Genomic DNA, 288,358 nt, shown 5'->3' on the forward strand with positions numbered 1-288,358 from the left:
AGTGGAACTTGTGTTTGAATAATTACAATCATGGATGTGGTCATTCACTCCACTAGTTCAATGAAATATAGAAGTTATCTTTAATCAGTTTGGGGTGATTTAGTTGCCAGATCTTGCATCTGATTTTGGCCAATGTATTACTTTCCTGTCTCTAATTCTGGTATCTATTGGATCACCCAGCTTCTATTGGAAGGGTCAGATCTGGTTAGTCCTTGGTTGCAGGACCGTCTGGAAAATTCAGGACAGAACTTTTTTTTAAAGTATTATCTTGGAAGATAGCAATAGCTGCCCATTTCCATGTTTTTTAACAGAAAACTGCTTAGATATGCCCATGCGTGCCACCAGGAATTGAGCTCAACTTGAAGACTTTAGTTTTTAAATCTGAACGACAAGAAATTTACACCACATCGAGTAAACTGGGTGGTTTCCTTGAGCATACAGCAGTCTGTCTTAAATCTCTACCTTATGCTCCAGTTCTGCAACATCTGGCCTAGAAACAAGCTGCTGTGAGTTCAATAGTGCCTACCTTTGAGTAAAAAGTATAGGACTGTGTTTTCAGTCAATTAAATTTCATATCAGAAAGCTGCAACTCTCTTGAAAGGAAGGCACTCAAATTGTGCACGCAGATAGCATGAGGCAGCAGAGGACTTCTGCAACTGCTGGATTCTGGGTCAGTTTCAAGCAGCAGATACAAAAATTAACAATGTAATGAAAGCAAGCAAGAAAATGCCCACGGGCACTTTTCTTAGTTTATACCAAGCTCCCTGCCCCTCCAGTGTTATTTTTAGATTCTTTTAATTAAAAACAGATAAATGGAGCTGGCACGCTGCACAGCGAAAAACAGACAACAAACACTATTTTTGCTTTCAATGCCTACACAGGCAGGCTCTATATGTATTCTTAGAAAGTGCAAAATAGTGAATGGCAACCACCCAAGGCTTGATTTGGAAGGATACCCACCAGGCAAAATACAGGTGGACAAAAGTAATCGAGGGTGACTAGCTATTGTGGGATGAGCCATCTTCATCGTGGCAGTCAGGCTCATCCACTGGAGTTGGGATGAGGCTCAAAAAAGTCAAGATGGTGGCATGCGATCAAAACCTCACCCCCTTTTTACATGTGTGTGGAGCTTCAATTAGAGTCACAGCCACCATCATGACTTTGCCGCTCCCTGTTTCCAAGTGCCCTCAAAATTCCCAAAGTGTTCCTCAGCCCCAAAGCCACCTTACCCCTGTGCACTTTGTTCTCTTGCAACTCAACATCTGTTGCAGCCCATCGCTGTCCCACTCGCTGCCTCTCAAGCAAGCCCACTCATTTTTGTGACCCTAACCTAGAGAAAAAGGAACTGAATGGCATGCAGGAGGTGGCATCTTCTTTCCCCTCCTTACCCACCATCAGTTCTTCCCCCTCCTCTCTGTACCACTGAATCTTCATCGTTTCACCTTCTACCAAACTGATTCTTTAGAGGCAAGGTTTGGGAAAGAAGAGAAAAACCCAGAGCTTGCTCTCATTTTCATAGGCAACGTTGTTAGACAGTAAAAGAATACAACATTGTACTTTTACTAAAGAAATCTGAGTCTAATTAAAAAAGGCAGTCTTGCTTATCCAAGCAAGAATGCTTGCTATGCACCTGTAGGTATGAACAGTGGTCTAAATTTTCCAAATGGGTTTCAAACAAGGAACAAATGGCTTTTTCCCTTCTATACATTTTAAAAGGAAAAAAAAGAAAGAAAAACTTGTTGCCTCTTCTGTTTGCCCTCCAGAGCATAGCAAGTCTTCAGTCATGTAAATGGTGCTGTTTTCTTCCATGTGGTGATTCTGATGCCACAATATAAAGAAGCACCTCTTTTGGGGGCTGCTATGCCATGGAGACCAAGTTGTCATTTGCACATCATGCTCTCTAAAGGGACGACTAATAATAATGCTTTTCTGGCCCTAGGCTGGAGCCCTTAAACAAGTTCTTTGCCCCCCAAAGTTGCCTTTCTTGGCACAAGCTTCTCCATGAGCTCACCACTAGAACAGGGCTCTCCATACATGGACATTTTTGTTAGGGAAATGGAATTACAGGGTTTCTTTTTCTTGTTTAACCAGGGAGCATGAAGTCCAGGCTGCTGAACAGCTGCCGAGCCACAGGAGGCAGGAATGGTGGGGAGAGGGGGAAGGGGGAAATGGGGGGGAGGGGGAGCAGAACCGTGTGGGAAGGCAAAAGAATAACTTTCATGAATGCATGTTTTCTCTTAAGAGTTAGGCAGGGAGGGGGGAAGCAGCTCCACAGCTGTTCATTTTGACCAAAATCATAAAAGCAAGCTTCGGATCTTGTCATACATCCCAAGAAAGATGAAGCCTCCAAGGCTGATGGAAGAGATTCGAGGGACGATGCCGGCAAACAAGCTGGAAGAAAGAACAAAAGTTATTAAAAGGTCATTAGGAAGTTCTATCACTCAACCCCCACAAATATGTGCAGGGACACTCCCCTCAGCTTTATAACCGCTTTCCTGAATGTTAATTTGAGCACCACTTACATGTAACTGAGGGCTGCATGATGGCACATTGGAGGGGCAGATTTGGGCCAAGTTTTTCTGAGGTGGGGTAACTTTAGTGGAGAGAGTTTGGGGCCCTTCCGGTCTCAAAACTGCACCAAGTTGCAAGTTTTGTGCCAAAAGGTGAAGCTCCAGGTGCCACAAAAGGGATGTCAAAATAGGACCCTGAGGCCATCATTGTCCTCCTCCAATACAGGAGTCCCCAGTACAGTCCCCAATAACTCCAATGTTGTTACCAAATTATAACTGTAATGTGACAGAAAGAAAAAAATTATTAAATATTAGTGAGTAAACAGATTTTAATGCTGAACTCTGGCTCAAATTAAGTTCTTGTCTATGTGTCCAAAATAATGTTTTCTTTCCAGTTCTGAAAGATGAGCTTTTGCTTAAATTCTGCAAGCAAGTGTTTTCTGATATCTAAAAGCTTTGTGTTTATTTCATAAATATATAACTGAATTATTTTTTGCAACAGGTTTGTGCATGCTTGCTGAAAGAGGCATGGATCTGAGAAACTAAAGCAAGCATGGGCAACCTGAGGATCACAAGGGGTCTCAACAACTCAAATACCAATTGAATACTAGGAAAAATAACAGGTAACAGAAAAGAAAGATGGTCATTCCAGTGGAATAGATATATGAACCCTTTACAAAGTGAACTTGCAGTCCATCCTACCCCAAAGCCTGGGGAAAAGGCTTGTTTAAAGGAGTACAGAGTTGTGGCTGCTCGATCTTTAGGGAGAGGCTATTGCACCATGCTTCCTGGTCCTACCAAATGACACTGCTTAACATGTGGGACCTGGAGCATGCACACTCTGTTGGATTTTAAAAGATGGGCAGAAACAATGGGAAAAAGTCGCTGAGATAGCCAGATCTTATGTCATGTAGGGCTTTGTAGATGATAACCAGTACCTTGAACTGCACCTGGAAGTCTACCAGTAACTAGTGCAGTTCTCAAACCAGAGGTGTTACATGGGAATACCATGACATGTCCATAACTGCTTATGCTGCCACATTCTGGATCAGCTGAAACTTCTGAGTGATCTTCAAGGACAGCCCAAAAAACAGTACATTGCAGTTGTCCATATATGAGGTAACCAAGGCATGAGTAACCATGAAAAGGGCCTCCTGGTCTAAGAAGAGGAACAACTGGCATACAAGACAAATATGTACAAAGGCCTTCTTGGCTACAGCTGCTACCTGGTTTTCAAGCAAGAGTGAGAGTCCAGAAAGACACTCAAATTGTGTGTCAGTTTTGTCTGGAGCAGTGCAACCCCATTCAGAACTGAAGATGGAAAAACCAGGGCACCAGAAGAATTATGAATCCACAGCCACTCAGTGTTGTCAGGGATCAGCTTAAGCCTATTCCTCTCCATCTGGACCCTGACAGGCTTGGGACAAAACTTTCATATTATCTCTTGGTTGACTAGGAGTTGATATATACAGCTGAGTATCATCCAGATATTGATGATACCTGACCACATATTGACAGATGATCTCACCCAGCAGCTTCATGTCAATGTGAAACAGGACAGCAAAATTGTCAAGCCCTGTAGTATCCTACAAACCAGGGGCTTTGGGCTTGATTTCTCCCCCCACTCCCCAAGTCAACACTGACTGGAACTGTCCAGAAAGAAAGGAAAAGAACCATCACAACATTGTGCTACTCACTCACAATCCACAGTCAGTACAGAAGGATAATATTATCTATGCTTTTGAAAGCCGCTGAGACATCAAGGAGAACCAGATTAGTTGTGCCATCCCCATCCTGGTTCCACCAGAGATCATCAAGTATATCAATGCTGTTTCCATACTATGTCCTGCCCTAAAATCTAATTTAAAAAGGGTCTAGATAATCTATTTCCTTCAGGTCTTCTGAAGCTGTAATCCAATCATCTTCTTAACCTTTACGAAGAAGGGAAGATTGGAGGCAAAGTGAAAATTGTCCAGAACCACTGGGTCCAGAGATGGCTTCTTGAGGTGGGGGTATACCATCACCAGTTTCAAGGCAGATGGAATCATTTCCTTACGCAAAGACAAATTCACTACTGCATGAACCTAACCACATTTCATCTCCCAGGTAGCCTTAACTAGCCAGGAGGAACACAGATCTAAAAGACAGGTGGTTGAGTTGATAGTCCCAAGAACCCTGTCTACTTCCTCATGAATTACAGAATCAAACACTTTCCAGACAACAGGACAAGGCCATGCCTCAGACAACTGGACTGGACCTGCCCAGTAAAAATCCAACTCCAAGTGGACCTGAGTGACCTATCTGTCAGATGCCTAAAATATTCCTCACAGTGGCCCTGACACTGCCACCCCATCCTTGGGCTTCAGATGTAGATGATCTTGTGATCCCTCCCTCTCCAGCAGGAAACAGGTCATCTTAAAAAGGACTTCTGGAAGCTATCTGCAGATGTGGTAAAAGCAGAAATATAATTATGCTTTGCCCCTTTTTATTGCTATGATGTGATCCCTAATAAATGCTCTTACATATGTTCTGTCGGATTTAATCTTTGTCTTTCTCCAAGATCCTTTATGCATCTTTTCTGCCACTGCATCTCTTGGAGCTCCTCAGACAATTAGGGAGGCATCCAGGGTTGATGAACAGGGAGAGGATGAATACGAGCAATCCAATCCAAGGCCATTAACACATGCTCATTCCAAGTGGAGACTGAGGTCATGGTTGAACTGCCCACCAGATCACTGGGAAAAAAACCCAAGCTCCTTCTGAAACCCATCATGCTCCATTAGCTGCCTGGGTTGGACAACCTAATAGTTTAACCTCCCTGTGGGAAGGGGGGCAGGAATAGCACTGGCAAGCTGAAAAGCACCCAGAGAATGATCTGACCATGTCAAAGGAGTGTTGTTCCCTGAGACAAAACCAAGTTCTAACATATGACCACATGAATATGTTCAGTCCTGCAATACCTCCATAGTTGCCATGGTGCCCATGAACTCCTGAGCCACTCCAGACGCTACATCATACAAGGGCAAGTTAAAGTCTCTAATAACTATTAGTCTTGGAGATTCCACTGCCAACCTGGTGACAGAATTGAGCAGCTCAGGCAGAAATATTGTTGTACAGCAAGCAAGTCAGTACAGCAGCAACAAACCCAGTAGCTCTATAGAACCCAACTTCAGCTAAGAGGTCTCACATCTGATTATTTCCAGCAGAGACTCTGAAAGCCATTAGGGGTTCCCAGATGACAACTGCCACCCCATCCTTGGGTTTCATGGCTGGTGCCAGCCTTAAAACCCAGGTGGGCATATCTCAGAGAAAAATTAGGTGGTCATATAAATCAAATAAATTAATATTTGCCCATACAATCTACTTCTCCTCTTGCTAGCCTCCAATGATCAGATCTAGCCACTGGTACAATTCCGTTTCTACCTCCCAGTCAAGTCCAGGGGAGGTTCCAGATCTATCAAGTAGGTAAGCAATCCAAGAAGTGATCCCAATGGCTGACAGATGAATACAGATCCTCCAGATTGACCCAGACTCAGGTGCAGGTACAAAAGATCTATACCTGTGCAGATGTAGGGCTTGGGCTGATCATACACATGTCTGTCAGCCTGACCCAGCTTCTGCTGCCTAGACTTTTCATTGCCATATTTCAGGTTGCTGTTCTCTGCTGGAGGGCCAGCACACCTTAGAAGCCAAAATTCTTACAAGCACAGCTCTGCTCAGTTCACTGCACTTGCTCAGCTAGAAAATCTCTGACCAAGATACCTCTCCCCTGATGCTGACAAGAGTGCACAAGTCCTGGGCTGAAGCCCCACTCTGGAGTCTACCCAAGAGATCGCTTCAGTATAGTCCACAGGCCAACATCTACCTCCTGACACCTCAGCACCTCTGCAATTCAACTCTGCTCCAGTCCTGCAGTAACCTAGCACTGTCCATACCACTCATTCCCACACCAAACACCACAGCAAACATTTCAACCATTGACTCCATTGTCTTCAATAAATCTTATTAAGAAAACTCTGTGTGCCTCATGCTTGTGAAAAGTATTACTTTTGATTTGAGACAACTGCCCAAGAACCTTCTCCATTTTGCCACTTTCTATTACATTTTCTGTTTATAGAAGACACATTTAATTCTGAAAGTGAGTTATTAGTTGCCCTGAAACTGAGTTCAATACTCATGAAAGAGGATATACTGTATTTTCAAATGGTGACAGTTTTTAATTCCCAGGTCTGTCCATCAATCAAATAAATGTCTAATTTGCAGTCCCAAAGCCTATCTAATGTTCAGATCCCAATAATACGTTTACCCATAACTTCATTACCACACCGTAACTTTTCCATTTCATTCAACAGACCATACGCTCCTTCCTCTAAGAATCAAATAGATTTGATAGCCTGATGACATTTCTTCTGGATTCCTTCGTTACAGGAAATAAGCACACCAGAAGTGATATGTCCATTAGAAGAGATGTCCTAAAAGGAAGGCTTGTTGTTGTTTTTAATCAAACCGGTCATATTACGTGCTAAGATCAAAAATTCTGGGTTAATCTGTGGGCTTTGGGAAGTGTGAGATCAATTCTACTGCACTCTTTTGTGCCGTTCTGTCTCATCCTCAAGTCACTACTAAGCTCTTTATCTTCCCTGCTACAATCGCACTTGTCTGTGGGAATGAGCTCTGCTTCAGGGCTGCGACGGGCAAATGGAAATGTTTGATCATTTCACTAGGCAGCAATTTGCTGCTTTACCATAATTACAGCTTTAAAGCTAAGTCATTTGTAGCAAGGCAAGTACTGACAAAAGATTCCATGAGCAGATCTGCACCAAAACACATATCTGGAGATTAGAAGAACCTACTGGAAAAGGTCATGCCTTAATCTGGCATCCATCCATAGCCAAAGAAATTGCCACTGACTAACAATTTCTCTATTTAAATGCTAAATCTTCAAAGGAATCCCGGCTTACCAAGTCATCTCTTGTTCTGACTGCAGTCCAGTAATTTGTTAACGCCATCCTCCTTCCACCCAGGAAAATTTTAAGAATGACACACTTTAGTTTGGTTTCTTGCAAAGCAAAGAAAGCAGGAAACAGATTTGCCTGGAGTATTTCATGTTCTTCCCAGGGGCATATAACTACATTATTTTCTATGGGATATAGCAGACTTCTGTAATTTGTAGGTCACTCTCAAGCCACTAAAAGTAATAAGGTGAAACATATATGGAAATACTGAACTTATAAACATCCCACCTCACTGTTTCAGCACACTGTGAGATCTTATTAAAGGTACAGTACTAAATAAGGGATGCTCACAAGACATGAGTCAAATCAGGAACAGTTATATCTAAATAAAGTTATAAAGGGATATCATCCAAAATAATTTTTAGTTATCATTTTAATAAATCTATTCACGTGGGTGTTCACACATATACTGGAGTATGCTCAGGGATCTCTGTCTATCTACTCTGCTTTAGGCTTTAATTTAGCTTAATAATCCCTTCTAAGATTTTGGCTCTCATTACAGAAGTGTTTGGTCACCTTTCTTGGCTTGGAGATGTATCAAAAACATCATATGAATACCAAGACCTGATGCTACAGTTCACAGGGATTCTCTCTGATAGCCTTTTCCTAACTCAAAAGATGACTATTTTTCAAAACCTTATTGTACAGAGAAAATAGTGTGAAATCTCAGAGGGAAGGAAAGCCTCAAGTCCATCACCAGTGCTGACCCCTGCAGATCAGGTTGTGCCACTTAAATCTGGAATGCCAGACCAGTTTTGAGAAGAAAGCATCTGCAAATGCAGTCTATAGCACCAGATGTATTAGAGTTAGCCCCATCCTAAATCTAGTCATATTTATTCCTACAATATCTCCAAATAGGCAAGCTTAGGGCTGCATCTAGAATAGACAAGTTTAGCTCTCCCTCCTGTTGACAATGGCTGCCAACTCCTACAAGCTCAAACTATGTTGACTGAAGCACAGAGAAGCTCAGAGAACTTCACTGCCCACCAATTGCTTCTAATGGCCAACAGATTAAAGTTTAGGATTAGAAGGAATAGGGAAAGTATTAAATCTGAAACCCTGGCCCCTGCAAGTCTTGCACCAGCTGCAAGCCAAAATATCTCAGCAAATAGTTACTGCCTGGCACTTTGTATGGCTGTATATAATACTGCTATGAGGCATTGGGAAATGACAGACAGACTAAACCAGGCCCAGATTTGAAAGCACAAAACTGGTACAAGTCTATGACTGGTTTATGGCCCTTTAGTCTCTTTTTATAACTTCCCATTACATCACAGCCATGATTGAAAAAGAATTAATAGCAGCAAAGTCAAGATAGGATGTTAAACCACTGGCCTGCAGTTCAAGTGCCAGCTGGAAGCAAATATGCAGCCTCTGGTTTTAATAAGGTGGCAGTCTGCATTATGAGGCTCTATAGTTTCCCTTGGTTAGCTATGAAAGAACAGTATATGAGATAAGGCAGTCATCATTTGCAGTTTCAGATGGAACAATGCTTGACGTTTTTACTGTGTTGATTAACAGTTTATAATTGGTAGCAGGCCTGGCAGAATTGGCCTCTAATATTTCCAACCACCTTCCAAAATTTCCCTTAAAGTTGCCCCAGCTTGCCACTTCTCCTTTCCTAGACATCGCTCAGAGCTATGATTTTTCTGGCTCCATGAATTTAGACAAATTTTAGTCACCGAAATAATAAATAAATCCCCAGAATAGACAAAGGAATGTAATTGGAGGTGCCAAACCTTGCAGCTGAAGGAGATCATCAGTTAAAGGTGGTTTTTCAGCTGTGATTTTATATACACTGTATTCCTCTACAATTCCTTGAGCTGCCTATATTTTTCAAATCTAGTTAGCAATGCTTTCTGTGATAGTACTTGGCAATGAGGATCATCATGCCAGAGCAGCACCCCAAAGCAGGAAGGCATCATAAAGAAGAGCTCTCTGAAAGGCCTCCATCTCTTAAGATAGGCAAGCATAATCTTTGGGCCACATACAACCCCAGCTAGCAGCTACATTACCAATTTTCAGTTTTCTGCCATGGAAACACACGGCAACTCTAGTGCGTGCTTAAACATGATTAACCATTTTAAATATTTAGAAGAAAACCTTCACTAAAAGTAGTGGATAAGTGGAATTCAGAATATCTTAGCTTTGGCCAGTTTGCATCACCTCCTCGTCCATGATACTGCTCCATCCATTTTATATCACTACTTTGCTCACTGTAGCCTTTGGTTCCTTGGAATGATATATTCTTCAGAAATATAGGATTTGAGGAATACAGTGGTACCTCGGGTCACGAACACTTCTGTTCACGACCAATTCGGGTCACGAACAGCACCGTTCGCAAAATTTTGCTTCCATTCGCGAACTCAGCATCGGGTGACGAACAGGATCCGCGGCCATTTTCCCTGCTCTGACACGTGGTCGTGGCTTCCTGTAGGTAGGGGGACTCTCCATCCAAACAATAACTGCCTCCCCACCCGCCTTCCTGTCCTCCACGCCTCAAGCAAGGTTAGTGTTCTCTCTCTTCATACTGTACTGTACTGTACTTTGTGTCATATTTTTGTGGTTTAAAAAAAAAAAACATATGGTTCAGAACAGATTAACCGTATTTACATTGAACCTTATGGGAAAATTTGATTCAGGTTGCGACCAAAATCGGTTGGCAACCAAATTCGTAGGGGTCAGAACAGATTAACCGTATTTACATTGAACCTTATGGGAAAATGTGATTCGGGTCGCGACCAATTCGGGTCGCGACCAGAGTCGCGGAACGAATTAAGTTCGTGACCCGAGGTACCACTGTATATCCAACCAATATATTGTGCATCCATGGCTTCTTCAGGTGTCTCCTTTCCATATGAAGGTGAGAGTTTGGGAAGCTTACAAGGGCTGCTGTGACCGAATGTGGCAGCTGAGCACCGCCTGCCACTGTGTTACATGACTGCCCAGACATACACGTTGCTCTTCCACTTTGACATGCGCAGGCTGAGAGAACAGTAGATAAGCTTTTCACACAGAGAAGAACTTTCTCACAGGAAAGGGGAGAGGAAATAAAAGGAGGCTGATGTGCTGGAAAGAAGAGTAAGTTAAGACTGGGATGAAACCATGGCTGATGAGCCACGGTAGACTAAGCAGCTTTGGAGCTAATGAAGGCTTCTTTGTTCCAGAGCAGCCTGGGAGAAGATCACTGAAATCTAAGGGGTCCACAGATTCCATTTCCTTCACCTCCCAGCTATCTTATTTGTTTCATTGCTATTGTTTATTTTTGGGGGACGGAACCTGCTGACTTATTCTGTGACAATTAGAAAGAACAATATTGTTTTAATGCATACATTCTACAGTACATTTCACCAAGCAGGAGGTATCTGCTTCTTGAAAAATAAGCAGCACACAAACTTTAGATCCTTATAACATTATTCTTTATCCCAAAAACTATTGAAAAACACACAAAAGTATATCTAGAAACAACAGAAGTGGTAGATGCTTTGCAGTGCACAACTAATGAAACATTATTTTAATAGATCAAATTAAAAGCAAGCAATCATAGTGTTGGACAAGGACTGAAGACACTCATGGTGAAGTCTATATTCAGCCATGGAAGCTGATTGGATGATTTGGGGCCACTCATTTTCTCTCAGCCCAACTAAGTTCACGTTGCTTTGGGGTAGATAAAACTGGAGGAGAGTGTGGAAGATACCGTGTTTGAACTTTTAGAGGAAAGGTGGGATATAAATCTATGAAATAAAAAAAGAATACATAGATCGAGTGTGGAAGATACTCTGTTTGAACTTTTAGAGGAAAGGTGGGATATAAATCTATGAAATAAAAAAAAGAATACATAGATCTATAATATTCAGTGCTAATCATAACTTTCCTAGTGCTCTATGGGGAAAACTCTGCTATCTTTTGATTCAAAATAAACTACAGAATGCTCTAACAATAGACAAATACCAGTCACAGAACAGATTATGACTGTTGCTTCCCTAAGCCACAAAAAAGCTTCTTTTTTCCTTTCTCATCATGAACTATTTAAACTCATACAATATACAGAAAATTATGAAAAAATTACATCGTTCACAGCCCTGCACAAAAACTATCTAGCTAGTATCAATTTAACTTTCTCAAAGACTTCTCACAAATTATCACCAGACAAGACATATACAGGCTTTAAAGCACGGGACATTTATGTGAAAAAATATGCATATATGTTGCTTTGCTTAGAGATTCAGAGAAAAATGCACTGTGTACTGAAAAAAATGTGTTCACATTTTCCCTCCACCCCTGCCCATTTATCCTTACCCAGATATCCCTTGGGTTCTCCAAACACCTTGAAGAGCTGACAACACATTCCCACTTGCATTTCTGGAGCCAGTCTATACAGACAAAGAGAGAGATACATACATATAAGAAGCTGCCTCAACAAGACCACTATGTCATCCAAAATCTCAGGCAAAGGTCTCCTGCAGCCCTTTCACTGGAGATGAGAGTGACTGAATTGGGAAGCGTTTATCTGCAACGGATAAGCTCTATGGCTCAGAGTCAAGCACTTACAGTTTTCCATTTTATTCTACCAAACAGATACTCATCATAAACTGTATTGAAAAGGTTATTACCTCCTACTAAACATCATGCCACAAAAAACAAAACAAAACCCCCAGTGAATGAGAAAGCTGCTTGGTCTTTTAAAGTTTGCTCCTAGAACTAGTTTATTGAAGAACAGAAATGTAGCAGTTCTTCTATTCTATGTGGAAATAAAAGATACTTATTCTCATTATGATTCTGGTACCAAAACTACGAACAGACAGTGGATTCAGTTTTGCTGCTACTACTAAGCAAAATGCCAGAATTATTAATCTGAAAGCTTGCCAGCCATCTCCACACTGTTCTTCAAGTTCTTACCTTTGCCAGCATAATTCTTGTCTTGGCTACATCCAGAGGAGTGGTGACTGCAGCTGCAAATCCACCTGAGCATATAAAAATGTCAAATACAAACAAGACTTTGTTAGTTTACAGTGCAGGCTGCTAAGCCCCATAGTTCCCACAGCTTCTGCCAAAATCACTTCATTATTACTCTTTCACCTTGTTTCTCACCTCACAATTTGGGTAGATTTGTTTAAAGTCAGAGCATGTTCACTTGTGGTAATCAGTCCAAAAATGTATGTGTATGTGTGTGCATAAACACACACACACGTCTGTATCTCTCTGTGTGTGTTTATTTATATTGGATACAACTGCTCTGGATAATTTTTGTCTAGTCGTCAACCTTCCCTTTTAGAGGAATACTGTGGAGAAGGTGGTCAGATTGCAGTTATAGAGGACCCAGGAAGAAATAGATTATCTGGACCCTTTTCAGTCAGGGTTTCAGTCTGGATATAGTACTGAGACTGCATTGGTTCCACTTGATGATGATTTATGGGAGAGGTGAGATGGGAGAGGTGTGACCATTCTGGCCCTCTTAGATCTCTCAATGGTTCTCAGTGCCACTGACCACAGTATCCTTCTGGACCAGCTATGTGGAGGGGGGCACTCTACTGTGGTGGTTCTCTGACTTTTTCCATGGCTGATTTTGTCAGCTTTGGGGGGAGGGAGAGGTTTTGCTCAGAATTCAGAGCAACCTCTTCCTAGCTTAGGTTTCCAATCTCTCTGAAGAAAAAAGGAATTAACAAAGGAAAAAGAAAGGTTGAGGAAGATTTATAGCCAGAGGTAGGAGATGGAAGAGAAATAAAATTTGGAAGGAGGGGCAAGCTAAAAACACAAAGGACGGGTGAACTATACTTGCCCCATCACTACTTTCACTAAACATGTCTACAGTATTCCACAACAGGTAAATGAAAGAAACGAAGCTCAAAGAACATGGCTTTGAGTAGATTCATTTACCTATTCATTTACTCATCATTTCCACCAAGGAAAAAATTGAGGTTTAATTCAAGAGGTATTTATTTATTTATGGAATTTACATGGCCATGCAACTGAAATAAATGCAATGCTGGGTGGTGGGCGTCAATAAGAAAAAAACAAAAAATGAAAATACAGTTAAAATTACAACATCTACAATTAATAGGCTATTGAGAACCATAAGTATAGACTCCATCTCCCAAGGCGAGATCTCCTATCATCCTAACCCAAACACCTGGGGGAACAACCAAATGTTTAATGTCTTTTTAAATGCCAACTGGATCAGGCAAACCATATGTCTGGGAGATCATTCTAGAGGGCAGGTGCTGCCACAGAAAAGGCATGCCTCCTAGTTCCCATCAGATAACATTGCTTCAGCAATGGAATCTGAAGCACGCCTATTGTGTTAGTGTGAGACTGGCAGAAACAGTTGGAGAAAGGCAGTTCCACAAACAAGCTGGTCCTGATCCTGTGCCATGCAGAGGATAACCAAGACCCTGAATTGCACGTGGAAGCCCACTGAGAGCCAGCGTAACTCATGAAGCAGGGGCATTACATGGGCCTACCAAGTGCCCCCCTCTCCATTTAAAGACAAGATGGCTTGATTTGCCAGCTCAACATTTCAAATTTCCAGAGCAAAGACAAACATATTTTCTCTACCATGACCTCTAAAATGAAACTTTTATGTCCCATTTATTAATCAGTTGTTGTCATTCTTAGATTAGTTATATATTATATATTACATTATTTAGTCAATTATTCCAGATTTATTGTTTTTATATGCTACATTAAGTTAAATAATTAACAGCATGTGGTATTTTTATGCCATAACAGGTAAAAAAGCACTACTCAATATACGAACCAGATTATCATCTATCAATTTTAGGTCAATGAAAGTTCGTTTACTAAGCCTTCATCTGCCTGCACTGATTTCACACCATCTGGCAAATTATTACACTGACAGCTCTCTTGGATACAATCATTTGAACAAGATGTAGAAATAGGTTTATAGCCAAACCTTTCTGGCTGATTCAAGAGGGCAGGAGAATCATAACAGGAGACACAGTCTCTTAGGAGCGCTAACCCTAATTCCATTAGAATGTTCAACAGAGGAGCCTAAAAGCTAAGACTCTAGAAACATAATTGCTGAACAGCAATGTGAGTTACAGGCCTAACATATGCACCAGCCAATTCTGGGAACTGCAATCCCAACACATCTGGAAATGACCAGGTTGGGAAAAGTTAGTCTTACCCATCAAATATGTTAATTTTTCTTGAGACTGATAAAATGGAAAAGGGACAGAGCTAAATAAGTCAGGAAAGTTTAGTGTGTCATCTGAACTAGGGATTCTGGTTTGTCATTCACAAACAAGCCAGGATCCATAACCAGTATTAACTCTAATTTGCATACCTGGCATGCAAGAGAAATGGGAAGAACTATACAAGAGCAAACAAGCAAATAACCTGCTCACAATAATCCAGGATTATCCAGAATCCTTACCAGTACAGAAATATACTTGGTTTGTTTACTTGTTATTAAAAAGACAGGAATGAATGAGCTGCCTGACTAGTGTGACTTCTTAAGCCAGGTTCACTGGCTAAATATGACTCCCAAACGGGCTCATTATAACAAAACTGACTAGGTTTGAAAAATCCCATCTGAATATTTACTGGCCTTCTAAGTTGTGGAAATAACCATGCTGCTGAAAGAAAATAACTAATTATAGTTATTTCTTCCAAAACAGTAACATCACTAATGCATTCAGAATCAGGAACAGAATTTACTGCTCTAAAAGTGAGATTTTGATACAAATCTAGCTAAGAAAAGAATTACGGCACTAAAGAAAAGAAAAGAAGAAGAAGAAAAGACAGCAAGAGGTTAAAAAAGCACAATTTTCTCTAAGGAGAGTACAGTATAGCACACTAAGAGCCAAGATCAGAGCACATGTTCCAGAAAGTCCAGTCCCAGTACACTGGCTTGGGATGTATCTATAAATAGTGGGCTTTTTCTCCTAGTCTTCTGGAATACAGAAAGCATGTGCTTTTCCAAAGTGTAGGTGGGAGACAGATATTTAAATCGGTAGTGGCTGAAAACTGCACTTTCCAACTAATTTTGTATGAATTTGAAAAACCTCTTGATTTTATAAGTTTAACTTCATATAGTAAAATATTCACATCCAGGCAGGTAGGTCAAACTGTACTGTAGCCAATAGACAACAAACATGTCTAATTAAGAGCAGACTTTGACTTTCCCAGATGCTATAGATTTTCTAACTGCTAGTATCCGAGGTCCAGGGAAAGGATAAGTTGAGTGGGGTAGCTGTTTCCAGTTTCTCTTGTAAATGGAAACGGTTGTTTTCCTACCCAATAAGGAACCAAGAAATGCAAGTATTCTTGTTCATTAGCACTGTTTTGGAACTCACCAGTTTTTTACCAACAATAAATATTCAAGTGCTCAAGGTATGATTTCAGAGAAAGTAACCAAGTAAAATTACACTTTCTATCTCTATCCAAGAAAATAATAACAAAAGGACTGTCATCTGTTACCATACCCATACGCTCATTCAGCAGGTTTTGAATATGGAGTAAACACAACAAGATAATATTTAATTATAACAAGTGTAAAGATCTTGTCTTTAGGAAGGAAAAATCAACTGCACAGTAGAGACCTGGCTTGACAGAAATGCATGTGAAAAGGATAAGGATAGGAGGATAAGTATTAGTGGACAACAGCTGAACATAAGCCAACAGTGGGACGCAGCAGCATTATGTCCAGGTCACAGGAAGCAACAGTTCCATTGTATTGTCGAAGGCTTTCACGGCCAGAATACGATGGCTGGTGTGGGTCTTCTGGGCTGTGTGACCATGTTCTGGAAGTTCTGTTTCCTAACGTTTCGCCAGCATCTGTGACCGGCATCTTCAGAGGGCAGGAGCACAGACAGGAGCAGTTCTCTTGCTGACAGAACTGCTCCTGTCTGTGCTCCTGCCCTCTGAAGATGTGGGTCACAGATGTTGGCGAAATGTTAAGAAACAAAACTTTCAGAACACGGCCACACAGCCCGGAAGACCCACACCAGCCAGTTCCATTGTACTTTGAGCTGGTTAAACTACACTTGGAGTATTGTCCAGTTCTGGGCTCCACACTTTAAAAAGGGCATTGGGAAGCTGCAGTGGTTCAGAGGAAAGTTACCAGAATGATAAGGGGTCTGGAAACCAAGTCTTATGAAGAACAGTTAAAGGAGCTAGAAATGAGTAGCTATTAAAAGAGAAGACTGAGGAGAGAGATGACAGTGGTCTACCAATATCAAAAAGACTGTTACATTCAAGAAGGAGCAGACCTGTTCTTTGTTTAAGCTCAGAGCAGGGTTGCATTGAAATAAAAAGGCTGAATATAAAGATGAATTTCCTTAAAGTAAGGGGTGTTAAGTGGTGGAACAGCCTGCCTAGAACACTGGTGCCCACCTGAAGACTTTCAAACAAGGGCTAGATGGCCACAGTTGGGGAGAGTTTAGTGGATCTCTAAACCAAGCAGGATAATGGATCAAATTATTTATAAGGTCTTTCTAAACTTATACATTCTATGATGCATGTAACCAGGTCCCAAACAATGTATAATTTTAAAGATTAACACTGACACTTAATTCAGAAGATAAAAAATATTGAAGCCACAGTAGATTACAAAGAACTGGTATAATAAGGCCATAGCAACTAGTGCCAATTAACAGACTTCTTCCCCCCATAAATGACCAGCCTCCAAATCCCTTTTCCAAAGGGCTAACCATCTGGCTCTCAGCAAACTACACAAACTTATTTGTATATACCTGGAAAAAAAAATCAACAAAACTGCAAAAGAGAGACCTCAATAAGGAGTATCAAACAGTAATGAAAGAATCAAGAGATTGCCCAACATAGGGACACTAACTTCTTTTGGGTGGTCAGACTTCCAAGACAATATCCATAAAACAGTAGGGAAGCAGTAAGGACTGTTAAAAAGTTCTATGCTCTGTGAATAGAGAAGGTCACACCAAATCCCCAGACCCATTTTCGCAGACACCAAGCATGCTCCCAAAATTGAAAATCTGCTAATATATGTTGGCACAATATTTTGCAGAAACGAAAGACCTATGCTCTTGGATAAATCTTACACACACACACACACACACACACACACACCAATAACTTCAGGACCACATCATTTTCAACTGAAATTATCTAATTTAGGTATACAGTCTATAACCAATAGACATGTTTATATTTTAGTAGAGTTCCTTAGCAAAAGAAAACATCATAATTGGTTCCTCTAGCAAACAGTATCAATGTTACCCAGATCCCACACAAAAGTAATAAAGCAATGACAATTTAAACAACATGTCTTCCATGTAACATCGCAAAGTACCAGCCTTATGTGCATTTTGCTCGATAGCATTTCTGATTCTCACGGCCACTGCTAGGAGAGTTAACTTCAGGTAAGGCATGGAAGGACAGTGAAAAAGCAATGACTCCTGTCTCTTGCAACTTGGTGTCTAGGTTGCACAACATTAATTGCTAACAGACCTTTAAAGGAAATATCATCTATCTAGAATCAATTAATGACAGTCATAGGCTATGATGGGCAATGTTTTTGCTGTGCCTGCCCACTACTTAAGTTGTACTTTTGAAAGAAATCTATACCACACTTTAAGTTCTCTTAAACACTTAGATTTAAGAATATCTTCATCCATATTTGTAGTTCAGATTAAAAGCTCTTGGAGGACTAAACAACACAGCATCCTGAAGACTTTCATCAGTTAGACAGTAAATCTGGATATTCTATAAAAGGAAGATTTGAGACACAATAGGAGTAGAAACTTCAAAACTGGGCATTTCATCTGTAACTATTTAACCAATTTAGGATTGGAAGAACTGTCTTCAGCATCTGCACAGAGTCACTTCTAAAGGGAGATGTCATCGTTGACTTTAAATACCTTGTATGGGCAAGGAAACTCTCTAAATGCAGCACTGTAAACTTGTCAGAGCTAATTAGAGCAGAAGGGAAACCAAGGCAGCTGTCCAGGTTTATGGGGCAAAAAAGCCATTGCTAGCATTTTATTGTTTGCAACCTTCACTTTCAATAGAGTTCTGCCCTTATCACATGTCCATGATTTAAGAAGGAATATGTTTTATAGGCAGACTGACGTGACAAACGTAACAGCATTCATCAATTTCTTCAAATGCATCAAAATAATATTGTAGATCCAATGCATTATAAAAGGTGTCAATAAGGATTAGATCAATCATCTAACTAGTAGGATAACATTACACTGCACAGAAAGAAACAAAACCCTATTAACAGCAATATTTAGGTCTAGGCTTCCTTCAGAAAACAAAGAATTCTCTTCTCAGAGCAGTCCATCATACCAATAATTTTTTTAAAAAATCAATAATGAAGTTGAGATATAGGGTAGCCAATAAATACATTCAATACATCTCTTTTTGAGGGGCCTTAAAAAATTAAATACATTTAAAATATTTGATTGAGTGGTAGGCTTTTATAATTTTCCCTTATTGAGGTGAGAAATTACAGTTCTGACCTTGCAAACTCACTAGAGGAGACCAATATTTGGTTCAAACACATTTTATATGGACATTTTCATGCCTGTTGAGAGATGTACCAGGTTGTTTGTTTGGTAAGTTTGGAGAAGGCACATGTAACAGTAATGAGGATTGTTTCAATCTATTTATTGGTACGAGCGATCTCCAAATGTACTGACTTTCTCTCTCCCTCTGGGCAGCCTCGATTCCTTCTGAGTTTTTCTATCAGTTCCAACCTTTGGTCACAAGTTGAGAAAAGTACAGCCCCTGGCTTTTCTCAAGAGAGCATTAAATAGAGCCTCTCTGCCTCTACAGAGCATCTGACACGTAGGATTACATTGCCTCTGAACATGGACTTTCTATTTCCACATCCTTGATCATGATAGTATGTCTTTTCCCTTTGCTACAATACAAACCAAGCTGGACAATTTAGCCTATTTTAATTTGCCCAATTCAAAGTGTTGGGAAGATTGTTGTAGGATTGCAGAGCAAATACTACCATTCTGGTCTCATTTAACAGCCAGGGGATTAAGAATAGAATAGAAATCTTTATTGTCATTGTACTACTTGTACAACGAAATTAAATGCCACCCCAATGCAGCTTTAAAAATATAAAAACCATAGAACACATAAAATACATCACACACATAAAACACATAAAAAACAACCTTCACATTCCATATTGCACAACCCCTGATGCTGCATTGATACTGCACTATACGATAGAATTCAGTATAGTTGCAGCTCTAAGATAGAAGCTATTCTTCAGCCTATTCGTCCTTAGAATGTGGGGTCTGCATCCAATCCAGCTCACTGCTTCATCTAGAGAAGCAGTAGCTACAAAACCCAGTTTTTAGGCAGAGCACTCTCCTCTCCTCTCCTCTCCTCTCCTCTCCTCTCCTCTCCTCTCATTCCTTTTTAAAACCGCTTCTTGTGTTAATGTAAGTCAGAGAGAAGAACCATTCTAGCAAATATGGGCAACCTGTGGCCTTTTTCTCCTTTTGGTGGCTCTCTGACAATAACTACTGAAAATTAATGGTGCTATTTTCTGTCCCTCTGAGACACAGGAAACACATTAAAACTGAAGGGTAAATCCTAGAATAGTCTTAATCTAGTTTCTGAAAATTATGAATACAAAAGTAAAAATCAAAACCCAGCCCATTTGCATGATGATCTATCCACTGAGGCTCTTTGATTCCTCCCAATATTGAGGCCCAATAGTGTCATTCCACATCACTTTCCTCTTCTCTCCTATGCACCCCCATTCAGTTTATTACAGAGAATTAGAGGACTCTCCAGAACACAACTGAGGCATGGAGGGGACCCCTTGCATGAGCAGAACTACACTTGCGTGGTGTTGGTTGCAATTCAATGCTAGGATTGGCTGCAGTGAAGCAGGGGTGCAGGAAAGTGACATGAAGATGGGAGACCTCCAGCTGTTGAAGCTATTTTTACTGTCCTATGTGGCATCTGCCTAACATATTTCTTGCCTTTTTGGATTCAAGAGAAAAACTTGGAATCTTGCCTAGACAATTCAAAATGGGTAGAAAGAGAAAAGAAATCCTCATCAGTTTGTTTTAGTAAAGCACATCTACAAAACTCTTTCAGTTTGCTTTATTTAAATAGACTGAAAATTTGTGACATGCCAACAGTTACATATGTTTCACATATGTTTATTTAGTCTTTTTAATTCATCCTGCTGGTGAAGGCTCAGGACTGACAAACACAGTTTATAAGAAGGTTTCATATTCAGAAGACCTTTAAGAGGAGCATTGGAAAAAATCCTTACTCATCCATAAGTACAACTTTGTGTAGAATGCTGGGATTCATATTGTGTCTCTGAGTCCTGCAAAGTATACACAAGCTGAACTAATCTTTATATTGATCTTTATTAGTAAAAATATCAAGGCATAAAAACAGTGGATCTAGTAAAATTGGCATTGAGCAGGTGGAGAAATATGGTCCACTTTTTTAGGGTTCACTGGCTTGAATGTTTTTAGTACAATCATAGATCAATATTAAACACATATACAAATCCAGAATAACAGAAAGGTCATTTACATAAATTATAAATATAGGAAAGAAACAGAAATTTCACTAGAAAACTGATTTTTCTTTTCCCAATCTGGTTCCAGTTTTGAATGGAAAATAGCATACATTTTGCAATCTTGTTTATTGGTTAGAATATGGAATTATCATCTACACAATAGTATACTAAGATTTTATTTCTTTATATACATTTGTATGTCACCTATCCATGGGACAGAATTTGATGGTCTGTCAGGTAGAATATTTGAATAACTCTTCTCTTTCTCCAATGGAATAACAATCCCACACACACAAATTTTAGATTTTACTTTGTGAAAGTCAAAATGACAATTCCGCTCCAGAAAAATTTGCTATACTGACCAATCTACAGAGCAGAGCAGAGCAGAGCAGAGCACAGCAGAGAATATTAAAATGGGCAATCATATAAACTCTCAAATATTTAAAGAATACTGCTTGCAGATATAAGGCAGTAGAAATATTTTGAAAAACTAAAATACTGAATGGATGGGGAGAAAAAATGTTTTTTAATCTGTTCAATTGTGTCCGATTCTCAGAGACTGCCTGGACAAGTCCCTGCAGTTTTCTTGGCAAGGTTTTTCAGAAGTGGTCTGACATGGCCTCCTTCCTAGGGCTGAGAGAGAGGGACTGGCCCAAGGTCACCCAGCTGACTTTGTGCCTAGGCAGGACTAGAACTCATGGTCTCCTGGTTTCTAGCCTGACGCCTTAACACTACACCAAACTGGCTCTTGTTAGTATAGCTTTCAGTTCCTTAAATTGAAGAGCCTAGCCTCTAGATGATAGACACTAGATGGCTTGGCTTAATCCTAGTTATCCAGAAATTCAAGGAAACAAAGTAATTGTTTTTCTTTTTTCTTTAGTATAAGAGTCAGAAAGCATCAACTAAATACAACTAGAAGGAATAGCACTGAAGTTTAGACACAACTTTTTATACTTGTTTTATAAACACCAAAATCTTGGATTTAGTGTTAGTTAATTACTAGAATGCTGTTAATGAAATATTCACGGAAGACAACCAATAACTCCACATATGATAGTTTTGCCCCATTGGATCTTCAGTCAACAAGATATATCAAATGTTTAAACCTGTGATTCCTCTTGTACTTAGCAGGATTACTACCACAGAATTTAAGTTATTGAGTTATTTGAGATAAGGAAAATCTGCCTGATCTATATCTGAAGTTCCTAACATGGTACCTAAGGACATGAAGTGTGACTGCAGACACCTTCCTTGATATCCAAAAAGGCTTCCTGCCTAACATGATTTTTTACAGTCAGATAGGCAGACAGATGAAAATAGAAAGCTGGCATGCAGCAAAGCAAAGGCCAGCCTCCAGCATCATATTTGTTTCCAAGAATGCTTTCTAGTCTCAAAATGGACTCCAACTGTCTTTTCAAAATTCTTAGATCCAAAAAAGTTTCCAGATCCCTGGTCTATATAAGAGGGATTTTGGAGGGGAAAAGGAGAGAGAACAAGGAAATGAGAATCCACCAATTATGAGATCTGTTTAAAAGTACAGGAACTAAAAGATAGCTGTATCCTTCTAACAATAGGGACTGAATGAGAAACCTGACTTCACTGTCCAAGTCTTTCTTATCTAGAGGGTGAATAATACAATCTCTTAATAAAAGCTTATAGGTATATGTCTATGAAAGTTTTCTTCAGTTTAGTACAGGCACTAAAACCTGAGTATAAAATTTGTTCAATTTTCGTTTAGGCACAAAAGGAAAGTTGGGGGAGGGGGGATAATCCAAGAAATGGAGGTTAATTTCTCAGCCAGCTTTGTGCTGCTACCAAGCAATGGGCCAGAGTTACAACATGCTCTATTTCTCTTCCATTATATTATTACTCAGCCCACACCAAGAGTTTCTTGCTTACAAATCTGGCCTATAATTTCCCTATGACTGAGAGGAGAATGATAGGTCATCAGTTAACTGGGTTCATTTTGTTTCCTTTTTTGAAGCTGGAGACTATTATTGCTTCATTCAGGCAAGCAGCCAAGTCTATTAATAATAGTACAATGAACTGTAAGCAGAGGTGCCTGGTTGTTGATATAAAATTTCTCTAACTTGCAAGGTTCAAATCAGCACCTTAGGCTCCCCCAGATTTGCCTGAACCATCTCTCCACTATAGAGAGAGAGAAAGGAAAAAAAATCTGAAAATTCCTACAAAATTTCAAAATATAGCAGATACAAGTTTCATAACAATCCTCCAATACAACTATTTGCTAGAATCATAGAGTATTCATTTTTAAGGTGTTATAAGAAAATTCCTTCCTTCTGAATTCTTTTCTTTAAGCAAAGGCTGGCTTTGTAATCCCTTTTAATACTAAGGCCTTGCAACTTCTTCCCATCACAGCAGAAATATCAACAGATAATTTGATGGGGGGGGGGGAATTGAAAGTACTTGAATTATGCTAATCAGTAAATAGTTTATTTCCACTATGTCTATATTTTGACACAACTCAAAGAATTTGTTAAAGAGAAAATTGAGAACTCAGCAAAGAATATTAGTTGCCATATGATCTGAGGAAAATCGTACACATCAAAATGATGAATGGATACTGATAGTTATCTGTATGCTCATCACTAAAAAAGCTGTAAATTGCAAGCCACCTTGAATGTTCATTTCAAATGGAAAGGCAACATATAAATCAAGTAAGTGAATATATAAATGAGTAGGCTTGAATCTGTTATCTAAAACAATGAGAAAACAGAACATAGTCCACCATACTAATTCCTAACCTTGAGCTGAAGGTAAAGTCACCCTTAAAAGCTCCCAAGGTACTTCCATTTTGGATAATTTTAGCAAGGTGGCTAGCAAAAAGGACATTCTAGAAAAATTAACTGTTGAACCTTCCAAACGTCTAATGTAAGGTATTATATTAATACCTATCTCCTTATCAGTGTGGTCCCTAAGAGTCAACACTAGCTTGATGGAACATAATCAGTATTAAAATTACCCTGAAACGGAATATTAAAATTACTTTCTGTAAGACTTTGTGCTACTCAAAAAAATTTCCCCTAGAATAGGAAGTATCACCTCAGGTCAGTCAATTTGAATTTTACCTTTCATATTTAAATCAAGATAGGGACAGGGAAATGTTATGTAACAAAACCTGTGTTTTTAAGCAAAGCAACCTTAATAAAAACAGTTGATGACTCAGTAGTATAAGTACCTCAACATTAAGGGCAGTAGAAATAGCCAAGAGTGACTTGGCCTTTTCACTGGCATTATAAAAGCTCAGAAGTTGTCAAGAAAGCCATTCTTAACACTCATTTTCTCCCTTTCTTCCCTCCTAGTTGTATGATAACCATTTCATTTTAGAAAGGAACTAAATGTTTTAGTCATTCTGTTCCTGAGCCCTTTCCCAGTTCCTTTTTAGTGATAGTATTAATACTGCTATTTAATGTGTAAAGAATATATTTATCTCCTGCAGGAATTGTATTGAGTTCTTCTTTAGGGATCTTGATATCCATGTTATCAGCAGTTTGATACTCAGGAATAACATAACCTACAGGAACAGGATGCAGGTTTCTGGGAGTCAGGATCTTCAAGTAGCAGGCTGGAGGCTGCAAGACAATAACTACGTTTGATTTTACATTTGCATTTGATTTAAGCAATATATTTTTGGAAATACTGTAATAACAGTTAATAATAATTAATAAACTTAAACGTACTTAATTATAATTAAGTATAAAGATTTAATTACTCTTTTGGAGATTTTGGGGATTAGATGCAACTGTTTCGGGGGTGCTTGCAGTCCTGGGTTCACAAGCACCTTCGGCCTCTTAACAGGTCTACTATTACTTGCACCTCTGAGTGAGATGGGCAGTGACTGAATTTGAAATATAAAAAAATAATAAATAATGAAAGTCTTTAAGAACTTCTGATTGAACAAAGCTTTTGACTTTTACTTTTCACAGATAGTCCTCACTTACTGATGGTGATTGGGACTGGAAACTCTGTCACTAAGCAACATAGTCATAAGGCACAACATCACATGACCGTGCCAACTTAACAGCAGTTACAGCAGTCCCCGGTGCCGTTGTTCGGTGAATCCTGTGCAGTTGCAGCATCCTGCAGTCATGTGATTACCATTTCCAAACTCCTGCCAGCTTCCCCCTTGACTTTGCTTGTCGGAAGCTGGCAGTGAAGGTTGCAAGTGGTGATTGCATGACCATGGGATGCTGTGACATGATTGTCAGCTGGTTGCCAAGTGCCCGAATCGTGATCAGGTGACCGTGGGGACGCTGCGACAGCTGCAACTTTGAGGATGTGTTATGAATACCCCTCGTTCCGTGCCGTCATAACTTCAAACAATCACAGGACGAGTGAATGTTAAACAAGGACGTGTACTGTGCAAAACTGACTTTCTGGAGAAGGAGAGAGATCTATTTTACTTCTCTGAAGATTCAAAATAATAGTTCTGTATCATTGATTATAGTCAGAAAATAAACTTAAAACACACTTTCCCAGATTACATACTGGGGCATTCCACACTCCAACAGGATTTTTTCCAGTGACGGGGAATACATTGTAGCTTGTGATTATAATATGCATGGAAAGAGCATACCACTAAAGCACACCCATCCATTTTTTTGTTTTTGTTTTTAGGGTTTATCTTAGTGCTTAATGTCATTTTTTTCTGATAGAAATAGACCACAATTGCACAAATATTCTTGGAACTGTATGTACAGTATGTTCCTGTACTACAGATTTTGTGTCCGGTTGCACGTTTAGCAATAATAATAAATAATAATAATGAAAACTTAATAGTGTAAAAGAACAGGTCTACTATTACTTGCAATTTTGATAACTCTGTAGTCTGGCAATTAGATTATCATTAGATTATCTGACTTCAATAAAGATCATCCATGGGTTTATGTTCAATAATTGTTCATGTTCATACATATTCTACCTGCTATTGGAAAAGAAAAAAAGGTGTCAATTTGGCTGGAATTAAAACTGAATGTATCTTGGAGATAGGAGTCGGCAGAATCTAAAAAGACTCCAGGAGGTAGAGAAGAACAGAATCGACAGCAGACAGTATATGGAAGACAAAGAAGGTAGTGGTGGAACCTGTTCATATTTTCATTTATTGATTTCAATCACTCAGACAATTCTTTGATCACAGGCTTATTTTATTTTAAAGTTTGTATTCCTAGACCTTTATGGAACAGCTGTTCTTTATAAACATACCAGTAAACATCACCAAGAAATACATTGCAAACTGCTAAAACATCATAGAAAGTTGACTTTAACCACTCGAGTTTTACAGGCATTAAAAACAGAAAAGGACAACGCTGATGATTTAACTTAGCAGTAATGTTTGTTTTTTCTGTCAAGTATACAACCTTATGGTTAAGAAAGGAGTCAGTAATTTTTTTGGTTAACATGAGAGATTAAAATCGGAGGGTGTATTTACCTTGTTTGATTTTTTTTTTCTCTCCTCTGACCTCTAAAAGACTTTAAGTAAATTTTGTGGTAGAGCAAAGAACATGAGCACAGAGAGAGTCTGAGACAGTCATAGTGTCTGAATATACTTTTTGTGGTATTGGCAACATTGCTTCGATTAAAGATTGGCCCATGGCTTGAGTTTATACATCTTTATTTTCCTTCCCAAAAAAATTGTAACAGAATTAAGTAATGCAGAGGCAACTGATCTTACTTAAGTATGTATAATTAATTTTATATTATAAGAAGGGTTTAATTTTAAAGTATAATTATACATCGTCATCCCTTCATGACCCATGCATAATTCAGTAGATGAAGCATTTTAGGCTGCTAAATTTTCATGGGAAAGGGGGATAAAAAAGATCACACTCTGCCTAGAGTCTGTTCTCCAATCTCTTGCAAAATATACCGAAAAGATTGAGACAGCCCAATCTGTTGCAGGTACATAAGGAGAGAATACACAGGAGGTTTCAGTCCCTATTTTCAGGGCATTCCTTTTTCTGTTAAAAAGAGGATAATTTATAGCTTACCTTACATAGGAACTAAGAAATCAGGTCCAGTTCAGTTCAAGCTTCCAAAAACTTATTAAAGTCAAGGGGAACTCCAATACCTGGCAAAACCCCACAAATTATGTCTGTCCCAGTATGTATACAAAGTCTCTGAGTTGTTCATAAAAACAACTAGGAAGCTTTTACTTGTAGAAAACTTTACTCAGCTTTACTAGTAGAAAGGGGCTCTTTATTCAGAAAAGGGGACAGCAATGCAACCAAAATCTAATAATCCAAGGGCAACTATAGAAACTGTGTGAAAACATTATATTAGAAAAGTTGTCTTCTGATTTATATTTCATTAATACAGTGGTTCAATTTCAATATGACATTGAAAAGGGCAGGGGAAAATATTTCTTTTTCTATTTCTGAGATCAATGTTTCAAAAAATAATGATTACAGAGTCTTAAAACAGAATTGGAACAACAGCTGAGATCTGCAAGTAATTTCATTGCCTGAAATAGTAATAATATTAATAAGTACCTAAAGATTGTTAATTTCTTCCAGTGACTTTGCATATATTGGCAAAGAAAATGGAAAAATGGAACAGTTTGCTTTTTAATGAGTAAGCACATTAAGTACACAGTTTAAAAATAATAGAAATATAAAGGCATGGAAGAAGTCTGGAATATCATGAAGGAAGGACAGAAGACTGCTGTATTAAGATGATTTCACGCAACGTAAGTAAGTACAAGACTGAACTGATAACTGAACTAGTATTTGCAAAGATAATTACATTTAGCAGTTTCCTCAAACTTGCCCCTTCCAGAAATGTTGAATGACTCTCATCATCCCCAATCACCATGACAACTGGTCATACAGGCTGGTCATGATGGAGTATATCATAATTGGCTTGGGGAAGGTTACTATAGCATCTACAGCTGTTTAATCATTGAGACAAGAGTTATATTTTATTCTGTATCTGAATGAATGGTTAGTTTCTAAGAAAAGACTCCAGATTTTAAAATATCTCACCCATAATGACAAGAAGGTTAAGAACTTTTCAAATGCCTCTGAGCACTAAGAGGACTATCACTGCAGAAAGAGTAAATCAGTAAAACAAACAAACAAACAAACATCAACCTGGTCTTAATTTGTAAAAGTTTGAAAGATTTGGGATACGTATTCATGAAGTAAGTGGACACAGTTAATACAGCTAGACTACCAATTAAAATTCATCCTTGGAATATAAGTGGTGAATGTTTTCATAGCACTTCCACAACCCAAACATAAGGGGAAAGGATAAAAAGGGATAATTGGTTCAGAGAGCAAGCAGATATCAAATAGAACTGCACAACTGAAGTTATAAAATAAAGCAAGAATCCTGAGGAGGAAACCTAAAATATTGGGAAGAAAGAAACAGTGCCAAGCACTGGAAACAGCAGGTGGCTTTGGGGAGTCTTGGGATGTTCAAGAGCGGAAGGGGGGTAATGGACAGTTGGATATCCAGAGTAGACATCAATAGGCCATACTTCCAGCTAAAATAATTGAAGCACAGTGTTGAGGCCTAACTGTACAGAAGTAACAACAAGGATTTCGGATGGATCAATATCAAAGGCTAAAGGATCGGTGAGGAAAGAGAAGGTATTAACTAGAATATTCTATCACATACTATTAGTTGTATGGATAGACTACCAGTCCCACTAAGTGGGCTACTAAAAAAACACCACCTGCATTTTACACTTTGTGAGGAAGCCCTTTTTTAAACTTTTTTTTTTAAAGGAATCAGGTGACTATTAAAATTGGGTGAGTTTTGCTTAGCAGCAACCCAAAAGTATCACTGTTACTCCTATCTGCAACTTCCTTCCCTCCACCTTCAGAACCTGAGGCTGCACATTTTGCTTCCTTCTGGAAAAAGGCTTTTGCCATTCAATCCTTAGTGCCCCGAATCTGAGATTTCTATCAGACCATTACATTTCCCCTCCCTGCTCCTCATCAGATGTGTGGGATGAGCCACTTGTGACATCTGAAAGGAAATTATTTTAAAGCAGGCTGTTATAATATGGCAAGGTGGCTCTTTAAGAATTCAATTAACTTCCAGCCTGTTTTGCAGTAAATCATCCAAGAGCACGTCCTGCCACTCTTCATTCCAGGGATAGTGTCCGGAGACTGCCCAGATGTTTCAGCCTCCGGTTCTCCTCCGTGGAAAGTTTCCGCCTGGAGGCTGCTGCGCTTTGACATTCTGTTCTCCTGACTCTCCTTAATCTAGAGGGCTGTCAGAGCTGTCACATGAAGAGTGAATCATGGGCCTTACTGAAAGCCCTTGAGCCTGCAGAGGAGCTCAGGGCAGGCAGCTGCACAAACCCGCACCCAGATGCACACTCTCCTCGTTGAGGGTTTTGCAGCCCAACCTTTGGATAATCCCAGAAGTTGACTGACAGGCCTTGTTTGCTCAATAACAGAAATTTGCCAAAAACAAATTGGCTGTCTTTCAAACAGACACCCTGGCCTGGGCTCCTTAGCCTCACCTTTTTCTCCCCTGCCCCACCACCCCTCCCCCCGCTCCACCCTTCCACACAGCACGATCCATTTTCTTCCCTTTAAACAAACCGGAGTTATAAAAGAATGCTGCTGCGCCGCTCGCCTTCATAGATTTGCACATTGTCCCTCCTCCCGGCCTTTCTTCTTCAGTGTTTCCCAGGATAACATATAATCCTTTGCACCTGCAAATGCTCCACAGACTGCCGACTGCCAAGAATCAACCACGTGTCCTTGCTTCCATGACCAGAGTTCCTATGTTTAAAGAGACAGGAGGTGGGGGGACAAAACGTTAGTATCTGCCTCCTTTCTAGTTTGCTGGTTTCCTATCAGGGGGTGGATGCTGGAGTTTTCAAAGGCTATTTTTGTGGTATTTTCAATTACATAATAAGTAATCTCCTGTACCCACCATCCCCCCACCAAAAGACTGCATGTAAAAGTAGATGGTCTGGGAATGATAAATGGCACTGAAAGAGAGTAAGCTTGTTTGCAGAGAGTTAAATATATATTCATTTCAGTCTGGAGAAATGCAGTTTTGCAGATACTGCCCGGATCTTTTTTCCTCTTGGGAAGATAAAACATGAACAAAAAATACTGGAAAAAATATCAGCAGTGATTTCCAAACTGAATGTTCATGCCAAACAAAACCATTTCCAAAGAACTGTTTCACATTACACCATACCCAACACTTTGGCCTATATTAATAATATTAAGAACTTATTAAGTTGACCAGTCCCAAAGCTAAGCAACCATCACTATTAACAGTGGTCTTGATGATGCAGAAAAACGGCCAGATGATAGTAACTTGCCTTAGACAACCCTCTAACTATGTGGCTAGGCTGAAATTTAAACACAGTTTAGATGGTATACAGTTTTATATACCTAACAGCTCAGCTGTGGATCTGTATTCCCCACCTGACCCACATTTTGGGCAGAAATACAAACATCTAAACTGAAAGCCAATTTACAATTTCAAAAATAACAGCTAATCATGAGCACATTTTCCTCCAGTGTTCCCAGAAAATTGATTGACAGGCTGTTGCAACAATTCCCAAAACAGCAATCCCCAATTCCAGTGGATTTTTTAAAGTTTTGGAGAATACTGGAGAATGAAATTTCACAGCAGAGTCTTGTATCAGTAGATAGGGCATAGCCAAAGTAAGGCTCATCCCACAACCACAAAAGCCACAACTATTTCTGGAGAAAAACTAAGACTCAAACATTCAAATCCTAGACCAGCTTTCCCCTCTGTGATGTCTTCCAGATGTTTTGGAATACCTTACCTGCCTTAACCAGCATGGGCAGTTGTAAGGAATTGTGGCAGTCTCATTACAAAATATCTGGAGAGCACCATATTATGAAGGGCTATCACAGACCATATTACCTATAACCTAGGTACATGCCAACTTCTTAAAACCTGAGCCTGACAGACAAGAACCAAGAAAAATGGGCAACACCCTTCCATATAACTCAGAGCAATTTAGAGGGCCATGGCCAAAGGGAGAATACAAACTGGCCAACAGGAAATAACATAATCCCCTTACAAAGAGGCCAATTTAATTATGGTGTAGTCTTCCCCAGCAAGGCAGGGAAAGCCCCACTATCTGAATCATTTAAAAATAGACCACAGAATGCAGCATTTGAGAACATACCACAGGGAATAATTCCTGCACTGGCACTGGACGTAAATGAGCTAACATGTTTCTTTCCATTGCCCTGTTTTACATAGAGATCCAACTGAAAATATGCAAGAAAGAAGGAATGAACCCATCTGCTAAAGGGGAGGAGAACATTGTACAACAATCACTGAAAGCCTACAAAGTTTGGTGGAATTTTTACCTAGAGAACAAGGATGAGTATGTATTTTCTTGAGGAGTGCATTCTGCTGAAGGACTGATTGTCAGGGACTGCATGTACCCCTTTAATCCAGGAATGGGTTAAAGGGATAAGTTCTCCGCTGTACCTCTCACTATGTCCTCCCCTCTCCCCCCCCCCCCGCATACTTCCTCTATCAATCCTCCTCTTGCATACATATGTATCTCTCTTTCCACTCTCTTCCCTTCCATAAATTTATCAGGGTGGGATAGATGTTGTCTACCTGAGATATGAAGCAATCAATGGCAGAGGTCTACTCCCCCACTGCACATACATAGTTGCCACTCTTCTCTCCTATCAGTTCTCCTCCCTCCTTTTTCTTTCTCCTTTCCATCTTCCTTCTTATACTGACCTCTCTTGCATGAAATTAGGCAGAATGTCATATGTAAATTTTGCATGGTATTTTATTCACCTATGCTATATATAACATTGGGAGCATGGGAAGATATACAGGTAGTCCTTGCTTAACAACTGTTCGTTTAACGATGGTTTGAAGTTACAATGGCTACAGAAAAAGTGCTTTACAACCTGTACTTGTACTTACAACCACTGCAAACCATCACACTACCCCCCACAGTCACATGACCGCAATTTTGACCTTTTTTATGACAGTCATAAAGCAAATCACCACAGTGGTTAAGCAAATTGTGGCCATTAAGCAAATTCTGACAAAAAAAGTCCATTGGGGAAGCTGGATTTGCTTAATGACCATGTGATTCACTTAACAACCATGTGATTCACTTAATGACCACATGATTCCCTTAACGACTGCAGTGATTCGCTTTACGACCATCGTAAAAATGGTAGTAAAACTGGGTCTGGTCATGTGGTGACTTGCTTAACAACCGCCCCACGTAATGACCAATTTTCTGGCCCCTATTGTAGTCTTTAAGCAAGGACTACCTTTATGTGGATAGAAGGGAATCACATAATAATATAGGGACTTTTTAATGTAAGGGAAACTCCCTTGGAGTCTGTTGCTTATGTTAGTTATGACACCTCATAATCTGCCACTTGGAAAAACGAGGATTAGTCTAAGTATGGTACAGTCCCCTTGTTATCAAATATGTAGCAAATTCTTCATCGTATATATTGTTGTAATTACTTTTTCCAAATAATCTCATACAGTGAATGCTTATGAGGCAAGATATCAGATAATCTCTCTGAAAATATAAGTAAATGCCTGGCAGGGGAAGACTTATCAAATCTGATGTCCTTCAGAAGTATTTACAGCTACTACAAGCCAAGCCATATTTGAAAAGGTATGTTAAGATCCATTAGTAAATGATTTTTTAAAAAATAAAACAAAGTCTCAAGAGTATCTCTATACTGTACCTCTCAGATATGCCTTAATCTATATTCATGGATACATAGATAAGAGAACCACTGTGGTAGTTCATGTCATGGACTAGCATCAAAGACACCCAGGTTCAAGTCCACCCTCAGCCACAGAAGCTCACTGGGTGCCTTTGATGGTGACTGGAAACCCTTTATGGACTTTTTGCATAAAAATGAAAAAAATGACCTTGTGATTTATGGCTTTGATGATTAGACAGGAGAGATTATAGAAAGATGAGACTCATGATCTCAGAGGTCTCTCAGAGGTTTAACCTCTCAGAGAGAGAGGTTAAAATATAATTGTACTTATAACTGCTGTGAAGAATATCGGAAGCCATTTCTTTGTATCTTTTTTCTTTCTTTTCTATTTTTCTTTTACTTTTTTTTTCTTTTCTTGCACGTTTAGCTTTCTCTTTGATTTCTTTCTTTTTTCTTCCTTACTATATATCAGTTTGTATTTGTTTTTATCTTTCTTTTAAAAAGCTTTAATAAAAATTACATACATAAGCTCATTGGGTGCTTTTGGGACAGTCACTCTCTCTCAGATCACCCTATCTCATAGGTCTCCTCTTGCTGGCGTAAATTTAAGGGAAATCTCCATGGAAGCCACCTTGAGCTTTTGTTAGAAAGGCAGGATATACAACTTTCAAAGAAATAAAATAAATAACTACATATTGAAATATTCTCTCTGAGGAACGAAGAAATGAAACAGTGAAAAGCAAGTTGCTATATAGTAGCATTTTTCAACTATTTGTGAAGACTAAATAGGACCTCTCAATTGCAGCCGCCCATTTTTAAGATTCCCTTTATCAAAACAAAAACAAAACAAAAACCATAGAAGTACAACATACTTGTCTGGGTCTACTATTTGGACCACATTTCAGTAGGATGTTTACAATGCCCAAGGCACCCAAGTTTCGCCACAGAAATAGCAAATGGTGTAAATTTACCATAGGCAGTGCAGTGAAGATTTTTCAGCGAGTAATTCCTGAACATTTTATCTTAGGACTCACTCCTAGGAAGTCCCCAAATATAATATTCTGGATCTGTTAATGAAAAATTGCTCCCTTCCTAGGATAGGGAAGAAAATAAAAAAGATCAGAGGAGAAAAGAAAAAAAAAACATACGTGCGCACACACATACACTGCTAGTGCAAATTGGTAGTCTTTTTGAAGTGCAAAATTACTCATCTCTTCATTTTGTTCTCAAAACTTAGAACTGTTTTTGGAGGCAGAAAATCCATGAAGTACTGTGCTACATTGCAATAGTATACTATGAAGCATAACAGGCCATTTGCTGCCTTGTTGTGCGATCCCAACCTCTGATGCTCAAAAAATTGTTTTTCCTGACCCAGAGTATAGGGTACTTCATACTGATAACAGAACACTGTAATCAACATCAAATATTATTGTGCTGTAAGCATCTTTCTGATAGAGATTAGCAGAATGAGTAGGATGCCAACAGTAGAAATAGCTATATTGGGCTGGGGATGATATGTGTCAGGGCTCTAAGGGAGTCCCAAATAATCAACAGTCTGCCACTGGAGAATACAGGATAGTCCCAGTCTTTCAAATTTAACATTAATAAATGTAGTATTTCCATGAAGTCAAAAAGATAAGCATGAAACCCATTGCCCAGAAAAACAGTCACCTGATTAACAATAAACTAAAGTAGTCAAATAAGATTATAATTTCTTTGGTCTCCTATGTAAAACCAACTGTGCACAGATATACAGACATGTGCAGAGGTATGCAGACATACACTGGAAAACAACATATCTGCTTCTTTTAGGTTTAATTATCTCTGAACTTTAAAAATCCACTGGCTAGGCATTAAAACAAGTATCCAAGGATTCACTCACCTATTTCTTTCTAATCATCCCATTATCTGATTGCCTTGGGCATGTACTATTAAAGACAGCAGGCTATAATTAACCACGTTTTTGTTCCAGGGCAATACCTATTCCCTCCAGTGTCCCCACTATTGGAAAGCAAAAACTGACAAGCAGTGCATTTTTAAAGCAGACCATGATGCTGAGCCTGTGTCATGTGTATTTTATTAGATCCAAGACTGAATAGAAGACTTTGTTTTCCACTTCAAAGGACCCGTTCCAATCTTGTGCTCTTCCCTTATGAATAACAAATTTGAAATAAATCTTTGGGATGAAACACATGGAAACTCATACAGTCTGGGTTCTCTCTGTCTTCCTAGGTCACTTGTGTGCTATGTTCCATTTGTTTATTATTAAATAGTTTAAGAAATTCCAAAGTGTGACCTATGCTGAAATGCAAGCATATTTCTGCATACTATAAGATACACCATGCATCTTTCTCAAAAGACAAAGGCTATTCTTATGCTGGATTATATTTAAATGTGCTCCTCTGCTATGTTTTGCCATGCATTCAATATGGACATCATTTCACTATTTCTGGGCAAGGAAAACTAATCTTATCACTTTTTCAAAAGTCCATGCTGCCCCGTTAACAATGTTAAATCTTCTGCAACACATTTAACATAATAACCCTTCAGAGAGCTGATATCCACGCACCCAAATTAGCTGACAGACATCTCCCAATTCTACTCTGTGCCAATGATGCAGTTCTTCTCTCCTTGTCTTCTGTGGGCATGAAGCAGGCACTAAGAATCCTGGCATCCTACTGTAATGAGGAACAACTAATTATCAATTATGATAAATCTAAAGTTTTAGTTTTCTCCAACAAAAGACAAAGGCACAAATGGATCATTGATTCCCATGAATTAGAGCAGATCAAATGTTTTAAATACCTGGGCATAGTATTTCAGGCCCCTAGGAAATTAACAGCCCAGGTAAATTATGCCACTTCCACTGCCCAAAAGAGCACACAAGCAATAACCAAATTTTATAGGCAACAGGCAGCAAATTACATTCCAGTAGCAATCAAACGGTTTATGGCTAAAACAACTGCCCAACTATTATATGGGATACAACTTGGCCCATATACAAACTTAAGGGCTTATGAAACAATTCAATTGAATTTTCTTAGGATTCTGTTCGGTACCCCAAAATGTACCCCAATGCAGTTTTGAGGCTTGAGGCAAATGTGCCAAGCATTAAGGCCGAGGCCTGGACCAGGATTCTAATCATAGGCCTCAGAATCATGTTTGACCCTACCGGCCTGATGCCTCTGCTGCTGTCAAACAGCCACCAATCTCATTGGCACCATACCTGTATAGAAGAACTTTGTAGCCTGGGCCTCTCTCCAGAATATTTAGGCCAATTAACCCTGGAAAAGGCCAAATCAATAGCAGAAGAAAGAATTAGGAACATTGATTGCCAAAATGATAACACCAGTGCTTCTGAATTCTATTGCCAATTGTTATATAGTTGCAAGCCCTCTACTGCAGGGTATCTATACAATCTAACCCTAAATAAATATAGATGGGCCTTTTCCAATGGATGCCTTCCCTTCAGCACTGCTGGCAGGAAGATTTCATGGGACTCCTTATTTACAGAGAATTTGTCCTTGTGGATCCAGGGAGGTAGAAACTCCTGCTCATGTCCTTTTACGGTGTCCTTTTTATTATGCCCCAAGACGTGCTCTGATCCCTCCATTCATCTCTAAATTTAAGGGCCATACCAATAAGTTTTATGTTTATTATTTTCTAAGCGATGATGACTAGACACTCACATACCAGGTGGCCAAATATCTTTATCATGTTATACAACTGTGCAAAACATTTAATTAGTTATGTTGTTTTATTGTTGTATTGTTTTCCTCTTTCCTTGATAACAAATTGTTGTGTTATTTATTTTTACAAAGGCTGGTCAAAGTCTGTAATAAAGATATTTGATTTGATTTTGATTTGTTTAACATAATGAAATATCCACAAAAACCTTTGTACATTACACGAATGAGAGAATAAACTGTAACATTCTTGTAAAAAGAGATTCAAATGCTTTACATAAATAATTTTAAACATGTTGCTATACTTCTTTTCTTCCTTGGTGTCAATAATCTGAAACCTTCTCACTCTAGTTTTCTTTATTTTTATTTTCTTCACTGGTAGCCAGGTAACTAGTGTATTTGTGTAATGAGGGAGGGTGTGGCCTAAGGAGATCAACACCCTATATCAAGGTGTGCATAATTATTAGGCAGCTTCTTTTCCTCAGGCAAAATGGGCCAAAAAAGAGATTTAACTGACTCTGAAAAGTCAAAAATTGTAAAAAGTCTTTCAGAGAGATGCAGCACTCTTGAAATTGCTAAGATATTGGGGCGTGACCACAGAACCATCAAACATTTTGTTGCAAATAGTCAACAGGGTCACAAGAAACGTGTTTGAGAAAAAAAGACACAAATTAACTGCCAAAGATTTGAGAAGAATCCAACATGAAGCTACCAGGAACCCATTATCCTCCAGTGCTGTCATATTCCAGAACTGCAACCTACCTGGAGTGCCCAGAAGTACAAGGTGTTCAGTGCTCAGAGACATGGCCAAGGTAAGGAAGGCTGAAACTCGACCACCACTGAACAAGACATGTAAGTTGAAATGGCAAGACCGGACCAAGAAATATCTGAAGACCGATTTTTCAAAGGTTTTATGGACTGATGAGATGAGAGTGACTCTTGACAGACCAGATGGATGGGCCCATGTCTGGATCGGTAACGGGCACAGAGCTCCACTTCGACTCAGACGCCAGCAAGGTGGAGGTGGGGTATTGGTATGGGCTGGTGTTATTACAGATGAGCCAGTTGGACCTTTTCAGGTTGAAGATGGACTCAAAATCAACTTCCAAACCTACTGCCAGTTTTTAGAAGACACTTTCTTCAAGCAGTGGTACAGGAAAAAGTCTGCATCTTTCAAGAAGACCGTGCTGTTTATGCAGGACAATGCTCCATCGCATGCATCGAAGTACTCCACTGCGTGGCTAGCCAGTAAAGGCCTCAAAGATGAGACAATAATGACATGGCCCCCTTCCTCACCTGACCTAAACCCTATTGAGAACTTGTGGGCGCTTCTCAAACGGGAGATTTACGGTGAAGGAAAACAGTACACCTCTCTGAACAATGTCTGGGAGGCTGTGGTTGCTGCTGCACAAAAAGTTGATCGTCAGCAGATCAAGAAACTGACAGACTCCATGAATGGAAGGCTTATGACTGTTATTGCAAAGAAGGGTGGCTATATTGGTCACTGATTTTTTGTTTGAAATGTCAGAAATGTTCATTTGTAAATTTTGAGTTGTTTGTTTATTATTCTCACTTTAACAGATGAAAATAAATGAGTGAGATGGGGGAATTTTCATTTTTCATTTAGTTGCATAATAATTCCGCACACTAATAGTTGCCCAATAATTGTGCACACATAGATATGCTACTAAGAAAGCCAAGACCTCACTTTTACTTTCTTAAATATTCAGGTTTGAGGTTTATTAACATTTTGGATTGACTGAGAGCACTGTAGTTGTTCAATAATGAAATTCATCCTCAAAATTACAACTTGCCTAATAATTGTGCATGCAGTATAATAATCATGCTTAAGCAACTCCAAAGCCTAACCAGTAATAGTCAAACAGACAATGTTCAGAAACCCAAAACCTGAACCTCTGAGTTCTTACAAACAGCAGGAAAGATGAAATACATTACACTTTTAAAAAATCTACTACTAGGCAGTGTGCATTTTTCAACTGCTAGTTGCTGATCTCAGTTTCTGCTCCCTAGTGAAACTTAGTTTTTCATTTTTAAAAAGAGAGGGGCGAAACCACTGGCTGGAAGCCCAGCACTAAAATCAGACATTCGACTTGCCATGATTATCCAGGGAAACAGAAATAGAGCTCAGTAGTAGAAGTAGTAATAGTAGTAGCAGCAGCAGCAGCAGCATGCGTGCATTACATTTAGATGTTCCCAGGTTTAATTCCAGCTGGTAAGATTACAACCTGGAAAGCCACTTCCACTCAAGACAGGCAGTCTGATGCCTGCTGTACCAATGGCCAGAATCAACAGGGTTACTTCCTAGGCCCATATCCTCGTACCTCCCATTTCAGCAACTTCCAGAATCCCTTCTGGTCTTCCCTTGAATGTTGTAGTGGCATTGCTAAAAATTAGCAGAAAGATTTCCTGCCATTCTGAGTCAAGAAAGACGACAAAAGCTATTGCCTGAAAGCCTGGACAACAGATACAGAGGATACTCTAGAGCTACGCCTAGAAACTGTCTGCCGAAATGCTGCCAGTTCAACTTTACAACTCAATCGTGACTTGTTTCATGGAAGACCCAGTTACTGTATCCCCAAAGGAACTGGTGAAAAAGAAAATCCTGACCAGCCCCATACTTAGGATCATCACTCAGTCTGCTGATATGCTTAGGAAGAGGTCCCTGAATGAAAAGCAGGTTTAATCAAGTACATAAACACACCCACAGCCGCCAAGAAATTACCTACACTAGGACTGCAGAGCTCTTCCCAGCCATATTAAAGATGCCTACCTAGGCCAGCCAAGCTCTTCCTTATTGGCCAGAAGGTTTTATTATAACCAACATATGCTCACGATGCACTATGCTTTTCTATCCCCTCTCATGTCCTTTTAAAGTGTGAAGGAATTTAGATATACTATCCCTGTTTAAGACAGATTTATTTTTTGAAATGTGTCCTACACATGCTCAAAGATACCCTTCTCATTCATGGTGATATGTTTCAGATTTAACTGGGCTCTCCATGCTAAGTAATACTAGACCAGCTTGTACCAGAGATTAAATCCTACTACTCTAATCCTGAGACTGACCTCCTTCAGAGATCCCTTCCAGTTTCCGCCTACTTTTGCCCTAAACATATGATTTGTCAGAAAGGTACTCTAATGCCTTTCTGGAGGAAATGTTTCTTTGTAGACCGTTTTGCAAACAAACAAAAGAATAGTTCATTGTACAATGAGGTACTGGGAAAGAAGCACCAAACCAGGAGTTCTAAAATTAGGGTTCAAAACCCACCTGGAGAGTTGTGAGCAACTTAAACAGAAGTTGCAAAATGTTTTAAAACCTAATCTGGGTTGCAAGGATAAAGCAGGAGCAATGGCAAATTTAGGACAAGCCTGCAATGGCCACTATGGTACCACAAATTGAAGAATCCCTGTGATATATAGATTAAAATTTAGTTGAATCATTAAAATAGTATATTTATTTCTTGCATAACCTTAGCCCCACTGAATTATTTATTTATTTATAAAATTTATAAATTTGATTGATTGATTGATTGATTGATTGATTGACTGATTGCTACAAAAATTCATATAGCATTTTAAGGGGTCATGGTATTGCAAAGTTAGACTCCACACTGAGCTATCTTTTTTGCAGTGCTATCCAAACTTGTGCTTTAAATGCAAAGCACTTCAAGAACAAATATATTCTGGGTTTTCAATTTTTTTCACATATTTAGAATGAAACAAGGAGACCCTCTTCTAGAAAAACAATTGTTTCCCATTCTAAAAGCAGGTTTGGAAGCCATGGAGAAACCATGTGTTTCTGTCCTTTGGCAGCTCGCTTTCAACAGGCTGCCCCTTTCCAAATTCTTGAGTGGTTTCAAAGGGTGCTTTAACATTACCAGTAATGCAATGTAAAAAACACCCTTTCTCCTTGCTCTTGCTATGTACAGATGGTACACAAGAATGTCTTTGACAATATATTAAGGCCACTGTGAATAACCATTCTTGTGACATGAATAAAGTGAAGGCTTGTTTGCTGAACAGCTGGGGCTACACTGCTCTTTGCGGGGGGAGGGAGAGACAGGGAAGGAAGAAAAGGCAACCATTAGGTGCATGGCAAGTACACTCCCACTGTCTGGAAGTGACATCACCTACTTTGAAACAGTGCCCTAGAAATCAGGTTTCAGGGAAAGAGCACCCAACCAAATGGCAGACACGTTAGTGTAACAGAATGATTAGTGTTTAATCCCCCAACGAAGCACAGTCGTTACACCAAGATGGATAAATGAATGGTAGAACACTTATTGCACAGCTTGCAAGGTAATGGATTTAAGGCTCTGTCTGGGTTTCATCTACCCTGAGTTTTAATGCCAGTTAGAACAGTAAGAAGGGAAATGGAAAGCTGACTTGGGGAGGGGAAGGAGGAAAGGGAGAGGGCTATGAAAAGAGAATGAGAAAGAGGCAGAAAAAAGAGAAATAAAGAAAAGTATGGAAGTAAAAAGTATTCAAGAGGATATCATTTAAGGATTTTTTAAAACTTTGGGATTGCCAAAAAGAATAGATTATTGTTTTGATTTTTTTTTAACCTGTGCATGAGAATACTCTCACCATGAGTTGCCAGAAACAATCTGAGCAGTGAAAAAACAATTAAGAAAATCATAACTAATAATTAAAAATAAAACAATTCCTGTAATACTGTAAAGGAATGGTCTGTGCCACAGGAGCATCTGAAGATGTTTTGCCTAGAGAAATTAAGTTGGGAGATTGGGACATATTTTCAAGCTGTTTTGTCAGCCATCAGGGCAAGAAGAAACAGGGTTCAAGCCTTTACTGAATATTTAGGTCAATGTAGAGAACAACATGAGCATGAAACTGAGCAAACTCAGGGAGGCAGTGAAGGACAGGAAGGCCTGGCGCAATATGGTTCATGGGGTCACAAAGAGTCAGACACGACTTAACGACTGAACAATAACAAGAGAACAACAACCCTGGAGTCCAATTTGGCCAACTTTCAACAATATTGGCCTTCTTTTTCTTTTTGCCTCCCTTTGAGGGAGGGCAAGCTTTACATCTAAAAAGGTTGGCAACCCTTGCTCTATTCAGTGAGACTCACAAAGTTCTAGATAATTGAGCAAAGGACTGCAGGGTAAACAGACTTGGGCCACTCAAAGAATTGATGGTTTGCCTTCCCTGGAAATGTTCACAAACTACTTCTATGTTCTATCAGCCAAGACCATAGATCCCATAGACCCATTCTTGTTTCTCAAGTTAAAACATCTAGTCAGGTTAAGATGAAATGCTTGAAAAAAAGTCTGTTTCACTGTTCAGGAGCCAGCTTCTCAGATTCAGCTTAATGGCTTCTAGCAAAGATGCAACCCACCCGAATCACATCTGTGGCTTCCAGAGTGCTGAACAATAGGTGGGGCAAAATATAAACCTTTTAAAAAAAAAAGCTTTGAGGGGTTCAAAACATTTTAATTGAGCCATAAGCCTTGCAGTTGTTGAGGAACCCATTTTATTCCTTAACATTACTGAAACCTGCACTCAAAATGAGCCTTCCCCACTTTTGGAATGCAAAAGCATGGTTTTGCCAATGGAAGCTATGCAGAAACCTTATAGTATTCTTACAGCAATCCATGAAATAAGATATCCAGTAAGTCACACTGTTCTCTTGATTTACAGTTATTTGAAGCTACATCTATAGATTGTCATCTAATTAGGTAACTTTAAATGGAGAACATATCATTTGCTAACATCTGACAGTAGGCTATAATGGTCTAGATAAAAATATTTTGTGGCCTAAATCACACTTTAAATAGGCAGACGGCTTCAACATCCAAAACCCACAAGTATAACTTAAGTGAACAGCACTTCAGGAGATCACCTGAAGCTTGATTTTCAGAAAGAAGCCAGTTCATGGACTTGCCCTAAGCAAAATATTTGAATATGACCACAGTTCATAATCAGTTAGGAAAACTATAATTTGCCACTGGATTTTGCAATACACTTCAGCCCCTAAAAATATGCAAATGCTATGAGAAGACAATCCACATTTGGAATCAGAATAAACCCTTACTGTGATTTGTACTATATACATTTAAGACGGGAGGGGAGGTGCAACAGAGAAAGGAAGAGATTAAAAAATGTGAAGTCTTATTTATTGATTTTGTTTAAATTTATGCTCTGCTCTGTTGAGTTCTCAAGACATCTATCTATCTATCTATCTATCTATCTATCTATCTGTCTGTCTGTCTGTCTGTCTGTCTGTCTGTCTGTCTGTCTGTCTGCCTGCCTGCCTGCCTGCCTGCCTGCCTGCCTGCCTGCCTGCCTGCCTGCCTGCCTATCTATCTATTCCAAGAAGACACACACATATACAAAATGTACATCAACGATTTCAAATACAAACTAAAATTACAGGTAGTCCCTGACTTATGACCCCAATTGGGACTGGAATTTCCTTCACTAAGTGATGTGGTCGTTCAGTGAGTTGTGCCCAATTTTATGACCTTTTGCCATGGTTTTTAAGCAAATTTGGCTTCCCCCATTGATTTTGCTTGTCAGAAGCCACTGGGAAGGTTGCAAATAGCAATCACATGATCCCAGGATGCTGCAACTTTTGTAAATACATGCTGGTTGACAAGCACCCAAATTTTGATCATGTGACCACGGGGACACTGTGATGGTCATAAGTGCGAGGACCAGTCATAAGTCACTTTTTTCAGCACCGTCGTAACTTCAAAAATTTGTTAAACGAATGGTCGTGTGAGGACTACCTGTAGCAATAAAATAGGTCCTAAAATCATTTAACAATTAAAAGCCTGGAGAAATACATGTGTTTTTAAAGATATTTTTATATCAAGAGAGTGGAAACCAAACACAACTCCCAGGGAAGTACAATCCATAGTCTTGGAACAATGCAGGAGAGGCTCTCTCCCACATGCCAAAAAGATGCATCTCTGATTATGAGGGCATCTTCAAAAGGACCTCTTCTGCTGAACTTCCAAAGATGGCCTTGTAGATAATTAAGGTCTAAGCCATTTAGGGCTTTAAAAGTCACAAACGTTTCCCTCAAATTGAGCTCATCTCCCGGTGACTACATGGTTATGTTCATGTTGTTTCTTGGCAGGATACAGAAAGGGTGTGATACACATATCTTGGGAGAGGTTTTTTACTTCCCAGTCCTGGAATTGCTTGTCTCTCATCCAAGTACTAACTGGTTGTTGTTGTTGTTCAGTTGTTAAGTCGTGTCCGACTCTTCGTGACCCAGTGAACCATATTGCGCCAGGCCTTCCTGTCCTTCACTGCCTCCCTGAGTTTGCTCAGTTTCATGCTCATTGCTTCAGTGATGCTATCTAACCATCTCATCCTCTGCCATCCTCTTCTCCTTTTGCCTTCACTCTTTCCCAGCATCAGGGTCTTTTCCAAAGAGTCCTTTCTTCGCATTAGGTGACCAAAGTATCTGAGCTTGAGCTTCATTATCAATCCTTCCAATGAGCAATCAGGGTTGATTTCCTTTAAGATTGACTGGTTTGATCTTCTAGCAGTCCAGGGGACTCTTAAGAGTCTTCTCCAGCACCACAGTTCAAAGGCATCAATTCTTCGGCGCTCAGCCTTCTTTATGGTCCAGCTCTCACAGCCATACATTACTACTGGAAAAACCATAGCTTTGACTATGCGGATCTCTGTCGGCAAGGTGACGTCTCCGCTTCTTAATATGCTATCTAGGTTTGCCATAGCTTTCCTCCCAAGGAGAAAGCATCTTTTAATTTCATGGCTGCAGTCTCTGTCTGCGGTGATCTTGGAGCCCAAATAAATGAAGTCTGTTACTGCTTCCATTTCTACCCCTTCTATTTGCCAGGAATTGATGGGTCCAGATGCCATGATCTTAGTTTTTTAATGTTGAGTTTCAAGCCAGCTTTCGCACTCTCCTCTTTCACCCTCATCAAGAGGCTCTTTAGTTCTTCTTCACTTTCTGCCATTAGGGTGGTATCGTCTGCATATCTGAGGTTATTGATGATTCTCCCTGCAATCTTAATTCCAGCTTGTGATTCTTCCAGCCTGGCATTTCTCATGATGTACTCTGCATATAGGTTAAATAAGCAGGGTGACAGTATACAGCCTTGTCATACACCTTTCCCTATTTTGAACCAATCGGTTGTTCCATGACTGGTTCTAACTGTTGCTTCTTGGCCCACATACAGATTTCTCAGGAGACAGGTAAGATGGTCTGGTACTCCCATCTCTTTAAGGATTTGCCACAGTTTGTTGTGATCCACACAATCGAAGGCTTTTGCATAGTCAATGAAGTAGAAGTAGATGTTTTTCTGGAACTCTCGTGCTTTCTCCATGATCCAACGAATGTTGGCAATTTGATCTCTAGTTCCTCTGCCTCTTCGAAGCCCAGCTTGTACATCCAGTAATTCTTGGTTCACGTACTGCTGAAGCCTAGCTTGTAGGATTTTGAGCATAACCTTGCTAGCATGTGAAATGAGTGCAATTGTGCGATAGTTCGAGCATTCTTTGGCATTGCCCTTCTTTGGAATTGGAACATAAACTGACCTTTTCCAATCCCGTGGCCACTGTTGCGTTTTCCAAACTTGCTGGCATATTGAGTGCAGCACTTTAACACCATCATCTTTTAGTATTTTAAATAACTCAGCTGGAATACTGTCATCTCCACTAGCTTTGTTGTTAGCAATGCTTCCTAAGGCCCACTTGACTTCACTCTCTAGGATGTCTGGCTCAAGGTCAGTGACCACACCAGCATGGACATCAGGGACATTAAGATCTTTCTTGTAGAGTTCTTCTGTGTATTCTTGCCACCTCTTCTTAATCTCTTCTGCTTCTGTTAGGTCCCTGCCTTTTTTGTCCTTTATCATGCCCATCTTTGCACTAAACATTCCTTTCATATCTCCAATTTTCTTGAAGAGATCTCTAGTCTTCCCCATTCTATTGTTTTCCTCGATTTCTTTGCATTGTTCATTTAAGAAGGCCTTCTTATCTCTCCTTGCTATTCTCTGGAAATCTGCATTCAGTTGCTTATATCTTTTCCTTTCACCCTTGCTTTTCACATTCCTTCTTTCCACAGCTATTTGTAAAGTCTCATCAGACAGTCATTTTGCTTTCTTGCATTTCTTTTTCTTTGGGATGGTTTTAGTTGCTGCCTCCTGTACAATGTTACAGACCTCCGTCCATAGTTCTTCAGGCACTCTGTCTACCAAATCTAATCCTCTAAATCTATTCATCACCTTCACTGTGTACTCACTAGGAATATGGTCTAAGTCATACCTGAGTGGTCTAGTGGTTTTCCCTATGTTCTGTTCTTCAATTTAAGCCTAAATTTTGCAGTAAGAAGCTCATGATCTGAGCCACAGTCAGCTCCTGGTCTTGTTTTTGCTGTCTGTATAGAGCTTCTCCATCTTTGGCTGCAAAGTATATAATCAATCTGGTTTCGGTATTGACCATGTGGTGATGTACATGTGTAGAGTCGTCTCTTGTGTTGTTGGAAAAGAGTGTTTGCTATGACTAGCTTGTTCTCTTGACAGAACTCTATTAGCCTTTGCCCTGCTTCATTTTGTACTCCAAGGCCAAACTTGCCTGTTATTCTGATTACTCCTTGACTTCCTACTTTAGCATTCCAATCCCCTATGATGAAAAGGACATCTTTTTTTGGTGCTAGTTCTAGAAGGTGTTGTAGGTCTTCATAGAAGCAGTCAACTTCAGCTTCTTCGGCATCAGTGGTTGGGGCATAGACTTGGATGACTGTGATGTTGAGTGGTTTGCCTTGGATACGCACTGAGATCATTCTGTTGTTTTTGAGGTTGTACCCCATTACTGCCTTTCCCACTCTCTTATTGACTATGAGTGCAACTCCATTTCTTCTAAGGGTTTCTTGCCCACAGTAGTAGATATAATGGTCACCTGAACTAAATTCACCCATTCCCGTCCATTTCAATTCGCTGATTCCCAAGATGTCGACGTTTAATCTTGTCATCTCATGTTTGACCACATCCAGCTTGCCTTGGTTCATAGATCTTACATTCCAGGTACCTATACAATATTGTTCTTTACAGCATCGGACCTTCTTTTCGCTTCCAGATACATCCACAGGTGAATGTCCTTTCGGCTTTGGCCCAGCCGCTTCACTCTTTCTGGAGCTACTTGGAATTGCCCTCCGCTCTTCCCCAGTAGCATATTGGATACCTTCCGACCTGAGGGGCTCATCTTCTGGCATCATATCTTTTAACCTTTTAACATTGTCCATGGGGTTTTCTTGGCAAGGATACGGGAGTGGGTTGCCATTTCCTTCTCCAGTGGACCACATTTTGTCAGAACTCTCTGTCATGACCTGTCCGTCTTGGGTGGCCCTGCACGGTATAGCTCATGGCTTCACTGAGTTACACAAGCCCCTTCACCACGACAAGGCAGTGATCCATGAAGGGGAGTACTAACTGGGCCCAGCACTATTTAGCTTTGTCCACATTGGCAAGCAGTACAGTAAACAATAGGCAACCAATGCAGATTTTTCAGTACAGGATTTCTGTACCTTGTATAAGGTAGCAGTCTAGTTCCTGCATTTTTTATTAAATGCAACTTCCAGATACTTATCAAGGGTCACCTGACAGAGTGCATTGCAGTATTTAAGTCATGGTAAAGAAAACAATACTTAGGTGAAGCCTGCAAAATGTATTTGACATAATTTATATTGACATTATCTACCAGGTCGGTCTTCCAGATATGTGGATATTAACTTTCCAAATTCCACAGCCACTATTATCATTGCAAAAAAAAAAAAAAGACTATATTTTTAGGAATCATATCAAATAGTTGGAATTTTATATAAAAGGACTTACCTTTAAGGATTCCCACGCAGGAAATTGTACAAGAGAGAAAGGAATCTGGAATTCAAGAAAAGAAAAAGGAAAAAGCTGAATACAATTAGCTTACTAAATTAAGAAAAAAAATATCATTCATTCAATGAACGGTGGCTTCCTAAAATTATAAATCTTGAAGTATTACATTATACACAAGGGTGTTGAATGGCTAGTTTGCTACAGAACCTTTGACTTACTGTCAAGTATTATAACCAGGGTAGACTCTGAGAGTAAGAACTGGCACTACCAAGTATGGTGACTTAAACCGTGGAAAAAATGATACGGAGAATAGCCTAAAGGTACAGAGAAACTATTTGCCAAAGAGCTGCCTGCTCAGCTTTGCAGCTCAGTAGAGACATATTTAACTGAAGACTCAGCTACTTTCACAAGGAAGCTCAAGTCAATATTGACCACTGAAAACAGAGATCACTAAGTTATGAATCTCTTAGGAACTCAAGCTGTCAATGCCTGAAACTATATCTCGGGGGGTGGGGGGTGCCATCTATCCTTTGCAAACAGTCACCTACACTGAAAAAAGTAAATCTTCATTTCCCATTTTTTTCAACACAAATATATAAATGTTTAGACCAAGAGACTGGTTGTAACCATTTTTGGCCTACGAGACATATCAAACAGCAGGCCAAAACTTTGGAGACCACCCTTGCTAGCAGACACTAAGGCACACAAACAGATTTCCCCTCCACACATATATGTCCATCACGTTGCTAAGGGGAAAAGACTGGCCATGAGGCTGTTCTTCCCAACACAAGGAAAGTCTTTGCTCTGTCTTTATGTAAGGAGTAACAGGCAAGTCCAAGATTCCTCTTTTCCCACAATGAGCAGTGACAAAGTTGCTATCTGTTTGCTGCAAATTACAGCAAATACACAGTAATTTATTTCATTTTGCTAGAGTTAAAAGGAAAAAACGTCTTTCAGTTTTTTCCCAGTATAAGGTGATCCTCTGCAACCCAAGGGAGTCTGTGACAGCTAGTTTCCAGAAACTGGCCTCTTCTAAGTCCTGATGAATTCTCATTCTTACTCCTTATTCAACCACTTAATGACACCTCTTTCTGTCACATACTGATCTACTTGAAATCCCTTTATGATTTCTGAAGTTGAAAACACATGTTTTCCTATCCATCACTACTGCCTGTTCAACAACTTCTTGCCTACCTAGTACAGTGGTACCTCTACTTACGAACTTAATCCGTTCCGTGACTCTGATCGCAAGTCAAGTTGGTCGCAAGTCGAAGTAAATTTTCCCATAAGGTTCAATGTAATTACCGTTAATCCGTTCCAGCGTTTGTGGACCACGCGTCAGGGGCGGAAAAACGGCCGCGGACCATGTGAAACGGGAGGAAAAATGGCCGCGGACCACATGGAACAGGCGGAAAATGGCCACGGACCAAGTGGAACGGGCAGAAAATGGCTGCGGATCCAGTTCATAAGTCGAGGCGAGTTCGTAAGCAGAGGTAAATTTTTGGGGCCGGAGCTGGCCGTATCTCGAAAAATTCGTAAGTAGGGGCGTTCATAAGTAGAGGTACCACTGTAATTCTTAACATTCATGTTTCTGGTACAGGTTGAAAGGAGGCAACAAAGTAACAAAATAGCAGTAAAGCCACAGTAACAGTAAAGAAATTAACAAAGTATCATAGAATCCATAAGAAGATGCAGGGATCTAACATGACTAACAAAATCTTGTCACGGGAAAAAGTGATTGTGACAATCCATTTTTAATTCTGTCACGTTAAACAGGGATGTCTGTTTTACTATGCACCTGAACTTTTAATCTCTGGAATTCTGGTGGAGTATGTCAGATTCTTCCAGGTGTTGTTTATGAATCCTTCTTCATAAGAAGCTGCATGTTCAACAAAAGTGTTAACCTTGAGAGGCAATTGTCTATTTATTATGTTACATGTATGTGGCTGCAAACAGATAATTTGCTTACACCCATCTGAATTCAACAAGCATGCTTAATTTTGCAATGCAATGTAGCCACTGCTATTCTGGTGTATTCATTACTTTTTCATGTTATTTGAACATGTCCATAAAATGTTTTTACAAAACCTGTATTACTTGAAAGCTACAATTTTTCAAATGTAAAACATTATTATAGCATGACTGTCAACCCAAGCTTTATTTGCGTTTACATCACAACTATATCTGTCCTATTAAGTCTATACAGGCATATAATAAGGAAGAGTGAAGATGAGAATGCAGTAAGCTATTCATTATGACATGTAATTTAGTGTGATACTAAAATGTGTTGAAGCTCTAAGATAAACTGTTTACCTTTTTTTAAATTATGAAGTTGACTAACTTAATACATACATTTTAACAAAACAGCAGAAAAACAGATGTAACCATTTAACATTAATCCAATATATTCATTCCAAAAAAAAAAAGGCACTAGTTATCTGTCCACATCACCATCTGTCTACTTCTCAGTTTCAGCTTCCAAAAATGGAAACTTAGCATAATACAATTCATGTATACTGCAATTTTAATACTTCCCTGTTTAAAAAATTGAGGAAATGGGCATTTCTGCCATGAACTGTTTTCATATGTCTATAATATTGTGGGGCACATTATCCTGAAATCTCTCAGGTGCAATTCAAAGGATCCACCTATTTCTGAAAGTTTATCTATTGAAGCCTTCATTGAAATCTAGTTGAGACTATAGGATCCTAACCTGAAGATGTTAAGGCCATTTAATGAATTCCTTGGGAGAAGATGATATGGTGCTCTTACATAGCTTTGAGAGGGCAGGAACACTCCACCCCATGCCTACCAAGTGAGATAACAATGGCTTGAATCCTTTCCCTCTGGTGCCCCTCCATACTTCCCCAACAAACACTGGGTTTAGAGATCAGTGCTGAGGTTCAATCCTTGTGCAAAAGGGGTTCTTTCTACCACTTTCTCTTCTTTTTTCATCTTCCCTTATTCTCTCCTCTCCTTTACTGATTTGTTACAGAAGAGGCCCAGTTAATTTCTCTGTTTTTTAGGTTTTTGCAGTAATATAGTTCATGCTCCACACTTCTATATAATTCAGTAAAGCTACAGTTTTTGTCCATCAATTTATTTTATTTACTATAAAAGAACAGTCATAACATGATTTCTCAGCTATGTTTTTATCTATGTAAAACACTTCAGTCTTGCTGTTCAGTCAGAAAGACTCACAGACCTTGAAACTCCAACACAACCTGAGGTCATTGGGCTGCACACAGTCCCCAAAAGCATCCAAAGACTTCCAGAAGCTGTCCCCCATAATTACAATTTTTAATGCTGCAGACAGGGAAAATAATTATATATTAGGTCTGTGCAAAGCGCTGAAATAGTTTCCTCAGCCCAATGAAACATATGACAGAAGATTAATCCTTTTAACTACAACTATGTTAATATAAATGAACTGAAATTAAGTCTGCGCACTGACCCACATGTAGCAACCACTACATGTCACTCAAGGGGCCAAATGTGAATCCTGGTTAAGAAACAGCTGTCCTTCTCTGGACTTCAGAATGTACAATATTAAGTATAAAAGAAATGAGGAACAATGAAAACAAGTCAATTCAAACACCACTTCTAAATTGGATAACCAAAAGGCCCTATCTCAGCTTAATGAAAAGTCTACTCTCAGATAAGAACTAATGGGATGTAGATTTAACTTCTCCATTCATCTTGCTTAGAGCTGTTCATAAAATAGTACTGTTACGAGTTGCTTACTTCAGTACCAGCCCAAATTTGAATGTATAATCTTATGGAGTCCAAGACCGCATTCACTTTCTGATATGTCAAAATAATCAAAGATGCTTTAGTATGTGCAGGGCCACACAAGGCATGTAACTGCTGTCTGCAACTCCTTCAACCAAATGTGTCTTTTCTTCAGAATGGGCAACCGCGCAATCCTAGGAAAACAAACCTGATTGAAGGAGTTGCAGACAGATGTACCGGAGTGTCACAAATGCTCCAAATCCCCTTTTCACCTTTGAATTTCAAGTGCTGAACAGCCCTACGAAAGGTGAAAATGAAGATGCTCTTCTATTTTGAATAGGTTTTTGTTCTACCTTATGCAAAAACAATAGACCCATTCAAAATACTCTGCAGTTTACTGCAGCTTTCCCCAAGTAGACATCCTGCATAAACTGGGATTTCTACTCCCAAAATTCCCAACAAGTCCAACTCATCAGGGAGACACTAAGCTTGGAAACTTTGCTTTGAAACAGCACACAGAAAGATCTCTTCCATAGAGATGGGAAAGCACACAGTTTTATGTACAAAGCAAGTATGAAAAAACTGGAATAAACTAGAATTTTATTTATTTGTTTGTTTGTTTATTAAATTTGTATGCCACCCATCTCCCCCAATGGGAGATTTTCCACAATAATAACCAAACCATCCTCCATGTAGCCAGAAAGACCTCTGTTTCTATGTCCATTCCTCCCCCATGTTTTTCAGTACCACCAGAGTTAAAGATCAAGGTCTGGTTCATCACATTGCAGCTAATGATTAATAAATGAGGCTACACCATTCCTTCACCAGGCAAAACTCAGCTTGACAGGCACCTGCTAAGGGAAATTTGTTATCTGGATTGGCAGGAAGTGGCATGGAGAAGAAATCAATGTCACTGCTGCACACTGAGCTGACAGACTGAAATCTCATAGGAAATTTGGCATCACAAACAAGGAAGAATTTCCCTTGTGGCATCTCAAAACCCCACAGCAAAGGTCAAACGTGGTTCTTATTTATCAGGGCCATGAAACTCAAGTGCTGTGATTAAGTTTCTTCCAAGCCCCAATTTCAGGTACCAGAGCCCAGTTCGTGTTACAGCAAGAAGGTATAATATATTTATGAGGGGACTCATGCTTGCTACCTTGTTCCTGAACAGCAATTAGCTGGATGACTGCCTTGTCCTACGAAGGCAGATGCAATGCTGCTGTATTACGGATTCCCAGCTTTGGCTGAAGAACAAACGGTGGTGCCCTTTCGCTAAAGAAGAGTGTGGTTCACATCACAGAAATGCAAAATTCAACAGCCTGACTCTCAATCATTGATTTTCAATTGTTTTTATATTTTCTAATCTTTGCAGCTTTCAATATAAGCTTGAAATACATATGAGCAAAAGGGCTAGGCTTCTCTGAGCTGAGTTCAGCTTGGCTCCTGGTGATTCCATAGACATGTCTACGTGGAGTTCTTAGCAATAAGATGGCAGTGACCTGGCACTGGCCTCCTATCCAAATACAGCCTAAGGGTGATACTGTTTAGCTTTTCAAGATCAGCCAGGTTAGATCAGCCAGGTGTTCCCATACAGTTGGGCAGAGTGTATTTATTTACTTGTCCACATTTGTATGCTGCTTAATGGAACCACAAACATAAAGGAGTGTGACATCTATGGCCTGCATATCTCCTTAAACTTCCTTAGAGCCAACTGAACAAAAAGTATTATGTAACCTGAAGAATTGTCAAACTTCTATTTAACAAGTTTCTTGACTGGTGGTGTTCCTTCTCTCCTCCACCAACCTGCCTGGTTACTATCTTCTCTTCAAGTAAGGAAAGCTTCTTCTCTTAGGGAAGGGGTCAAGTGTACATTCTTCTGTCTCTTCCAATCTACAAGGTAGAAAGCTTTTCTCTTCCAGAACATTCAATTTCCTTGTTTCCCTTTATTAGCACCTACCATAGTCTTTTTTTAAAAAGCTACTTGTCTCATAACCATCAAGTAAAGATTGTGCAAGCTGGTAAATTCTTGGGCTATCTACACATATGTTACACACTTGTGTGCCTATGTCTATGGAGGAAGGGTAGGCAAGGATATGTCTGTAGGCACCAATGTGTGTTACAGATACTTTCTTTAATGCTCATAGGGTTTCCTGTCCCACTGTGTAAATTTCTGAAACAGCCTTTCAATTAAAGGCAAATAAGATACAAATTGCCATGTTGCCAAACACCAACCTCTAACACCACTTTTAAACAAATGTCTCTGGGGCTCATATTCTAAATAAGAAGAAGAAGAAGAAAATCTAAGAAAAAAAAAATTAATTTTCAAAAATAAAAGCAGTGGACAGCGCAGGTCGATGTCTAGGGGGTGAAAAGATACTGAAAATATGCAATCCTGTCCAAGAAAAAAAAATGAGATACAGATAAACTCAGGAAACAGAGAACTCTGCCCCTGTGGCAGCCATTTTATCAGAGTTCCTCTGACATGTGTTCAAAACTCCAAATGTAACCCCAGACCTGAAAGGTTTGCCTAGAGGTAGTGTGCATACTGTCCTACCCTACTGAAAATGTTTACGTTACTATTCTTGGTAGAAAGAATGAGTTAATTTAACACAACTGTTGACATTTCAGTGTGGTGCCTTAACTGTATCCTGTCAGGCAATAGTCAAATAGTCTTGATATCACCAAGGAATTAATCTAAGAATCCTCCCTACTCTGGTGGCCTCCAAATATACCAGAGTGCAACTCCCACAATCCCCAGCCACTCTCTCCTAGTCATTCACATGCTGTCCTCTAATTTGAATGAATGCTCATCTTGGTTGTGCTTATTGGAAGTTTCAGATTCCAACAGCAGATTTTGCAGAGCACATATCCTGCAAGTAAGGCCAGTCCAGGACTACATCCAACTCTAAACATTAGAATGTTCATAACATAAAATCAGATTTGGTTATTTTTGCCAACAGAAACATATTTGCAATAGACTCTTTGGGGAAATGGGAAGGGCAAAGGTGATCCGGCCATTTCATAAACAACGGAAATCAAGGGCGTAATGACTCCGCTATTAATTTATTTAAATTATTTGTGCCTTGCTTTTCAAACTAACACAACTCCCAAGTGGGTTATAAGAAAGATAGCTGCAAATAAAAACACAAACAAATAAGGTAATTGGTGGTATAGGGGGAGGGAGGGAGGGAGGGAACGGCACAGAAAGTTATGAGTTGAAGGCCTCCAAAAGGGGGGGGGGGGGAACCACACACTTTGCGTATCCAACCTGTCTTTTACTTATATTTAAAATAGTAGCTAAATCTGATGCCACTGCTAACAGCACCAATCTCCTGCTCATGGCCATATTAAGTCATTTTTCTCCTTGAGACTAAGATGCTATGGTATCCCCCAACATACCAGAGCAAACTGACATCTGAATAATACTTCAACACTCATCTTTCTTGAGAGAGAAATGAACTGGGCTCTTCCCAGGTTGACTCACATACAGAAGAAAACGGTTATACTCTCTAACTTATCACTGGATGAAATTAAATCCTTCTAAAAAGTATTTCGGTGCATAATGAGTGGTGCTTTTTAACTTGTAGGGGTCATTCTTGAACACTACTTTTGAACCCTTTGAAGATTCTACAGAATCATCTCAGCTCCAGAGGGCAAATTTCAGAACAACAATTCTGGGAAATACGTTAATGCGCTCATAGTAAAACAGTGCTGTTTGATCAGTTGTTATGCTGCTGTTTTCACACTCACTAAATGCAAAAGAACAGTTTTTTCTCTGTGAAAGTGTTGGTTGGACAAACTAGAAAGTTTGCACTAAGGCAGATTTACCAAGAGACCTAATGAATAGAGTATCTAAAAGTAATAATAATAATAATAATAATAATAATAAAAGTACAGAAAGCAATCTGGTTTCTCACAAACCTTATTTATCTAACAGAAAGATAAGACATTCCTCCCAAATAATCACCATTGAAATATAGATATGGAGGGGAAAGATTCCTTTATAGCCACAGACAGAGACAGATGTTATTGAAAGGGAACAGACACTATTGAAAATGCTTTTTTTCTGCCTTCCCTGCAAGTCAGTACTCTAAAACAAGAAACCTGGAGTCAACGGATGGCACATCAGAAATAATGACAGTTGTTTTCCTCCCCTCTGGCCTCATTGCAGACATTCACCCTCTAGTCCTGCTCAGACATTGCCCATTTTTAACAAAAAGAGCTAAAATACATTAGATAAACAGCAAAGATGAGTCCTGGTCCTCCCAACCTGCTCACATCCCTTGCTGAAAACCTGTATGTCTTTGAAGGTGAGATCACCAGTAGCACTTGGGCAGGGCAGGATCACTCCTACTGCTTATCTAAGGAATTTCAACTCTTTTTAAAGTCTTTATATGGCTTCTCTTTTCTTCCCTGTTTCATTGGTGCCCCCCCCCTTGCCTGTCTCCATCCAATTTAGCCCTCCCCTCTTTCTCATTCCTTTCTTTCCTTCCCATTGTCATTACCCCTTCTCTTCATGTTTTCTCCATAAAATTCTTTAGTTCTTTTTTGCATTCTCTGGGTGTGTGTTTGTACAGGTGATCAGGGTATATAGGAAAATGGGGCAAAAATTAATTTTATAAATAGGTTGCCTTATTTTACAGGGAAATAATTTCAGTTGACAGTAATTAATTTCCTTCTCATTTTCCTTTTGCTCCTATTACCCCCTCCCCCCTTTTTTAATACAGTTTGTCACCTGTGTGTGTGTGTGTTACATGTTATATTTATTAAGAAGGAAATCTTCAACCTCCAATCAACCACCATCCTCAGTTGAAATCGAAATGGAGAAGTTGGGCTTTGTATAGGATTTTTGTGCATGTTTATAATTTTTCTTCCTGCGCACTCCTCCTCTTGTGGGGGAGGAATTAATCACCTTAAAATTGGGGTCAACTTCCTTTTGGATAAATGAGGTATCTTAATGCTAGCTTTTTGCTAGCTTTTTCTAGTTTCACTACAGCATTTAGCCCACTGCCACTTTCTATAGTAACAAAGGCCTCCCAGGGTCATTGTTTCCCCAGACAATCACTTCATTCATGACACTGAGTTCTAAACCCATTGTTCTTCAAAAACGGAGATCAATAAAGGAAAAAGGAGCACCCTCAATAAACCACTACTGATTAACCACAATTCATTAAATTAACCATTCATCTCATATGCGCCTCAAACAATAATGCCAGGAATGAGATAAAGCAGTAGTTGGCTGCTGTAGAAGTTGAAAATCAGTACCATTACTGGAGAGCTGGCCGACAAATGTTAGGAATGATTGCATTCTGCAGCAAAGTTTCTTATTACCATTATGAGCTTAGAATTTTTTAACAAACAAAATGGCCTGTAAACTCTGTCATAAGATTCAGCATTTTCTTATACAGTATATGAATTCTAAACATATAGATAAGTTTAGAATTAGAGTGTGATTTGAAGAAAAATAAGAAAATCTGTTCAAAAATATTATATGAATGTTCATATAGATTTTTAAATGTTGCAGATAAATGTGGAAATGGGATTAATAGATGTATGTATTATTATTGTTAAATTGACTCATGACAGTTATGACCAGAACTTTCTGTGGAGTCTAAGGATTTGATAGAAATTTAGTGCAAAACATTATTTCAGAATTTTTCATTTTTATTGAATAGTTAGACAACATCTAGTTTCCATACCCCACCCAAGATCTTCAGTTATGTTCAAAAATACCCTAAAAAACTGCAATCTATTACTCCCTCTTTTTTCTACCCACTTTGAGATAAGAGCAACTGCTTGAGATTCTAAACTGCAGTGTGACTGAACTCTCTTCTCTCTACTTAATATTATGCCGCATGAGTGTTTTCTATGCAGTTTATGATGTGGAGTTAACATAGAAATGCATCATTTTATTTCTAGACACTACCTATTTTCTAATTTAGAGTTAATGAAGGGTTTCAGATACTTGAACAGCAAGTGGAAGCCATGGTCAACTTTGGCTGGTGTGACAGTTACATTCCTATCTCAACCAGGAAGCTTTGGTGATTGCAACTCATGCCCTGATCACCTTACAACTAGACTTGGATGGGGAGAGCACAACAGTCCTTTGATAGTTGATATCAAAGTTTGATTTTTTGACCACAATATTCTTCTGGACCACCCACAAGGATTGGGAATTGGAGGTACTATTTTATGGTGGCTCCATTCCTTCTTGAGTGGGCAAGTCCAGCCAGTGGTGGCAAGAGGGAGATCGAGCCCTCCACTATGTAGTGCCCTCAGACCTCCAATTCTGACTGCATTGCTGTAATTCTGTCTGCACTGGGCTGCCCTTGAAGACCACCTGGAAAGTTCAACTGGTTCAAAATGCAGCAGCCTGTGTGTTTGTAGGCAGGGTTTGGACTGTCAAGTGACCCTGCTGCTGTGGGAGATGCATTGGCTATTGCTGCATTTTCAAGGGTAATTTGGAATAGTGAGGGAACTCTAAGGTGATTCCCCTTCTCCGGAACAACCTGTCTCCCAAGACAAAGATGGCTGGCTCCCTCTCTAACGGCTTTCTGGAGGCTAGTAATGGCCTTTGGAGATTGACTGTGTGGAGTCACTGATGCCAGGTTGGGCACCTCTACTCTATTACATTTCCACCCTCTTCAGCTTTCTGACACTGTTTTCTCTTGCTAGTGCAAGAATACAGAAGAAGGAATAGAAAGGCTCACAGATGCTCTGGCATGCTCAGAGTTCTATGAGAGATTAATGGTTGATATTCACATAGTGCTTTTCCTAGACTAGGAGAAAAATCCTCATACAGTAAGAAAGGAATGACAGAAAGCCAATGCAGTTTGCACTCCCAAGCTGCAATTCCACACAAATCGTAAAATCCTCTTTTTAAAAAAGTCTATGTTTTGACACCATCTTAACAGAATACCCTTTGAAGGGAAAAAGGGAGGCCCCAACACTGAGTCACAGATACAAAGCCTGCTTTCTTTACGAGGTCATTCAAAGACGGACAAAAATTGATTGGATTCACCACAAGCTTTTTTACAACTTCGCCAACAATTAAAGCAATTAAAATGTCTTGCACAAGAAAAGACTTCTGCTGCTGCTGCAGCTTCTTTTGGGTGGTTTGTGAACTGATTGCATTCTGTGATTATTTTCCTAACGAAATCACTGAAACAGAAAATCATCACGCCCTGCCAAGCATTTCTATTTACACCTGAAATATGTTAAAACAACACTGAAAATGTGTTTCCCACATGTGCATAACTTTCTGCCAGCAAAAGGCTGGCTGGCTCCATCAACTCTCCTACAATGTTCACAGAAAACAGACCTTGCAGTACCAGCTCTTTCAGCCTGTTTGGCTTGAAGTTATACAACCGTACTGATTATTCAGCAGAGCTGACAAATACTGGAATTATTTCCAGACAGACATCAATTATTGCAGAATGTTTTACAGATTAACATTGTCAATTCTCTATCAGCCACATATATTTTTATATTATCATCATCATCATCATCATCATCATCATCATCTGGCATGTAACGCACCAAATGCTTGGTGCATAACACACCAGATATAACTGTGGTTGAAAAGAAGAAAGTGTGGATAATTGATGTGGCAATACCAGGGGATAGTAGAATAGAAGACTAAGAATTGGAGAAGATCACAAAGTATCAAGATCTGACAATTGAAGTTGAAAGATTATGGCATAAACCACCAGTGATCATCCCAATGGTTATTGGCACACTGGGTGCCATACTGAAAAGCCTTAAAAAATCCTTAGAAAACCTACACATTGACAAAATTTCCATCTGTCAATTACAAAAAGCCACACTCCTTAGATCTACACACATACTACACTGATACATTATTGCATTCTAGGTTCTTGGGAAGAACTTGATTTGAATGAAGGGCAATACCAGGTAAAGTACTGGCAGCTGTGATTTCATGTTGATGTGTAAATAATAATAATAATAATAATAATAATAATAATAATAATAATAATATCATCATCATCATCCGATTTATGGCAACAAATGTTGCAAGTTTTACACCTTTTGTGGTTCAAATTAATTCCACCTCACTTTATATGGAGTCTCTTATTAAAGCTTATATTCATATAATCCAACTATATTTGCTTTAAGGGATACAGTATTTATTTCTGAGACAGAACAGTGGCTGCACACGTTACCAAATTAGCACATATTTTGAACATACTTTCTAGTCGCAGCAAATTTGGCTGGGCTAGAATTCTACTGCCTGTCTGGGTGGTGAAGCGTTGCCAATGTTCTACGAAACATTTGGTTCTGAAAAAGAACATACGTTCAGTAAATTGTCTTTCCCGGGTGACAAATTCCAGAGGAGTAGCTGTGTATATCAGAGCAAAACCAGCAGAGATCTTTAGATATTTGTTTATGCTTTTTGTTTTGCCATGACAATTTAGTGTCCCATTCAATTTGATTCAATTCTTTTGGCTGGAATTTGCATTCATTTCTGTTTTATGTAGGAATCAAACATGCTGACTACTGATCCTTATACTGCCTGGCCACACTGACTCCTTCTTTTCCTCAGGGATATACATTTAGGACCAAAAATTGGTATAACTCTGAACATGCTGTATCTCTTCTTACATTCAATTTTTGCTGGAACAGCAGAGAACCACCAACTCTCATCATGGCCTGCCAAAATCTACCTTCCCAAAGTACTTTTTGCTAGACCACTGAAGCCTCCATTAATATAAATGGAAGCTCACCTTATACAGTACAATGAACTGCTTTAGAGTATCCAAACATTTATGTGCATGTGAGCCAAACAGATATTGTCAGCCCTCCCATGGTAAGTATTTATAGTCGTAAAAGAGCCCAGAATTTGAAGTGATATGTGCATTTAGTGTCACATCAACTTTGACCTCTAAATGACCTACTTCTAAGGGCTTGGGCCTATGAAAGCTTGTGCCACAATAAATAGTTAATATGAAAGAGTACGGTAATATTTCCTAAGTGTGTGCTAGCACACTGCATATATCTCCTAGTTGTGGGATGGAGGCAACAGTATGTTGGCTTGTAAAACAGTAATAAAATTATGAATAACAGGGTAAAACTGAGCATTGGTTGCACACTTATAGCATGCCAGCAAAATGTGCCAAAATTGATGATTTTGTCTATTATTAACAGGAAATGCTGATATGGCATCATTATGACTAAGGCTGGTAATTTATCCATACCTTCTCCATCAAAAAGCAGAATATGAAAGCCACAATTTCATCACATGGCACACTGAGATTTAGAATGATACTGGGAAGGGAGGGAGGGAGGGAGGGAATATTGTATAGCTGTGAAACTACAGGAAGCGGGAGGAAATAATAGATCTGAATGAAGGTGGGCAGATCCTGAGGAGTGGAGTTTATTTATTTGTTTAGATTTATATGGCTGCCCATCTCAACATCATGTATCTAGGCAGCTAACAACAGTTAAAAAACACAATATCACAGCAATATCACGATAAATAAAAATCGCAGCCAAGGTAAAAAGCCACCACAACCATCAGCACAACCGTCTCACAGGCTTTGCCAGATCTCCAAGGGGGATGACATTACAAAGACCGGGTACCACAACAGAAAAGGCTCTCTTCTTGGGTCCCGCCAAATGGGACTCTTTAATAGACGGAACCCACAGCATGCTTCTCCTGCTGGATCTGATGGGACAGGTAGACATAGTTGAAGAGAGGTGGTCCCTCAAATAACCCAGCCCCGTGCCATGAAAGGCTTTATAGGTAACTACCAGCAAATCTTAAATCCTTCTTAATGTTCAAGCTATATCTGTTAAACTTGTATAAGAAATACTGCATTCACCAAACTTCTTTTTTCCTGGAAAAAGATCTATCTATGCGGTCACTAAGAGTCAATAGCAACTTGATGGCACGTTATCAATAATCAATGTGACTACTATACTGAATCACTAGGCTAGAAGTAATAACCCAGGATAATGGAAAACATAATTTTAAACATCAGGGTTATTATTAACAGAGCTTGCCACCACGCTCAGTCAATGGTCACTAGGGGAGCGCAAAGCCTTTGGATCCATCTAGAATCCATAGATTTCTTCTACCACTCCAATCTTATTTGTACAGGAAAGTTGATTGCACTGATGAAACCCTAGAAAGAAGAAAACTGCAGAGCTAATTCTTATCCACTGCTGCCCTATTTCTGCCTAATAGGAGATTGTAGGGATAGATATGGAATCCTAGTATGCTTCCATAATAAAAGACTGAAAAGCAGTACGTTCAACAATGCATAAGAGTTCTATTGTATTACTCTTACAACCTAAGTTTAAAAGGTCAAAAAAGATAGACTGTAGTAATGCTCAAGTGTGGGAATTTGCTGCAGTTAATTTGTGCAAATCAGCTGGGAGACAATGTGGACCTTAACAAAACAGATGGAGAAACAACAGTCCTCAGGGTCTAAATAGGCCTGATGTTGAGCAGGATTTTGGAAAGCCAGCAACAGGCAAAGCTTGTTGAAAAGTGGCAAAATATGAGAAAGATTCCTTCAGAAATGAAATAGCCTTCAGAATTCTAGAATTCTTCACATCAAGAGGAAACAGATGTCCATGGCTGGAATTTCCATGTGGCTTTATTCTCTTCTGAGATACAATAAAGGCACTCTTCTGCTGGGGCCCTAAAACTTAGAATTAAAACAGTGGCATGACATGCCTAGTGCAGCTGTGCCTTCCGGCCTCATCCTTTGTTACTATTCTTTTTTTAAAAAAATGGGAAGAAAAAAATGGACAAACAAGAGATAGCCCCCCCAAATGAAAACAATGGTATGTACTCTCAAAACAATCTAAAAACTACAGATGTTCTTACTAATCTGCAGCAAGCATTTGTTTATTCAGGTTCTGTCTGTTTCTGAAGCAGGACAGTCTTTGCCTTCCAAATTAAGTCCTTTAGCAAAATTCTAAAGTAAATACTGGAATAGAATATCTGTATAAACAGCCTCAGGAGAGAACCAGCTCACCTTACAGTAACAGCAGGCTTTGTTTAATTCAACAGGTGCAGCTATGTTTTTCTGTAGAGAGGCTAAATATATCACCAAGTAGAACTTAAACAGATGAAGACTCCAGAAAAGCAATGGTTTGACAACTACATGGAAACTAGTCATCCCCATATGCTCAGGAAGCATTTTCCCTTTGCCCAGTAGATATGAGCAAAGAAGAAATAAAAGCAAAGAATTAAACAAAGCAATGAGGACAATATAGGAACTGCCAAAGGTCAAATGGCGAATTCTTTTCTAAACCCATGCACTCTCCTAAGCCAGCGGTACAGAAATTTCTATTAGTAATCAGAAAATTGTATTTTTATAACCATCTGCCTCTTCCTCCATTGGATTACGGAAAACCTCAATCATGGCTACCAACCATGTGACAATATGTCAGTCACCTTCAATCTGGTTGGCAGTTAGGGATGATGGGAGTTGTAGTATAGCTCACATAGGGACAATGATGTACAGAACATGAACACATCTGGCTTCTCTTTTTGTTCCTCATTCAGCTTTCAGCACCAGAATTGCAGAACTGGGATTGCAGCAAAGATCCTTTTTTGTGTATTGGAGACAGGCAGACCCACCATGGGTATTCCCTTCTCAGTCATTTCAGAAGCAGGGCCAGAAAAAGGTTTGATGATGCTTGCAGTGGAAGAAGATATCAACATTTCCAGTTTTGAAATATCAAGCCAGAAAGAGAACTTAAAAGACAGGGAATTTGAAAATGCAGGAAGGGGAAACACACTACATGCTTTTTGTTGCAAATACTGCTATGGATCTCTTTCTTTTCTGTCAAAGCCTGGCTGGCCAAACACCCTGTCCCCACTGTAGAAAAACAACCTTCATGATTGAGGGTTGATGCATTTTGAGGTTTTGAGGATTGATGCATTTTGAGGTTTTGAGGATTGATGCATTTTGAGGTTTGCAACCTCAAACCTCATCAGGGTTATGGTGTCCAGCTAGATGATGCAGAACTGCTCTTTGTCAGAGTGCACCTATTTTTGTCATCTGCTTGGCAGAAGTTATAGTTATTAGAAAACATCATTTTCCATGTCAGTTGAGTTCAAACAGGACTTGGGTTCAGATCAGCAAAAGTTCTATGACAAATACTGGTAGACAGTGGGTGGCCTCAGTAGAGAGACCCCAGGAGAGTTCCCTTATATAAGGATAGGATGAGAAAACCTCAGTGGTCCACAGCATTGAGACTGAGGAAAGGTTAAAACTTCTCTGCAGAGAATGTTTGGCTGTAATCCTTTATTAAGGCCTCCTGTAAGAAGAACAGGACCTGGGGCGAGAAGATGATAATGATGAGATTCCTTTTCTTTTAGCCAATCTGCAGAAGCCTCACCATATGAACATGTATAAGTGAATGGTGGAAGCTCTTCAGGATGAAGGATGGTCAACATGGTTTTACTATCCTAGGTTGGCAAAATGACTCCACTCAATCTCCAGGCATGAAATTGGAAAGTGTGAAATGAATTGTTTGATCTTACAATTGGTGGGGGTTCCTAGATCTCTTGTTGACCTCCCAACAAGATTTGCCTGAACACCCTGAGGCCAAGGGTTAGTAGGACCAAGTCTTCACAACTGAACCCATCCATTGTCATATTGTGGATCCCCTGGATGTATTCAGTTATGACAGATGGCTTATTTTCCTTGACCAACAGGAGAGTTCCTTCTCTCTCTCTTAATGGGGGCTTTGGTGGACACATTGGTGGTAAGAAGGATATGCTGACCTTTTAAAAGAGTCTAGAACTTGCTTTGAACAAGTGAACCCAGGAGCTTTATTCTGCCTTGGGTTTCTTATGGCCAGATTCCTGAGCTACTTGGTCCTGGCAGTGTGCTCCAGTCCTCTGAGGCTGCCACTTGTGGTGATCTGGAACTAGTAAGAAAGCCTCATCGGTAAAGAAGCTACTTATAGCAATAGCTTCCAGGCCAAGAGAAGAACAACCAATAATCTGTTGACTCAAAAAAGTGGAAAGAAGCAGCCCAGGATTTTTACCTTGGGACTGATTTATATTTCCTTTGAACTATGCAGAACTTCCTATATACATCTTTCTTATTCTCTGCAGTAAAATTACTTATCCAACCTTCTTGTGCCTGGTCAGAAATGCAGAGCTGAAAAAAAAGAATTGAATAGCTGTGCCTGATAATTAGTCATGACAGAATGGAATAGAAAAGCCTTGAACTGGTAATTGCAACCTTTTTATTTGAAGTCCAGGATGGATAGATTGGGATTGGAATGTGTAGGTAGACCTCCTGTAAGTACAGTGATGCCAGGGCATCTTTTTTTCTGGAGGCTTTTTATAATGGATCTCTGAGTTTCCATCCAGAACCTGTGGTACTGCTGTGGCTGTTCACTTGCTTCAGGTCTAAAATGACATTTCATTTCTAGTTCTACTTGGGAACAATGCCAGATCCCAACTTGGCATGACATAGCCTTCCCCAGGGTTTTCTGGGGATCAGAAAGTCAGCAGATCCAGGGAGGGAAATTACCTTGTGGATCCAGATGCAGAGATTAAAGGCTGCTGTGGCCTCAGCAAAAATACTATGAGGATTGGGCACTGGTTTCATCCCCTCCAGTACCCTCAACAGCTGTGAGAGTTGCATGGCTTGTGGCCAGTGACTTTGAAGCCATGGAGGTAACCAGGTTTCCTAAGGAGAACGTTAGGAGGCAAGGCTGGTTACTTATCCTCTAGCTCAGCCTCAGTTGGACTAGGAGTAAAAAGACCCAGCTTTTGCTTCAGCCTCAGCAACAGAAGTTCACTGGGTTGAACTGGCCACTCACTCTTAGTCCGGCCTACTTCACAGGGTTGTTGTTGTGGGGAAAAGAAGGAGAAGGGAGCCCTTAGGTACTCCATCGTGAGAACCTGAAATAAAGGTGGGATAGAAATCTAATATAAATAAATGAATAAATTTCTCCAAACTACATATTTTCCATTTCCTTGATGGCCAGGATGAGATTGAACCTGCGGGAAGGGAAGGGAAGGGAAGGGAAGGGAAGGGAAGGGAAGGGAAGGGAAGGGAAGGGAAGGGAAGGGAAGGGAAGGGGAGGGGAGGGGAGGGGAGGGGAGGGGAGGGGAGGGGAGGGGAGGGGAGGGGACAGGGCAAAAATCTGCTGAAATTGAGGAAGTCCTAGATGGAGCCAACAAGCGTATAAGCTTTTCCTGAGCAAGGCATGGCCAGAATTAGGAAGGCATCTCCTCTCACCATAAACATCAGCAAACATTTTTGTAGCCCTGCTTCTGAAATTATTGTGAGTTATTGCTGTAGGATGCCCTAGCTCTACTCAGAAAACCAAGAAATATGTTTCGTGAGTTTAAAACACACAGAGCAAAACAATATGGTAGAGTACAGGCTGTAAAATAACTACTCTTGATGGCATATAAACTACTTCAGTAGTCCCAGAGGTCCAGAGGTCCCTAGCCTTGAAGTAGAGATATAAAGATATGGAAGACTGTGTTGGGTAACACCATCTCACCTTGGAGGAGATCTCATCCTCTAAGAACCCAGAGCCAACCGAAGAGACTTGAACCAGCTACATCTTCTGAAATGCCTATATTTCTGGCTGCTACTCTTTCCCAGAGGTAGAAATCCACCCATTTTCATGCTTCAGAAGCAGAAGAGATCCAAGAGTACTTGGTCTCAAGGAAAGATCATGTTGGAGGCAGAAGTATAGAAGTCTTCATCTGGGAGTAGTTCAGTATTGGAATGACATCAGCGATGGTGTTTCCAGGTTGCCCAGCTACTGATCTTAGAGCTCTTTGTGCCTATATTTTGGATTACACTTCATGCTCATGGAGCAGAATTATTGTTTAGCTTCTGCCCTGGCTTTGGACTTTCTTGGTAAGGCTTCTTCTCTTTTGTTCATTCAGTCTACCTCCTCAGATACATAGTACACCTACATATGCATGTGTCTCTCACACATAAAAATACATGCATGCATACCACTCAGTCTTGTCCACAGCATATATCTTCTGGCCTTCATCTTAGCAGTGACCAGCATGACCCCTATTTGGCTTATGGCTTTCAGACATGCTCAATTAACATACCTGAAATTTTATGTCCTCCATCTGGAATCATTCTGCCTCACTGAATACTGAGGAAGAGGGAGGAATTCAAAGGCTTCCCTTCTATTCTGTTGAATGTTCCAAAATACAGAAACAGTCTCCTGCCAGAGGAACTATTTCAGTCTGTGGTCAACTTTGAAAACACCAAAATGATGATTCTGTTTACTCCTCCCATCAGCCCATTTTATGTAATATGGTCCCACCTTTTCCTCATTTTTTTCTTATACAGCAAACATCTAATTTCAATTCATAAATCGCAATAAATGTGATGCAATCTGGATATTTCTGGAAAGTCATGAATGAATGCTTTCCCCCAGCCCTCCATGACAGAGACAGGAAAGGAGCAGAAAAATTAATACACACAAACATAAAGAAAATAAAACTGAGGAACTGAAAGTACATGTTAAATGTCTTCACATGAAATAACTGCAATTTGGGACATTAGCAAGACAATGTCTACTATGAGGCAAATATGAATGGACAGAAATTTCAGGGTACAGTAACAGGTCATCTAAAAGAGATACATGCAGGGAAGGGAAGGAGGAGAACTCAGTGTCAATTGCATTGTTCAAGAACGGTAGCAAATGTATTGCCAGCTGACTGTTAGGATATGCTGCCAGCTATTAGTCTCTCTCATATGAACAAAACAAAAACCAGCAGAATGCAGTAATGCTGAAAGAGTAAGAAGAAAGGACTTACCTTTGAGCACAACAGCCAAAGAAGGATGTGATCAAGAATCCCTAAAATCAATTAATATCTTAATGGACATTAAGATGGGGTCAGGTGGGCTCCCAAGGGTAGGTAATACATGCACAGTATTCTGTTTAGCCATGAAGCAACCAGTACAGAATTGCAGAGTTAAATGCAAGACTCTCATAGGTGATAAGCAAACCTTCCCAGATTCAGATGCCTTCAGACTGCAAGGTTTTCTTAGCCAATAGGCAAACTTGCATACTTCATGTCCATGCCATTAGCTTTTGGTCACCTATGATTCAAACTGAGCCAGACTACTAACAGAGACAGAGACCTGACTATCATTATGCCAACAGCCCTCAAGCCTTACTGAGCAGGCTCCATAATGAAGTTCTAATAAAATTACAAAGGAAATTTATAGCAATATAGCCTAGTTGAATACTCAGTCTAGAGGCTTTCTCCTCTTTTGCAAGGGAAGAAGATGACCGATTGTTACCATTTTTCTATAACTAACCTGTCTAACTGACTGACTGACTTATTCATTGTGAGGATTAATCTAGAGAAATATAGGCAGTATACAGTAGTAGATGTTGAACTGTTTTATTATAGTGCCAAAATGTTACAATATACACCCAGTCACAAGTCACTCCTGTAAGTTTTGCATGGACTGGTTTCAAATTATTTATATTTGGAATATGCTGTTATGAAAATGCTACATTATGCCTTTCAGCTGGGAGCTGGGAGCCATTAATTTATGAAATAGCATTTCTAATTGTATCTTTGCAACCAAAAGATGCAAACTGTCTGGATTCTTCTAGATTATTATGATTTCCAGTCTGTTCTAGGGGTCATTTACAAAAATATGACTATAAGGAAAAGGATAAAGAGGGAGGCATTAAAAGGGAAACAGAATATATAGCAATCCACTTGTACTTGCTGTTTTCAAGGCAAAGATACAAATCTCATAGGATAACAGATGAGTTTAACAGCTCTGGAAGAATGAAGATATTGTTTAACAGGAAGCAGATGTATGTCAGATGGCAAACTCATTAGAGTGTCCCATCGTTAAAGGAAACAGGATAACAATGAGCCATCTGAAAAAATGAGACATGATCAGGAAATATACAAGCCGCAGCTAATCTCCTATTTATTGGTAGGTAATGCCTTTAAGTCATGCACATGCATTGAGTTTAGGACCATGAAGGCTAAAACTTTGTTCAGACTGGAGGGGGAAAAACCATAGCTGCCAACTCCCTGAGCATGGAATGTGGTGGGGGAGGGGTTCTTCTGACCCACAGATGTATGAGAAGACAAGCGTCCTGGTATTTGAAGAAACAACCTGTAACTGTTCACATTTCCCCAAAAGTCTTAACACTGAAACTGTACCTGCATTTACATTCAAATCCTGATGGGGTACCCATTATATTAGCACGTACTTAAAAAAAAAAAAATTCTAAATATGGTTACGGGGTCTATTTGGAGTCCAGAAGCATTCTTGGAAATAATGATGATGCTACATACTAGCATCTCCTTGGAATATGCCAGCTCCCAATTTTTCAATATTTATCATTTTTTACATGGAAATGTCAGGTGGAGCAGGGAGTCTGGGGGTGCCAAGGGAGATGTCTATAGGCATACTGGTACCCACACTCATTGTGTAGGGACTCTAGGTCTAGGACATGCTCATTGAATATAATGGATTCTATAAAAAGCAAAATAATATTTAAAAATAATACAATAATAACCACTAGTTAACGTGGATTAAAAAAACATTCCATACTGATTTGATCACACCTAAATCCAAGGAACTCTCAAAATGAATTGAATGACCTTGGCATGCTAAACTCTACATGGGAAAGCAGTCTGTTAATACTGAATTCTCCATGAGTACTAACTAACTTGAAATAGATCAACATATAAATAGCAACAAGCAAGATTTTCTTTCAATTTAATGGGAAATTCCCATTACCAGTCTTTTTTAACTTTGGAGGCTTACTTCCTAATAGGCCCACTACAGAATTGGTGTATATGCCTTACTGTGATTACGGAGTACATTTTAGATGTGTGCCCAGCACATCAGAATTTAATAAATATGTATTTTCTACAGAAACAAATGAAAAAGATTTCTAATAAGTGAAAACTAAGGGGACCTGACTAAAATAGTAAATCAAGAGTTGTAAAGGACTTCACAAAGAAATAAAACATTCCAACCATCTAAGAAAGTGGAATGATGAGCACTTCATGCAGCCTATGAATTAACTGATATAGGTTGTTAATAATTGTCACTAATAATCACCATACTCCTAAAAGATGCATCAGTGAGTGGGTGCTAACCAAAACATGCCAATTACAAATGAACTACCCTGGTTGCAGATAATGTAGCTCCACATTTTCTAATCCAGGATGGAACAAAAGGGAATAATTCTAAGACTATAAACAACTATGAGATTGTTGTGCAATAAAGAGAATGAACACGAATTAATTTCTCCTCCAAGATATTTTCAGCTAGAAAAATCATACTGCTTTTATCTTACACCATCTCCATCATGTGGCTGAGAAATTTATCGCAGACATTTCTCAGGCTCTGAAAATAAAACTGCAGTGACATCATTATTAATATTTATGGGCCTATCGGCCAATGAAAATTACATACTCTCCAAATGCCCCTTCTCAGAGGCTCTGAATATCTTGCAAGATTAAAAGAAACATCCTCACATTTTGCTAATTGAATCATCTGTATTTTGAGTAGTCTTCTTGTTGTTAAAAGACTATTCATTTTCAACACTTGCATCCAGTTCTTAAGTTGGGTTCCTGTCTCCAACTTCAGAAAGGTCATACAAGCTTTCCTTCTAGCACTCTCACACTGTTCACAGATTGAGATTGTTGTTCTTTGAGTCTGATGGGTAGAGGGAATAGGATGAGAAAACCTGAAAATCCCGGGCTTCTTGTTCTCTCTCTCTCCCACTCTCTCTCTCTACGCGTCCACCTACAAACATATAACTTCTATAGAGCCCAAGGATAAAACTCCAACAACAGAAAACTTAACAGAAGTCTTGTATCCTATTCCATCTTCCACTCCTTTCCTGCTGCTTCACTTTCTGATCCTTTAGCAAATTAAATACAATATATTTCCATTTACTAATGACAATCTTTGGTAAAACAGATGTTTCTGTGCTGCTTTTTACATTTTCCAACTCCCACCTATTTTTCTATAGAGAGTATTCCAAGTAGCTTATAAAGATGAAATACATATGGGGGGGGGGGCGGGGAAGGTGCCAAGTTTTGAATCTATCACTGAATAGCAGAATATGATATTGGATACAAACTATAGAATTAGAATTAGAACAACTTAAACAACTATAATTTCTCTTTTGTTTACAACCAAAAGAATTTTTAATAGCTAAATTTCTTTGTCCCTTCATGGATCACTGCCTTGTCATGGCGAAGGGGCTTGCATAACTCAGTGAAGCCATGAGCTATACCGTGCAGGGCCACCCAAGATGGACAGGTCATGACAGAGAGTTCTGACAAAATGTGGTTCACTGGAGAAGGAAATGGCAACCCACTCCAGTATCCTTGCCAAGAAAACCCCATGGACATTAAAAGGCTAAAAGATATGACGCCAGAAGATGAGCCCCTTAGGTTGGAAGGTGTCCAATATGCTACTGGGGAAGAGCGGAGGGCAATTCCAAGTAGCTCCAGAAAGAGTGAAGCGGCTGGGCCAAAGCCGAAAGGACATTCACCTGTGGATGTATCTGGAAGCGAAAAGAAGGTCCGATGCTGTAAAGAACAATATTGTATAGGTACCTGGAATGTAAGATCTATGAACCAAGGCAAGCTGGATGTGGTCAAACATGAGATGACAAGATTGAACGTCGACATCTTGGGAATCAGCGAACTGAAATGGACGGGAATGGGTGAATTTAATTCGGGTGACCATTATATCTACTACTGTGGGCAAGAAACCCTTAGAAGAAATGGAGTTGCACTCATAGTCAATAAGAGAGTGGGAAAGGCAGTAATGGGGTACAACCTCAAAAACGACAGAATGATCTCAGTGCGTATCCAAGGCAAACCATTCAATATCACAGTCATCCAAGTCTATGCCCCAACCACTGATGCTGAAGAAGCTGAAGTTGACTGCTTCTATGAAGACCTACAACACCTTCTAGAACTAGCACCAAAAAAAGATGTCCTTTTCATCATAGGGGATTGGAATGCTAAAGTAGGAAGTCAAGGAGTAATCAGAATAACAGGCAAGTTTGGCCTTGGAGTACAAAATGAAGCAGGGCAAAGGCTAATAGAGTTCTGTCAAGAGAACAAGCTAGTCATAGCAAACACTCTTTTCCAACAACACAAGAGACGACTCTACACATGGACATCACCAGATGGTCAATACCGAAACCAGATTGATTATATACTTTGCAGCCAAAGATGGAGAAGCTCTATACAGACAGCAAAAACAAGACCAGGAGCTGACTGTGGCTCAGATCATGAGCTTCTTACTGCAAAATTTAGGCTTAAATTGAAGAACGTAGGGAAAACCACTAGACTAATCAGGTATGACTTAGATCATATTCCTAGTGAGTACACAGTGAAGGTGATGAATAGATTTAGAGGATTAGATTTCGTAGATAGAGTGCCTGAAGAACTATGGATGGAGGTCCGTAACATTGCACAGGAGGCAGCAACTAAAACCAGCCCAAAGAAAAAGAAATGCAAGAAAACAAAATGGCTGTCTGATGAGGCTTTGCAAATAGCTGTGGAAAGAAGGAATGTGAAAAGCAAGGGTGAAAGGGAAAGATATAAGCAACTGAATGCAGATTTCCAGAGAATAGCAAGGAGAGATAAAAAGGCCTTCTTAAATGAACAATGCAAAGAAATCGAGGAAAACAATAGAATGGGGAAGACTAGAGATCTCTTCAAGAAAATTGGAGATATCAAAGGAATGTTCAGTGCAAAGATGGGCATGATAAAGGACAAAAAAGGCAGGGACCTAACAGAAGCAGAAGAGATTAAGAAGAGGTGGCAAGAATACACAGAAGAACTTTACAAGAAAAAATGTCCATGCTGATGTGGTCACTGACCTTGAGCCGGACAACCTAGAGAGTCAAGTCAAGTGGGCCTTAGGAAGCATTACTAACAACAAAGCTAGTGGAGATGACAGTATTCCAGCTGAGTTATTTAAAATACTAAAAGATGATGGTGTTAAAGTGCTGCACTCAATATGCCAGCAAGTTTGGAAAACGCAACAGTGACCACGGGATTGGAAAAGGTCTGTTTATGTTCCAATTCCAAAGAAGGGCAATGCCAAAGAATGCTCAAACTATCGCACAGTTCCACTCATTTCACATGCCAGCAAGGTTATGCTCAAAATCCTACAAGCTAGGCTTCAGTAGTACATGAACCGAGAACCACCGGATGTACAAGCTGGGTTTCGAAGAGGCAGAGGAACTAGAGATCAAATTGCCAACATTCGCTGGATCATGGAGAAAGCACGAGAGTTCCAGAAAAACATCTACTTCTGCTTCATTGACTATGCAAAAGCCTTGCTTGACTGTGGCAAATCCTTAAAGAGATGGGGGTACCAGACCATCTTACCTGTCTCCTGAGAAATCTATATGCGGGCCAAGAAGCAACAGTTAGAACCGGTCATGGAACAACCGATTGGTTCAAAATAGGGAAAGGAGTACCACAAGGCTGCATACTGTCACTCTGCTTATTTAACCTATATGCAGAGTACATCATGAGAAATGCCAGGCTGGAAGAATCACAAGCTGGAATTAAGATTGCAGGGAGAATCATCAATAACCTCAGATATGCAGATGATACCACCCTAATGGCAGAAAGTGAAAGAGCCTCTTGATGAGGGTGAAAGAGGAGAGTGCGAAAGCTGGCTTGAAACTCAACATTAAAAAAACTAAGATCATGGCATCTGGACCCATCAGTTCCTGACAAATAGAAGGGGTAGAAATGGAAGCAGTAACAGACTTCATTTATTTGGGCTCCAAGATCACTACAGACGGAGACTGCAGCCATGAAATTAAAAGACGCTTGCTCCTTGGGAGGAAAGCTATGGCAAACCTAGATAGCATATTAAAAAGCAGAGATGTCACCTTGCTGACAAAGATCCGCATAGTCAAAGCTATGGTTTTTCCAGTAGTAGTGTATGGCTGTTAGAGCTGGACCATAAAGAAGGCTGAGCGCCGAAGAATTGATGCCTTTGAACTGTGGTGCTGGAGAAGACTCTTAAGAGTCCCCTGGACTGCTAGGAGGTCAAACCAGTCAATCTTAAAGGAAATCAACCCTGACTGCTCATTGGAAGGATTGATAATGAAGCTCAAGCTCAGATACTTTGGTCACCTAATGCAAAGAGAGGACTCTTTGGAAAAGACCTTGATGCTGGGAAAGATTGAAGGCAAAAGGAGAAGAGGACGGCAGAGGATGAGATGGTTAGATAACATCACTGAAGCAATGAGCATGAAACTGAGCAAACTCAGGGAGGCAGTGAAGGACAGGAAGGCCTGGCGTGATATGGTTCATGGGGTCACAAAGAGTTGGACACAACTTAACAACTGAACAACAACAAAATTTCTTTGGAATTTATCCTTCAGAAGCAGAACTTAAAACAAAAATTCTAAGTATAAGCTTAGTCCTACTAGTTTGATTAGTAATGCTTAAATGTACTTTTGATTGGAGATCCTTGCTGTTTAGTAGTGTGTGATCTATTCTACTCCATTAGCTGGAGATTCATCTCTCAAAGCTTTGAGATAAGATTCAGAAGATTCTTGTAAAATCCGATTTTTAACATGGGGTACCCTGGAAAGCAATAATGAAACAGATTTTAAAAAACCACCACTTTGTCTAAGATGTTGAAACCTATGAGTGAATGTCAAATTATTCGGAAAGTTGATTAACAGCAGAAGTCCCTAAGTTCAAGGCTATAATCCAAAACACACATTCTTCTTAGGAACTCCCACTGAAATCATATTTAGAGTGCAAGCCTATGCATGTTTATTATGAATTCTTACTAGCTTCAGTGGGGCTTACTCTGAAGTTAATATGCCAGAAGTTCATCCGTAGTGCTCATCTTCAAAGGCATGTTTGCATCACCTGTTCCCATTCCAATTGTGCTAACAAATTTTGGGGTAAGGATTCAACAGAAATGCCGATCGAAATCATACTGCAAGATGCAAAGAAAAATATAAGCGTGTTACATGAAATCACAGCATGCTTCTGCTTAAAAAAAAAACAAAAATTCACAGAAAATCCAGATCTTGGGGGGGGGGGAAAAAGAGCTTTTGGTTCTTGGATGCCACAGCAGCAATAACAAAAAGGGTGAAAGTAGTACAGTATAACATAGTCATACCAGTTTAGAAACTTATGGACCCTCAGACAGAATTTAAAAACTGCTATTTTATGTTTTTACAATGTTAAGTAATACCCAGCAATAGTTAAAAAATGAAACAAAAACCATTCAGTTATTCATGCTTAACTTCCTACTGCTGTCACTTAAGGAGCCTAAAATTTCAATCACTACTGAATTAAAATGTAAGTACATTACTATTTTTGTTCTTAGTAACTGATAGTTTGCTTAACAGCTTTAGTAATTCCATAAATTAATTTTGGAACTTTTAGATTTCTTTTAATATCTGACCTTATCTTTTTTCAATGTTTTATTTTATTTTATTAGTCTTTAAATTGGCCCCCGCTTTGGTCCCTAACTGTAATGAAGTACAGCATAACCAATTAACTAATGGATGAAGTACCCTTCTTCAATAAATACTCATCTCTGATCCTTCTTCTGAAAAGATAAAATTAAAGCAAGGTGCATGCTGAGTATTCTGTAGATAACATCACTTTCATTCAGTCCAAGCTGGAAGCTGAAGATACAGAATGTAGTGATATGACAGAAGTGATATCTTGTGAGGTTACACATCTCAAGTAAGTAGTAAGAATTCTCTGTGCCCTCAGGTCCATCACCTCTGGACTGTATCTTTGCACCATCTAGCTGATGAAAGCAACTAGGGAGGAGACTGGGAGCTGGATTGCTGCTTCTTTGAGAGCAGCCCTGAATGAGGTGCTGGTCTGGCCACTTCTCAAGAAGCCAGCCTGGATCCAGCAGATATGAACCACTACCATGCAATTTCCTCTTCTTGAGGAACGTCTCAGAAAAAGTGATACCATTGCAATTGCAGAGAGCTTTTGAAGAAAATGAATTGTTTGACCCATGGCAGTCAACCTTCAGACCTGGGCACAGGATGGAAACCAGTTTTGGTTGCTCTCATGGATGACTTGTGGAGAAACATTGATAGAAAGAATTTGACCATCCTTGTTCTCCTAGATCTGTCAGCAGCTTCTTGACCACAGTATTCTTCTGCCAAGCCCTGCAAGGCAGACAATCTCAGAAAACAAGAACTACTTCAATTTCTGGAAAGATCTTTATTGCTAGTAGGATAATGTAAAAGAATCTTGAACACATGTCAAAACATTTCTTCTCCTTAATTTATAACTAGTATAATTAAGGCAGAGGTGCTATAAGTTCCTATCTCATGCTTCTCCCCTCTCCTGGGCTGAGGTTTCCTTTTCAAACAGTTCTGATTCCTCTTCTGCTTTTTTGGGATCCGTTAGATATCCCATCGCACTTCTGAGCTAACTGCAAGGGTTAGAAGTTGGAGGCATTGTGCTACAATGGTTCCATTCCTACCTGAGCAGACAGTTTCAGTCAGTGGTGACTGGTGGGGGTGATGTCAGGTCCTTGAAAGCTTTGTTATAGGGAGACCTATAACAGTTCTTTCCCCTATCCTGCTTAATATCCACATGAAATCACTGGGAGAGGTAATCCACGCCCCCACACCCCTGAGGCTTAATGGAAGATGCACAGAAGTTCTGTCCCAGGGCCTGGAGAACATCAGAGACTAGATGGGGAAAAACAGACTCAGACTCAACCGAAGCAAGACAGAGTGGATTTTTATTCAGAAGTCTTTTTTATTCCAATATTGTATCATCTCTGACTCTTACCAGAGTCAAGAGAGCAAGTTCCTGACCTGGGGATCCTCCTGGACTTGCAGCTTCTGCTCAAGCAGCTTGTGGAAGCCATGGTCAGGAGATCCCCTTCCCACCTTCAACTGGTACTCCAGTTGCAGCTTTAACTTGGAACAGGATGTTTGGAGGTTGGTCACTCATACCCTGGGCATCTCCTGATTAGACTACTGTAATTCACTCTATATGTGGCTGCCCCTGAAGAGTACTTAGAAATTTCAACTGGTCCAGAGTGCAGCAGCTCACTGGCCACGTTCTGTACTGTCACATTACACCATTGCTGCAAGAACTGCACTGGTTGCCAGCATGGTTCTGAATGCAATTCCAGGTAATTGCTATCTTTATTGCTCTTTATAGCTCAAGACTTGGGTATTTAAGAGATCATTTCTGCCCATCCAACCCAGGTATGCAGAGAACACCTACTAAGATGTTCTCACTGGTACTTCTCCTCCTACGGAACAGCCTGACCCTGAATGGCCCCTATGCTCATGATTTTCTGGAAGCCAATATAAATTTGGCTTTTCCAGAAGGCTTTTGGGGACCGATTATAGAGCCATAAGTATCTATGTGTACATGTATATTTATTTATGTAATTTATTTTTATCCCACCTTTATTTTTGTTCAACACAAGAAAGCATTCATAATGTACCTGCCTCCTATTTTTTGCCACAACAACCCTGTGAGATGGGTTGGGCTGAGAGAGACAGTGACTGGCCCAAGTCACTCAGCCAGCTTTCATGCCTAAAGGAGGCCTAGAATTCACAGTCTCCTAGTTTCTAGCCCAGCATCTTAACCCCTACAGCAAGCTGGCTCTCTGTTTGTATATATATATTCTTATTATTAGATCTTACATTTCTGTTCTTATGATTTCAGACTGTATTTCTTATTCTTATTGACAGTTTAATATTTGTAAAATACCTAGAGTCCAAGAGGATTGAGGTAATAGATAAAACTGCATAGATGTATAAATAGCCCTTCCTCCATTTTATCCTCAAAGCAACCTTAAGGGGTAAGTGAAACTGAAAGATAGTAACTGCCCCAGGGTCCCTCAGGGAAGTTCACAATTGGGCATTTGGATTCTGGTTCCCCCAGACCTAATTTTGCCAGTTATATCACATCGTCAGTGATGAATGGAATTTTACTGCTGCCTGACCCAACTAAGTTGACCTACCGAAGGTCTCTCTCCTGACAACCCTCTCTCTCTCTCTGGGGAACCTGTTTGCTTCACACTTTGAAAATAGCCATTTGGGCCTATTGTATCAGCATTCATTTTGGTTGCCCATGCATTTCTAAGCTTTCTCAGGCAATGTTTTTTTTCTTTAGGAAGCTGATTTTTAAAAATCAAATCTAAAACCTTATTCATTTGCTCTGGAACATCTAGTGCCACAAGATAAATGGCAGAAGTCTTTACTATGTCAAGAGAGCTAAACAGAATCATAATAACATTCCACCTGTCAAGTTCCAAAACTACCACACATGTAGAATTTATACAAGTGGAACTGAAGTTATTTCAGGGCATGTCATAACATTTAGTCATTTCTGCAATGTGTACCGTTCAAAACGGTTTGGAAATGAAATGAGGGCCTACCAAAGGACAACTGCATCTCAAGAAAACCAGGGCCCACACTGGATTTACAGATATCTTGAGGCTCTTTGTAACATTCCAGGGCACCTCATTTTGCCTTCTGTGTTTTGTGCAATGCATTTCTAAAAATTCTATAATCCAGTAAAAAATACCCTCTAGCGGAATTTAGCAGCCGCAAAAAGAGTTTCCATTTATATCAAGAAGATTTTTATATATCAGTCTCCAAACCTGAGCTTGTTAAGGATAAGCAGGAGCCACAAACACATCTTGGCTGCCATTAATTGTCTGCAGTTTGTCAGTTCCCATAAACTTAGCTACAGAGTTTCCATAATGACAGCATCAAGTGAAATATATTAAATGGCCATCTCTTTGTAGTGTGTTTCAGCACAGAGCACTGAGGATGACCTTGAGATGCAATATTATAGAAACACTACCTTGAATTACTTTGGATACAGAGGTTTGTTCTAAGGAAAAATCCTACTTGGACAAGAATTAGCCAAATCCAGTGGAAATGGAAGATCCCTGAGCATCCCTGGATGCAAAGCATTTTATGCTCCTTTAATTGTTGGAGGCTGATGAGCTGGTCTTGCTGCTGCTGAATATATTTTCCCCAACTGCACAGCAGCCATCAGCAATATTCAACATTACTGGGTTTGTATTTGGGGTTTTATTTCTGTAAGCAGAATGGGCCCAGAATTTGTATGGGCAACCATACAAATTGCATAAATAAATAAATTGCATAAATAAATAATAAATAAATTTAAAATCCATCCTCCAGTGTTCCGGCTCATGTTTTGCAGCAGAGACTTCAGAGTTCCTCCAGAATCATACTTCTTATAGGCTAAAGGCAGAAGTATCTCAAGCAAACTGCTATGATGCCAAAATGACAATACATATGTTCTAATGTAATCATGTAAATGCCATGATTACATGCTCACTTCAGAACGTTTGAAGGCAAAAAGAGGTAAATGAACATAATACATTCACAGAAATAGCTGGGATAGTTCTTGGACTTTTGCCCTCACATCAATCTAGCATTAAAAAAGACAGGTATATAACAATTAAACCAAGAGCATATGTTTTTGAAAAATCAAATTATTTTGCTACATATCAGTAAATGTAAAAGACTTGTTCAAAACTATTCAGAAGTGATGAGAGGAAGAAGAAGTGAACCTATGCCTGCAAGAAGTGTTGTGGCATTTTTCTGCTAATTACTGTCCATGGTTATACACTTTCTAATTTTTCAGACTGTTGATAATAATGAACCAGAAAGAGACCTACTTAGTGAAAAGATGGAGCAGAGAGCATGCATGTGAAATTTCTCCAGTTGTTTGATGTGCTTTCAGTACAATCCAGGACTCACATCCACAGAGGAGAGAAGAGATAACCACAGCCCTGTAGACTTTCAGCTTTGTGGAGATATGGATGTTGTGTTGATTGAGTACTCTAGTATGCAGCCGCCCCAGTGCCTGGCTGGCCTTGCTGATCCTGGAGTCAATTTCTTGGTCCAAAGACCATTGGTCAAGATGATGCTTCCCAAGTATTTGAAGCTGTTTACATTTGTCAGCTGGGTGTCAACAGTGATTTTTGGTTCTACAGGGTTGGTATTTGGCATGCATGGTAAAGTACTTGTTCAGGCTGATGTCAGGCTGAAGAGAATAGCAGCATCTGAGAATTTGTTCAGCATCAACTGTAGATCACTGTCTTTGTGCACCAGGAGCACACAGTCATCAGCAAAGAGGGTTTCTTGGATGACCGTATGGAGGCACCTCATCTGTGTGTTCAAGCGGCGAAGATCAAAGGGACAGCCACCCAATCAGTACCTGATGTACACTCCCTCCTTCCTGATGTACCTGGACAGCATGTGACAACATGCAAGCGAAGAACAGATTGAACAGGGCTGGAGCTAGCACACAACCCTGTTTTACCCCATTGGAAATGGCAAATGCAGCTGATGTATCACCATTGTAAAGAACCTGTCCTATCATTCTGTCATGGAGTAGCCAAATCAACTTCGCGAATTTCCTCAGGCATCCATATGGTCTCAAGATGATCTAGAGACCCTTCCTGTTTACAGTGTCAAATGCCTTTGTTAGGTCAATGAAAACAGAGTAAAGAGGCTTGTTCTGCTCGATGCACTTCTCCTGGACTTGCCTCATGGCAAATATCATGACTGCTGTACTCCGTTCTGGCCGAAAGCCACACTGCACCTCTGGGAGCTTCCTTTCTGAGGCAGTGAGAAGTTGTTCAGGAGAATGCAGGCAAAGATCTTGCCTGCAATGGACAGCAGTGAGATACTCCTGTAGTTTTCACAGTCTGATTTGCTTCCCTTATTTCTGTAGAGAGCCACAATGAGGGCACTGCAGAACTCATCAGGCATCTCCTCTGTGGACCAAATGTCTTCCGAGATGTCTTGGAACACCTGTAAGGCGATTGGGTCTAGTGCTTTGTAGATCTCAGCAGGAATGTCATCCTGTCCTATTGCTGTATTTGAGTTCATCTGCGAGATCACTTTCTTGATCTCATCAGTGGAGGGAGATGCGTCTAGGGCATCCAAGACTTGCAGCTGAGGAATCTGCTCTAAGATATCAGGAATCAATTGTGAACGGTTTATTGAGCAGGCTGGAAAAGGATCAGCCCAGGGGTTTTTCAGTCCTTCTTGGTCTTTCATTAGGCTCGACACATCAGATGACAGCCGGGGGGAGCAACCTGATTTAGATGGACCATAAACTGACTTTATGGCACGGAAGAACTCTCTGGGGGCATACATGGGGGAGTTGGTCAAAAACATCAAGATGGCAAGCATTGCTGTATGATCAAAATGCCACAATTTATAAAGGAATAGGCCCTCAATTGCACAGTTGTACCCACCATCTTTACTACTTTGACACTCCCTGCAGACATCTCAAGTACTCACGATTCTCAGCTTGTTACCTCCCATTTATTTAAGATTATAGCTAGTCACCATTGATGTAAGCTTCAAAGCCAGAAATGCTCCTTGCTTCCCCACTAACCTTTTAAAAGTGATTTTGGCTACTTTGTAACCGAGAGCACAGAATTTCTACAATTTCTTCCTTCTATTGCCATGCTCTGAAGTGGGCCTAGAGACAACTTATGCAACTGCTGCTTTGCTGTGAGCAGCAGCAAATGCAGTATTTTAACTACTTTTGTGTCCCAGCAGCAAAGTGACTGCAACAGCACCACGCCTCTTCCTCATACCTGAATGCTGCACCCTGAGGCCTTAGAGTTCTGAGCCTTTTTAGTAGAGACAGAACCTCAGACTGAGTTGATGGACAGTACAATTTATCCATGTAGGGTTTTCTTTAAGTTCCATGCTTGCGCACCTGTGCGCATGCAGGCACGCACACGCACACATACACAATCTAAACCCTGTGCCTGCTATTGTTTCAAGGAGCCTGGCTGAATTTCTAGCCCCCTCTTTCAGAAAAAAAGCAAGCAAACTGGATAATCTTTTAAAAAAATCAAAACAGCCTTTACACACTTCTCGAAACAGTGCAGTGACCAATGGTTCATTGTCATCTATTAACATATTGTGTTTCATATTGTCTAGTTATCAGGCTCTAAAGGAAAACTACATAATCCTGGGTATCTTAACACAAGTCAAATGCAAGCTATCCATTTTTAATATTATATGCATCTTGAAAGTAATATAAACTTTATGGAAATTTTTAAAACAAATATATATGTCAGGTAGCAACTCTCTTAGTAGGGGTAAAACTAAATAAAAGTGCTCCAGTTTTCTCCATTTATGGAGTAGCTTGTGGCAGAGAGAGAACAGACTCAGTTCAATCTATCTAAGCAAAGAATATTCAGGAATGATCCACTGGCACAAGAACTATTATTAGCCATGTATTATGTACAATGGATTATTTTTAAGGTAAGCAATTTAATATTTAGATTTTCTCTTATTACTTGAATCATACCCTTAAAAGGAACCAGAGATTGGCATTAAGATATATTTATTACACAGCAGGCAAAATTGTGCTTGCTTGGCACAGGCATTGAGAAAGACACATTATATTACAGTTTCTGTTCTTCTTGATACACAAGTAAATTTACCATTGTCTTTCTCTTTCTCTTAACCTAAGACTTTTGGCCTTAAAATATAGTGAGCTGAGGGATGACATTTAAAAAATAAGTTGTGCAGGACATAGAAACCGACCCGAGGATTGTACAAACATATCAGAAAAGGAATTATACCTAATTCTAAACCATGACAATCCAGAATAATCCTCCTCTCCCTGAAATTCACAATTTGCAGAACATAGTTAGTAACCAAAGAAGAGTTTGTTCTAAGGAAAAAGGAATGTGTGATCAGATGAACGCCCCTTGTAATGAGCCAGAGGATGCTGATGTTCAGTTCTCATTTAAGAGAAAGCTCCTCAATAACTCCTCTGGGATCATTCTTGGTGCAATTAAGTTCATATGTGAATGTGATGCACTCAACAAACCACCACAAATGCAGGGATTCTGGTTTGATTTGCATGTGAACATGCTTCACACTACAGTGCAAACACAGGGGACACAGGGGTGGGGAATGGGGCAAGAACGATCTGAAAAGAGGAAATCGGAAGGGCAGACCAAAAGAGCTGAGCTATGATCTTTGATCTTGCTGGGTTTCTCTCCTGTGATTGTTTTGCATTTGGGAACCAGTCAAATGTTATCCTCCAAATGACCACTGACTGAAGCAGTACAGCCCTTTCTTGCAACCCAGCAATATTTCACGTCACTTTGCTTCATACAGAGGCCCAGCTTGTCCCTGGAGACATGAAAAGATATGAGAATCTTCCCAAGGACAAGAAGAGGAAAGCTTATTTGAGTGGGTTTGTAGATAGAACATCATAAGGTTCTACACAAAAGACTGGAAAATCATACATTTTTTTTTAGTTCTGTGAACCCAGTTGGCTGATCCAACAAAGCCTGTCCTAATTTTTTTTGTCTTGTTTTGTTTTTGCAATTTATCTGTTCACAACCCTGCTTTTGAGCTCATTTAATGCTTACTGAAAGTTACAGATGATTCATGCAAGACATTACATAATCTTAACATAATTAACTATCCCTAGCCAAGAGTGGCATAGAAAAATCCACAGGGAATTTTAACTCCTGTTATGTACTTTGAACATCAAACTGAATATTCCGCATCCTTCCATAGGCCCACATTCCCTAGTTATTGGAAACACATGGTGGCACTGAATCATTTCACGGTTCATTTCAGACAAACATGCAGAAAACTGTGGGAAACAAATATGCAGCCCTGCGAAACAGTAAATGAAAAGGGTGCTTGCAGTCAATGAAAACCGAGACGAGCTGCTGCTTGAATCACGGGGAACTATGGAAAGGGTGCTAAGCGTGCAGAGAAAAAATGAGAAAAATTATATTCTGACAAACTTCCTAAAACTCCACCATTTGGAAAGAACGAAGCCTATTTCCCATTATTGTAAAAATGCTAAGGGGCAAGAAAGCAGTAGCTGCACACATTTGAACTGAAGCAGTAGATAAACTGCATTAACATAAATGAATTATTATATAAATAAATCACTTTTATCATTAAACCACGTGTATCTTATCTTGAGAGGTAGCTGATCTGATTTCTAATCAAATGTAAAAACTCAGTTGTACTTGCACAGTAGCCACTTCTTACATAAGACTGATGTATGTTTGGACATAACTGACTGCAAATTAGTAAATGCATCTCAACACTGAAAACTCCACCATGTCATCAGCATCACCTGAAATTGGAATGAAGACAACACTGGAATAATATTGTTATGAAATTGGAAGAATCTGCAACCAACAAGAATACCAGACACTCTACACTATGTTGTGCTGGAAGCTGCATGAATAACATCAGTACTAACATTCACAATACCCACAGTACCTTTATAGGTTCCATCACTGAATTTTGAACCAACACACCTTTGCCACACTGTCAGAACGTGCTAATACAGTTGATCTAGACATCACAGCAAGTACCAAGCACATCGAAGCAGGCTATTATAGTCGCCATCATTAAAAAGGAGACAGCCCACAAGTGGGCAGGGGGGGAACTATTGAGTGATCTGCTACTTTCTAAGGTTGGTAAAATATTTGTGCAGATTATCCAATTCTGAATACAAAAATGAAGAGAACAGGTGGCCCAATAAAAAACATGTTGGTTGCTGTCTAAACCTGGATTGCTGTGAACAGGTATTTACAGTACAACATGTAATGAAAGTACTACCATCATAGTATTCATTGACTTTGTCTATCAATCAGCTCTTTGGAAAATGCTTCCAAATGTGGCAGCTAAGGTAATGCCAAATAAGATCATACAGCTTCTACAACACACTTATGTTGCAGAAGCTATACACTCAATCAGCAGGGTTTGTATCAAAGGTGAACTATCATAGGGTTTGTGGTCTGCACTGAGGTACACTAATGATGTGTTCTGTCCCCATTGCTACTCAATACTACAACAGATGCCATGAGGAAAGTCTTCACAAACAGGTGTAACGGCCAGGGAGAGTTCATCACCTATCTGATGTATATGGATGGAACTGCAATGTTTGCCAATGTCAAAGTAAAAGTCACTGATATCCTCTGTAATATCAAGAAGGCAGCACAGCTCTTTCGACTGACCATCAGTGTGGAAAAGGCAAAAGGATTAATAACTGATGGCTTACCGGTAGTTCTACAGCTAAAAAGAGTACAATTAGAACAAATACAAGAATTCAAATATCTCAGTTCCGTAGTATAGGAAAAGAAGAATGCCTTAAGAGCTGAAGTAAAAACCAAATTGATGCTGCCACCACTGTATTTGGTTCACTCATCTGGGGCTTATGGTGGAAGCCTAACATTACCATATAAAGTGAAATGTAAATGTTTCAGTCATTGATATTACCAGTTCTACTACAGTGGGGCAAAAAAGTATTTAGTCAGCCACCAATTGTGCAACTTCTCCCACTTAAAAAGATGAGAGAGGCCTGTAATTTTCATCATAGGTATACCTCAACTATGAGAGACAAAATGGGGGAAAAAATCCAGAAAATCATATTGTCTGATTTTTAAAGAATTTATTTGCAAATCATGGTGGAAAATAAGTATTTGGTCACCTACAAACAAGCAAGATGTCTGACTCTCACAGACCTGTAACTACTTCTTTAAGAGGCTCCTCTGTCCTCCACTCGTTACCTGTAGTCATGGCACCTGTTTGACCTTGTTATCAGTATAAAAGACACCTGTCCACAACCTCAAACAGTCACACTCCAAACTCCACTATGGCCAAGACCAAAGAGCTGTTGAAGGACACCAGAAACAAAACTGTAGACCTGCACCAGGCTGGGAAGACTGAATCTGCAATAGGCAAGCAGCTTGGTGTGAAGAAATCAACTGTGGGAGCAATAATTAGAAAATGGAAGACATACAAGACCACTGATAATCTCCCTCGATCTGGGGCTCCATGCAAGATCTCACCCCGTGGGGTCAAAATGATCACAAGAATGGTGAGCAAAAATCCCAGAACCACATGGGGGATGTAATGAATGACCTGCAGAGAGCTGGGACCAAAGTAACAAAGGCTACCATCAGTAACACACTAAGCCGCCAGGGACTCAAATCCTGCAGTGCCAGATGTGTCCCCCTGCTTAAGCCAGTACATGTCTGGGCCTGTCTGAAGTTTGCTAGAGAGCATTTGGATGATCCAGAAGAGGATTGGGAGAATGTCATATAGTCAGAAGAAACCAAAGTAGAATGTTTTGGTCTAAACTCAACTTGTCGTGTTTGGAGGAGAGAAAATGCTGAGTTGCATCCAAAGAACACCATACCTACTGTGAAGCATGGGGGTGGAAACATCATGCTTTGGGGCTGTTTTTCTGCAAAGGGACCAGGACGACTGATCCGTGTAAAGGAAAGAATGAATGGGACCATGTATCGTGAGATTTTGAGTGAACACCTCCTTCCATCAGCAAGGGCATTGAAGATGAAACGTGGCTGGGTCTTTCAGCATGACAATGATCCCAAACACACCGCCCGGGCAACGAAGGAGTGGCTTCGTAAGAAGCATTTCAAGGTCCTGGAGTGGCCTAGCCAGTCTTCAGATCTCAACCCCATGGAAAACCTTTGGAGGGAGTTGAAAGTCTGTGTTGCCCAGCGACAGCCCCAAAACATCACTGCTCTAGAGGAGATCTGCATGGAGGAATGGGCCAAAATACCAGCAACAGTGTGTGAAAACCTTGTGAAGACTTATAGAAAACGTTTGACCTCTGTCATTGCCAACAAAGGATATATCACAAAGTATTGAGATGAACTTTTGATATTGACCAAATACTTATTTTCCACCATGATTTGCAAATAAATTCTTTAAAAATCAGACAATGTGATTTTCTGGATTTTTTCCCCCATTTTGTCTCTCATAGTAGAGGTATACCTATGATGAAAATTACAGGCCTCTCTCATCTTTTTAAGTGGGAGAACTTGCACAATTGGTGGGTGACTAAATACTTTTTTGCCCCACTGTATATGGGGCTGAATCATGGACATGACTGCAATACTGCAACTGGCCAGCAACAGTTGGTGAAACCCCAAAATGATGACTGAGATGGTTTGGGCTTATTTTCAGAATGGAACCAGTCTGGTACCCATACAAACTATTATAGAGGACACAACATTACAGATGGAATGTTCAGTGCAGGGCGGTGAGGAAAATCTGGATAAGGCAAACTGAAACTATATAATTTATTGTAGACTGGGTTTCAAACAAACTAAAATCACAGCAATGAACAATGTACTTCATGAGGCAGTGTATCAAATGCCCTTGGCCCTAAAGCACTCACATCAGAATTGTTGTTGTTGTTAAGTCGTGTCTGACTCTTCGTGACCCCATGAACCATATTGCGCCAGGCCTTCCTGTCCTTCACTGTCTCCCTGAGTTTGCTCAGTTTCATGCTCATTGCTTCAGTGATGCTATCTAACCATCTCATCCTCTGCCGTCCTCTTCTCCTTTTACCTTCAATCTTTCCCAGCATCAGGGTCTTTTCCAAAGAGTCCTCTCTTTGCATTAGGTGATCAGAGTATCTGAGCTTGAGCTTCATTATCAATCCTTCCAATGAGCAGTCAGGGTTGATTTCCTTTAAGATTGACTGGTTTGACCTCCTAGCAGTCCAGGGGACTCTCAAGAGTCTTCTCCAGCTTTTGTTGTTGTTTAGTCGTTAAGTCGTGTCCGACTCTTCGTGACCCCATGAACCATATTGCGCCAGGCCTTCCTGTCCTTCACTGCCTCCCTGAGTTTGCTCAGTTTCATGCTCATTGCTTCAGTGATGCTATCTAACCATCTCATCCTCTGCCGTCCTCTTCTCCTTTTGCCTTCAATCTTTCCCAGCATCAGGGTCTTCTCCAAAGAGATCTCTCTTCGCATTAGGTGGCCAAAATATCTGAGCTTGAGCTTCATTATCGATCCTTCCAATGAGCAATCAGGGTTGATTTCCTTTAAGATTGACTGGTTTGACCTCCTAGCAGTCCAGGGGACTCTCAAGAGTCTTCTCCAGCACCACAGTTCAAAGGCATCAATTCTTTGGCGCTCAGCCTTCTTTATGGTCCAGCTCTCACAGCCATACATTACTACTGAAAAAACCATAGCTTTGACTATGCGGATCTTTGTTGGCAAGGTGACGTCTCTGCTTTTTAATATGCTATCTAGGCTTGCCATAGCTTTCCTCCCAAGGAGCAAGCGTCTTTTAATTTCATGACTGCAGTCTCTGCGGTGATCTTGGAGCCCAAATAAATGAAGTCTGTTACTGCTTCCATTTCTACCCCTTCTATTTGCCAGGAATTGATGGGTCGAGATGCCATGATCGTAGTTTTTTTAATGTTGAGTTTCAAGCCAGCTTTTGCACTCTCCTCTTTCATCCTCATCAAGAGGCTCTTTAGTTCTTCTTCACTTTCTGCCATGAGGGTGGTATCGTCCGCATATCTGAGGTTGTTGATGATTCTCCCTGCAATCTTGATTCCGGCTTGTGATTCTTCCAGCCTGGCATTTCTCATGATGTACTCTGCATATAGGTTAAATAAGCAGGGTGACAGTATACAGCCTTGTTGTACACCTTTCCCTATTTTGAACCAATCGGTTGTTCCATGACCAGTTCTAACTGTTGCTTCTTGGCCCGCATACAGATTTCTCAGGAGACAGGTAAGGTGGTCTGGTACTCCCATCTCTTTAAGAACTTGCCACAGTTTGTTGTGATCCACACAATCAAAGGCTTTTGCATAGTCAATGAAGCAGAAGTAGATATTTTTCTGGAACTCTTGTGCTTTCTCCATGATCCAGCGAATGTTGGCGATTTGATCTCTAGTTCCTCTGCCTCTTCGAAACCCAGCTTGTACATCCGGTAGTTCTCGGTTCATGTATTGCTGAAGCCTAGCTTGTAGGATTTTGAGCATAACCTTGCTAGCATGTGAAATGAGTGCAATTGTGCGATAGTTTGAGCATTCTTTGGCATTGCCCTTCTTTGGAATTGGAACATAAACTGACCTTTTCCAATCCCGTGGTCACTGTTGCGTTTTCCAAACTTGCTGGCATATTGAGTGCAGCACTTTAACACCATCATCTTTTAGTATTTTAAATAACTCAGCTGGAATACTGTCATCTCCACTAGCTTTGTTGTTAGCAATGCTTCCTAAGGCCCACTTGACTTCACTCTCTAGGATGTCTGGCTCAAGGTCAGTGATCACACCAGCGTGGACATCAGGGACATTAAGATCTTTCTTGTAAAGTTCTTCTGTGTATTCTTGCCACCTCTTCTTAATCTCTTCTGCTTCTGTTAGGTCCCTGCCTTTTTTGTCCTTTTTCATGCCCATCTTTGCACTAAACGTTCCTTTCATATCTCCAATTTTCTTGAAGAGATCTCTAGTCTTCCCCATTCTATTGTTTTCCTCGATTTCTTTGCATTGTTCATTTAAGAAGGCCTTCTTATCTCTCCTTGCTATTCTCTGGAAATCTGCATTCAGTTGCTTATATCTTTCCCTTTCACCCTTGCTTTTCACATTCCTTCTTTCCACAACTATTTGTAAAGCCTCATCAGACAGCCATTTTGCTTTCTTGCATTTCTTTTTCTTTGGGATGGTTTTAGTTGCTGCCTCCTGTACAATGTTACGGACCTCTGTCCATAGTTCTTCAGGCACTCTGTCTACCAAATCTAATCCTCTAAATCTATTCATCACCTTCACTGTGTACTCACAAGGAATATGATCTAAGTCATACCTGAGTGGTCTAGTGGTTTTCCCTACATTCTTCAATTTAAGCCTAAATTTTGCAGTAAGAAGCTCATGATCTGAGCCACAGTCAGCTCCTGGTCTTGTTTTTGCTGTCTGTATAGAGCTTCTCCATCTTTGGCTGCAAAGTATATAATCAATCTGGTTTCGGTACTGACCATCTGGTGATGTCCATGTGTAGAGTCGTCTCTTGTGTTGTTGGAAAAGAGTGTTTGCTATGACTAGCTTGTTCTCTTGACAGAACTCTATTAGCCTTTGCCCTGCTTCATTTTGTACTCCAAGGCCAAACTTGCCTGTTATTCCGATTACTCCTTGACTTCCTACTTTAGCATTCCAATCCCCTATGATGAAAAGGACATCTTTTTTTGGTGCTAGTTCTAGAAGGTGTTGTAGGTCTTCATAGAAGCGGTCAACTTCAGCTTCTTCAGCATCAGTGGTTGGGGCATAGACTTGGATGACTGTGATATTGAATGGTTTGCCTTGGATACGCACTGAGATCATTCTGTCGTTTTTGAGGTTGTACCCCATTACTGTCTTTCCCACTCTCTTATTGACTATGAGTGCAACTCCATTTCTTCTAAGAGTTTCTTGCCCACAGTAGTAGATATAATGGTCACCCGAATTAAATTCACCCATTCCCGTCCATTTCAGTTCGCTGATTCCCAAGATGTCGATGTTCAATCTTGTCATCTCATGTTTGACCACATCCAGCTTGCCTTGGTTCATAGTTCTTACATTCCAGGTACCTATACAATATTGTTCTTTACAGCATCGGACCTTCTTTTTGCTTCCAGATACATCCACAGCTGAACGTCCTTTTGGCTTTGGCCCAGCCGCTTCACTCTTTCTGGAGCTACTTGGAATTGCCCTCCGCTCTTCCCCAGTAGCATATTGGACACCTTCCGACCTGAGGGGCTCATCTTCCGGCGTCATATCTTTTAGCCTTTTAACATTGTCCATGGAGTTTTCTTGGCAAGGATACTGGAGTGGGTTGCCATTTCCTTCTCCAGTGGACCACATTTTGTCAGAACTCTCTGTCATGACCTGTCCGTCTTGGGTAGCCCTGCACGGTATAGCTCATGGCTTCACTGAGTTACGCAAGCCCCTTCGCCACGACAAGGCAGTGATCCATGAAGGGGCACATCAGCATACTGGTTGTGAAACCACACTCAACTAATCATGCTCTTAGGAAGACCATAGTCAAGTTCTTTTTAATCATCACCATAATTAGTTGAACAAGCTATACTCGACTGGATCTGCATATCACAGAAGCCATAAGCTGATTTGCCAAATCAGAATTATTTCGGTTCCAATATCACACTAAATCAGCTCCAGAAAAACTCAAATAATGGCTTGGTGTAGCATCTCTCAATATCTCACATTTTATTATGAGCACAAAATGAGGTAGGACAGAGGTTCCCAAACTTTCTCAGGTCATGGTACCTTTAGTGTCTCAGTAATTTTCATGGTACCCATGGTTCCCAAAGAGTACACTGAAGTATCCTGGGGCACTAGTGGGTGCTCCAGGATATTTTAAATTAGAGATCACAGAGTTTCCCCTGTGAGTCCATTGTGGTGCCCTGAGGTACTGCACTGCACCACAGAGTTTAGGAATTGTGGGGATAGGAAATGAAATGGTGTGTGCCATCATGAACTTGAAGAAAGAAGGGATATGAATCTAAGAAACAAATACTCATGTTTCTTTTTTCAGAGTTCACATTATTCTCTAAATCAGTTTCCACTTCTAAAGAAAGCCTGCATGATTTTTATAGATTCCTAAGCCCTATTATTTAACAAAGCTGATAATTTTTTGGATTTGGTTAAGCTTTTTAATGTATGTAGTATTTTACATGTGATCTGCATAATTGTCTTTGGAATTAAAAAAGAAGAAGTCCTTCCAACCTTCTTGAAGACAATTAGCCTCCTCCACCCACCCATTTATATATTTTTAAGCTGTTTAAAGAATCTCTTGGCTAAATTGTGGATACAATAATGCCATGTCTCTTTTTTATTACAAGAAATCTTTTTTGAGGGAGGGAGGGAGTCTCCCAAAATCTGAAGTGTTTTTATTTAGGGGAAAAAAGCCTTGAAATTTCATCTTTCCTCATGTTTGGGAGGAAAGTCCCATGACATTCTTAAAACATAAAAAGCTAAATTAAAATATGTCATCATGCCAGTACAACTTTTCCAAAATACATGACAGCATCAAATGTATAAAAATACTTTTTGCACAGAACTTTTGGCTTAGCACCCATTTGCAACTCTGTGCAAAAATATTCATCCCCCTTTGTGAGTTTAACATAATTTACTAGTCAACGTCCTATACCAAGCTTCATGTGGATCTCATAAAGGGGGTCTGAATAAACAAAACAAAAAAAACCCCTAAGTTTGGTGCTTGTTTCACTTATTTCCACCTAACATGTGATGTCCCAGTAAGAAAAAGGAATCACTCTCTAATTCAATAAATCCATTTAAAGGGATAACTAGGACCAATTGTGTAACAATTTCATTACACAATTAGAGTTGACTTGAGACAGCCTTGCCCTATATAAATCTCATGAACTTTGGCTCCACTCATCATAGTGAACCATAAAGATTCAAGAAGCATGTGATGTCCTACTCAAAAGAAATGTTTGAAAACTTTCTAAAATAGTCATTGATGCCTATCAGTTTACAAAAGGTTGCAAAACCATTTCAAAGTTCTGGGATTCCACTAATCTACAATCCACAGAGTGGAAAATGGAAACAATGTGGGACAAAAGTGAATCTCCCCAAGAGTAACCATCCCATCAAAATCATTCCAGAAATACATCCTAAAATCATCCAGGAAGTTAGAAGGAACTCCAGAACAACCTCCAGGGATCTGAAGGCCTCTCTCACTGAACACAAGATTCATAACTCCACTATTACAAAAGCACTGGGTAAAAATGGAATTAATGGAAGAGTAAAAGGCAGAAATTATTTCTTACTAAGAACACTGACTGATGCTTGTGTCATGTTTACCGAAAAACCCTTGGATTACCCTCCAGGCTCCTGAAGGAACATTCTATAGATATATGTCCAAACTAAAACTGTGGGGGCTACTGGGGTGACATTATGTTCAGTGGAAACAAGAACCTCATACCAATTGTCAGGCATGGAAGAGTAGTGCTGCTGTTCCAGAACCCAGATGACTTGCAGTCACTGAAGAAAACATGAATTCTACAGGAGAACATCAGGCCATTGGTCCATCAGCTAAAGCAAAAGCATAAATGAATCATGCAGCAAAATAATGATCTAAATATACAAGCAAAATAATGTTCAAAATAATCAAGCAAGACAACGATCCCAACATGCAAAATAATGGATGAAGAATAACAAGTTAAATGTTTTGAAATGGCAAAATCCAAATCCGAAACTAAACTCCATAGAAATGTTGTGGCAGAACCTAAAACAAGCAATTAATTATAGAAAAACATCAAATCTTATTGAGTTGAAGTCATTCACCATTAAGGAATGGGCCAAAACTCAAACAAGAGAAGTGAGAGAGGTATCTCCAATTATAGGAAATGTTGGTTGCTATTACGGTAATTAATGTTGATGCAATCTGTTACAGAATCCAAGGTGGGAATCACTTTTCCACACTGACAGCCTGCATGTTAGGTAACTGTGAATATGGAATAAATGAAACAAGCTTGAAACTTTCACACATACATTCACACATGCTCAGTAGACCTACATGAAGCTCTGATAAAATTCACTGGCAAAAATAGGCAAAAATTCAGGAAATTCAAAAGGGGGTGATGAATTTTTCACAGAACTATACCCATCAATCATTATCATACACCAAAAATCATTCATACCTTTCACTTCCTTCACTGAATTGTAAAGATGGAAGAATATTTGTTCCCTTCTTCCTCTACTTTAAAATCAATTATTTAGAGTCACATAATGATAAAGCAAATAGCTTAATCCATCCTTTCGATGGTTGGTGAATATTTATTTATTTTTATTTTATTTTATTTAATAGACTTGTCCCCGCCCATCTCCCCACAACGGGAGACTCTGGGCGGCTAACAACAAACTAAAATCAAAAATACATAATTAAAAGCTATAAAAACCAGACTTACAAAGACAAAAAGGCTAAAAAGTCCAAGAGGCCAGTAGAGACCACACCAGGCCACTAAGGGGCCAGCCAACCCCATTTCTGATATCCTCCCTCCCCGCCCCAGGCCAGATGGCAGAGCCAGGTCTTCAAATCCCTCCAAAAGGCCTGGAGTGAGGGGGCCTGTCTCACCTCCGGGGGCAAGATGTTCCAAAGGGTGGGGGCTACAGCAGAGAAGGCCTGCCTTCTGGACCTTGAATATGTTTTTTGCAGGATTTAAAGTGACAAATTTAAATGTAATGGGTAATATACTCTCCTGCTTCTAAACAATTAAATAGTTGAAGAAATAGTTAACTCAAGTTGAAGGAAAACCAGACCTATTTTTTTGGCATAACAAAATATTTTTTAATCTTTTATCTGCCTTCTACTAAGATATCTACTTGGCTCGCTGGAAATTGAACTGTGAGATTAAAATGAATCAGTTGTATAAGTGAATTCTTTGAAAAGAAGGATCAAGAACCAGCGAATTAAAAAAAAAAGAAGTCAATTAGTGAGCAATTTACAATATACTGCATTTAGCAGCTATCAGATACAACAAGGAAGAACCATATACAAGAGGAATATGATATGGATTGCAACACAAGTGATTCACTGCATGCATCAGCACCACGCATCAAAGGGTTGACTAACTGATCGGCTATTGGCTACATAGTGGTAAGGAGAAGCAAAGGTCACAATTTTCTTTTTCCACTATAAATTTACAACTGAGCCATATATGTATGGTCTTAGTCCTATCTAGTTTCTTAGAAAAGTCAATGAACATCTGCTATTGCTTGGTGGGATTATTCCACATATGCCAAGAATCAAATTTTCTCTATTTCCTGACTTAGTGCATGGGTACGCTTGGATCAGAGCCAAAACTGAACACACCTAAATCCTATCTCCTTCCACCTCTTGTAAAATGTTCAAAGAAAATGTATTTATTAAAATTAGACAGTGTGAACCAAGCAATTAACACAAAAGACCTAGAGCCAATTGTGAGGTTTCATATCTTGTAAAAAATAAATTGGCTATTACACATCTAAGTCCCACAATTTAGGCAGGAGTCACCACCCACTAAGGAACGAGCAGAAGCAAAACCAAATGTAATACCCGGGGGCAGACAGCAGCAGTAAAGAAAAAACAAACTATTAAGTATGAACAGGGATTTTAAATTCTGCAATTAAGGAAGCACAATATATTTAAACAGATATCTCCAAGCTATTTATAAAATGATCATCAGAAAATGAAACAGTTTAAATACTATAATCAGATCTTCAAATCTATTCAAGACATTACATAAAAGAAATTTAAATTCCCAGGGCTTACTACAGATGAAAGTAAGAACTGCTAGGAGATTTTCTGTGGGGTGTGCGTGTTTTAAATAAAGCCAACTGATTTATTACACATACAAAAAAGCTTCACAGTTAGCACTGTAAAGACAACCTACCTGTCCGTCTTTACTTTGGTCCTGTGTGGCCACTACAATTCCAACCTACTTCACCACAACGCTCATTTTCCAAGCAGGAAAGCACAACTAATCTAAGATGTAACTCTGTGCCCTTTTCGGTTTGAGGAAAAAAATTAGTTGTTCAGTCATGTGATTCAAAAATTGAGCATGTAGTCATAATATTATTGCATTTACATCTTGATATAAACATAATGGCATTGAACTCAGCAGAAATTGCATTTTATCTGTTAAAAGAACATAGAAGCAATATTTATATTTGGGCTTTATCAAATATAATGTATTTCTTCATATTGTATGTTATCCCCTTAATCTGTATTTTCTTAATCTGTACTTTCCTGCCCTTGAAAATAATGTTCTCTGTTTATCATCTCTAGTGGACTTGCAAAAAAGCTAATAATAATAATAATAACAACAACAACGAGATACATATTTGTATACAGAAGATTTTAAAGATTAACATGCAAGCAAAACCAGACATTTTCCTTTGGGTTTGATGGATAAATAGTTGGAAAAAACTCATAGAACTTTTTTATATATGATAACAGCAGCAAGGCTTTTATATGCACAGAGGTGGAAAGATACCTACAATGGATGGGGAAGATGATGGAGTTGGCTGAGATGGCAAAATTGACTGCTTTGATTTGAGATAATACATTGTGTAACTTTAATGTTAACTGGAAACCTCTTTTGGACTTTTTGTGGGAAAGAAAAAAATGAAATTACAGTGGGGCAAAAAAGTATTTAGTCACCCACCAATTGTGCAAGTTCTCCCACTTAAAAAGATGAGAGAAGCCTGTAATTTTCATCATAGGTATACCTCAACTATGAGAGACAAAATGGGGGGAAAATCCAGAAAATCACATTGTCTGATTTTTAAAGAATTTATTTGCAAATCATGGTGGAAAATAAGTATTTGGTCACCTACAAACGAGCAAGATGTCTGGCTCTCACAGACTTGTAACTACTTCTTTAAGAGGCTCCTCTGTCCTCCACTCGTTACCTGTAGTAATGGCACCTGTTTGACCTTGTTATCAGTATAAAAGACACCTGTCCACAACCTCAAACAGTCACACTCCAAACTCCACTATGGTCAAGACCAAAGAGTTGTCGAAGGACACCAGAAACAAAATTGTAGACCTGCACCAGGCTGGGAAGACTGAATCTGCAATAGGCAAGCAGCTTGGTGTGAAGAAATCAACTGTGGGAGCAATAATTAGAAAATGGAAGACATATAAGACCACTGATAATCTCCCTCGATCTGGGGCTCCACACAAGATCTCACCCCGTGGGGTCAAAATGATCACAAGAACAGTGAGCAAAAATCCCAGAACCACACGGGGGGACCTAGTGAATGACCTGCAGAGAGCTGGGACCAAAGTAACAAAGGCTACCATCAGTAACACACTATGCCGCAGGGACTCAAATCCTGCAGTGCCAGATGTGTCCCCCTGCTTAAGCCAGTACATGTCCAGGCCCGTCTGAAGTTTGCTAGAGAGCATTTGGATGATCCAGAAGAGGATTGGGAGAATGTCATATGGTCAGATGAAACCAAAGTAGAACGTTTTGGTCTAAACTCAACTTGTCGTGTTTGGAGGAGAGAGAATGCTGAGTTGCATCCAAAGAACACCATACCTACTGTGAAGCATGGGGGTGGAAACATCATGCTTTGGGGCTGTTTTTCTGCAAAGGGACCAGGACGACTGATCCGTGTAAAGGAAAGAATGAATGGGGCCATGTATCATGAGATTTTGAGTGAATACCTCCTTCCATCAGCAAGGGCATTGAAGATGAAACGTGGCTGGGTCTTTCAGCATGACAATGATCCCAAACACACCGCCCGGGCAATGAAGGAGTGGCTTCGTAAGAAGCATTTCAAGGTCCTGGAGTGGCCTAGCCAGTCTCTAGATCTCAACCCCATGGAAAGCCTTTGGAGGGAGTTGAAAGTCCGTGTTGCCCAGCGACAGCCCCAAAACATCACTGCTCTAGAGGAGATCTGCATGGAGGAATGGGCCAAAATACCAGCAACAGTGTGTGAAAACCTTGTGAAGACTTACAGAAAACGTTTGACCTCTGTCATTGCCAACAAAGGATATATCACAAAGTATTGAGATGAACTTTTGATATTGACCAAATACTTATTTTCCACCATGATTTGCAAATAAATTCTTTAAAAATCAGACAATGTGATTTTCTGGATTTTTTTCCCCATTTTGTCTCTCATAGTTGAGGTATACCTATGATGAAAATTACAGGCCTCTTTCATCTTTTTAAGTGGGAGAACTTGCACAATTGGTGACTGACTAAATACTTCTTTACCCCACTGTATATTGGATGGATTTGATGAGTACAAATAATATGGGTTAATAGAAACAATGAAAGTTATGTTTTAAATTTAGAGTATGAGTTTGTTGTATATGTTACTTATATCTGTTGCAAGGAGGGTCAGAAGTCAATTCTTTTTTTTTTCTTTTGTTGTATCTTTTTCTTTTCTGCATTTTTGATCTTTAGTATTTTTTCTGTTTTCAATTTTCTATTCTTTCTTCTTATTCTTTCTCTTAGTATTAGTTTTTGTTAGTTTTTACTGTTCCTTTTTAAAAAAAAATTAATAAAGATATATAAAAAGAAAAGAATGTTCTGTGTTTTCTCAGGAATTCAATTCCTCTTTTTTGCGTTCTTCATGGAAACAAATGAAGATAAAAATTATTCTCAAATAATTTCTTAAAAAGTAAACTTAATCAGTGAAGCACATTTGCCCAAGAAACATTGTTACATTTGGCCCATTCTGAAAGCACAATACAAAATTATTGCTCCTGCAATGACAGAAGGCCAAAAGGTAAACCACAAATAGTGCCATCATGGTTCCATCATCCATCCACCATCAGGACTGTCACAGGGAAGAGGGTATGGACTGATTCTCCACACTGCAGGAGGGAAAGAAAAGAACCAACGGGTAGAAGCTATACAGAGAGAAACCCAAACATAAAATAAGAAGGAATTTCTTAACGGTGAGAGCTATTGAGCAGTGGAAGAGTTAGCTTCCTGGAGTTGTGGGTGCTCCATCACTGGAGATTTTAAAGGATTAGACAGCCATTTGTCTGGGATGGTCTGAGGATTTCTGCCCTGGGCTGGACTAGAAGATCTCCAAGATCTCTTTCAACCCTATGATCCTATGTTCATGACTGAGACCATGGTTTTCTTATGTGACAGCAGCATGAAATGGATGATGTTGTACCTGGAAAACCAAACAGATATGAAAGTGGCAATAACCTATATGGGTCAAGAACTGACATTTCTACCCACATGATATCCTGATGAAAGAGAGAGAGTGGCAGGAACAGCTACAGGCAGACATATACAGACAGCCCAAGACATAATAAACAGAGATGAGAATACACAGCATCTGTTGAGGAGGAAAAAGAGAAACAGTAGAACACAAAAAAGTTATAGTTGCTCAGTTTGGGAGAGAGAAGAAAAGAAGTTCGTCTATGCCCACAGATCGTGGAATTTATTCACCTCAGACTACAGACTAGAAAACCGCATTGCCAGAACACTCAAAGATCAGATTTCTAATATAAGGACAAAATTTATGCAAGCCTGACATTAAAACAAAAAGTTAGATGCTCAATGACATGGACATCCTGCTTGTCCCAAATTTAAAACCATGTCATATGGCACTCTAGGGAATGTAGGACCATATTCTCCTACTCTCAGTCCTCCATCAGAAGATCTTTTTTAAATCTAAAAACTTGGGTGTTTAATCCTACCATAATTCATCCAAACAAAAGATATAACTCAACATCACAGAAAATTCTTGAGTCTCTGGTCTCACAGACATAATTCACAGCTGGGAGCATAACATTAATTCATATTCTTTTGTGATGGTTGTCACTGTTGTTCTCAAATACAGCCTTGGTGTAGGATCTGGGGTTTCTTTCATGGAATTCTAAATAAGTCAAAAGTTCCTTGATTCTCAGTTCCCTAATTTTTGTTTTGGGGTAGATCAGATATTGGTCTGGCCACATTCTGATGGAAATTCTGGAACTGCCCAATGCAATGCGACCAACAGAATTTCCTGCCACTCCAGAGATCAATGCTCCCACTCAAATTCATTTCTTCTGACTTCCATACCTAAACCCAGTTTTATGGTTCATTAGGCTAAAAATTATACCAATACTGGGTGTGGAAAAGAAGGCCACTACCACTATTTCCACTACATTTGTGGAGAGATTCTTTTCGTATTGCTACTGCATTAAAAAAAAAAAAAAAACTTTCCCCCCATTAAAAACCCAATATTTACTTTTCTCTTTGGAAAACAGAGCAAAACTTTTAATATTTTAACACTGCATAGCATAGCATAGCATAGCATACACCATACTATAGCACGTTACTGGATATGGGAGTAAAGTTGGCATATTTGGAGTCAGAATTATAAACATTCAGAAAAAAAATTATATTGGCAACAAAACGCATAAGTAAAAAGGTACAACCAAATAATGCTGTTTGCTTAGCTACTGTTATAAACATTGCATGTGAAATAGATAGGGAGAAAAATATTGGAAATGTCCCAGTCCCTACTGAAAATACTAGCCAGATTTCCCTTCCTATCAATGGAATTTTCTACCAAATTCTCCCACATTGATTCCTTCTAAAGTCTACTCTCCACCCTGACATATTTTCTAAAATGACTGCATAAGCTTTTGATAGAACAGGTTTGATAGTTACAGGAATTGTAGTGCAAGGCCACAGAGGTTTTCTTCCCGCCATATAATTGCTACAAAAGAGATTTTTCCATGCTGCCTCCTCAGAACTCTGGCCTAGCTGATCCTGGTAGAACTTCATCTGTTCCAAGATCCCACTGCTTTCCACTGACTTCATGGTGACAGTGACTTTAGCTCCTTCTCCCTCAGCACTTACTCTTTTTTTCTGTGCTTCTTTGATGATATAATATTTTCCTATAGGTCCTTCTGCCTTATAATAAATAATCCCTTCAAAATGTTTCTTCACTGACTAGTCTGCAGGCTCCTGGAATTCAACTATTTATTTGGGTTTTTTATTCTTGAGATAACCATTTCATTGGTCCTTAAGCCCAGTATGAAATCAATACCCATGTGCTTAAGTAAACAACCTTTAATAAATGTTGCTGCAAATATATATTGTCATAGATTGTTACCTGAAATCCAACAGACTGCGACTGAGCAATTGCACATACTATAAAATGGTCTACCACTGATGCAGATTGAAGAGATTTATACAATCTTGGAAATCTTTATACTGCCTTCTCTCTATGAAATATATAAACCTTACACAAAATGTTAATGTTTTATTTCTCAAAAGTACTTTTTATTTCAGCAATAGGCCATATTGAGCACAAGCTGGTATATTCCAGCCTGCTCTTCCATGAAAAACAAACAGATCAATGATCAAGTTGAAGGCAAACAGGTCACAGAAGAAGTAAGTTGAAGGATTCAACACATTGCTATTGTCAACTTGGAAACTAGCTGAAGCCAAATCTATTATCTAAAAATCATTGGAGGTGATGGGAATATGAATGAAAGATGGGATCCAATAAGCAAATGTTAAATGCTCTGATAAGAAGCAAAAAAGGGGTTAGATCAATTTATGTTAGGAGGAATGCCTTGACAGTGGAATAAGAACTGCAGACAGGTGTACCAGATGCCTCAACAGAAGCCTAAGTTGACACAAATGAAGAGAAATGGGCTGAATGAGGATGGAGCTGGAAAATCATAAGAATGGGATTGAAAAATAACAAGGAAAATTATTTGGGTACTTGAAAATGAATTGAGAATGACAAAGAGAAAATAGCTGGAAAGATAGAAGAGAAATCCTGAGCAAGATGAAGCCTAGAGAAGATAAGAACTTAAAGGAGATGTGCCACAATAACAGGGAAGGGGTGAGATGCCGTTTCCTGCAGAATAACTGATAGCATGAAACGAATATATGCCTCCAAGTATAAAATGGAGTATATACTGTACATTAGTATGGAAATGAGTGTAGGAGACAGAAAGAAAGAGGGGGATATGCCATATCAGTCTGTAGGCGGAACACATCATACTATAGTTCTAGATTCATCCCCCACATACATTACAATTTCTATGATGGCCAAAAGAAAAAAAATGCCTAAAAGCCTGATTCTTTGCAAAGGCAGTAACATTTCCAACACCAGAATCTACCTTAGGCCTTCTCAATAGTGTTATTAAGTAACCAGAGTTATGCAAGGTCAGATATCATCCCTTTTATTTTTACCAAGAAATTTGGGTGCTTTTTCAGGGAGATTAGAATTGTTTTAAGTGGAACACTCTGATAATGAAGGTGTTAGTATGTGCAATTTTAAAAAAACAAAGGTTGAAAAGATTGAATAGAGATTGGAAGAGTAAGACACTGATAGGATGAGGACATCACAAGACATCTGTCCAAACAAGGGACATCACAGAAAGGCAAATACTTCTCTTCGAGAAGATACTACTTCTGCATACAGAAACCTAAAATTACAAACTGATTAGGAACAATCAGCACTAACTCACAGGATGAGGTGCTCAGTATAATTGCTTGTTAGATTTCAGTGCAAGAAAGGACAGTTGTTCCTCTTTGGTGTTATCCAGCCCAGTTTAAACATAAGAGTACCATAAAAATCATAACCAGCACCTTAACAACAGTCTAATCAGAACATAAATATATACCAGAACTCTTCAGTATGCAAAATGCATTCTCTCTAAATAGATATGCATTCCTAAGACCATCAAAACCCGATACCTCTGGGTAGAACAATCCTTGATTTGTACTGAAATCACTACCTGAATTAAAAATGTGTACTGTCCACATGATTAATAGAAGGTGAAGTTAGTATTTTCCACCACCATTTCCAAATAACAAGAAGAGAACTGTTGAACCCTTGGATGTTGAAGTTCAAATGAATTATCAGCATGAATAGACAAAAAAAGCCTCCATACTGCTGGACTATAAACACTAAGAGTAAAACAGCTGATACAGCAAGCATGAAAGACTTGTAAAGCAAATGACCCTTTACCAGGCAAAGATGGAGCAGCCTAGCTTAAAGCCCAAGTGCTCTATCAAAAAAAAAAAGAAAAAAAAAGCTCTGATGACTAAATTAACAGGGTTGCACATTTTTTACATCCTTAGAGAAATAAACCATAAAAGCTGGTGCAAAGTGTGTGGACTTGCATAACTGCAAGAAACTGAAGCAAGGCCACTTATGGTGAGTTTCTACTACCAACTTTTCAGAGAAACGGGACCATTGCGTGACATTCCCCTGGAATTCTTCAGTTATTCCCTTTTTTTTTTTATAGAATTAATCCCCTCTCCCATTCTCCTTCAGTGGAATGTCAAACACAATTACAGGAAATTTAGCTTCAAAATTACCATTCAGCCAGTCTACAACAATATTTTTTATGCAACAGCTGCTTATATGAAATAATCCTTTAGATTAATTTTATATAGTTGGAAAACAGAAAACGTAGTGGTTAAAAGACAAAAAGAAAATGAATGTTTAATGAAAGCATTCTAAGCCTTCCATATGGATATACTTCTTCCTTCATTAAGAGGCAAACCTATAAAAATATTTGAAAATAGCAAAAAAGAATACACTTTGTTTTGTTTGTTTCAAATCATACTATAACAAACCTGCATACACTGATGAATTAAATATTAAAATATTAAGTCAAAACCAGATTGCAAATTGTAATACTAAAAATACAACTCATGATAGATGACAGATGTTATCACACACTCATAGAAAAAGTTAATATTACCTCCCAAAATACCAACACTAATAGAATACAGCACTCCAAATTGAACATTGAAGAAATTTCACATGATGACCAGTTCTTAAGCAAAATGTACTCCTTCAATTCCCCTCATTGTGGCTAGTTAGCAAAGCGCCATGTTTTGGGCAGTTATATCAATAATTACAGCCTTTTAAAGGAAGAAGCTCATTCCTCACTCACAGGCAAGAGATTCAAAAAGATTAAGGAAAATAGCCTCCATATTGACGAACTTTGTAAAAGACAATCCAATATCTTACATTCAAACTTTAGAGAGTATATGTGAAATCTAAATAGCACTGAAGGCTCCTTCAGACTAAAACTGCCCATATGAATTCAATAATTTCAAAGACCAGATTGACATCTGAACTTAGTAAATGGTAATGTCTCAACAAATGACAAATTATTTTAGACATTAATCTATTTTGCTACAAACCTATGCATGACTACGTCGAAGCAAATTCTACTGAGTCCAATAGGGATTATTCCCAGATAATCAGACATAAAATGCAGCCTTTAATTCTGTTTGCTGACAGATACCCTAACTCAAGGAAAGTAATTCACAGGGAAACCATACTGATTGAAGGAGATGTCTCACCGCATTCTAGCCACAGTTAAAGTTTCTGTAACTACTTTACTCTGCATATTTACATAGTTTACTAGTACTACAGTGTACTACATTTATACTGTATTAAAGATGGCACTTTTCTTTCTCTACAGGAGAAACTTTAAAAAAGTTTTAAATTATGAATGAATTGCTGAGATTCTCTAAGCACATAATGTCATGCTTCATTCTGTTTTTCCGTAAAAACAATTTCCTAGATGACCTGAGGACAGAATGCATATCCCGAAACTCCAAAAGCTGCTGTCAAGTTCTAAGTTTTAAAGTAGCCAAACAGAAAGATGATTAAACATACGAGCGATAGTTACATTAACTGTATTTAATATAGCTTGTAACTTGCTTTGGTACAATGTCTAGCCTGTCAGGAGAACAATATCTAACACAATTAAAATTAATATTTAAATTTAAATTAAATTTAGTTTTCTTCTGGCCTTCTCCATTTTTTTTGGGGGGGGGGGTCTTTGTCCTGATAGCTTTTAGAGTGCAGCCCCCAGCATGCCAGTCAAACATTCAGTGTGTAATTGTAGTGCATTCCTTGACATCAAAAAAGTTGTGCACCCTACCTTTTGGTTTACCAAATTAGAACTGAAAATTAACATTCATTTTCCCCCTGCTGCTGCAACCTTCCCAAAACAGGAATAAAATAAAAATTCTCTCTCCGTATTCTATTCTAGGTTGAAAAATAAATTACATTAAGCTGTAAGCTAGGGTTTTATTTATATTTACACAACTGCACGGGTACAGGCTGATTCTGCATTGGAGATTCTTCCAGTTACACACTGTATGGGAGGCTAATTCTCTAAGGGGGTGTGGAAGGAAACCGTTTTTTTCAACAGCGAAACTAAAATGGTGGCTGGGGAAAATGACAGTTGGGAAAGAAGGAAAGAATTTGGGAGGGGGAGGCAAAGCTGTTCCTTAGTCCTGGAAGGGATTAAGACAATGCATGAGAAAAATCTCACAGGAAGCTCTCTCAATGTCATGAAGAGCTTCGCCTGCTTAAACATATGATATATCTCAGAAACAGTCTGAAGAACAACTCGGGGCCCAGGAGAGGAGAAAAGAGGCCTTCGCAGTTTCAATCCTTTATCATTCACTCTTTCCTCCTAACGTTAAAGGCAGCCTCATTGCTCAGTTAGTCCACTCGTTTTTCTCTTGCTCCTCATCCACCATACTCTTGACACCACATTCAGGTTTTCCTCCGACTTAGCTGTTGAGTGTGAGAAACACTCACCCACTCACCCTCAAATGTATCAGAATACATTGCAATATTATTTACTTCCTTCTTATATTCAGGCTCTGCATATGGACCTTAGTGTCTTTACTAAATGTCCATCCCCACACCCGCAACCCCCCCTTCCGCATGAAATGGAAATGGACCTTGCTGCCAAATCCTAACAGATGCACAATAAATTTGTTCCAAAGTTGAAAAGAATTCTCAAAAGGCAACATCGCTGCATAATGTTTTACTTGCACTTTTTCCCCCTTTCTGTGGCTGTCCACCTGGTTATTGCTTTATAAACAACACACTGCTCTGCCACGAAAAAGCCCCCAAGCGAGGATGAGGAATTGTAATAAGTTTGGTAAAACCATACTGAATTTTGCTCCAAAACATGGCAAACTAAACAATTTATTTTAACCTTTGCTACAAATCTATTAAAAGAAGATTAGAACTAATTTATTTTACACAGCAAACTAAAAGAAAAAAAAAGTCCAAAATCCCCATTGGTCTACATTGAATAATCAAATCCTAGCTTAATAAGTCAAGATCTGCATGAATTCCATGAGTCTCTCAGAGACTCCTTTCCTACCAGTTTATTTCATTTCTATGTGTGGGGGAAAAAAGAAGAAGAACCCAGGACACCACATCTAACCTACATGAGAATCAGGAACTGAGATGATAGGCATCCAAACCACCTCACGCAAGAAAACTTTCAACCATGGTTGAAACATTATGAAATACATTGTTTTTCCAATAAATATGTGTGAAAGGGAGTGGGCAAACTGGGGATGAGATTCAGGGTGTCCTCACATGCATCAGTAATTTAAAACTGATTTGTCAACTTTTGTGTGCCATCTTTACTGGAGTAATCTTATGTAAACATCAGCTAAAAGGTTATTGACTAAGTGGGTTATCAGGTTAGGGAAGATCAAATATCAGATATAACATTTTTTTCCCCATTGGTTATGGATATCAATTTAATAACAATCCTCATAAGGATTCCATAGATAGAATAAAGTTCACTTGATTTTTTTTGCCTACTTCTGCATGCTTTTATTAAACAGTTTCAGGAGGTAATTTTTTTGTAGTTGCTTGAAATCCTACTCTTGTTTACCGTTTAAACTAATTGAACTTTGTAGAGGGTTTTTAACTGCTGCAAGCAACAGTATATATACTTTAAGATGGCAAGAAACACATCTTTTACCAAATTTGATACAAATTGGCCACATGGTCCAAGCATGACAAGAGTTGAAATCATAAAACAATGCATAAAATGTTCTAGGTATTGGGGAATTACACCACATGATTCCACCCAGCTATGATCCAGCTTTGAATTGCACATTAGAAACAATGCCAGTTAAATATGTGTATATTTAAAAACAAAACTCTTGTTAAAACTGCATTCTAATTACTGCATTGTGGTTAGAGGCAAATGGGGGAGAGGTTAAGTACAGGTAGTCCTCGAGTTATGACAGCAATTGGGACCAGAATTTCTGTTGCTAACTGATACGGTTGTAAAGCATGACAACATGTGACTGTATCACTTACCGATGGCAATTCCGGCACTCCCTGTTGCCATTGTTAACTGAATCCTACCAGTCGTTAGCCAAGGTCCCACCCCAATCCAAGCCATTCCCAGCTTGGTCCCTCCCAGCCCTGAGCCTCAGTTCTTTCAAGGTAAGGGACTGCCTCCCTTTCAACTCCCCCCAACCGTCTATTCCCCCTGCATCTGTGCCCTTTTGGCTGCCATGCACATCTTGGGAAGAAGGCCTCATGCAGCCAGCATCTGCCTTGTGAAGGACCGGGCTGGGTGTGCTTGGTCAGCAGTGGGAGCAAGAAGATGACAAAAGTCAGCTGGGGATGGGGGAGCGCAGGGCAGAAGGGTCCATGGGGTGCAGGGGGCCAAAAGGGCAGAGGGGGGAGGTAGGCGGGTGGGGAGAGTTGAAGTGCCCCTGCTGTCATTAAGTGCGGACCAGCTGCCAAGCACCCAAATTTTGATCACATGAATGTGGGGATGCTGCATAACTTATGCGGCCATAACTTTGGGAACCAAATGTAAGTACCATTTATTCAGCCCCACCATAATTTTGAATGGGTGAACAAATGATCATAACTCAAGGACCACCTGTACTTCAAATCTCAGTTTTGTAAGAGAGAAAATCTATTATAGTTCCAAGAAGTGCATTAATAAGTTATAAGCCATCTTGGGAAACCTGATTTTAAAGAGTAGCATTAAATACATGCAGGTCTATTATCTGTGTGATTAAGGAACCAGATACTTTATGTTGGCCTTCCCCATCCTGGGTAAGTTACTTAAAAGCCCATCCATTCCCATTTGAACTTGCTCTTGTTTTAAGATCAGCTTTGGGTGTCATACTTATTCACTTGCCACAAACTACTAGTAAAGCTGGTGGACTGGAGGCGGTTGGCCTTTTTAGCAGCTCCCTCTATAATACAGAATTTACTTCCAGAAGAATACAGTTGGCTCTCTCTGTGGATGCTTTTAAAAGGATGTTGTCCTGGATATTTAACTGACATTCTGATGTTGTTTCTTGACAGATATTTTATTAGAGTTGGTTTTATTTCAAATTATTTACATTCAACATTATATTTTGTACTGTTTTTACTTCATAAGCTGCCTTGGGAAGACTATGGTATTCAACAGTAGATATAGAAATGCAGTTGAAATGCATTAAAAAAATTAATAATTTAGGCCTTAAAATTAAAGACAGAAATACGTACATTCATGTACTGGACCTTACTTAATAAACAAAAGTGAAAAATCCCTTAATGTAATTTCAAAAACTGTAGTGCTCGCTGAAATTTAAAAACCTGAATAATTTCACTAATACAGTTCAAAGGTGTAACGTAAAATTAACTGTAAGTCTAAAAACAAAATTTTGCAAAATGTGTTTGAAGTATTTTGAGCCAAGCATTAAAACCCATCAGTTATTTACAGATCAAAGAAGCTCCAAGTATCCTGGAACAATCCGGGTGAGAAATGCCAAAATCTGATTTCATCCATGTCCACATGTTTCTTTGAACTTGTAATTCAGAGAATTGGTCAGTGTATTGAACTAATTAACATACTTAACGCTTGCCAATTTTGATGGCTGTGATCCTTTCTTGCAGGGGAAGAAAAGGGATGAAGAAAAAGCAGGAAAACATAGGAAGAAAGGTGCATTTGTCGGTGATGGGGCTCTGGGAAAAGGACATGTGCAATGATGTTATCACAGATACAAACTTTCAAAAACACATATAATTATCCACAGAGAGAGCCAAAATGAACTAATTTTCCTGCAGATCATTCATTGGAGCATTCTGCCCTTTAGTCTCCCTTGAAGTTACTGTTTGCAGAATTTCGTATTTAGAGAGTTCCATTCAAGAAACATCCTTAGTAGCCAAGAATAAATTTGAAGTTCCCATGATCAAACTTCTAAACTTTGTTCTTGTGGTGATACTATGAAACATACTGACATTTAAATTGGGATATTCTGAAAATATAAAAATTCAAGGGGGGAGGGATTTAATTCTGACTTCATGAGAAGTCTACTTCTACACCTGAAACCATACTCAGAGTTCCTTATTTTTAATTTTGGGGCAAATCCTATGGAGCTGACTGATTAGAGAAGAGGGGGGAGGTTGTTTTGAAAAACTACACAGTGATTTGCCAGCAACCGTCTAATCTAACTCTGCAATCAAAACTTTTACCAATGTATCTGTTATGAGAAATACACCACCACAATATTGCCCAGCTAAAAGGGATGATCTGTGCATGAACTTCAACCACACAGTTTCAACTAAACATCTTCAGGGTTATATTTATTAACAAATCTTACATTAAGCAAAGTACTCGCAAATACCGATAATACCAATCATCTAGTTTTCATCTCAGAAAAGCTACCCATCTTTTCTAAAAAGCATATCAGAGAACAACCAATGAAACCAGACATCAGAAAGTCTCAAACACCTCTAGAAGTCTAATTTAAAATGAAAAAAAGGAATGTTTAAAATTAATATTCATTCCCATATCAGACAAATGACTAACAACAAGAATTAGTCATACTCCTTAAATAACATGCAAGGGAAAGCCTTTATTTGCTACAAATTTGCTTCTTGAGGATGAGACAATTAGTAAAAACGATTACCATGATTTAGCAAAGAACTGGCTAGTGAGCATTAGCAAGAATACTTGTTTTAGATTGTAGCGAAAGTTGAACGATACGTTCAACTCTGTGGAAATTATTGTTAACTAGAACTTGAGTGGGCATTCTGGGTGACTGGTTTCAGAAAATCTGCAGGGAAAATAATTTTTGTGGAGGTGGGCAACCATACAATTATGTTTGAATGTACACATAATTTGCATCTGAAAAATCGCAAATTCAATATGTGACATCACTGCATCAGCAGATGGTTATAATTATATCTGCTTGAGATACTGGAGAACCATTGTTGGTCAGGTAAAAATGGTTCAGAAAGATAAATAATCTGATACATTACAAAGCAATTGTCTTTCTATAAAAATACACATGATCTTTGTCTAGAAATCAATATGGGAAAATATAGCTCATAGATACCATTAATATCATCAGGTTAATTCAGATTAAGGGATACTCTGGTAGATATTCATGAATCATTCTTCAACGGTTCTATTTGATTCTGGCGTGAAAGTCTTAGAAATGCTAACAAGGTGACTGCAAATCTCTACACATTTAATCTCATTCAGCTTTATGGACCTGACAAGGTCCATTCAGCTTTAGTGTGCCACTGCAAAATATATTTTTCATCATATATATTTTATTTATATTAAATTTAAAACTTTCTCACACCATCAAAAAGCAAAGAAGTGGGGAGTATTTATTTCCTACATCTGAGCCTTTCCTGATCTGGTGTTTTTAAGAATTAACAGTACAGTTCCTAGAATTTTCCACCTAAAAGAAAGCGACAACTTAGTGTATTCAACATGTGTCAGACTTCAATTATCATATCCTAAATCTGCTAAAATAAGGAAAGAATATGGAAGCAATCCTAGGTTTCACTAGGCCATATTAGACGTTAATCAGGTTTAAAGATATTGCACAGAGATGAGCAACCTTAGTCAACCTTCACCACTGGCCATAATTGCCAAGACTGGTGGGAAATAGATTTCTAAAATAACTGGAGAGCCATAGACTAACTGCCTATACACTTCTTCTGGAGTTTAAGGTGGAATGTTGGTTTGGAAACATGTGCATATAGCCAATTCTGAAGTTTCTAATATAAGTATCCTGGAATCCAAGCAAAGTTGTTTTCAGATAATCCAAAACTAGACAGCCTATTCAAAAGTTGGTTTCTGCAAGGGCACAAAAGAGCTGGAGATGCAAAGACTATGTTAGTGAACAATTAACAAACACAGAAGTCACAGAGACTCTCCATATGGTTACAGGATGCTGTTGAGTAAGCTGGAGTGCAGGAAAGCATAGCTCTTCTATACAAGTTGCATTGCCTAAGGAATTTCATCTCCCTTTCCAATGAAAACTGGGAACCTGTACTCACAGCCAAGCTCTGTTGCCATTGCCTACCAGTCTTAGTCAGGCTGGCAGCTAGAAGCAGATGGTATTTAACAATTCCAAGAACTGAATATAAGGGATTGGGGGTGGGGGGCAGTGCTTGGTCCTTAAAATGTCATCCATTGATGACATAATTTGGAAGCATATGTAAGAATAGTCTGCTCATCATTGCCTAATAATGCTGCTAAACCAGTCTAAGAGTGCATAAAATCATAATAACCTGAATTGGCACTAAAAGCCCTGTTTAATTAATCTGACAATTAGGGATGCACAGAGCAGAACAAGTAATTCAACTGGTTTTAGATAAACCCAACTCCTTGGGCTTTGCAAATACCCCTCCCAGCCTGCTATGAAGAGGCAGCTGCACCTCTCCAATCTGAGGTACAGCCATTTTTAGGTCCTTTCCTGGTTTTTAGAACATGCATATGCACGCACAGAAGACATTCTGCCTGGATTGCTGCCAAAATGAAACTCAGAAGCCCAGGAAAGGACCTCAAAGTGACCCCACTGAGCCTCTAAGAAATGTGGCTGCTGTGACACTTGAGGCAGCATGTTCAGAGGGGTGGTTTGTTCATTTCACAAAGATGGATTGCACAGCTCTAGCAGTTAGTGCTTTCAGGAAATGATGTCTAAACTCTCAAACTGCATTGCTTGGTTCAGGATTTCAAATCAGGCAAGAGGAAGGACAGCTGAGAGCCAGTTGGGTGTTGTGTTTAAGGCGCCAGGCTAGAACCTGGGAGATCAGGAGTTCTAGTCCTGCCTTAGGCATGAAGCCAGCTGGGTGACCTTCGGCCAGTCCCTCTCTCTCAGCCCTAGGAAAAAGAAGGCAAGGGCAAGCAACTTCTGAAATTGTTGCTAAGAAAACTGCAGAGGCTTGTCCAGGCAGTTGCCAGGAGTCAACACTGATTCGAAAGTGAGAGAAGAGAAGAGAAGAGAAGAGAAGAGAAGAGAAGAGAAGAGAAGAGAAGAGAAGAGAAGAGAAGAGAAGAGAAGAGAAGAGAAGAGAAGAGAAGAGGATAGCTGAATTAAGTTAGAAATGGAGAACTGAAGATCCGAAATACTAAAGTCCATTAATTGAAAAGCAAACTGATGATTTACTGTGACCCAAATATAAATTGCATTTCTAAATCCGTCACACAATCAAGACTGATATTTCTTTTCTCCAAAAAAGCTTAAAAAAATGTTGTTTGAACTGATTTCTCTATTGAATATCTTTATTTTGAGAACTTTCCAACTACATAAAGCTTAGGCATTAAGCACCCTCTAGTGCACTATCATAGAATTGTCATGATATTGTTCCAAGAAGCCAAGTTATTTCAATGACGTTATGTAGCCACTACAATGAAAAGCAGCTTTAAGTTTTCTAAAGCTCATGTTCCTTTTCAAAATGAATAAAAATACTATTCCTTTTCCTGAAGAAAAGTCCTCTTAAGAGTACTGTACAGAATCCAAGTTTCCAAACAAAGGTTCTTTTCTGTTTGTCAATCAATAGGGAATATTGCTAATACCCCTATCAAAACATTAGAGAGGAAAGAGACTTAACAAAAGGTATAATCCACAACTTAATAATATAAATTTTTCAGAAGAGTCATAGAAACATTATTGATTAAAATAAAGGAATGATGGGAGGGGGGATAACTGATATGCCTGGATCAAATTAAGATTAAAATAGTACAGAACTAAATAAAAAAATCTGAAATATTCTGAAAATATATCACTTCCTTTCTTTTTCCCATTCAGCTGTATCAAAGTACTGCAATAAGTTTATTTAAGCACTTGCACACTGGTGGTCAACATCATATGTGTTCACTGTCAGAAAGAATCCATGAAATTATTCAATTTAAATGTTTTGTTTTACCCAAAGCCCTAAAAGACTGCATATTCTCACACAGAAAATCAAGTCTATTATGTGAAGCTTCAGCACAAAATTTTCACAGAGCTGCCAGGGTATTTATATTCACAATCACCACATGTTAATTACCTTTCCAATCCGCCCTTCATCTATGCATTCCTTTCCCAGTGTTGTTATAGCTGGTCTAAATTATTTGGAAATCTCACCCCCACCCCTCTGCAAATTTTGGTTGCTTGACGAGAGACTAAGGTTCAGGTTCTTAAAGAAAGCATGTAATGCATCTCTAAGATCATTAAAATCTGAATGGAACTTTAAAAAATGGAATCCTTCCACTGACTTAAATCAAGGACAAATATCACTTCAAGAAAGAATTCCTTTGCTTAGCTTAAGAGCTTCTTGTAAACATGGAAAGCATTTCGTCACCCATCTGAACAGAAAGTGAAATCCAAGCAGTCCTATTTAGATTAGATCCACTGAAATCAGTGGAATGAAAATTACATGAAAACCACACAAAAACAGGTTACAAAATGTTAACAGAAATAAAGTAAAATAACTTATTATAAACCTTCAGAGTTGAAATTAAAATATTTCAAACTATAGTACAGCAGAATCTAGTTTTCACAAGGAGTTCTCTCTTGCTTGTTTGTCACTCCAATCCCAAAGGACTCTGGGTGGCATATAAAAAAAAAAAGCAAAAACAAGGGGAACATAACATAGGAATAAGTTTTCTAACAATATCTAACACCAAGTAATACAATCACTGCACTGTTTGCCTTCCACTGTTCTGTGTGACAATGTATAGAAAACAAGCATACTTCTGTAGTCAGACTATGTGGCTACTCTACAAACCATAATTTCATTCATTCATTCATTCATTCATTCATTCATTCATTCATTCATTCATTCTATTTTTATGGCCGCCCATCTCAGCAAGTGATTCTGGGTGGCGAACAATCTTAAAATAAATTACAAACAAATTGCCATCATAAATAAATTAAAATACTCATTTTAAAATATTTACTTTAAATTTAGTTTTAAAGGGATTGATTTTCTGTGTGAGAAATGTTTTTAATTTAGTTGTGTACTATTTTAATCTTAATTAATATTAATTAATATCCTACAGAAGAGCAAGTCTCTGAAGTTGTAAGCCTTATGCCTAAGCTTCTTTCTACCTTCTGTTGTACCTTTTATGTTTTGGGGGAAAACAATCTTTATGGAGCTGCTGATCTCAATTTAAAGGTGCTCAATATATGATCTAGATCAGTGATTCTCAACCTTTTTGAAGCTGCCGCCCCCCTAAGGAGCGTAAAATTTTTCAACGCCACCCTTTGTGAAAATCCTGTAATTTAGGGTATGGGGAGGGAGAGGAGTTACTGAATTATAAAAGGCAAAAATTTTAAGTAATTTTTTTCAGTAGACCTACACACCAAATTTGTTCGATTTAACTCGATACTTTTGCCCTGGAAGGTAATTGCATTCCTTTTATTAAAATTAAAATGACTAATGCAAAAAAAATGCTTAAATGCTCTTTCTCAAAATTAATAATTCAAGACCACAATAAAGAACTAATAAGCACACTTACCTAGCCAACTGGCCAAATAAACAATGAAAGTAAATCGAAACTGAGGGGAAAAAACAGAAATGAAGCGAACGAAAAGCAACTCAAGAAACACGGGTCAAATCAAACATTCATATTGAAAGGACGCTCAACGCACGTGCTGCGATTAATCGCGCGGGAAAACAGCTGACGCATGCGCTGTGCTGGTTGGGATCGGAGAAGAATCGTAGTGTCGAGTTCTTCAAGGTCAGCCTACCTAGAATACAAATTCGTCTCACCATTCTTAGAAGTGCGTGAGGGCAGCTGTCGCGTAAGTTCGTTTTATTGCTGGTACAAATGGTGTAAACCGGATAATCGATTTAATAAATTTTTTTGGGAGTTTTAAAATTAAGTTCGAATGCCAAAACATGCTCATTGCCCCTCTACCACCCAAAACATGCCCACCGCCCCCCTACCGCCCAAAACAAGTTCACCGCCCCTCAGCATCCTCCCACCACCCCCCGGGTACCTTAGTTACTGGTAAGGTCAAATACAGATTATTGAAGGAATATACACATTCCAGGAACCCAAAACAAGTATTTGCTTGAAACAAGATATATTTAGTTTCACCTTCAAAATCCATCCCCTAAAAAACCGTAACCACATTTAGACTTCCCAAGACTGCTTCTCCTCCCTGATTACTATTGGTAAATGAATGAACTGGGTTACCATTAAATTATCTTGAACCCTTATACATCTGTTTCCTACATGTACTAAAAAGGTTATCCATATAATGGATTACTGAACAATTCTGCAAACAGGATAAAAACAAGATCCTGTTCACAGGGAAATCTCAAGAGAAGTTACACAAATAATCCATATTAACAGTTTTTTCTCCATGCAGAAGGTTTGGAACCTATCAAATTGTTTTTAAGAAAATGCTATACTGGAGTCATTGCTCAAATTCAGGCACCGATTCAAGTTTAAATTGTGGAGTTCTACATTTCAGTCGCCTGTTGGTCAAAAAGGCAGCAATGCAATTGGCCAAATTAATATAGAGATCTTCTTATTAAAAGTAAGTTTGAAAGAAGACAACAACAGGTTAGTAAGAAGTGGATACTTCTTTTTCTTGTATTCTTATATTCTGTTTCACTATATCACTGACTAAAAATCTTATGAGTCAAAGGATTTTTAAAAATCCTAATCCATGCAAATTTGCAGCACTACATTCAACAATTTAATGGAGAAATATGTTAATTTTAATTATATTATAGTTACACAAGACAAATCAGTAAGCACCACACTACAGTAAAACTGCAATTAAATTAAAAACTTGCTTTTTATTTCTACAACTGTACTCATTATAATGTCCATTTTACACATCTGGTAAAGGGAGAGTTGAGCATCATTGGAGGGATTCCCTCCTCTCAAAGCTTTTTCCCATGAACTAAATATAATGGAATTCTAACAGATGTTCTTCTTGGTCATAGTTAATAAAACAAATTCTACAGAAATTGAAAAGCCTGGCTCAGCTTACTAGGATATACTTTCAGCAGAGGAGCTATAGATGTCACCAGCTCATCATCCCAACTGTGAGCCCAAGGACGTTCAATTCCCCACACCACTGGCCTTATCGGTATGATCATACTTGGCAAAAACGGTATGTGAATGCCACATGGAAAGTTTTTTCCCTGCTGTGGTTTAACTTACCCCCCATACTCTCTTTTTCCCAGCACAAGCTGTGTCAATATTCCTCAGTTCTATTTTATGCAACAGGATTCCCCATCCTTATAGCACGATCAAATTTATATACATAATTTTTCATTTTGTTAAAAAACATCCAAGCCATTTATAGTCATTAAAAATGTCACAGCAATCATTAAGCAAAAAGGTAGTCAACTGAAATGAATGAGCAAAAAGATAAGCCTTTAATTGTTCATGGAAACATTCCACAATAGACAGATAATTCCACATACTGAGCATCTCAACATTGTTAAATGACCATCAGCAAACTTCAGTATGAGAAAGGCCTGATCCTTACTTGCAATCCATTACCTCATCTTCATTTCAGTACCCACACAGGAAAAGATATGGTCATTTTTTAAGAGACTTGGATGGGATTTTATGGTTTTGTCATCTTCCTATTACTACATATAAACCATAGTTATGAGCTTCAATCACACTTTTATTGGAATTTAAATGCAGTACGTCATGGCTTCTGCCAAAAATAGAATCACTACATAACCTCCTCTTCCTTTTCCCAGGAGTTTCTACAACTACACAGTATATGGCTTGACATGACCATGTTGCTACATCTGTACCATTTTGTAGGCTGCCATTTGCTATGGGGAAACTAGATCATTGTGGCTTCCATTGTTCCATTGCTGTGTTTTATTTTATTCTTTTTTAGCCTGGCCTTCTTCAATCTGGTGCCTACCAGATGTGCTGGACTTCAACTCCTAGAATTCCCATACTACCTAGAAATTCTGAGAAGTCCGAGGGCACCAGGTTGAAAAAGATTACAGGTAGTCCTTGCTTAATGAAGGGACCAGAATTTCAGTCACTAAGCAACATGGTCATAAAGCGTGATGTCACATGACTGTGCCTTTTAGTGATGGCAGTTCTGGCACTTCCAATTGCCATCATTAAGCAAATCCCATGACGTTGTTAAGCACATCACACAGTCACCATTTGCAATCTCCTGCCAGTTTCCCCATTGATTTGCTTGTTGGAGGCCAGCAGCGAAGGTGGCAAATGGAGATCACGTGACCACGTGATGCTGTGACGTTGTAATTGCAAGCCGTTCACCAAGCACCTGGATCATGTTCACATGACCTCAGGGACACTGCAATGACTGCAATTATGAGGACCAGTCATAAGTAACTTTGAACAGTCACTGAACGAGTGGTCATTAAGTGAGGACTACCTCTACTCTATACTTTATCAGAGGCCAAAAAAGAGATGAACATAACTGTGTCCTATCAACATCCATAATCGGTATGAAAAAAACAAAGTAATCTTCAATAATTAACATGTTTTACATCCACCTCAGAACTTCTTCCTACTTCAAGAAAGATGATAATGTCTATATTTTCTTTTGATACAGATCCAACTTAAATATGGATTCACATGTCCAGTAGCTTGGCCACCCATATATTTAAAAAAAAACAAAAAAACCAAACAATTTAACAGACAGTGTCCCACAAATCAGCAACATTTTGAGTTGGGAAACAGCAGCCTTTTAACACAGAGTTAAATGTACGGCATTCGAGAAGAACTAACAGCATTGTACAACTGATCATTTGTGATTTGTTTCATTCTGCAGTGAAGTCGCATTTCATTTCAACAATAATTTGTTTCTCATTCTATCTGGGCAGATGCTCCCCACCCCGGCCCCCAAAAAGCAATATTTCAACTGAAATTGGTTCTGAAGGAACTTTTTATGAATATACATAATGGAAAAGGCCCCAATTAAATTCCAACAAAATGTTGCCATTTTCGGTAAACAAAGATCTCTCAGCAGGGTCAGGTTTTATGCTAAGAGACCCGCCTGGAAATTAATTACCACCCTGATACATGTCAAAACACATTTTTGAGAGGGAATAGCATTCAATTGCAAGTGTGTGTTTTATCTGATAGGATACAAAAAAGAAAAGAAATCAAATCAGTATTCTTTACCAACTACATTTATTCAGAACCCCTTAGAGAAATCAAAAAGTCTTGTTGGCCTTTTCATCTTCTTTTTTCTGTCTCTCTGTCTCTCTTTCTTTCTCTCTCCCCCTCCCTCGCTCTCTCTCTTTTTGTGTGCAACTAGATGAAACCTCCACAAAGCAACATGTGGTTAGTGAGCCAGAAAATAAGTACAGGATGAAGGTGGAGGGTGTTCACATTTGAGAAGAGCAGGTGTCATCTCCTCATACAAATAAATAACGTTTGAGGCATTTGGAGGTGCTAGAACAAAGAACACCCCATTTCCAATTCCCCAGTAACTAGAGGAATAGTACATGTGAAATTTCTTGCAGTTATATAACAGCATTTACACGGAACAAAAAGTCATTGTCATTCAGTTTCAGCCCAAGATAGTCATTACCATCTGATCAAAACCTGCAGAGGAAAAGATTTAAAAGAAAAACTAAACTACTGAAGAAATATTTGCAATTGGCATTTTAAGCAACTGTTTTCAGATGTCACAGAATTCCAAGCTGTTTCATAATTTATATTTTGTTGAAGTAAGCAAAACATTTCAATCTCCTTGCTTTATTGTGCCCAATCTTTTTATCCTACTCCCCTCCCCAAAAGGAGAAAATTTAGAGAGAGACAGACAGACAGACAGTTTGGTATAGTGTTAAGGCACCAGGCTAGAAACCGGGAGACCATGAGTTCTAGTCCTGTCTTAGGCATGAAGTCAGCTGGGTGACCTTGGGCCAGTCCCTCTCTCTCAGCCCTGGGAAAAAGAAGACAATGGCAAAACACTTCCAAAATCTTGCCAAGAAAACTGCAGGGACTGGTCCAGGCAGTCACCAGGAGTCAACACTGACTCGAAGGCTACACACACACACACACACACACACATCATATATAATTTGCCAACATCTCTGCTAAATAAAAAATCTGAAATCTGTCCCAGGCATCAACCAAATTTAATTCTCTGTTAGGTATTGTTCACTTTTGGACAAACTAGACCTTCTGTTGTACAAAACAAGCCACAGTGAGATGATTCTGTACTACCCAGAACAGCTATAGAGTTCCCTAGCTTTCTTTTACATTTTTGTTTAACAATAGTGTCCTATCCAAATCTAAACTGGGGCCATATTTAACTACAGTGACAAATTAACTAAAAGCACAGATAAAGGAAATGCAGAAGGTTTTAGTGAGAACTATAACCCTTTAGAGTTATATTTCAAATAAATGCCTAGTGTGAAATATAAAAAGGGCAAATGTCCCTCAAAAAAGAAAGAAGGTATTCCATTATTTGAAAACATTAAAACAAGAAACATAACAAAAAAAGATAAAAAATATTTGATTTATAAAAATTTGGGACAAGAATTTATATCAGCAGGGACAACCAAGAAAAATGGAGTTGCTTTGTATATAAACCCACAGTTACAACCAAAATTGATAATGAACTATGACCATGGCAGATATGTAGGAGTTGAAATCAATTGGAATGAAACTAAAATTTTGATATTGGGAATATATGTGCCAAATGACAATAAAGCCATATTCTTTAAGGGACTTATGGAAAAAATTGATAGAATTGTCCTATGAAAATTGGTGTTTTTTGGAAGATTGGAATGGAGTGGTTTGTCCACAAAAAGACAGAACCTCTATGAAAGGAATTAAATCAACACAAGGTAAATCGCCGAAAATATTTTTTTAACCAATAGACAATTTCGAGCTTATAGATGTATGGAGACATAAAAATGGCGATCCCAAAGAATATATGTATTTTTCTGAAAAGCACAGATCTTTCTCACAAGTAGATATGTTTTGGATTTCTAAGAAATTTGTTATATCTAAAAATGGAAATATTACCAAAAGCTGTTTCAGATCATAACCCAGGGACTTTAATATATAAGAGGAAAGGCAGAACTTACAGATGGAGGCTAAATGAAACTTCGTTACAAAAAGAATCAGTAATTGAGGACTGCAAAAAGAAGCTGAAAGAACTTTTTGAGTTAATATAAATAAAGCCATGGACATAAGCCTGTTTGGGATGCAAGTAAAGCCTTCATGAGAGATCAATTTATACAGCAAAATGGTAAAGTGAAAAAACAAAGAGAAGATACAAAAGATTTTAATAGAGATAAAAATGAAAGAGAAGGATATAAAGAGGTCTCCAGGAAGGAAAAATATCTTACAGCAAATTAAACTTTTACAATGTCATTTCTATGTTAACGATCAAAGAAATGGAAATAAAAATGAATCATAAGATTCATAACATAACAAAACATAAGAATTTTGAGTTAGCAAATAAGGCAGGGAAATGGTTAGCATATAAACTGAGAAAAGAAAGTGAGAAGAAAATGATATTAAAATTAGGAAATGGGAATGCTACGGTAAATAGCAGATATGCAAAGAATATTCCATCAGTATCATACAAAATTTTATAAAAAAGAAGAAATTTCCGTGGCAAAAGTGGATGAATATTTAAAGAAACAAAATTTACCCAAGATAATGGATAAACAAAAGCAGATGGAATGGACCTATAACAATGGAAGCTTGGTATTCAGACAAGGCAGCCATCAACAGGCACATAGAGATAAACAGCATCTACACACTACTCAGAAGAGACAATAAAAAGGAAACAAAAGACCAGAACATCTCCTCACCAGCAATCCTCACCCAGATAAGCAGAGATTAACACCAAGATTAGCACCAGACATACAATCAAGCAGTAAACAATATCCTAATCAAGGAACTACCAGGAAACACACACACACACACACACACACAGAGGCAGGGCAAGCCACAGCATATAAACAGAGAGCAAACCCCATCCCATTTTAGCACTGAAGATGTTACCTAGCTGGGTAATGAAACGTTTGCAAGAAAACAACCAAGCTCAGAGAACCCCAAGGACTCCACAGACCTATAACAATAAGGGAAGTCTGTGAGGCTATAAAAAAAGACTAAAATAGAGAAAGCTCCTGGCCCAGACAGATTGTCAGCCTTCTATTACAAATATTTGGAAGATGAACTGTTACAACCTCTTCAAAAAATGATGAATTCCATTCTGGATAGTGGAAGGATACCAGAAAGTTGGTCAGATGCAAATACAGCATTAATTCCTAAATAAGGGCAAGAACCAACTTTAGCAAAAAATTACTAGCCAATATCTTTATTGAACAATGATTATAAAATATTTAATATGATTTAACTGAAAGGATGAAGAGTCTTGCATGATTTTATACATGAAGATCAATGTAGCATTTTGCCTAAAAGACAGTAAAGAGACAATATTAGAAATATTCTTAACATATAAGAATATTTGGAACATAATAATGAAAAACAAGCTGCACTGATATTTCTTGATGCAGAGAAAGCATTTAACAACTTGAAATTGACTTTCCTGTTCAAAATTTTGGAAAATATGGAATTTAGAGGGATTTTTATTAAATGTGTGAAATCACTATATGCTTTACAAAAGGCACAAATTATAATTAATGGTGAACTGAGAAAGGGACAAGACAGGGATGCTCGCTTTTGCCACTGATGTTCATTCAGGCACTTGAAGTTTTCAATAGAAATATAAGACAAGATGAAAGAATAGCTAGGGTGAAAGGTTTAAAAAGAAACATATAAATCAAGGGCATTTGTGGATGATTTGCTTTTAATTTTGGAAAATCCTATAGAAGGAATAGATATATTAATGGAAAAATTAAAGGAATTTGGTGTGTTAGCTAGGCTTAAAATTAATAAGGAGAAAACGAAGATGTTAACAAAAAACATGAGGATGGAAGATCAAAAAGAATTGTTTTAAAAAACTGGTTTTAATATTGAGAAAAAAGTAAAATATCTGGGTATTATGATGATTAATATGAATTGCATGTTATTTCAAAATAATTATATCAAGGTATGGAGTGAAATTAAGAAAAATCTATTAAAATGGGAAAAGTTACAATTATCATTGTTTGGAAGAATTTATGTGGTAAAAATTAATGTGTTACCTAGAATGATGTTTTTATTTCAAACAATAATTTGAAAAATGAGGCACCTTTCATGCAATGGCAAAAAGACATATCCAGATTTATATGGCAAGGTAAGAAATATAAAATTTCTTTTATTTTTATATTCACCACGGGTGAAATATAAAATTCTTCAAGATGCAAAAGAAAGAGGAGGATTAGGATTGCCTGATTTTAAATTGTATTTTGCAGCCTGCTGTTTGGTTTCGATGAAAGAGTGAGAAATAAATTATTGCTGAGAAATAAAAGAATGTTGGAATTAGAAGTACAAAACCTGAGGTTTGGTTGGGATGGGTTTTTATGACATGATAAAGTTAAAGTTAATGTAGATTTCAAAAATCATTATGTGAGAAGTGCCATATTAAGGATATGAAATAAATATAAACCCAGGTTATACCTGAAAATACCTTTACTGGTCTCAGCACAGGAAGCATTTTATAGAATTAAAACAGCAGGCAAAAGGAAATGGTTAATATAACATACTTATAAATCCAGGTAGATGGACAGCTTAAGTTAAAGTAAAGAGAACTACAGAAGGATTTAGCTTTCAATGGTTTTCATATGCACAATTAATAGAAATACTTAATATAGATAAAAAGGTAATGGGGATCGAACAACATGAAACGGAATTTGAAAATGAATTGCGTACAAATGATGAGCAAGTGATTGCAAAAATGTATGAACTTTTGTTGAAATTTGAAACAGAAGAGGAACAAGTTAAAGATTGCATGATAAAATGAGCTAAGAATTTTGGCTATAATATACAGATGGATCAATGGGACAGAAGTGGATAACAGCACTGAAATTCACATTGTGTTATAATTTAAGAGAGAACTTTTACAAAATGATGTACCATTGGTATATGACAGCAGAGAAATTATCTAAGATGTATAAAGGTACTTCTAGTCAATGTTGGAAATGTGAAAAACATGAAGTGACATTTTACTTTGCATGGTGGATTTGTGAAAAAGCAAAACAATTTTGGAAATACATATGATGATACAAAGAATTTTGAAGATTAATATTGAGATGAATCCAGAACTCTTTTTACTGGGACTTATTAATTAATCAATTAGAAAAGACTTATGGAAGACTGATTTTATATACGGTAACTGCAGCAAGACTATTATATGCACAAAGATGCATATCCCACAATGGAGGAATGGATTGTGAAGATGGCAGAACCAGCAGAGATGGCAAAACACACCTGTTTGGACAAAACAATAAGTACTTTTATAAAAGACTGGAAACCTTTTATGGACTTTTTGCTGAAAATGGAAACAAATGAAAAAGTGATTTCTGGATTTGACGATTGAATAAAGATTGAATAAGAAGCTGAAGGGATTACTATAATGTTAAGGAGGAAGGAGGGATAATGAGTTTGTAACTGCTGTAAAGAAGGGCAGAATTCACTTCCTTAACTTTTTTTCTTTAATTGTATTCTTTTCTGCACTTTTTCTTTTTACTTTTTATTTTTCTTTTCTTTATACACTTCTGTATTTGTCTTTTAGTTATGTAAAAACTTTTAATACAAATTAATAAAAAAAAAAAAAGAGATATATTTCAAATGGATGAAAACAAAAAATTACACCTGAACACAGAAGAAATTTACCCTAGCACAACAGTGCTAAATAGTATCATTTGAGGTCCAGGGCCAACATGGATACATGTGCCTGAGTTTCAACTAACGTGATTAATCCACAGAACCATCTACAGTCCTAACCAAATTACTGACCAGCTCATATAATTAAACTGACCGTGCTTACCAGAATAACAAGCAGGTATGTGTGTCCACAAACAATTATACCAGAGTTAATTTATATGACAGCACATTAGCAATGACACCCAACTTTTCCATACAACCATGAATGACTCCAAGGGAAGGTTCCCAAACCTTTCTCAGAACTTTTCCATCCTTACACTTGAAATGCTATCCCTTTATGGATTATATATCACTTACAGTTGTCACTTACATGTACAGCTTTACAAGCCAAATAAACCCTGCCGTTGCAATCATATACAATTAGGATCTAGAAAAGCATTGGCAAAAAGGCTGGATGATTGCCTCATACACCAACTCATTTCATCTGAAAGAGCCACCTAACTATTGACAGTGATTTCAGAGGTGAAATAAGTCGAGGTGAGGATGAAGAGGGACATCTAATTTCTTCCCCACTTCTCTGGATCCTGCAAACCAGCAAGTGGAATTCTATTTCTGCTTCTGTTAGAGCAGTGTTGTCCAAACTTGGCCACTTTAAGATGAGTGGATTTCAACTCCCAGAATACTGGCTGTGGAATTCTGGGAGTTGAAGTCCACTCATCTTAAAGTGGCCAAGTTTGGACAACACTGTGTTAGAGAAAGAGAAGGAAGAGGTCATTTGCGCAGATTCCTGCTTCTCTGTATTCTTCCATATTGTGTGAAAGGCAGTGTTAGGGATACCTTCCTCTTTTCTCCAGTGAGAATGCCACCAAATCCTAACCCTTCTATGTACAGAAAAGTTGTGGTGGGACTGGACTTTTTTTTTTTTTTAAGAATACAAGAGAATGAGAATGAGGGAACAGGTACTTTTGAATCAAGGAAAAACTACTGCAGCTCATAAATGCAACATAACAGAGGTGAACTTAGTCACTTGACCTGGAAGCATCCTTTTGTGCTTTTTTATTAGAGCTAGTTTTTCACTTTCATTGAATTCACTCTATGTTCACTCCCAAATCCCAACCCTGTTAGCCTTTTGCAAGGCATTGAAGACCTGGCTGTTTCCCCAGGCATTTGGGTCAGGGGGTAGATGAATTCTGCTACGCTACTATTGATGATGAGTGAGTTATCCTTGGGTGCTGGGGAGGGAGGTTATGTTTGGTGGGTTTGTTTGTTTTAATCTTGTAAACTGCCCAGAGTCACTTGGGCGAGATGGACAGCTATATAAATCATATATTTTTAAAAATAGATTATTGATGGTAAAAAAAATTGCTAGTATCAATGGCTCAACTCAGATCACTGCAAATTAAGACAGTTAACCTGGATTTGAGCTATGGAACAAATTATACTTTTTAATTAAATCCAGATTGTTTCCTTAATTAGCTTCTTTGTTAGCAAGGAAGGAAGATACCCCTAATAAGTTAGCATTTAATTTATCTGAAGCATTTCTGTATCACTCTTCATTTCATTTTGAATTTGAGGGCCCTGTTCAATTCAGTCGCCTAGAACATGCCATAATTAGTATTTTGCTACTTAAATATATACACAAGTTAAAATGTCAGATGTTAGGAAGTCTGCAATAAGGTTGCCAGGTCAAGCCATTCCATAATAGAGAATGTATTCAATGCAATGTCAGGATTAATCATATTAACAGTTTTCTTATTAATATTATTCATTTATTCATCCAGTCTCTAAATCATGCTATAACTGAAAGTCTCAGGGCAATATACAAAATGAAGTACAATGAAGTTTACAATGCAATCTCTTCCTCAGTGAGGCTTGTTTTCATCCGGTGAAGGAGCATTTGTAATATATTCCTTATCAAATTTTTTTTTTTTTTTTTAAATGAAGTGGAAAAGTAAATTGTGTTACCTCTCTTAATACTGTGCTTTTATAACCTCGGTAGAGTCCTAGGATACCCTAAAAAATCAACAAAGAAAACCCATCAACTATTGCAAATTGTTAGGAAAGGCTGCAAATGTATTGAGGATTACATGACAAGCAGAACAGCTTTACTGAGGCTTCCAGGAAATTGACAATATTGATTATAAACACACTACATATTGACTTCTTGAGTTTTATCCCCACTTTTAAATGTGTTCATCATTGAAGGGATAATATATAGTTAGTAACCTAGAAGAACCAGAAGAGAAAGAATTTATTGCTGACACTTAGAATCATTAGCTATTCAAAATATATATCATTAAAAAAGTAAGCTACATTTAGGAAAAATTACATATATTGCTTTTAACTGTACTAATTTTATTGTCACTATGTTTTATATTTTCTATTTTGTTTCCATTGTCAGCTACTTTACAATGTAATAATTAAAATAATATTCAATTAGTTTAAATCATATCTAATAACCTAGAAACAATTTAATTACATTAAAATTGTAATAATTAAATAAGTTAATTCAATTAAATTCTGATTAAAACCAAAAACAGTATGACATGCTACACCAGTCTCTAGCATCTTTTTTACTGCCAAGAATTCCCCATAAGTACCCTGAAGATTTTTTTTTAAGTTGGCTGCCTCAGCCAAGTGTCCCCAACTGCTGTAATAAAGAAAAATAAAACTTCTGGAAGGTTAGACAGTCATTATACACTCAACACTATACAAAGACAGTCACCATTATCTGAAAGTATGTGTATCACATATGCATTTCAAGGAGGATTGGGGAGAAAAAGCAAACACCTGAGGAAGCCAGCTGGAGAGACAAACCAACAAGTGGCAATTAATCCATCAGTGTTGTGCACAGTGAGATTCTGCCCAGCAACGCCAACTACAAAAGTCTTAAAAGAGAAAGTGGAGGCTGAATACTTCTTATCTGGATAAGAGCTTCCCCTTCTTTCATACTGGTGCTTGGCCAGCTCTAATAACGAGAGATAAGTGGGGATGAGAATGTGTGCAAGTGTGCAGGTGCCTATTTTGTTAAACTAATAAAGCTTTATTAGGTCAGAACACACTGCTCTTGTTACTCGTCGCAAGATGCTAACTGCTTCTTAATTGGAATTCTAGGTGAAAGTGAGGGACAGTATCTCACTGAACTGTGTGTGTGTACTTTCCTTGAATAAACTCCCTCCGTTGACCAAGGCTGCACATTTAGCAACCTGCAGCAGCTTGCAGACAGCTGAAACTGGGCATCCTGAGGTTGCTAAATCTGCAGCCTTGGTCAACGGAGGGAGTTTATTCAAGGAAAGTACACGCACACAGTTCAGTGAGATACTGTCCCTCACTTTCACCTAGAATTCCAATTAAGAAGCAGTTAGGATCTTGCGACGAGTAACAAGAGCAATGTGTTCTGACCTAATAAAGCTTTATTAGTTTAACAAAATAGGCACCTGCAAATCAAAACAAGTGAGAGCTGGGAAGTATGTGCCCCAATGCAAAGTATAAAGATGGCAGCCATTTTGGGAGTGACCAAATCCCCCCACTCCCATTTTTCTAAAGTGCTCACAACATGTCCTTATGATGATGTACCCCTCAACCCCCAAAAGTTAGGGACTTCCCAGAATATATTATTTGTTCAGGCCCAGTAAATTGGGGACCTCCCCCCCAAATTTTCTTCAGCCTTTACCTCATCATAGATGGTTTTAGAAAGGATCTGTAAGGTGCTGGAAGTCGGAGACACCTGTGCTCTTTGTTTCACAACTTCAGCAGGAACTCGTATTAGACAAGCAACCTGAAAAAAACAATATAATTTTGAGTAAGACTCAGTGGAGCTGCCAGGCCTGGCAAGGACTGCAGTGGCCAAGAAGCCAGTGGTCTTGAGGTCAGCAGTGGGGGACTAGCACTGTGGACTACAGGGCTCTGAGACTGGTGATGATGTGGCAATGGGACAGACACAGAGGATGTGATGGGTGGCCTTCCCCAGACCCTGATCTCTGGCTGCTTCCCCCTCTAGCCATGGAGACACAGCTGCCTTGGGCCTTTTGGACTGGGTTAGTCTCTTCTGCGCTTTCCACCTTTAAAGGGTTATAGAGGGTGGGGCGGTAAGACACAGGTGGTCTTCTCCTGCAAAGGTTTGACCTCTAAGACTACTGACTGCTTGAGCAGGTACAGCTAGGTGTGGCAGAGTGGGTTGTAGGGACTTGGTCTGAGTATGTGCGTGGTGGAGGGGGGGGGAATATGTCTTAGCCTGGGAGCAGAAGTGATGCGTGAGAGAGGGATGAAGGAGCTGAGAAGGTAGGCAGGATCATCACAACAGTGACAGACAGAGGGAGGTATGGCAGGAACCCTGAAACAGGCTGCACCTTGGAACACCAGGCCCAGTGCTTAAAAGCGGTCCCGCTGTCTGACCCCTAGCTTTCACCCTCAGCACCCAGCTATTGGATCCACAGTTGACCTGGGCTCTGGCTGCTGCCACTGAATGCCATGTCGGTATGTAACCAGCTGCCATCACTCATGATTTAATTGTGGATGAGGGTGCTGATCTGGCATGTTTAACCAAGTCCTGGTTGTCAGGTTCAGCCCAAAGAACTCCACAAGACAGTGCAGATACAGTTCTGTTGCGTTTATTAGCTTCCACCTCAAGACAGAAATCTCTCCAGACTGAATCTAACTTCCCAAGCCAGCAAGCCAGAACACCGTGAATTCCTTAGGGTGGTACCAGTCTCATCTTCTTAAACTTCCCACACTCCTGTTGGGGGCTAAGGGAATGCTTATCTCCCCGAGCGCAGCCTTCACCCAACCATTCCTTCACACTGGTTGAGCTCAGAGGGGACTGTACCTCTCTTGGACTTGTGCCCACCCAGATTTCAGGTTCTACACCAGCCAAGGTCCCAGGGAAGAGGAGGAGGGGTTGCTGTTGTCATCTGTGATCCATTACAGGTTTTCAGAGGCTCCACTCCGCAAATAAATGGATGTGAGTCGCTTTGGTTGAACTTGGGGTTAAGGGAGCAATTGGGTATACCACTTTCCCTGAACTGATTGATTTTGGGACTGGGTTGGCAACAGTGCTAATAGTGCTTGGAGATTTTTATCTGCCACCTAGTGGCATTGAGTTCCAGGCGGTTCAGGAGTCTGTGGCCTCCATGGAAACTATGGACCTGCCCAAGTCACTGATGGTCCGACGCATACCAATGGCTGTACATTAGATCCTGTTTAGTCTTGGGGCAGTTGTGATGTAATCCGGCAATAAAGGACATTTACATCAGTCCATTGCCATGGACAGATCATTCTCTGATTGCTTTTCAGCTCATTAGCGACTAAGTGAAGAAAATATACACCAGTGATGGCGAACCTATGATACATATGTCAAAGGTGACATGCCAGCATTCACCAACACCCAACAACAACTGTTCTCCCTGTTTGAGTTACCAAAGAAACTGAATTTGTTTTACTTGTCTTTCATTTTTGTAAGTATCTGATGTTTCTTTATATAATACATAGCACCACAAATGATTGGACTGTATTTTTTTTAAAATAAATGAATATGTAAAGAATTATTTCTCTTTTGTTTGGGGGGGGTGACACATCAGCAGAGTCAAGTTAGGCATTTTTCAAATTTTTGACATGCCGAGCCCAAAAGGTTCGCCATTGCTGTTATACACAAATGTGCAAATTATATTGCTAGCCCAGTTCTAACACATACTTATTTGGAAGCAAGTCCCACTAGCACTCACCCCTATGGGACAACCTATAGCCTTCAACGTTTAGATACCCTAACTCAGAACCTAGTATTAGGTATAAGTTATTATAGTATGTGGCATTTTTAGATACCTTGCTGCAAGTCTGGAAGTATCTGTGAAATGTATTCAGTGCATAAACTCATCAAGAGCACAAGCAAGGAAGCAGATGTGCCAATATCCAAATGTCATTCTAAAAAGGGTCTAAAAAAAAAGGTCATGGGCTTTTTTCAATCCTGTGGTCAAACACAACAAAGCAATCCAAATGTTGCTAAGGAAATAAGAACTGACAACATTTTTTTTGTAGTTAGGCATAAATACTAACAGAACTTCCTACTTCATAACATACAATATCCTTATATTAAGGGGTTTTTTAAAATATATATATATATAATTCCTTCGACTAGAGGAAAAAGACTTCAGAAATTCTGCAGATGAAAGCCAATCTCACCTACCAAGGGGATCCAAGGCACCCACTGTGGCATTGGGGGCTTGCCAATCAGCTCACAATTATGACAGTCGTAGAGTCCCATGGTCACTTGATCGCCATTTGCGACCTTCACTGCCAGCTTCTGACAAGGAAATCAATGGGGAAGCTGGCAGGAGGTCACAAATGGCGATCACATGACAACATGCCTAACAACCATGCTGGATTTATCTAACAACAGCAACCAGAATTGCTGCAACTGCCATCATAAGTTGGCGCGGTCACATGACATCACGCTTAGTGACAGAGTTGCCAATCCCAATTACTGTTGTTAAGCAAGGACTACTTGTATTGAGAAGGGTCAGCATTGTTTGGTGAAGCTTTTACCACTAATGCATATAATACAGATGCTTAAATGTTTTAATACACAGGATACTGTATATATGTTTCACTATTAACTTATTTCCATACCATTCTTTCTCAGAAGAGCCCTGAGCAGTGCTTATTGTGGCTGGAAGAGAGTGCTAAGGCTCACCCAATTTTTTTTTTTACCGGTAGACCCATTTGGAATTTCAAGAGTGCTACATGGCAGCTGTGATTATTGCCTTATGGCATAACCAATCACAGTGACAGATAGACAGAACTAACTTCAAGAGACAATCAGATGGTTGGACAGAAGAAGGAATACCCTTACTGCAAGTTTAGCAGCAAGGGAAGATCCTAAACTGATCTTATCCCAAACTGGAGAGAAAATGCAGGATTAAGCATGAGCACTGAATTCTCCAGAGCTAAGCCACTTTATACAGCATTCTAATCTCATTGTGGCTAGCTAGATGCTTCTGGAAAACCCACTCCACAGGGCTTGAAAGCAGCAGCCATGATTTGTTCATTTCTCAGCAATTGCTTTTAAAAATTAGTGAGACTGAAAATGTACATTACTTTTATATACAGTTGGGATGTTCTTATTATATTGCTATATGTTAAAAGGTTGCATATATCAAAATATCTTATTTTTCAGATTTGTTATTTATTGTATTTGCTAGAAATGATTGTGAGCTGGCCCTGCTGAGAGTGCACAGTATATAAATATACTAAATAAAGTAATAAATGTTGCTGCTATGGCTGAAAGTTGTTGATAGACATATCTTCTATATCCCATCCAGCAAGTCTTGTTTGGAAATATGTGAACTCATGATTACAATCACATCTTGTGGCAGTGAATTTCATTCACCCTGGGTGGATTCAGAGACTGGGTTCACACACTCCTCTAAGCCAAGTTTTGCTTAACTGATTTCATTGAAGATGCCACGAGGCCTGACTCATACGTTGCTCTAAACCATCACCCATTGTTTATTAACTGCAATGTTGATTTCATGCAATACATTTAGACAAAGCCAAACTAACCATATTAAGGCTTTGCAGCATCCCTGAAAACTAGAGGATACACACCATTTGCAGAACAGGCTGAGATCTTGTGGAGGAAGGAGGGAAGATGACTTTGCCTAATTCTTCTTCCCTTTGCAGTCCTCTATGGCAACTCCTGCATTATTCCAGAAAAATCTCCCAGCCACCCAGAACAGCTTTCTTTAGGGTCTGAAGTGGGGGTGTGGGAGAAAATTGTCAACCAAAGTGTCTTCCCCTTTCTTCTAATAGGAATCTCATGAAAGTGGAGTTTTATTTACAGGGATGCTGGATCCAAATCTGTACACTGTACAAGAAAATGCTTTCTTTTGCTTTGCCCGGACTTCCTACGTGCATATCTGTACAATCCTAGGGTTTGTAAAGGTATCAATGGATAACCTATCCTACCTAGAAAACAGGTAAGTAAGTACATGGAGGTGAGTATATGCATATTTGATTTTTGTAGCAAAACATTATTGATTTGTCAAAGGAACATGTGCCTTAAAGATTTTATTATTCAATATATGTGTCAATACTGCCATCTAGCGATCAGGATTTCATTATTGCATATGTCCAGGTCTATTTATTTCTGTTGGAAAAGATGGGCACTTTCAAATGTTTTGCAATAACACTGGAAAGAATGCACATGACTATTGCAATCTCCATTGTAATGACAGAAAGTAGTAACTTCCATAGCATCATTCTCTTACTGGAAATATACTGTAGATGACAATACTGTTTCACTTTAGAAGGCTCTTTCAGGGAGCAGAGAAATATGTTAAGCCCTCCAAGCGCATATCAGTACATTAATAAAGGCCAAGCATAAATGTACAGATTTGATGTTAATTACTGCAAAGGAAAACAAAGATCCACATTATTTATGGATTTATTTAAGTTTATATTAAAATGCCAAATCGCAAAATGCTGTAGAAGATGCTAACATAAGGCAAATACTTTGAGTCAAATTGATACAAGCCAGGCTATTTTACACTGGAGCCGAGAACAGGGTGCCTTTGCACAGTTACAACTTGGACACCAGCTTGTGTCTTTTCCTGGACTGGGAGGTCCTATTCATGGTCGCTCAACCCTTGGTCACCTTAGGAGTGATTACTGCAATGAGCTCTACATGGGACTGCCCTTGAAGTTTCAGCTGTTCCACAATGTGGCAGTGTAGGACATTATGGTCATAGCTCAGTATGCCCAGAGCATACCTCTGCTCTGCCAGCTGCACTGGCCTCCAGTGTTCTTCCAGGTGCAATTCAAAACGCTACTATAAAAGCCTTCAGGGCATGGGGCTGGGACATTTGTGGGACTGCCTCTCTCCAACTGTTTCTACCTGCCCCACTAAGTCCATCAGAAGGATCCCATCTATTATGGAATGTCACATGACAGGACCCAGGAAGCGGTCCCTCGCTGTTCCAGCACCTGCCCTCTGGAACTCCATACCCCACCCCAAGATCAGCCTTTGAGGCTGGCCAGGTAAGAAACAGACACCAGGGATTCCAGGAATGCTACTTTATTGGTGCAGGGTCCAACAACAGAATCTGGAAGACCTGTCCAAGTTTCTCTCTGTCCTATCTTATATTAAACAAAATCAAGGTGGATGTATTTTGAGTTTCTTTCTCACACTTCCTTCAATCTCTGGACTGTGTAATGTGTTGTCCAGGTCCCTCCACTTAACAGCTCATTCCTTCCTTTTCCTCTTAACAACTCTTTCATAACTCCCCCATGGTGAGCTCTAAATACTTTTACAGTATACAGTGGTAGTCTGGAGTGTTAATAGACCTGTAGTACAGTGATTAAGGAGATGGTTTACAATTAGGAAGACTCAGATTCAGTCCCCCTTCAGCCATGAAAGGTCACCAAGTAACTTTGGTCTAGTCCCTCTCTCTCAATCCAACCTATTTCACAGGACTATTGTGAGAAAAAAATAAAAGGAGGGACTTCTATCCACCAACTCTGCCTTAAACTCTTGAAAGAAAGGCAGGATATAAAGCTAATGAACTGATAAATAAAATATTTACCTTTGTAAGTGACAATTTATCTATTTATTAATCATATTTATAGACTGCCAAATCCGTAATGACTCTCAGTAGTTTACAAGATAAAGTACCCAAGAAACAATACATAAATATAAAAGAAAGGTCCACAAGCTAATAAAATATAGAACAGAATAAAATTAACAAACCAAACAATAACCAAAGTGAGATGGAATCTAGGCCCAAACGCCCTTCGGAAGACAAAGTTATATCTGATTTTCTTTAAAAAGAAGGGCAAAAAACACATAACTATTTAAGGAAGTGCAGCAAAGTATCTGAGATAACTAAAGGTTCAGAAAGTATTACAGGTGCCTTGCAGATTCAAATAATGACAAGAAAGATGAAAACTTTCTGGAGAGCACAGAAAACACCATCCTTAATATTGTGATACTTGTATAGTACCGCAAAGTATTATAACATTTTGAGAGATTCAAAAGATCTACTGCTGCACTAACCTAAGGCAGGGGGAGGGGGTTACCATACCTGGGCTGCAAATAGCCAGAGAACCACTAGATGTCTGGAAAGGGTTTTCTGTCTTTGATGCCATCTAGCGATTGTTCCTATTTTTGCAGTCCAGATATGTTAGACTTACAGAAAACAAAATTTTGAATAAAACCCACTTGGGCAATATACTGAAAAGCATTCATAACTGAAACTCCTGAATTGCATTGCCCATTGTGGGAACCAGGCAATGAAATGAATCTAAATTCTAATAACAGAAAGCCACAGAGACCGCATGTAATCCCCAACCCCATTTGGCCCAAGCACCTCCTAAACTAAGCTGCCAAACATTCAGCAGAAAAACTATCTATTTTCAGCAATGTGGCTTTTTATAGAAATAAGAGACAAAATAAGCCTGTTAAGCATTCACAGGGCCTTAAAGCATCTGTTTTGCCCTTTAAATCTCCTACAAATCACCCCCAAATAGATAAAAGGACAGAAAATTCAACACTGCTATGTTATCAGCCACGAAGTCCCTTAACTTCTGAATTCCAAAATATGATAGTTTACAACAATATCTTAAATATGGATAATATGTTTACTCCTCATCCCTTCAATAATTTCTGCTATCTGATTTGGTGAAGCACATTTCACCTTGAGCTTTAGGTTATAAACCTTTCTTTTAGCACTCAGAAGATTAGACCCTCTACCAAAAAAATCCCCAAGAATTTTTCAAAACAGGTATGCCTCAAAAACACAGTTTTCATCAGTAAAATTTCATCATTTAACTTGCTTGGCGTGAACTTGTTATCACAGGCCAATATCATCAGTCACTCTTTTTTATCACATCAACTCATCACCTAATCAGAGGAGACAGACTGAGGTGTGATCAGAAAGCATGTTGTGAAAGCTAACTATGAAGCTGCTGCTTTATGACCCAGACAAAAATGTGCGTTCTGTGTCCTGACATTGCCAGGGTGAAGCAATCCTTCCCCTTGAAGTAATAAGCTGGTATGTTGTAGAAGTTGCAGCCTTTCTGTAGGACAAGAAAGACTCAGATTTGGGTCTCTTTGCAGCCACGGAAGTCCACTGGGTAACTTAGTCCAACACATTTCACAGGGTTATCATTATGGGAATAAACTTGGAGGAGGGAGGGTGAGATACAGGGACTTGAAGTCCCAGAAGAAAGGCATATATAACTAACAAATAAAATAGATATAAACTGTAGTCATATTAGTCTCACTGGCATTAAAGCTAGCTTGGCAATTCTGAGCGTTATGGTCCCAACAGTTTTGGAGCACCTGGATAAAGGTGGCTGGTGATCATACTACAATAGCTCTTCTCAGAGTTAAACTAAAAGGCCAATAATAAAAAATAAATCCTGAAAACATTAATTGTAAGGGAGGGAATAATGACCTAGGTCACAGCTACAGCAGGGAAAGGGGCAAAGAGCTGAAATCTACTACCAAACCAGGATTACAATCTCAAAGTAGTCTACAAATATATATCCATGCCTACTATTGGTACTTTTAAAAATATATCCTGGATATTTAACTATCCTGGTCATGCTGCATTTAGTTTGGGGCTAAGTGGCCATCCATTGGATGACAAAGAATCCATGAGAACTAATGATATCCAAAAGAAGTACTTCTTGAGAACTGTTGCAATCCAGTTGCTGTTACATGTCCATGTAGCATCAATGGGACATCCAGCTCCACAAAACCAGGGAGATTCTGCAGCACAACAAGGATTACGTTGAAATAACATATTCTGAAGTGCTCTTCAAGAGGAGCAGAATATTAAAGAAAACATCCACCATGCTTGGACCCAGGAGCTTCCTGCTTCTAACTCTCTGTTCCACATCTATAAAATGGGAAGGCCAAATAATCAAAGCAAAGGGATGACTAGCTACCTGGGGCCTGAGAAGACAAACAAACAAACAGAGTCAACCTTAAATATCACGGCTAGGGAATGAATCACTCAAGCACAGCAGTTCTCAAAAGACCCATCCTCAAATACCAGAGAGATTAAACTTTGGGTGTTGCATTAGCTACATAAGCTCCCCTTAAGGAGAAGTGGTCTTGAGGCCTCAAGCATGAGACTCAGACCAAGGAAGATCAGAAAACTCTCTGGTGTGGGAGCATATAGAAAAAAGGAAGACATACTGGGTAGCCTCTACATTAAACTTTTTCACTGCTTCTCTCCAATTCCCATTACTGCAATGATGTAGCCATTAATTTCATGATGGACATACAGCTGTTTGTCTTCTTTGTTCTCAAATATGCATAGACTTGGTGGTTTAGGCATTTTGCACATGCTCTAATAATTCAGGACAGGGGAGGAGAGTCTTGCAGTTAGACCACAACATTAAGTTCCTTCCCAATATAAGGACAGGAGTCATACAGTTCAACAACCATTGCTGTGAACAATATAGGCTTCCTTTTTTTTTATTATTCTGGAAAAACACTTTATTACCTTAAGGAGGCTCCTCAAAGTAAAACATCATGAACTTCCTGCATTTTTGTCTGCTTTCAAATCTTATCCTGCAGACCACCTTTTTGGTAGTCACTAGTCAGTTTGTGACAAATTTTTAAGGCTGAAATAATAATGATTTAATATGGCATACACAATACCCATCCTTGTTGCCGGAATTATGGTAACTTTTGGTGAAAGTTTTGTTAACAACACAAGAGGTCATGTTGTGCAAATGATATCACTAATATCCTGTTTGTCGCTTTAAAAAAAAAGTCATGGGGTTTAAGGATTAGGAGGGAACAACATCCAAAGACATATAGTAAATCCTATAAACTGAAGCAATATGGGTAGGAAAAACAGGAAGGGAACGTGCCTGAATATGATTCCCATGAAAACCATGTAGGCAGCTGCTTAGATAGATGACAGTTCTTAATTCACTGGTTTAGGCCTTTAATTGTGTGATGAATCGGCTGGCATTGCCTGTAACTCTCTGCTTCCATTCATCTTTATTTACAAGCAATTTCCAGCTGCAGTTGTCATTTGAGTTTCCTCCCAGTATAACTGTCCTTCTTTTTCTCCACCAGGTTCTAATGGCAGAATCTCATTTTTTCTCCAGCACTTTTAACAAAGTGTCAATTGCTCTCTTGCACAGGAGCTTGGCAGAATCCTAGCATCTTTGTAACATGAACAATCCCCAAAGTTTATGAATATTTCAGAACCTAATGTGATTCATTCAAGAGCCACTGCTCATGTCATATCAGTCCCTTTGTTATACTGTATATTGGATCAGAGACATCTGCTTTGGGCTGCCTAATTCATACAATGTTCAAACAAGCTATATTATGGCTTGGAGCACCATGTGAATCTAGCCATTATGGTTTGTAAACCATACTTTAAAGCTTAGTATCTTGTTCAAGCCAGGTAAATTGCTTGACTGATGCAATGTTCAAGCTATAGTTTGTTTAATAATTATTTAATAGACCTCAACTTTTTAGACTCTCGTAACATGCTGAATCAAAAAACCCAGGCACCTGGGTTCACACAACACGGTAATCCAAAACCAAACAAGCTCTATTGTGAATGAAAGAGTTAAACCACTTGTACCGTCTATAGTGACCATAGTGGCGCTCTGGGTTTCAGGCAGGTCCCAAGCAATCTGGGATCTTCTGTAGGGAAAGCATGCTCTGGGCTACTCAGTTATGGTTCCTCCTTAAAAGAGAGAGCATCACAATTGCCTGGCTTCTCCAAGAGCAAGCCACAAGATAGAAGTCAGCTCTCTCCTAATGAGAATTCACAAGGAACTGCCAATAAAAGACCTTGCTATCCAGCTCAGTCAGAACAATCTATAGAGTAGGGCCATGATTTTGCAATGAAGAAGACATTATGAGAACACAAGTCAGCAATTTCACAGGAATCTTAGCTTGTGCCTGCATCTTATTACTGCATATCTATATACCAGCCATTTGTTATAGCCCCACAATTAAAGTGTTGGGAGGGAAAGGAATGCTGAAAGTTAAGGCCTGCTTACCAAATAATAGTCTTTCCCTGTGGTTGTGGCTTGATTAAAGCCTAATGACTAATCAATAAAGCTATAATTACAATTTTTACCCTTTTGTGTGCAATTTGGGACACAAAGGAGAATCAAAGATAGTTCAATAGCATTTGGCAGGAGAGAAGGAAACAAGAGAGAGAAATTCTCACTCACTTGTGCCAGCTCTGAGACCAGCACACCATGGATCCAGATTCCTGCTCAGCTATTTGCAACCAGTAAGTTAGGGAAGAAAAATTAGAACTCATCCACCATTTGTCTATTCTATCTAAAAAGCCAGGCAAGTGTCTGGAGGTAGTAGTGATGCCCAATAAGCTGAAGTCAGAAATACTGTGGGTAGGTGGTCTCTTCCTGGCAGATGCTCACTTGTGGGAAGAAACAGGTCCACATGGCTCTCTTCAGTACAAAGTTATTTCCTGAAGTATAGGTAGTCTTAGTAACAAGAAGGAGCATTGCACATTTTCAACTAGGCTAATGTTTTTCAACCTCAACAACTTTAACATGCATGGACTGCAATTCCCACAATTCCTCAGCCAGCATGCTGGCTGAGGAATTGTGGGAGCTGGTCCACACATCTTAATGTTGCTTAGGTTGAAAAACACTGAACTAAGCTATCAACCAGCCATCAACCAATCACAACTGGAATTGTGTAGATTGATTTATCCATATTCTAATAGCTTCAGAGATGGACTATTGCAATGAACAAACTACTCTTAAAAACAAACCGATCTTGCCTCTTAAGAAGAATGTAGTTGCTTAGTTTTATGACCATGCAACGCCAATTCTGTAAAGGTCTTTTTTCACTGATACTGGTATATATGTATCAGTATTGATGAATCCATGTTTTATTATTGCTGTTGTGCCTTGTGAAGTAGTGATATAAGACAAGGCCATTTCATAGCAGAACCACAATTATGGATCCTTCTTCTAGGAGATACAGTTGACCATGATGCTGTTGAATTTTAGTTATCTTCTACAATCTTATCTGCTCTACCTGGCATTGGGATGTCATATGGCTCTGAGGCTACAGTGTCTGAGACTGTCATTGATGTAACTGCTAAATACACTATATACTATCATGAGTATATGCTTTAATTATTTTTATAACATTACATAATCATTTTATTGTCTTATATACTCCTACCCTGTTACTCCAGCAGGTAGGAAAAATCACAACAATGGGCTTGTCTAGTCATATATCACTAAAGATAAACTTCTACTTACTACTTCTCCAAAGGAGGCAGCCAACATGTGAATAATTGGAGCTAAATATGGAGATGCATCTGTGTGGAGGACAGCTTTTGTATATTCGTAAGTGACAAAAAAGGCAGCAGCTGAAACACAAGATAGAATGTCTCTTAAGTCACCTAAGAATCCCTATGAGTACATACAATGTTTCCACAATATACAGTAAACGTCAAGTACAAGAAGGTGGTCCCCTTTGCCTGTAGGAACCACCATATTTACAAATATCTCCCATAGTACCATCCATCCTCTCCCCTCACTCCAGCTGTTTTGTTTTTTAAGTAGCCATCCTGCTACGACAGCCATTTTGTGAATGAAGAAGCTCTCTCTAAGAGAGTCCTCATCGTGTTGTCAAATTGCCAGATATATCCAACAACCAAGACGACTGGGGTCCCCTGCTATCTAACACACAATCTTTCAGAGGTGGAATTTTAGCAAAACATCCTTTCTCTTTTTCAAGTTAGCAGGGTCCAAAAATGATAAAACTAGAAATGACAACTTTAAAATAGGGAAACATAATAAGACAACTAAAAAAGTCAAATGATTGTTTTCTTGGAAATAAAACAAATGCAAAAACACAATGTGATGCTTTCTTGGTGTCTGGAGGCTGTGGGGACCTGGATCAGGAAGAACAGATTTCAGCTCAACTCTAGCAAGATTGTGTGGCTTTCCGGGTTAAGGCCATCCAGATCCAGTGACTTTCCATCTTTAGTTCTGGATAGGGTTACATTGCCCCAAACAAAACCAGTGCACAATTTGGGGATCTTCCTAGACACACAGCTTCTCTTCAAGAAACAGGCATGCTGTGGGTCCCATCAATTAAAGAATGCCATCTTGGGGGCCAAGAAAATGGGCCTTTTCTGTTGCTGCACCTGCCCTGTGGAATACCATGCCCCTGAGATTAGACTGGCCCCAGCCCTGCTACCTTTCTGAAAAGCTTTAAAGACCTGGATGTGTTCACAGGGATGGGGTTCAGGAAGTTAGTTGGAGCCTGCAGGGTGTTTTACTTTACTGGACTGTGTTTACCTATTTTATGTATTGGTTGGTTTCTGTTGTAATTTTGAACGGTGTTTTTATCTGTACTTAGCTGCCCAGCGTCGCTGCAGCCAGATGGGCAGCAATATAAATCAAATACAATTAATTAATTACTTACTCACAAGCAGCACTTTGGATCCAAAGCCAAAAAGCTGTTTCAGAGTGGGTATGAGATGTGTGTGGCATCTGTCCATGGCTCCTTAAAGAAGCTGTCCCTTTTCCTGGGCTCACCTGGTAATTCCAGGAGAATAAGCCCTGAATGAATACATGCTTCTGAGCAGGCAGGGTTGCACTGCTGCTGTGTCCTTGATTACATGATACAGCTACCATACACCTGCGCAGCTTTGGATCCAAAGCACCGGATCCCACCTTACTAACACTATGTTCTAGAACTAAAACATTTTTCAATGGTTTTTGAAAAATTGTGTCCCTTTGAACATTGGCCTTAATATGTTTCAGCCGAAGCCAGCAATTTTTAAATAGTTTTAAAGAGAAAAATACCCAGGGCGCTCTTACTCCAGAGGCAGAATATCCAAATAGGATTTAAGTCCTACCTTCAGACAGCAACACTTTTTGATGCTGCCGAAATAACATATAAAAAATTCCTACACAGTACTGCTGTATTGGTCAAACAATGGGACTAATCCCAATGTTAGGGACTGTGAGCTCCCAAAGATTCACCGGAGTAACATGTTACTTTATTTCTATCACTTATTTCATTCAATGAATCACCAAACTAGCTTCCATACGTTCCCTGGATATAAAATGCAATTGAAGGATTTAGCATGGGAATTTCTAAGAGGAAAAAAAAACATACACACCATACACTGAGACAAAAATGAATACATATAAACCATTTCTACTTCTTGCATCAAATCAAAACACATGTCTTTTTCCACTCATAGAAGTTTTTAAAGCAATTTAGGACTTCTGCTTCAAAAAGCACATATACAAGCAATTTTGCAATTTGGCCCAGGTGTTATTTTAAATGTCTTTTCTTTAGTTCTAAAATTCACCAGCAGTGTAAGTGCACTAATGAAGCAGCATAAAATGAAAGACTGCATTATGAGATGGCAGCAGTATTTCGCACGGGCAAAAGCTACAGTCAAAGCATCTGTCTCCCCTGATATTATACTGTAGGTTGCTTTCTGTAACTCTACAGGCCTTCAAGTAAATTTTTCTGCATCCCTAAAAATAGGACAAAGTTCAGAATTTAAAAATGCAAATGGTGCAAGAGAAAAATAGTGGACTTGCCAAAAGGAGCAATTGATAATTCTCTTTCAGGACTACATCTGTTGCCCTCTGTTGCTAATCAAAAGATGCTTATCTTCTCCAAAAGAAGATAAGGACAGAGAACATTTAAAAAAAAAAAACAGAAAAATTTAACATCTTAGGAAAAGCTTAGCAAGTTAAAGATACCTGAGGATGTTTCTATACACTTATGTTAATATCCACCATCAGAAGAAAAAAAAAGCTTAGAAAGAATGACAGCACTGCTGCATTCATTAAAATTAAAAAGCAAAATTAAGTTTAAGAAAGTTAGAAGTTCAGGTGTTAATATCAAACAGGATGAAACCCTACACTGCTCAAAGGAGGCATCCACTTGCACAGTAAAACTGTTTCTTCTTCTCTGAACTGTGGCAGTTCTATCAGCAGGGCTATAACCCTTTTTTCATTAGCGGGAAGGGGCACACGTATGAGAAACACCCTTCTTCCTATTCTACCTTTCTATCATGACTTCTAGGTCCTTGACAAACCATGGTTTGCTATCTTATTCAAATGGATTGAGATGTGTTATTGAATTTTTATCCTTAAAGCAGCATAAACAGAGACCTCCTTTCACTTTTATGCCATTAAAAGTTCTGAGATTGGTTGGCCAAAAATCACCAATGAAATTTGAATCTGAACTGGCTTCCCAGAGTAGACATATTAAGGCTTTATACAAAACAATATACATAGTGTTTAAAAAGATGCACTAAGAACAGAGAAAGCACTTGGAACATCATACAAAGCTAACTATTCAAGGGTGAGATAAATTTCTCTGGTCAGACTTTAGCATCTGCCCAAATGCATTCAGCAAGCAGTTTCCCAGCCACAACCTATCAACTTAAATAGTAAGAACTCTTCCTGTGCTTCTTATGGCGAAAAAAAAAATCCACAATAATAGTGACTAGAACTTTTAAACACTTTGAATTCAGACCAGAAGAGGTGCTTCGAAGTATGTTGGACTGTGATTGTAACTGGTGTCTGCAGCTTATTAAGGTAGCTGCACAATTCTGGAAGCAGGTACAGCTGCTTTAATGAATCATAGGCAAGTGTTGTATTATCCTCCCCCCCCCCGCTTCCAGGTCAAATTCTCTGTACTGGACAGCTCTTCTAGAGCCCATCAAACCAAGCACAGCCACCAGTTTTGTTTTTGCAGTCCAAAGCATGTAGAGGGAAAACCAATATATTAGATAATTTATCTAGTTTTCAGAGATTATGTAACATGAGCACCAATCATAAAGGCCTGATCTAGAAACAATGTCCATGGGGGATCTGGGCTTCACTGTTGGTAAGGGCAAGACAACATTGAAGTAGCAAATATCCAGGTCCAGAGCAGTCTTTAAAATCTAGAGGGCAACTCATTGTCTTCTCAAATCATCTTAAGAGAAGTGTTTCTAGAGCAGTGTCAGATTCAACTGCCAATCTCTCCTGTTGAAACAGTAAGGACTCAGATGATGAGAGGATACTGGACAGCTACAGTTTTTTAGAACAAATCATACTGGGCAGGTGGATAAATAGCCTGTGCTTGTATAAGGCAGCATTCTATGGGTAAAGAATACCAACCTGCAATGTGTGAAAGACAGCTGGTATGGAACAGGGACTGAAAGCCTAACTAGGAATCAAAAAGTCCCCAGTGGGAATCTCATATCCACCATTAACCTATCAGGTTAAGCCTTAGATAAGACATTCCTTCCTAACCTCAGCCTATACTCAACACTTACTTTCTTCACTCCACATTCCATAAATAATTAAACTATGGAATCTTCTATCCCTAAGTAGTAGTGATGACAACACAAATCTTTAAAAGGGATTTAGAAAAACTAATCCAGGATAAGGTTTTAGCTGCTAGTCACCATAGCTACCAAGTACACCCAGTACTAAAGGAATATGCATCTAAATACCCTTGATTTGGAACATGACCAAATGCTATTATATCAGAGTCACCTGCTGCTTATGGATTCATCATTGCCATCTGATTGGCCACAATGGTAACAGAGATAGGTCTTTAATCTAATCCAACTTGGCATTTGCTATGGGAGATAACAATTGCCTTGTAGATTGTTAAAAGGACTTCAACTTTGTAGTATATGTGACCTGCTTTAGTCATCTGAAAATATACAAATGTATCCTTATAATCTATAATTAATGCATATCAGACAAACTAAATCAACAAAAGGTCTGAACAATGGCACTGTTTCTCTCGTCACCTTGATGCCTCCAAGCAATTTAAGAGTTATAATGGCTCAAAAGCAATTATATGTATATGCTTCTTACTAGCAATAAATGCACACAACAAAAGATATTTATTTATTTATGAATAATGTTTTTATTGTATTTTTATTGTATTTTATTCTTATTTCTATTGTAAACTGCCCAGAGTCGCTCTCTGAGTGAGATGGGAGGTGATTAAATTTGAAATATAAATAAATATAAAGACAACATTCCCATCCTGGAGTCCCAAAGATGTGTGGATGTCAACTCTCAGACTTCTCAACACTGGTCAGTTAGAGGGAGACCAGTCTGGGATAAAAACTGGGAAAGGCAGTTGTACAGAAAGCCTTACCATTGGGAAATGATCCTATGGCAGCAGAAGGAACACCAGCATAGATGCCACGGAAGCCACCAGCCTTCTTAAATCCTTGAGGACTTTGTAGTCTAGTTTTGACTGTATCCAAAGGAAATAATGTCAGGTCAACGCACACACCAGCTAGCCCACCAGCCTTCAAAAGACAAGCAAGAAAAGGCATTATTAACAAAAAAGCAAGAATATTGCTAGAAGTGAAGAACACACTATATAAGCCAATTTATTTGAAAATCAGCCTTTGATATGGATGGCCCAACATCTAAGTTCCTGCTCTGTTCTGGACCACTAAGCAATCCCATGTCATCATTTTCAGAATAGGAATTAAACAGCCAACTTTTCAAGTAAAGCAAAAATTAAGAAGAATGATTATTAATGCTAGAGAATGAAAGCTTAAGTAATTTTTAACTTGTAACGATCCAGAATTATTATTGTCTCATTCTGCTCTACCTAAAATGGTGTTCACAGTAACAATAACAAAACAAGCATACAAACAAATTAAAATATACTTTATAATATGGCACAATAGCACACATGGGAATGACATTGCCAAAAGTAGATACCTATACTGAATATTTGAAAAGAAAATAAATGGGAGCTATAGATTTCCAGCAACATGTAGTGTCATTTGGGAAGAAAAAAAAATAACTCAGTGTTTTATCATTACTTCACTTGGGCATAATTGCTCTTTTCTAGTTTGGGTGAAATGACAGAAGCAAATAAGCTATTCCAATATTGATGGTAAAATCCAGGAAAGCTCATTACAATATGCAAATATGATGTCAGCATGATGTGCCAATAGTACAAGAAACAGTTCTGAAATATAAATATGCAGCACTAACAGCCACAAGACACGATTAGATCGCTAACATTTATTCATTGACATTATGCTAAGCCCTGAATTATAAAGTCTCTGCTTATTGTTTCTGTCTCAGTTGAGACAAAGAGGAGACCTTGATGCTCTCTGAGTTTGTTGTTTGCTTGCAGACATTTCATTACCCGACTAGGTAACATCATCAGTGCTAGTGATTGTGTGGGGTTTTCTCCCTGTTTATATACAGTAGCTTGCCTTGCCAGTGTTGGTGCAGGTGTAGTATTCTCCTTGGTAATTCCTTGATTAGGGCAAACTCAGAGAGCACCAAGGACTCCACAGTTCAACCCTGAGCTATATATATTCTCTTCTATTGGAACAAAGAGGAAAGCTTATGGAACAAAAAGTGTGAATTTTGTAAAGTGGGGGGTGGGCGGTGTCAGCTTAAGGCCTCAGGCTTTAAATGTTTTTGTGGCCCAGAGGCCATCTTCTACAAGAAATAAAATATTTTCATAAATCTAGTCTTAAGTCCAAAGACTGACTTAGTTAACCACATACCCCAAAAGTGGGGGAAGATCCCAACCATGCATGGCACAACCTCCCCATTTTGCATAAACAACCCACTCATCATGCACCCCCAAATGTTAAGTGCAGCTGCCAGTAACCAAGAGTTCACTGCAGTGCAGGTAGTCCTCACTTACCAACTGCCTCGTTTAGTGATGATTCAAAGTTATGACAATGTAAAAAAACAGCTTTGCAACCAGTCCTCACATTTATGACCATGGCAGCATCTTGTGGTCATATGATCACCATTTGTGCTTCACAACTGGCTTGCAATAAGCAAAGTTAAATAGAGAAGGAAGAAGTAAAATTGTAAATCATGGTCACATGAAGTTTCGCTTAATGATTGAATGCAAAGTGAGGTCATAAGCCTGTCACGGTCACATGATTTTCCACTTAACAACTGCAGCACTTAGCAATGGAGTTGCCAGACCCAATTGCGGTTGCTAAGCGAGGACTACCTGTACAGAATAGTCATCTGTTTGGAAGCAAAGGTGTGCCAAGAGCACAACAGAGAACATATTTATTTATAGGGTAAAACAAGACTCAAGAGAGGAAAGAATCTGCTGAGCAAAACTAAATATTAATAGATTTATCTTCCTCGGTACAAATACCATTCTGGAAAAAAATATGTTTAAAGAATTTTTATTTCTGCTCAAGATCACATATGCTTTCATAAAATGTGTGTGCACATGTGCATACATACTCCAAAGTCTTTGTTTTCCCAACCCTTCCCTTTCATTTGCTTTTATTTTTCCTCCCTGGTTTATTTTCAACTCTGTATTATGTTGGCTTTTCTTTTGTTGTTTCTTGAATAAAAAGTCAAAAAGGATTTTAAACAAATACGGATGGGATTCAAATTGTTAACAGACTGTTAAGCATTTTTACCAACGTATTAAGCCACTTTATTATTTTCTGAATTACTGGAAACTATGACAAAGCATTGAGTTCATTCTCCTCTGCTTAGCAACATCAAGTCTCCAAATGCCAGATTTCATGTATCCAAAAATCCCTATACAACAAGAAAGTATTATCAGATTCAAAAGAACCTTAAGCATGGCAAAAACCTCCATGGAAAAGTGAATAATCAGAAAGGCTGAACCATCACAGAATACTGAGCATCCACGGGAGAAAGGGAAGGGAATGCATCGTCTAGGAAGAATTTAGGGCTTTTTGGTTGGAATTTTGAACAGGAACATTCAACTCTACATTTATTTATTTTTTTGCAGTTCCACTATTTATCTATTTATTTATTTATTTATTTAGGTCGACACCTTGCTTTACCACCTCAGAGAACCCAAGGCAGCTTCCAACAATAAAATCACAATTCAAACAAATCAGAGTTTCAAATAATATTTATTACCACTGACTCAGTGTAGACTCATGATGACTTAAGAACTTTTATAAAATGATGTACTGTTGGTATATGACTCAACAGAAATTATCAAAGATGTATAAAGGTATTTCTAATCAATGCTGGAAATATGAAAAACATGAAGGGACATTTTACCATGCATGGTAGACTTGCGAAAAAGGAAAAAGATATTAGATACAAATACATACAATGATACAAAGAATTTTAAAGACCAATATTCAGATGAAAGCAGAACTTTTCTTACGGGGACTTATGGATAGTCAATTAGATGAGATGTATGGAAGATTGTTTTTGTACGTAGTAACTGCAGAGAGACTATTATATGCACAAAGATGGAAAAATACTGAAATACCCACAATGGAGGAGTGGGTCATGAAGGTGGTACAACTTGTGGAAATGGCAAAATTGACCTGTTTGATTAGGGATAAGACAAGTATTTTTATAAAAGATTGGAAACTTCTTATGAACTTTTTCCTAAAAATGGGAAAAAAGGAATTTGTGATTTATAAGTTTGCTGATTAAAAAGGATTGAATATGGGAACAAGAGAACCATGTTATAATTTTAAAGAGGGAGGAGATATAATGAATTTTTTGTAACTGCTGTAAAGAAAACTGGAAGCTCGGAACCACTCCTTTATATACCTTTTCTTTTCTTTTTATTACCTGCACTGTCTTTTCTACTTATTTTATCTTTTATCTTTCATTTTTAATTTCACTCTATATAATTTCATGTTTATCTTGTACTTAAATGAAAATCTTTAATAAAAATTATACTAAAAAAAGACTCATGACTTACAAAACACAACATAAAATCCTTAAAACAATTAAAATAATTAACACAAAACCACAAAATAGGTTCCAACAGCCATATTAAATGGCCACACCTTTAGAAAAGTCATTTAATTAAAAGTTCTGCAAAAGAGCACAACTTTGAATTTCTTCCTGAATACCAGTCAAGCATAAACTGAAAAATATCAAGATCTTGTCCTCCTCCCCTAACTTCCAGCAGTGGAGACATTCTCAACATCCCATCTAGGGACAAGCACAGTAGATGGATCAGTTGTGAAAGAGGTGTTCTGCAAATGTCTGGGCAATGAGTTATAAATAGTTTTGTAGATTAAGACAAGCATTCTAAATTGTGTTCAGAAGGCTACAGGAAGCTAATGCCTGGTGCTACAGCTTTCATGTAGCAGGAGGCTAACCACTACATTCTATACCAACTCAGTTTCTGGGTAGTCTTCAAAGGCAACCCCATGCACAGGACACTGCAGAAGTCAATTCTAGAGGTGATAAGGTGGTAAACTGCTATTCAATAGCCAAAACCCCACAAACATTTACTTATATAGCAGTGAGTCTAGAGGGGCCTCAAGTCACAAATCTATTATTTTGGGGGAGTTGTATCCCATCCAGAGTTATAACTGGAACAGGCAAAGGGCCAAATAGCTTCTGAAGAAATAGCACCTCTGCTTCCTGGAATTAAACTCGGTTACTTTCTTCCCATCCAGTCCTCATAGCACCCAGACAAGACTTCTTATCATATAATACCCTGGGATGGGTATCATCAACAACCCGATGATACCTCAAAATAACCCAACATCCTAATGGATGACAGCCAACATTAATTCAGCAAATTCTCTCAGGAAGGAGCAAAAGATTTATCAAATACAAATGAAAAACCAACAAGTAACTGTCATTAATTCTAGTTCACATAGAACTAGTTTGCCTTGTACTGGTGGATTTTTTCACAGCAGAAGCCAAGGATGGTCATCTTCAGCCGTGATATCTCATTCAAAAAGTGCTCAGTAGCTTCAGTTAAAATTTTAATCAATAAGTTAATTACTCTTTTCATCTGCTTGGCTATTTTGCATGCATCGATTTCATCACTCACTATCCTTTTAGCTCTTTCTCCATCAGAATTCTTATCTGTAGCAAGTGATTAAGGGAAGAAAAAGAAAATTGATCTGATTTTAATCTAGCCATCTGGCAAAAGCATGAATCAAAAGTTACTAATTGGTTCTTTGGATTTCAAACTTTTGTATCTTAAACGTAATTTAAATTCATGAAGTAGCTAATGGAGCATCTGCTGGAGAGTACAAATACCTGGATGCCTATTTCATCTGTGGAAAACAATAATGATTTTTTAGACAGCAAAGGAACATTGATACCCTTTCTGGAACTACTTCTGTAGCTCTAAAAATGAGAAATAGAAAGCTTTGCACAGAACTTGCTTTTTTTATACAATTTAGTTCCATTATTTTTGGACAGCAGGAGACAGTTTTAGACATTCAGGATACCAGAGACAAGGTTTAATATGTTCATATTCTTTTGAACAATACGTATACTGACTACATGGAAACTGAAGACAGGCCAATGGAAACAGATATCCTTAATGTAGATTGAAATCTACCATGGTTAATGTATTGCAAATAACTGGAAAAGTAAAAAGCAATCTTAAAAAAGGAGGGACTCTGAGAAAGATGACAGAAATTGAAATACAGAATCAAGATAATTTATCAGAACATATTTACAAATTGCTGCTTAAATACGATACAGAAACAAAACAAAAAACTGTATGATTAAATGCATGCAAAATTTCAAAGAAGCAGTAACAGTGGACCAATGGAAAACCTATGGAAAAAGTCAATAACAGTTACTGTACAAGCTACAATCTGAGGGAAAATTGGTACAAAACGTTCTACAGATGGTATATAACACCGTCAACAATTGCCAGGATGGATAAATCATATAATAAATGTTGGAAATGCCACAACAAAAAAATAATGTTTTATCATATATGGTGGTGATGTAAAAATACTCAAAAGTACTGGAAAGAAATATACCAAAACATTCAGAAAATTAAATCTGAATTAAAACCACAAATATTTTTAGAAGGTGTGATCCCAGAGAGCACAAATGAAAGATATCATAATATATGATGACAGCGGCAAGAATCAATGTGGAATAACACCAGAAAAGAGAAACCTTGTCAATACAGGATTGTGGGACTAAAATTGATGAATCTGTGGCAATGGAAAATCTGACTGTATGAATTCACAGCAGAAGTCTAACCAAATTCAAGCAGGAATAGTTCCCTTATATACAACATAGCAAGGCAAGCTAAGATACTTGGAATATGGTTTTTGAAGAAAAAAAGAAAATGTCTAATCATCATCATCATCATAATCCAGACAGAAATCTATAATAATGTCCAAATAAAGTATAAAAATATTCAAGTACCCATTAGTGGCTAGGGAAAAAAATGTGGGGGAGGGGAAAAAGAAAGAAAGGGGGGATACCAGAATGCCCTTTTAATGTTTTTTTAATCTTTGTTTTGCCTTATTTTTTTTCAAAATCCTTTAAATACATCTATGTATCTTTTTCTTTTCTTTTGCTTGTTGCTTTTTTTGATTGCATGTTTTATTTAACCAATAAAAAATAAGAGATAATTTTAAAAATTCAATAGATTTTTTAGATTGTATCTTTTTTAACAAGAGATAATAGTTCAGAAATGACCTTATTGCATTTTATGCTGTTGGAGATGCAGTGAAATTAATGCTTTCTTTAAATATACTGGATTGTCAGGTTCAGCCCAAGAACAACAGCGAGACAGTCCAGAACAGTTTAACTCCTTTATTAAGTTACACCTAATAAACAGAATCTCACCAGATTAAATCTACACCACAACAACAGTAACTATAACCATGAGGCCCTAGGGAGGGGCCAGTCTCATTCTCTTGGCTTTCTCACACTCCAGCTGGAGACTAAGGAGGTGCTTCCCTTGGAATGTCTCTCCCCCCTCCTGGCAACCTTGAAGCTCCATTCCAGAACCTTCGCCGCTCATGCCTTCCAACACAAAAATGGACTTATAGCCAAAAAGACTTACTGTTCAACATTTGAAATACAAACATGTGGCTCCAACTATTCAGTGGTTTGCAGTATTTATTAAAATAGATCAACTATGGATGCCTGTTATGAATCATGGCTCCAATTTATTGATACCTGTATATTTGTGCAAATATACATCTTGTACATTTTGGTTTTTTTTTTTTTATAATGTTGTGTATTCTTGTTTTTTGTATATGATTGATTACGTGTCATCAAATTGGTGTCAACTCTTAGCAACCTCATAGACAGATTTTTCTCCATGATGATCTGTCTCTAACCTGGTCTTTCAGGTCTTCCAACAGTGTAATCATCACCAATATAACTGACTCTATTCACCTTGCTACTGGTTGTTCTCTTCTCTTTTCCTTCACCTTTTCAAGCATCAGAGCCTTTTCTTCACATAATATGTCCAAAGTAGGATAATTTGAGTCTGGTCATTTGTGCCTCAAATGAGAAATTGGGTCAATTTGTTTGATGATCCATTGGTTTGTTTTCTTGGCTGTCCATGCTATTTTCAGGAGTCTTCTCCAGCTTCTTGCTGCTAAGGGACTAGTCTTTCAACAACTGAAAGATTAATTTTTAGGCCCAATGACTTGAAGTCACCTGAAACCTATGAAAGAATAGCTTACAGACATAGATTGTATATATGGAATACTGTCATCCTTCACTGAAACTGTTGTACAAAATGTTGTAAAGACAAATAAAGAAATGTTAGATAACCAGGATAAATGTATCTCTCTAAAAGTAGCAAAATTTTGCTACATTATGTGTAAGCTTCACCCACAAATAGTTGCTAGTAGTCATTGATGTTAGGGGTTACAGTTTTGGACTATACTGTACTTTCCACATAAGTAACACCGAATCTGAAAGTTGCCAGGAATTATTTATGTATTGATTATTAATTATTTCAGTTATGAGGCTGCCTGACTTCATATGGACTCTAGGCAGCTTAGAATTAAAAAATGTAGAAGAAAACAACACATATCAAAGAAAAAGAATACAGCTGACCTTCAGACAGAACTGAAAAACCAAAGTGGCTCAACCACCAGCGTATCCAAGGTCTAGAACAACCAGTTCTTTAACAATTTGCTGAAAGTCAAAAGGGTGGAAGCAGTTCTAATTCTGACTCAGTATGACAGCAAGTATCCAAGTAAAACATATCTTTGAAACAAAGACATTTAAGTGTGCACAATCACATCCAGGGATCATAATATGTCAGTAATATAATCATCTATATATTAACAGATCTTTTACTTCTGCCATTGTTTTGGAGCTAAAAAATTGCAAAAGCATAAGGTTGAAAAGAACTTAATTTGCATAAAGAATTGCTTCATGCTTCATTCAGTAAGACCTGATTTCAGAAAATGTAGTATTTACAGTGATTAGAGAGAAAAAGGCCTGCATCCCCCAACCAAACTAGCAAAGCAGAACAGAGTTGGTAGCCACTATCAGTTTGTGTACATACAATTTTAATCTAGCACGGCCAAGTCTGTAACTGTCTCTAGTTCAAATTGGTATAAGACTGAGAAGATATCTACTGCATGATCTTACACATATTTTCTTTCCTACATACCTGTCATACCCCACTGGATTCAGATGCATTTATTTTTAAATAAAATGCAAGTGATGTCACACCACAAGTCTCTACAGTGAATAAGCCCCATTAAATTTTCAGTGACTTTTAAGTAATATGCAGAAGGCTGAATGGTGAACATATTCAATTAATTATGGTCCTCATATAGAAATCATTGGAAGGGAGCTAAATTATTATTACTGATAAATCTTTAAAACATGGCCTAAAGTCCATGTGTTTGTAATCTGTTTACAACCAAAAAGTAAAGATGTCTTCTAGTCAAGCTTGACTTCAGGTGATTGCATAGGCATATCCACACAAGTTTTTTTCGTAACGGTACAGTAATACCATTGCCTTTTTCCAACATCTTTTTATAGCAAGCCCAAAGCCTTAAAATTCCTTGGTGGTCTCCCATCCAAATATTAACCAAGATTCACAGTATTTAGCTGTTGATCCCAGACAAGGCTGCCTAAATGCTTATTGTTGTTGTTCAGTAGTTAAGTCATGTCCGACTCTTCATGACCCCATGAACCATATCATGCCAGGCCTTCCTGTCCTTCACTGCCTCCCAGAGTTTGCTCAATTTCATGTTCATTGCTTTGGTGATGCTATCTAACCATCTCATCCTCTGCCATCCCCTTCTCCTTTTGCCTTCCATCTTTCCCAGCATCAGGGTCTTTTCCAAAGAGTCCTCTCTTCGCATGGCTAAATCCTGCCACCTGCTAAATCTATCATGTTTGGTTTCAGATAAAAGAACTATTTTTAGATAGGTCTTGTGTAGGAAGATAGCCAACAGCAGTGTTATTAAAAAACTTGTTCAATGTTAAAAAGCTCAGAATCAAAAAGAAACCCAGTTGAGTCCAAATCCAATAATTCAAAATATTATGTCTTCCATTTCCAATATCTACAGAACTTCTTTTCACTAAGCTACCAGATTTGGGCTGCAAAAATCCAGGAGACTCTAGATGGCAGCAAAAAAGACTTCCACTGGGGAGTCATCACATTTTTGGGGGCAGCCCAGGTATAACAGCCCCACTTTCCATCCATTTTTTCGTGCAGTGTTTCTTAAAGTGTGGACCTAGCACTCCTAGAGGTCCTTCAAGACCTTCTCAGAGGTCCGCAAAATCAAAATTATTTGTCAGATATTGAAGGTACTTGCAAAAATTTAAAACAATGTCACTCTTCTCATTATTATTACTATTCAAAAAATATAGGGTGTTTCCACGAAAAATATTTTATTTATGTTAATATCTAATGGGTTCAATATTGTTATTTTTACATGATTCAATAAATATTCTACAAATGCATCAGTTATTAATTTTTCATACAGTAAATATTGATAAATATAACCCATACAAACAAAAGCTCTTTTGGGGTCCTCCATAATTTTTAAAAGTGGGGAGGGGTTTTTTCCCTGAGAGAAAAAAGTTTAAGAAACACTTCTTTAGGGCAACGAAGGCCTGCCACTCCAAAGCCACTTTTCCTAACGTGCTGCTTTCTATCATCTCCTGCCAGTATGGACACTGCCAGCCAAAGAAGGCTATCCTTAGCATTCCCCTCCACCTTACCTTTGCAGATATGCCTTTTGGTCCTTTTTAACTGTGAAGATGTCAGCAAAATTTCCTGCCCACCAAGTGGAGACCGTATGTAAAATCAGACTTGGCTGCTTCAAGAATTTAGCTAACACAGCACTATGCAGTTTAAAACTCATCATTAAAAGATCTCTCCTCAAAGCCTCCTCAGAGGTTTTCCCTACTTACTCTTCCACTGATAACCAAGTTTACCAACAGCGCGCACTGTAAGCCTCCTTCACTCACCGTGAGAGAGACCAAAAAATCCCCTCGATCCATGCGTGCTCAGAAAACCACCGAGACGCGGCAACTACCTTGCAACCTCGCTTCCCATGGGCGCAGCCATATTGGGAGCTCGCCCCGCCTCTCTTGAGATCACGTGAGCAGGTGCCGCGCCGAAGCTCTCGAACAGGCTGTTCCACTGGCGCATGCGCACTGTCGACAAGTGCAGTCTTCGCTCGCTTCGTAGTGAGGCGTTAGATGTTCTTGCGGGCTTCTTCCAGGAGCGGCATGGGTTGTAGTTGAGGCTCGGTTATTAAAAAGCCGCGGGAATTGTGTGTGCTCAGGTTGTTGGAGTGGGGATTTTGAACCTGTATATAGTATTCACTTTGGCCTGTGTGCCACATAAAGGCTGTGTTTTTCAAGTGCAGAGAAGAAATGCTTTGGAGAGATGCTTTGGAGAGATGAAGAAATGCTGAGGAAAGTAAGCACATCCTCACCCCGCTGTCTAAACCAGTGTTTCTCGACCTCAGCCACGTTAAGATGTGTGGACTTCAATTCCCAGAATTCCCCAGCCATGCTGGCTGGGGAATTCTGGGAGTTGAAGTCCACACAACTTAACGTGGCTGAGGTCGATTAACACTGGTTTAAACGACAAAGGAACCAGCTTTACATGCCTGGTACTACTGACTGAATGAAAGAGATTGTCCTCTTTCTCTAGAAGACGTTGCTATTGGTCCAGAGGGGAGGAACCAACGGGCCACGGTATTTGGGCTGCAAGAACCTGGCCAGCTGGTAAGATGGCAGCAAAGGGGTACTGATAATCTGAGCAGTCATGCAAGTGTTTGCAGACCAAATATGGTAGTCGTAGACATCCCTCGTTTCCCTTTTAATGTTTCAAATTGCCAGCAGTTCTTTTTCTTTGATAGCATTGATACTTCCAATAGGCTCTTTTTTTTTTTATTCCTTTATAAACGTTTCAAAGGGTTAAAAAGCCAAATGTTTTCCTAGGTAAACATAGTTGTATTGACGGTGCTGAAATAGTACATGTGAGATAGAACATTTAATTATAACACAAAGAGGCATTCGTTTTGCTTGTTTGAAGCTGATAAATGATATGCACTTAGTGCTGTAACTATAATCTGAAGGTGCTAATCTTCAGTTAATTCCTGGCTATCCTTACTGAAGCCTTCCCCAACCCGCAAAGGGTAGAAACAGCTGTTTGTCTGAGGCTAGTTGCTACAACCATCTGTGAGGGAAAACCCGTAATTTGTCTTGATTGCAGTAGATGTTGGAGAGGTGCACTATCTAGAGCAGAGCATTTTCAGTACTTAGCACACGCACAATTGATATCTGGCTGCGTTAGGGTCAGTAAATTAAAATTAATACATACCTGTTAACACTTTTTCCTTCCAGGTAAGAAGTTATACAGAGGGCAAAAAAGCAGTAAAAACAAGTAAGCCACAAAAATTAAAGACATGAGATAAGGAAATGTAACTAAAATTGCCAATATGTGTTTCTTCTCCATACCTTTTTATCCGTGCTTCAGCTATATCCAGGTGCCACTTCATACACTGCCTTTTGTTCTCTAAACTTCTCACCTTTTTCTTTATCAACTCCCTCCAATCACAACTTCTCAGTCTTCTTCTTCCTCTCAACCTTTGTATAATCTTCCTTCATAAGTTCACTTTGAAATTTAATCCACAGTATCTCTTAAATCACTTCAATGTACTTCTTTCATACCAATTATTCATTTTTATATTCAGTCCATTTTCATTCTACACCCATACATTCTTGACCTTATCTCTATTATTTTCCTTACGCACTTGATACCCAACTTCCACTGCATTCAACTTACTTTTATGTTCTTCTGACATACCTAATTTTCACTTCCATATAACAAAATTGAGAATTAGGTATGTCAGGGGAAACATAAAAGTAAGTTGAATGCATTGCACTCTTATATACAACCATTTTCACTTTTTTGACAAATATTAATTATTCACAGTAGATCATATACTAACTATTTCTAACCAGCATGTCTTTGCAGGTCATAAAATACCACCAAGCTTTCCTCCCATCTTCACTCAAACATTCTACCAAGCTACACACATTTATATTCTTGCTCTGGTGTTTTTTTGACACACGAATATAGCTTGCAATCATTTACTCCATTTTGCTGTCAAGCATAATTGCCTTGGCCTTTGAAGCATTCTCAGATTAATTTTTGGATAATTCAGGATCTCAGCCAACAACACAGCATCATCTATGTACCAAGCTACAGGAACATTCATATCCCAATGAATGCACCTCTAATGTCACCACATGCATTTCTAATGAATTTATTCATAAATACATTAAGGGACATCCCACTTCCTAGTCTTAGTCCTTACTCAGTATTGAATCATTCTCTAAGCATTCCATTTACTCTCACACTTGTTTTATTTCCATCATATATCACTCTCACTTTGCTCTATAACCAATCTTCCATTCCATATTCTTGTAAAACACTTCCTAATTCAAATCTATTAACTTTCTCATATGCTTTCTCTAAATCACCAAACATTTTTCCTTACATTCATACATTTCTCAAAGTTACGTTGAAGTATAAAAATCAGGTTTGCAGTTTCTCTGCATGGCATAAAGCTTCACTGCACTTCCTAAATTTTGACCAGTGACATCTCGTGTACCTTTTAAATCAGAATTCTGCCAAACACACATAAGAAACTATTCTCTCTACAGTTGTTCCATTCACTCTTGCTACCTATTTCTTTCACTAGGGGAACATTAACAACCGTTTTCCATCAGCACAGATAGAGCCTTCATACAAATTAAACAGGTTGTATAGCCGCTCCATAACCAAACCATATCTGTGTTTTAATATTTCTCCAATTACCTGTGGATTTACTATTTCATAACATTGTCACAGAATTTGTCACTTTTAATTTTTTTTTCTTGGAGGCTAACGTATTGCATTCATTCCAAATCCACTCTTCAACACATCACTATCTTTCCCATACAAAACTTAAAAAACCCAACCTATTTCCAGGGTTCACATACATTAGTTTCATTTCAGATCTTTGCATCATTTTTATTGTTAATTCCATTCACTGTATTGAAGATTTCTTGTTAAGGACTCTTCAGTTACTTCCAAAACATTTATTTATCTCCATCAAAACTCTTCTGCCTCTTTTTACCTCAACTGTTCCTTCTTCTCTTTTATCACATTTTTTGCAGCAATCATTTTTCTCTGTTCAAATTATAAAGTATCTCTCATTCTTCATTTTTTGCAGCAATTATATATGCATTTTTCTCTTTCTTCATCATTCCACCAAGCATCTTTTTCATATTACCCATTAGCCTAACTGCACACAGTTCTGTGGCATAAATCTTTTCACTCTGTTACAGTATAAGCAACTTCCACATCCTTTTCTTTAAGCCTACTTTTCATTCATTATGTCAGGACATTTATCTACTAATACTGTTTGATCCAACATCTTCATTAATGTGATCCAATATGGCTCAAAACACTTTTTATGGATTTGAGTTAGTTCATTAATTGCTGTCATCTTGGATAGAGATAGCCTCACCTGGAGCTATTTTAGGGTTGGGGGTTCTCACTCGAGGCACAAATGACCAGGCTCAAATTATCCTACTTTGGACACATTATCTGGAGACCTAGCACTCTAGAGAAGTCTAATGCTGGGAAAGGTGGAAGGAAAGAGAGAAGAGGATGACCAGCAGCAAAGTGGGTAGACTCAGTTACAGTAGCCATTGAGTGCACCATTGGAAAAGCTGAAGGACCAGGTTAGGGATAGTTCATTATGGGAAAAGAATCTATCTATGCAGTCGGTAAACATCAACTTGATGGCATGTGATCAATCCACCAATGCTACATTGGTTATAAAGGTATTACACTGACTGCTGATTTGCTAACAAAGCCAAAATGCCAAGGTTTACTTTTAAAGGGCTTAATTATTTGAAGGAGCTGCTGCTTTCCTTATCTGTGCATTAAGATTGCTGGAGAAGGACCTTTTCTAAACTCCACCTCCTGGATAAGTATATTATGTACCAATCAATTGAAATACTGACTTTTAATATACTGGTTTATATAAACCAGTTGGAAGAATCTATGTATCTTCTGTAACTTTTCTTCCCAGGCCTCAGTGAGCTGGGGCAGGGGAAGAAGAGAGAAGGTATAGTAGATATATGGGTCTCCAAGCTAAATAGTGATTCTTACAATTCTGCAGCTTTTATAAAGCCTCTTTCCTGTTTCAGTAAAAGGCAGGGGGATGGGGTCCAAGCAGGAAGAAAGAGCTTTAATTGTTATTTCTCCCAGTCTCATTTGCTGCCAGTCCTAAGAGCAGCAAGGCTTGTAGACGCAGGTTTCCTTTTTTTGGCCTTTTCGCAAAAGTCCTGGGAGAATCGGAACCAGTAAGGAAAAAGTTGGCATGGAAAGTATAACCAGAAGGTTCTATCAGTGGTTCTTTTCAGTATTGTTTTGCTCAGCTGTGTAGTTTTACCTTTGCTTCCTTTCTCTGCCCCCAACTTTCATATGCAGTATTAAGTCTCCTATCCACCCCTCTTCCCTGAGGACTTACTTTGTTGCAATTATCCAGATAAGAATATCTTATCTTTTTGTTACTCTAATATTGGGGTTTGCTCCAAATCCATTTGGACCTTAACCTTTACAAAAAAGAGAAACTGGAGCCATGTATTTAAAAAAAGTCCTGGAGAGAGGAGGATCTCTTGTTCTCCCTGCCCAGATTCCAGGGGATTTCCCCACTCAAGAATAGCTGGTGGCAATGTAACTTCTTGTTCCTGTGGAATTCTTTTGCCGGGAGAGGGAACAGACACACCCAGACACCCTGGAACTCAGAGGGGGTAGGAGATGTGAAGAGAGAGCCAGTTTGGTGTAGTGATGGAGGCACCAGGCTAGAAAATAGGGTACTGTGAGTTCTAGTCCTGCCTTAGGCACAAAGGCAGCTGGGCGACCTTGGGCCAGTCACACACTCTAAGCTCATGGAAGCAGGCAGTGGCAAACCACTTCTGAAAAAAACTTGCCAAGAAAACTGCAGGGACCGGTCCAGGCAGTCACCAGGAATCAACACTGACTCAAAGGCACCCAAAGAAAAAAAGGAGATGTGAAATTTCCTCAGTCTAGTGTTATGGCACCATAAGGGCAGGGAAATGATAAGTAACCTAACTAAGATAGAACATAGAACAAAATCAGTATTTCCTGAGTTCCCTTTGATGATTTGTTTTAAAAAAAAAAGAGCCTGAAACCTTGAAACAAATTTTGCAAGAGCCCAATAAAATCACCATTGCAATCTGTGATTTAGTATATTAAACATCTGGTGGAGCTATACAGGTAGTACTAGGGTTAATATGGCAGTTGGGACCAGGTTTGCCATTGCTAAGCAATGCGGTCGTAAACTGTTGCTGTTGTAACCCCAGGACCCCGTGGGGTCATTAAGCGGGAAGAGGCAGGAGTCCCAGGCAAGGTGCATGGGGTTGCCTTGGGCAGGTGGGGGGTGCCACAGGCAGAGGCTATGGAATGCGGGTGGGTTGTCAAAGGCCATGTGCAGGTCAGACGAAGGCTGCACAGAGCTCGGGGGAGGCCGCAAGTGGGCAGGGGGAAGGGAAGATCACAAATGGCGATCACATGAGTGCAGCTCACTGCAACATTATAATTGTGAGCCAGGCATCCAAGCACCTGGATTGCAATCACAGCGCACGGAGGTGCTGTGACAGCCAGAACTTTGAGGTCCGGTCATAAGTCCATTTTACAGTGCCGCCATAACTTTGAACAGTCGCTGAACAAATGGACGTAAGCCAAGGTCTACCTGTAGTGGTACATTTATTGCCAGAGGTCCAATGCTTTAGACACTCTGGTGAGGAAATGTCCAAAGAAAAGTAGGGGAAAAAGATAAAACAGGGAAGAAATATCCATTTCAGTTACATGTAGTTTATAGTAAGATGTATATAGGTAGTTTAAAAGATGGTTTGGGTCAACAAAGTTGTATTAAATGCTTCATAAGAAATAAGTCTTTTGAGAAGGGATTTGAAGGAAATCAGCATTTTCCTCTGGTAGGTACTCAGAGCATTTAGTTTGTTCCCTTTTTATTTTAGCATAGTTTCAGTGGTAGTCAATAGGCAATTTTGAACAATGTGGCAATAAAGAAAGGTGGTATAAAGCCACTCACTTTTATACAGTGCATAAACAACACAGTGACAAGTGGATCTTTCCATAATGAGAAATCCCTCTGATCAAGTCTTTTTCAATTATCTGAACAGTCTTTTCAGCTGAAGCTGAAATTGGGCTGAGATTTATTAACTCTGCTAAAAGATTTTCTCATATTTGCTTTGGCAATATTATAAAAAAATATTATAAAAGATTTATTTATAAACAGACTTGTTACAAGAAATGAAGCCTGCCATCACTGCTGGCAGTGAGTGACTTAGCAGCTAAATGGCGACTTCCATTAAAGAGATGGACTTTTTAAAGAAATTTCATGCATGCAAAGAAGAATCCCGTTTATTCCAGTGCATTGAACGGAAATCACCCCTCTGTGAAATTTGGTTAGTAAATGTATCACAACTGTCTGTTAACAAATTCCAGGGTGCTAGTATCAGAACATGAAAATCTGATTTAGCAGACTTAGACATCAGGTTCATCTTATTCAGAGAAGAGTTTCTCCAGACACATCTTATGTAAAATATGCATCCCACCACGGAGCCCACCATAGCCATAATATCTTAGAAACTGACAGTCTGAAACGGGAGCATTCAATTTTGCTTACTTTGTGGTTACTTCTACAAGGCTCTCATCCCAGTTGTCAAACCAAGCCAAAAAAAAAAAAAACCTAGCTGGAAGGGAGGGAACCTTGACTGAATTCTTGTGTCTTTTCTACAAGGTTGAGATGAATAAAGGTATGAAATCAGGGTAAGATTAATATTAGTGCTGCATTTGCACTCTTGCCCATGCACATAACACTCCATTAGACTGGTATAAAGAAATCAGCAGTGGCAGTGACAAGATCTTGTTGCTTTCATCATTCTGATGAAAACAGCATTTAGGTGTTGTGCCACAAACTGTTCCCCTTTTGAATGTGCCACAATGCTACTTTTATCAGTTCTCCTCCTCCTTCACCCCCCCCCCGATACTGCTGGAAATCAAGAAGAAGATAGAAAATATAGAAACTAAGGATGTATGTTTTTTAGAAGTGATGGAAAAGATAAGGAACTGGGTTGGATATTAAAGTTGTTACAGGTTCGAACTAGCAACAGTCCTTGTTAGAAGACATGCTTGTGAACATAAACAGAGTGCTGAAAGAATGCTGAATAATTAAGTAGCAGATCATCTCATTAAAATATTCATCATATAATTATCTTAGATTCAGAACATGAGCCCAGCTATCAATGAATAGCTAGCACATATTTATTGTATTTGAAGAAAAAGCTACATTTATTCAGAATTATACAAGGCTAAAAAAGACTTGCTGCTGTCTGACCTACATCTTGAAGAAAGGGACAGAAAGGAAGTTCCCTTTGTCTCTTAAACACAGACAATCATTTAACTAAAAATAAGCCAAGTGAGAAAGAGACAAGGACATCTATGTTCCTTCTGTTGTCTATGAGAATGGTATACAGTTCAGTTCCCTTAAGTTGTCAAAAAAAGAGATACGGTATACAGATGTTACATTATGTCATGCCCCCATGTATGAGGTTTTACATGATTACCATCCTCTCTTGGAAGTGGGGAGAGATAATTTAGTTTTATTGTATATTCAGTGTGATATTTCAGTTATCATTGACCATCAGGAGGCAGTACACAAATGGTTTCATCATTATTGGGAATGACCTGATAAAAAGCTCTCAGAAAGAGACATACAGATGTTACATTATGCCATGCTCCCATAAAGGAAGGTGGACTTTTCAATTTTAAATATGGTGGGGGAGGGTTGTATTTCTTTGCTGCCAGCTAGTGATTGTCCAGATTTTTGCAGCCCATATCTGGTAGCCCTAGATTTCATGCCAGGATTGGACAGAGTTAAGTTTCCAGCAGAGGGTTTGCATTGCCATAGAATAAGGTCTGGCTACATACATCCGATGATTCCCAATAAGGATGAAACTGGTCACATACTACCTCCTGGTGGTCAGTGTAACTAAGGATATCTGTGAAGGCCCTTCCTCTCTTCTATCTTGCCATTTGCCCTAGAGGTCAAAAGAGCTCATAGGTATAAAGAGATGATGCAATATCCTGTGTCCTAATTCACTCTTTCACTCTAGTGCTGTCCAGTATGCTGGAATCCTGGGTTTCCAATTAGTATAAGAGTTCTGGGAGTTGTCATCCAACACATCTGGAGGCATCAGTTTGGGGAAAGAGTGTCATGACCACTGAACTGCCAACCAAATCCTTCTTGAGATTTTGCTATTTCACTGGATCAGTGAGGCTCAGCAGATAGCTGTATGTAGCTATTGAGGTTCTGAATTCAGATATCAACTCTTGTCTTGGACTAAGTCACTTGCACTGAGCACATGTTTACAAATTTAAAATAAATACGTTAATTGGTGGTGTTTCTGTATTTCTCATTAAAAAAAAGTTGAGTATAAGCTTTACAAATAATGTCCTACAGATGGATAGTGAGTTTTGCTAAACCACTCCCCTTACATGTTAATGGTATTTTATGCCGACATGAGATATAGAAATAGTGATTAAAAACAATAATGGAAATCTATACTTTACTACCAATCCCATACATAATGCAGTATATGAGTACAGTAACTCTGATTTAGTGGTACTACTGGCTGATGATCTGGGAACTGCTTCTGCTTATAAAATCATTTTGCAAAGAAATGTTTTTTGGTTTGGGTTTGGGTTTTTTTGTAGCTGGTGAAAAATAAGGAAAAGATTAGAGTGATTTGGCTAAAATGCTAATTGTGGTAGGTATAATCCAAACAGATGAGGGAAAACAGCTAATGGCTCCTCCAAGTGCTTAAAAATAGGAACAACTGTTTCAGAATTCATTAAGAAAAAATGTTTAAGGAAGATGTCATTTTTTCATCATTAGAGAAATACTTGAGTTGTACAGGTTATTATCTCAGTTTGGTTGAGATCAAGTTCTTTCCTGGATGCCTGAGTAATCTGAGACTAACATTTCCCAAGTACAGGTAGTCCTCAGTTTAAGAACGAGTTCCGTTCCCAAGGTCTGTCCTTAAGTTGAATTTGTATGTAGGCCGTAACAGCATTATTGTATAATACTTTATAAGTAGTATTGTGTAATGAACTCGAACCATTGTGTATTTAACTCGAATTTTGCTACAATAGGCTCCGTTCTTAACTATGGGTCGTCTGTAAACCAGGCATTCTTAACCCAGGGACTACCTGTATTAGAGGTCAAATGCAAGATAAAAGATGCTAATGAATAACTGAAACAGTAAAATACATTTCCTGAGATTATGCCCTCCAAGGCATACACAGTGATGGAGAAAAACCTGATCTTGATGGATGAGATCCAGCTTCAAAATCCCTTTCCTAGCTACCTTAATACCTCTGTACTATAGTTGCTGCTTCTCCAGTGTACCATGGGGTGGGGAGGGGTGGGGTGGGGTGGGGGCAGGGGAAGTGAAAGAAAGCATTCCAGAGATGTATTTGGGCATGTCAGGAGAGGATCAACATTCCTTAAAATTTCCAGACGTGCTGTCAACCCAGTAGCATGACTATCTCTGTTCTGAACTTGTATAGATCATTTCTTTTCTTCCATGAAAAAAAGGGAGGATTTTTCTTTATTAAAAAGTTCAGGAACAGAAAGAAAACAACTCTGACTTATTCATTTATTTATGTAGCCTTTCTGGCATGAGCCCAGCAGGATTAAAAATGGGGGATACAGTCCTTTCCTGTTGTGCAATGTGAAAACCAACGTAATTATGCACCAGTTTTTGCCTCTCTCATGATAGAGAATACTTGTCCACTTTGGCATTCAGAGTATGCAAAAGGACAGTATAATTCTCAATGATAGACTGGAACATGATGGTCCCTGAGAAGCTTTTTAATGTTACCATATCTGATCAGCAAAATATTGAGCAACCATTATATGGCCAAATACAGTGGAGGTGGGTGATATTTGCTGCCATCTAGTGTTTGTTCATATTTTGGCAGCCCAGATCCAATAGCCCTAAATTTCATGCTAGGATTGGACAGAAGGGATTGATTGGTCAGGTCCATGGATGAATATAACAAGCTCCCCTGCCCTTCAAAATATGCCCTTAACATAGCATATAATCATTCCAAATTCTAGTGTGTGTTTAGATTAATTCCCTTGCATTGGTTTAAACATTAGGGAATTCGCTGCTTTAAAAAAAAGTTTTACATCTAATAGGAAAATTAAGAGCTTTTTAAAAAGAATCCTGAGTTTTTATTGAAATTAGGGAAACAGAAATCTGCCTTATGCAAAATCACACCATCAGTCCAGCAGTATTGTCTATATCAGGAGAGTCAAAGTCACATGGACTCCCTTCCCCCAAAGTCTTGGATGTAGCTCTGAATACTTTCTAAAGTTGACATGGAAATGCAATTTTTGATGTGACTGAATGAATTAGCTAGGTGCTACAGAGTTGAGCTTGACTCCTGATGACTGTATGGAGACATATTTGTTGTAGTGACCTGTCTCTAATAATAATTTGTATCTCTTCCAAGGATATTCCAATAATTTCTTTGATCACATCCATCCATCATCTTTTCTCCTTTTCTCTGTGTAACATTGTTTATCCTGATGGATATTAATATATGTATGTATTTTTCCTATCCTATTGATCTATAAGATTAATTGAAATGAAGACAATATCATTAATCTTGTTTCCTTTCCTATTCTGAACCACTCTGTTTCTCCAGATCTTACAGTAGTTTCTTGTTTATTATAACATTTTCTCAGAAAAATAATCAGGTGGGCATATCAATTAGCCCTAATATATTGCACATTCTGGCATGGTTTACACAGTCAAAGACCTTGCTGTACTCCGTGAAGCAAACATAAATCTCTTGTACTTTCTTGCTCCCCTCATTATCCATCTTAATACTGTATACATTAGCTAACTGAACTCATATCCTTCTGCCTGTTCTAAAACTGTTCTGCTCATTTGGCATTTCTGTCCTCATACATGACTCTTTTCTTTTTTGTAAGTTCATAACAAAATTTGCAAATTTGAGAAATTAATGCAACAATTTGGTAATTTGCATCTTTTCTTGCATCTCCCTTCTTCAGGTATATTATACACCAATCTTCTCCATTCTCTGTGCTACACATTCTTGTTTCATGTTTGTCGACATATGAGCATGAGGACTTAAGCTGCTTCTTCTGTAGTTTTAAAATTATTCAATGAGTGTTTCATTTATGACTGGTGCTTTTCTATTCATCACCTGGTTGTCAATTGGTCTATTGTTTATCATGTCTCTCTAGCAGTAGGAGGGGGATTTCTGATGCTCCCTGCCAGCTTCCCACAAGCAAAGTCAGTGGGGAAACCAGCAGTAAGTCGTACGTTGCTCACACTCCCACTGCTTTTTTGCCCTTGGTCATTCTGTTTCTCTGTTTAGGTGAGGAAATATCTCTGAAACGATGACCCAACAGATCACAGTTGTCTAGTACAGTACTAAAAATCTAGAAGAGCATAAGGTAATGAGTGGATGTACTGCATACATACTTTTTACAGCTGGGCTGCGGAAACTAAGAACATGCTTACCCTGGAAGACAATTGATGGCTGTGTGGTCCAGCATCCTTTTTCCAACAATGACTTGATACTTCCAGGATCCCACAGAACAGGCCACCAGTTCTTCCGCAGTCAGCATTTTGGGTCTTTCTGACTATTCAAGTTTATCTAAATTAAATAATTAGCAAAGTTTATCATAATCCTATTTGTTGCTGATGGATATGAAAAGGAATCATACCCTAAGAAGATCTAGGGATATATCATATGGGTAGCATACTTATTAGTGGCCGTTTTATGGCTATGTGGGCCTGTCAGATTTAAAGGCCATATGTTGGAAGCAATTGCCTTTATATTTTGCTCAGGGGCTTTCTAGAGATTCTGATGACTGGATGTTGATTTTCATGACCACATTCTAATCCAGCAAGAGCCATTTTATATTCTTATCCCTCTCCACGTAGACACAATGGCCATTGCCCACTCATTGTTCAGCATCTATGAAAAATTGCTCTTCTTATGTGCTGAGAGCATCTGTCATATTTTCCTAAAGCCAGTTCTCAAATAGGGATCCTGATCAGGCTACAGTCCTCCCATTTATAGAAGATGTCTATGTGCATACAATGATCCCTCAGGTTTAGTTCAACTCTTGAAGACTTTGTGTTTGTGTGTGTATGCATATGTAGGTTTTTTGACAACAATATGGAAATGATTTGTCATTGATTTCTTTGATTTTTTCAAAGTTTCCAGTCTAATCTACAACCCTGGAAGTACTAACCAGGTCTGACCCTGCTTAGTTTGTTTGTGATCAGTCAGGGTTAACTAGGTGATACATACACTGTTATTCAGAGTCAACCTCTTTCCCTGTGGTCCCTGAATGAAATGGCCCAAGAAATCTTTTTTTGCAATACTCTCAAACTCTTAGAAAGATATTATTACCATTATTTTTTGTCATGTAAGATTTCTTTTTGATACATTTCTTTCATTTCAGTCTTTTCAAACACAATTCCCACATTGTGAAAATACATGAAAAATAATGTAAACATCAGCCGATAGGTTAGAATTATAGAACACAATATTACCTTCTATGGTCCCCTTTCAATCTACACACACACACACACACCTCTCTGAGTGAACTCTGTGCAATCTATGGTCTCCCAGTAGTTGCTGGTTTCCAACTTTCAGCAGTTCCTGCCAGCCTGGCCAAAGGTAAGAATACCGGCTTAGGAGGATGGGAATAGAAAGGGCATGAAAGGCAAGGTTGGAATTAATAATATCTGCCCTTGTCTGGATAGGGAATTATCAGGGCACTTTGGGAACTACGTTAGCCTTTCTTCTAATAAGGAAGTGTCATTACAAAGAATGGAGGAATGGAGGATTTTAATATGTGATCAAAAGGTTGCAGCAAAAACAGCAGTTCCTGCTCTATAAATTCAGAGAGAGAGAGAGAGAGAGATGGCATACCAAGGCTAATTCTAATGCACTCAAGTGTTTATGTATTTGTTTGATTTGAATTTATTTTGATTTGATTTGTGAGGCTCTCTAATCATCAAATAACTCAAGGCATCATGCAAGAAAAGTTAAAAACACAATCTAACAGAAATAGAATAACAGAAATAACAAGTAAACTAGTTGAGGAAATAGGAAACTGTTAAAAAAACTATAATATACTAATGAGTTCACAACCCTCTTCCCTCCAGTCCAGGGCCTGTTGAATCCCGTGATGCAGGCTGGGGGAACCATCAAGGAGAGAGTGGTTAACAGCAACCCTGCAGTGCAGCCTTTTGCCACAGTAGGTTAAAGATGAGGTTGATGTGACCTTGGATTTACAGCCCAAAGTTTACAGTGCAGGCTACAGTGCTCTTCAGAATTGCCTCTGGCTAAATCCAGCCCATCTGCAATCACCCTTGATTTGCATGCAGATGTATGAGAGCTAATGTGGGTTAGTCGTTTTAGGGGTGGGCTAGGAATGGGGAGACCCAGAGTCAAGTCCACATGCAGCCACAGAAACAGTGCATGATTTGGGGTCATTCTTAGCTCAGCCTATCAGGCAGGGTTGTTGCTGGGAGGAAAAATAGGAGGTGAGAATGCTTTATACTTCCCCTTGAGATCCTAAATGAAAAGTGAGAAGGAAGTGCTATGTATTCGATGTTGTGCTCTTGAAAGAAAGGCAAAATATAACTTTAGCAAATAAGTAAATAACAGCTGTATCAAATATTTTCTCTAGATTTTTATTAAAATAATTTATAACGCTGAGGGGCTCATCTGTTTCAGAAACCCTGAGCCCCTCTTAATTCATAAATTCAAGCCACACGCAAGTATCCTGCATGCCCCCCCACACACAGAAAATTAGCTGAGCAAAGATAGGTACAGTGTTTACAATGATTTAGATGTAATCTATAACATACATCTCTCCTCTCTATCTAATTAATTCCTCTAATAGAATTAATCAGGACCCTAAATACAAGACCTACGAGCAATTAAAAAAAAATTAAAAATGCTATCTATCCTAAAATACAATTATCCCGACAAACTCAATTACACGCCTCAGTTCCTTCTTAAATTGTGTTGCTGACTTTTTTCTTCAAACCAACCTGTGCCTTATTCAAGTTTTGATTGTTAAAAGAAATCGCGACTCTCTAAATCAGATGGTGTTTACAAAAATATACAGCCGCAGTGGTTTATTACCCCCATGGGTGAAATTAATTTGATACATGGAAACCAAATGAGTAAAGCCAGGCAGGAGAGGGCTTCTTGGTTTTTATCCTCATTCAGTTAATGCCATTTCTATTAGGAGAACATTTCATGTGTTAACCTTTTTCAGGATTTCACAAAGACAAATCACCATTTCAGACTCTGGAGATCAAAAAGAATTTAGATCTAATCAACACACACCAATTACAGAATTTTGAACAGTGGGTGGATGTAAAAGTGGAGATTCTGATTGTTTTCAAATCCAGGCTTGAAAGAGACAATGTCTATGTAAGCTGCTGGCTTTTTCCTTGTTTATTCTTCTTGTATATATTTTCAAGATTCTGTAGCACATGACATTTCTGATATCACTGCATTCCATTTCCCCCCATGATAGTGGGAAGTCTAGGGTCAGGCAGAATCCTTTTAATTTGAGAGAGAATGGGAGAATTTCTCTCTCTCTCTCTCTCTCTCTCTCTCTCTCTCTCATCTATCTATCTATCTATCTATCTATCTATCTATCTATCTATCTATCTATCTATCACCACCCATCTCATTGCAGAGTGACTCTGGATGGTTTACAGCAAAAACAGAATAAACATTAATTAAAATAAATATTAATTAAAATATGCTACAATAACTAACTCCCTATATAGTACTTCCAAGAGGCTGATGTTAATTAGGTGTTAATAAACTCAGGGAACATCTTCAAGGCACCAGCCATCCCCAAGGTCAGTTGCATCTTTCCTCACCCCACGCAAGTTGGCAGAGGCAAGTCTTCAATTCCCTCTGGAAAATTGGGAAGGAAGGGGCCCGCCTCACCTCTGGGGGAGAGTATTCCATAGGGCAGGGCCAACAGCAGAGAAGGCTCTCCTCCTAAAACCCGCCAGTCAACATTCTCTCTCCAACAGGATCCGCAGCATACCTTCTCTGCCAGACTGGGTGGGACAGGTCGATGTAATATTTTAATACAAATCTGGGTTGATACCACTGAATATTAAATTAGATTCATGGAAACCAAGTTTTGGTTAAATGATATTTGAGTAACATTTTTTGTTCGGAAAAGGAAAGGAAAGATTAAATGCATTTAAGTATTAGATATAAAACGTAACAATAATGCTTCCTTTGAGTCAAACACAACTCTTTGTGATTCAGAGATGAATCCTTGCAGTAATTTTTGACAAGAAGTGATGCCTTCTTTTTGGTCTTCCCAGCCTAATCAACAGCCCTAGATTTTCCTGGTAGTCTCCCATCCAAGTACAAGCTAGGTCTGATTCCTTTACAGTCTTCCTTCCATGTAGTATCTTCAGACAGCTTCAACTCACGGCAGCTACTTTTGCAGTGGATGAAAGAGCATAGAATATGCATGTGCCTATATTGTATATGTGTTACTAAACCAGGTATATTTGCCACTTGCAAAACACACAAGGCAGGAAAATGATGGTGCCTTCGATAAAAATGGTCTGGGCACCTCTGTTTTTCCTGTTTTTTTTTTAATTATCCTATTTTTAAAATTATTATTTATTGCTTTTAAACTAATAACAAAAAAAAGAAAAGGAACAAAACACAAAGATAATTATGATGGAAATACATACAGTACATTGTCAAAAAGAAGGAAAAAACACATAAAAAGTGCTTTAACAAAAAAGTGAAAGAAATAGGACAAAATTAAAAAAACAGTATGATGTCATTGTAACAGCAAACAGTTACAATTCTAGATATACTTATCTAATGCAAATATTATTCAAGTATGTATGTATTTCTAATACACTCATATGACTATCATTTTTTTAACCTACTGTATTTTGTATAAATGAGTCCCATATTTCATTAGACTTGTCCATACAAAGTCTACATCTGTAGGCAGTCCGCTCATAAGTGGCAAGTACAATCAAGTCTTCAATCCACTGAATAAATGAGGTCATACAATTATCTTTCCAATGCTGCAGCATCAGTCTTTTGGCCATAGTAAGAGCATGGAGAATCCATTTATGTTGTCCGGTTGTCATATTCCATGTGCTAGGTATATAGTTCAAGTGAATAGTCTCCTCTGAAAATTTTAGCTTTTCTCACACGATCACATTTATACAATGCACTACTTTCTCCCAAAACTTAGTAAGTATAGGACATTGTAGAAATATATATTTATCCTTATTGCATCTCCAACAAAATGCTGTTTTTGACTGTCCTTTTGTATACAAACATAATGGAGTCCAATAAATTCTAAATTTTATTTTTTGTTGTATAAGTCGTAATTTGAGGCCCATTGACATTCTTGCTATAGAAGTTAAGACATTCTCCCATTGTCTAGACAATATAGGAACCTCTAATTCTTTATTCCATTCATTTCTTAACATCTGCATATCAGTGGTCAGGGCACCTCTATGACCAAAAAACTGCAATAAGTTGAATTAAAGTTACCGGTCTCCTTCCAATTATACATTTGCTATTACTACTCAACCTACTGTAATGCCACAAATTGATCCTTACATTGTGGAAAAAATGTGATCCTAGAATTCATTTTGTAATGAAAAGTTCAGACAATTCATGCAATTACAGAAGCATCATGATGTCAGGGGGAATCATAGCTTCACGATAGACCATATACTTTGTTGTAGAAGACCCTAGCTCAAATCCAGACATTCCACGTACATGTCCTGATATACAGGTGTGAAGACAGTGCATAAACAGTGTTAATACACTGGAAATTGGACTAGGTAACAAACCAAAGAGTTCATGTAAAGAACAAAGCAGATCAACGCATGTAATACCTACAATGCTCCAGTTCATGACCAATCAGTAAATAGATCAGTGGCCCAGCCCAGTATTAGGCAACTTCTTGTGTTCTTAACTATGAGTAAAGGCAGCAACCTAACTACATTGTAGATATTATTAAATACACCAGTCAACTGCTACTGAGGAAGCAGAGTAATGCCATGAAATTGCATACCATCCTGCTCCCTCTCCTAGAGTTTGATCAAAGTTCTCATAGATGATCTGAGTTGGGTTATGAATTCAGAACCTCAGGAACTGGGCTGGAGCAAGGAATGGTTTTCGGTGCAAATGGAAAGCCAAGATTCAATCGTTGTTATGTCTAATTAAAAAACGATTGGGTAACAATAGCAGCTAATATGAAAGCTCTCTGGTTTAGCCCATGAAGAGCTACTGCCAGGCAGAATGAACAAGATGGATTAATAGTCTAACCTGGCATAATGCAGCTGCCTCACATGAGTTCCCTCTAACTAGATCAAAGCACCTGTGTAGGGAAAGGAACTGTCATTCATAGTAGAGTTTAATCAGAAAGCAAAGCTATCCTGCATCAAGTGGATAGCTTCAGTAGCTCAGGTGTGCTATCTTCTGAAGCCGCCCTTTGTTCATTCTATACATGCTTCTCCAGTCAGCAATGATGCATGAGCTGATACTCTAAAAGGGCTACCGAGCTCATACAATATTAGATAAAAATTACAAGTGAGAAGCTACTTTACTGCTATTTATTTTCATCAGCTAAGCATCGCTCTCCTAAATGTCATTGCTGGCTGGTCGATATTGGTTTTTCAGTCTCCTGAAAAGTTTGGTAATTCTTTTTTCGCACCTTATGTATAAAAATCAATAATAGTTTGCAATTTGTTGAAACTGTGAAATAGCCCAAGTTGCTACTAATGTATTTCTGATTTCTCCTTGTATTATATTCCCATTTGCCCCACAGAATGTAAATGATTTATTCTCAAATTGAAGTTCTGTTTATTTGCTTGCTTAAAGTGATTCCTTAGATCTCAATTAATACTTTATGCACATCTCTCAGCCTTACTTTTAAAGTTGCATCAAATAAAAATAAAGATGCCACTGTGGTATATGAAGATGCTGAAGAGCTACAGCTGGCATATGCGAGTGGATTTTATGTTGTCGTGGCCCCTAAGCCGCTGTTTCCCGAAAGAGCTGAGACTTCCCAGAAATCCAAATAGCATGATCAAAGGGATGCATGAGCTGAATCCCTACATTTGCCTGTTCCTGGGTGACAATTGTACTGTTTCCCCTGATTGCATCATATAGGCATCAACCCGTCCCACTGTGCCCATTGTGCTGTTTCTGAAAGCCAAACCAGAAGTTAACAGTGTCGTGCAGGTCTGTATTATTACTGTGTAAGAGACAGGGAAGTCTGAGCTGCCATAGACCATTCACACAGGGAAGGAAAGATTAATTACTTATCTCCATGAAAAACAACCTCTCAGAAGTAGCTATTTGTATTTCATGCAAAGCCTCTCTTGACATTGCTGTCAAAAGGAGAAAAAGAGGTGAATTCCTCCTCCTCCATTCCCCATAATCCAGTGGCTGCCAAGATTTCCCTTTTACTGTTCTTTGCATAATAAAAGTTCTTGCCCTAACAGCTGAATTTCTGCAGCTGATTTTTATTTTGGTAGTGAGTCATTTCCCAAGTCTGATCAGTAACATAGTCTGATTTCCTCCAGATGTAACTCCTAGAATTCCAAGGCAGAATTTCAAACCACCTAATAACAATTGTTATCATGGAGCTAAAAACAGCAGACTAAGATCATTCCCTCCCTAATAACCAATAGCCTCTTCTAGATCAACCCTCCAACCCTTGTTGTGCCCAAATAACAAGAATCAGCCATTTTAACAGTGGCCTTTAGGAAATTGTGGCTGTAGTCTATTAATAGTTTTAGTACAGAGTAAGAAAATGGTCATCTGAGCAGCAGTATAATACATGTAGAGACAGGATTTTTGATTGATTGATTGATTGATTGATTGATTATGTGCCATTGAGTTGTTTTCGATTCCTAGTGACCTCACAGATAGATTTTCTCCATGATGATCTGTCTCTAACCTGGTCTTTCAGGTCTCCTAATGATACATTTATCACCACTGTAACTGAGTCCATCCACCTTGCTGCTGGTCATCCTCTTCTCCTCTTTCCTTCCACCTTTCCAAGCATCAGAGCCTTTACCAGAGAGCTGGGTCTTTGCATAATTGTCCGAAAAATATAGGATAGGACCCTGATTAAGTTAGCCAGAACTCATCTCATTGAATCATAGGCTGGGTTCATTTCAGCTCTAAGCCATGGTTTGTTGAATACAGTGGCCTAGTTCCATTTTCCATGCAATATATTCATGCTATCATTTCATATATAGTTGTAATTACTGGTATATAATTTCAAAATAGAAAATTGAGCTAGTGGGTCTTCTACCTATTTCTTGAGATGTTCTTACCCTTCTGTGGAAGAGCAGGATGCCTGAGACAATTGCTGACCCCTGTGCTCCTTCCTTTCCCTTCCATTTCAGCCTTTCCCCCGGTGTCAGTACAGCAGATTGCTGACAAAGCAGCAACCCTGACACAGGCATAGGAAGAGAAGGGAGGAGATGTGACATGTATTTTTGGAGCTCTTCAGCCACCAGTGAATGGAGAAGTGCAGCAGCCAAAAGAAAGAAGGTGTTCTCCTTTACAGGGAGTGCATGGTCCAGACGAAAAAAGTGCAGAGACCCAGCAAGGAAAAGCACAACTTGGAAAGGTGCAAGAGTTTACATGCTGGCCATTAAAAAGCAACAACAGAGAAGAAAAAAAGTAAAAAATCCCAGGGAGAGGAAATAAGACAGAACAGGCTCCATAAGAAGAAAACATGGATGTATAAAAGTAATAGTATATAGTATAGAACTAATAGAGTATAGATTAGAGGTAATTGTGATAATAATAGTATAGAAGTAATAGCAAAAGAAATAAGAGTATAGGATAGAGGTAACAGGAAGCACTCACATATATATTTGTAAGTTTTAAACATAACTTTTATAATATTCCTTTGTTTTACAAAAAAAAATCTCCCCATCCCTTATAGGGAGATACAAAGAAAACGCCTGGTCGAGGGTCCAGTGCTTTTGTGTCTCTCTTGAGTCTAGGTCAGTGTTTCTCAACCCTGGCAACTTTAAGATGTGTGGACTTCAACTCCCAGAACTCACCAGCCAGCCATGGTTGAGAAACACTGGTCTAAGTCAATCCAATTGGACATGGTTAAAAAAGAACCCATGATGCCTTCTTTGTCCATTACGACTTTTCCTACAGTTAATCTTCTGAAGTGCCATGCAAGTGTTTATTTTCCTATACATTCACAGGCCTGGAATGATACATGCTTCTTTCATTTAAAAAAAAAGAAACCTTGTTAAAAGACTGAAAATCTTTTACCTAATAAATTATTGCACATATTCCTCTCTGACCTTTGCTGACTTTGAACAACCATTTTGTGTGCTGGGAAACAAAGCAAACATTTGCTACATGTTTGGTGTACTTGTATGAAGTGACACTAGTCTGACTTTTTGGATCTCTGCTTCATCCTTGCCACTGATTTAAGAATCAAAAAAATACATACATATTTAAAGTTAAGTTTTGGCATTAGCCATAGCTGTCCTTTCATCTTATTAATGTCATCTGGCAAGATTCACATATTGTACTAAGGCCCAAGTTATTGCATAGATCATAACTGGAGGATTCATGCAACACACTATGCCATAATCAATAGTTGACCTACAGTAGTTTGGCTAAGCCAAAAATTGAGCATACCACTTTATGGTATGAACCCAACCATGTTATATTATCATAGCAGAGAGACAAAATGAAGAAAACGCAGCTGTGAAGCACCGCATTCCCTCCCTCCTGTATGCGTATGTGTGTGTATACCTATTATTTATGTATAATACATAAGCAAGTTTAAGGCTAGAATTCATCCACATGTATATACGAGGTGTAGCTGACAAACTTTCATTGTTTTCTGTGTCATTTTCAGTGAACTACGCAGTCAGCGTAGACCATTTGTCTGGTCTGAGGTTGCCATCTAGTGTTTGATGATACAGTACAACTTTTCTTTGAAATGACTATGGTAGAGATATTAATGTGGTACCTTCATGTTAACTTCTCCAGCAGATAGAAGAGAAAAATAGAAATGCATGTAGAAATATAAAATAACATTTGTAGGATCTTGGATCTAGATCAAGGATACTTATTTCCTGAGCCATGACAGAAACTTATCAGGATATGAGACTCCGAGTATGGTCCTTCTGTATCTCAGGATCAAGGAATTAAATAGTTTTGCTGCTGAACAAGTATTCATTCATTCATTCATTCATTCATTCATTCAATTTCCATTGCTGCCCATCACACAGCAGTGACTGAAGCTGAAACTAAACAACAATAAAACTGAATAACCAATAATGTAAGTCTAGGATCAAGAAAAATAATTCCCAATTTACCACAAAAAAGCAGCAATAAAACCAATCACTCAACCAACCAAAAGGGCTCATTTAACATCCCGACCCTAATTGCAAAGGGAACACTCAGGGTTTGTGCTTTTTGAAAGGCTAATGGAGTGGAGGCTGTTTGAGTCTCCAGGGGGATGATCTTCCACAGGGCAGGTGCTGCGACAGAAAATGCCTGGGTCCAAAAAGATGACATTGCTTGATAGAAGAGATGCAGACCATGCCCTCCCAATCAGATCTGGTGGTGCGAGCAAAAACAATTTGGGAAATATGGCCCCCTCAAGTACCAGCACCTTGAACCACACCAGAAAGCATACTTAGTCACACAGCAGCTGTGTTAAATAAGCATATCATGAAATGTTGCAAACTGCCCATACCACTACATTCTGGACCAGCTGCAGCTTCTGAATGCTCTTCAATGTTAGCCCCATGTAGAACACATTACAGTAATTCAAATGAGAAGTGACTAAGGTGTGAGTCAAAGTCTTCCTCGCCGTGACTGCTATCTGTTCTTTGAATAGGAGTCATGAGTCCAAGAGGACTCCCAAATTGCACACCAGCTCTTGGAGATTGCTGTCCCATTCAGATTTAAAGACAGAAAACCTCTGGATCTGGGGGCCTCAAAACCCACAGCTGTTCAATCTTGCCAGGGTGGGCTAAAGCCTTGTCTCCCCCATCCAAACCCCCACAGAGACTGGAAAGAATCCTCAACAGCATTACTTGATTGGGCCAATGTAGAGATGTACAGCTGGGTATCATCAACATACTGATGATGCCTTACCCCATGCCAACTGAGATTCATGTAGGCATTAAATAGGAGCAGAGAGAGGTAGAGCCTTGGGGCACTCCACAAAGCAAGGGCCTCAGGCTCAATCTCGTCCCCCTAATGACAGAGAAGAAAAGAGGAGAACCCTGCAACATTGTGCTTTCTACTCCCAGTCCCCGAGCAGGGATACCCCTGCACAGATCCAAGGATACCGATAGACTATGTTATTTTATAAAGTTACTGAGCAGGGTTTTACACAGGTATAATCTGAAGGGTTCTTGGTTTTCTCTTTATCCGAATCACGGTACATCCAATTCTTCAGGATTGACTTAGTGATAATAAGACTGCCACATCTGGATGGCAAAAATACAGATGGCCACTAACTGGCAGCAAAAGCCCATAAAATGCAAACTCATTGCTATCTAGCAGTCCCTTGACTTTTTGCAACCCAGATATGATGGCCACTTTGCAGAGCCAGTTTGGTTTTTTTGTTGTTTGTTTTTTTTACTCCAGTAGCATCAGAATGACATTGTCTGGACTTGGAAGCTAAGCAGGGCCAGTCCTGGTTAGTACTGCAGAGAATACCAAGGTTGTGGGCTAGACTGGGAAGTGAAAAATTATCCCAGATAAAGGTAATGACAATCTACTTCTATACTGCAACCACAAAAACTGCATGGATGCATCCTTAAAATCACCAGGAGTCAGGTTTGATTTGAATAGGACTTTATTTTAAAAAAACAACAACCAGAATGGCTGTACCTTTCATTTACAGTCCCATATTCAGTCCACGTGCATTATCTCCCAGCTTCTTTTAGGGTTCGCCCATGTCTGAGACAGTGAACTCCACTTCTCAGAAGAGAGAAGACAACAGGAATCGCCACCCAATCCTGCAGCTTTTGGTTCCCAACATCCAGCTGGGCCCCCAGAGGATTTCTTAGTCAATTTTCATCTCAGTATTATATTAGGTGACTTAAACACCAACAAATCACATCAGCTCTACATAAGCTTGGCCAAAGCTCAGCATCTTAGTACAAACAACATTTTGCTATCTAGTCAGTTAGCCAGTTAGACTATTAAAGGAAGACCTGATTAAAGTCTTGTCTCTATTGCTATAGCTGAGTTTTTCAAAATAAGGTGGTGTTTTGTTTTTGTCTTAAACTGAGCTGCAAAAATCTGGATGGCCCCTAGATGATTACAAAAAGATAAAACAATTCCAACTCTTCTCTGTCTTCTGGTGTCCTTCTGGAGTTCTTCAACCTAGATATGGTACCCCTATTGTTTTAATGATTTTTTTATACATATATATCTTCTAGCCTTAAGGTCTTAAATTATATCATACTAAATTGTTGTTGTTTAGTCGTTAAGTCGTGTCCGACTCTTCGTGACCCCATGAACCATATTGCGCCAGGCCTTCCTGTCCTTCACTGCCTCCCTGAGTTTGCTCAGTTTCATGCTCATTGCTTCAGTGATGCTATCTAACCATCTCATCCTCTGCCGTCCTCTTCTCCTTTTGCCTTCAATCTTTCCCAGCATCAGGGTCTTCTCCAAAGAGATCTCTCTTCACATTAGGTGACCAAAGTATCTGAGCTTGAGCTTCATTATCGATCCTTCCAATGAGCAATCAGGGTTGATTTCCTTTAAGATTGACTGGTTTGACCTCCTAGCAGTCCAGGGGACTCTCAAGAGTCTTCTCCAGCACCACAGTTCAAACATACTAAATTAAGTTTAACTTAATTAAATTTAGTTTTCTTGTGACTCTGCCCATCTTCTCTGACCCCATACCCCAAAAGTTGGAATGCATGCCCCACATACCCAGTGTGCTAGAGCAAGAACCCATATACCCCCAGACACTTCCCTTGGAGCTTGCCAGTCTCACTGCCTTCCTCATTTTACTGTAGATTCTTTTAGTTAAAAAAAGAAAGAAAGAAATGGGTAATTAACATGCTGCAAAGCAAAGTACCACCCTGAAGGACAATTCTTTCTTCCAAGAACGCTTCTGGGTATTAATAGAAAATGAAAGTGCTGGATTAGTTTGAAAGTATGGTTCATTGGGTGGTGGTGTCAGCCCTTCAGGGTAGACTAGACTAGGAAACCAAAGTAATGTAGGCCAATATTTCTTTTATTGTAAAGTTATAGTATCAGAATCTTGCAACTTTGAATGTGCCTCCCCCCACTTCCTTTACTTTTGTGTGAACTAGGGAGGGGCTTGTCTGAAACGTTTACATCCATTACATTACATTCCTGTCCTGGACTCAGGTTTCTTTTATCTGACTGTTGCCTTGGCAGTGGCTCTTCCTCCAATCCCTCAGTGCCATTCCTTCTCCCCTCTACAGGTGGTAGAGAGCATCCTAGGGGACTAGAGGGGTAGAGAGAGCAATCCATCAGTTGTCTTCTGCTAAATGGGTATGTTGGGACAAGCCCTCCATTATAGTCATTTGGTGAAATTATCCATGATATGCCAATCTGACCAAAAGATTGAGAGTCTTTGCCCTATGCCAACCAAGACAATCAAAAGTAAGTCAATTTCCTTTTTGAAAAGCCAGATAGACATGGGTCTTTCCTTGCTTATCAGACTATTTCTCTCCATTGTAAAACCAACACATGATAATTGTTCACCAAGGATACATTCCATCCTCTGCATCTTCAACTGGATTTCTTAAGGCTGGTACCCATAGCTAATCTACCAGCCAAGAAATAGAGGGCATCAAATTAAGATGTAGATCCCTAAAGATATGTTTTGGCTGTAGATAGGCCCTAGTTCTGAAAAGATGGAAATTAAGCAAAAAGAGACTGGGTTCATGTCTCATACTAAGTCATTTTGTAGTATATAGTCACTTATGGTTTACTGAATAAATGACAGCTATGGAAACCAAGGCTAATATTTGAACAAGACATATGGTGGACAATAAAATAATAGACACTTTTATTGCCATTCTCAGTCCATATCTCTGTCTATTCTTTTATTTGGATTAGATGTGTCCAATTTATGTTTGCAGACATTTTCTTTTGCAGTGCTCAGCTTGTCCACAGGTCTGTTTCTCTATTAGCAGGAATTTTTACTTTACCCAATCTCCTGGTTCCAGAACTTTAGGAACCATCCATTTCAAAATAGTCACTACAAAAAAAGCCACAAGCAATATCCTGTCCAGGTAGAACTGATCAATCCAATCTCTTTTGCATTTGGTGCTTAGTAGCCTCTGCAAAGAGTTGAAAAGAGCTGGAGGAATCTGCAGATGGTCAAAACAGACCTCCACTCTTTCCAATGTATCAACCATGGTTAGAACTCTTATGAAAATACCTTGCTGGAAAAATACCAGCACGCTATCTCCTTGGCTTTGCAAATTTGCAGTGGTTTTTAAGTAGAAACAGAAGGAATGGTACCTCTGCACTGGGTAGATTCTACTTATAGCAACGGCTCAGATGATGATGATGATAGTGATGGTGATCAGTGAGACAAATGTACACAATATGCGCTAAAAACTATGCATATTTCAAAAATAATTTGGAAGAAGTGCTTTAGATCTTATGAAAACAAAGTACTGCTCTGCTGTTCATTAAAACGGTCTGTCTTTTTTCAGGTTCCAAATTATTAGAGTCTTAAGAGTAGACTCTTAAAGCAGCAGAACCATGCTCATGCAGAACCATGCCCACCCCTACTGAAGGACCAGTAGCAATTTGTTTTCTTTCCATTCTCAGCATGCCAGGCTTTGCACACTTCTTTTGTTCAGCGTGGAGCATTGAACAGGTCATGGTGCTCTCTGCTGGTTGTCCGTGTTTGGTGACAACAGGAGGACAACAGAAGGATAGCTTTTAACTACTTTTGAGAGACTGGAAAGCAAAACCATGATGTGAAATGCTCTTAGCTGACTGATAGCAGCTGTTCTCAGAATGATGTACAATCACATAGGTTTTAAAAACACAGTAAAACATGATAGAAATTAAACTATCAATTGATAGCTGATAAACAGCAGAAATTAAACCAGAAAAAATGATTAACAGACCACACTAAGTGGTACTAAGATTAAAAATAACTAAGTTAAAAATAAAACCATTATTATTGATATAACACAAAGCATTATTTTCATTGTCCTGTTTTGCTTGTACTAATGGAAGCTTCTGAAAGAAGCAATAAACTCAAAGATTATTTTCCTCTGCCACTAGATGCTGCTCCTGCTGCATTATGAATTACCTTACACAATTTTGTCCAGTCAGCTTATTGTATAATTTCATTGTACAAGTTTTCTCGCACAAAATCCATAAACTGGAGATGTATCTATATCATACCTCGCCTCCTCCCAGCTATGTAAGCTTTGCTCTCCTAGCCTAACAATGTATTTTCACCTACTAATATTTACATACTACCGTATTTTTCTGACAATAAGACGCCCCTATGTACAAGACGACCCCCACTTTTCTAACCCAAAATTAAGAAATCAATATTTTAAAGATAGTGCAGAACACATTTTTATTTAGTATTTAGTTAACATTGACCTGATACACTCGGTGGGAGGAGGTCCAAACCATCTCTCTGCAGCTCTATTTCCAGGCTCTTTTGCATAACTGATTACATTCAAGCACGAGTGAAACTGCCATAGTTTGTCTCTGCAAACAGCCTTCCTCTAATTGGTTTGTTCAGCATCAGCTGACGTCAGTTACATCAGGCTCGTGATTGGAGGAAGTCTGTTTGGGAGACAAGCTATTTCACTCGTGATTGGAGGCTAGCAATAGGAGGAAGCCTCTCTGCAGAAACAAAGTATGGGCAGTTTTGCAACCGCGCAATTCTCGGCTGACTTCCTTGAATAAGACGCCCTTCAATTTTTAGGGTAAGGATTTTAGAAAAAAGTATCGTCTTATAGTCGGAAAAATACTGTAATCTTTTTTCAAGGACCAAAACAGTTCAGGCATATCTTAATACAAAATATATAGAACAGTGTTTATTTTGAACCTAGTACAGTTAGAAATTGATTAGATTGATTTGGCTACAATATCTTGAAAATATGCTTTAGTTTTTAGCAATCTGCTTTCATAAAAAAAGGGAGGGAGAATGGTTTGGAAGGAGATCTAAGACTTGATAACATGAGATAAAGTCACTTGTTGCTATTACGCTGGTCGCATCCATTAAAATTTGTGTTTCTGATGAGTAATATCTTAGTGATTCCGACAAAGTATTGTTCAGTGCAGAGATGGTAACGAGGCAGTGTTGAATACCATCCAAGACCAACATTCCTTAATTTCCCAACCTCTCCAAGCATTCAAAAACAAGAAAAGCAAAGAGAAAGATGTGAAATATCCATTTCCATCTTTCTCCTCTTCTGGGTGAGCAAGTTGATTTGAGTTTAGAAGAAGAGAATAAATGAATATGTTGGCTGAATTTGCACATAGTACTAAGCTGTCATGTGGTTTGTTAGATTAATATAATGTTAGAAGCAGCTATTGTGGTTTGTAAACCAAATTTTTGTAGCTTACTCTTATGGGTGAATCAGGCCACTAGAGTTGTGGAACTGTTGTTCCACAACAACAGTTGAACAACTATTGTATGGATGTGTATGCCTTTCTAATGACAGATAGTATCATTATATTTTCAAATCCCTAGGTAGTGCTAGACCTGACTGTACATTTGTAGAGTTAAGCAATTCCTTTGTCTATTTTGTGCTTAAGAGAGACAATAAAGTTCTTGTCTAGTTTTCTGATTGATGTGGCCAGTAAGACTAAAGCTGATCTTGCAGAGCTTTTCTTAAGAACTAACAGGATATACTTCATTAAATACGTGTTATATATGCTGTAAGGATCATTAATGTTTACCTTATAATTGGAGATCACAGTAATGCTTGGAGACAAGACAAACGCCATTAGTTACATGGTAATTATAAATAGAAAGCACAAGTCAATGGCATGGACTCCTTTGAATTACTAAACACCCTTGAATATTTCTCAGCTGTCTCTGGATTCATAAAATCACAGAATTAGAGAATGATAAGGGACTTTGGAACAGGAATCCTTAGACAATCCCAGACTTTGATCGATTGAGGAACCATGACTCCAGGAGGCTTAATAATTCTCAAAGTTAGAAAATTCCTCCTTATTTCATGTTGGCTTCTCAGGTTTTAAACCCACTGGTTTTGTCCCACCCCTTAGCCTTCTTTTCTTTAGGCTAACCATACCTAGTTCTTTTCAACATCTTTCAATGTCAAAATTCATATAACATAAAATTCCCCTCTCACCCCTATGGGTGGCATGTGTCTTCCTCAAACTTGGGTCCTCTGCCAGAGGCCTGGGAGTTTGAGGGTTCTGCGCAGTATCTTAGCTGTTCCTAGCACTGCCCTCTTCTGGACAGACAGCTCTGATGTTGTTCCTGGGATCTGTTGGAGTCACTCTCCCAGCTTAGGAGTCACAGCCCCAAGTGCTCCTACCACCAGTGGCACCACTTTGGCCTTTACTTTCCACATCCTCTCTAGTTCTTCCTTCAGGCCCTGGTACTTCTCCAGCTTCTCATACTCCTTCTTCCTGATGTTGCTGTCACTTGGCAATGATACATCTATCACTATCACTGTCTTCTGGTCTTTGTCTACTATCATGATGTCTGGTTGATTGGCCAGTACCTGCCTGTCCATCTGGATCTGGAAGTCCCACAAGATCTTAGCCCTGTTATTCTCCACAACCTTCTGTGGAATCTCCCATCTGGACTTGGGGGGGTCTAGCCCATACACTGTGCAGATATTCCTGTACACAATGCGAGCTGCTTGGTTGTGCCGGTCAGTATATGCTGTTCCTGCCTGCATTTTACACCTTGCCACTATGTGTTGGACTGTCTCTGAGGCCTCTTTGCACAATCTGCACCTTGGGTCGTGTCTAGTGTGGTAGACCCCTGCTTCTATGGATCTGGTGCTTAGTGCCTGTTCTTGTGCTGCTATGATCAGTGACAAAGTGCTGTCTTTTAGTCCAGCCCTTTCCAGCCACTGATAGGATTTCCCAGTGTCAGCCACCTCAGCTGTCAATGGTACATCCCATGCAGGGGCTTGTCTTGCCATGGTACTTCCTCCGCTTGAACTTCCTCCCATGTCTGCTGCTGCCTCAGGCATTCTCTCAGCAGCTCATCTTTGAGTGCCATCTTAGTGATGTACTCCTAGATGCTCTGGGTTTCATCCAGGACAGTGGCTTTGACACTCATCAGACCCCGCCCACCCTCTTTGTGGCTGGTATACAATTTTATCTGGACCCTTAGTCTGTTTATAACTTTCTAAAATCAAAATCTTATTTAGCTTTTTGCTGTATATTTCAGATTCTTTCATTCTTAAGTTTATGATTACATTTTTCTTTTGTTCAGGATTGAAGGCAGACTCACCTGGCATTTTCAAACTTGGTATTCCAAAGGTCTCTAATAGCTTAGTAGTAGTTAATGAGCAATTTCCAAAAATGATTAGAAAGAGAGGTTTGTGAACTTTCTCCACTGTGGTTGTGAACAACATGACTAATCCTGTCATCTCCTGGTGCTCAAACCCATGGAAAACTGCTGTTCTGTAGTCTCCTTATGAGGAGCAGCCATCTGGAGCACATGCAAGTGATCTCCCATCCTCTCCTTATCCAGAGAGGTTTCAAGGAACCAGTCTACTCACCGGTTCTTTAGTCTTCACCACCGTCATCAGTCCTGCTTTTGCAGAGCTGTCTTCAGTTCACCATATCTTCCCCAGAAATCCCCTATCCATCACACTCTGAGTATACCCTGCTTTCTTAGCTCAGTCCTCCCCACAAGCTGGAAGATTCACTTCCTGGATAGAATTTGCCAGCAGATCCTCCCCCCTTGCACCAAAGCTGTAGCCAGGCAGTATTATCTCCATGTCAAGATTGCAGCTGTGGCAGTGCAGTTTGTATATGCATGCCACATTGACACATGTGCAAAGGGAAACTCTGCATTATCTTTTTACCTTTTACTCATGAGTAATCCTTCTATCCCTTTTTTTTACCTAGAACAATGTCTTTTATCTCCACTTTGTCTTCTTAAATTGCTTTTGACAACTTTCATTGGATTTAAGGACCATGTGTTGAGTATGATTGTTCAACCAACTGTGAATCTATTTGGAAGTGGGACTATCCATCCCACATTGTTCCATTTTATCAAGGGCTATGGTCAACTTTATCAGATGCCTACATGTACAGCATTCCCCTGGTCTATTAATCTAGTTACTTTGTCAAAAGAAGCAATAGGATTTAGCTGTCATGAGCTATTTTTAGCAAGCCTGTGCTGAATTCTAGTAGTCAACTTGTTCCTTTCTAAATGCTTGCAAGCCCACTGTTTGACGAACTTTTCTAGGATTTTCCCATATATTAATGTCAAGCTGATTTGTCTGTAGTTTCCTGGGTCCACTCCCCCTGCCCCCCTTTTTTTTATAAGATTGGAAGAATATTAGCTTTTCTGCAGCCTTCTGGCACTTCCAGGAGTTCTCAGAGATTACAATCAGTGGTTCATAAATCACATCTGCCAGTTCCTTTAGCATCCTGGGATATAATCCATTTGGCTCCAGCAACGTGAATTCATTCCAAGGGCATCATCAGTTCCTAGCCTATTTTTGACCCGCATTTCTCTTTTGCTTCCTGGGGTGCAGCTTCTGGCAGGCTGGACCACTTTTTCATTTTGTGAAAAGATAGATGTGAAATAGGAATTAAGCAGTTCAGCCTTCCCCTGTGCCTTCCACCATCTTGTCATCTTCTCCAGCCAGCGGACTGCCCATTTCCTTGACTTTCCTTTTGTACTGCCTGTATTCAAAGAACTTTTTTTGTTGTTATTTCTGGTATTCATTGCAAGTCTCAGCTTATTCTGAGCCTCAGCCTTCCTGATCCCATCCTTAAAAATTCAGGCTAGTTCCTGATTTTCTGCTTCTGCTTTTGATATATACCCCTCCTTCCATTTCTAAAACATCTCCTTTTTGTTTCTCAGTTTATCAGAGAGATCTTGATACAACCACACTGGTCTCATAAGGTGTCTCCCTTTATTTTGTCTCTTTGGCATTGTTTTTGTTTGGGCCTTAATTATCTCATTTTTCAGAATTTCCTAACCTTCCTGAACTGTTTTCCCTCCAGGATTTCCATCCATGGAATCCTTTATATTTTTTCTCTTACACTATTGAAGTCAGTGCTCTTGAAATCTAGAACTCTAATATCTTCAGTTCTCCCTGCCTGCAATTACGTTGCCCATCTCCCAAGCTTCCTATCACTTCCTGTTACTTCCTCAACGTAAATATTAAGCCCAGGATAGCCAATCCCCTAGTTCTCCATCCACCTTTTGAACAATGAAGTTGTTCTGCTTGCTGCAGAGTTTGATTCCCAGTTCATATCAGGATAGTTTAAAAATCCCATTACCATAGTGGTGTGTTTCCTGGACACCTCAGGACTCTTGATTTGCAAAGATTTCATCTGTATCTTCTGCTTGGCTGCGTAGCCTGTAGCACAGACCCACAATAGCGTCATTATTGTTTCTCTCATCTCTAGTATTCATTCTGATGCTTTCTATGGGCTTTTCATCCTTGGGGTTATAAATACAGGTGTAGTACTTCTTAATGTATACTGCAACTCCCACTCTTGTTTTGCTGGTTCTGTTTCTCTTAAGCCAATTATATCCTACCAGCACTGTATTCCAAACATGAGTTCCATCCTACCAGATTTAAGTAATACCAATAATGTCATATTTGCCCCCTTCCCCCCAATACTAGGACTTCACGTTCTTGCTGTTTGTTCCCCATACTCTGAGCTTTGGTGTACAGGCATCCAAGACCTTTAGTATTATCCTTCTAGGTTTTCCTCCTGGTGTATTTCTGAGCACCCCTTATTTCTTACCACTTCCTTTTTATAGGATTTATTCATATTCTGTGAAGCAACCATTTGCAACCCGGTGTGCTTGAAAGGCTCCCATCATTCTGCTGCCAGCTTGGCCATTGGTCATGCCATCTTTGGATGCTGTCAGTTGTGAAGGGTGAAAAGCTACAGAAAACTGCCGCTCCCGCTGAAAATTGAAAGGAAGAAATTGGAGGAAGCAAATAAGGCAAAACTCTATAAACTCATTTGTGAGTGACAGCTCTATGACCTAAAGTGCCTAAATGAGAGAGAAAAAGAAAAAACAAGCTGTTCTCAGAAAAACTGAAATTTGGGAAGATCCAGGGACGCGGTGGCGCAGCGGCTTAATGACGCTGAAAGTTGCCGGCCAGAAATGGTCGACGCTTCAGCAGTTCGAGTCCAGCCTTCGCGTTAAACAGGGTGAGCTCCTGTTTCCTCCCCAGTTCCTGTCAACCCAACAGTTCGAAAACTTACTTGAGTAGATAAATGGGGACTCTCACTCCGGTGGGAGGAAAAATGCTGGCGGTGCCTTGCAAAAAAGGAGTTGGGAGCAGTTGCCGGTAAGCGCGAAAAACCGTGCGCGCCTGAAAAGGGCGCGAAGCAACGGAAACCCCGCCTCCTGCGCACGCCAGCTGGGCTCTGCTCTAGGAAGGAGGCTCTGGCAAACCACTTCCGAAAAACAATTGCCTTGAAAACTGCAAGGACTCGTCCAAGCAGTCACTGCAGGGTCAGCAATGACTGAGCGCAGACAAAAAAAAAAAAAAAGAGGACTTATTTAAGTGAAAATAAATTGTACACTATAGATACTGAGCTTTGTTAGTATAAATTGTGGAAGATGTAGGCAAATTATGGCCACCAAAGCTTGCTGTTCTGCATTATTATTCATTTTCCAATTAATCAGTAAAAAAGAAATATTTCAAATTCCTCTCCAGAAAAGGCACTTGAGTGAGATTAGGCTAGAACCTCTATAGGTTACCATATTTTTCTAGATGCTCCTAAGAGAAATCTAAACAAAAGTGCTCAGGTTCTTGTAGTCAGATTTAACATAAGTATAAGTATAACCTTTGCTTATTGTCATCATTAGGCGGTTCTCCCCTTGCCTCCTTTCACAGAGCCAGAGGTTGCCCAAGGTATTTGATAATTGATATTTGAGGTGGATAACAAGAGGAAGCCCTTCACATGCCATACACAAAGACTGATTAGATTGATAGCTGAATCTTTTTCAATGCTGGGAATGGCACTTATCCTCCCTGGCACCTGAAGAATGTGGGCCAGTTCAAGGGCACAAGGCAGCTACATAGAACAGAGCTCCTGGCGTGTTACTCGCCGGTAGCTTCTGCTGCTCTGAGCAACTGATTCTTTCTGCTTAATGGTAGCCCTGCTCAGAATCTGTCTGGTCGAGCTGATTTCCTGTACCAACTTATTGCATTAGGGTGGGTGTGGGTGTGTTTGCAGAGTCTACAGTACATTATATTTCACAAAACTGTTCAGGTGGTTTTCACTGTCACTTTAAATCTTAGCAATTAACAAAAATGAAAATCTAAGTCAAGAGACAGGATGCTGTTCTGTCTACCACCTCTTCCAGCTGGAAGTTGTTCCTGGCCTCTAAAGAGAAAGGTTAATTCAGTTTCCATCTCCCAGGCATGTTCATTTGCTTCTGTCTCTCAGTTTTCCATTCTCCTCCCCCACCAGTTTATACAACCTGCCTGTTTTGTTTCCTCTACAGCTTCTACCATTAGATGTTTAACTCCAAATTCCCAGCAGTTGCTTTTGTAGCTATATTTATACCATAGCTGATTAGAGATCCTGGGGCTTTGGGGGGACCTACCACCATGACTGATCTGTCACTGCAATTATGGCACAATAGCAAGTCAATAATGACATGGTTAGCAGTTTTAATCCATACCATTCCATTCAAGAGATCAAGACATCTCCATGAAGACTGAGAAGAAAAAATGATTAGGAACATTAGGTAGAAGATATTGTTTATGTTGTCATGATGGTGGAGTCCAGCAGTGACCTAGAGCCAGACACAAAGGAGATTGTTCTGCACAACCCACTAACTGTGGGTGGGAAGTGCTTCAGCAGTCACATTGAGAGGACTTGAATGGATGACATCACCTTTAGCTCCTAGCACAAAAGCAGCCTGTAAGCATGCTTTCCTGCTTCTCTTAGAAGTATTTTCCAGCTGGCGCCAGCATTATAGAACCTGACTGCGTGGTTTCTGTGCTGCCCTACTTTGATCCAGCAATTTCTCTATTCCTATTGGTTACTGGCTGCTGCCCACTTTGGCTGTTTTGAGGATGTCTGAATTGCAAAGTATGTCTCAGGCATCACTTCCTGCCTTCCTTCTAGATCTCCAGTAAGCAGTGCTCTGAAGCCCTCATTCACCAGTTGCTGCCATACATGCACCCAGTGCACCAAAGGTTAGGAGCTGGTCAAAAGGGGATCATTGAGCCACAGCACTTCCGCCCCCAGTGGATCGCTGAAATGGCGAGCCTTTCTTTTCTTTCATGGTTTCACCAATCCCACATAAACTCAGTGAGACAGTGTTACTTTGCCAACGCTATCATTAGACAGGATCTTTTCAGGTGCTGCAGTGCTTGCTGCCAGCCTTCCCATTTTGGATATTTGAGGCCTGGGTGAAATGGACAAAAGTATTAGAGTTTCCTCTTCAAGCCACATAAAAACCAATCCTCTAGAAAATTGGTAAACCTTTGTCTCTAAATGGCAATATGCAGTGGTGGACACACTATGTGACCTGCAAAATGTGAGGATGGACTTGAAGTCCTTTGCTTACCATACTCTCAGTGCCCCTAGTGGTCAGTAGCATAAAAGGTATGTATGTATGTATGTACACACACACACACACACACACATACATACATACATACTTCTGGAGCTACATCTTCAACAAATACACCCAAGATGAGCTTCTAGAAAAGCTGAAGGATTTAAGGTTTTCCATTTTGGGAATACATTACTGCCAATTAAAACAAATCCCAATTACAGCTTCTTTTAGCTCTTAACAATTACAGACAATGGTGATATGGTTGGAATGAAGCTCATTAGGTATTTTCTCTGATTTCGCAATATTGGATTATCTGTATCTCTCAGAGGTACTGTGAAGACCAGAGGTGGAACCTGTGACCTTGGTACTGCATGTGGTTTTCAGCCTAATTTCCTACAGAGTCAAGCTTTCTATGATAGATTAGTCCTGTCCTCTTGTAAGAGCAATTTGGTCCTTCCAAGTGCCTGCTGTTTTGAAGAAAGAGAGAGAAGGGAAGAAGAGAAAAATAATGACAGTAGAGAGAGAGACTAGTGGCAGTACCCAATGCTTATTTCAGCCCCACCTATCTCAAGCAGATTATCCTTAAAGGAATGCAGCTCTTAATGCCCTCTGGAAGAGGAGTGTGGAAGAGCAGGCTACTTAGCAAAATTGCAGGCACTTGAGTTGCCTTCTTTCCCACCCATTTGAGCCTTCTTCCCAGCGTCAGCACGGTGGAGTTGCCGGTAAAGCTGCAACCTTGACACAGGTGTGGAGGGAGACAGGTGTTTTGGAGCTCTGCAGCCATCAGCAAATTGAATATAGCATCCAAATGAAAAAAGGTATTTTTCCTTCAGGAGGAGTGGATGGTCCAAAAGACAAGAAAAGAAGTATAGCAGCAACGCAAGACAAAGCATAGTGTAAAAAGGGTGCGAGAGCTCTACATGTTGGCTGTTAACAGAAAAAGAAGCAGAAATCTCAGAGAGAGGGGACTTAAGAGAGAACCGGCTTAAGAAAGAAACACTGATGTGTACTAGTAATAGAATACAGCCTAGTATATAGGTAATTGTACTAGAGTAATAGTAATAGAATAGTAACAGTATATAGTATATTGAATAGTAATAGTCTAAACATTGTCATAGTAAGTGAAGAGTAATAGTATATTGTAACAGCAATTATCATAGTAATTGTACAGAGATAGCAATAGAATGTATGAAGTACTCATGTATCACTTTTATACGTTTGTTTTTACTAAATAAAACCTCTCCCCAGCCCTTATAGGGAGCTGGTCCAGGGTCCAGTGCTTTTGTGTCTCTCTTGAGTCTGGGTCAATCTAATTGGGTACAGTTTAAAAAAGAACCTGTGAGGAGGAGGAGAATAATGCAACACCATAGTAAATGACATGTTTTCTGCTGTCTTTAACATATATATTATATTGATTGCAATGCTCCTCTTCTCCTGTGAGTGGAGAAATGTGAATATAGGAGAATAAACATGCTGGGGAGAAGCAAAGAAATTTCCAGGAAGAAAGCTGTTATCATATGCATGACTTGATACACAATATGATGCTCTATGGTAGAAAAGAAGGTAGCAGTATTTTTTTCAGGCATACACTTGAATCCTCTAAGGCATTCCGCATATGTGGCAGTCTTTCTCAGCAACACATACCACAGTAACCCTTAATATACAGGACAGCTAGCATCCTTATTTCAGTCCTCTCCTTTAAGATTAATATTTCTGTGATGCACATGGATAATCATCCTGTCCCAAGCAAGAGTGATTCTAAACATTAGAAAATCCTGGAGGGATTTATGTTTCTAATCTGAGATTTGTGTCTACCTTTTCTCATCATTTCTGATTGCTGAAACTCCTCAGCCATGAACATTTATTCTCTTGTTATCCATCACTTAAGGTATCCTAGTTTAAAACTAAAACAAAAACAGCTCTTTCAGAATTCCTCATTCTATAATCTGTAGTGAATTAAGTGCTGTCCCAGAACAAAAAATCAGAATTCACAGGGGGTGGGGGGTAAGAGACGTACCTGACCTTGTTTTGAAGCCCCAAGCCCACATAAGTCCCCCAAGAACTTCTCCACAGGAATGTTTAATGTGATAGAAGAGGGAGATTATTAAATATACTAGGATGATTATATTCACTATATCTAAATCAAATGTCATTTCTTGGATTTCCCTCTTCTTTGTCCTGGTCCTACTTTCTGGAATTCAACCCCTGGGTTCCAAAGACTAAGTGAAGCCCTTGCTGTCTCCAATTTAGAGTAAGATTCTGGGAATGAAGATGGTCTTGGATGACTTCTGCAAAGTCTATTAGGCAGGGAAACTAGAAACAAAAGGGAATTGCTGGCTGATCAATCCTGAGCTGAAAACTTAGTCTCTTCACTTACTTACTTGTCTAAGGCTGTGACTTAGAGGTTAGGAAGTCATGTACAAGCCTCAGCTCTGGACCTAGAAGCTGCAAAAATCCCCCAGATTTTGCTGTTCCCTATCATCCAGTAGACCAAAGGATCCTCGGGAGCTTATACCTCATCTCCCAGAAAGAACATCATAGCAAGGGAAGAGTAATCTGGCCCTTTCCATTATTCAGAAAATGAGTAGTTACAAAGCGGTTGTTTCACCACTCCCTAACTCCCTTGTGGTGATCTTACTTAAATAGACATTTTTCTTTGATGCATCCATCTAGGACGCTAGACTACTTCCCCCCTTGTAGTTCTCTTGGCAGTCCTGGAACTGGAGAACAACGCATACTGAACAGTTGTTACTCAGCTGAGAACATCAGCAAGGGAAGCTCAACTTGGACCAAACTACATATAAATCCTGGATTGTAGCTTACTACTTTATTCTGGTTTTGAGGAGCTGAAAGTTTCCCTTTCCTCCCATTCTTTTTTCCTTTTTTCTCTTGATTTTTTTTCTATTATTTTTTAAGTGTAATAGCAGAGGCCACCCCACATTTTAAAAATGATTTGCTCACTGGAATTTTTATTTCAGAAAAATGAGGTTAAAATAAAGTAAGTCAACTTAGGTTAGAGCTGACATTTGGAATTTCTTCCCACTATGTGATTCCACAAAAAAGGATGGAAGTATTATGTCAGTGAATAATGGATGACAGCTTTTTTCTCCTTAAAAGGGTGCTATATAGCTGTAATGGTAACTGTATTGGCCATCAACTAAAACAAAACTCAACAGTTAGTCAATATGCCATACACATTTCTTAGATTCGTTGTCTTTCTGCTGCTAGGATCCCCTTCTTAAATCTGCTTTTCACAGCCTAGAACATTCAAGATGAGCTGAACTTTAACTCCCATGATCCCCCATCAAGCATCCTGGCTGGGAGATGGGGAGGGGTTGTCTTTATTTAATTACACATTTACAATATTATATACTGCTAACTCCACCAGGATACCCAGCGCTTTACAATATTTCAACGTATCTATTGGGTGCCAGGTTATGGAGCTGTCTGAGCTTTTACTTGCTAACAGTACTCAGGATTCATACCTGAAGTAGTGTTCCAGATCCAGCAAGGGTCTGTTCATTGTACTTGTTGGTGGGTCTTTAAAGAAGCTGCCCCTTTTCCTGAACTTGCATCATAGACATACTATACCAGGAAAAGTATTTTAACCTTTTAACTTACCATTTGACTTACAAAGGCTTGAAAGAGCCAGCAGTAGGGCAGTGACTCATGGTTAACTTAGGAGAAGCAACAGATGGTTGTTTCAAGGCCATTGGGAGCAGTTATTTATGCTGTTTTGTACAATTGAACTGACTGGGTCTGAGCTGAGAAGCTAGGCAAGGCCAGGCCAGGCCAATAAATGGGTGGAAGACCACCAGAAATAAACATTTGTTTGTTTGTTTGATTAAAGTTGTATGCTGCCCACCTCCCTCAGAGGGTGACTCTGGGCAGCTCACAGTTAGAGTAAAACCTGAAAACAATTAAAAAAAAAAACCACATTAATTAATTAAAAAGTCAGACTATATAAAAAAAGAACCTATACATAAAAATGCTAAAAACATTCAAGATGACGGTGGGGGGTAGAATGAATTACCCCACAAGCCACTTCCACTGGTGTGAGCCCGCATCTGGCCCCCAGGCCATCTGGCATAGCCAAGATTTCACACTCTTCCTGAAGGCCATGAGAGTGGGGGCACACCGCACCTCAGGTGGTAAGTTGTTCCACAAAGCAGGGGCCACAGCAGAAAAGGGCCTCTGCCTAGACCCCACTAGTCGAAACTCCTTGACTGGTGGGGTCCACAGCATGCCCCTTCATTTGCATTATTGCATTTGTATCCTCTTGCAATCAGTTCAATCCACCTCGGCAGCTGTAAGTTGAAATGGAAAGCTAAAAAACAATCTTGAAGAACACAAGGGGAAAACCCTTCCATGTTATTGCCAAAGAATTATACAGATCTAAGAATTCAACAGGAATCACGCTGGACTCAGAGAAGGCTTATCTTTTTAAAACAAATAGAGGATTCCAAAATAATCACTAGATTTAGGGGTCCATGAGATGACAGCTTATATGCCTACTGCACAGGAAACTCTAACAAAGCATGCAGTTAGCTGCTCTGCTCTGAGATTCTGCATCCGTTACAAATTTATCCCTATAACCAACTTAAATGTCACTTCTGATTCTTCTTTAAGTAATGTGAGTACATGTCTGGTCACCATGACAACCGCACACTGTCCAGTCTGCTTCCTCCTAAGAACCAGGAACTGTGCATGCAAGATGCTTGAAGTATGTACGTAAGATTAATAATAATCTTCTTAACTAGAACACACTCTTCAATTCCCTGGGCCTGTGGAGAAATGTCAGTAGAATGTATATATTTCAGTAGCCTGAAATCCAGGTCTTACATATATGTTGGTGCACTTGTCAGAATTTAAACAGTTTATTTCCTGACATATTACATCCCAATTTTCTTTTAATATTGGGGTGCCCTATGAAAAAAACGTGATCCACAAACAACTGGTAGGAAATGCAATTCTACCCAGAATAATTGAGTTTAATGGGACTTAGAAGTTCTAAGTAGAGGGGAGCTGAGAAAAGAGCATAGGAGACCCCAAAAAGAGACTTGCCAAAGCCCCCCTCAAGCACTAGGACCAACTCCTGAAAATAATTGGGAGAGCAACAGGTCTCTCTTGTAACATGCATCTGAATATAGCCATTAAGATAAGTAACCCTTCTGAGCATTAGCCTCCATAGAATTCAGCCTTTTAAAACTTTTAAATCTCACTGTGTAGTCGCTGCATTAAGCTTATGCTGCAGAGAAAAAGTAATTTCATTTATCCATCCTATAACCTTCACAATTCAATTCATTATTCTGAAACATAGAGGACTTTTTAAGAGGACTCTGTGTGTATGCGTCTTTCCCTTCTCCCAACATTAATCTCAAATCTAGAAACTAAATAAAACAAGCTTGGCACGTTTGCAAAGATGCAGAGATTTCAATACCATGCAAATGGTGCGAATTCTGTTACAGGTAGTCCCCAGTTTAAGAATGAGTTCCATTCCCAAGGTCTGTCTTTATTTAAGTGGAATTTGCAGGTAAGCCAAAACACTATTATTGTATAATACTGTATACTGTATATTGTGTAATGAACTCAAACCATTGTGTGTTTAACTCAAATCATTGTGTATTTAACTTAAATTTTGCTAGAAGAGGCTCCATTCTTAACTATGGGTCATCCTTAAACTAGGCATTCTTAACCCAAGGACTACCTGTACAAGCCAGCAGGTGCTGCTCAAGTCAAAAGCAGGATCTATGTAAAAGTGTCCTCTCATATATATTGCAGGTCGTTGAGTCATGTTAAAATTGTTGCAGCTCAAAAGCATTATTTACCGACAGTGAGTCAGCCAAAAGTTCTTTCCTCCCTTTTTAAAAAAATCCTCTTGGGTGACTAGATTAGAAGCAGATTGCACATTGCAAAACAGAGATATGTCATTCTGCTCTAATCTACCTACAAGATAAAAATAAAGGCAGCACATCAGAGAGAGAGAAAGAGTGTGGGGATTACTAGCTGATATGATTATAGTACAAAACTGCAGAGCTTTGTTTGGGATCAAGCTACTAGGTTCAACCCAAGGAGGATTTAAGGTAAAAAGTGGTATTACAGGGAAACATTCTCTGGCACTAATAATGCAATGTCAAAAAGTCACTCAGAAACAGGACTGTAGCTGTCATTAGTGGCCAACCCAATAATCAATATGGTATACTGCAAGAGTAAGCAATTTGTGGCCTGCCAGGTATTCCCTTGCTCCTCACACATTGGCCATCCTAGTTAAGATTGACAGCAGTTGTAGGATAAAATGTGTGTATAGGAGGGCAATGTGTGTAGCCTTGAATGCACAGTTTATAAGCAAAACTACAAAGGACTGCAGTCCTTCTGATAGCACAGTTTGGAAAGAACTCTGAGATCTTGAATGACTACTGAAAGTTGAAGTAAGCTAAGTGAAAGAAGCATTTACAGTAACTAAGATTTCTTAGATTCTTAACTTACTTTTTTTTTTTTTTTTGCAATTCTAGATTGGTTCCACCTGTCCCATCTTGAGTTCTTATGGACCAAATTTAGCATTCTGTGATACAAACCTATTTAAGAATTTGTATAGATAACTGCAGTGCAGGTAAACATTATCACCTGAAGTGGTACAAAGCTGGCTCCAGAACTGTGCATTAGAACACAATTTCTGAGATGAAAGAATCAGAGTGTCTGGATAACTGAAGCATCAGAGATTGCTTACAGAATGTTATCTTCAAACATATGGAGCTGTGTTTATACCGTTTCACAGCAAATGTTGTAGAAACAACAAGAATGGAGAGAGTTACTTTTACCAGGCCTATACGAATTCAGTATAATGTGTCAAAACATGGATTGTAGATGGAAGGGGAGAGAAGAATAAAACATTTCAAAAACTTCTCTAAACCTGTTCCCAGGTCCCATATTACTCTGGGTCAGCACAGGAGGAAGAGTGAGCGGTCCTTCTCCTTTCCAAGTCAACTAGGGATGTTACTGAAAAGTTGTTTCCAATGGTATCCCTTAGTACAAAACAAGTCTCTGCAGCACACAAAGGCTTTCATACAGCAGGGGATGCTGCTCTATCAGCCAACAGGAAACCATTTATGTGTATTGTATATTTATGCTTTCTGATGCAGATACGTGTGCTAAAGCTGTGAATGAGCAGAATAATCTCACAACACATGGACAGACTGAACCAGAGTTTCAACTGGGAAACTGTCAGGATCTTAGACCAAGCTAAATCCAAAAATGCAAGGGAATTCCTGGAAGGTTGGTATTCAAACAAGGCAGCCATCAACAGGCACATAGAGATAAACAACATGTACACACTATTCAAAAGAGACAATAAAAAGAAAATGAACAAAAATCTCCTCACCAGCAATCCTCACCCAGATAAGCAGAGATTAACACCAAGATTAGCACCAGACAGACAATCAAGCAGTAAACAATACCCTAATCAAGGAACTACCAGGAAGAAAACAAAACCACAGCCCCACCAACACTGGCAGGGCAAGCCACTGGTATAAACAGAGAGCAAACCCCACTCCATTGTAGCACTGAAGGTGTTACCTAGCCGGGTAATGGGATGTTTGCAAGAAAACAGCCAAGCTCAGAGAACCCCAAGGACTCCATAGAATGAGCAGCTCTCCAGGTACACTGCTGGGGCAATTTGGAGAGGAGAAGAGAGGGGAGGGGAGGGCTGCTCAACATCAGCTGAACAGGGTGTAGACCAACAAGGTAAGACAATCCTGATGGAGATCAGGCTAGCCTGATCGTTGCTGCTTTTCAGGAAGTAAAGGAGAGCAGGTTTAATTGAACTCACATGCTGTGTGGTCTTTTATTCCTTTCTTTCCCCTTTTCTGATATTTTACTTGGATTATATCATGTCTTTTGGTGTGGGGTTTTAGAATTGTTGCTTTATTAGTATTTTTAGTCATATTGTGGATCTTTTAATGTTTTTGTATATTATGTATCTTGTAGGGCTCTGAGCATACAGGAATAAATGTAACAAATAAAGCAGGAATGGGGCATGTTGTTTGGTTTTAGTTTAGCACGTTGTGGGACCACTTGTGACTTATTTGAAAAGTCTGGTTGAGCAAACCATGGCTTTACATAGGGACTAAACACAAGTTGGGGGTGCATCATTGAAGTTTCCACACTGAAGTTATTCTTAAGAATATTCATTCAATTAATTAGCCCAAGTTGTTAGCCTACAACTTCAAATGTGTTCAAGAAGTCACCAGGACTCACATAAACAGATGGGAAATAATCTCTTCCCTACAACTCCACTGCACCACTTTTATATTCTTTTCCAGTTAATTAATTTTTACTTGATAAGAGAGATAAAATTAGAATGGAAACACCAGCCAGTCAATCTGTGGGTTGGGGCAAACAGACCCAATAAGGTAAAATGACTTGCTGAAGGTCACCAACTGATCAAGGACAGAGAACTGGGAACAGACAGCCGATCTGATTCTCCAGCTATGTGCTAATTAATGTCTAATCATCCATCTGTAAACACAGTCAAACACCTTAAGAGATTATTTTAACAGTTGGTGCCCTTAGTTTCTGTTACATAAACAAACATTTTTGGAGTCTTCTTTTTTAGCAAAGCAACCATAATATCTGCTAGCAGATTTTCAGTACTAATTTGAAATCAGCCAAATATGGACAAATGGGAAAAGGGAAAACCTACAATGATATTCTCCCTGTGATCTTATCAGCAGCCCAGGTACATTCTTTTAATTCCACTGATGATGACAGAGCTGAAGCCCAATATATTCTAAAGGTGGCTTGGAGGAGAATCAATTGATTTAACAAGAATGGGAGTATTACTTAATTCAGTGTAACTAAATTAGCTGATTATAAGTAGTAATATTAACTGTAGTTAAAGTTTGTTCTAACACCACTTACTTTTTGGAAGGCAGTTGCCAGCATGACATTCCAAGGTCAAGCAGATGGTTCTCAGTTCCAAGGTGGCTGTGCACCTGTGCCCAGGTTGGAACCAGTTTACCTGATGGGCCTCTGGCCTCCATATGAGCCCACCTGCCTCTAAGATCAGCTTGAGAGGCCCTGCTTCTCAAACCATCTCCTTAGAAACCATCTCTTTAGAAAATCTTTCATTCCTCTTTGTCTTCTTTTAGATGGTTAAGATGCCATTTATTGGTTTTGGTTATAAGTTTTTTTTCCCGCTGAGATTATATAAGCCACAATGGAGAACCTTTTAGTGGCTTGGAGTTGCACTTCAGGGAGTGGAGAGCAGAACGATGATGCAAAATGAGGAGGTCTACAGGATGTTCTTGGGTATGGCTGAGATTAGAGAGGGGGGTTGGATATCTTCTTAGTTTTATAGTAGCCTATTTTTAGCTTGCACTACAGTTTTCATGGATTTTCTCTCTTCAAAGCGGCAGGAAACCAAAATACAGTATAATGCTATTGGCAAATTATGCTATTACAAATGGCAAAATGGGTTGAGGGTTCACCTCCAGGTCCAAAGGTGGCCCAGTATACTAATATTTTATTGGATGTTATATTTGTTTTTGTTTGTATCATGAAGCTGTATTTCCTAGCTTTTTATAGAACCTAATGTGGTTTTAATGTGGTGATTATATTATTTTTTATGGTTTGAAAGAACTTTTAGTTCTGAAAATGCAGCATAGAAATCCATAAATGAAAATGGATGATGGTAGTTTTATGTGTTATCCTTTTGTTAAAGATCCTTAACATGAAACCTGCCTTTTTTCAGAGTTATCATATATTGAGTTAGCATTTTCACTGAACTATGAACCACAACCTCAAGATCCCTTTCGTAATCATCACTGCCAGCTGATATCCAGTAGTGTTTGTGTGGACTGAGGATTGTACAAATTTGCACTGTTACTATCCATTTTGTTGGAAATCTTTGCAACTCTATTTTTTAATATTATGTATTTTTGTGCCATCAGCAAATCTGGTTACTGTTTGTCTTGAAATCAAGTACATTCATAATCAAGTTAAAAAGATAGGAATCTAGTATACAAGCTTGGGATAAACCTCCCCTGTATTCTTACTTTTTTGTATTTAAGCCATTCATCATATCAGACAATGTTGCTTTTTATCCCCTTTTGTGTGAACCTGGTAATTAAAGTTTCTGGAAGTCCAAGTACAAAATATCTAGTGGATCGCTTCTACCTGTATGCTTCTGGAGTGACATGCCCCCAAAGTACATGCTGAAATAGATTGACTGACATTTGGGATCTTCAGGTAAATGAACTTTGAGTATAAATTATGGTAGTAACTTTCTAAGGCCAACCCTTCAGACTCTCATGTATTTCTAATTCGAAGACAAATGATAAAACCAATGCAGAATAGATTTCAAAGTAAAACTGTATCACATTTCCTCATGTATGCTCACACATTATTAAATACCATATGAACCATAGACTAACAGAATCAGACATTATATTTAATACTCAAACACCTACCTAAGAACAGCTCAGCTGGATCAGGCCAGGCTCATCTTAGCTCAGGGTTTGGTTTCCACAGTTGGCAGTTGGGGCAGTCATAAGCAGCAGATGGAAACTCTCCCATTTTCTCTGAAACAGCCTGCTCTGTTCTCACATTCGGCTGCAGATCCTCAAATCAGGAATCACTCAAAACTGTAGATAGGTAAACTGCTGAGGATTCTACTAAGACAACAGCGAAACAAAAAACTGCAACCTGGCTGCTTAATTCTGAATCTCAACTGTGGGTCAGAGCCCTAATGTGCAAGCAGCCCATTTCTTAATGGTGCAACGGTGTAAGTTATACCCAGATCCTGCCATTGTTCCCCTGCAACAGTCTTCACCTCCAATACAGTGGTAACATTTGCTCTGAGGACTGTCCTGCATGACTTTATCCAGTTCTCCTTTTAAGCTATCCATGTCGGTGATCATCACCATGTCTTATGCTAGTGAATTCTACTGTTTTAATACGTGCCGGGCGAATAAAATACTTATTCTAAATCTCCAGTCAGATTAATTGGATGGCCCCTGATCATAATGTTTTTAGAGAAGGAGAAAAATGTCTCCCTGTTCATTTTCCATGCCATGCATGAAATTACAAATAACTCCTTAATCAGGTCACCTCCTAGTCATCTTTTTTCCAAGCTGTTTTCTTGTAGGGAAAGTGTTTGAGCCCCCTTCTGATGATTCTGTACTTTTTCCAGTTGTATTCTGTCCTTTTCCAAATGTGATAACCTAAAAGGGTAATGAAACTCTCCCTTCAGGAATGGTTCTGCATTTGAATGTAAGGTTCTAGATGCAAGAAACATGGCTTCTGTTTTCCCCCCGGCCTTGTTGAAATGCCCAACACAGACAAGCAGGCCTGATTAGAATCTCTGTTGTTGTTCAGTCATTAAGTCGTGTCCAACTCTTCGTGACCCCATGAACCCTATCGCGCCAGGGCTTCCTGTCCTTCACTGCCTCCCTGAGTTGGCTCAGTTTCATGCTCATTGCTTCAGTGATGCTATCTAACCATCTCATCCTCTGCCGTCCTCTTCTCCTTTTGCCTTCAATCTTTCCCAGCATCAGGGTCTTTTCCAAAGACTCCTCTCTTCGCATTAGGTGACCAAAGTATCTGAGCTTGAGCTTCATTATCGATCCTTCCAATGAGCAATCAGGGTTGATTTCCTTTAAGATTGACTGGTTTGACCTCCTAGCAGTCCAGGGGACTCTCAAGAGTCTTCTTCAGCACCACAGTTCAAAGGCATCAATTCTTCGGCGCTCAGCCGCCTTTATGGTCCAGCTCTCACAGCCATACATTACTACTGGAAAAACCATAGCTTTGACTATGCGGATCCTTGTCTGCAAGGTGATGTCTCTGCTTTTTAATATGCTAACTAAGTTTGCCATAGCTTTCCTCCCAAGGAGCAAGTGTCTTTTAATTTCATGGCTGCAATCTCTGTCTGCAGTGATCTTGGAGCCCTAATAAATGAAGTCTGTTACTGCTTCCATTTCTACCCCTTCTATTTGCCAGGAATTGATGGGTCCAGATGCCATGATCTTAGTTTTTTTAATGTTGAGTTTCAAGCCAACTTTCGCACTCTCCTCCTTCACCCTCATCAAGAGACTCTTTAGTTCTTCTTCACTTTCTGCCATTAAGAATCTCTGTATACTATCCCTTTAGGAATGGATAAGACTGAAAAACACAACCAGGGAAGAAACTGCTTCCAGTAGCAATTTATTTATTTCTTCCAGTAGCAATTTAGTTATTTCTTATTCTCCCCTTTCCCATGTAGAACATAAAACACTTGAACTAGGAAAAAGACGAACCGCTGTCTTCTGAAACCTATGGGCACATTGTTCATAGAGGTTTCCCTTAAATATTATAGTTTGGGAACTCTATAAACTGAATACAACTTGATAGAAGAAAACAAGTCCCCCATTCATTAGAGTTTATAACCAATTCATCTTTTTGGCATGAAACCTGAAAACAAGGATTTAAAATTTTCCCTTCATTTTGCCTCCATATTTGATTCATACATCACACTAACCCATGAGGCCATGATTTGTTTTAACTGTAATTTAGTGAACGAGCTATAGCGGACTGCTTCATACTGACACTCCAAAATAAATGCTACAGTAATGTTATTGTTCAATGGCAGAAGAAAACAAGAATCCATAGTTGGATTTTAGAACTGGTGAAGTTAGCACAAATTTTTTTCAGAACTTTTCTTCAAGCTAGCAATATAGCCTCAAGGCAGCCTTTAGCCAGTCACAATCCTAGGGACCACCAGGATGAAATCTTGAATTAACTTCTTTTCCTAAATCCACAACTCTCAGTGCAACAACAAAAGAAGGACAAACTCAGTTCTCGCATGAAGACATTGGAGGAAGGAGACATAGCAATGAGAACATTTATACTTCTCCCCATCCATACCTTTTTCAGTGAACTAGCCCTTTAAATAGGGTTCAGCTGAAGAGGAAGGTGGGGTGGGGTGGGAAGAAGATGGACTCCACAGGAAGAGATAAAACAAAGAACGGGGGAAAGTAAAGATGGGGAATGAAGCCAAGTGCAGTGGAAAAAAGGGAAATGAAAGAGTCCAGAGGAGAGCAGATAAATGACACAACATGGAACACTGGCAGCAGTTGTGCCCCTTGGCAGACCTCACCCATATTTCCCTGGGGTCTGGATGCTGACAAAATCTAATGACAGCCTGGGCAGGCATTTTATGTATTTATTAAATCAATTGCTATGGTTGCCCATCTCAACGAACAACTCTGGGCAGCTAACAGTATTAAGTAAAAAACAGAAACATATACAATTAAAAAAAAAAAACAGCTGAGAAAACCACAACAATCATTGCTTCACACACTTGGGGCTCCAGGCCCAAGCACAGAACCAGGTCTTTAGGGCCTTATGAAAGGCCAGCAGATTGGAACCACCCTGATCTCTGGGGGGAAATGTTCCAAAAGGCAGGTGCTATGGCAGAAAAGGCTTGTCTTCTGGGCCCCACCAGCCAATATTCCTTAGCTGGCAGGACCCAAAGCATATCCATTGGATAAGGCAGGCAGAAACAACATTTGTGGCAACAACAAACAGAAATGGCAGATCAGAGGGGAGTCAGCTCCAAACCATCAAGAGGCTTCATTGCTACAGGAGGCTTCAGAAGGTCCCAGCAAAGAATAGCTCAACAGCAGTCAGCAACTGCCCTCCGCTGTAACAGGCAGCAGCCAGCCAGCAGCAGGTGACACCAACCTTTACCAGGTGCCCAGGTGCTGGCCTGAAGTGCTGGAAAGAGCTGTAAAGTCACCTCCAAGATAAGCTAAAGCAGGTCTATGTCAGTGATGCCAACCCGGTCAACTGAGCCTGTGTGGCAGTCTGAGTTGGAAAGAACTGGCCTAACTCTATGGGTTCAGGAAAGAGGCGATAAGAAAGAAAAGAAAAGAGAAAAGAAAAGAAAAGACAAAAAGAAAAAGAAAAATTAGAACTATGGAGAATAGAGTTATAGGTATCAGAATTGTAGACAATGTAGGATAGAAGTTAAAAAAAAAACATACATTGGAGAAATGGAAGTAAGGTGGAAACTTACTATTGTGAAAGTATAAGAAAGAAAGGATAATGGAAGAAGAACAAGAAATTTCCTTCTATAGAGGCAGCTTCCTTGTCTGAGGTATTGGATTAGGCTAATGTACAAGTTCCTCCTATTAATGGCTTCAATGAGGAAAGAGGAGGAGGAAAGACAAAGGACATTCTGTTCATTTTGTTTTTATCTCATTTGCTTCTTGCTAGGTTTGAGCAACTAGAGTACTACATAGCTATAAAACATTTTGTTGCTTCATCAGGTAAAAAAAGAATCCTTTTTGCTCTTGGGCAATTGCAGATCGGAGAAAATTATCACATATCCAGCATGTTTGTGAGTAACTGTTCATCAACATGGCAAGAGCTACTTATAATGAAATATGCAGTGCATTGTATCAGTGAATTGATCAATGGTACCTGCAGTTTTTCAAATTCTAAATGGGCTTATTTATATGGAGGCATATCTAAATAATGAGATCAGACAGCCTGAAAAAATAGAAGGATGCAGACAATGAACACAGTCAACTAATGGGAAAGACTGGCCATATTTACTACCTGAACTGCATCTTGCTCTTCTATGCTTATAAGTGAGCGTGTAGGGTCAGATAACTAGGAACTATTTTCATGAAAGAGAAGCTTTTGGCACTGATATGAGGTTTCTGTTTTAAAAAAAGAAGTTGCTCAAACTGTTGCAGATTCTTTTGCATTTGACTTGACAAACAAAGAGAAAGGATTTAGGGTCGCTCTCCCATGTAAAATGTAGGGAAGCCGTTGAGCCGCATCAGCAGATGTCTGAGGTTCTAAGTCTTTTCATAGAAGCAATTATGAAAAGCATTCAAGAATGCTAAACTGATTCTCAGTTAGAGAAGTCCCTTGTATTCAGACTATTCACACATAGCCTTTGAATCTCCAGTCATCTACCTACATGGGGTAAGCCCCACTGATGGGAGTAAACATGCATAGGACTGGCTTCATTTCTTTCCTTTTTAAGGAACTATTTTTCACATATGGTACTCCAAATGATTTTTCTATTCCTACCTCTTTCATCTGAAAAATTGTATTAGGTTAATAAGTAAATAATTGAGATAATGAATGAGAAATGCTATCAATGTTCCAAATATACATAATTATATTGTACTTTCTGTATAATGTAACAGCTGTTTTTGTTGCCTAATTTAATATATCCTTATTTAATGTATTAGTTGCTGGAGGGAAAGTCAGATCTTGGCCTTCCTCAGGCAGAAAGAAGGTCCCTCGGTCCATCTCCTAAATCCCAAGGGCGTGCTACCGGTACTGTCTGCTGTGAGATAGAGCAACTTCATTCAGAAAACCCTTAGAAAACTTGGAGATCAGTCCCCACTAAGTTACCTGTTTTCCAGATCAATAAAGTTGTTTCCAAGTTGAATTGGACTCCTGATAACTTACAGAGACCTATCCATGAAATTTTCTTGGCACAATTCAAAAGTAGTTTGACATTGCCTTTTTTCAGGATTTTTTTTTTTTTTCTGAATTTCTCAGAGCCTTAGATTTCCCAGATTGTCCTCCATCTAACTACTCACCAGGGCTGACCACATTTAGCTTTCTACTGTTGCTATCTGCTGAGGCACTCAAATCCATATGTCCCCCTGAAGTCAAAGCACCTGCAAAAAGAACACTGGTTTCTAAGAGAAGGCTATGAATGACATACCTACTCAAAGAATGATGTAGGCTAGACTATAACACTTTGTCTTTGGATCCTGATTAGTGCTGGTTCGGCCTTGGTTTGTCATAACATTTGAGAAGAGGCCAACTGTGGCTGAGAAAGCACACTCACTCGCACACCTAAATTTCTTAATTTTTTACTAGATACCTGTAACTGCTATTCAGTCTTTTTGTCAAACCTGAACCCATCAGATACCCTACAACAAATTCTTTCATCTGAGCCATCACTGACTGAGATGATAGGAACCTAACAGGAACCGACAATTAGCTTGTCATTAGGATTCTCAGAGGGCCTGATATTGGAGCTTGTAAGACTATCCGTTTAGTTTGTGCATTTGGGTACAAACTTCACAGTGACAGGGTTTGTACAACATGCTAAGCCATCAAGTGTTTTGTCTTGCCTTTGGGGGTGGAGGCTTACTGTGATATGGTTTCTTGCTCCATATGGTTTCTAAATCCTGATTTGTGCCTTAACATTACATATGTGAAACTAACCATAGGAACTCATTTTACAAACTATGGTAAAAAGATACAATGAGTGCATCTAATCAATGGAGACCTTAAGATGAAATCAAGAGAACAATTAACTGCAGAGGGATTTAGTTTTCAACGGTTTTCATATGCACAACTAAGAGAAAGATTTAATACAAATAAAAAAGCACCAGGAATAGAATATCACAAAACAGAATATGAAAATTAATTATGTACAAATGATGAACACATGATTGCCAAAATGTATAAACTTTTGCTGAGATTTGAAACTGAAAAAGAACAGATTAGAGAATACATGATAAAATGGGCTAAGAACTTTGGTTATAATATTCAAATGGACCAATGGAAGAGAATGTGGTTAAAAGGTTTTAAAAAATATATATGGCATAAATACATGTGATGATGCAGAGTGTTTTAAAAATTAATATTTAGATGAAACTGGAATTTTTCTTAAGTTATGGATAGTCAACTAGAAAAGACTCATGGATGATTGGTTTTATACTGTATATGGCAGTGTTGTCCAAACTTGGCCACTTTAAGATGAGTGGACTTCAACTCTCAACATGCTGGCTGGGGAATTCTGGGAGTTGAAGTCCACTCATCTTAAAGTGGCCATGTTTGGACAACACTGGTATATGGTAACTGCAGCAAGGTTATTATATGCACAGAGATGGAAGAATACAAAAACACCCATAGTGAAGGAATGGATTGTGAAGATGGCAGAGTTGGCAGAAATGGCTAAACTGATTTGTTTGATTAAGGAAGGAAAAACAATTACTTTTATAAAAGACTGGAAATCCTTTATGAACTTTTTGCTGAAAATGGATAAAAATGAATTAGTGATTTCAGGATTCACTGATTAAAAAGGGTTGTTTATGGGAAGAACCAAGATATGTAATCTGGGAGGGTGGAGATGGTAACTATCCATATACTACTAAAACTCTTGTGTCTGTAACCTTCAACTAGGCGAAACTGTGTGTCATAGAGCAATAATTTTTGAACCAAGGTACCTCAGATGGCTAACTTACAGAATGCATCCAAAATCCAGGGCCCATTACTCCTGTGGGATTGAAATTTGGAAAATTTGTAGCCACTTCAGCACTGCTGCATTGCTGCGCTGCTGCAATCAGCCCAGCTCATGATCATCATGGGCGACTTCTTTCCCACCTCCCTCTGTCCCCTGCACCCAACTGGCTGGCAGCAAGACCTGATGGGCATGCAGTGATTGGCTGCTTTAGAAATGAGGCAGAAATTTGAAATCTCTTAATGGTGGTGGGCATTTGAGGGAAGGATGAGGAAGTGACTTGGATGCTTGCTGGCAAGATAGGGCTCACTGGGGGGTCCTGGCAGTTGATGGGTAAGCCCCGTTCCTCCCTCAGGGAGGCCCTTAGGGACATGCCAGAATGAGGAGCAGGGGTACAGTTTTCTTTGCGGTCCATGGCTCCCTTTGTTCCACGTCCCACCAGCAAAGTGGCAGGCAGTTCCACTGGTTAATGGAGGAGGAGGAGGCTTCACTGGAGCTCTTCTGAGGGTTGTGAGTGGAGGGCAAATGGCACATGCCTATATTATATGTGGGAAGGCAGGAAGAAGGAGGAAGGAGGAAGGAGGAAGGAAGGAAGGAAGATTTCTGATGCCCTCTGCCAGCTTCCCACAAGCAAAGTCAACCGAGAACCTGGCAGCAAGTTGTAAGTCACTCATACTCCCACTGCTTTTTGCCCTTGGTCATTCTGTTTCTCTGTTTAGGTAAGGCGATATCTCTGCAATGATGACTCAATGGTCATTATGTCTAGTTATGTTATAACTGCTGCAAAGAAGTCATTTCTTTATCTTTTCTTTCTTTTTTCTTTGTTTTTTGCTCTCTTTCACTTTTTCTTCTTTTATGTCTTTTGCTTTTTTCTATTTTCTGTTTAAGTTTCTGTAGTTTTTTTTGAATCTTGTGTAAAATTCTCTTTCAATAAAAATTATATTTAAAAATGAGTGAACCTAATCAAGTGTGTTGGGATGAAATGTTTACTACATTTTTAATATCTTATTTTTTTACCTTTCTGCTAATTATTGTTGCATTTAAAAAGTATAGAAAGAGCATGAGGCTACAGTGACCATCCGCATCATCATAACGAATGGCTTATGAATTCTGGGATGCTTTAAATAGTACGTTTTAAAGTAGGGTTCAGATTCTCTAAACCTTTGTGTATCTTCCAGGTGACTTAGATGAAGTCAGCTATTTATTTACTTTTCTCCAATTGTTTGGGGAAAACGTACATACTACTCCTGAGATTAATTTCTAAGAGATTAATTACTAAATGTTTCTTTGTTCTTTTAAATTTCTCAGCACTACTATCCTAACATTCTTTTTTTTTTTTTTTTTAGCTCTGTTTCTCAATCTTGGTGACTTTAAGATGTGTCCACACATCTTAAAGTTACCATCCTAACATTTTAGTAACCTTCTGAAATGAATAAAATAAAAGACCATTGTTCTAGGGGAGAGTTCTGCTTTTTTCTGGAAGGAAATAGTTTTTATTTATAGGTATTGACTGAGAACTGTGCTTTGTCATTGATTTTCATTCTTAATGAAGAAATAAAGCTTAACCTTAGCAATAATTTAACATCTGCCTATTGTAGCTGGATAGCTGAATGCAGTTATCCCAATGAGAACATATCAATTACCTTACCAATCTGTAATGCAAGACTAGTCATCACTGGTAGATGGATACAGCCTTCCAGAGATTTTCACATCCAAGCTTTCTCTTCATCTTTGTAATGGTATGTGAGAATGACCTGGGGAGACAGGAGAAAGAGCAGCAGAATAGCCAATGGTCAGATAAGAGGCAACGTAGCCCACTGAAGCAATGGGGGTGTGGCAAACATCGCAGAAGAGACCCTCCCTAGTTTCTTGGGCTATAAAGGCGAGGGAGGAAAAATGTACTTCCAGACTTGCAAGATTTTGTTAATGTAACCTTACAATAAAGATAGAGCTAGTATTCCTGAGTGTGTTTCTTGTCTGGACTACCTCCCAAGGCTGACAGTCTTCCCTTAGATATTCACCACTGGCTTATGCACCTGCCTCTGACTAGAATTCATCAGCATTTTTACATTGGAGCACTAATACCCAGCAGGGTTTTTGCAGTTCACATCTCCTCTCTTTAAAGCTTAAATTACAGCAGAATTGGACTGCGTTTTCCAGATCACTTAATTTATTGAGCTACTTTGCATGTTCCTTACCTTAAGATTGGAGGCTGGGATTATAAATGCAAACCAATCTCCTCCACAAAAGTTAAATTAAGCAATGCATTGTAGTCTGCTTCTGGCACCAAGGTAGAAAAGATGCTCTTGCAGTCCAGATAGCCTCTGTACAAAGCCCTGTTCTTGGACAATATTTCTGTACCTTCTGTACCAATGTTTCATGGGGGATGAAAGGATGAAAAAGTTAAATTCAACAGATGCAGTTGCTTCTTTCAGTTGGTCCAACTCTGAGACTAAATGTGCAGCAATGGACAACCCCACCCAAATTAAGGTGCATGGCATCCAAGGCTAGTAAGCTTTTGGGGCCCTCATTTCATGAGCCAATTTCCCCTCCTGGAAGTAAAAATGCAATGATAATAAATATTATGACACTTTGCTCTTCTTTCATGAAAAGCCAGATCAGATCCATAAGGTGGCTGCTTTACTATCAGCCCTACTAGGTAGATCTGACCAGAAAATAAATTCCTCAGGAAGGGTAAAATCACATTTTATTAAGATAGGTTATAATAACAAAAATCTTGCAAACCTGATTATGCTTTACCTCCCCTCCTCCTTGTATCCCAGTGAATCAGGGAAAAGCTTGCCTGAGGCTCTTCCAAATGCTATCTTTCCTTCTCAGAACTTAAAGAACATTTCAGCCCTCTTTGCTTAGGTTACAATTACTGCATATCTCTATCTAGGTCATCTCCCTTACTCTCTCCAAATAGTATGACTCACATAATGAGTGGTATTGCTTTTTTGCCACTGTACGCCCCTATTCTCTGAAGATAGAACAGGAATTATGGTAGGTCAAGCCAAAAATATCATTTAGTCCATCATTCTGTTCCCACAATGGCCAACCAGAGAACAATGGGAAATCCGTAAGTAGGATATGAATATAATTAATGGTAGGGCAATGAACTGCGCTTTCCCACAAATTTATGTTTTATGGTTTTAATGGTTTTACTGCTTTTAATGTGCTTCATGCTTTTTGTTATGTTTTTTTCATTATTTGTTGTACTCTTCTTTTTTAACTTTGTCACTGCCCAGTCACATATGTGAGTGGCAGCTATATAAATTTACCAAATAAATAAACAAATAAATAAATAAATAAATGCCATTAGGACTAATAGCTATTAATAGCCTTATTCTCTGTGAGTTTGTCTACTCTCTTTTGAGATGCAGTAATTGTTACATAGGAACAACTGCACTTAGGGTTTTGATACACTATTTGCTATAAATTCAGCTTAGCCCCATTTTTACACCCTCCTATACAGCTCCCAAGGTTTGGCAATTTTTTTTTTCTTCTTGATGTTCTTGTTCTGAAAATACTGAGATTAAGGTTTTGCAGGGTTTAACGTATTTATTTTGAGTCACCCCAGAGCACCCCAAAACATTGATCCCTGTCCATTCCAGTGGTTTCACCACATTACATTAAATTTTAATTACTTTATTTTTTTAATTAAAAGTGCAGTCTCTGGCCCTTCTCAGTTCTGCATTTTAATAATGGCATATTTCCCACCGGAACCTCATGTGTGCAACAGCACTCAGTAACATAAAACAGTGTTAATTCTAAACTCTCTTTTGTAAAGGGTTTAATTTGAAAGTAATCCCATATAATTATAAACATATTTGCTATTTGCTTTAATTACAAAAGCCATAATGAATGAAGCTAGGATTTAAGTGAATTATTTTCTTCTAGTAGATTAATTTGTTAAACTCCTCGCAAAGTTTATTTTACAGGATCTAATTTTAACTTTGAGGCAAAATGTATCACTAAGCAACAGGTATTAACTTGATAGTGCCAGACTCCAGTTAGTGCAATATTCCTTTCAACCAGCATTTTATTCTAGGAAAAGTATATATTTTTGTTGTTGTTGCTGCTGTTTTTTGTTTGTTTGTTTGTTTTTAGTACTTTTATCTGCATGTCAGCTCTCTGGAGAGGTGAAGAAGTTTCATACAAAATATATCTAAGGGTGTGTATGTGAGGGATGGGGTGACAAATTATAAAGCCAGAGAGATCATTTTGGATAATAATCTTGCCTTTTTGTTGTTGTTGTTGTTGTTTAGTCGTTAAGTCGTGTCCGACTCTTCGTGACCCCATGAACCATATCGCGCCAGGCCTTCCTGTCCTTCACTGCCTCCCTGAGTTTGCTCAGTTTCATGCTCATTGCTTCAGTGATGCTATCTAACCATCTCATCCTCTGCCGTCCTCTTCTCCTTTTGCCTTCAATCTTTCCCAGCATCAGGGTCTTCTCCAAAGAGATCTCTCTTCGCATTAGGTGACCAAAATATCTGAGCTTGAGCTTCATTATTGATCCTTCCAATGAGCAATCAGGGTTGATTTCCTTTAAGATTGACTGGTTTGACCTCCTAGCAGTCCAGGGGACTCTCAAGAGTCTTCTCCAGCACCACAGTTCAAAGGCATCAATTTTTCGGCGCTCGGCCTTTTTATGGTCCAGCTCTCACAGCCATACATTACTACTGGAAAAACCATAGCTTTGACTATGCGGATCTTTGTCGGCAAGGTGACGTCTCTGCTTTTTAATATGCTATCTAGGCTTGCCATAGCTTTCCTCCCAAGGAGCAAGCGTCTTTTAATTTCATGGCTGCAGTCTCCGTCTGCGGTGATCTTGGAGCCCAAATAAATGAAGTCTGTTACTGCTTCCATTTCTACCCCTTCTATTTGCCAGGAATTGATGGGTCCAGATGCCATGATCTTAGTTTTTTTAATGTTGAGTTTCAAGCCAGCTTTTGCACTCTCCTCTTTCACCCTCATCAAGAGGCTCTTTAGTTCTTCTTCACTTTCTGCCATTAGGGTGGTATCGTCTGCATATCTGAGGTTGTTGATGATTCTCCCTGCAATCTTGATTCCGGCTTGTGATTCTTCCAGCCTGGCATTTCTCATGATGTACTCTGCATATAGGTTAAATAAGCAGGGTGACAGTATACAGCCTTGTCGTACACCTTTCCCTATTTTGAACCAATCGGTTGTTCCATGACCGGTTCTAACTGTTGCTTCTTGGCCCGCATACAGATTTCTCAGGAGACAGGTAAGGTGGTCTGGTACTCCCATCTCTTTAAGAATTTGCCACAGTTTGTTGTGATCCACACAATCAAAGGCTTTTGCATAGTCAATGAAGCAGAAGTAGATATTTTTCTGGAACTCTCGTGCTTTCTCCATGATCCAGCGAATGTTGGCGATTTGATCTCTAGTTCCTCTGCCTCTTCGAAACCCAGCTTGTACATCCGGTAGTTCTCGGTTCATGTATTGCTGAAGCCTAGCTTGTAGGATTTTGAGCATACCCTTGCTAGCATGTGAAATGAGTGCAATTGTGCGATAGTTTGAGCATTCTTTGGCGTTGCCCTTCTTTGGAATTGGAACGTAAACTGACCTTTTCCAATCCCGTGGCCACTGTTGCGTTTTCCAAACTTGCTGGCATATTGAGTGCAGCACTTTAACACCATCATCTTTTAGTATTTTAAATAACTCAGCTGGAATACTGTCATCTCCACTAGCTTTGTTGTTAGCAATGCTTCCTAAGGCCCACTTGACTTCACTCTCTAGGATGTCTGGCTCAAGGTCAGTGATCACACCAGCGTGGACATCAGGGACATTAAGATCTTTCTTGTAGAGTTCTTCTGTGTATTCTTGCCACCTCTTCTTAATCTCTTCTGCTTCTGTTAGGTCCCTGCCTTTTTGTCCTTTATCATGCCCATCTTTGCACTAAACGTTCCTTTCATATCTCCAATTTTCTTGTAGAGATCTCTAGTCTTCCCCATTCTATTGTTTTCCTCAATTTCTTTGCATTGTTCATTTAAGAAAGCCTTCTTATCTCTCCTTACTATTCTCTGGAAATCTGCATTCAGTTGCTTATATCTTTCCCTTTCACCCTTGCTTTTCGCATTCCTTCTTTCCACAGCTATTTGTAAAGCCTCATCAGACAGCCATTTTGCTTTCTTGCATTTCTTTTTCTTTGGGATGGTTTTAGTTGCTGCCTCCTGTACAATGTTACAGACCTCCGTCCATAGTTCTTCAGGCACTCTGTCTACCAAATCTAATCCTCTAAATCTATTCATCACCTTCACTGTGTACTCACAAGGAATATGATCTAAGTCATACCTGAGTGGTCTAGTGGTTTTCCCTACATTCTTCAATTTAAGCCTAAATTTTGCAGTAAGAAGCTCATGATCTGAGCCACAGTCAGCTCCTGGTCTTGTTTTTGCTGTCTGTATAGAGCTTCTCCATCTTTGGCTGCAAAGTATATAATCAATCTGGTTTCGGTAAATCTTGCCTTAGTATGCCTCTAATCTATCTCTCTGTGACATGCTTTGTGATCTCTTAGGACCCACGTTCACTGTCAATGTAACAACAATTATATATCCTATTAGGTCAGAGATGTTTAGATGTTGTTTATATTCAGATCTCCATTCTACTCCAATGGATCACTTTTCCATGATATTAACATGGCAGCCTGAATGGTCACCAAAGGTCTATTGTGTATCCTGATATGTTTTATGATAAAAGGAATAATCATGACTTGACTCTTAAGAACTCTATTGCACCTAATTTTACTGTTAAAGTTTTGGGAAAGAATCTTCAGTTGACTGTTGCTGATCTCAAAAGGATGAACAAGCTCAGACCTCGTTAGTACTTAGATGGTGGATGACCAAGAAAGGAATAAGAGCAAACATCTCAGAAGAAGGCAATGGCCAGCCATTTTCCTAGGGTGACCAAAGGAAACTACATAGACCTGTTCAGGTAGTCACCTGGAGTCAAGCTCAACTCAGAGGAGCCTTTCCCCTCTGTTGAATTAGCAGTACTGTATTCAGGAAGCCATCTCTTGCACCTTCTTTCTTAAAACATTGGAAACTTTGAAAACTTGTTCTGAAAATGTCTCCACATCCTTATTCTCAAAAGGTAGCTGTTTGCTGTGAATTCTATGGTTCCTGCCCTAATTAATGCATGTTGCTCAAGGGTAGCCTTGACTTTTACACAATAGCTAGTCCTGAGTTCATGAAGATGATCCCCCAAGAAATCTCCCAAAGCAGGGTGGCTTTGGCTTCTCTTCAATTCTACTGAACTGAAAGAAGATGAATCCCTCGGTCCTGAGAGGCTGGTTCACAGCTAGAAAGTTTCTTTAAAGGAATAGTACAGTTCAAAAGCACAGTACACATTCGAACAATTCAACTCTTCCTCACCTCCTTTATAAACCATAGTCACCTCTCGAAAACTTCATGGAACAGTTTCCTAGGCTCCTTCTCTTGGCTTCTTGATTTTTGTTGAACTTCCTCCTTGTTAGCCCATCTGAATCCCATCTGCTCCTCTTGGCTCCACCAGCCACGGTCCACTCACAGCTGAGACTTACCACTTTGCCTCTTATCTCTTTTAGTTTCAAATCATATTTAATTACTTTAATGTTTGGACTCCCCTTTATGTCCTTGAGTTGCCTCTTATTTTAGGCCAGCTGTTTCTTCTCTTTTCTTCTCATCCTACGCATTGCTCCAGGCTAACTTTTACTTTTCTCCTTTTCTCCCCCATACATTTGCTAGTATCTATAGCCAGTGTGGGGTAGTGGTTAAGGCACCAGGCTAGAAACTGGGAGACCATGAGTTCTAGTCTTGCCTTAGGCACAAAACCAGCTGAGTGACTTTGGGCCAGTCACTCTCTCTCAGCCCTAGGAAGGAGGCAATGGCAAACTATTTCTAGAATCTTGCCAAGAAAACTACAGGGACTTGTCCAGGAAGTTGCCAGCAGTCAAGACTGACTTGAAGGCCATCATCATCATCATCAATTTGACAACATCACCATCAGTCAAATTGACAAAATCACCATCAGCCAATTGCAAAAGGCAGCTTTACCTGGAACAGCTTATATCCTATGACAATACCTTTACCAGGATCAAACAACATCTGCCTATCCCAGGTCCTTGGGAAGAACTTGATAGGTAGATAAAAACTCCAAATTCACAGTTTGACTGTTTTTATACTATCCCTCATACTTTGTTTCTTCCCTCTCAACTCCTTGTAACAAACTTCCTGTTCCTTTTGAGAGATCCTCAATTTTGATTTCCTTGTGGGCTCTGCATTGTCAGCAAAGAAGCCCCAATATTGCTTCCATAATCGATTTACCTTTATTAATTTCATTGTACCTTAACATCTGAGGATCCTATTTCCTCTACTTCTGACTCCTTCTAGTTACATGACCTATGTAGCCAGATTCCTAGCACCCAAGTTAATTTCCCTATTTCTCATGGCAAATCTTAGTTTGCACCAGATTTATCAATTCCTCAGGTTTTCTGCAACTTTCTGGTTTGCATGTGATACAAAAAATTAGGAAGGTAGCTCATAATACAAATGAACTACTTTTTTGCACTTAGCAGCTATTTGAAACTTTACAGGTAGGAAAAAACACAATATGCTTCGTTAACCTGGGCATACCAGAAAGCTAATATTTGCTGTTTTATTAGATAACACAGTGAAAAATAGCTTGAAAAATTCTTTTTGCTGTTGGTACTTCTGGTTGATGGGGCCAAGTGTTTCCCTGTAAAGTCAACTTGATAAAGAGCCAACCAAACCAACTGAAGATATGCATCATTGTATTATTTCAGGTCTGAAGTTTCACTCACCAGGTAAGCATATTTATGGAAGTATTCCTTCTTCAGTGTCCTAATTAAAACTGTAAACTTCTTGGCTTAATGTTGAACTCTTCTGAACAACAGGAGAAAAGTACAAAGGGGATGAAGTCACGATAAGTTTTTGACATTGACAGTTTTTATCATATTGCAAATATATGGGGAATAAAGCTAGAACTAGATCTACGGCTGGTCTAGTTTGTCTCTCTTTTTTTTTAATAAGGTAGTTCAGAAACTAACAGGAAATTAATCAAGCCTTTACAATTCACAGGGAATCACCAAGGCTGCTTTTTGATTGGTGGGCAAATTTAGATTTAAGGTTACAGTGCTTGATTTAAATAGGCTCAGAGAAGATCCTTTCCTTTATGATTTTTTTTCCCCCTCCAGCAAGTAGAGAATGATGTATAAATAAACAAGTACCCTGAAATAAGTAAGCATAGGGCTTGGCTGAATGCTTTAATTCTAACACAGGAGGCAATTTGATCCAAGCGTGAGTGTGCTGGGACTAAACCCAGCAATACAGAAGATAGGATGGTGTCTTACACTGAGTCAGAGCAGTGGTCCATGCACCAGCTTTCTAAGGTGGTAACCAGAATTATTTTCCAAGTCTAGCTATCGATGCCACAGATCTGGGGCATTCTGCACCCAGAACAAGTGCTCTGTTGCAGAGATAGTGTCCTTCCCATTTCCTTGTGACTGAATTTGAAGAGAACTGGCAAAAATTAATTAGAGGGAAATGTTTGCAAAGATCTGGAGGTGGTGCGAATATTAATTAAATCTATTCCGGTGATTTAGGTGAGAAATGAATTAATTGGTTTGTCTTTGGGAAATTTAAAATTAGTGATCATCCCAAATTGCACCTATACATATAAATATTTTGTATCTCACATTTAGTTTAGAGCTCAGCGTTTAGCAATGAGCAAACAATGAGTGCCATCTCATCCCAAGGCCTAGTCAATCTTTTAAGGCCTGATTCAAATATTATAACTGCCCTTTGACAGCCCCACCCCCAAAGTATATTGAAAGGAAGACTGATTCAGAAAAGCAAAGAATTGTGGAATTAGAAGGGACTAATATCCAGGAAAACAAATTAAACCACCTTTGAGAGGTAGCTGTCCAGCCTTTTCTTAAAGATCTTCAGAATAAAATCTTCTGTCTTTTTATGGGTAGACTATTCCACTGTGGTACAGATTTTACCATCAGGAAGCTACTGACGTGTTTGATGAAACCCTTAAAGGCTAGATTTTGCTTCTCTTGCTAGCCTTAGCTCATTTTCCACCTTTGGTTTCCTAAATGCATTCCCATATTCTGAGCTGAAGCTTCGTGAACTTCCTTGGTCATTAGCCCTTCCTTCCATTTCCAATAAGCATCCTTCTTTACTATTAGCTTATTTGCAAGCTGCCTGTTCATCCCCATTGACTCCTTTAGATGTCTGCTAATTTTCTTCCTCATTGGTATGTTTGGGCCAGCACTGTCCTTCCCATTTCAAGAAGTCCCAGCCAGTGGCAACCTCTGTCTTAAGATTTTCTTCCCAAGGCATGTTCCTTATTATTTATCTTAGCTAATTAAAATTGGCCTTTCTCCAATCCATGGTTTTTATTGTTTTTATTACAAGCTTTTTGTTAAACTCAAGAATTCTACCAATACATGGCTACTTGCACTCAAAGTTCCCACCACTTTACTGTTGTCAGTCAACTCCTTCCTGTTATAAGGACCAAACGCAAGGTAGCAGATTCCTAGTGTCCACTTCAACCTTTTGAAAGAGAAAATTATCACCAACACAGATAAAGAATGTACATGATATCTTGTGTTTAGCAGAGGTTGGGTAGTTGAAATCTCATCACTACCACTTCATGATTCTTGAGGCTTTAGTTTTCTGCTTTAATAAATCTTCATCTACCTCTTCTGAATGGCTTGGTGGTCTATAGCAAACTCCTAGCAAAATATCCTTCCTGATAGATTGGCCTTTTATCTTAACCCAGACGCTTTCAACACTTGTGTTACCATCAGGCTAGTGGACTTCTGTATAGACAAGTTCCTGAAATACAGCTCTATACCATCTCTTTTCTTGTGTTACCTGTTCCTCTGAATCATATTGCATCCATGAAGCTTAATGTTCCACTGTCGCAATTCGTCTCTGTAGAATTATATACATTTGTGTCTCTTTGCATCTATTTCATCTTGCTTGTTACTCATACTTTGTGCATTAGTGTAGAGACATTTAAGATAATGGGTTAGACACTGTGTTCGGTCTCCTTTGTTCTTTATGCCAATATTTCCTTTGTTTCTTTATTAAATTAATAATTTCCAAAAGACTTTGCTGTTGTATTCAATCCATTATTTTTCAATTCATTACTTACTTGGGTAGAACAACTAGTAGCACAAGCCACAATGATGCTGGACTACAGTCTCCTCCATATTTCCAAAAGTGATGATATGCAACAAAAATTAATATGTATGAAAAGCTCCTACTTGAAGATGGTGCCAGCACTTTGCTTGAACTCACAAGCTAAGTGGGGGTGGGCCTTGGTAATGATTTGATTCCTCCAGGAAATCCAGTGTTGTAAGCTGGACTGGGAAGATAACAAAAATCCTGAAGGAAGACAATGGCAAACCATATTTAGATAGAGCTCTGTATACTTTGAAAATTATTCTGGACAAGGCTTCAGACCTTGTACAACCACAATATGTCTCTGCTATTAATTCAAGCAACACATTACAGACAGATTTCCAAACAAGATCCTTATTGTTGCCAAGAAAACTACCTGGATGCGTCCATGAAGTCACCCGGCATTAAGATGGCTCCTTCAAGTTGAAAGAGACTTTACCTCTACTTTGGAATGAGATGGCAATTGGACAGCTAAGGCTACTTGAGCTCTTAGGAAATTTAAAGGAAAATTGCTTTTCCTCCCATCTTCTCTCCTCTTCAAGCTGACTTTGAAGGGGCACAGCTGCCTTATCCTTGAGCCACCAACAGGAGGAAGAGAGGAGAGGAGGAAGAGGAAGAAGTCTTCATCCCTTGAAATTCCCTATATTTTAATCCTCTCGTCTATCTCACTCAGATCTGCATTCATTATGAAAATCTAAGAAAGTTTCCCTCTAGTTCATTTAAAGGAAGATGGGGAAAGGGAGAGAGAGAGATCATGCATAATCAGCTTGAAAAATGAATGCAGTAATGGGAGCTAAAACCAAGGCCAAACAGATATTAGATTATTCAGGCAATTAGTAATTGTATGACTATTTTTTTTTTTAAATAGCAGCTGCAACTCTCTCACTCTAGACTGAAACAATGATATCAGGGAAAGAAGCTGAACTCTTAGTCCCTATTATAGATGCAGTCCAGAATAGTTTCCAGCAATAGCTACTATTTACATCAGAGGAAAAATTTCCCCCTTGGCCAATAATGGTCTTACAGCATTAGTAACCAGACAAATAATGTCACCCCTATCTTGGCCTAACTAGTCTCAAAGCAAAATCCTGAAAAAAGGCCTGAATCTATTTCTTGTAAAACATTTCTTTTTCCCACATTAACATAGAATTCAGAGGGACAGCTTCCAACAGTTAAAAAAAAAAAAAATAGAAACAATAAAAGTAACAGCCAGACACACCAGATTAAAGTAACCATAAATCCTTCAAAAACCATTACAACTATAAAAAGCCTTTAAAAGCCCCAGACAATTTAATTTTAGGAGCAAATCCAGCTTAAGTCTTGAAGCAAATATCTGAATGCTGACAGATAAGGAACTGAATAGCTTATTCACGTCTGAGACTAGTCTGTTTCAGGTGCCTCGCAAAGCCCCATTCAGAGCCTGCTGATGGCCATGGAGATGCTGTTTCACCTCGTGATGTCAAAAGGAATGATCTCATAGGTGCCTATGATACTTGTACAAACCACATCACTGTAATCCAAAGAGCCCACATTTTTTCAAGAAAAATAGATGGTGATATGAGGCTGAGGAAGCATTATATCCAGAGACAGAAGGAGTGCCTTGCAGGACAATGACTGCACATTTCTGGCTGTATGCTTATTGTCTGGAAAGGGTCTCAGTTTGGCAACTATCAGGTGGAAACATTATTAATAATCCCTTACCATTCTCACCTGGGATGCTCAGGAGGCTATATTAACAAGCTGGTCACCCATTCCTCAACAGGTCTCTTCATGACAAGGTCTGCATGACTTGAGGCCCCAGGCCATAGGTGTTTCTCTCACCTTAGATGCAGCTCCAGAGAAGGAGGCTTGCCACTGAGTCATGCTTTTGATGGACAGAAGAAATTTTATTATGGGAAATAATCTTAGTAATTGAAATCATTTATTTTAAAGAAAAATGAAAGTAAAGTCTCGTTCAAATTGAGGTTGAATCCTGGTAATTTTATTGACATGTCTAAGCATTATTCTCAGCAACAATACAAAATAATTTGCCTTTACTTTCTCACAGAATGTTCCCCCCCCCCCCAATATAATCTACCACCTAATATGGTCAGGACCAGAAATATTGAAACAAGGATGACTGTTTTGGCATTTGGCCTCTGTACACCACCACATTGAAGATGAAAGGAAACACACCCAGATGGGAGCAAAGTCAGGACTTTCAGCTGTAATTCAAGGGGTTTGACAAAAGTAGGGCACTAACCATTCAGATAGTACAGCCAGTGGCATTCACACACACACACACACCACGTTGGTGGCTCATAAGTAATGGAACAAACCAAAATCATGACAAACATAAGGATCGCCTTTAATACCTGGATGAAAATCCTTTGCAGTCAATGACTGCCTGAAGTCTGGAACCCATGGACATGACCAAATGCTGAGTTTCTTCCCTCAAAATGCTTTGCCAGGCCTTTTCTGCAGCTGCCTTCAGCTGCTGCTTGTGGGTCTTTCTGCTTTCAGTCTTGTCTTCAGTAAGTGAGTAAGATCAGGTGACTGACTTGGCCATTGAAGAACATCCCACTTCTTTCCTTTGAGAAACTCTTGGATAGCTTTTGCTGTATGTTTTGGGTTATTATCCATCTGCAATATGAAGCGGCATTCTATCAGTTTGGCAACATTTGGCGGAATCTGAGCAGAAAGCATAGCCCTATACACTTCAGAATTCATCCTGCTGCTTTTATCAGCAGTCAGGTCATCAATAAACACCAGTGACCCAGTTCCATTGGCAGCCATACATGCCCATGCCTTAACACTGCCTCCACCATGTTTGACTGATGGTGTGGTATGCTTTGGATCATGAGCTGTTCCTTTCCTTCACCATACTTTTCTCTTCCCATCATTCTGGTGCAAGTTAATCTTGGTTTCATCAGTCCAAAGAATCTTATTCCAGAACTGGGCAGGTGTTGTTAGGTGTTTGCTGGCAAAGTCTAATCTGGCCTTTCTGTTCTTGAGTGTTACCAGTGGTTTTCACCTTGTTGTGAAGCCTCTATATTTACATTCATAAAGCCGTCTCTTGACTGTAGATGTCAACAATGACATGCCTACATCCTCAAGAGCATTCTTGACCTGGCTAGATGCTGTGAAAGGGTTCCTCTTCATCATGAGCAGAATTCTGCGGTCATCCACTTTAGTTGTCTTCCATGGTCTTCCAGGCTTTTTGCTGTTGCTGAGCTTGCCAGTTAATTCCTTCTTTTTCAAGATGCTTCAAACTGTTGTATTGGCCACTCCCAATGTTTTTGCTATCTCTCTGATGGGTTTATTTTGTTTTCTCAGCCTAATGATGACCTCCTTCACTTGCATGGACACCTCTTTGGACCTCATGTTGAGAGTTCCAGTGAACAGCTACCAAATGTAAATGTAACACTCAGAACCACCTCCAGGCCTTTTATCTGCTTGATTGGTCATGGGGTACCCAGGAAACAGGCCACACCTGGCCATGCAGCTGCTTGTCAGCCATTTGTTCCATTACTTATGAGCCACCAACAATGGGTGTGTGTGTATGCCACTGGCTGTACTTCCTGAATGGTTAGTGCCCACTTTTGTCAAACCCCTTGAATTACAGCTGAAAGTCCTGACTTCGCTCCCATCTGGGTGTGTTTCCTTTCATCTTCAATGTGGTGGTGTACAGAGGGCAAATGCCAAAATAGTTATCCTTGTTCCAATATTTCTGGTCCTGACTATATAAGATTTCCTGGTGGCCTCCATCTGAGTGATAACCAGGTCTATCCCTTTTAGCTTTTTAAGTTCAGCCAAAGTCAATTAGGGGCTACCAGGACCTACTGTAGAATAATTTCAATTAAATTAATATTAAACTATCACATTTCATTTTGCTCCTAGCCTGTCCACTTCTTCCTCTTGACCTTGCCCATTTTTGAAGTAAACCCTCTGACATATCACTCAAAGGTCAAATGTGACTTGTGGTCCAGAAAACATTATGCACCTCTACTCTGTGAAAAATGCAATCCAACCTTCTGTACAGCTACTCACCAGTAAGCTCCACTGTGCTCAGTGGGATGTATTCCCAGGTGTTTATGCTTAGAATTGTAGCCTTGAGACATTCTGGCAAGAAAGCAGATGCATTTTTTTTTTAGTTCATAGTCTGTTTTGATCAGAATAGACTGGATTTCTCAGCTGAATTGCAGAAGAATTGAATTCAAGCCTCAAGTATTGATTCAAGCCTCAAGTGCAGCAGAATTGGATTGGCGTGTGAAGTTCAGAAGACACGATCAAAAGGAAAAACCGTATTCAAGGTCTCAGAGAGCTGGACCTCATTCTAAGAATGGTCCGAAATGAAGCACATAAGACATAAATTATTGTTTTATTGACTTGTCAATAAAGGTAATACAGCCTATTGCTGCCTGGTCAAGTAATAGCCAATTACCTAAGAAGACGGGAATACACATGGAATGGGCACTTCTCCCAGCAACTGTTCAGATCTTCTTAGGAAAGCCTCCCATGCTAATGCAATGCTTAGATCTGCCATTAATAAAAACTGGGGGGAGACTTGTGGGGAGGAGATAATGTATTGTTTCATTCCATTTTCATAAAGTAAAATAGGCAGGCCAGAGGGCCTGCACAATTCTGAATGTTACTGGCATTCCATAACCAGAAAGAAAAATCATGTTCTATACACAAATGTAAAAAAAATTCCTGGCTTTTTATAAAGATGTATCATACAAACCCCAGTTGTGTGGAAGGCATACATTGCCTGCTATTTGAAAATCCCAACAGTATAGCAGCTAATTGAGTCTTCACTCTTGTGTACTTCTGAATATGGGAGAACATCTGGTTTTCCTTTCTTGACTTTTTTCAGTAGAGGAACCTAGAAATTATCTTCATTTCTACATTATCTGCTAGTTAGCAATTCAAGAGAAGTACAACCCCTCCATCAGTCCATCATATCTTGTTAAAATTAGTTTAGATGACTAGATTCCACCCCCGCCCCCAAATATCTATTATTTTGTTTAACTATGCCTTTTAGAATAGCTAACATAATTCAGCTGATGCAGCGTGGCTTTTCTTATGTTTAGGACATTGTATTCTCTCTTGCAGCCTAATAATGGTAAATAATGGAACAAGAGCTTTTTGATGACAAAACCATGGACTGATTGCTCTCAGTGCTGTAGTTATTTCTTAAAGCAGATGTATGCTGTAGACATCTCTTCTGAGAAGTCTGTATTGGTAGTATAAATATACAAAAAGGAAATAGTTGTTTTTCTTCATTCTTTATTTTTGGTTTGAGTTTTCTATGATATAGCACATTATCTAATGCACATAGACATTGTAAACAAACAAGAAAATGTAAAAACCCTCTCTAAATCTTCTTAGGATCTTCTCCCTTGCATGAGTCTCCAGTCACCTATTTCAGGGAGGTTCAATAACTTATCTTGAAAAGCAAGTGTAATATTTAGGCTGTAGTTGTGTTAACAAAATGTTTGAAGAAGTCCTATAAACATGATAGAGATAGACAGAGAGCAGGATTGTGCCCACAGGTTCCATTGCTCTCCCTAATATCAAAACATTCAAGGAACATCAGAGAGATCGTGCATTTCAAATGTGGCCTTTTTATAAGAAATTCAAAACCCAGGTTCCAGAGAATACTTCTTCAGAGTATGAATTAGACTTAATTCTTCTTGCTCCTTAGACAGACTTAAGAGTGTGTAGCAATGCTGTTTCTGAAAAGGACACAGATTATAGTGCAGGTAGGACAAGGGGAAACTGTTGTCATAAATGCTTATTCCAGGTTGAGATGCCTCTATATGGAAGAAATGCTAGCAGGAACATAGCCATCTTGTGACAACCAGGAAAACTATGGTGCGATTTCCTTTTCAGAATGAGAGTCAGGACTCTTGGTAATAGAGCATGGCAAACCCAGTTGCAATATGAACTGGTTTATAGCCTGGCATGCTGTGTGAACCCAGCCAAACACAGATTATTGAATAAATACATTTAAGTAAACAAGGCTTAGTGTAATGGGAAAAATGGATTTTTCCAATCAAAACTGCAGTTGCAAGAACAAAGTTACAGTTCCATCCATTGCATGAAAGTGTAGGAGGATGGGAAAATAGAATCATTATGTGCCATGAATTTTTTAAAAAGTACAGTGGATACTGGGCCAAAATGAAGACTTGGAATGTTGTCCATGATGTTCTTGTCACTGTTCTACCGCATTCTAACACTTCAGTATCTTAATGTGACTGGTTCTACTAGTCATGATAAATTGTGCAGTGGAAGAGAATCAATATCAAGGTCCTAAAGAGCTGCATGAACTGGCATGTTACCAAGTAGCAGTAAAATGATTCAAAAGGAGAGTTGTGGATCTCACGTCAGTATAGCACTTTTCTGCTACTGATTTAAACAGCTCAATGTTTCAGTCTTCTGTGTTAGCTCAAACAAATGACGATGCTGATTCAAGAGCCATATTAACTTTGTGAAGTGGATTCCTTAAAGAAATAGCACCTTTTGGGGGCTTTCTCAGCTAGCTTTAATGCATAACAGAAAGGTCCAAAGTCCTTCTTCCCAAACATTTTTCAGAACATGTCCGTTCTTAACTGTCTGCATTTGCAGAGTTTATCTTCAATCCGATGTAGGTCATCAATACTGAAATTATAAGGAAACATGAATATGAAATTAATGTAATAGTTGTTGTTAGAAATATATTGCAAAATTGAATTGAGGAGAGAAGAAAGATAAAATATCTTGTAACAGTAGCAATTTTAGTTGCTAGGTAATATACGTACTTCTCTTGGAGGATATAGTTAATCACAATACTATAATTAACTTCTTTTTTTGCAGAAAGTACTGCAAAAATAATGTCCTCCCAACAATGTGGTAGTCTAGACTCTGACAAGCCTATAAAGACTTCATCTTGAATCTTTTTCCTCTTAATAAAGATAACACTACAAGTTGTAGTCTACGATATAACTGAAGACATTCAGATGGTACAGTTTTTCTTAAAGAATTACATTCAAATCCAGTGTTGTACAGTTCTTATTTAGCCATGCGGCCACTAGTCTTCTCCCTATCATCATCATCATGGCAAAAAGAAACACCAAGAAGTTGGAAACTCTTTCACCTTTGCCTCTCTGAGTATTTCAAATAATTGATCAGGAGGCCTGAATTTAATAACTGTTATGTTCATTTTTTCCCATGAAAGGGAGAAGTTAAGAAGTCATTAAGAGCCCTGTTGTGTTGAAATACCTATATCTCACAAAGGGATTTGAATCTGCCAGATTCTTCATCACAGAGAGGAAAGAGTAATAAATATTTTAACTTGGACTGTCAGTGCCAGCTCCTAGCCAAGTTCATCTCTTTTTCCATAAGGTTAGAAGATAAATGTATCACTGGACTGTATTAATAAATCTGTTCCTGAGGCACAGAAATGGAGAACAATAGACTTTCACCTACTTATTAGCTTAGATAAACATACATCTTGGACTTTATGGGCTGTTGGAAAATTCATTGTTCTGTTGCAGGGGTAAGAACTTAGTATTTATCCAAATGTTGGGTTCCAGCTTCCCTCAGCCCCCATGAGTTTTCTACATCAAAGAATATCAGCTCAGAGGATTACAGTTGTGCTCTGTCTCTGACTAAAATCACAGTGTTCTCCAAGCTGTTACCCTCCAGTTGTCCTGAAGGTGCAACTTCAGAACAGAATTCCCAGCCAGAATTCCAGGGAATTCCAAACACAGGTCTGGAATGGATAAGGATGCTTTTAATCAGGGTCTTCCCTATCAGGACATAATTTTGTAGGACCAAGTGGCTAGATTCTAGTTTTAGAATCTAGTTCTAATTCTAGTCCTTCTAGCAGGACTAGAATTCTATTTTATTTGCCAGTTAAATTATGGAGGTTTCTTCTGAATAATTATGTATAGGATTATGTTGTATATCATCTAACACTGTATGCATTTCATTCAGAATAGGCTTTTATAGTATGCACTTTTTAAGCATATTATAGATGGTTTAGGATTTTTTAAACATTTTGTAATTCAGTTAAGGTATTACCTTTATTTCTAGACTGGAAAACTGGTAAAGGTATTCACCATTAGCCAGCTTGAAATGGTGCAATATAATACATATATCACACCAAAGTCTGACAGCTGAAGTCAAAAGAAAAGAGATACTACAACCGTTAATAGCAGAGTCCATTGGAGTTGGACAGCTAATAAATTTAAATATAAATAAATAAGTAATGAAAGGTTGCCGTCCAGAAATATTAAAATCGATTAGATTTTTCTTCTTGGGCTATAATATAAGAATAATACATTAAAGAATAGGTGACTGATTCTAGGAGAGGCCATATCAAAACAATTTTTAAACAGGGAAAATAGGGTGAATTAGTGGATTTTCTAAACAATGGGCTATGGATATTTTCAGTAGCTGTTTACAGTTGAAGAGGCAGGAGTAGAGGGCTTATTCACTTTTGTAACTTCATCATCAAATACTTGGAATAGGAATTGATGACTTGCATGTGTGAAACACATCTGTGGAGCAACATAAAATGTTTATGATTTCACATCACCTCCGGCACAGAGCTTCTCAATGGATGTGGTCCAGGCATTCAACTGTGAGTCATTATATGATGAAATATCAAAGTGTCCTTGTAAATCCGCCCAGAAGCCGATGTTTATTCCAGCACATTCATTATGGGAAGTATTCAGATTTCAAGGGGTAGCAGCCCCTTGGCCACTATTTCAAGGACAAATCAAAATTATAGGAAACACCTCCGCTGCCCTGGAGTTTGAAAGCCAACAAATACTGTGTTAATAAAGCAAGTCACCATTCTAGGAGCAGACCAGAAGCTATTGTTCTGCTGCATTCTGAGGAAGCTGCAGGTGAATGGGAAGCATGTGTTAGAATGTTTAGAAATCCAGTCTGGTCTTTGGGCTGTTGAAAAGGAAAGCATAGACTGCAGAGGCAACACTAAAAACATACTGTCTTTGAATACTGCATAAAACATGTCATTTAATAATAATAAAAAAGTGCTTGGTAGAAGATGATTCCACCACCGTTCTATCAAGCCAGGAACATTTCCTGCCCACCCACTCAGAGGGGTCCTGCAAATATCACATCAGCCTCTACACCTATCCTTGTATTGGTTACCCCTGGCTGCAGACATCATGTTTTTAACACTACAACCCATGCATAATTTTAATTTTAAAGGGGTTGCTAGGTATGTAGAACAAGCACAGCAGAACCCTTTTGTTTTTCTTGTCCTGCCCAATATAGCTCTGTATGATTTGGGAAACATCACTGCCATTCAGCAGCACGATCCTGCTTCTGGGGCTGCATAGCCTCTCATCACTAAGTCATCCTAGCTAGTTCAGTTCTCTTCTGACACCTTTTATTTTTAAACTTCATACAGCTCTCTTGTAGCTGTGGGATCTGGTTTTGCTTTAGCAGCTGGATTTCCAAAAATGAGGGATCAACTCCTAGTTACTTCTTCTTGGCAAATTTGGGGAGAATCTCTTTTTGCAAGGACTTCCCAACATGGGTCAGACATGGCTTATTTACAAATGTGAGCTACATTTTCACCCATTGCTTTTCTCTGGATGTTTTATTATCTTTCCTGATGGAAAGTCTTGGAAACTCAGAAGGTTGCATTATTTGGTAAGCCTTCTGTTTACAAAAATGTGATTTTTTTTCTCTCAACATAGTTGTTTTTCCTTGTTAATAATTATCTATGCTTATCCCTGAGGTTAGTCTGTTTGTTAATTGCCAAGAAAGAGTTATCAACAATTATACACCTGACAGAGAATCCAGGGAGGGAGGGGAGGTTATACCATCTGGTTACATGTATGAAAACCAGCTCTACAGAATTAATTGCAAGGAGATTTTGCAGAACGTTATCGGCTTAAAGTTGTATCAAGGTGATCTCAAGATGCTATAAATGTTCCAAGCCGAGACTATGAATTTTAAATAACACTCCTAGCAGCCAGCTTGCCTGCTGACTGCCCAGGGGACTTAAAATTACAGCTTCAGGACCAAAATAAGATTCTGTCTTAGTTTATTGCCATTCTTGTGTTTATCTTCATCATGGGAAAAGATAAATATGCCGTGGTCCCGTCTTGTGGTTAAGAAAAGGAGTCAAGACTCATTTGGGGTACCTCAGCTTTGGTATCCACCCTAGCATTTGTTCTCTTGATGATTTATCACTCAATTGATGGGGACCATATAGATCTTTGTTCTTCCTGCCCACTCTTGCTCATATTGGCAGTCAAGATTAGTAGAACAGAAAACAGCATGCCATTAATCTAGTCCAATGGATGGTATTGGAATAAAACAAATAAGAATTGCAACAAATGTCACAGCGTGCAGTGTTCCTCTAAGGATATGTCATTTCATCCCCCCCTCCTTGTTTTCTGGGTTTTTCCTTCAACAGGCTCTCAGCATTCTCTGACCACTGAGCATCCTAAGGTTTTCTTCCCACACCCCCTCCTTTAGGACTCTCCCCCACCCCCTGCAATTTCTTTAAGACTTTGAATTGCTCAAAACCTGCTGGCATCAAGAGAGAGGGGGGGGGGGAAGTTACGTATGAACATAAATACTAATGAAACAACTGATATGTTGTAAAGTGGTGATATTAGAACAGGGAGACCTGGGTTCCATTTTCCATCACGAGGTGATCTTCCTCTTTCTATCTCACAAAGTGGTGTAAGAGTAAAAGGAAACACAGGGGAAGCACATGTGTGCATTTCTTTCTACCACTTTTGCACTGAGTGGCAAGATTAAAAGAGGCCAAGATGTCTGCATTTTTAATAGTGGTATAGCAATGATGCACAATTTGCACCTTTCCAAACCCTTGGATATGGCCTCCAGAACTCATCTAAAGTTGCTGCTGAATTATTGTTGTTGCCATTTTTGATGCAATGCAGGGAGCAATCTTAATAACTGTATTTGAATTCATTTGAATGTGATCAAATTTGGGCCTTTGTTGTTATTTTTGTTCTACTGTATCTACTTTTTAGAACGCAATGTTTGTCCCACCACTCAAAAGCCAAGTATGGCCCTTGGGTCAAGAAAAGCTGCACATCCCTAATGTAGAGAAAAGGAAGTGTCTACAGATATAGTTTGTCATTTTGCAGGCTTTATTTATTTATTAAGTAGTATTCTAAGGCTGCCCACTCACCAAACAACTGATGGGATTTGCATCTGTCATGGCTATATGTCTAGGCTTTTCAAATCTGAACTCCTTATTTAGAATTTGCCTCACAGTTTATTTATTTATTTGTTTGTTTAAATGTATTGGCCACCAACTCCAGTGGACTCTGGGTGGTTCACAAAACTAAGAAGACATAAAAACAGCTAAACTTATTAAATCAACAGGCAGCCCAGACTAAAATGCTCTAATAACAACATCCACAAAATAAAACAGGGGTCATTAAACAAATAACAAATATCAGCCCCAGGCCTGGGAGGTTTTCAGAGCTTTCAGGAACCCCAGGAAAGAGGGTGCTGTCCTGATCTCTGAGGGGATGCTGTTCCAGAGGGTGGGGGCTGCAACTAGGAAGGCACACTTCCTCAGCCCCACAAGATGACAACGTTTAAATATAGGGGACCAGGAAGTACACTCATTTTGCCACAATGTACTGGGTAGGCAGAAACGATTGGAAATAAGTGGTCCCTCAGATATCCAGGCCCTATGCCATACAGGGCTTTATAGGTAATAACCAGCACCTTGAACTGCACTTGGAAGCCAACTGGCAGCCAATGCAGCTCAAGTAGCAGTGGTGACACATGGGCACACCAAGAGGCACCCGTTACTGGTCACGCCACTGCATTTTGAATCAGATATAGCTTCTGGGTGGTCTTCAAGGGCAGCCCCATGTGGAGTGTATTGTAATAATCCAATAGTAGTTACGTTGCTGCAGACTAGAATGAAGCTATATGCAACAGAAGAACTGCCTACAGCATTTCACAGCAATTAAAGTCTATATGTACAGTATGTCTTTTTCCAGGGTTTAAACCTTAGGTTTTTTTCATCTTGGTTTTCCAAATTGATAGATATTTTGCTATGCTTTTTAAAGCCATGGGAGCCAGCTGGGCTCTGCTGACATCATGGTTCTCCCAAATCTGGGAAATACTGGTTCCAAACTCACCCAATTTGATCTGAACATTATGGAAATTACATCTGCTGACATTTCTTCTGCATTCTTCTACATATGTACCAGAAGTGCAAGAACTTTGTGGTTGTTATTGTTACTATTTGTACCTGACCTTTACTCTGAGAGAATAAACAACATTTAGAAAGTAAGAGGGGATGGACAAATTCTGTCAAAGTTTTGTCTACAAAGAGGAATTCAGAAAGGAACATCTTGTTTTGTTGTCCACTCATATTTTACATCCCTCTTATCACAGGGAACAACGGAAATATTATCACTGTGTGTGCATCCGTAGTGTATTTCAGTTATGAGTGTCAGTCAGAAACACTGACTGAAAGACTACAAGATCTAACCAAGATCAAAATTTGGGAAGGGTCATGGGGTTTTCTGACAGGCAGAAAGTGAGCAGACCAGAATTTTGCTTTTTAGCAGATCACTGAAGAATGTATGAACGTGAGAAAGAAAGTCAACTGTACTGTACCTATGTGGCACAAACCCCAACTCCTCTTCCAGAAAACCCTACAAGTTCTGGTTTGCATTGCAGCCTCCAGATCAGGTCCCTTTCTGCCCCTTCTCCCATCCTCACTCCCAGAGGCTGCAGCAAAGAGCTGAGGGCAACTCAGTTTTGGTGCTAAGCTGTTTGGCTCCCACAACAAGGAGCAGGCAAGCCAAAAGCCCCAGGTGTAGTGGCAGTGGCAGTGGCAGTGGCAGTGGCAGTGGCAGTGGCAGTGGCAGTGGCAGTGGCAGTGCCCGTGCCCATGCCCGTGCCCGTGCCCATGCCATTCCCATGAAGACTGCCCCTCCTCCTGCCACCTGTGACCTCTTAGCCACCTGGGAGGGCCAGAATAAAGTATGGGGCTGCAACACACTGGACTTCAGCAGCCTTAACAAAGGACTGAAGATGTCTCTGCTGAGGAAAACCAACTTCCACTTGGCTGTTGTTGAGAGAGGGAGAAGGGGAGAGAAAGATTTGGAGGGGGTGCAATTCCAACTTCCATCCCAAGCCAACCTTTCCTTCTTCACACAGCAGGAAAGCCCCTCCCCACAACACTTTATATGCATATTTCATAAAAGTTATATTGGGATCTATTTTATAGAGTTCCATACAACATTTTGTGAGCAAGTCCCTTGTTAGCAAATTGGCAGCAGAGCCCTGGAGCCTTTGGAATGGAGGACGCAAGATGAGAAGAGGCAACCATTTAGACAGATTGGGTTTTATGACTTTATTGAATATTTAATAGTTTATGAGATACAGGCACGTTAGAATCATTAGATGAGTTATAGAGTTATAACTTATAGAGTTATAATTAAAAAAATAAATGCAACAGGAGTGGGTTGCTTAAGAAGCGACTGTGATAAAACAAGAAGTTAGAGGCTCATGAATGAGTGAGTACCGAAGGAACGTGGATTGAATGTGAGAGTGAATTATCAGTATGAAAGAAATACTTTAAATGGTTTTGTTACATGGAGAGAATGAATGAGGATCAAATCACAAAGTAAATATGTGAAAGAGGAATGAATCGATTGAGAAGACAGGGGATACTGAGAAAGTCACTGTGATGGGGTTGATGAGTTCTTGAGAAGTTTAAAGAACAAAGAATGAAATAAGGGTGGTTTGCCAGGATAAAAAGGTATGGAGAAGCATAGTGTATGATGTTGGTGTGTGTGATATGATTCAGAATTGGCTGTTTTAACTTTCCTTTCCTTTTATCTCTTTTGCTTACTATTCCTTACTTTTTTTCTCTATTGTGTATGGCATTGCTTGCCCTAAAGGGAAGAGCATAACAGGTATCTAATGGTTATCTATGTATGTACCTATGCTGGATTTTCACTGTGTTAGGATATTTTGTACATTTTTTGTCTGTCAACCTGCCTTGAGTATCTTAGGGACAGAAAAGTGGTTCACAAATTGAAGTAATAGATAGGTAAATTGTGGGGAACTGAATCCCAGATATGCTACTCCATTTGATGATAGATGTTAACTTTTTGCACACAATATTATTACTGTCTTATGAGTAAAATAGCTTCATTCATCATTCTAATTAATGAATAAATGAAACTAGTAGCATTTATTTCTGCTGCTGAAGGACACATCTTCAGACTGGTAACTGCCATCCTAGGTGTTAGAGCTTCAAAAATGATTCTGAAGATGGGCTTCCAACCTCACATAAGCAGAAGACCTCTCTGCTGTTCATTGCAGCAGTCCCTCTTCTTCCTGACTTCTGTGCGAGCTACTTTAAGAATCTTATTAACTTTAATGAATTGTCTCCATACAACTGTTAAAGCAGTGATATGTTTCTTGAGGCTCATGGGTAAGCTTGTAATAAGATGGATTGCTTTGATGAATAGCAGAGAAAGGCAGTGTTTTCGCTTAGTCCAAAACTCTTCTTCCAAATCATTTTTGAAGCATGCACAGCCTTAATATATACATATCTTGTTATCTCTCTGAGTAAGAATTTGTATTCTTTCCTATTGTTTTGAATCTGTGACAGAACAAGATCTGGGGATTGCAGAATGGCACTGTATGTTGTTGAGAAATCTCTATCAAAGCTACATGAAAACTGCTGTGTTGCCTGTTTAAATGGTGGTGGCCATGGTGGAAGGAACTATTGCATACCCCATCAAAGACACTCTTGGAGCTCTGTCTATTCCTCAGTAGATATTTGTGATAACAGGATGAAATGTACAAATTTCTTTCTTGCTAGTGGCATTATACACAGTAATGGGAAAATAATGTTACTGTCAAAGCAGAGCTGATTGGTCTCTCCACTATGATAAATTTCTGATGAAATGACCTTTAATAATAACTTGATGGGGAAACTAGTTACATTAATAAAATCAGTCTTGAGACATGGGGCTTTAAAACAGATTTATTGATCCAGGTAGTCCAAAATGGTGTGGCTCAGAAGACCCTAATTAAACCAGAACTGACAGAATCCCCAGATGAAGTTTCAGCTGTTAAAGCTCAGACTATTTTCATTCTACATAGGATCAAAAACCTATTTGAAAGAATATTGATAGTGCTCTGCAGTGGTTAATATGCAGGATATGAGGGCAGTAGCCTTTTCCTGTAGTTGATGTTCCTCATCAACACATCCTGATAGGGTTCATGCAATATTAAGCCAGGGATAAGCAACCTTTAGTAGTCCAGATGTTGCTGAACTACAGTACAAGTCCCTGTATCACTAGCAACCATTGCTAATAGAGACTGATGTTGAGAGTTCTTATTCAGCAATATCTGCTGCACTACAAATTGTCTCCACTAACCAGTAATGCGATTTATTGAGTTTGGATTAACATGATATGTTGATCCAGCCATTCTGGTTTGTAGTGTAAAACATAGTTTAGAGTTAGCATATAGTGAAATCCCAGCCATCTGCTGTTGATTTGAGCTCACCAGAGTTGTATGAATAGGTAGCATGCAAATGTGAGTAAAGAAATATTTAGTTAGCCATAGTTTAACAAACCATGGCTTAACAAGATTTGTGAACTAGGACTTTGTCTCTAATTTCGGTGGCATCATCAAAGGATTTACACAAATACTCTTTAAAACCATGTGGCCTAGTGAACACAAAGCATAATTAGACAGAACATACTTTTCTGTTTTGAATTTCTCACTATTAAGCTTTATTGGACAACCGTGAGTTCTGAGAAAATTCTTCTGAATTTCTTCTATTTCTCCTTTCATGGAAACACAGCAGTGTTCTGCCTTACATCGAAGCAGCCATTTAATTTACTCTGTGTTGCTGATTTTGAATAGCAGTGGCTCTTCAACATCTGGAGGTACCTTAGTTTTTCTATATGTAAATGATGTACTCTACTACTGATATATGGACTCTCCTACTTATATGCAGCTCAATATGCCCGCTATGAATTTTGCAAGGGTTCCAAGATGATTCTTGCCATGAACTGCAGACGCTGGTCTTCATTCATTGTAAGATTGTCTGAAACAAAACACTGTTTGCCATGAAAGACAATTTCTACATGGATTGTTCATAAAGCCATCATACCAGTTTTGCTTAGGATGAAATATGGACAGATTCACATAGTACTATAATAAATGCATGAGTAGAATGTTCTACGTGTAGCAATAAATCATGTCTCTGAGTAAATACTTGACTGCTTCAGAATCTGTAGAACTATTTATCAGCAGCTCAATTACCCTTTTGGAAGACATACATATAGAAACCTTATTAAGTCTGTACACTGGACAAATAACATTTTATTAGTGTCAGCCCTGTGAGGTAGGCAAGGTCAAGAAACAGAAGCAGCAAAAACTCTGGAAATGTTCTTCATTGCTGCAGGGTAGGGTAGCAGAATCTTTTTTAATCATTATTTTATTATTTTTTTAAAAAGAGTAAAGAAGCAGAAGAAAGATATAATCTTGATTGATTATAATAACAATCAGTGAATAATAATAAAACAATAAATGATACAAAGAATTTTGAAAGCCTGTCCGAGTTTTTCTGTATTCATCTTATACCAAGCAAAATCAAGATAAGTTTCTTTCTCCTGCTTTTCTCTTTCCCAGGACTGAATAATCTTTCAGAAGCATTTCCTTAACAATTTAATCATTCCTTCTCCTTTAAAAGACCAGGTCTACATTCTTTCACAAATAGTTAGGACAATAAGCAGCAAATACTTTACACAGCAGAAAGTGATATTACAGACTTCTTGCGGTATAAAGTATTATACGCACGCACACACACACACACAAACATTTCTTAAAAATTATTTATTTGTAACATTGTAGATAAACAGCAGTATAATTATATAGTAACTATTTTATAAAAGTATATAAGGAAATTTAATCTAGTATATAAAAAGAGGTATATAGTGAGAAATATAGCGACTGGATTAATTGGGGTTGATCATTATCATTATCTATATAATAAATTATGCGGGGGTGAAGAAAAAAACTATGGGGGGAGACAAACCCTAGAAAATGAAACAACCCTTAAAATGTAACTAAACAACAAAACAAAACTAAAAGCTAAAAAAAGGAAAAAATAAGGCACACCTAATTGACATGTAATTCTAAATATACATAGAAAAGACCATTTAAAGAAAAAAAAATGTATCAGGCTATTTAAAGTATTTAGCTTTCTTCTTGGGTGATCTAAGAAGCTTTCAATCTGAAGTAGACTTTGGGAAAGAACAGAAGAAATGCCAAAGACTGATTTATTACACTGTTTATTCCAGGGGCTGTTTGTGGCTGCCTCCTCCCCTTGAACAGCTACCCCCCAACATGTAACTGATGCCCACCCTCATTAAGACCTTCCTGCTCCAACAGATCTCTGGGAAATAATGGCACCAGTGTGCTCCTGCAGTAGGGTTTTTCTTATGACATGGATTTGGTTTGTTGTTCCTTGGCACCGTATAAGCTGAGAGCATTGCTGTTATTCAGTGTTTGCTTATTGTTTTAATCTTTTTACTGTAATTGGGCATGAAAGCTGCTGAGAGTCTGTTGACTACAGAAACAGCCTATAGGCCTGGGTAAATAAATAATGAAGACACTTCTTTTTCAGACGAGAAGAAAAACCTGCCTTGGCACAAGTGGAGGTGCACATCTTCACACCCTTCTATTTGCACGGCACAAAGATGACATTGCTTGTGTCTCATCCCCAGCTCACCCTGCGTTAGCTTAAAGTTGTATTTAGCCGCCAGTTTTAAAGTAGTATTTTGTCTCTTCTCCTACCACGGTTTTGGCCATGGACACATCTGGTATGTTTCCTTATGTTGTTGCTGATGCGGCCAGGGGTGGGATCTTCCAAATTCTACTGGCCACCTTAAGGTTGCTTGGGCGGTGTCCAACATCTCCATTTTGGCTTGGATGGCAGGGAAGACCAGATAATTGACTTTTACAGAGGCATCTGCCTGCACAGTTTCTGACCAGTGCTTTGTTGAAGCATTTGCTAGGTCTTCAGTGATCCCTTCATATACATACATTTAACAATCTTTTGAAAGAATGCTAGACTTGCTTTTTAAATGTTTGAGTCCTGCACTACACAAAAGAGAAATTCAAATTATGAAAGTCAGATGGGTTCTGCCAACTGTGTATTGCTGCTTCTGTCCTAGATGTATGGATCAGGTTTTTCCCCCTGCTTCTGCCAACAAAGGTTTTCTTGTGGTTGTACTTTCTTGCTGTTTTTAAAAATGCTTTTTATTACTGTTTTGCGTACTTCTATGTTATTGGGGTGGGGGGTGGGGAGTAGTTACTCCAGGAGCTATTTCCACAGGCCATGAAATCAGTACTGGATTCTTTGGTCGCTCACTGCCACTTGCAGGAATTTGTGCAACTGAACATTTGTACTTATTTTGCAATCAGTTACAAGTGCAAAGGATGCAAGAGTGCTAGACCCATCTTGACTTTTTAAATTCCCCTCATAGATGCGTCTAGATAAATGGACAATTTTCATATTGCATAGATATGCAAAATGGAATACCTCAAGGCTCAGTATTTAATTGTTTAAAGAGTTTTTCTTAATTTGCTTGTAAATAACCAAGAATTAAGAGTGGCTATTAAAGTGGCTAGGTTTGTTTATAGTAACTAAATATTAAGGAAAGTTTAAAAAAAAAATCTCCAGACTGGATGAACAGGATTTAAAATGACAAATGTAGTTCAGTGTAAGCAAGTGCACAGTGAAATGCATGAGAAAAAAAAATCCACATTTTACATATATAGTAGTGAATCTGGCAATAAGTGAGCAGAAAAAGACTCTAGGAAACATAGATGGCACAATGAAAATATCACCGTAATATAAAGTTTATGTAAAAAAGGTGAATTCCTTATAGGAGTGATCAGGAAACAGATTGAAAATAAAACTGTTGCTGTTTTAACCAAAAGTTGAACTTTGTACATCATCAAGAGCTAAAAATAAACTACCAGAAAAAAGGATGGGAGGGAGGAGAGGGGAATAACCAAGCACATGATGTACCAGAAGTTACAAGAATATTCATATTTAACTCTCTAATGCTGGTGGCACATGATGTATTGCCAGCATTAATCTGCTGAGTCACAGAGTGTTTTGTACGGCGGGAGCCATATGTTCCTCATGCTAGTAAATAGCCACATTCTCAAAATTCATTGCTCTAGCCTACTTAGTGATCATTTATCAGAAAGTTCTCTCTTTTCTCACCACCTAATAACAATCATACAGAAGAATGCCATATTCTCCTCTCTAAAACGTTCCAGAGCTATTCGCTATGTTCATGTTTCAGGGGCTTTTATTGGGGATTGGAAAATGAAAACAAGCAGATTTGTCTTTCCTAGGGCTATGCCCCTGACATAAATATTTCTCTTTTTGTATTTTCTAAATGGCAAACATAATTGGGCTTCACGGGGGCAGGACCAGTCTTCCTTGCTTTTCCAATCAGATTGCAATATTAATGCAAACCCTGCTCATTTTATCAAAACGCTTTGGTTCAATAGGAGGCAGCCTTCTGGAGGGAAGCCTTTGAGCGTCGCATGCACAAAATGGCTGCCAGATAGCCTTGCTTGTTTGCAAAGTAGTTTCCATAGCAAATGTGGCCAGTCATAAAACTTTCATTTAATTCTCTCCCATTCAATCTGAACTTAGTGGCATCCCACCACAGGTCTGCGATGTTGAGCACTGGGGCTTTGCTTGGGAACTTGCTAATTTCCTATTTCATTTTTACATTAAAAGGATCTTCTCTTAAATGGGATAAAGAAAAGTACCAAAGTGAGAATAAAGAAAAGTACCAAGGTGAGATTAAAGAAAAAGTACAACAGAGGATAGCATGAAAAAACTCTTTTGAAAGAGGAAACAGAATTGACCTGGTAAGTGGCTGAAGGAAAGAATGATCTTCTTTTTAACTAGATCTAGTTGATAGTATAAGTCTTCTTTAATATCATTTAGTAATAATTATTTAGCGTTATTTTATTTTTTAGAGAACTTCTATCCCACCCCTTTGTGCTGGATGCCCCACGTGAACAGGAAAGCAAAAGTAAAATGAAAAACCATGAATCCATTTACAAGGACTATTGAATGATTGAAAGTGACCCATATACATTTCTTAGAAAATCCCATCAAACTCATTAGGATTTCTAAGTAGGCACGTAAAGATGCTGCAACTGATTATGACATCTGCATTGTCATATGCAAAAGGAATACAGAATAATGTGTAAATACCAGGAGAATGGAGATTAAAATTCCCTTTTCTTGAGATTGGACTATTTCAAAGCAATTCTGTGAGAATAAATTGCATTTCTCTTATGCATTTCCTTCCCATTTGTATGTCCACTTACTTCATCAGACAAACTCACACAATTTCAGACTGAAGAGTTAACTTCATTAGTTGTTTTATAGACTGTAGTTGAAGCTAAGTGCAGGAAGGAGTGTGTTTGTTTATCTGTGGAACTGTTTTCTTTGTCAGACTTTCAGAAGTCTGTACTTATTTCCTGCAAATGGACTCCAAATTAAGATTTATCTGACTGTTTATTTAAATCAATAGCATTTGAATGTAGTTTTGAATCATTATTCCCACATGGCCATTTTACATTCTACTGTTTCATATAACAGCGCAGCAAGGACAGTCATCAGTAGAAGGTAGCCAAACAGCTTTTCACCAGAATAAAAACGTTTATAAAAAGCAATCAAATAAAGAAAACCTGAATGGAATAATTGCTGCTCAGTCAAGATGATTTCCATCTACCCGGATACCTTTTCATGAGATTCAACACTGTTTTTCTCCCTTAAAAACATTTACATATCTTCCAACATTCCCAGAGCCTTTCTCATACCTGGCCTTTCTCCCGAGCTGTGAGCTAGGCTGGAGGTGTGTCCACCCAGATTGTATGGTCTGTTTGTTCACCCTGTTATGGTTGTGTGTGTGTGTGTGCAAGTACAGAGCCATATGGTTTTTTTAACTTGTATGCCACCCAGAGTCATTGCTGAGTTGGGCAGCTTTTAAACTTAAACTATAAACAGATTTGTTGCCCGATAGAACTCTGAAAAAATCATTTAGCAAAGTGTTTTTATAAGCCAGGTGCAGTCAGACGGGACAAACATTCCACGTATAGTTTCCACTGGGCAGGACCATTTGAGGAAATGCGAAAGGATCCAAACCATGTGAGCAGATCTGGTTTCATCCAGCAGAGGGCAAAGAGCGCATGCTTGATCTTCAACATAATTCTATTTTGTTCTCTCCTGGTCTGTGCCCGTGTGTGTGTGTGTGTGTGTGTGTGCATGCACAGGCAAAGCATGCAATGTTGTGTAATGCAAAGAGATGGATAATCTGAAAGATGAGTTTCTTGCATCCCCAATAAATCCCATACATCTCTATATTTGTCTAGGAGACGGATTGTTCATCATCTTGTTTAACTAACCTTTTTCCTGTCCTGGCAGGCTTCTGTTCTGTGAGTTGAGTCTGGTTTATCTTTGGCCAGAGAAATACAGTTTAAAATACGTAGTTTTATCATCTTGCCTTTGAAAGTTTTTTCCTGATTTTTTTTTTTAAATCCGTTGAAAGCCATCACATAGTGCTGCTGTTTCTTTTTAAACAGGAAAGGCAAACATTTGCCTGCATGTCCCTCTGCACGTAGAAAATCTCAACAAAAATTGGGGAGGTTGTAATTTTCAGAAGATGCATTTCCAAATCAAAGCTCATTGTTGTTTCTAATAATGGAGGTTCACTTCTATCTTACACAAAAGGGGATGTGAATGATCCAAATCCCTTTTGGATTTGAGATTCAAAGGTAGAAAGCTTAATTCAGATTTGAGATTTAAAAACAACAAGATTCAACTCAAATGAGGTTTAAGGTTCAGTTTGATAACTGATTGGGCCATAGACTGTAATGGAAGTATCAAAATGTCTTCAACCACTTCCTTTTTCAGTAGAATTTGTAATGATCTTCTTTACAAGGTACATTACAGGTATTTGTAATGATCTTCTTCATCCAGACTGTTGATGTTATTTCTATAGGGCATCTTGATCCCTTCAGTTTTCACTATTTTTCCCCTGTTGATGGTAAGGGTGGCACATTTGTCCAGTCCAAACTCCATTGCAATATCCTGGCTAAATATCCAGATATTATTATTATTATTATTATTATTATTATTATTATTATTTCAAATTTATTAGCCACCCAACTCCATTGGACTCTGTATTGCACATGTGAATTCTTCATAAGTTAGGCTTTTATAACTGGGCACAACTTGCTTGTGCATAACCACAGACAAGGTCTTTTTTTCTAAATTAAGACCAATTCTGACAATAACAAAAACCATGTAACATGCTTAAAGTACTGATACAGTGTGTTGTGATACATGGCTGCTTCTATTTTTCCCCTTCTTTTAAAAGACAAGACAAAAGAGACCAGGTGAAATTTTTTTTTAAAGAAACATCTGCTGAAATTTTTCCCCTCTAGAATTTCAGGAATGTATTATAAATTAAAGGCTCCCCCCCCCCCCCCGTTTTGAATAATACAGACCACATCTTTTAGAAAGAGAAGGACTTGAGCAGGCCTATGTTCCCATGGCCTATCCTGTAGCAATTCTCTGGGGCAACCCAAGTACATGCCAACATACAGAAGGAATGCAGACAAGCTTCTTAGAGACAGAATATCTGCAAATTGAATGGCATCCTTGTCCTGCCAGCCTAACCCAGTAGCAACAGTTTAGCTGCCCACTTCTTTTTTTGGGGGGAGGGGAGCCCATAGTTGAAGACTAAAGTTGACCAAATTCTATGCCTTTCCATAAGCTGACATTCAAACTCCTTGACAAATGTATTCTTCTAGAGGGGAAAGAACTCCACAGGGAACATTAAGGCCTTGTGTTTCTTGTTACAAAGCAGTGTAAACATGTCCTTGCAAATTTTGAGATGCAAGTACCTGATTAGAGCTGTTAAAATTTAATTTTACTCAGTACGGGGTCTTTGCAATTCCTTCAAAAGAGGGGCTTTGGAACATGTGGAGGCATGTTTGAAGCTTTTCTTTTCAAATTGTCAAAGCAGCCCTGTCTTGTTCCACTCTTGGTCAGATGAAGCTTTTCCCAGCTGTCTCCACATGTGTGTGCACCAGGAAGGTGAAGTATCTGTGCATAATAAGGAATAAATACAAAAAGACGTAGGCTAGAACAGCAGAAAGAAACAAATAGAATAAATTTAACAGGGAGAAATGTGAAGTCATGCATCTAAGTAAAAGAAACAAAAGAAACATGTACAGAATGGGGGAAATCTGTCTCAAGAGCAGTACATATAAGAACTTGGGTATACTAGTCAATCACAAGCTCAACGTGTCCCAACAGTGTAATGCAGCTGAAAAGAAGGCCAATGACATATTGAGGAGCATCAAGAGGAGCATAGAGTACAAATTATGGGAAGTAATTATCCTACTCCACTCTGCCTTATTTAGTCCTCACTTGGAGTATTGTGTTCAGTTCTGCACACCCCAGTTTAAAAAAGACATTCATAAACTGGAGCAAGTCTTGAGAAGGGCTACCAAGATGGTGGAAGAACTGGAAACCAAGTCCTATGAGAATTGGTTAAAAGATCTAGGTATGCTTAGCTTGCAGAAGAGAAGGTTGAGAGGGATGTGATAGGTGTCTTCAAATATCTAAAGGACTGTCACATTATAGAGGATTCAGACTTTTTCTCACTTGCTCCAGAGGGTAAGACTAGAATTAATGGGATGAAATTCAAGGATGTAGACACAGATTAGACATTAAGAAGAACTTCTTGATAGGGTATCACATGGAGTGGTTTCTTCCCCTGGAGGTTTTCAAACAGAGGCTGGATAATCATCAGTTGGTGATAGTGTAGCAAATCCTGCAGTGTGCAGGGAGTTGGATTTGATGGCCTCTCAGGTCCCTTCCAACTCTATGACTCTATGGATTGGACACACTTGGGAGCACCTGCATAGCTTTACTCAATACTTATCAACATATGGAATCACCACAAGGCTTGCAGCCATAAAAGGGGGTATGCACAAGAAACTTGCATTGCCGGTGTACACATTCTAATTCCCATATCTATACATAATGAAATCCACTCTAAAAGGCCAGAGAACCCTCTAAAACTGATTTGGTGTGCAATCAGGTTTAAAGGCATACCTGAACAAAGCATACTGTTGTAGACACAGACACGCCTTGCAAAGTTCTAGTGCTAAAAATCCTATATAACAATCTTAGGAATAAATGCAGAAGCCACAATTAAAAGCAATTCCAAAAGAAAAAAGGAAAAGATACAAAGAAAGACTTATTGAAATGTAGTGGGAAATCTATGCAGCATTTCTCTGGTTGTACTAAATGTTCACCCTTGAACTGTGGTCACAACTAAGAAGGCCCAATTTTGGAAAGGATTTTCCTCTAGGACAAATGTATTTCTTTTTTCTCCCATAGTGTAGAACCAGATGTTAAATAAAACAGCTCACAGAGGAGAGACTGTTACTCCTATATCCTATAAGCGATACAGTTCCATTTATTTTCACATGAATGCATAAATATATAACTAAGTTTGTACCAGTGAGATTCTAAAAGCTGGGAATCTTTTGCTGTATGAAGTAGAGTGTCTTTGTTTGTTAAACAACGAATCATAAATCCTGCAAATTATTCAGGAGTCTACTCATAGATCCTGAAGTCTATCTTTTGTCCATCTTTTCTAGATGGGAAGATTAGGTGGGAAAATTAAATCAGACATTGCCAAGCCAAAGGAAAGTATTGTTAGGTTGCACTGATTTCAACTTAATGGCTCCTTCCCCATTCCCTTCTCTAGAAAGAAAATAAACTAAGGCATCACAGGTGATCATTCATTTGAAAATCCGCCACTGTGGCCATGGTTTCCCACTCAAGAGATCTTGTCCCTGGGTGTACAACGGTCATGAACAGTGTGTGGTGTAAATGTTTGTTTAGATCTTCAGTGGCCAAAACTATGAACTTCCAAAGAAAATAAATGTGCAGGATTTTAAACAATTGTGTCCTATACACAGAACATCAGGGGGAAAAAATGTAGTAGCTGAAGCAGCCCTAAGTAATGCTAGCTCACATCAAATTTGAACTAAAAACAGTCACAAAAAGGTTCTGGAACATATTATCAATCCTTGAGTTTCTGCTTCTACCCACCAGGCATTGCCATGTATAACAAAAGGCAAATGTTGAAAGTAAATCATTTTCTTCACTTTGATCAAAGCCATAAGTTAAAAAGCTATAAAAGAGATTACATCTCAATTTATATTCCTTAGACAAAAAGCATAAAAGACTTATGTTCTTGGTGAGCATACGCCTGACCCAGGTCCCCTCTGGTTTTAACCTTTCAAACCCTGTCAGGCTTAGCCCTCCTTTCTAGGATCATCTCTTCAAACCAAAATTAGCCCACCCTATGCATTCATCCTAAAACAGTCTACTGAGGATCCCCAACCCCCCGATATAAAAAGAAGGGCGGGAGCCTGGAAGCCTTCTTGGTAGAGGCACCCACTGTTGTCTCTGTAGCTTGTACAAGCTATTCACTCAGACTCAAAATACCCATCCTCTCAGACACAATGCAGATATCCTCAACCTTCACAAGTGAGACATGGCTTCCTTTGTCACAGACACAGGGAGTCAAACCCCAGCCTCTGCCTCTCTGGGGCAGATAGAGAAAACTCATTTCAAATTCTGAGGTAGAAGATGCAAAGGATCAGGAAAGGAAGAGAGCTAACATCATTCTTCTGAGTCTCTGAAACAGTTGGAATCTACAAGAAGCTCAAAAGCCCAGGGAAGTGGACCACTTCCTGTGAGCATCATGGCAAGCTGACGTCCTGCTCATTGGCAGGACAGCGTTTGCAAGGGGAATCGCAGCTGGATGCTGGATCTGAACCGGTGAAATTTCTCTGGAAGAAGGGGAAATCATTTAGATTATCCATGTGACTCCAGACAGCCGCTACTCATGAGTAGGACATGGAAATTGCCATTTTGCAGCTGGCTTATGAGTAGAGTGGCTGGGAGCCATGATTACATCAAGCTCACACTCACAAAGCAGCCTTTTACGGACCTTAAGCTTGACCCAGCCTCATTTCTTAATCACTTTTTTGGATTATTATTTTTTTTCTGTTTACTGGAGAGATTAAGACCCTTCGGACCAGCAAGGCTTTACTGTATTCATTGGGTGAGTTTCCTCCTCTTCAGAGGATGATGGTGTAAATTTGATTTTAAAAGTTTTGGAAAATCTATGATTTTTCAGACTATGCTTAGTATGGATTTTGGAAAGTTAACAATGGATTAAGGGGCCAGAAGGGCTTGGAATTATACCTTTGAATTAATTAGAAGATATTTTCTCATGAGAAAATGGTGACTGTTTTGGCTTTTTTCATGATAAGGAGACATTGAACATTGGACACTAGACAGAGCTAGAGGATAAAGAATATGGAGCAGATAAAAAATATGGAGCAGAAGTCTATATTGCAAACTTTTGAATATCTCTCTATTAAGTTTCTTAATAAAATGGATCAATAGCTTGACAAGATGGACAAAACATGTTGTAATGAAGTTACAAAATAAGAACAAATTGCAATGGATGTCTATGAAATTATTTGGAAGGGGGACTTAAATGTAACACAAATGGAGCTGATGGATGACTTATTCCCTAAAGAACACATGCATATATTTATTTGTTTATTTACACAATTTATTAGCTGCCCATCTCACTTTTTCCAAGAGACTCTTGGCAGCGTATAACAGGGTTAAAAACAATCAATACATACATTAAAAACATATAAAAATATAAAAAACCAAACTAAAACAAAAAATAATGAGCAAAGCGATGTTAAAAATAACAGAGCCACCTCACTAGATCACCGGTCCCCTGGGGTCCCCAGGCCTGCTGGCACAACCAAGTCTTGAGGGATCTCTGGAAGCTCAACAGTGGAAAGGCCAACCTCACCTCAGGGGGGAGAAGATTCCACAGTGCAGGCAGCACAGCAGAAAAGGCCCACTGCCTAGAGCCTGTCAAATGTAGCTCCCTAGACGTCAGAACCCGTAACATGCCCTCTCTGCTGGATCTGGTGGGATGGGCAGATAAAATCGAGGAGAGGCTGTCCCTCAAGTAACCTGGACTCACGCCATGAAGGGCTTTAAAGGTCAACACCAGCACCTTGAATTGGACCCAGAAACAAACTGGTAACCAGTGTTGCTCGTGAAGCAGAAGTGTGACGTGTTCTACCAGAAGCACACATAACTGCTGCATTTTGCACCAGCTGAAGTTTCTGGATACTCTTCAAGGGTATCAAACCAGGAAACTAATTTGGATAATTTTTTCTTACGGATATACAAAAGAGCTCTGTTAAGGTTTTGAAGGACTTCATTACAAGCAATAAGCAAAAGAATAAACTCTAATTATTGGATATACAAAATAAACCTGTTAAAGTTCTGAAAGATTTTTGCCTTCAAACACAGATGATCAGCAAACTACCTCTGGGACTCTCTCTAAAGGGGTTAAAGAAAATTTTGAAAAACTCTGGGAAGGAATCAGATGCCCTGCTTGTATAGTGAGCTGGCCAAAGGAGGACATGGAGCCACCTCACTAGATCACCTGTCCCCTGGGGTCCCCAGGCCTGCTGGCACAACCAAGTCTTGAGGGATCTCTGGAAGCTCAACAGTGGAAAGGCCAACCTCACCTCAGGGGGGAGAAGATTCCACACAATGTATGCAGGTTTCCCCCCAAGTCCAACACCCAGAGACTGTACACCAGCTGGAAAGAAGGCAAGCAGGGTCTGGTGAGTGTCAAAGCCACTGTCCTGGATGAAACCCAGAGCATTCAGGAGTACATCAGTAAGATGGCACCCAAAGATGAGCTGCTGAGAGAATACCCAAGGCAGCAGAAGGCATGGGAGGAAGTTCAAGCGGAGGAACTGCCATGGCAAGACAAGACCCTGCATGGGATGTACCATTGACAGCTGAGGTGGCTGACATTGGGAAATCCTACCAGTGGCTGGAAAGGACTGGACTAAAAGACAGCACTGAGGCACTGGTCATAGCAGCACAAGAACAGGCACTAAGCACCAGATCCATAGAAGCAGGGGTCTACCACACTAGACAGGACCCAAGGTGCAGACTAGGCAGGTGACCCCAGAAACAGTCCAACACATACTGACAGGGTATAAGATGCAGGCAGGAACAGCATACACTGAACGGCACAATCAAATAGCTGGCATTGTGTAGAGGAACATCTGCACAGTGTATTGGCTAGACCCTCCCAAGTCCAGATGGGAGATTCCACAGAAGGTCATGGATAATAACAGGGCTAAGATCCTGTGGGACTTCCAGATCCAGATGGACAGGCAGGTACTGGCCAATCAACCAGACATCGTGGTAGTAGACAAAGACCAGAAAACAGTGGTGGTGATAAATGTAGCGGTGCCAAGTGACAGCAACATCAGGAAGAAGGAGTATGAGAAGCTGGAGAAGTACCAGGGCCTGAAGGAGGAACTAGAGAGGATGTGGAAAGTAAAGGCCAAAGTGATCCCAGTGGTGGTAGGAGCACTTGGGGCTGTGACTCTTAAGCTGGGAGAATGGCTCCAACAGATCCCAGGAACAACATCAGAGCTCTTTGTCCAGAAGAGTGCAGTGCTAGGAACAGCTCAGATACTGCACAAACCCTCAAACTCCCAGGCCTCTGGTAGAGGACCCGAGACTGAGGAAGACACATACCATCCATAGGGGTGAGAGGGGATATTATTTATATATATAAACACTAAACCAGAACATTTTTAACTAATGTTTGTTGAAAAACCATAATGACCTGGTTCATATGTAATACAAGGCACAACAGCTGGGTTCTCACATTACTGTAAGCCCCAGACAAACAGTTCACATTATGGTTTAGCCTGATGAATGAAAACCACCTTTCATATATTTTAAAGTGTGGGGTGTGAATGTTTTCATAATTATAGTTCCCTCCCTTATTGCTCTTCCGTGAGGCTGCGCTGTAGTAAGTTGACTCGCTTTTTCTTAATAATTCTGACAACATGAATATTTCAGTGCAGTAGCCCAGAACTAGGCTAAATTAATTACTGCCACATGAACATTTTAAATAGATTGATCCCAGTACTTTCACTCTAGAATAAAAGGCAAAGCCATGGGTGAGTTACAGGATGAATGTGTATCTTGGACTCTGTGGAAATGAATCCGCAAAAGACAAGAGAACAGCATGAAACAATTCCATTTCAGGAAACATTATACTTCTGTTACTAAGGCCACATCCCAGCAGTAATTTTTTAAGAAAACCAAGGGTGTTCTGGTTTCCATCAGAAGCAACTCTATAACCCATATTTCCACATTATGCTTTAGAAAAAGGGTCAAACAGCAAAAGAAGAGAAAACCCAGAAAAGGTCTGATGTATCCAGCCCTAAAGGGTGTTTCCTCTGGTTATCCATGGCGTTTCTCAAATAACAGACAGGACTTACTGAAATCCATGAATTTCAAATTCCACGCATATGCTTTTCACCTAAAATTAAACAATAAGGCTAGAACATTTATATTGCCGAAGATCACTCTGCTGTCATTCCCGTATAATCAATGTCCATAAAGAGAATGTGTCATTTTTATCATTTATTCATACACCTCCTTTCTTGCAGTGAGGCCTGAGATTAAGCTTTTTGGGATCCCACTGATTCCAATCAGAGAGATTTACTCAGCAACCCTGTAGATGCCTATTCAAAAGAAAGTTTGATTGAATTCAATGGGCTTATTTCCAGGTGAGTGAACAGAATTTTGTAGCCTGACTCCCTAGCTTAATTCATCACTGAAATCAACAGTATTTAAAAGGATTTGAAAGGAGCTCCATTACCATCAGACTCCTGACCTTGTCATGGATTCTTCAAGGGTAGGCCTAGAGCAGTGTTGTCCAAACTTGGCTACTTTAAGATGAGTGGACCAACTCCCAGAATTCTGGGAGTTGAAGTCCACTCATCTTAAAGTGGCCAAGTTTGGATAACACTGGCCTAGAGTTTGTCTGAGCTAGTCTGCCAAAGCTTGTGCCCAAATGCAGCGTGTTTCCCACCCTCTCTCTGCGAGTGTCCCTTTGAGCAAACTACACTGCTGTTGATTGTGCTTCTCCCTCGATTTTGATCACTAGCAGCTCTGTGCTGAGTTTTGATTCAGGTACAGAACTCTTTAGGACTTTGCTGTTTTTAAGAAATGTTAAAAGGGGAGCTATTCTCCTGAAGAATCAAGTTCATTTGATGGTAACCTTAGGTGCCCAGGTGATTGAACTCTGCTAGGGAGAATGTATGTCAGCAACTGCAGCCTTCCCAAAACTGTAGGTCTTCAGATAACCTGGACTTCAGTTCTTATAATCCCATTCAGTCTGGCATTAGGCTTTGATGCTGCAAAAAAACTTAAGTAGCATTCCTACTCATTTAGGAGGCTCAGGAGTTGCTACAAATAAATTACTGCCTCCCATCAGAGCCAATTTACCTACACAGCAAATGTAGTTTGTGCTCTGAGCTAATTTGAGACTATTCATTAGGGAAGTAATCCAATGTATACATGTAGTAGAAGGCATGTTAATGTAGTGACTATCAAGGCATGCTTGTAAATACTGACAATCAAAGGCAAATCTTGCGAAAGTTAACAGGCACATAAATGCAGCTATATAGACTGTGTGGTGAAAGGGAGTTTTCCTCTTTTCAGACATTCCTGAAATTCTCCTAGGATTGTCAGTATTTGTATATAAATGTCAACATGCATCCGTTTTTGGTGATTTGCGGTAACATAACATAATGTGGAGGTATTCAATAGCTTTAAAAAAGTGAGAAAGTTGAAATGAAGTAATTGGACATCTGGATTGCATGTGCAGATCACAAATGCTATAGCAGGAAGTAGCTAGGAAGCCAATTAATGATTTGCTGGCAATATGTATAGTGTGAGAAATATAGATATTTATTATTGTGTGGCATAGCAAGTGAATCAAGGACAATGTAGGTTAAATTTGGTTAAAAAGGAATGACAGGCCATGTGATTCAGCCCCTGGGAAAAAAGAAAGGAATCCAAGGAAGGACTATTAAATTTACTCTTGATCTATCAATTCTGTCAGTTAAAAACTCCCTTAATTTTTATTGATTTTCACAATGATATTTTATTAAGCTTGGTTGTCAATTCTGCTTATAGCATAAAATATGCATATCCTTTCCCAACATAATTATCAGTGCCCATGACACCATTTACATTATGCAAAAGTCTGCTAATTTACAAAGCTGTGGAAATGAAAAGGAAGTGAAACAGAGTGTTACTGAAAGCTGGGAAAGCAAATGAAGAAAATCTGTCTGCCCAGGTGCTCTGCAAAAAAAAAAAAAAAAAAAGCAGCCCATATTAAAACTTTGCTTTAAGGCACTAACTATGTCTGTAGTATTCTGAGGAATGTCTGACACATCAGCCTTCCAACATTTCTAATCTGGGCAGAGACAATCTCATCTTAATTAAGTTTCCCTCACTTCTACCTTGAACCTAACTTGTTCTGATTACTTTAGCTTGATTTCTCTAAATAATGTGATCACTCATGTTACTTATAGTATGTTGTCCAACAGTTAAGCTTCTTTATGTCAAAAACAAGAACAAGGGGAAGAAATGGAGAACTGAAGATGGCTCCAGTAAAAGTGGAGTGCTTCTGACAGTTGCTCCTCACAAATAGACCACAAGATAGTGGTCTCTGGCTAGTTTAGAGCTCTGGAAGATGAGAGAATAGCCATCTTGCTCAAACTGCAGTCAACACCTTTGAAAGGACACTGTGTTCGCATACTTCCTTTTCTAATCACTTTCAGAAATTGCTTCTTAACTGCTTTTCGGCTATTAGGAACTTTTGGATCAACAAGTTTTGCAGCACTGGGTGAGTTTCCTTCAATCCTTAGCGAAAGAAGTTTGAAATACAAGTTTAAGGACTTTTTTTTTTTTTTTGGAATAAGCAGCAAAGGGATGATTAGAACTTTGATTTTGGAAAGTTACAAACAGACTAGTCCAGATGGATTTGAGATAAGATTGTGGAATTAATTATAAGAATCCTTCCCATGGGAAAATGCTTTTGGTTTGAATTCTCTTAAAAAAACATGATAGGATGTACTTTGAAAATTGAATACTAGAGGGAACCAGAAGGAACTAAAGATTACAATTAAAGGAGACGAACACTTAAATTTGACTTACTAATGCAGAATAAAGCAAAATATTTTAACATTGGACATATTGAATGATATTTTTGAACAATGAACCCAGAAGTTAATTTTCAGAGAGTCTGTCTCAAGTTTTACCTGACAAGACTAAGACTGATCTGAAAGTGGATTTAAAAATGACAGGCTACAAGAATGATATGGAAAAAGATGCTACACTGGGCATACAGAAGAAACCGGCTGGTGTCTTAATAATTAAAAGGGATATACAAATAACAAACCAAGAGAGTGACCTGGATAATTTTCCTATATTGGATTTACAAAAGAGGCTTGTTAAAGCTTTGAAGAATTTTGTGAGAAGGGACAAAGAAAAAATGAAAAGAAATCAAGTTCTAGGACATTTTTTGAAGGGATTGTTAAAAGTAAAAGGAAGGAATATTTTTATTTATTTATATTTCACATTTAATCACCACCCATCTTACTCAATGGAGTTGATTTATTTGATCAAGGTTAAAATAGATACGTTGGTATCTCTGGTAACCCTTAATGGACTTATGCTGATCAGGATTGAAATGACAAAGCTTTAAGAGATGGGATATGGGAAGAAGAGATAATTTGTTGTATTATAAGAGAAGGTGATAAGTTACTCAAATTATTTATACTTGTTGTGATGGAGGGGGAAGTCATTTCTTTATATATTTCTTTTCTTTTCCTTTGCTATATTCTTATTTTTTCTTTCTGTTCTATTTTTCTCTTCCTTTTTTTCTATTCTGCCCTTCCTAATTTTTTATTCTTTCCTTTTTTTTTTAGTTAGCATTAGTTTTTATCTTTGTAATTGTAATTTTTAATAGAATTACTATTAAAAAAAGACAAAAACAAGAACAAATCAGGTGTAAGAACCTGAGTGTAAATATGCAGCCTTGAAGTATCAGCCAGTGTCGCCTTCAAAACCAAAAAAGTAATACGGTTCCTTTTGCACGGAATAATCTCAAGTATTTCATTAGATGTAGAATCTCTGGCTCCCTCAACATCTTTGAGGGATATACAATTCCTAGAATCCTTTCAAACATTGCCACTGAATTGCACTGAAATATAAATTTCCCTTTCTCTGGGAACTCAGTTTGGCTAACATGGGATCTCCCCTAATTTTATCTCCACAACAACCTAGCGAGGAAGATTGGGCTAAGAGAGAATTTGTAGTTGGATAGCAAACTGAATCTCAGTCTCCAAGGCCTAAGCCAACACCTTAATTCTTTCTCCTGATATGGCCTAATGGCTAATCAATAATAATAAACTAAACTACAAACTAAACCTTAATTCTTTCTCTATACTGCCTTATTGATATTTTCTATAACCTGAACTGGAACATCTTTTTAAAATGCTGTAAGCCCTCCATGATATTTTAATAGATAAAAACTTGAGCCAAGTTGCTGTTTCCACCATTACATACAGGCAGTAATTAACTCTGACCTGGTGTTTTTCTTGCTGTGTGTTAAACCATCAATCAAATGGATAAATTCATGGCACAGTGATACGGAGACTTTTAAATGCCTTTTATTGGTTGTGAAGAAGAAACATCCTAGTCAACCATGTAAAATACCTCTTTAAGCCATCCAACAGAAAGCTTCCATTGGTCATTGTTTATCTACAATGCTGTGCAATTACTTGTAAAGTTTCAATGTGCTGGCTGCAAGGCTAGCAGCCACAATGATGGAGGGTTTTGTCCTTTCAAATGAAGCTTTTATAACAGAGTTAAAGGAAGAAAGTATTTCTCCAGCCTTGATGAGCTGACCGGGTCAACTTTATAGGAAGGAAGTTTGCAAGCACACCTTGATTGTTGTTTGATTGAGATGAGGGTCTTATCACAACTGCCTTGTCAAGCAGTTTAAACATAATTAAAAAATGGAAATAGACTGACAGAACTGAACAAATGATACCAAGTGTTAAGTTGCAAAGCAACAGCAGCATCTGTTCCTTAGACAGGTAAGATGAAATACAGACTCTTTGGCAACTAGAGTGAAAGAGTTTTATTGGCCTTTCGTCTTGCTTGTCAACTTACGGAGTGCATTAGCCAGTCACTATGGGACTGGGTTCACTTGTCATGGTAAGCAATGTTGCTTTAACCATAATTTGATCATAACCCATGTTTTATAAACCCTGATGATTTCACATAATAATTCCAACCCAATCCTACCCAACATATTAGGGTATACAAATCTGTGTGAATCAAGCCTGTGAGAAAATTCACACAACAGATCTATGAGAGAGTTCATATAACACATTTACCGTGATTGCTTGTTTATTGGCTGGTTTCCATTTTTTAAAGATTTTTTTTTAGATTTTTTTTTTTAGATTTTTTTAAATCGCGCCTTTCTTATTTTTATAAATAACTAAAGGCGGCGAACATACCTAATATTCTTTCCTCCTCCTATTTTCCCCACAACAACAACCCTGTGAGGTGATTTGGGCTGAGAGAGAACAACTGGCCCAAAGTCACCCAGCTGGCTTTATGTCTAAGATGGGACTAGAACTCACCATCTCCTGCTTTCTAGCCTGGTGCCTTCACCACTACACCAAACTGGCTTTTTGTACATTTAAATTTCCAGGCAATGCTAATGGGAATTGGTGATCTTTTCAGATGCCATGTTTGACCATAGAAAAGCCATGGTCAAGGAGCAGTATGGGACTAAGGTAAGGAAGCAGTGTGAGGGGCCTCATTAGGGACAGGTTTGTTTCTTTTCTTTTTTCCCCTTAAACGGGCTTGTAGCCTTAGCAAAGGTGGGGTTTGCTCACCCTTACAAGCCTAACAGCAGGCATGTATGCTTCCCTGGCCAGCTTATGAATTCAACCTAGCTTTTCCAGGATGGAGGCATTTTTAATTCTTCTTCTTCTTCTTCTTCTTCTTCTTCTTCTTCTTCTTCTTCTTCTTCTTCTTCTTCTTCTTCTTCTTCTTCTTCTTCTTCTTCTTCTTCTTCTTCTTCTTCTTCTTCTTCTTCTTCTTCTTCTTCTTCTTCTTCTTCTTTTCTCTCTTCAAAAGAGAGAAAACCAGGCTGATATGTGCAGAGGAGGATAGTCCAAGATGCTGAAGATCGGAGGCAGAAGTCAAGTGACCAAGTGGCTGAACTTGGCCTGGCAGCCCCAGGCAGAGTGCCAGGAGAGCAAGAGGTGGTGTGAACAATTGGCCATCAGCAGGGAGACATGCAGCGTGAGACTTTGAAGGCTGGCAACCAAAGAAGCAGCAGTGCAGAGGTGGAACTTGACAACTCCCACGGATGGTCCAGAGGTCTTCATTTGTTCCAGGTAACCCCTCCTCCCCCAGCCAGCCCAGGCAACAGAAAGCAGCAGGGATAGTGGGAGTTGGAGGGCAAGGTATTGAGGAAGGAAGAGGGGAGCCATTCCTGCATGAATGGTCAAAGGGCACTCAGCCACCCCTGGCTGCCGAGAAATGAAATTATCTGTTAGGAAAAGAGAAAAATCCACATCAGTGAAAACAAAACTAATACTGGACTGGATAGAAATATCAGAGAAAAGTAACTGAAAAGAAAATAGTAGCACGGATGGAGAATAGGAGTATAGGCTAGACAAGAATCATGAGACAGAGCATAGGATTCTTATGATAGGTTAGGATAAGATAGGTAAAAGGTAGAATTAAGAATTTATCACCATAGATACTAGTCCCAAACAGTTGCTTACCAAAACCAAATTTATTGTATGTTCTCTTTCTATAATGAAGCCATTTTCTTCCCAATGGGAGATGACTTGCATGCCTTTTGGATCTGTGCCATCTCTGAACCCTCACAAGTGACATACTTGTTCATATTAACTGGCCACGATGGTTTGGTGTATTGTCTATACACCAACTCTCTCCCAGTGTCTCTGCTCTGATCTAGCACAATCTAGCATGCTCCAGATCTCTTCTGTCAAACATCTTGTTGGACCCTGGAGCTACTGTATGCCTGCTCTGGGGCCATGCCTACCCTATGGAAGACATCCCCAAGAGATCAGGATGGCTCCAACTCTGTTAGCCTTTGGTAAGGTGCTGAAGACCTGGACTGTTTCTCTACATGTGCTGCTGTTGATATGTTATTTTGTGTTTGGGGTTATTGTTTATTCCTTGTATACCACCCAGAGTCACTGTTGTGAGATGGGTGGCCATCTAGATCATCCACACATACCACTCTGTGATAAAGAACGCTGGATTAGATGAGTGTTTTGTCTAATTCAGCAAACTCTCATCTTTTTCAGCAATAGCACACAACAACCTTAACCAGCATAGCTGGCTATGGTGTCTGGGGATAATGGGATTTATGGCTCATTACATATAGAGAGGACTGAGTGTCTAAAATTAGTATGCACTAAGAAAATAGCTCTGAAAAATAAGCTTTTACTATACTTCTTGAGTTTGCATGAACCCATTAGTCCTGTCGAGGCATTAATTTTGAATGTAAGAAAGCGGCAAGTAGGCCAGAGGTTGGAAGAAAGTTAGAACCTCACTGCCAACTTGCTTGCAGAAGCTGGCTGTACCAGGCACATTCTCAGACTTCGCCTGCTGGGTATGAAAAACTCAGAAGGGAAATTCTAAGTACATTCAGGCATACCTTAAAGTGAATGTATATTATAGAAGACATAAGATGCAGAAACAGACAATATTTGCCCCTTCAAATTGCACCCAAGTAATTACCAAGTCTCTTTCCCAATTGTGAGATTTTGAAAGGAAAACCTTCAGTTCTGTAAAAAGGTCCCATTTGTGTCTTGAGTGAGACGGGTGGTGACTAAATTTGAAATATAAATAAAAATATAAACAAATAAATGTCTCCACTCATTAGGCAAATGGAGTTCTCCATTCAGTGCCTTGAACTAGAATCAAAACTCTTAGAAAGAAGATGAACCAAACATCCGGAAATCACTACTCTGCAGGGATATGAATCTGGTCAGTCTATCAATAAATGATTTCATATGACAATATAGCCATCATTTCCAGTATTCTCATTTTTATTACATGCTGATAGAATATAGGTGTTTTTTTTAATTGAAACCACTGTTACATCGGAAATGCACTCTGTAGTGTAGAATGTGATAGAATTGAGTTAATGTTAATTCATTCCAATTTAAGTTATATAGTCATTTTGGCATATGGTGTGTATGTCTTGGTACAATATTATGTATGTTTCTTTGACAAGGGCATTCCACTGTTAACTGGGGTTTAGCCCCAGATAAATATGTTTACAATTGCAGTCTTATTGACTTACGTATTGACCATGGCAGCTAATGATATTAATTCAAAGTACTTATTTGAAGAACACAAGCCACTTGTTCTGCTTGGTCAAGATTTGTAAAGATTTCAATCAGCATTTGGGAATAGTGTTTTTATTATAGTGGCATTGTTCATATGCAATCATTAAACAACTCTTGGCTATTGTGTAGAGTTATTATGTGCGATAAGAAGATGCAGTGATAGTATTTAATGGACTTGAGATGAGATGTTCTGAGAAACTGACTGGAATAAAAATCTGGTGAGACCAATCCTGAGAAGCCAGGATCCAACTTTGAAGTCTTGGCAGAATAGCCTTCCACTGCCTCTGGCAACCCTGGTTTCAAACTGCACAAGGACACAGGCACCAAGCCTGAGAAAGAGTTTCTGCCTCCAAGTTGCCTAGTAGAAAGCAAACCAGTGAAGATGTAATATTACTGGGAAGAACCTTTCAGGAGAAGTGGCCTTCTTGGAAATAGGCTGTCATTCCCAAATAGGCCAACAACTACAGTCTGGTCTAAGTAGCTTCAAGTCCACCTGCAGGACACTGCAGATGGTCTTAAAGCCAGATAAGGGAGGAGGGCTGGTCCCCTGCCAATGACATCAAAGACAATTTTTACACAACTTTAAAATGCATTCAACTGTGTGCCCAACTCAAAATAGCTGGGGACTCCAGCCCACATGTGGGAGCAGATAGGACAGACCAGTTCCATCAGCAGAATGGAACTGGTCAAGACTGCATGAACCAGGATGTAAACAGGAATTCCAAACTGCATTAGGAAACTGATTTGCCACACAAACACTGCTTGATGATTTGGATATGGAAGAAAAACAGCTATCTATGGATATACCAAAAGCATGTGTCTGAGCATATGACACCAATTATCTTTTTGAGGATGATTTGTGATAATATACTAATTTAAAAACCAAACAGTTGTTGCAGCCAGCTTCTGCCATGCTGCAGCGCTCGGAGAGGTCTTGATGAAAGCTGTCTAGAAGATCATACTAGAATATTGGTTACATGAGTATATGATATAACATCCATACAGTATAATCCAATGCAGCATTGTGCTGAGAGGACTGTGAAATGATGAAGAGATAATGAACTCCCCAAGCTTAGGAGAAAAACAAAAGTCTGGCCTGGTTTATTATCAACTGCTGACAGAGTTCAATAGCCAGCAGTCTAAAGACATCCAGGGAAATTATAAAAGGCCAGCAAGTCACCCTAGCCTTCTTCATAGCTACGCCCAGTACCTCAGACCAAGCAGGGATCCAGAAGAGTGTCTTATTATATTGTGGGAACAAGATACCTCTGTGCTTAACCCAGAACTATAGTCTGCTACATATCCTTGGAAAGTCTAAGAACATTCAGGCTCTATTCAGACAGCTCTCTCTGCTTCCAGTCCAAAGGTATTCTGCAGTGATCCATCTTTCCTTAACAGATTTCTTTAATATTGGCAGATGTAGTGAGGAAAAACAAAAGACAAAATGAATGAAGATTAATTGATTGATTGATTGATTTGATCTGATTCCTTTCCCTGCCACAACCACTACTTCCAGTGGGTTATATTCCTAACTGTAATAAAACATGTGTGGCACTTGTATAGTGAGATGGGCGGTGTATATCAATTTGAAAAATAAATAGTCATAATTCAGAATAAATTAAAAAAAAAACTCTGCTCAAATGAAAATTGTAAGAGCAACCAGTGAATGTAAAGAATGAATAAGTAGATGGCAGCATTTATACATCAAAAGCCCTCTTAAATAATAACTCTGTTTTTATAGCTTCTGAAAACCTCATAAGGTGGAGGCTGATAGAATTGCAGGGGACATCGGGTGGGTCAAAATGGAGTCAAGATGGTCCTGTGATACTTTGGGGCAAGCTATATAGGGCTTTAAAGGTCAAACTGTACCTTGAATTGTACATAGAAGTGAACGGGAAGCCAATGTAGGACCTGCCAACAATGTAGGCTGCTGCATTCTGGAGTAATTAAAGCTTCTGTGTGGTCTTCAAAGGCAGCCCCATGAACATGAACTCTATCCTCCAACAAACGCAATAACATTTTCTGAAGATGCTATAGCAGTGGTACAACTAAAGTCTTGCTGGAAGGCATCCATGGGCTATATTCACATATCCTGGCTCAAAGGTGCCTCACCCACAATTGTTTAAGCCTCACTCACAAGACAGCCTTCCTCTAACCCCCAACCCAAATCTGAGGCCAGCTAACTCCAGCTTTTCCAACCCAATGTATTTTCCATTGTCCCCTGACAGTAGCTTTGCCATTTGCATGAGGTATGCACTTTGGTCATGATTAAACACATGTCAGGGGGTGGAATCTGTCCATTTCTGACTGGGGACGTTCAGCAGGTTGAGTACCCAGCAGTTTCCCAAGTCATCCATTTATCAATATGACCTTTTTTTTTCTACATGGGTTGAGTTGTGTAGGGAAAAAAGTTTCAGTTGACTGTCAGAGAGCTTGGCAGGATGTTTTTGCTTTTGACTGCCTGGGTGGGGCACAGCTGCCCTGCCTGTCAGCCTCTACTCACCCCGTGGTCTGGCCCAGCAGGCACTTCAAATGATCCCCAGGGCAAATAGGGGCTTCCTGGTAAAGCAAGAATGGAAAGTCACCCCACATGCTGCATATCATGTTCTGCTTAAAACCTATACCCTTGCCAATTATCAAAATCTGCCTCCTCCTCCTCCTGCCCAACCCACATTAGGAGAGCAATTGGTTGTTCTCACTGCACTACAGGAAGTCCCCAGTTTAAGAACGAGTTCTGTTCCCAAGGTCTGTCCTTAAGCCGAATTTGCATGTAAGCCAGAACAGTATTATTGTATAATACTGTATAAGTAGTATTGTATAATGTACTCGAACCATTGTGTATTTAACTCGAATTTTGCTACAGTAGGCTCCATTCTTAACTATGGGTTGTCTGCAACCCAGGCGTTCTTAACCCGGGGACTACTTGTACCTGCTACACATTAAGTTGCCCTGCAGTAAAGTGTTAGGACAACACCACTCACCAGCCTCGTTCACAAGGCAGAGTAGAGATTGGCTGTAGAGAAAGCACATTTACGCTGACATATTTAGTGTTGCCGCAAGGACTGAAGGAAGGCACATCCAACTGCCTGTCTGGATGTGCCCCCCAACTGCTGAAATTCAACAAGAGAAAATATCTTTGCTTGTATTTTGGTTCTAGGCTTAGCTGCTTGCAGCAATTAATTGTTGCTTAATCTGACTTGGGAAATGAATTATTAAATAACAACATAGAAGCCCTGCTGGAGTCCTCAGTAAACTTCATGTAGCTTTGCTTCTTTCCCCATCACATTAACCATCTTAGAGCAAAGCACCTTTGTTGCAGAAAGATGGGATGTTTTATTTCATATTTTAAGTGATGGAACAACTGTTCTCATTTTATACCTTGAGTGAAATACTTTATTTCAACTGGCATACTGTTGGCTTAGCCTGATGTGTGAACCAAGTTTCTTTCTTTCGCAACCTCTCTTCCTCTGATCCAATGCTTTCTCCCTTCCTCTTCAGTTTGCTGAGAATTTAGACTGGAAAGGCTTTATGCAATGAGTAAAGATTGGCAGAGACCCAGTTTGGTGTAGTGGTAAAGGCACCAGGCTAGAAACTGGGAGTCCAGGAGTTCTAGTCCCACCTGAGGCACAAAGCCAGCTGGGTGACCCTGGGCTAGTCCCTTTCTCAGCCCTAGGAAGGAGGCAAAGGCAAATCACTTCTGAAATCTTGCCAAGAAAACTGCAGGGACTTGTCCAGGCAGTCACCAGGAGTCAACACTGACTAGAAGGCACCAACCCCGCCCCCCCCCCCCAAAATCCAGATTGACAAGTGGCTGTCTTGCTCATTGTACCATCACTAAAAAGCTAAAGGATATTTTAACTGCTTTCTCTGATAGCTTTGGGAGGAATGCTTTAATTCTTTTTTTTTTTTACATTGTCCCTTTTTGAGAAAATATAGCTATATAATTAGTATGTATATTGAGAGAATTGTCATATGTCAATATTTAGTTATTTGTTAGATTTATATTTCACCTTTGCTCCAAGAGCTCAAGGAACTTCCAAGGGGATTTCCCCTTATTTCATCCCCACAATCGCAACCCTGTGAAGTACATTGGGCTGAGAATGTTTGATTGACCCAAAGTTACCTAGTGAATTTTAGTGGCTGAGGATGGAATCACACCTGGCCCTCCCGAGGCGCAGTTCCACACCTTCACCACTACGCCGTTAGCTCTCAATAGATTGCATGCACCAATTGACTTCTACCATTCTAACAACATCATGTCTGTGGGATTCCTAGTTTTGTTTAGTTGGCCCCTCTGGGAATAGAACAGCTAGATTAGATGCTATCCTGGCACTAAAATGGACTTCTCATGTTATAGCAAAGCTAAATCACCATTTATCTCACACTGCTGGGAAGATTCTGATATTAGCAATACTTAATAGTGACTAATTCATTCAACTGAAAATGGATGGATTCACACATTGCACTAAGCTGAGCTATACTGTACTTTGGTTGTGATTTGCAAATCATGGATTACAGTTTAATGAGTTGTGGGAATCCAACATGTGGGCATATGAGTTTGGGTAGGGTGCAAATGGCCACTTCCTTATTTTTCATCAGTTGTTATTTACCATATCATGGTTGACAATGCCTTGTGTATCTGGAAAATTTCACCTGTATTGATTAATTCTAAATTGCAACGTTTACGGCTGAAATTCTTGACCTACTTTTTAGATTTCTCTGCTTCTTCATCCTTATTTTATGTACCACTTCACCCATGTGTTGTGGAGAACTTGAAAGTTTGGACATTCATTTGTGTCATTAGCTGCAAGCTATGGATTTTATTTTATTTTCTTGTGTACCAACATGGCTAACTTTTCCATTAGTTTTGGAATTGTCCAGTGAGTAACTCTGTAACAAAGTCTATCTGGTGCCAATGGGAAAGAGCAACAGCATTTGCAAGTATATTATGGGCTTTAATGCAGGTCTTCTTATCAACTATAAATTGCAACTAAAAGTCACTTAAAAGTTTCTAGCCAAGAAAGAAAGCATTTATTTTGCTTTGCTGTTCCATATGTGTGTGTAGCTGGGGGGAACTATTTTAGTGTTGGGTTGATACTAGACCTGGGCTCATAAATCAAACAGTGTTATTAAGTCAGTGTTCTAGTTACTCACAACCATTCTTCCCTTTCTACAAATTGATCTTTTACAGCACCACTTAATTTGTATGCTGCCCACATCAAAGCCAGCCTTATTAATAATGCCACCTTATCTTTTTATTCTTCTCAACCCATACAATATGCTGCTCCAGAAAGGTGGCATGCTTGTGTAACACATATATAATAAAAGTCTGCCGGATAAGTTGCCATGTAGGTGTCAAGAGTCAAGACTGTCTCATGATAAAAAACAAAACAATGTGGCTGCAAGTAACCTTTCTTTGATTATGTATAATAGCTCCTACTCTAAATGGAAGCTACCCATTCGGTAAAAGCTGACAGAAAGGGCATGTTGGAGTTGCATCTCTTAATATTTGTCCTTTCAAGGTACTTCCACTTACTCTCGCTTTTACCATGTCTGCCTGCCTGCCTGCCTGCCTGCCTGCCTGCCTGCCTGCCAGCCAGCCAGCCAGCCAGCCAGCCAGCCAGCCAGCCAGCCAGCCAGCCAGCCAGCCAGCCAGCCATTCATTCATTCATTCATTCATTCATTCATTCATTCATTCATTCATTCATTCACTCATTCATTCACTCATTCATTCATTCATGGTAGAGAAACAGCACAGAAGGAGAAGCTGTTGCACCCTCCCTCAAATTTTGCAGTTAAGAGTGAACCTGTCCATGTTCCTCCTTCTTCACAGCTGGAAGGGTTCCTTACTGAAACACACCAAGCTTCAGCTGGCATGTGGGGCTGGCCCTTGTGAATATTAAAGATGCATGCCAAATACAAAATTCCTTGGTTTAGATCATTTTTAAATATGGGTTTGTCCCATGATGATAGTATTTTTAAGTTTTAAATGAAGTATAATGAAGCAACCACAAGTATTCTCAGTTTGGGGTCTTTCTTCTTTTTTTCTATTGGAATATAAACATACCTTTGAACTCTTGCTGTCTGAAGTACTGCAGAACAGCCAGAACAATTCATAAGGAAAAAGAGGGATACCCAAATTACATGTACAGAGTTCAAATATCCACACGTGGGGATGCATGAATGCTATTTAAAAATAAACACTTAGGAGCCAGCACTGACTCAAAGGCACACCCACAAAAAACACCAAACCCATAACACAGTTAACAGCATCATACTGTTTGCATGCTAGGAAATAGATTTACTTAAAGCAATAACACTCCTCTGACCAAGACATGTTGTGTTCACTGTTAACTCTGAGCTAAAGTGCAGAGGCATTTTGGCTGGTCTTGGATGACCAGGGCAATGGTTACACAGAGAACGAAATGATAGATACAGCAGGAAATAAGGAAAACAGGCAGAGTTAAATAAAAACTCAGAGCAGTAACTCAAGATTGAGTTTATTCTGATACCCTTGCCTTTCAACCTTTCATACGTGGAAAGAGAATTGCATTTATGAGCAGATGACTCAAGAATGTTGTGGGGCATCACTATTTTTGCTCTGTACCCCATCACTACAACTGGCCTTTACATTTTAACTCGGGAAAGCACAAGTCCTGATCACCTATAGAACAAGAGACACAGAGAGACCTTAGCAAGGGTACAGTTAGCCTGTCTGAATCCCTCCCCAAGAACTAGTGGGGACTTGGTATCCCTTTTTCTTCTGCTTTTGTGCATATGTGCCTCTGTGCATGGTTATTATTTTTAATCCTGTTGTTAATCTGTGCATGTCTGCATACCCAGTCATGACCCAGAATCTTTCCACACCCAGAATCCACACTTGCTAGCAACCCAATTTCTGAGAAGGGTTTTTTGGGGGGAGGGGGAGGGGGAAGGGGCAACCAAAAATGTGATTAAAACTTCTGCCAGAATGAACTCATTATGATCCAATCTGTCTCTTAATAAGCACAATATACTGCGTACACTTGTGACTTGGGGGTTATGTAGGTTGATACCAAGTGAATCACATTAGCTAGGCTGATGTATGCATAGCCTTTGTGCTGTTCCAGAAGACCCAAGAGTACACTTTTAATCATCTTCCATTCCACAGGGGTGGGTTCCGATAGCACTGGGTCAGAATATAAATGAGATTAAATAGAAACAGTGTTGGCATGAGGAAGATGCATTTTTAATAATAACTGGTAAAAAAAAAAAAAGTAACAATGGCATCCTGCCTTTTCTTCTTCTTTTTTGTATATGGAAAAAAAGCTTATGCATCATTCAGTTGGTTTTCAGAAGGCAATGCAGCGTTAATGCACTTTTATGATAGCCAGAGAAGAAGAGCTTCAGGTGAAATCATGGGGTAACATATTAGCCTTGCTCACCGCAATCGTATCAGCTGCTTCCTGGGAACAGCAAGCTTAGTCCTAGAACTATCGTACAGCTGATATGGTGAACTACCAAACGCTGAGGTGGTTGCAGCCCTTAAGGACTTCTCATCCAGCCTGCCACAGCTGCCACTGAGATCTGTCCCAGCATCTTCCTGAACCCCCTCCCCCCAGGGCAGAAGGCTTCTTGCTTTTCTGTGCGTGTTTCCTTGCACAGACTTGTTGTACTTCATCTGCTTGCTTCTGACTCTGAACATAATTTTGCCAGAATTATCTCAGTCATTGCTTCTTTGAGTTTTTTGTAAGCTCCTGCTTGTGTCAATCGAATGAGGCAACCTTCAGTTGGCCTGTTTTTCAATTGCCTTTGATTTTTTCCAAGCATTGGAGTCTTCTCCAATAACTGTTGCCTTTGCGTTATGTGTCCAAGATTTCTAGCTGTGAGCTGCCTTATTAGAGTTTCTGGCGAGCAATCTGCATTTACTTCATCTAGTGCTGAATTTTTTGTTTGGAAAGTATTCTCAGCAATTTTCTCCAGCACCACATTTCAAAGGTATCCATTTCTCTTCATTCAGCTTTTCACAGCTATTTAGTACAACTGGGAAAATGTCTTTATACTTTAGTATCTTGTTTAGATATGTCCAAGTCTTTTTCCCAAGTAGCAAACCTTTCCCTTTCCCACAGCTACATTCAACATCCCTGTAAATGTTTGAGTCTAGCAGATATAGTCCATTACTACGTCAACTTACTCTCTACCTATTTACATTAGGCTACCATGGTATAATTGTTGGTTTTTAAAAAAATATTATTTAGAATCACCCTGGCTTTTGCACTCTATTCTTTCACCTGCAACAAGAGGCTCCTTAAACCTTCTTTGTTTCCAGACATCAAAGTAGTATCCTCAGAACGTCAGAAGTAGTTGATGGTTCTCTTAGCAATTTTAATTCCAATTTCTATTTTTTCTAGTCCAGCATGTCTCATGATATATTGTCCATATAAATGAAACAAATAAGAGTATACAAACTTGGTGCACTCCTTTTCCAATGTTAAACCATTTTGTTGCTGTTTCACATGCCATTCTAACTTTTGTTTCCTGGTCAACATATGAATTCTTCACTAGACAGATCAGGTGGCCCATGATTTTAAGACTTACATCCATGATTTTAAAAGTTATCCACAATTTGTTGTAGTCTCTGTAGTCTATATAGCCAAAAGTCTTTGTTGCAATCAATAAAGCAAAAATAATCTCTTTTTGAAACTTGGTTGCCTTTTCCATTTTCAGATGTTAGCAATGGGATTTTATTTTATTTTATTTATGCATGCATGCATGCTGCTTGACTACAGTCAACTCTGGGTGGCTCAAAAGTAAAACAAAACAAAACAAGAAAACAAGTAAATAAGAATACAATAAAAATGAACCCCCCCCCCCCCCCCAAATTACAACATAATTACCAAATGGCAACTTGGGCAACACACCAATCTGAAATATCTACAACAAGGTCTTGGATATTCCTACCTCTTCTGAACTTCATTCTGACAGTTCTTGTTCCATTTACTGTTAAAGTATGGACTGCAGACACTTGAGCGCTACCTTTCTAGCACGTGAGATGTGCAATTATTTGGTATTTTCAGCATCCTTTACTACTGCCTTTTTATGGTATTGGAATATAAATTTATCATTTCCAGTCCCTTGATTTCTACTATGTTTTCCATCCCTGCTTAGAAACAACAGCTAGCATTTTAACTACATCATCTTGTAAGGTGTTAAATGGTTCTGCAGGTATTTTATCAATCATTGCAGCTTTGTTGTAGCAGTATTTGCTAAGGCCCATTAACTTCATTTTCCAAAATGTCTAGATGTAGTACAGTGACTGATCTTTCGTACAATTCATGGACTTGGGGACATTTTTGTACAGTTCTTCTGTACATTTGCACTATCTCTTCTTTATGTCTTCTTTCTTCAGTAGATCTTTGATTTCTTTGTCTTTTATTGTGCCAATCTTTGCATAAGAGCTCCCTAGATTTCTGTAATATTTAAATAAAGCTCTTGTCCTTTCTACTTGATCGTCATCCTCAGTTTCTTTTCATGGTTTATTTATTTAAATATAATTCTGTCACATCTTCCTTTTCTGTGAAAATCAATGTTTAACTGGGCAAGATTTCTTCTAGCTCTGATGTGCCTTTGCTTTTCTCCTTTCTTTGGCTATTTTCAACATATCAGCCATTTCAATTTCTTTTGTTTTGGATTTCTTTTTTTTTTATTTTTAGTTTGCTTCATGGTGTCACAAATTTCAGTCTGGAATTCTTCAGGCTCTCTATTCATCAAAACTAACCCATTAAATCTATTTTTACCTTTATCACATAATCATATGGAATACTGTTAAGGTTGTATTTTGTTAGTCTGGTGATTTTATTTGTTTTCTTTAGCTTAAGGACATTTTGCAAGGGGTTTAGGATCTAAGCCACATTCAACACCAGGTCTTTTTTTCCCAGACAGAATAAAGCTTCTCCATCTTTGCTTGCAGAATGAATATATATCTATGTTGCCCATCAGTGATATCCGTGTATAGAGTTGTCCTTTAGGTTCTTGGAAGAAGGCATTTGCTATAAACATTGAATTTTCTTTGTAGAACTCTATTAGTCTTTTTTCTGCTTTATTCCTTACACCAAGACCAGATTTTCATGTTTTTCTGAAAAGCTATTTTACTTCCAATGCATTACAGTCACCTACAAATAATATGACTTTTTGTGTGTGTGTGTGTGTGTTCTGTTGACAAGGTTTTGCAAGTTCCCATAGAAAGGTTCAATTTTTAACTTTTCTGAGTCTGTGGTTGAAACATAGACTTGGTTCACCATACTACTGATTGACTTGGAGTTGAATTAAGATCACTTTATCATTTGGGGAGGGGGGTCATATCCCAACTTTTGACACAGTTTTGTTAATAATGATGGCTACTCCATTTCTTCTATTATTTACTTTTCTATTACTAAGAGCATCCATCTTGTAGGAGGTGCCTCAGAAGGCAATTAGGTCTTCAACCCACCTCTGATATGCATGATGATTAATATTTATATCCTGTCTTTTGTTTAAAGCAGCTAATAATCTACATCCATACAATACACTACAACAATAGTGAGCACTGATTACATTATGGCTTAGTGTGTTATGTGACACACACATACACCCTGCCTGGATGAGTCTGTTAACAATTATTGCTTCCATGCCTTGGGAATATGCTGCTTGGGATAAGAATTTGTTTTGGAGACTTGAATTCAGTAGTCATTCTTATTAGAAGATACCTTCTGAACATAAGCAGAATGCTGAAAGAATACTGCATAATTAAGTAACAGGAAGTACCATTTAAAAAAAAATACACCAGTGTTCATCATATAGTTGCCTAGAATGTAAAGTCCATCTGTCAATGAACATTAAAAGAGATTCATTTTATTTGAAGTAAAAGCTACATTTATTAAGACATAGATGAGGATAGAAAATCTTCACTTCCACCTAAACTACAACTTGAAGGGAGGGAAGCATGGGGTGGGGAGTTCCCTTTGCCTTTTAAACAGAAAGGCTCATTTAACTAACAATAGACCGGGTGAGAAAGAGACCCGGGGGGCGGGGGATAGTGTGTGAAGACCTTTCTCCTCATCTATCCCACCATTTGGCCTAGTGATCAAAAAGGCTCCTGTGTTCAAAGAGACAGAGTGAGCTCCAACCCTTTACCTGAGCCAAGTCCTGCCTCTGCCATCTTCCTTGGCTGCCATCCCAACTTTTGTACCTTGGCTGTGATTCCTTGATTCATTCCTAAGCTCCAGATTGCTACCTTTTGGCTAACCTTTATCTGCTGTCAATTATTCAGTCTTGACAATGCCATTGAGACCTCTCTAGCAAACTACGTGGTACTGTAATCCTGAAGAAGCTCTGTTTGCTTTGAGCCCTTGGAACTGGTGAATTAAAAACTGGAGTAGAAATCCTAAGGTTATTTTTTAACAAAGGTATTTATTGCTTCTTCTTTTACCAGCTTAAATTTACAAATGAATATGTTAGCTATTCTTGTAGCACACAGGCAGGCATCACATTCTGCCAGTCTAGTGCCGGCTGAAACTCCTCGTTGGAGGATTACCAATGGAGACGAGAAGAAAAAAATGTACTTTTGTTCTGCAGTGCTTACTGACAAAATGAGAAATAATTTAACTAGATTATGCAGCCTTTTCTTCCTGTAGTGGGATTGGATGATTTATCAAAGACATACAATGGATCCGGAATAGAACAAGACTTTTGGCAAAAATATATACACTTTTATTATATCTCTGAGTTACTGTAATAATCAATGGATTTAAAATCTGAGAAGCTTTTTTTCCCTAAGTAAAGTCTAAAAAGAGGCTGAATATCTTTTAGTCAAAACATATTACTTATGAATATTGCTATTGCAAGGAATGCCATCTCCTCCACAGATAAAAATTACCATGTTTGGGTTTGCTTTTTCAGCTTAGAAAAACCAATAATGCGGGATACGATACTGACATATGAAAAGGTGCGGAGAAAATGGAGGAGTTTTCTAGAAGCAAACCCAGGATCATCCAGTGAAACTAAATGGTAGAAGTTTCAAGGAAGATTAAAAAGAAATAACTACTTTACACAACACAGAATTAAATATGAATTTGCCACCACAAGATGGAATGATTGTCAGCAACATGGGTGACCTATAAAAGGACTGATACAAATATATGGAGAATAAGACTACTGCTGATGACCAGTCATGACGGTATGGCAGAAATATGCATGATCAAACTGTGCATGATCTTTACTTTCTGTTCTTGCACAATGATGTTAAAACTCCTGTTAATGTGCAAGGTCACCACAACTCCATTTTCAAATATATTAGTGCCGCTATAGTGGGGCATCTAACTGTAAGCATGTGTATGGATGTCAGGATGAATTATATTTCCCTGTAGCAACAGTGGGAATTTCAGTGGAAAGAAGAATATCACATTTACTTCGAACATTATACTTAAAGAATTGGTATGAGATGCTTTACCATTTTTATATCACTCCAGTCTTGACTTTGTTAAGACTGTTAATAATTGTTAAAATGAACAATTATTTTTTTCAAGAAGGAAGGAAGGAAGGAAGGAAGGAAGGAAGGAAGGAAGGAAGGAAGGAAGGAAGGAAGGAAGGAAGGAAGGAAGGAAGGAAGGAAGGAAGGAGGAAATGTAATGAGGAGGTTGGTTATTTTTTCTATATGTGGTGGCAATGCTGTAAAGCTCAACAATAATGGAAAATGATTCATTGTAGGTATCTCAGGTTCCTTGCAACCTGAGATATTCTTACCAAACCATATATTCCTTCAAAATATAGTAAATTGGCATTGTATATGTTAATTAGCATTGTATATGTATAAAAGGCATAATTCTAGATGCCTTTTATAGGAAAGGATCTTTGATTTCTTCTTTGGAGAAGAAGAAGCTAACTAAATTGTGGGAGTATGCCTTGATGTTTAGAATAACTTTGCATTTAAAAAGTAAATCTGACATAGAATTTAATTCTAATTGGAAACCATTCTTGGACTACAATCTTATACATGGAATCATGCCATGTACAAAATTTGGTTTTTAGAGTTCATATCTCATTTTGATTCATAATTTAAAGTATTGATTTAATGTATTATTTACTATCTATATTCTTTTTTAATGATTTGGACTATGCTAACCAAGAATTTTTAGCTTCAAGTTTAAAATGAATGTGAGTTTTGATTAGAAAATGGATATGAAATAATCTTATAAGCTTCTAATGCTGTATTAGAATATATTAGTTTTATATTTCAGATCTGTTGCTTATTCACCCATATTTCATTATCTGTACCTGATTTTCCTATTTGTATCATCTACTTCTTTTATTCCTCCAAAAATATATAATCATAAAATTGGAAAAAAGCATGTGCATCGGTAAGCCAGACATCAGCAGATGGTGCTGTTGAACATCATCTCCCAGATTTCTTCAAAAATGGAAAAAAGGAGATGCTATACTGATAATGACTGGAGGTTCGGGGAAATGTTTTAAAAATGGATGCAAATAGAACAGTAGGAGAATTTGCTTTGTTCCATTACGTTTGGCATGCAGAAGTAGTTTTATTATTTACTTATTTATTTTCCTACAAAATGTTCTGTGGAACATAAATGAAAATCCCCGGTGTCATAACATTTATAAGATGTATGAAACTGTTGGCTTAATATGCCTATTCAAATAAACTCCTGCAAAAGTGATGATCCCTGCCTGTTCTGCATATTATTTTACTCAAATCCTCAAATCTGTAAATTGAGAAAAGGCAGATCTAACTTTTTACATCATATAATTTTCCCCTGGGGAGCCAGTTTGGTGCAGTGGTTAAGGCATCAGGCTACAAACTAGGAGACCACAAGTTCTAGTCCTGCCTTAGGCACAAAGCCAGCTGGGTGACCTTGGGCCAGTCACTCTCTCTCGGCCCTAGGAAGAAGGCAATGGCAAACAACTTTAAAAAATGCTGCCAAGAAAACTGCAGGGACTTGTCCAGGCAGTCACCAGGAGTCAAGAGTGACTCAAAGGCACTTTAAAAAAAAACCCCTTAAATTCACATTAATACAGAGTACACGCTCTGTTGACTCCTAGTGGCTTGCAACCATAAATTCATAAAACAATACACATTAAAACAAGATAAATATATAACAAAAATCAAATTATGGCAATTTTCAGATTGCACCAACCAGCATAAAGTAATCTCAACTTTAATCCTAGTATTCTATCACTTATCTCCTCTCTAAGATTTGCATAGATAGTTGGCATACATCCTCCGTTCCTTGCAGCAGAGTTTACTGACTCAGCAGAGGCACCAGGAGAAAAATGGATGATCAGCATAGTTTAGTAAGCTACAGAACATTCCTGTGCAACTCCCCAAACTCTATGGGTGGCCTTGGCATACAACAAAGTTGAAAGCAAACTATTGTTCAGTGCAGACATGTGCTGTGTAACTTGATGTTTTCAGCGCACAGATCTCATGACTGAACACTGACATTCTTGGAGTCAACAAACTGAAATAGACTGGAATGGGTCACTTCATGTCAGTGGAGCTTCAGATTTTTTTTACTGTGGACAAGAAAATCATAGAAGAAATGGAATAGCCATCATAACTGACAAAAGGGTGTCAATGCCTCAGTTCAAGTCAAAGACAATTCAGTCAGTATTATGGTAAATCAAACTCTGTGATTTACCACAGAAAAAGCAGAAGTTGATTAGTTCTATACTGATTAGCAACACTAAGTCAAAACAACACACACACAAATCAAGATATACTAATCATAGGATACTGGAAAGATAAAACTGGATGGAAAATAGTATCTGGAATTATAGCAAAATTTGGTCTTGGTGTATGAAATGAAGCAGGATGCTGACTTAGAATTCTGCCAAGAAGAGTTAGCATTTATAGCAAATACCTTGATCCAACAAATTACAAGACCCTCTACACATGGACATTGTTGAATGGACAACATCAACATCAATTTGATTATACATTCTGCAAGCAAAGATGGAGAATATCTATTCTGTCAGCAAAAACAAGACTTGGTGCTGACTCTGGCTGAGGTCATGAACACATTCTTGCAAAATTACAGTTTAAACTAAAGAAACTGAATAAACTCATCAGACCAACAAGACATTGCCTGAGCAATAATAATATGATTATACAGCGAAGGTAAAGAATAGATATTAGATATTAGATTTAATAAATAGAGTGCCTGAAGAACTCTGGACTGATATTTATGATGTTTTTAAAACTAAAGCAAAACAAAATTGAAATGCAAAGAGGAAAAAAGGATGAAATGGTTGTCTGCAGAACTGTACAAACTGTACAAAATTGATGATGTGTACAAAGATTTGATCACTGAACTAGAGCCGGACATTCTTGAAAGTGAAGTTAAATGGGCCCTAGAAAATATTGCTAACAACAGAGCTACAGAGGTTGACAAAATAGAATCATTTCTATTTTGCAGAACCATTTACTATCTTATAGGATAATGCAGTTAAAATGCTAGCTGTGGTTTCTAAGCATGTATGGAAAAGACAACAATGATCACGAGACTAGAAAAAATCAATTTATATTCCAATACCCCCTTAAAAAAACAGTGCCAAAGAATGATTAAACTACTGAATAATTACACGTTTACTACACGTGAGATAATGCTCAAGATTTTTGCAATCCAATTTCAACCATATAGGAAGCTATGCCTGATGCAATTAGATAGAGAAGCTGGAGTAATAAGCTCCATAGGCTCAAAAATTCATAAGGATGGTAGCCATGAAAAGGAAACTTGCTACCTGGGAGAAAAACTATGAAAATCTATGCAAACTATTAACTTGCAAATACATTACATTGGCAACAAAGTCAGGTATTGTCAAAGCCGTGTTTCTTTGCAACTCTAACATACAGTTGTGATAGCTGGACCATCAGAAAGGCTGAATGAAGAAAAATGGAAGCCTTGGAATTGTGAGGCTGGAGAAAAAATTGAGAATACCTGAGACTGCAAGAACAAAAAAATCAATACTAAATGAAGTAAACCCAGACTGTTCACTAGAAGCACTAATAATGAATATTTTGGATATGTAATAGAAAGGCAAGAGTCATTGGAGAAGACTCTGATGCTTGGAAAAATTGAAGGCAACTGAAAAAGAGGCTAAGAGAAGACAAGATGGCTAGATACTATCACTGATGACACAAGTGGAAGCTTACAAGATCTCAAAGAAGCAGTGATTGACTGTCAAATTCAGGAGAAAGTATGTCCAATTAGGCATGAACAGTTGGAAGTATTCCAAGTGAACAAGCAAATAATATTCTCAAGATAAAGCAACTCTTGGACTGCTAGGGTTGGGGGGTAGGTTAGGAACCCAGGTTCAGGTCCAGACTCAGTCATGGTAGTTCACTGGATGACTTTGGGCCAGTGTGTATTTCTCAGTCTTCTGCAATGTTTATAAAGTTGGAGATGAAGTGCTATCTATATCATCCTGAAAAGCAAAGAAGTGAAAATCTAACACACGTTATCATGCATAGTTGCTTCTTGTGTGATCGTGATTATTTAATACTTATTAATAAATACAGCAATTTGCCTTATATCCTCTATCATTTCAGTACATAGCTTCCAGACTGAACAGACAATGTCAAGGTAAAGAGGTATTTTCAATCTATATGAGCAATGAAAGAATTATGCTGCTACTAGGTTATTTTCATAGAAGATAGATGGGAACTACACGTAGATGTTGTACATCAGATAGAGTAAATGAAAAATATACTTGAGTTTTTATCGATCCTGGCCTATATATCTTTACTTAGTAATAAGTCCTATTTATTTAAGCTCCCAGATAAGTGGGGAGCTTAATCTTATATTGATCTTTTCTATTTTATTAAAGTGGAAGGATCTCTATCTTACAACTGAGGTTTTTTGCAAATTAGTTGTCCATTCTATTGTTTTACTTTAAATCCTGGGACATATTTCTCTCTACCATTATTGGTCTGTAGATTCTAAATGATGGACTGGATCCAAAATTCACATTAAGTCATGGCAGAAAGCTATAAATCATGGTTTACAAAGCACAATTACTAGATTCATACAAGCTAAGTTGAAAGTAAACAAGCTACATTACGGTGTAAGCATTATGCTTGAACCGAGTCAGTGATGGCTAGCTTGGATGCAATTTTTTCTCTTTTTGTCTTGAAGACCTTAAAGATTTAAATTAAGAATTTCTGATTCTTTTCAATAACCTAAAATAAAAAATTATCAGCTTGTACATCTATCAATTAATTTAAATGTAGGAAAAATATACAACTGGTTGTATGCCATCGTGTTGCCTCTTAGTAACCATATAGATAGATTTTTCTCCAAGAGAATCTGTCCCCAACCTGGTTCTTCAGATCTTCCAACAGAATACCTTTTGTTGTTATAACTGAATTCATCCATCTTGTTGTTGGTCATCCTCTTTTTCTCTTTCCTTCTACCTATCCCAGCCTTGTAGACTTCTCTAGTGAGCTAGGTCTTTGCATAATATATCCAGATATAATCATTTGAGCCTGGTCATTTGTGCCTCAAGTGAGAATTCTGGATTGATTTGTTCTATGATCCATTTTTGGTTTTGTTTTGTTTTCTTGGCTGTCCACAGTATTCTCAGGAGTCTATTTCAACACCAAAGTTCAGAATTATCAATACTCTTTCTATCCTGCTTCTTCAAAGTCCAACTTTTACTTTCATAGAGTATCACAGGGAATATGATTGTCTGCATAGCACTGATCTTTGTAGATATAGACACATCATGGCATCTGAATATGTTTTGCAAAGCCTTCATTGCTACTTTACCAAGGGCTAGTCTGTGGCGTATTTTTGAATGCGCAAAAAATATAAAGCCAAAACAAAAGTTTCATTGTTTAAAATGAATAACGTCTTAAAAATTGAACCAATATCCTTAAAATATAAAGTTTTGAAATGCTATTTGACTCTCAGTAGTTTTATTGAAAATATGCCCTTTAGTTTTATAGGCTGGAAATTATGCTTTGGCTAAGAAATCACTCTCTTATACTCTACAGCAATTTAAGTTACTCTGTAATTGGTAACCCCCATCACTGTATTTATAAATTTAGTATACACAGTTGTTGTTGTTGTTTAGTCGTTAAGTCGTGTCCGACTCTTCGTGACCCCATGAACCATATTGCGCCAGGCCTTCCTGTCCTTCACTGCCTCCCTGAGTTTGCTCAGTTTCATGCTCATTGCTTCAGTGATGCTATCTAACCATCTCATCCTCTGCTGTCCTCTTCTCCTTTTGCCTTCAATCTTTCCCAGCATCAGGGTCTTCTCCAAAGAGATCTCTCTTCGCATTAGGTGACCAAAATATCTGAGCTTGAGCTTCATTATCGATCCTTCCAATGAGCAATCAGGGTTGATTTCCTTTAAGATTGACTGGTTTGACCTCCTAGCAGTCCAGGGGACTCTCAAGAGTCTTCTCCAGCACCACAGTTCAAAGGCATCAATTCTTCGGCGCTCGGCCTTTTTTATGGTCCAGCTCTCACAGCCATACATTACTACTGGAAAAACCATAGCTTTGACTATGCGGATCTTTGTCGGCAAGGTGACGTCTCTGCTTTTTAATATGCTACCTAGGCTTGCCATAGCTTTCCTCCCAAGGAGCAAGCGTCTTTTAATTGTATGGCTGCAGTCTCCGTCTGCGGTGATCTTGGAGCCCAAATAAATGAAGTCTGTTACTGCTTCCATTTCTACCCCTTCTATTTGCCAGGAAGTATACACAGTACTGGACTGCATTTTTGTTTTACTGTTTCTGCTGTTTTTACATTACTGACTTTTTGGAGGTAATCAAAAAGGCATCACAGCTACTTTTTTGCATTAGAAAGCTCTGTTAGACAAAGGGAGACTACTAGAAGAGAAGAAATCCTTGTAACTAGTTCATTATCATGAATATTGTTGATCCTGGGAAATATTTTTGAGAAATAGGCCTTTCCATGGCTTAGGCCCCAAAAGCTAAAAGTAACCATAGACTACTAAGCCATGGTTAGTACAACATGTTAGTACAGGGATTTATAAGCAAGGGTTGTTGTATAAGATGCAAGTGACTGGGCTGAGGGTTTTTTTCCATTTGTCCTTCTTGTTTTCTATGTGCTTCTACTTTAACTTCGTTGGGAGAAAGCTGCAAGATCTTGCCAGCTATTAAAATTTGCTTTCTTTCTCCTAACATGATGCATGTGGTGTGTACAATCATTCATAACATGCAATACAATAAGTTATGAATGAGTCAACCTTTCAAAGACATAAATGGTGTTGGTAAAAGTATTTCTCAGCTTGCCTCAGTCTTCATCTTTATCAAGACAGAAAATATGTCTTCACCTTTATCAAGACATCTGTCAGAACAGTAAACTCTTTGGCAATTAACCTTGAAAAGACAAAGAGATTTGTGAACGAACTACCATTAACCTCATACACTAAGAGTTTTAGGAAAGGGAAATCACAATGCTAAGTAGTAGCTAAGGTGGCTGCAACTCATTATGTGTAACAGTGTTCTTATTTATAGTATATTCAACAGAAAAGTTGAATTCATGTATGCTAAACTATTGCTTGTTTAACCACAGCTCGAATTAACCACAATTAGCTACATTTGCATAATACTCCATGGATTTGCAAGGATATTTTTTCATCTTATTTAAGAGGTTCTCCAGACTTTTTAAAGGAATCTGGGGATTACTAGGGAAAGGAAATATAGGAAAAATAGCTTTCTGGGATACCATTTTACTATTGTACAGCTGATTTTCCTTTAAAGACTCAAACTTGCATTAGTGGACAAGCATTTGGGGGGACCTCAGCAAGTGCCAACACCTATCCAACCTTGGCTGACCCCCAAAGCTAAACAGGGCTGTATCCTGGTTAGTATTTAGACAGGAGATCAACTGGAAATCCTAGGACTATAGGTTAGATGGGAAGTTGAAAAAACATCCTGGAAAAAGGCAGTGGCAAAACCTTTAGGTATTCCTGCAAGTAGGCTAAACACATTTGTCTGTGAAGTCAGTAAGAACTGAGTTCAATTTGAAGGGGGCTCTTAAATTTTGATGGAGCAGATTCCTTTTTCACTGCTCATGCTGGAATTCTGATTTATAAGAAAAGAAATTGATGCTGCATTCCTGTAACCACTTAGTCTGATTTCACAGAGCACATCCAACTCATTGTACTTTATAGACCACAACTTGTGCTGTTAGATTGCCACTATGTATGGTACATTAGCATCCTATATCTAGTGATTTCCTGGAATTTTGTCAGTCAGTCAGTCAGTCAGTCAGTCAGTCAGTCAGTCAGTCAGTCAGTCAGTCAGTCTATCTATCTATCTATCTATCTATCTATCTATCTATCTATCTATCTATCTATCTATCTCTATCTACAGTATCTCTCTCTCTCTCTCTCTCTGTCTAATCTATCTATCATTTGTCTAATGAATTTATGTAATCTATCATTCCGTATCACTTTGTTGCTATCTAGTGCTAGCCTGGGGTGCTGCAGCTCAGCTATGGCAGCTATAAGTATCTCATGGGTTCCAAATAAACATGAGCAATACGTTAAGTTCCTCCAAGCTCTCACCATCACTCATAAAACAATAACAGTATTGGTAAAATGTGGGTTACTATTGTCAAAGTTCACTGTCTCTGTGCAGACATAGAAATGTATTCTTTGTAATACAGATCTGGATCCCTTACATTCTCACAACATAATTGAGGAGCAGATCATCTCAATGCTTTTAATATGGATTGGAATGTAATTTTACTGTTCTTTGCTACAGGAAACACAGTAAATGAGATAATGCATTAAAATGGGAGACATCTTTCTCAGAACTTAAAGAGGCAGAAAATGAGATGTTACCTGAGGTTCTCTCAACCAAATATGTGTTCAACTATACATTTTTGTAAAATTCAAGTATCTCATGTGTAGGCTCCAAATGTGTCCTTTAAGTACTGTACATCATAAAGCTTTGTTGCTTGCATCTCAATTGCGATACACAGTGAACATTTTGGATAACTCCCGGGCTATATAAATGAAGAAAATTAGATAATAACAGTGGTATGTAGAGAAAGCAACACAGTAAGTCTGTCAGCACATTTAAGAAATTTATCTTTCTCTCGCCCATCTACAAATGCAAAGGATTGATGTCACCCATTGCTTAAGCTACTCCTTTCTGTGATGATAAAACTACAAACTGATACTGACTATTGTCATAGATGGACAAGATATTCAGAGCAATCAAAGCAGAATAACCTGTGTTGAAAACAGTTTTTCACTCTTAGGGCCAGCACCTGTATCAGCAAGATTTTACAGCAGAGAAAGAAACCAGGAAGCCCAGTTTAGGATCCACACATTGTATGTAACTTATTTGTTCTGGGTTGTTACTTGAGGCATAGGCCAAAGTTGCTTGCTGAGGTAGATCACTGTAAGTCTACTGAAATCAGCAGCAGAACCTCAGTTTTCAATAATCTAAAATTTGATCCTGAATCAAAGGAGCTGTGCCTGTATGTATGTTTGTTTATTTATTTATTAAATTTGTATAGCCGCCCATCTCAAACCAGTGACTTTGGGTGGCGAACAATCATAAAAACAAGTAAACAGTTAAAACACAATACAAAAAAACAAATAGCAGCCAAGAGATATTATAATCCATTGGTGTCAACATAACCAGGAAACGGGGCCCTTCACACACTTGGGACCCCAGGCCTGCGCATGTAGCCTGGTCTTCAAGGCCTTCTGAAAGGCCAGTAGGGTCCATCCAAATTTCAGGAGGGAGGATGTTCCAGAGGGCACAGCAGAAAAGGCACATTCCTTGGCTGACAGGACCCGGAGCACGCCCATCCTGCTGGACCGGATTGGATGGGTAGAAACAACTGGGAACAGACGGTCCTTCAGGTAATCTGGCCCCAAGCCATGAAGGGCTTTAAAAGTGACAACCAGCACCTTGAATTGCACCTGGGAACACACTGGCAATCAATGCATTCCCTGATGTAGTGGTGTTACATATGCTGAAAAGCCAACACCATTTACAACCTGTGCAGCTGCATTCTGTACCAGTTGAAGCTTCTGAATGCTCTTCAAGGGCAGCCCCATGTAAAGTGCATTGCAGTAGTCTGAATGGGAGTTCACAAAAGGGCATGAGTGACAATGAGCAGAGCGTCCTGGTCCAGGAATGGATGCAACTGGTGCACAACCCGAAGGTGTGCAAAAGCTCTCTTAGCCATGGCTACCACCTGCTTTTCCAGCAGAAGCCATGAATCCAAGAGGATCCCCAGATTGTGCACCAGGTTCATCTGAGGTAGTGCCAGGACCAGAGGTGAAAAAACCTTGGTACTGGAAGGCCCAAGCACCCAAAGCCACTCAGTCTTGCTTGGGTTGAGCTGAAGCCCATTGCGCCCCATACGGGCCCCTATAGCCTCCAGGCTCTGAGACAGGACATCCACCGCATCACTCAGGCAGCCTGGGGTGGAGGTATAAAACTGAGTATCATCGACATACTGATGATACCTCATCCCAAATGTTGGATCACCTCACTCAGCAACCTCATATAGATGTTAAGTAAGAGGGGAGAGAGAACCGAGGCCTACAGCACCCCACAAAGTAGGGGCCATGGGCTGGACCTCTCCCCTTCTATCAACACCAACTGGAACCAACCCTGGAGGAAGGAGGAGAATCACTACAACACCGTGCCACCCACCCCCAACTCCTGAAGCCGGTTCAGAAGGATACCATGATTGATGGTATCAAAGGCTGCTGAGAGGTCAAGAAGAACAAGGATGGATGCACTACCACCATCCTGCTCCCACCGGAGATCATCCAAGAGCTCAGTCAATGCTGTCTCAGTCCCATTTTATTTATACATCACATTTATATCCTGGCGTGAATATCCTGGCCTGAATACTAACTGAAAGGGTCCAGATAATCCACCTCATCCAGAGCCTTTTGAAGCTGCCATGCAACCACTTTCTCTACAACTTTCCCTAAAAAGGGAGGGTTGTAGACTGAACAAAAGTTGTCCAGATCAGTTGGGTCGAGTGATGGCCCCTTGAGGAGGGGCACACCACCCCCTCCTTAAGAGCTGGCAGGACACCCCCCCCAAAGAGGAATTAACCACCACCCAGACCTGTGTCCTCTCCTCTCCTGGAAAGCCTTGACCAGTCCAGAGGGACATGGATTTAATACAGAAGTGGCCAAACTAACAGCTACAAGAACCCTGTCCACTTCCTCATGTTCAACAGGCTTAAACTCCTCCCAGATAGCCATGCAAGACTCAGCCCCCATAACCTCCACTGGCCCTGCATCAAGACTGAAGTTCAATACAGAGCAAATCCAAGTGACTTTATCCACCAGATGCTCAGCATATTCCTCACAGCGACCCTGAAAATAGACCCCAGAATAGTGTCCACTAAGCTTCCACTCAGGGGCATCGCAACTGGCAATGAAAGCCCCACCCCTTTCTTACTTGTGGGACAATGCATGGCCCTGTTTCTGCTCATGGCAACAAAATCCCAGTTTATCTGGGGGATTTGAGAGCAATATGTATTTACATTGGCTCTTCTGCCAAGAGAGTTGTCATGGTAGAATGTTGACTTGATATGAATTCCTTCAGGAGCAGAATCCATTAGAACAAAACAGAAAGCTGACCAACTAAAGCGGTGTGATCTAACAAAATAAACTGACTGCAGTGCAATTCCATTCCTGTGCCACTGAAATAGCATAAAAAATATGACCTCAGGAGGGAATTGCTGGCGCAAATGAAAATCAGATGCAGGAACATAAAGACTGTAGGGCATATTGTTCATCCAGATGCACTGCGATTTATGTACCTAAACAGAAAAGTGTTGCTTTTATATTATACTTCTTCTAGTTGGACTATTCTCCAGATTTCCAAAGAAATGCAGAAGTAACAGTGGGGGAGGAACTTATTCATAACATGTGCATATACATATGTGTGCATGCATGCATACACACACACACAGTCTGCTTTGGGATTTGAAGTTCAGGGACACCAGCTGCTTATTCACTGCTCCTGCCAAATAGTGCCGTGGGCAACTTTCAGCTGGGCAGACATTAGAGGAAAAGCAACAGTCTTAATGAGATCCCCCCCCCCCTTTTCTGCTACACATTGCTGCAGATTCACAGATGTGAATTGGGAGTTTTTCCAGAAGAAGTCAAGGTATAAAGTGCGTTCTAAACAGCTCCTTAATTCCTTGCTGTTATGATTAAGTTTAGTTAACCAATTAGATGGAATCCCAAATGTTCAGATAATGCTTTTTGACTGAAGGAGTTTTGCCTGGTCCAGGATCCACTATTTTATTAACATGGCTGGTCCAGTAAAATATCCTATCTCCCACTCCATGTCATATTTTTTTACATCTTTTTACACTGTTTATTTATTTACATTTTTTACTAGGGTGCACTATTGGAAAACCTAAAGGGCAAGATCATCCTGGAGAAGGTCTATCTATGTGGTCACTAAGAGTTGACACTGACCTAATGGCACAAAATCAATTAGTCATCAATCAGTCAATCAGATTAGGAGTTATAAATAAGCAATAATATTCTGGTTGCTCATATAATGCTAATTCATGAATTATGGTTTGCAAAAAAACAATTGACTTCATTCACATTTCATACTAAACCAAATCCAAACTAATCACAATATAGCTTAGTACAATGGGAGAACCCAGTCACTGCAAATCAAAGTTAAACCAGTTTTCTTCCAAACAGGAAGGACAAGTTTACTGAGGTCAACTGAAGACGGACTAATAACCAAGATTATGGAAAGAGTATGGAAAGTAACTAAGAACCAGCTGCTTTGGTGACTGAGTCTTTGGTACCCAATAGTTATGCAGCACTTTCCCAAAGTCCTCCAAGGGCTAAACAATAATTCCAACAGGAGTGTAAGACAAGCTTTACAGAGTTTGGAGCTAAAAATGCTCAATTCTTTCATGGGTGAAATATGATTGGGCATCACTTTCAAGATATATTTCTCCTCAACCATACTGTGAGCCAAGATATTAACTCCCTGTCCCATCCCATTGCTGCTAGGAGCAACTTTTGTTAAGATTTGGTTGCAACATTCAGACTTCAATTCCACTGCTGATCCACTTCCAACCATTATGGCGCTGCCTGAAACAGACATGTCCCTCAATCATATCCCAGGGCTGGTGCTGGCTCTTCTTCCTTTCTTATTTATTTGTACTGCTTAGCTGTTAAATTGTACTTGAGAAATAGCCTGGTGAGATGAGATCATTCATCTCAACCATTTGAGGTAGCAGCTTCATGGGACACCAGCTTTTGTGTGGTTGATTTGTGCAGGTCTGCCAGAACAGTGTCCAACTAAATCATAGCTTTGTATACAAAGGTTGGCTAGCAGACCTTCCTCTACGCTCAGGTTCACTGACTGCATTTTTAATCATACTAAGCCATGGTTTATTTGAGCCATGATTTGTTAAACAAGCCAGAAACAAGCAGATGAGCAAACTAACAATGATTTATTTGTCCTTCCTTTTAAAGAAACAGTTCTTGCCTTGAATCTCTGTAGCCTGAACAGAGGTCTGGGGAAGGCACAATACCAGAAAGAAATAGCCTAGGAAACGTCACATAAGCCATAAATCCTTCTTTGCACAGCATATTAAATCACCATTGCAATTAATAAGCCAAGAACAAACTAAACTTCCAGAGTAGTTTACTGCCTTTAAACAAATCCTGGTTCATTCATTGTTCTCCATTCACACATCACACAAAGACAAGTAAATTATGGCTTACCATGACCTGTAAATGCATCCTATAATTTTGCACTTTCTTACCCTTTCCTCTGAACGTCTTCCTTCAGTTACCTTTCTTGAATTCCTTGCCTCTCATTTCCTTCTTTCCAATACAGTCACTCTTCCTTGTTAATCATTAAGTGTCATTTCTTGGTTCTGCAGACATTTCTGCACAGCAGCCTAACCTGCTTGTCTCCTGTGCTACTCTCAGCTTTCTTTTTAAGGGAACTCTGGAAATTCTCTGGAAAATCCAGATTGCTGTGGATTGCCAATGGGATCAGACTGGTGCTCAGTCCAGACTAGGCCAGTGTGGGACCTGATTGGTCATCCCTGTGCTTCTCATCTTCCCATCTGTGTAGGGAAGTCAAGCATTACTGGATGACCCTGGTGTGAGTGGCTATCCCTGTGTTTGACGTTTCCTTTTGAGGACTGGAGCTGCCTCACTGGTTCCGTTTTTTTCTTTCCCTCATGGATGCCCTCCCCCCACTTTCTTGCATTCTGTCATTTTAACTTTACACAATCCCCTTCTTTCTCCTTTGTTTTTTCCTTATCTTTTTTTCTTTTCAATATTGTGCCAATATTGCCCTGATGAACTGAGGCTGTGGACTGACCCTGAAAGAACAATTATACTTGTTGGCTTGTCTTCTTTTTTTTTATATTAATTTTATTGAACATCACAATTAAAAAGATAAGAACTGATGCAAACTAAAAAAATAAAAGAATAAAAAGAAAAAAAAATAGCAAGTGCAGAAAAGAAGGAAAAAAGAAAAAGGAAAAAAGAAAAGAATGAAAAATAAGAATACAGCAAAGAAAAGAAAGTGTGTGTGTGTGTGTATACTTGCCTTGTCTCATCTCATCCATGAGATCAGCTACAAGTACCTTGGTATCCCATAGTCACATGGGAACCATGAGGAGGAGGCAAGGAAGACAGCAACATCCAAGTACCACCAAAGGATAAGACAGGTCCTGAAGAGCCAGCTCAATGGGAAGAACAAGATCCACCCCATCAACATGTACACCCTGCCAGTCATCAGATGCCCTGCCAGTCATCAGATACCCTGCTGATATAGACAGCTGGCCAAAGGAGGACATGGAGGCTGCTGATGTGAAGACCTGGAAGCTCCTCACAATGTATGGAGGTTTCCACCCCAAGTCCAACACCCAGAGATTGTACACCAGCCACAAAGAGGGCAGGCAAAGTCTGGTGAGTGTCAAAGCCACTGTCCTGGATGAAACCCAGAGCATCCAGGAGAACATCAGTAAGATGGCATCCAAAGATGAGCTGCTGAGAGAATGCCTGAGGCAGCAGCAGACATGGGAGGAAGTTCAAGTGGAGGAAGTACCATGGCAAGACAAGACCCTGCATGGGATGTACCATCAACAGATAGCTGAGGTGGCTGACATTGGGAAATCCTATCAGAGGCTAGAAAGGGCTGGACTAAAAGACAGAGCTGAGGCACTGATCATAGCAGCACAAGAACAGGCACTAAGCACCAGATCCATAGAAGAAGGGTCTACCACACGAGACAGGACCCAAGGTGCATGTTGTACAAAGAGGCCTCAGAGATAGTCCAACACATAGTGGCAGGGTATAAGATGCAGGCAGGAACAGCATATACTGAACAGCACAACCAAGCAGTTGGCACTGTGTACAGGAACATCTGCACAGTGTATGGGCTAGACCCCCCCCAAGTCCAGATGGGAGATTCCACAGAAGGTCATGGACAATAACAGGGCTAAGATCCTGTGGGACTTCCAGATCCAGACAGACAGGCAGGTACTGGCCAATCAACCAGACATCGTGGTAGTAGACGAGGACCAGAAGACAGTGGTGGTGATAAATGTAGCGGTGCCAAGTGACAGCAACATCAGGAAGAAGGAGTATGAGAAGCTGGAGAAGTACCAGGACCTGAAGGAAGAACTAGAGAGGATGTGGAAAGTAAAAGCCAAAGTGGTCCCACTGGTGGTAGGAGCACTTGGGGCTGTGACTCCTAAGCTGGGAGAGTGACTCCAACAGATCCCAGGAACAACATCAGAGCTCTCTGTCCAGAAGAGTGCAGTGCTAGGAGCAGCTAAGATACTGCACAGACCCCTCAAACTCCCAGGCCTCTGGTAGAGGATCCGAGATTGAGGAAGATACATGCCACCCATGGGATGAGAGAGGGATGTTTTTTGCCTGTCTCATTTTTTCAAACCCCTTGCAACAAGCTGCAGTGCCTTTAGGAGCTTGATACGCTACTCCCTTTTCACTGTAAGCCATAGAACCAAGGGGAAATATTGCATGCAGCAAGCGGGGGTTAGGAGATGAAGGGGAGGAAGCCTCATGTAATCTGGGGAGAAACTGTGAAAGTATTTTCTGGGAATCATAAAGATCAAATGAAATGGCTGCACAGAGCAGTGGCCAGCCAAAGGGAGGGGGTATGGCAAGCTAAGTAGCCAATCACAGCCAATCCATGGTGGTTAACTAAATTGGAAGGGAGTGCTTGAAATGATCTATTCTGAAGGGCTTAAGGTGGCTTGGGCAGAAAATGCTACTTGTGAATCAGAGCTGGAAAACATGGGCAAGAACTGTTTTTGCAATGAGCTAGGAGTGGGAGTTGCCCAGCATTGTCCACTCCTACACTCTGGAAGAGATGTGTGACCCACAGTGGTGATGGGCTAAGCAGGACCTGTGGATATGCTCTGTGCATTCAGAGCAGATACAGAAATGCAGATCTGAAAACTAACTTCATGAAATGCTTGGGAACCTTTGCTCGCTTTGCAGGCAACATTCCAAGCATTCTTCAGGCTTACATTGTTAGATTCAGCAAGGGACAAACTGATGTTTGATTTATTTCTCCAGGGAATGTTTATCTTGTTTGTTGATTATTTGCAAAGCTCTAAACACTGGGCAAATTGTATTGTTTCTTTCTCTTTGAGTAAGGTTATAGCTCAGTGATTAGGCACATGTTTTGTGTGCAAGAAGACTTAGGTTACTCAACACCTGGCATTGCCAAGTAGAACTGGGAAACAGCTCTTCCTAACCTCCCCCAAAATTACTGTCAATCAAAGGCTGGGTTTACATGTTATATTACTCTGACTCTAATTAATCCCGATTAATCCTAATTAATCATTGCAAGTTACTAAACCATTGTGGTTGGGTTCACGCATAATGCTTAACCATAAAAATAGAGTTTACAAAAGGCTGGGATTAGATATCCCCTTATGGCAACCCCCAACAAACCATATCATGGCTTAGCACAAGTCAACATGGGTAAACAGGCAATACTGAGCTACTTGGATCAGTGATTGAACTTGCTCTAAGAGAACCTCCTATCGCAGAATGAGTTCAGCCACCTAAGTAAGCAAAGAATTGATGTGCAAAGAGATATATTTGTATATTTAGCCATAACTCAGACATTGATAAATTATGACATGCAGCAGATTCTCAACATGGGCCAGAACAGTAGACAGAAAATTGCTTTTACAGCACATTCCAACTTACGTTGTTATAACCTCAACCCTCCGGTAATGTCTCTGCCATGTCCCCTGCAACTGTCAGAAGAAGGAAGGAAGGAAGGATGAGCCCCTGGCAGGAAAAGTTGCCTCCCCCTATTTAACTAGAGAAGTTTGGGGCTGAACTTACAAACGTCTGAAGACTAAGTGCCGGATCTGTCCTTAGATTTCTACTTGAAGTTACAAAATGTAAGAATATTACCTGCCTAAGGTTACTGTCTATAACCACTATGGGTTCCTTGTACAGACAAATGCCCTCCTATTAATCTATTTGCACAAGCATTTAAGACACTCAGTATTAAGTCCTACTGATTTTGAGGATATTTACTCCCAGGTAAGTATAAAGCCTTCATGATTCTTCCTCCGCTCCCCCCTTCCTTGGCATGCTTTATGATAGAGCTAATGTTTGGTTATGAAAATAAACAAAAAGTTAAAGATAATAAGTGCTTGGAAAGCATTTTTTTTTTCTACAGCTTGGTTTCTGAACTCTTAGCACTTGATTCCACTTTAGAACATCCAGTTTCTGTCAAGAGGCTGGAATTTAAAGATACAGTAAAGAACTGCTGTTGCTTAGGAAGAAATACACACAGAGAAACAATGACGGACAACAAAGGTATTAAAATCACATCCAGGAGGTAGTGAATGAGCAAACACACTCACACTCTGTCTCATGAAAGACATTGAGTATTAATGTTTAAAAAGAGCTAGGCTTTTCTAAGTAGAAGATCTAAGTTAGGTGAACTGTATTTTTGAAATGGTTGGGGAAAAATGTTGCTTTTTTCCCCTTTTAAACAAATTCATAGACATTTTTTCTCGGATTTGTGTTCTATTTACTCTCAGATCACATCACAAGAAAGAATTTTACAGAGGAAGATAAACTTACATGTTTGCATATCTGTGATATGTTATCTGCATTTTTGCTTTGCTTGTGGCAAGCTTTGGAAAGGTACCAGAGGGTGAGAGCAGCCATGAAAATGTGTAGAGGTGGTATTGATTATCTAAGGCATTTTGACAGGGTACCCACATTGCATTAAGCAATCAAGTGATTTGATAACATAACATTATTTGATTACAACCCAAAAGCTAGCAATCCAGTTGTGGATTATTACAAACAAAGCAAAAAACTAAACACAGCCTGGTTTAGTGTAATACGTGAAAGCAGTCAGCTGAATGTTGCAACTGTGGCACATAGCCTGAGGAAACATAAAATTTGCACTATGATAGGGTAATTCACAATGTGAAGTTTAAATCAAAGTGAGGTTTAAAACAACTATATCCAATTGTTTCTGCCCATTCAGTACAATCAGGCAGTGTGGGTACACTCCAGGTCCTCTTAGTTCAATGTTGTGGTCTTATGGAAGTGTGACTTCTTGGTTGCAGCCCCCACTGCTGGGAAGAGGATCTCCTCAGAGATATGTATGGCTCCCACCCTTGAAATGTTCTGGAAGTCTCTTAAGACCTGGCTTTGTTCCCAGGCCTGGGGTTAGGGTGTTTGTGGAGCCCCTGTCAATTATTTTTTCCTGGATGTTATTTATGTGGTTTTGTCCGGGTAATTGTGTTTTTTTTTAAATTATGGGTTCTTTTAAATATTGTGGGCCACGCAGAGTCTTTTTGAAATCCAATAAATAAATAAATCAGATGATACTCATATTTCTGTCTAATGTAGAACTGGCCCGCATTTAGGATTGTTGGCCACTCATGTAAGTTAGTAATATTATGCTTGGTGTTCATACAGTGGATGTATTCTAGCTCTCCGTTGTCTAATCTTCTATGGCACTGATTGTTGCATAATATTCTGAGTCCAACTAAATGGCCACACTTAGCTGATCTTGGATAATCTAAAAAACTAAACAGGGCCACACGTCTTTAGTACTTGAATGGACCAGCTATGCGCTAGACTAGGAAGTAAAATTTAAAAATCTGGAAAGCAATGGCAAACAAATTTCTTATTGTTGCCACATAAATTATATGGATGTATAGAAGAAGTTACTAGGAAGGGTAACATTCACCTCAACACAGTCTTTATCTTTCTAGTAATCAAAAAAGACTCACAGTGGAAAAAAATGTTTCATGTAGCAGACTGGATGCTCTGGCTTTGCCACAGGATGTGGTGATACCCAAAAGGTGTTAGAAACATCCATCCATCCATCCATCCATCCATCCATCCATCCATCCATCCATCCATCCATCCAATTTGTATGCCGCCCATCTCCCCAGCGGGTGACTCAGGGTGGCTCACAATGAAAGTAAAACCCACAAACAGTTAAAAAAAATACCCACATTAATTTATTAAAATGAATGAATTAATTAAAAAGTCAAACTACAAAAACAAGCCCTATACATAAAAAACTAGAAACATTCAAGATGACAGGGGAGTAAAATCAATTACCCCACAAGCTGCTTCCACTGGTGTGAGCCCCCAGGCCATGTGGCATAGCCAAGATTTCACGCTCTCCCTGAAGGCCATCAGAGTGGGGGCACACCGCATCTCCAGTGGTAGGTTGTTCCACAGAGTGGGAGCCACAGCAGAAAAGGCCCTCTTCCTAGATCCCACCAGTCGAAATTCCTTGACTGGTGGAGTCTGCAACATGCCCCTTCTGCCAGACCAAGTGGGGCGAGCTGATATAACAGGGGCAAGATGGCTCCTCAGATAACCTGGTCCTTAGCCATGAAGGGCTTTAAAGGTGATTACCAACACCTTGAACTGGACCAGAAGCAAACCGGCAACCAATGCAGCTCGTGTAACGGTGGTGTTATATGGGCCCCCTGGGGGTATTCAGAACTGTCTGCGCCACTGCATTCTCTGCCAGCTGTAGCTTCCGGATACTCTTCAAGGGTAGCCCCATGTAAAGTGCACTGCAGTAATTCTGGTCTGGGAGGTGACCAGGGCATGAGTGACTGTGTGGAGGGCCTTCCAACTGAGGAAGGGGCGTAACTGACACGCAACACAAAGTTGCGCAAAGGCCCTCCTAGCCACAACTGCCACCTGCTCTTCGAACAGGAGTCATGAGTCCAGGAGAACCGCCAGATTATGCATCAGGTCTGTCTGGGGTAGCGTGACCCCGTCAAGAACCAAAGATGATAAACTTCCAGATCTTGAGGCTCCCTGTACCCACAGCCACTCCGTCTTACCAGGGTTCAGTTGAAGCCTGTTCCCCACCCAGACCCCCACAGACTCTAGGCACCCCGAAAGGGTGGCCACAGCATCACTTAGGTCACCCGGGATGGAGATATATAATTGAGTATCATCAGCAGACTGATGATATCTCATCCCATGGTGCCGGATGATCTCACCCAACAGTTTCATGTAGATATTAAATAGGAGTGGTGAGAACACCAAACATTGAGGCACCCCACAAAGTGGGTTGGACCTCTCGTTCCCTATCAACACCGATTGGGTTCTCCTTGGAGAAAGGAGCTGAACCAGCACAGAACTGTGCCACCCAGCCCCAACTCCTGCAGCCGACCCAAAAGGATACTATGGTCAATGGCATCAAAAGCTGCCAAGAGGTCAAAAAGAGCAAGGATGGATGCACTACCTCCATCCGGCTCTCGCCAGAGATGATTTAAAAGTGCAACCAATGCTGTTTTTGTCCCATAACCGGGCCTGAAACCTGACTGATAGGGGTCCAGATAATCCGTTTCCTCCAGGATCCTCTGAAGCTGCTGCATGACTACCTTTTCTACCACCTTTCCTAAAAAGGGAAGGTGGGAAATTGGACGAAAATTGTCCAGAAGGGTGGGATCTAGCTATGGTTTCTTGAGGAGAGGGCAGACCAAAGTCTCCTTAAAAGGCTTCGGGAACACCCCCACCCGCAAGGATGAATTGACCACCACCAATACCCACCCTAAAGTCACCTCCTTGGTGGCTTTGACCAACCAGGAGGGACAGGGATCTAAAATACAGGTAGCCATGCTAACAGCCCCGAGGACCCTGTCCACTTCCTCAGGGCCAACAGGATCAAACCATTCCCAGATAACTGGGTAAGACTGCTCCCCGGGCATCTCCACTGGATCCACCTCACACTTGGCCTCCAACTCAGAATGGATCTGAGTGACTTTATACATCGGGTGTTCAGCAAATTCCTCTGCATGGCCCTGTAGACAGTCCACTGAGCCCTCCCTACCCAGGAGGGACTGAATGACTCTGAACAGGGCTGCCGGGAGACACTCTGAGGATGCAATAAGAGTGGAGAAATAATGTTTCACTGCCCTTACTGCCACGAGGTAGGCCTTAATAGTGGCTCTGACCCATGTTCGGTCCGACTCGTTTCTAGTTTTCCACCAGTGGCACTCAAGACGTCTCTTGGACCTTTTTAGCTCCCTTAACTCCCTCGTAAACCATGGGCAGTGCCGGGGGTGATGGGCCAAGAGAGGCCACACAGGTGCGATCCTGTCCAAGGCCCCAGCTACCTCCTTATTCCAGGCTGTGACCAGGGCCTCCACTAGGCCATGCAGCAAGGCCTCAGGAACAACTCCCAGCTCCCTTTGGAACCCTTGCAGGTCCATCACTTGCCGGGGCCGGGCTGTTTGAATAGGTTCCACCTTCCTGTGGAGGGGGGCAGCATAGGAAAATCTCAAGGCCACCAGGGAGTGGTCTGACCAGGTCAGAGAGCATAATATCAAATCCCCCACCAGATCACGCTGCCACTGCTCCAACAGGAAAACCATGTCTGGAGTGTGACTACTGTCCCGAGTCGGGCCATAGACGACCTGGGATAGGCCCTTGGCTGCCATGGTAGCCACAAACTCCCAAGCCACCTCCGAGTCTAGCCATAGGAATGGCAGATTAAAGTCCCCCCAAGACCATAAGCCTGCCAACCCCAAGATGGCCTCCAACAGCTCAGGCAGGGAGGTTGCTACACAGCAGGGAGGCTGGTACAGAAGTAACACTCCCAACTGATCCCGTGTGCCCAACCTCAGGAACGGGGTCTCACATCCAGCAAATTGTGGAGCAGAGCCCCTGAAGGCCAGCAGAGATTCCTGGATGACCACTGCCACACCTGCTCCCCTGCCCTGGGGTCTTGGCTGGTGCCAAACCCTAAACCCGGCTGGACACAATTCCGAAAGGGCAGCACCCCCTTCAGATGTCAGCCAGGTCTCAGTAATGCATGCCAGGTCAGCCTGCTCCTCCCAAATAAGGTCATGAATGGGGGGGGGGCTTATTATTGACCGACCTGGCATTCATCAGCAGCAGCTGAAAGCCTGGGCCTCTGAAGGCCGGCTGACCAGGGTGTGGGTTTGAACCCAGAGGGTCGGAACATGCCACCAGTATAACACATCGGGGGTGTCTTCCCCTGGAATGTCCTGCCATCTGGCTCCCGTCATAATATCCCATGCCCGTCACCACCTGAATACCCACCCTAAATCGCCCAAGGTGATCCTTCACCTACCCACCCTCCCGGCCTCCGACCTAAGGGGCTTGCCATACCACAAACCATACAGGGCAAGAGAGGAATATTGGGGGGGGGGGATGGGCCCCTGTGGCACTTCAGCTATCTGCTGTCAGCTCCAACAGGGGCTTAGTCACCCCAACTCCCCCTTCCCTAACATGCTCCCTCTCTCAACCGGCCTCTCTCACTAGCTGGTGAGAAAATGGCCACATACGCTTCTACCCTCTTCCCACCTCATTTCTGGGCAGAGGGTAGCACATTCATCTAACATCCACAAACCCCTCACCAATGCACTCCACAGCCAGCCACTCCAGTCCCCCTGGCCTCTTCTCT

General features: G+C 39.3%; 1 protein-coding gene and 1 long non-coding RNA gene across 4 annotated transcripts; one reads left to right on the forward strand and one right to left on the reverse strand.

The window, feature by feature from the left end:
• Positions 1-857: 857 nt before the first annotated feature.
• Positions 858-152,479, reverse strand: SLC25A26 (solute carrier family 25 member 26). Of its 3 annotated transcripts, XM_088134369.1 has the most exons (10): positions 152,361-152,479; positions 142,321-142,477; positions 137,436-137,545; positions 125,830-125,934; positions 124,122-124,169; positions 47,274-47,318; positions 29,728-29,797; positions 12,425-12,489; positions 11,825-11,898; positions 858-2,391 (listed from the first exon to the last, which is right to left on the reverse strand). In XM_088134369.1, exons 1-10 carry the CDS (start codon positions 152,391-152,393, stop codon positions 2,295-2,297), a joined length of 804 nt encoding a protein of 267 aa, XP_087990495.1. In that variant the 5' UTR covers positions 152,394-152,479; the 3' UTR covers positions 858-2,294. The 3 variants fall into 3 exon arrangements, 1 of the variants encoding a protein (XP_087990495.1); XR_015794960.1 differs by lacking the exon at positions 858-2,391 and having other exon boundaries at positions 29,615-29,797; XR_015794961.1 differs by lacking the exon at positions 858-2,391 and having other exon boundaries at positions 11,826-11,898; positions 29,649-29,797.
• A 72,805-nt stretch (positions 152,480-225,284) lies between these two features.
• On the forward strand, positions 225,285-251,231 carry LOC148216744 (uncharacterized). Its single transcript, XR_015794963.1, has 4 exons — positions 225,285-225,496; positions 235,656-235,789; positions 245,555-245,674; positions 251,115-251,231. It is a non-coding gene; the product is annotated as an uncharacterized LOC148216744 (long non-coding RNA).
• The last annotated feature ends 37,127 nt before the right edge of the window (positions 251,232-288,358 follow it).

This window comes from Python bivittatus, unplaced genomic scaffold, assembly GCF_059951505.1.
Source record: "Python bivittatus isolate LINGU-HERP-01145 unplaced genomic scaffold, Pbiv_v1 ctg000080_np1212, whole genome shotgun sequence".
NCBI classification, from domain to species: Eukaryota; Metazoa; Chordata; class Lepidosauria; order Squamata; family Pythonidae; genus Python; species Python bivittatus.

Excerpts from the sequence above, each read along its gene's own strand:
- SLC25A26 (XM_088134369.1), bottom strand. The coding sequence starts at position 152,393 with ATGGATCGAGGGGATTTTTTGGTCTCTCTCACG. Across the intron at positions 47,319-124,121 it reads AAAGCACAGTATTAAGAGAG|ATTCCTTTCTCTCTTGTACA; the intron begins GTAACACAATTT and ends CTTGAATTCCAG. Across the intron at positions 29,798-47,273 it reads CTGCGTGGGAATCCTTAAAG|GAACTCTGGTCATGGAAGCA; the intron begins GTAAGTCCTTTT and ends CTTTAAACATAG.